Genomic DNA, 280,954 nt, shown 5'->3' with positions numbered 1-280,954 from the left:
AAAAATGGAGGCCATTTTCCATGGGGAAAATGAAGTCATTGGCCCAGGCTCTGGGTATCAGATGAAAGGTGGCCTTTGGGGCTCTAAGGACTTGCAGGGTCTTAGTTGCTGCCAGCTTTAGGTTTGGAGAAATCCATCAGAATTTTCAAATTTCCTGCTTGGCACCCTACTTTCTGCCAGGGCAAGTTGCAGCACAGGGATACTATTTCTATGGGAAAAAGAAGTAATTTCCCCATCATGTGGGTATCAGCAGAGAGGTGAAATTTGGGGCTCTAAGGAGCTGCAGGCTTCTCGTTGCCAGCAGGTTTAGTTTTGGAGAAAATCAGCCAAGTTTGCAAATTTCAGACAGGGAATGAAGCAGATGGCCGGGGCGAGTGGCCCCAAACTGACCCCATTTTCCATGGGGAAAAGAAGTCATGTCCCCAGGGTCTGGGTATAAGATGAAAGGTGGCATCTGGGGCTCTAAGGACTTGCAGGGTCCTAGTTGCTGCCAGCATTGGGTTTGGAGAAATCCAGCAAAGATTGCATCACTCAGGCTTGGCTCCCTACTTTCTGCCACAGTTAGTGGCTGCAAACACAGGCCATTTCCCATGGGAAAAAGAAGTCCTTTCCCCACGGTCTGCAAATCAAATGCAAGGTAGCCTTTGGGGCTCTGAGGACTTGCAGGGTACTTCTTACTGGCAGCTTTCGATTTGGAGGAATCCAGCAAAGATTGCAAATTTCTTGCTGGGCACCACCCTATTGGCCAGGGCGAGAGGCCAGAAATGGAGGCCATTTTCCATGGGGAAAATGAAGTCATTGGCCCAGGCTCTGGGTATCAGATGAAAGGCGGCATCTGGGGCTCTAAGGACTTGCAGGGTCCTAGTTGCTGGCAGCTTTATGTTTGGAAGAATCCAGCACAGTTTGCAAATTTCTCGTTAGGCACTGCCCTGCCTGCCAGGCCAAATGGCCAGAAATGAAGGGCATTTTCCATGGGAAAAATGTCCTTAACCCAGGGTCTCAGTAATATGTTCAAGGTGGCCTTTCAGGCTCTAAGGACATTCAGGGTCCTAGTTGCTGCACACTTTAGGTTTGGAAGAATCCAGCAAAGATTGTATCCCTCTAGCTTGGCTCCCCACTTTCTGCCATAGATAGTGGCTGCAAACGGAGGCCATTTCCCATGGGAAAAAGAAGTCCTTTCCCCACGGTCTGCAAATCAAATGCAAGGTGGCCTTTGGGGCTCTAAGGACTTGCAGGGTACTTCTTACTGGCAGCTTTAGATTTGGAGAAATCCAGCAAAGATTGCAAATTTCTTGCTGGGCACCACCCTATTGGCCAGGGCGAGAGGCCAGAAATGGAGGCCATTTTCCATGGGGAAAATGAAGTCATTGGCCCAGGCTCTGGGTATCAGATGAAAGGTGGCCTTTGGGGCTCTAAGGACTTGCAGGGTCTTAGTTGCTGCCAGCTTTAGGTTTGGAGAAATCCAGCAGAATTTTCAAATTTCCTGCTTGGCACCCTACTTTCTGCCAGGGCAAGTTGCAGCACAGGGATACTATTTCTATGGGAAAAAGAAGTAATTTCCCCATCATGTGGGTATCAGCAGAGAGGTGAAATTTGGGGCTCTAAGGAGCTGCAGGCTCCTCGTTGCCAGCAGGTTTAGTTTTGGAGAAAATCAGCCAAGTTTGCAAATTTCAGACAGGGAATGAAGCAGATGGCCGGGGCGAGTGGCCCCAAACTGACCCCATTTTCCATGGGGAAATGAAGTCATGTCCCCAGGGTCTGGGTATAAGATGAAAGGTGGCATCTGGGGCTCTAAGGACTTGCAGGGTCCTAGTTGCTGCCAGCATTGGGTTTGGAGAAATCCAGCAAAGATTGCATCACTCTAGCTTGGCTCCCCACTTTCTGCCATGGTGAGTGGCTGCAAACACAGGCCATTTCCCATGGGAAAAAGAAGTCCTTTCCCCACGGTCTGCAAATGAAATGCAAGGTGGCCTTTGGGGCTCTAAGGACTTGCAGGGTACTTCTTTCTGGCAGCTTTAGATTTGGAGAAATCCAGCAAAGATTGCAAATTTCTTGCTGGGCACCACCCTATTGGCCAGGGCGAGAGGCCAGAAATGGAGGCCATTTTCCTTGGGGAAAATGAAGTCATTGGCCCAGGCTCTGGGTATCAGATGAAAGGTGGCCTTTGGGGCTCTAAGGACTTGCAGGGTCCTAGTTGCTGGCAGCTTTATGTTTGGAAGAATCCAGCACAGTTTGCAAATTTCTCGCTAGGCACAGCCTCCCTGCCAGGCCAAGTGGCGACAAATGAAGGGCATTTTCCATGGGAAAAATGTCCTTAACCCAGGGTCTCAGTAATATGTTCAAGGTGGCCTTTCAGGCTCTAAGGACTTTCAGGCTCCTGGTTGCTGCCAACTTTAGGTTTGGAAGAATCCAGCAAAGATTGTATCACTCTACCTTGGCTCCCTACTTTCTGCCATGGTGAGTGGCTGCAAACGGAGGCCATTTCCCATGGGAAAAAGAAGTCCTTTCCCCACGGTCTGCAAATGAAATGCAAGGTGGCCTTTGGGGCTCTAAGGACTTGCAGGGTACTTCTTACTGGCAGCTTTAGATTTGGAGAAATCCAGCAAAGATTGCAAATTTCTTGCTGGGCACCACCCTATTGGCCAGGGCGAGAGGCCAGAAATGGAGGGCATTTTCCATGGGGAAAATGAAGTCATTGGCCCAGGGTCTGGGTATCAGATGAAAGGCGGCATCTGGGGCTCTAAGGACTTGCAGGGTCCAAGTTGCTGCCAGCATTAGGTTTGGAGAAATCCAGCAAAGATTGCATCACTCTAGCTTGGCTCCCCACTTTCTGCCATGGTGAGTGGCTGCAAACACAGGCCATTTCCCATGGGAAAAAGAAGTCCTTTCCCCACGGTCTTCAAATGAAATGCAAGGTGGCCTTTGGGGCTCTGAGGACATGCAGGGTACTTCTTACTGGCAGCTTTCGATTTGGAGCAATCCAGCAAAGATTGCAAATTTCTTGCTGGGCACCACCCTATTGGCCAGGGCGAGAGGCCAGAAATGGAGGCCATTTTCCATGGGGAAAATGAAGTCATTGGCCCAGGGTCTGGGTATCAGATGAAAGGTGGCCTTTGGGGCTCTAAGGACTTGCAGGGTCTTAGTTGCTGCCAGCTTTAGGTTTGGAGAAATCCAGCAGAATTTTCAAATTTCCTGCTTGGCACCCTACTTTCTGCCAGGGCAAGTTGCAGCACAGGGATACTATTTCTATGGGAAAAAGAAGTAATTTCCCCATCATGTGGGTATCAGCAGAGAGGTGAAATTTGGGGCTCTAAGGAGCTGCAGGCTCCTCGTTGCCAGCAGGTTTAGTTTTGGAGAAAATCAGCCAAGTTTGCAAATTTCAGACAGGGAATGAAGCAGATGGCCGGGGCGAGGGGCCCCAAACTGACCCCATTTTCCATGGGGAAATGAAGTCATGTCCCCAGGGTCTGGGTATAAGATGAAAGGTGGCATCTGGGGCTCTAAGGACTTGCAGGGTCCTAGTTGCTGCCAGCATTGGGTTTGGAGAAATCCAGCAAAGATTGCATCACTCTAGCTTGGCTCCCCACTTTCTGCCATGGTGAGTGGCTGCAAACACAGGCCATTTCCCATGGGAAAAAGAAGTCCTTTCCCCACGGTCTGCAAATGAAATGCAAGGTGGCCTTTGGGGCTCTAAGGACTTGCAGGGTACTTCTTTCTGGCAGCTTTAGATTTGGAGAAATCCAGCAAAGATTGCAAATTTCTTGCTGGGCACCACCCAATTAGCCAGGGCGAGAGGCCAGAAATGGAGGCCATTTTCCATGGGGAAAATGAAGTCATTGGCCCAGGCTCTGGGTATCAGATGAAAGGCGGCATCTGGGGCTCTAAGGACTTGCAGGGTCCTAGTTGCTGCCAGCTTTATGTTTGGAAGAATCCAGCACAGTTTGCAAATTTCTCGTTAGGCACTGCCCTGCCTGCCAGGCCAAATGGCCAGAAATGAAGGGCATTTTCCATGGGAAAAATGTCCTTAACCCAGGGTCTCAGTAATATGTTCAAGGTGGCCTTTCAGGCTCTAAGGACATTCAGGGTCCTAGTTGCTGCACACTTTAGGTTTGGAAGAATCCAGCAAAGATTGTATCCCTCTAGCTTGGCTCCCCACTTTCTGCCATAGATAGTGGCTGCAAACGGAGGCCATTTCCCATGGGAAAAAGAAGTCCTTTCCCCACGGTCTGCAAATCAAATGCAAGGTGGCCTTTGGGGCTCTAAGGACTTGCAGGGTACTTCTTACTGGCAGCTTTCGATTTGGAGAAATCCAGCAAAGATTGCAAATTTCTTGCTGGGCACCACCCTATTGGCCAGGCCGAGAGGCCAGAAATGGAGGCCATTTTCCATGGGGAAAATGAAGTCATTGGCCCAGGGTCTGGGTATCAGATGAAAGGCGGCATCTGGGGCTCTAAGGACTTGCAGGGTCCAAGTTGCTGCCAGCATTAGGTTTGGAGAAATCCAGCAAAGATTGCATCACTCTAGCTTGGCTCCCCACTTTCTGCCATGGTGAGTGGCTGCAAACACAGGCCATTTCCCATGGGAAAAAGAAGTCCTTTCCCCACGGTCTGCAAATGAATTGCAAGGTGGCCTTTGGGGCTCTGAGGACATGCAGGGTACTTCTTACTGGCAGCTTTCGATTTGGAGGAATCCAGCAAAGATTGCAAATTTCTTGCTGGGCACCACCCTATTGGCCAGGGCGAGAGGCCAGAAATGGAGGCCATTTTCCATGGGGAAAATGAAGTCATTGGCCCAGGCTCTGGGTATCAGATGAAAGGTGGCCTTTGGGGCTCTAAGGACTTGCAGGGTCTTAGTTGCTGCCAGCTTTAGGTTTGGAGAAATCCATCAGAATTTTCAAATTTCCTGCTTGGCACCCTACTTTCTGCCAGGGCAAGTTGCAGCACAGGGATACTATTTCTATGGGAAAAAGAAGTAATTTCCCCATCATGTGGGTATCAGCAGAGAGGTGAAATTTGGGGCTCTAAGGAGCTGCAGGCTTCTCGTTGCCAGCAGGTTTAGTTTTGGAGAAAATCAGCCAAGTTTGCAAATTTCAGACAGGGAATGAAGCAGATGGCCGGGGCGAGTGGCCCCAAACTGACCCCATTTTCCATGGGGAAAAGAAGTCATGTCCCCAGGGTCTGGGTATAAGATGAAAGGTGGCATCTGGGGCTCTAAGGACTTGCAGGGTCCTAGTTGCTGCCAGCACTGGGTTTGGAGAAATCCAGCAAAGATTGCATCACTCAGGCTTGGCTCCCTACTTTCTGCCACAGTTAGTGGCTGCAAACACAGGCCATTTCCCATGGGAAAAAGAAGTCCTTTCCCCACGGTCTGCAAATCAAATGCAAGGTAGCCTTTGGGGCTCTGAGGACTTGCAGGGTACTTCTTACTGGCAGCTTTCGATTTGGAGGAATCCAGCAAAGATTGCAAATTTCTTGCTGGGCACCACCCTATTGGCCAGGGCGAGAGGCCAGAAATGGAGGCCATTTTCCATGGGGAAAATGAAGTCATTGGCCCAGGCTCTGGGTATCAGATGAAAGGCGGCATCTGGGGCTCTAAGGACTTGCAGGGTCCTAGTTGCTGGCAGCTTTATGTTTGGAAGAATCCAGCACAGTTTGCAAATTTCTCGTTAGGCACTGCCCTGCCTGCCAGGCCAAATGGCCAGAAATGAAGGGCATTTTCCATGGGAAAAATGTCCTTAACCCAGGGTCTCAGTAATATGTTCAAGGTGGCCTTTCAGGCTCTAAGGACATTCAGGGTCCTAGTTGCTGCACACTTTAGGTTTGGAAGAATCCAGCAAAGATTGTATCCCTCTAGCTTGGCTCCCCACTTTCTGCCATAGATAGTGGCTGCAAACGGAGGCCATTTCCCATGGGAAAAAGAAGTCCTTTCCCCACGGTCTGCAAATCAAATGCAAGGTGGCCTTTGGGGCTCTAAGGACTTGCAGGGTACTTCTTACTGGCAGCTTTCCATTTGGAGAAATCCAGCAAAGATTGCAAATTTCTTGCTGGGCACCACCCTATTGGCCAGGGCGAGAGGCCAGAAATGGAGGCCATTTTCCATGGGGAAAATGAAGTCATTGGCCCAGGCTCTGGGTATCAGATGAAAGGTGGCCTTTGGGGCTCTAAGGACTTGCAGGGTCTTAGTTGCTGCCAGCTTTAGGTTTGGAGAAATCCAGCAGAATTTTCAAATTTCCTGCTTGGCACCCTACTTTCTGCCAGGGCAAGTTGCAGCACAGGGATACTATTTCTATGGGAAAAAGAAGTAATTTCCCCATCATGTGGGTATCAGCAGAGAGGTGAAATTTGGGGCTCTAAGGAGCTGCAGGCTCCTCGTTGCCAGCAGGTTTAGTTTTGGAGAAAATCAGCCAAGTTTGCAAATTTCAGACAGGGAATGAAGCAGATGGCCGGGGCGAGTGGCCCCAAACTGACCCCATTTTCCATGGGGAAATGAAGTCATGTCCCCAGGGTCTGGGTATAAGATGAAAGGTGGCATCTGGGGCTCTAAGGACTTGCAGGGTCCTAGTTGCTGCCAGCATTGGGTTTGGAGAAATCCAGCAAAGATTGCATCACTCTAGCTTGGCTCCCCACTTTCTGCCATGGTGAGTGGCTGCAAACACAGGCCATTTCCCATGGGAAAAAGAAGTCCTTTCCCCACGGTCTGCAAATGAAATGCAAGGTGGCCTTTGGGGCTCTAAGGACTTGCAGGGTACTTCTTTCTGGCAGCTTTAGATTTGGAGAAATCCAGCAAAGATTGCAAATTTCTTGCTGGGCACCACCCTATTGGCCAGGGCGAGAGGCCAGAAATGGAGGCCATTTTCCTTGGGGAAAATGAAGTCATTGGCCCAGGCTCTGGGTATCAGATGAAAGGTGGCCTTTGGGGCTCTAAGGACTTGCAGGGTCCTAGTTGCTGGCAGCTTTATGTTTGGAAGAATCCAGCACAGTTTGCAAATTTCTCGCTAGGCACAGCCTCCCTGCCAGGCCAAGTGGCGACAAATGAAGGGCATTTTCCATGGGAAAAATGTCCTTAACCCAGGGTCTCAGTAATATGTTCAAGGTGGCCTTTCAGGCTCTAAGGACTTTCAGGCTCCTGGTTGCTGCCAACTTTAGGTTTGGAAGAATCCAGCAAAGATTGTATCACTCTAGCTTGGCTCCCTACTTTCTGCCATGGTGAGTGGCTGCAAACGGAGGCCATTTCCCATGGGAAAAAGAAGTCCTTTCCCCACGGTCTGCAAATCAAATGCAAGGTAGCCTTTGGGGCTCTGAGGACTTGCAGGGTACTTCTTACTGGCAGCTTTCGATTTGGAGGAATCCAGCAAAGATTGCAAATTTCTTGCTGGGCACCACCCTATTGGCCAGGGCGAGAGGCCAGAAATGGAGGCCATTTTCCATGGGGAAAATGAAGTCATTGGCCCAGGCTCTGGGTATCAGATGAAAGGCGGCATCTGGGGCTCTAAGGACTTGCAGGGTCCTAGTTGCTGGCAGCTTTATGTTTGGAAGAATCCAGCACAGTTTGCAAATTTCTCGTTAGGCACTGCCCTGCCTGCCAGGCCAAATGGCCAGAAATGAAGGGCATTTTCCATGGGAAAAATGTCCTTAACCCAGGGTCTCAGTAATATGTTCAAGGTGGCCTTTCAGGCTCTAAGGACATTCAGGGTCCTAGTTGCTGCACACTTTAGGTTTGGAAGAATCCAGCAAAGATTGTATCCCTCTAGCTTGGCTCCCCACTTTCTGCCATAGATAGTGGCTGCAAACGGAGGCCATTTCCCATGGGAAAAAGAAGTCCTTTCCCCACGGTCTGCAAATCAAATGCAAGGTGGCCTTTGGGGCTCTAAGGACTTGCAGGGTACTTCTTACTGGCAGCTTTCCATTTGGAGAAATCCAGCAAAGATTGCAAATTTCTTGCTGGGCACCACCCTATTGGCCAGGGCGAGAGGCCAGAAATGGAGGCCATTTTCCATGGGGAAAATGAAGTCATTGGCCCAGGCTCTGGGTATCAGATGAAAGGTGGCCTTTGGGGCTCTAAGGACTTGCAGGGTCTTAGTTGCTGCCAGCTTTAGGTTTGGAGAAATCCAGCAGAATTTTCAAATTTCCTGCTTGGCACCCTACTTTCTGCCAGGGCAAGTTGCAGCACAGGGATACTATTTCTATGGGAAAAAGAAGTAATTTCCCCATCATGTGGGTATCAGCAGAGAGGTGAAATTTGGGGCTCTAAGGAGCTGCAGGCTCCTCGTTGCCAGCAGGTTTAGTTTTGGAGAAAATCAGCCAAGTTTGCAAATTTCAGACAGGGAATGAAGCAGATGGCCGGGGCGAGTGGCCCCAAACTGACCCCATTTTCCATGGGGAAATGAAGTCATGTCCCCAGGGTCTGGGTATAAGATGAAAGGTGGCATCTGGGGCTCTAAGGACTTGCAGGGTCCTAGTTGCTGCCAGCATTGGGTTTGGAGAAATCCAGCAAAGATTGCATCACTCTAGCTTGGCTCCCCACTTTCTGCCATGGTGAGTGGCTGCAAACACAGGCCATTTCCCATGGGAAAAAGAAGTCCTTTCCCCACGGTCTGCAAATGAAATGCAAGGTGGCCTTTGGGGCTCTAAGGACTTGCAGGGTACTTCTTTCTGGCAGCTTTAGATTTGGAGAAATCCAGCAAAGATTGCAAATTTCTTGCTGGGCACCACCCTATTGGCCAGGGCGAGAGGCCAGAAATGGAGGCCATTTTCCTTGGGGAAAATGAAGTCATTGGCCCAGGCTCTGGGTATCAGATGAAAGGTGGCCTTTGGGGCTCTAAGGACTTGCAGGGTCCTAGTTGCTGGCAGCTTTATGTTTGGAAGAATCCAGCACAGTTTGCAAATTTCTCGCTAGGCACAGCCTCCCTGCCAGGCCAAGTGGCGACAAATGAAGGGCATTTTCCATGGGAAAAATGTCCTTAACCCAGGGTCTCAGTAATATGTTCAAGGTGGCCTTTCAGGCTCTAAGGACTTTCAGGCTCCTGGTTGCTGCCAACTTTAGGTTTGGAAGAATCCAGCAAAGATTGTATCACTCTACCTTGGCTCCCTACTTTCTGCCATGGTGAGTGGCTGCAAACGGAGGCCATTTCCCATGGGAAAAAGAAGTCCTTTCCCCACGGTCTGCAAATCAAATGCAAGGTAGCCTTTGGGGCTCTGAGGACTTGCAGGGTACTTCTTACTGGCAGCTTTCGATTTGGAGGAATCCAGCAAAGATTGCAAATTTCTTGCTGGGCACCACCCTATTGGCCAGGGCGAGAGGCCAGAAATGGAGGCCATTTTCCTTGGGGAAAATGAAGTCATTGGCCCAGGGTCTGGGTATCAGATGAAAGGTGGCATCTGGGGCTCTAAGGACTTGCAGGGTCCTAGTTGCTGGCAGCTTTATGTTTGGAAGAATCCAGCACAGTTTGCAAATTTCTCGTTAGGCACTGCCCTGCCTGCCAGGCCAAATGGCCAGAAATGAAGGGCATTTTCCATGGGAAAAATGTCCTTAACCCAGGGTCTCAGTAATGTGTTCAAGGTGGCCTTTCAGGCTCTAAGGACTTTCAGGGTCCTGGTTGCTGCCAACTTTAGGTTTGGAAGAATCCAGCAAAGATTGTATCACTCTAGCTTGGCTCCCCACTTTCTGCCATGGTGAGTGGCTGCAAACAATGGCCATTTCCCATGGGAAAAAGAAGTCCTTTCCCCACGGTGTTCAAATGAAATGAAAAGTGGCCTTTGGGGCTCTAAGGACTTGCAGGGTACTTCTTACTGGCAGCTTTAGATTTGGAGAAATCCAGCAATGATTGCAAATTTCTTGCTGGGCACCACCCTATTGGCCAGGGCGAGAGACCAGAAATGGAGGCCATTTTCCATGGGGAAAATGAAGTCATTGGCCCAGGGTCTGGGTATCAGATGAAAGGTGGCCTCTGGGGCTCTAAGGACTTGCAGGGTCTTAGTTGCTGCCAGCTTTAGGTTTGGAGAAATCCATCAGAATTTTCAAATTTCCTGCTTGGCACCCTACTTTCTGCCAGGGCAAGTTGCAGCACAGGGATACTATTTCTATGGGAAAAAGAAGTAATTTCCCCATCATGTGGGTATCAGCAGAGAGGTGAAATTTGGGGCTCTAAGGAGCTGCAGGCTTCTCGTTGCCAGCAGGTTTAGTTTTGGAGAAAATCAGCCAAGTTTGCAAATTTCAGACAGGGAATGAAGCAGATGGCCGGGGCGAGTGGCCCCAAACTGACCCCATTTTCCATGGGGAAAAGAAGTCATGTGCCCAGGGTCTGGGTAAAAGATGAAAGGTGGCATCTGGGGCTCTAAGGACTTGCAGGGTCCTAGTTGCTGCCAGCATTGGGTTTGGAGAAATCCAGCAAAGATTGCATCACTCTAGCTTGGCTCCCCACTTTCTGCCATGGTGAGTGGCTGCAAACACAGGCCATTTCCCATGGGAAAAAGAAGTCCTTTCCCCACGGTCTGCAAATGAAATGCAAGGTGGCCTTTGGGGCTCTAAGGACTTGCAGGGTACTTCTTACTGGCAGCTTTCGATTTGGAGCAATCCAGCAAAGATTGCAAATTTCTTGCTGGGCACCACCCTATTGGCCAGGGCGAGAGGCCAGAAATGGAGGCCATTTTCCTTGGGGAAAATGAAGTCATTGGCCCAGGCTCTGGGTATCAGATGAAAGGTGGCCTTTGGGGCTCTAAGGACTTGCAGGGTCCTAGTTGCTGGCAGCTTTATGTTTGGAAGAATCCAGCACAGTTTGCAAATTTCTCGCTAGGCACAGCCTGCCTGCCAGGCCAAGTGGCCAGAAATGAAGGCCATTTTCCATGGGAAAAATGTCCTTAACCCAGGGTCTCAGTAATATGTTCAAGGTGGCCTTTCAGGCTCTAAGGACTTTCAGGCTCCTGGTTGCTGCCAACTTTAGGTTTGGAAGAATCCAGCAAAGGTTGTATCACTCTAGCTTGGCTCCCTACTTTCTGCCATGGTGAGTGGCTGCAAACACAGGCCATTTCCCATGGGAAAAAGAAGTCCTTTCCCCACGGTCTGCAAATCAAATGCAAGGTGGCCTTTGGGGCTCTAAGGACTTGCAGGGTACTTCTTATTGGCAGCTTTAGATTTGGAGAAATCCAGCAAAGATTGCAAATTTCTTGCTGGGCACCACCCTATTGGCCAGGGCGAGAGGCCAGAAATGGAGGCCATTTTCCATGGGGAAAATGAAGTCATTGGCCCAGGCTCTGGGTATCAGATGAAAGGTGGCCTTTGGGGCTCTAAGGACTTGCAGGGTCTTAGTTGCTGCCAGCTTTAGGTTTGGAGAAATCCAGCAGAATTTTCAAATTTCCTGCTTGGCACCCTACTTTCTGCCAGGGCAAGTTGCAGCACAGGGATACTATTTCTATGGGAAAAAGAAGTAATTTCCCCATCATGTGGGTATCAGCAGAGAGGTGAAATTTGGGGCTCTAAGGAGCTGCAGGCGCCTCGTTGCCAGCAGGTTTAGTTTTGGAGAAAATCAGCCAAGTTTGCAAATTTCAGACAGGGAATGAAGCAGATGGCCGGGGCGAGTGGCCCCAAACTGACCCCATTTTCCATGGGGAAAAGAAGTCATGTCCCCAGGGTCTGGGTATAAGATGAAAGGTGGCATCTGGGGCTCTAAGGACTTGCAGGGTCCTAGTTGCTGCCAGCATTGGGTTTGGAGAAATCCAGCAAAGATTGCATCACTCTAGCTTGGCTCCCCACTTTCTGCCATAGTTAGTTGCTGCAAACGGAGGCCATTTCCCATGGGAAAAAGAAGTCCTTTCCCCACGGTCTGCAAATGAAATGCAAGGTGGCCTTTGGGGCTCTAAGGACTTGCAGGGTACTTCTTACTGGCAGCTTTAGATTTGGAGAAATCCAGCAAAGATTGCAAATTTCTTGCTGGGCACCACCCTATTGGCCAGGGCGAGAGGCCAGAAATGGAGGCCATTTTCCTTGGGGAAAATGAAGTCATTGGCCCAGGGTCTGGGTATCAGATGAAAGGTGGCATCTGGGGCTCTAAGGACTTGCAGGGTCCTAGTTGCTGGCAGCTTTATGTTTGGAAGAATCCAGCACAGTTTGCAAATTTCTCGTTAGGCACTGCCCTGCCTGCCAGGCCAAATGGCCAGAAATGAAGGCCATTTTCCATGGGAAAAATGTCCTTAACCCAGGGTCTCAGTAATGTGTTCAAGGTGGCCTTTCAGGCTCTAAGGACTTTCAGGGTCCTGGTTGCTGCCAACTTTAGGTTTGGAAGAATCCAGCAAAGATTGTATCACTCTAGCTTGGCTCCCCACTTTCTGCCATGGTGAGTGGCTGCAAACACAGGCCATTTCCCATGGGAAAAAGAAGTCCTTTCCCCACGGTCTGCAAATCAAATGCAAGGTGGCCTTTGGGGCTCTAAGGACTTGCAGCGTACTTCTTATTGGCAGCTTTAGATTTGGAGAAATCCAGCAAAGATTGCAAATTTCTTGCTGGGCACCACCCTATTGGCCAGGGCGAGAGGCCAGAAATGGAGGCCATTTTCCTTGGGGAAAATGAAGTCATTGGCCCAGGCTCTGGGTATCAGATGAAAGGTGGCCTTTGGGGCTCTAAGGACTTGCAGGGTCTTAGTTGCTGCCAGCTTTAGGTTTGGAGAAATCCAGCAGAATTTTCAAATTTCCTGCTTGGCACCCTACTTTCTGCCAGGGCAAGTTGCAGCACAGGGATACTATTTCTATGGGAAAAAGAAGTAATTTCCCCATCATGTGGGTATCAGCAGAGAGGTGAAATTTGGGGCTCTAAGGAGCTGCAGGCTCCTCGTTGCCAGCAGGTTTAGTTTTGGAGAAAATCAGCCAAGTTTGCAAATTTCAGACAGGGAATGAAGCAGATGGCCGGGGCGAGTGGCCCCAAACTGACCCCATTTTCCATGGGGAAATGAAGTCATGTCCCCAGGGTCTGGGTATAAGATGAAAGGTGGCATCTGGGGCTCTAAGGACTTGCAGGGTCCTAGTTGCTGCCAGCATTGGGTTTGGAGAAATCCAGCAAAGATTGCATCACTCTAGCTTGGCTCCACACTTTCTGCCATGGTGAGTGGCTGCAAACACAGGCCATTTCCCATGGGAAAAAGAAGTCCTTTCCCCACGGTCTGCAAATCAAATGCAAGGTGGCCTTTGGGGCTCTAAGGACTTGCAGGGTACTTCTTTCTGGCAGCTTTAGATTTGGAGAAATCCAGCAAAGATTGCAAATTTCTTGCTGGGCACCACCCTATTAGCCAGGGCGAGAGGCCAGAAATGGAGGCCATTTTCCTTGGGGAAAATGAAGTCATTGGCCCAGGCTCTGGGTATCAGATGAAAGGTGGCCTTTGAGGCTCTAAGGACTTGCAGGGTCCTAGTTGCTGGCAGCTTTATGTTTGGAAGAATCCAGCACAGTTTGCAAATTTCTCGCTAGGCACAGCCTGCCTGCCAGGCCAAGTGGCGACAAATGAAGGGCATTTTCCATGGGAAAAATGTCCTTAACCCAGGGTCTCAGTAATATGTTCAAGGTGGCCTTTCAGGCTCTAAGGACTTTCAGGCTCCTGGTTGCTGCCAACTTTAGGTTTGGAAGAATCCAGCAAAGATTGTATCACTCTACCTTGGCTCCCTACTTTCTGCCATGGTGAGTGGCTGCAAACGGAGGCAATTTCCCATGGGAAAAAGAAGTCCTTTCCCCACGGTCTGCAAATGAAATGCAAGGTGGCCTTTGGGGCTCTAAGGACTTGCAGGGTACTTCTTACTGGCAGCTTTCGATTTGGAGAAATCCAGCAAAGATTGCAAATTTCTTGCTGGGCACCACCCTATTGGCCAGGCCGAGAGGCCAGAAATGGAGGATATTTTCCATGGGGAAAATGAAGTCATTGGCCCAGGGTCTGGGTATCAGATGAAAGGCGGCATCTGGGGCTCTAAGGACTTGCAGGGTCCAAGTTGCTGCCAGCATTAGGTTTGGAGAAATCCAGCAAAGATTGCATCACTCTAGCTTGGCTCCCCACTTTCTGCCATGGTGAGTGGCTGCAAACACAGGCCATTTCCCATGGGAAAAAGAAGTCCTTTCCCCACGGTCTGCAAATGAAATGCAAGGTGGCCTTTGGGGCTCTGAGGACATGCAGGGTACTTCTTACTGGCAGCTTTCGATTTGGAGGAATCCAGCAAAGATTGCAAATTTCTTGCTGGGCACCACCCTATTGGCCAGGGCGAGAGGCCAAAAATGGAGGCCATTTTCCATGGGGAAAATGAAGTCATTGGCCCAGGCTCTGGGTATCAGATGAAAGGTGGCCTTTGGGGCTCTAAGGACTTGCAGGGTCTTAGTTGCTGCCAGCTTTAGGTTTGGAGAAATCCATCAGAATTTTCAAATTTCCTGCTTGGCACCCTACTTTCTGCCAGGGCAAGTTGCAGCACAGGGATACTATTTCTATGGGAAAAAGAAGTAATTTCCCCATCATGTGGGTATCAGCAGAGAGGTGAAATTTGGGGCTCTAAGGAGCTGCAGGCTTCTCGTTGCCAGCAGGTTTAGTTTTGGAGAAAATCAGCCAAGTTTGCAAATTTCAGACAGGGAATGAAGCAGATGGCCGGGGCGAGTGGCCCCAAACTGACCCCATTTTCCATGGGGAAAAGAAGTCATGTCCCCAGGGTCTGGGTATAAGATGAAAGGTGGCATCTGGGGCTCTAAGGACTTGCAGGGTCCTAGTTGCTGCCAGCATTGGGTTTGGAGAAATCCAGCAAAGATTGCATCACTCAGGCTTGGCTCCCCACTTTCTGCCACAGTTAGTGGCTGCAAACACAGGCCATTTCCCATGGGAAAAAGAAGTCCTTTCCCCACGGTCTGCAAATCAAATGCAAGGTAGCCTTTGGGGCTCTGAGGACTTGCAGGGTACTTCTTACTGGCAGCTTTCGATTTGGAGGAATCCAGCAAAGATTGCAAATTTCTTGCTGGGCACCACCCTATTGGCCAGGGCGAGAGGCCAGAAATGGAGGCCATTTTCCATGGGGAAAATGAAGTCATTGGCCCAGGCTCTGGGTATCAGATGAAAGGCGGCATCTGGGGCTCTAAGGACTTGCAGGGTCCTAGTTGCTGGCAGCTTTATGTTTGGAAGAATCCAGCACAGTTTGCAAATTTCTCGTTAGGCACTGCCCTGCCTGCCAGGCCAAATGGCCAGAAATGAAGGGCATTTTCCATGGGAAAAATGTCCTTAACCCAGGGTCTCAGTAATATGTTCAAGGTGGCCTTTCAGGCTCTAAGGACATTCAGGGTCCTAGTTGCTGCACACTTTAGGTTTGGAAGAATCCAGCAAAGATTGTATCCCTCTAGCTTGGCTCCCCACTTTCTGCCATAGATAGTGGCTGCAAACGGAGGCCATTTCCCATGGGAAAAAGAAGTCCTTTCCCCACGGTCTGCAAATCAAATGCAAGGTGGCCTTTGGGGCTCTAAGGACTTGCAGGGTACTTCTTACTGGCAGCTTTCCATTTGGAGAAATCCAGCAAAGATTGCAAATTTCTTGCTGGGCACCACCCTATTGGCCAGGGCGAGAGGCCAGAAATGGAGGCCATTTTCCATGGGGAAAATGAAGTCATTGGCCCAGGCTCTGGGTATCAGATGAAAGGTGGCCTTTGGGGCTCTAAGGACTTGCAGGGTCTTAGTTGCTGCCAGCTTTAGGTTTGGAGAAATCCAGCAGAATTTTCAAATTTCCTGCTTGGCACCCTACTTTCTGCCAGGGCAAGTTGCAGCACAGGGATACTATTTCTATGGGAAAAAGAAGTAATTTCCCCATCATGTGGGTATCAGCAGAGAGGTGAAATTTGGGGCTCTAAGGAGCTGCAGGCTCCTCGTTGCCAGCAGGTTTAGTTTTGGAGAAAATCAGCCAAGTTTGCAAATTTCAGACAGGGAATGAAGCAGATGGCCGGGGCGAGTGGCCCCAAACTGACCCCATTTTCCATGGGGAAATGAAGTCATGTCCCCAGGGTCTGGGTAGAAGATGAAAGGTGGCATCTGGGGCTCTAAGGACTTGCAGGGTCCTAGTTGCTGCCAGCATTGGGTTTGGAGAAATCCAGCAAAGATTGCATCACTCTAGCTTGGCTCCCCACTTTCTGCCATGGTGAGTGGCTGCAAACACAGGCCATTTCCCATGGGAAAAAGAAGTCCTTTCCCCACGGTCTGCAAATGAAATGCAAGGTGGCCTTTGGGGCTCTAAGGACTTGCAGGGTACTTCTTTCTGGCAGCTTTAGATTTGGAGAAATCCAGCAAAGATTGCAAATTTCTTGCTGGGCACCACCCTATTGGCCAGGGCGAGAGGCCAGAAATGGAGGCCATTTTCCTTGGGGAAAATGAAGTCATTGGCCCAGGCTCTGGGTATCAGATGAAAGGTGGCCTTTGGGGCTCTAAGGACTTGCAGGGTCCTAGTTGCTGGCAGCTTTATGTTTGGAAGAATCCAGCACAGTTTGCAAATTTCTCGCTAGGCACAGCCTCCCTGCCAGGCCAAGTGGCGACAAATGAAGGGCATTTTCCATGGGAAAAATGTCCTTAACCCAGGGTCTCAGTAATATGTTCAAGGTGGCCTTTCAGGCTCTAAGGACTTTCAGGCTCCTGGTTGCTGCCAACTTTAGGTTTGGAAGAATCCAGCAAAGATTGTATCACTCTACCTTGGCTCCCTACTTTCTGCCATGGTGAGTGGCTGCAAACGGAGGCCATTTCCCATGGGAAAAAGAAGTCCTTTCCCCACGGTCTGCAAATCAAATGCAAGGTAGCCTTTGGGGCTCTGAGGACTTGCAGGGTACTTCTTACTGGCAGCTTTCGATTTGGAGGAATCCAGCAAAGATTGCAAATTTCTTGCTGGGCACCACCCTATTGGCCAGGGCGAGAGGCCAGAAATGGAGGCCATTTTCCATGGGGAAAATGAAGTCATTGGCCCAGGGTCTGGGTATCAGATGAAAGGCGGCATCTGGGGCTCTAAGGACTTGCAGGGTCCTAGTTGCTGCCAGCTTTATGTTTGGAAGAATCCAGCACAGTTTGCAAATTTCTCGTTAGGCACTGCCCTGCCTGCCAGGCCAAATGGCCAGAAATGAAGGGCATTTTCCATGGGAAAAATGTCCTTAACCCAGGGTCTCAGTAATATGTTCAAGGTGGCCTTTCAGGCTCTAAGGACATTCAGGGTCCTAGTTGCTGCACACTTTAGGTTTGGAAGAATCCAGCAAAGATTGTATCCCTCTAGCTTGGCTCCCCACTTTCTGCCATAGATAGTGGCTGCAAACGGAGGCCATTTCCCATGGGAAAAAGAAGTCCTTTCCCCACGGTCTGCAAATCAAATGCAAGGTGGCCTTTGGGGCTCTAAGGACTTGCAGGGTACTTCTTACTGGCAGCTTTCCATTTGGAGAAATCCAGCAAAGATTGCAAATTTCTTGCTGGGCACCACCCTATTGGCCAGGGCGAGAGGCCAGAAATGGAGGCCATTTTCCATGGGGAAAATGAAGTCATTGGCCCAGGCTCTGGGTATCAGATGAAAGGTGGCCTTTGGGGCTCTAAGGACTTGCAGGGTCTTAGTTGCTGCCAGCTTTAGGTTTGGAGAAATCCAGCAGAATTTTCAAATTTCCTGCTTGGCACCCTACTTTCTGCCAGGGCAAGTTGCAGCACAGGGATACTATTTCTATGGGAAAAAGAAGTAATTTCCCCATCATGTGGGTATCAGCAGAGAGGTGAAATTTGGGGCTCTAAGGAGCTGCAGGCTCCTCGTTGCCAGCAGGTTTAGTTTTGGAGAAAATCAGCCAAGTTTGCAAATTTCAGACAGGGAATGAAGCAGATGGCCGGGGCGAGTGGCCCCAAACTGACCCCATTTTCCATGGGGAAAAGAAGTCATGTCCCCAGGGTCTGGGTATAAGATGAAAGGTGGCATCTGGGGCTCTAAGGACTTGCAGGGTCCTAGTTGCTGCCAGCATTGGGTTTGGAGAAATCCAGCAAAGATTGCATCACTCTAGCTTGGCTCCCCACTTTCTGCCATGGTGAGTGGCTGCAAACACAGGCCATTTCCCATGGGAAAAAGAAGTCCTTTCCCCACGGTCTGCAAATGAAATGCAAGGTGGCCTTTGGGGCTCTAAGGACTTGCAGGGTACTTCTTTCTGGCAGCTTTAGATTTGGAGAAATCCAGCAAAGATTGCAAATTTCTTGCTGGGCACCACCCAATTAGCCAGGGCGAGAGGCCAGAAATGGAGGCCATTTTCCATGGGGAAAATGAAGTCATTGGCCCAGGCTCTGGGTATCAGATGAAAGGCGGCATCTGGGGCTCTAAGGACTTGCAGGGTCCTAGTTGCTGCCAGCTTTATGTTTGGAAGAATCCAGCACAGTTTGCAAATTTCTCGTTAGGCACTGCCCTGCCTGCCAGGCCAAATGGCCAGAAATGAAGGGCATTTTCCATGGGAAAAATGTCCTTAACCCAGGGTCTCAGTAATATGTTCAAGGTGGCCTTTCAGGCTCTAAGGACTTTCAGGGTCCTAGTTGCTGCACACTTTAGGTTTGGAAGAATCCAGCAAAGATTGTATCCCTCTAGCTTGGCTCCCCACTTTCTGCCATAGATAGTGGCTGCAAACGGAGGCCATTTCCCATGGGAAAAAGAAGTCCTTTCCCCACGGTCTGCAAATCAAATGCAAGGTGGCCTTTGGGGCTCTAAGGACTTGCAGGGTACTTCTTACTGGCAGCTTTCGATTTGGAGAAATCCAGCAAAGATTGCAAATTTCTTGCTGGGCACCACCCTATTGGCCAGGCCGAGAGGCCAGAAATGGAGGCCATTTTCCATGGGGAAAATGAAGTCATTGGCCCAGGGTCTGGGTATCAGATGAAAGGCGGCATCTGGGGCTCTAAGGACTTGCAGGGTCCAAGTTGCTGCCAGCATTAGGTTTGGAGAAATCCAGCAAAGATTGCATCACTCTAGCTTGGCTCCCCACTTTCTGCCATGGTGAGTGGCTGCAAACACAGGCCATTTCCCATGGGAAAAAGAAGTCCTTTCCCCACGGTCTGCAAATGAATTGCAAGGTGGCCTTTGGGGCTCTGAGGACATGCAGGGTACTTCTTACTGGCAGCTTTCGATTTGGAGGAATCCAGCAAAGATTGCAAATTTCTTGCTGGGCACCACCCTATTGGCCAGGGCGAGAGGCCAGAAATGGAGGCCATTTTCCATGGGGAAAATGAAGTCATTGGCCCAGGCTCTGGGTATCAGATGAAAGGTGGCCTTTGGGGCTCTAAGGACTTGCAGGGTCTTAGTTGCTGCCAGCTTTAGGTTTGGAGAAATCCATCAGAATTTTCAAATTTCCTGCTTGGCACCCTACTTTCTGCCAGGGCAAGTTGCAGCACAGGGATACTATTTCTATGGGAAAAAGAAGTAATTTCCCCATCATGTGGGTATCAGCAGAGAGGTGAAATTTGGGGCTCTAAGGAGCTGCAGGCTTCTCGTTGCCAGCAGGTTTAGTTTTGGAGAAAATCAGCCAAGTTTGCAAATTTCAGACAGGGAATGAAGCAGATGGCCGGGGCGAGTGGCCCCAAACTGACCCCATTTTCCATGGGGAAAAGAAGTCATGTCCCCAGGGTCTGGGTATAAGATGAAAGGTGGCATCTGGGGCTCTAAGGACTTGCAGGGTCCTAGTTGCTGCCAGCATTGGGTTTGGAGAAATCCAGCAAAGATTGCATCACTCAGGCTTGGCTCCCTACTTTCTGCCACAGTTAGTGGCTGCAAACACAGGCCATTTCCCATGGGAAAAAGAAGTCCTTTCCCCACGGTCTGCAAATCAAATGCAAGGTAGCCTTTGGGGCTCTGAGGACTTGCAGGGTACTTCTTACTGGCAGCTTTCGATTTGGAGGAATCCAGCAAAGATTGCAAATTTCTTGCTGGGCACCACCCTATTGGCCAGGGCGAGAGGCCAGAAATGGAGGCCATTTTCCATGGGGAAAATGAAGTCATTGGCCCAGGCTCTGGGTATCAGATGAAAGGCGGCATCTGGGGCTCTAAGGACTTGCAGGGTCCTAGTTGCTGGCAGCTTTATGTTTGGAAGAATCCAGCACAGTTTGCAAATTTCTCGTTAGGCACTGCCCTGCCTGCCAGGCCAAATGGCCAGAAATGAAGGGCATTTTCCATGGGAAAAATGTCCTTAACCCAGGGTCTCAGTAATATGTTCAAGGTGGCCTTTCAGGCTCTAAGGACATTCAGGGTCCTAGTTGCTGCACACTTTAGGTTTGGAAGAATCCAGCAAAGATTGTATCCCTCTAGCTTGGCTCCCCACTTTCTGCCATAGATAGTGGCTGCAAACGGAGGCCATTTCCCATGGGAAAAAGAAGTCCTTTCCCCACGGTCTGCAAATCAAATGCAAGGTGGCCTTTGGGGCTCTAAGGACTTGCAGGGTACTTCTTACTGGCAGCTTTCCATTTGGAGAAATCCAGCAAAGATTGCAAATTTCTTGCTGGGCACCACCCTATTGGCCAGGGCGAGAGGCCAGAAATGGAGGCCATTTTCCATGGGGAAAATGAAGTCATTGGCCCAGGCTCTGGGTATCAGATGAAAGGTGGCCTTTGGGGCTCTAAGGACTTGCAGGGTCTTAGTTGCTGCCAGCTTTAGGTTTGGAGAAATCCAGCAGAATTTTCAAATTTCCTGCTTGGCACCCTACTTTCTGCCAGGGCAAGTTGCAGCACAGGGATACTATTTCTATGGGAAAAAGAAGTAATTTCCCCATCATGTGGGTATCAGCAGAGAGGTGAAATTTGGGGCTCTAAGGAGCTGCAGGCTCCTCGTTGCCAGCAGGTTTAGTTTTGGAGAAAATCAGCCAAGTTTGCAAATTTCAGACAGGGAATGAAGCAGATGGCCGGGGCGAGTGGCCCCAAACTGACCCCATTTTCCATGGGGAAATGAAGTCATGTCCCCAGGGTCTGGGTATAAGATGAAAGGTGGCATCTGGGGCTCTAAGGACTTGCAGGGTCCTAGTTGCTGCCAGCATTGGGTTTGGAGAAATCCAGCAAAGATTGCATCACTCTAGCTTGGCTCCCCACTTTCTGCCATGGTGAGTGGCTGCAAACACAGGCCATTTCCCATGGGAAAAAGAAGTCCTTTCCCCACGGTCTGCAAATGAAATGCAAGGTGGCCTTTGGGGCTCTAAGGACTTGCAGGGTACTTCTTTCTGGCAGCTTTAGATTTGGAGAAATCCAGCAAAGATTGCAAATTTCTTGCTGGGCACCACCCTATTGGCCAGGGCGAGAGGCCAGAAATGGAGGCCATTTTCCTTGGGGAAAATGAAGTCATTGGCCCAGGCTCTGGGTATCAGATGAAAGGTGGCCTTTGGGGCTCTAAGGACTTGCAGGGTCCTAGTTGCTGGCAGCTTTATGTTTGGAAGAATCCAGCACAGTTTGCAAATTTCTCGCTAGGCACAGCCTCCCTGCCAGGCCAAGTGGCGACAAATGAAGGGCATTTTCCATGGGAAAAATGTCCTTAACCCAGGGTCTCAGTAATATGTTCAAGGTGGCCTTTCAGGCTCTAAGGACTTTCAGGCTCCTGGTTGCTGCCAACTTTAGGTTTGGAAGAATCCAGCAAAGATTGTATCACTCTACCTTGGCTCCCTACTTTCTGCCATGGTGAGTGGCTGCAAACGGAGGCCATTTCCCATGGGAAAAAGAAGTCCTTTCCCCACGGTCTGCAAATCAAATGCAAGGTAGCCTTTGGGGCTCTGAGGACTTGCAGGGTACTTCTTACTGGCAGCTTTCGATTTGGAGGAATCCAGCAAAGATTGCAAATTTCTTGCTGGGCACCACCCTATTGGCCAGGGCGAGAGGCCAGAAATGGAGGCCATTTTCCATGGGGAAAATGAAGTCATTGGCCCAGGCTCTGGGTATCAGATGAAAGGCGGCATCTGGGGCTCTAAGGACTTGCAGGGTCCTAGTTGCTGGCAGCTTTATGTTTGGAAGAATCCAGCACAGTTTGCAAATTTCTCGTTAGGCACTGCCCTGCCTGCCAGGCCAAATGGCCAGAAATGAAGGGCATTTTCCATGGGAAAAATGTCCTTAACCCAGGGTCTCAGTAATATGTTCAAGGTGGCCTTTCAGGCTCTAAGGACATTCAGGGTCCTAGTTGCTGCACACTTTAGGTTTGGAAGAATCCAGCAAAGATTGTATCCCTCTAGCTTGGCTCCCCACTTTCTGCCATAGATAGTGGCTGCAAACGGAGGCCATTTCCCATGGGAAAAAGAAGTCCTTTCCCCACGGTCTGCAAATCAAATGCAAGGTGGCCTTTGGGGCTCTAAGGACTTGCAGGGTACTTCTTACTGGCAGCTTTCCATTTGGAGAAATCCAGCAAAGATTGCAAATTTCTTGCTGGGCACCACCCTATTGGCCAGGGCGAGAGGCCAGAAATGGAGGCCATTTTCCATGGGGAAAATGAAGTCATTGGCCCAGGCTCTGGGTATCAGATGAAAGGTGGCCTTTGGGGCTCTAAGGACTTGCAGGGTCTTAGTTGCTGCCAGCTTTAGGTTTGGAGAAATCCAGCAGAATTTTCAAATTTCCTGCTTGGCACCCTACTTTCTGCCAGGGCAAGTTGCAGCACAGGGATACTATTTCTATGGGAAAAAGAAGTAATTTCCCCATCATGTGGGTATCAGCAGAGAGGTGAAATTTGGGGCTCTAAGGAGCTGCAGGCTCCTCGTTGCCAGCAGGTTTAGTTTTGGAGAAAATCAGCCAAGTTTGCAAATTTCAGACAGGGAATGAAGCAGATGGCCGGGGCGAGTGGCCCCAAACTGACCCCATTTTCCATGGGGAAAAGAAGTCATGTCCCCAGGGTCTGGGTATAAGATGAAAGGTGGCATCTGGGGCTCTAAGGACTTGCAGGGTCCTAGTTGCTGCCAGCATTGGGTTTGGAGAAATCCAGCAAAGATTGCATCACTCTAGCTTGGCTCCCCACTTTCTGCCATGGTGAGTGGCTGCAAACACAGGCCATTTCCCATGGGAAAAAGAAGTCCTTTCCCCATGGTCTGCAAATGAAATGCAAGGTGGCCTTTGGGGCTCTAAGGACTTGCAGGGTACTTCTTTCTGGCAGCTTTAGATTTGGAGAAATCCAGCAAAGATTGCAAATTTCTTGCTGGGCACCACCCTATTGGCCAGGGCGAGAGGCCAGAAATGGAGGCCATTTTCCTTGGGGAAAATGAAGTCATTGGCCCAGGCTCTGGGTATCAGATGAAAGGCGGCCTTTGGGGCTCTAAGGACTTGCAGGGTCCTAGTTGCTGGCAGCTTTATGTTTGGAAGAATCCAGCACAGTTTGCAAATTTCTCGCTAGGCACAGCCTCCCTGCCAGGCCAAGTGGCGACAAATGAAGGGCATTTTCCATGGGAAAAATGTCCTTAACCCAGGGTCTCAGTAATATGTTCAAGGTGGCCTTTCAGGCTCTAAGGACTTTCAGGCTCCTGGTTGCTGCCAACTTTAGGTTTGGAAGAATCCAGCAAAGATTGTATCACTCTACCTTGGCTCCCTACTTTCTGCCATGGTGAGTGGCTGCAAACGGAGGCCATTTCCCATGGGAAAAAGAAGTCCTTTCCCCACGGTCTGCAAATGAAATGCAAGGTGGCCTTTGGGGCTCTAAGGACTTGCAGGGTACTTCTTACTGGCAGCTTTAGATTTGGAGAAATCCAGCAAAGATTGCAAATTTCTTGCTGGGCACCACCCTATTGGCCAGGGCGAGAGGCCAGAAATGGAGGGCATTTTCCATGGGGAAAATGAAGTCATTGGCCCAGGGTCTGGGTATCAGATGAAAGGCGGCATCTGGGGCTCTAAGGACTTGCAGGGTCCAAGTTGCTGCCAGCATTAGGTTTGGAGAAATCCAGCAAAGATTGCATCACTCTAGCTTGGCTCCCCACTTTCTGCCATGGTGAGTGGCTGCAAACACAGGCCATTTCCCATGGGAAAAAGAAGTCCTTTCCCCACGGTCTTCAAATGAAATGCAAGGTGGCCTTTGGGGCTCTGAGGACATGCAGGGTACTTCTTACTGGCAGCTTTCGATTTGGAGCAATCCAGCAAAGATTGCAAATTTCTTGCTGGGCACCACCCTATTGGCCAGGGCGAGAGGCCAGAAATGGAGGCCATTTTCCATGGGGAAAATGAAGTCATTGGCCCAGGGTCTGGGTATCAGATGAAAGGTGGCCTTTGGGGCTCTAAGGACTTGCAGGGTCTTAGTTGCTGCCAGCTTTAGGTTTGGAGAAATCCAGCAGAATTTTCAAATTTCCTGCTTGGCACCCTACTTTCTGCCAGGGCAAGTTGCAGCACAGGGATACTATTTCTATGGGAAAAAGAAGTAATTTCCCCATCATGTGGGTATCAGCAGAGAGGTGAAATTTGGGGCTCTAAGGAGCTGCAGGCTTCTCGTTTCCAGCAGGTTTAGTTTTGGAGAAAATCAGCCAAGTTTGCAAATTTCAGACAGGGAATGAAGCAGATGGCCGGGGCGAGTGGCCCCAAACTGACCCCATTTTCCATGGGGAAAAGAAGTCATGTCCCCAGGGTCTGGGTATAAGATGAAAGGTGGCATCTGGGGCTCTAAGGACTTGCAGGGTCCTAGTTGCTGCCAGCATTGGGTTTGGAGAAATCCAGCAAAGATTGCATCACTCAGGCTTGGCTCCCTACTTTCTGCCACAGTTAGTGGCTGCAAACACAGGCCATTTCCCATGGGAAAAAGAAGTCCTTTCCCCACGGTCTGCAAATCAAATGCAAGGTAGCCTTTGGGGCTCTGAGGACTTGCAGGGTACTTCTTACTGGCAGCTTTCGATTTGGAGGAATCCAGCAAAGATTGCAAATTTCTTGCTGGGCACCACCCTATTGGCCAGGGCGAGAGGCCAGAAATGGAGGCCATTTTCCATGGGGAAAATGAAGTCATTGGCCCAGGCTCTGGGTATCAGATGAAAGGCGGCATCTGGGGCTCTAAGGACTTGCAGGGTCCTAGTTGCTGGCAGCTTTATGTTTGGAAGAATCCAGCACAGTTTGCAAATTTCTCGTTAGGCACTGCCCTGCCTGCCAGGCCAAATGGCCAGAAATGAAGGGCATTTTCCATGGGAAAAATGTCCTTAACCCAGGGTCTCAGTAATATGTTCAAGGTGGCCTTTCAGGCTCTAAGGACATTCAGGGTCCTAGTTGCTGCACACTTTAGGTTTGGAAGAATCCAGCAAAGATTGTATCCCTCTAGCTTGGCTCCCCACTTTCTGCCATAGATAGTGGCTGCAAACGGAGGCCATTTCCCATGGGAAAAAGAAGTCCTTTCCCCACGGTCTGCAAATCAAATGCAAGGTGGCCTTTGGGGCTCTAAGGACTTGCAGGGTACTTCTTACTGGCAGCTTTCCATTTGGAGAAATCCAGCAAAGATTGCAAATTTCTTGCTGGGCACCACCCTATTGGCCAGGGCGAGAGGCCAGAAATGGAGGCCATTTTCCATGGGGAAAATGAAGTCATTGGCCCAGGCTCTGGGTATCAGATGAAAGGTGGCCTTTGGGGCTCTAAGGACTTGCAGGGTCTTAGTTGCTGCCAGCTTTAGGTTTGGAGAAATCCAGCAGAATTTTCAAATTTCCTGCTTGGCACCCTACTTTCTGCCAGGGCAAGTTGCAGCACAGGGATACTATTTCTATGGGAAAAAGAAGTAATTTCCCCATCATGTGGGTATCAGCAGAGAGGTGAAATTTGGGGCTCTAAGGAGCTGCAGGCTCCTCGTTGCCAGCAGGTTTAGTTTTGGAGAAAATCAGCCAAGTTTGCAAATTTCAGACAGGGAATGAAGCAGATGGCCGGGGCGAGTGGCCCCAAACTGACCCCATTTTCCATGGGGAAATGAAGTCATGTCCCCAGGGTCTGGGTATAAGATGAAAGGTGGCATCTGGGGCTCTAAGGACTTGCAGGGTCCTAGTTGCTGCCAGCATTGGGTTTGGAGAAATCCAGCAAAGATTGCATCACTCTAGCTTGGCTCCCCACTTTCTGCCATGGTGAGTGGCTGCAAACACAGGCCATTTCCCATGGGAAAAAGAAGTCCTTTCCCCACGGTCTGCAAATGAAATGCAAGGTGGCCTTTGGGGCTCTAAGGACTTGCAGGGTACTTCTTTCTGGCAGCTTTAGATTTGGAGAAATCCAGCAAAGATTGCAAATTTCTTGCTGGGCACCACCCTATTGGCCAGGGCGAGAGGCCAGAAATGGAGGCCATTTTCCTTGGGGAAAATGAAGTCATTGGCCCAGGCTCTGGGTATCAGATGAAAGGTGGCCTTTGGGGCTCTAAGGACTTGCAGGGTCCTAGTTGCTGGCAGCTTTATGTTTGGAAGAATCCAGCACAGTTTGCAAATTTCTCGCTAGGCACAGCCTCCCTGCCAGGCCAAGTGGCGACAAATGAAGGGCATTTTCCATGGGAAAAATGTCCTTAACCCAGGGTCTCAGTAATATGTTCAAGGTGGCCTTTCAGGCTCTAAGGACTTTCAGGCTCCTGGTTGCTGCCAACTTTAGGTTTGGAAGAATCCAGCAAAGATTGTATCACTCTACCTTGGCTCCCTACTTTCTGCCATGGTGAGTGGCTGCAAACGGAGGCCATTTCCCATGGGAAAAAGAAGTCCTTTCCCCACGGTCTGCAAATCAAATGCAAGGTAGCCTTTGGGGCTCTGAGGACTTGCAGGGTACTTCTTACTGGCAGCTTTCGATTTGGAGGAATCCAGCAAAGATTGCAAATTTCTTGCTGGGCACCACCCTATTGGCCAGGGCGAGAGGCCAGAAATGGAGGCCATTTTCCATGGGGAAAATGAAGTCATTGGCCCAGGCTCTGGGTATCAGATGAAAGGTGGCCTTTGGGGCTCTAAGGACTTGCAGGGTCTTAGTTGCTGCCAGCTTTAGGTTTGGAGAAATCCAGCAGAATTTTCAAATTTCCTGCTTGGCACCCTACTTTCTGCCAGGGCAAGTTGCAGCACAGGGATACTATTTCTATGGGAAAAAGAAGTAATTTCCCCATCATGTGGGTATCAGCAGAGAGGTGAAATTTGGGGCTCTAAGGAGCTGCAGGCTCCTCGTTGCCAGCAGGTTTAGTTTTGGAGAAAATCAGCCAAGTTTGCAAATTTCAGACAGGGAATGAAGCAGATGGCCGGGGCGAGTGGCCCCAAACTGACCCCATTTTCCATGGGGAAAAGAAGTCATGTCCCCAGGGTCTGGGTATAAGATGAAAGGTGGCATCTGGGGCTCTAAGGACTTGCAGGGTCCTAGTTGCTGCCAGCATTGGGTTTGGAGAAATCCAGCAAAGATTGCATCACTCTAGCTTGGCTCCCCACTTTCTGCCATGGTGAGTGGCTGCAAACACAGGCCATTTCCCATGGGAAAAAGAAGTCCTTTCCCCATGGTCTGCAAATGAAATGCAAGGTGGCCTTTGGGGCTCTAAGGACTTGCAGGGTACTTCTTTCTGGCAGCTTTAGATTTGGAGAAATCCAGCAAAGATTGCAAATTTCTTGCTGGGCACCACCCTATTGGCCAGGGCGAGAGGCCAGAAATGGAGGCCATTTTCCTTGGGGAAAATGAAGTCATTGGCCCAGGCTCTGGGTATCAGATGAAAGGCGGCCTTTGGGGCTCTAAGGACTTGCAGGGTCCTAGTTGCTGGCAGCTTTATGTTTGGAAGAATCCAGCACAGTTTGCAAATTTCTCGCTAGGCACAGCCTCCCTGCCAGGCCAAGTGGCGACAAATGAAGGGCATTTTCCATGGGAAAAATGTCCTTAACCCAGGGTCTCAGTAATATGTTCAAGGTGGCCTTTCAGGCTCTAAGGACTTTCAGGCTCCTGGTTGCTGCCAACTTTAGGTTTGGAAGAATCCAGCAAAGATTGTATCACTCTACCTTGGCTCCCTACTTTCTGCCATGGTGAGTGGCTGCAAACGGAGGCCATTTCCCATGGGAAAAAGAAGTCCTTTCCCCACGGTCTGCAAATGAAATGCAAGGTGGCCTTTGGGGCTCTAAGGACTTGCAGGGTACTTCTTACTGGCAGCTTTAGATTTGGAGAAATCCAGCAAAGATTGCAAATTTCTTGCTGGGCACCACCCTATTGGCCAGGGCGAGAGGCCAGAAATGGAGGGCATTTTCCATGGGGAAAATGAAGTCATTGGCCCAGGGTCTGGGTATCAGATGAAAGGCGGCATCTGGGGCTCTAAGGACTTGCAGGGTCCAAGTTGCTGCCAGCATTAGGTTTGGAGAAATCCAGCAAAGATTGCATCACTCTAGCTTGGCTCCCCACTTTCTGCCATGGTGAGTGGCTGCAAACACAGGCCATTTCCCATGGGAAAAAGAAGTCCTTTCCCCACGGTCTTCAAATGAAATGCAAGGTGGCCTTTGGGGCTCTGAGGACATGCAGGGTACTTCTTACTGGCAGCTTTCGATTTGGAGCAATCCAGCAAAGATTGCAAATTTCTTGCTGGGCACCACCCTATTGGCCAGGGCGAGAGGCCAGAAATGGAGGCCATTTTCCATGGGGAAAATGAAGTCATTGGCCCAGGGTCTGGGTATCAGATGAAAGGTGGCCTTTGGGGCTCTAAGGACTTGCAGGGTCTTAGTTGCTGCCAGCTTTAGGTTTGGAGAAATCCAGCAGAATTTTCAAATTTCCTGCTTGGCACCCTACTTTCTGCCAGGGCAAGTTGCAGCACAGGGATACTATTTCTATGGGAAAAAGAAGTAATTTCCCCATCATGTGGGTATCAGCAGAGAGGTGAAATTTGGGGCTCTAAGGAGCTGCAGGCTTCTCGTTTCCAGCAGGTTTAGTTTTGGAGAAAATCAGCCAAGTTTGCAAATTTCAGACAGGGAATGAAGCAGATGGCCGGGGCGAGTGGCCCCAAACTGACCCCATTTTCCATGGGGAAAAGAAGTCATGTCCCCAGGGTCTGGGTATAAGATGAAAGGTGGCATCTGGGGCTCTAAGGACTTGCAGGGTCCTAGTTGCTGCCAGCATTGGGTTTGGAGAAATCCAGCAAAGATTGCATCACTCAGGCTTGGCTCCCTACTTTCTGCCACAGTTAGTGGCTGCAAACACAGGCCATTTCCCATGGGAAAAAGAAGTCCTTTCCCCACGGTCTGCAAATCAAATGCAAGGTAGCCTTTGGGGCTCTGAGGACTTGCAGGGTACTTCTTACTGGCAGCTTTCGATTTGGAGGAATCCAGCAAAGATTGCAAATTTCTTGCTGGGCACCACCCTATTGGCCAGGGCGAGAGGCCAGAAATGGAGGCCATTTTCCATGGGGAAAATGAAGTCATTGGCCCAGGCTCTGGGTATCAGATGAAAGGCGGCATCTGGGGCTCTAAGGACTTGCAGGGTCCTAGTTGCTGGCAGCTTTATGTTTGGAAGAATCCAGCACAGTTTGCAAATTTCTCGTTAGGCACTGCCCTGCCTGCCAGGCCAAATGGCCAGAAATGAAGGGCATTTTCCATGGGAAAAATGTCCTTAACCCAGGGTCTCAGTAATATGTTCAAGGTGGCCTTTCAGGCTCTAAGGACATTCAGGGTCCTAGTTGCTGCACACTTTAGGTTTGGAAGAATCCAGCAAAGATTGTATCCCTCTAGCTTGGCTCCCCACTTTCTGCCATAGATAGTGGCTGCAAACGGAGGCCATTTCCCATGGGAAAAAGAAGTCCTTTCCCCACGGTCTGCAAATCAAATGCAAGGTGGCCTTTGGGGCTCTAAGGACTTGCAGGGTACTTCTTACTGGCAGCTTTCCATTTGGAGAAATCCAGCAAAGATTGCAAATTTCTTGCTGGGCACCACCCTATTGGCCAGGGCGAGAGGCCAGAAATGGAGGCCATTTTCCATGGGGAAAATGAAGTCATTGGCCCAGGCTCTGGGTATCAGATGAAAGGTGGCCTTTGGGGCTCTAAGGACTTGCAGGGTCTTAGTTGCTGCCAGCTTTAGGTTTGGAGAAATCCAGCAGAATTTTCAAATTTCCTGCTTGGCACCCTACTTTCTGCCAGGGCAAGTTGCAGCACAGGGATACTATTTCTATGGGAAAAAGAAGTAATTTCCCCATCATGTGGGTATTAGCAGAGAGGTGAAATTTGGGGCTCTAAGGAGCTGCAGGCTCCTCGTTGCCAGCAGGTTTAGTTTTGGAGAAAATCAGCCAAGTTTGCAAATTTCAGACAGGGAATGAAGCAGATGGCCGGGGCGAGTGGCCCCAAACTGACCCCATTTTCCATGGGGAAAAGAAGTCATGTCCCCAGGGTCTGGGTATAAGATGAAAGGTGGCATCTGGGGCTCTAAGGACTTGCAGGGTCCTAGTTGCTGCCAGCATTGGGTTTGGAGAAATCCAGCAAAGATTGCATCACTCTAGCTTGGCTCCCCACTTTCTGCCATGGTGAGTGGCTGCAAACACAGGCCATTTCCCATGGGAAAAAGAAGTCCTTTCCCCATGGTCTGCAAATGAAATGCAAGGTGGCCTTTGGGGCTCTAAGGACTTGCAGGGTACTTCTTTCTGGCAGCTTTACATTTGGAGAAATCCAGCAAAGATTGCAAATTTCTTGCTGGGCACCACCCTATTGGCCAGGGCGAGAGGCCAGAAATGGAGGCCATTTTCCTTGGGGAAAATGAAGTCATTGGCCCAGGCTCTGGGTATCAGATGAAAGGTGGCCTTTGGGGCTCTAAGGACTTGCAGGGTCCTAGTTGCTGGCAGCTTTATGTTTGGAAGAATCCAGCACAGTTTGCAAATTTCTCGCTAGGCACAGCCTCCCTGCCAGGCCAAGTGGCGACAAATGAAGGACATTTTCCATGGGAAAAATGTCCTTAACCCAGGGTCTCAGTAATATGTTCAAGGTGGCCTTTCAGGCTCTAAGGACTTTCAGGCTCCTGGTTGCTGCCAACTTTAGGTTTGGAAGAATCCAGCAAAGATTGTATCACTCTACCTTGGCTCCCTACTTTCTGCCATGGTGAGTGGCTGCAAACGGAGGCCATTTCCCATGGGAAAAAGAAGTCCTTTCCCCACGGTCTGCAAATGAAATGCAAGGTGGCCTTTGGGGCTCTAAGGACTTGCAGGGTACTTCTTACTGGCAGCTTTAGATTTGGAGAAATCCAGCAAAGATTGCAAATTTCTTGCTGGGCACCACCCTATTGGCCAGGGCGAGAGGCCAGAAATGGAGGCCATTTTCCATGGGGAAAATGAAGTCATTGGCCCAGGGTCTGGGTATCAGATGAAAGGCGGCATCTGGGGCTCTAAGGACTTGCAGGGTCCAAGTTGCTGCCAGCATTAGGTTTGGAGAAATCCAGCAAAGATTGCATCACTCTAGCTTGGCTCCCCACTTTCTGCCATGGTGAGTGGCTGCAAACACAGGCCATTTCCCATGGGAAAAAGAAGTCCTTTCCCCACGGTCTTCAAATGAAATGCAAGGTGGCCTTTGGGGCTCTGAGGACATGCAGGGTACTTCTTACTGGCAGCTTTCGATTTGGAGCAATCCAGCAAAGATTGCAAATTTCTTGCTGGGCACCACCCTATTGGCCAGGGCGAGAGGCCAGAAATGGAGGCCATTTTCCATGGGGAAAATGAAGTCATTGGCCCAGGCTCTGGGTATCAGATGAAAGGTGGCCTTTGGGGCTCTAAGGACTTGCAGGGTCTTAGTTGCTGCCAGCTTTAGGTTTGGAGAAATCCAGCAGAATTTTCAAATTTCCTGCTTGGCACCCTACTTTCTGCCAGGGCAAGTTGCAGCACAGGGATACTATTTCTATGGGAAAAAGAAGTAATTTCCCCATCATGTGGGTATCAGCAGAGAGGTGAAATTTGGGGCTCTAAGGAGCTGCAGGCTTCTCGTTGCCAGCAGGTTTAGTTTTGGAGAAAATCAGCCAAGTTTGCAAATTTCAGACAGGGAATGAAGCAGATGGCCGGGGCGAGTGGCCCCAAACTGACCCCATTTTCCATGGGGAAAAGAAGTCATGTCCCCAGGGTCTGGGTATAAGATGAAAGGTGGCATCTGGGGCTCTAAGGACTTGCAGGGTCCTAGTTGCTGCCAGCATTGGGTTTGGAGAAATCCAGCAAAGATTGCATCACTCAGGCTTGGCTCCCTACTTTCTGCCACAGTTAGTGGCTGCAAACACAGGCCATTTCCCATGGGAAAAAGAAGTCCTTTCCCCACGGTCTGCAAATCAAATGCAAGGTAGCCTTTGGGGCTCTGAGGACTTGCAGGGTACTTCTTACTGGCAGCTTTCGATTTGGAGGAATCCAGCAAAGATTGCAAATTTCTTGCTGGGCACCACCCTATTGGCCAGGGCGAGAGGCCAGAAATGGAGGCCATTTTCCATGGGGAAAATGAAGTCATTGGCCCAGGCTCTGGGTATCAGATGAAAGGCGGCATCTGGGGCTCTAAGGACTTGCAGGGTCCTAGTTGCTGGCAGCTTTATGTTTGGAAGAATCCAGCACAGTTTGCAAATTTCTCGTTAGGCACTGCCCTGCCTGCCAGGCCAAATGGCCAGAAATGAAGGGCATTTTCCATGGGAAAAATGTCCTTAACCCAGGGTCTCAGTAATATGTTCAAGGTGGCCTTTCAGGCTCTAAGGACATTCAGGGTCCTAGTTGCTGCACACTTTAGGTTTGGAAGAATCCAGCAAAGATTGTATCCCTCTAGCTTGGCTCCCCACTTTCTGCCATAGATAGTGGCTGCAAACGGAGGCCATTTCCCATGGGAAAAAGAAGTCCTTTCCCCACGGTCTGCAAATCAAATGCAAGGTGGCCTTTGGGGCTCTAAGGACTTGCAGGGTACTTCTTACTGGCAGCTTTCCATTTGGAGAAATCCAGCAAAGATTGCAAATTTCTTGCTGGGCACCACCCTATTGGCCAGGGCGAGAGGCCAGAAATGGAGGCCATTTTCCATGGGGAAAATGAAGTCATTGGCCCAGGCTCTGGGTATCAGATGAAAGGTGGCCTTTGGGGCTCTAAGGACTTGCAGGGTCTTAGTTGCTGCCAGCTTTAGGTTTGGAGAAATCCAGCAGAATTTTCAAATTTCCTGCTTGGCACCCTACTTTCTGCCAGGGCAAGTTGCAGCACAGGGATACTATTTCTATGGGAAAAAGAAGTAATTTCCCCATCATGTGGGTATCAGCAGAGAGGTGAAATTTGGGGCTCTAAGGAGCTGCAGGCTCCTCGTTGCCAGCAGGTTTAGTTTTGGAGAAAATCAGCCAAGTTTGCAAATTTCAGACAGGGAATGAAGCAGATGGCCGGGGCGAGTGGCCCCAAACTGACCCCATTTTCCATGGGGAAATGAAGTCATGTCCCCAGGGTCTGGGTATAAGATGAAAGGTGGCATCTGGGGCTCTAAGGACTTGCAGGGTCCTAGTTGCTGCCAGCATTGGGTTTGGAGAAATCCAGCAAAGATTGCATCACTCTAGCTTGGCTCCCCACTTTCTGCCATGGTGAGTGGCTGCAAACACAGGCCATTTCCCATGGGAAAAAGAAGTCCTTTCCCCACGGTCTGCAAATGAAATGCAAGGTGGCCTTTGGGGCTCTAAGGACTTGCAGGGTACTTCTTTCTGGCAGCTTTAGATTTGGAGAAATCCAGCAAAGATTGCAAATTTCTTGCTGGGCACCACCCTATTGGCCAGGGCGAGAGGCCAGAAATGGAGGCCATTTTCCTTGGGGAAAATGAAGTCATTGGCCCAGGCTCTGGGTATCAGATGAAAGGTGGCCTTTGGGGCTCTAAGGACTTGCAGGGTCCTAGTTGCTGGCAGCTTTATGTTTGGAAGAATCCAGCACAGTTTGCAAATTTCTCGCTAGGCACAGCCTCCCTGCCAGGCCAAGTGGCGACAAATGAAGGGCATTTTCCATGGGAAAAATGTCCTTAACCCAGGGTCTCAGTAATATGTTCAAGGTGGCCTTTCAGGCTCTAAGGACTTTCAGGCTCCTGGTTGCTGCCAACTTTAGGTTTGGAAGAATCCAGCAAAGATTGTATCACTCTACCTTGGCTCCCTACTTTCTGCCATGGTGAGTGGCTGCAAACGGAGGCCATTTCCCATGGGAAAAAGAAGTCCTTTCCCCACGGTCTGCAAATCAAATGCAAGGTAGCCTTTGGGGCTCTGAGGACTTGCAGGGTACTTCTTACTGGCAGCTTTCGATTTGGAGGAATCCAGCAAAGATTGCAAATTTCTTGCTGGGCACCACCCTATTGGCCAGGGCGAGAGGCCAGAAATGGAGGCCATTTTCCATGGGGAAAATGAAGTCATTGGCCCAGGCTCTGGGTATCAGATGAAAGGCGGCATCTGGGGCTCTAAGGACTTGCAGGGTCCTAGTTGCTGGCAGCTTTATGTTTGGAAGAATCCAGCACAGTTTGCAAATTTCTCGTTAGGCACTGCCCTGCCTGCCAGGCCAAATGGCCAGAAATGAAGGGCATTTTCCATGGGAAAAATGTCCTTAACCCAGGGTCTCAGTAATATGTTCAAGGTGGCCTTTCAGGCTCTAAGGACATTCAGGGTCCTAGTTGCTGCACACTTTAGGTTTGGAAGAATCCAGCAAAGATTGTATCCCTCTAGCTTGGCTCCCCACTTTCTGCCATAGATAGTGGCTGCAAACGGAGGCCATTTCCCATGGGAAAAAGAAGTCCTTTCCCCACGGTCTGCAAATCAAATGCAAGGTGGCCTTTGGGGCTCTAAGGACTTGCAGGGTACTTCTTACTGGCAGCTTTCCATTTGGAGAAATCCAGCAAAGATTGCAAATTTCTTGCTGGGCACCACCCTATTGGCCAGGGCGAGAGGCCAGAAATGGAGGCCATTTTCCATGGGGAAAATGAAGTCATTGGCCCAGGCTCTGGGTATCAGATGAAAGGTGGCCTTTGGGGCTCTAAGGACTTGCAGGGTCTTAGTTGCTGCCAGCTTTAGGTTTGGAGAAATCCAGCAGAATTTTCAAATTTCCTGCTTGGCACCCTACTTTCTGCCAGGGCAAGTTGCAGCACAGGGATACTATTTCTATGGGAAAAAGAAGTAATTTCCCCATCATGTGGGTATCAGCAGAGAGGTGAAATTTGGGGCTCTAAGGAGCTGCAGGCTCCTCGTTGCCAGCAGGTTTAGTTTTGGAGAAAATCAGCCAAGTTTGCAAATTTCAGACAGGGAATGAAGCAGATGGCCGGGGCGAGTGGCCCCAAACTGACCCCATTTTCCATGGGGAAAAGAAGTCATGTCCCCAGGGTCTGGGTATAAGATGAAAGGTGGCATCTGGGGCTCTAAGGACTTGCAGGGTCCTAGTTGCTGCCAGCATTGGGTTTGGAGAAATCCAGCAAAGATTGCATCACTCTAGCTTGGCTCCCCACTTTCTGCCATGGTGAGTGGCTGCAAACACAGGCCATTTCCCATGGGAAAAAGAAGTCCTTTCCCCATGGTCTGCAAATGAAATGCAAGGTGGCCTTTGGGGCTCTAAGGACTTGCAGGGTACTTCTTTCTGGCAGCTTTAGATTTGGAGAAATCCAGCAAAGATTGCAAATTTCTTGCTGGGCACCACCCTATTGGCCAGGGCGAGAGGCCAGAAATGGAGGCCATTTTCCTTGGGGAAAATGAAGTCATTGGCCCAGGCTCTGGGTATCAGATGAAAGGCGGCCTTTGGGGCTCTAAGGACTTGCAGGGTCCTAGTTGCTGGCAGCTTTATGTTTGGAAGAATCCAGCACAGTTTGCAAATTTCTCGCTAGGCACAGCCTCCCTGCCAGGCCAAGTGGCGACAAATGAAGGGCATTTTCCATGGGAAAAATGTCCTTAACCCAGGGTCTCAGTAATATGTTCAAGGTGGCCTTTCAGGCTCTAAGGACTTTCAGGCTCCTGGTTGCTGCCAACTTTAGGTTTGGAAGAATCCAGCAAAGATTGTATCACTCTACCTTGGCTCCCTACTTTCTGCCATGGTGAGTGGCTGCAAACGGAGGCCATTTCCCATGGGAAAAAGAAGTCCTTTCCCCACGGTCTGCAAATGAAATGCAAGGTGGCCTTTGGGGCTCTAAGGACTTGCAGGGTACTTCTTACTGGCAGCTTTAGATTTGGAGAAATCCAGCAAAGATTGCAAATTTCTTGCTGGGCACCACCCTATTGGCCAGGGCGAGAGGCCAGAAATGGAGGGCATTTTCCATGGGGAAAATGAAGTCATTGGCCCAGGGTCTGGGTATCAGATGAAAGGCGGCATCTGGGGCTCTAAGGACTTGCAGGGTCCAAGTTGCTGCCAGCATTAGGTTTGGAGAAATCCAGCAAAGATTGCATCACTCTAGCTTGGCTCCCCACTTTCTGCCATGGTGAGTGGCTGCAAACACAGGCCATTTCCCATGGGAAAAAGAAGTCCTTTCCCCACGGTCTTCAAATGAAATGCAAGGTGGCCTTTGGGGCTCTGAGGACATGCAGGGTACTTCTTACTGGCAGCTTTCGATTTGGAGCAATCCAGCAAAGATTGCAAATTTCTTGCTGGGCACCACCCTATTGGCCAGGGCGAGAGGCCAGAAATGGAGGCCATTTTCCATGGGGAAAATGAAGTCATTGGCCCAGGGTCTGGGTATCAGATGAAAGGTGGCCTTTGGGGCTCTAAGGACTTGCAGGGTCTTAGTTGCTGCCAGCTTTAGGTTTGGAGAAATCCAGCAGAATTTTCAAATTTCCTGCTTGGCACCCTACTTTCTGCCAGGGCAAGTTGCAGCACAGGGATACTATTTCTATGGGAAAAAGAAGTAATTTCCCCATCATGTGGGTATCAGCAGAGAGGTGAAATTTGGGGCTCTAAGGAGCTGCAGGCTTCTCGTTTCCAGCAGGTTTAGTTTTGGAGAAAATCAGCCAAGTTTGCAAATTTCAGACAGGGAATGAAGCAGATGGCCGGGGCGAGTGGCCCCAAACTGACCCCATTTTCCATGGGGAAAAGAAGTCATGTCCCCAGGGTCTGGGTATAAGATGAAAGGTGGCATCTGGGGCTCTAAGGACTTGCAGGGTCCTAGTTGCTGCCAGCATTGGGTTTGGAGAAATCCAGCAAAGATTGCATCACTCAGGCTTGGCTCCCTACTTTCTGCCACAGTTAGTGGCTGCAAACACAGGCCATTTCCCATGGGAAAAAGAAGTCCTTTCCCCACGGTCTGCAAATCAAATGCAAGGTAGCCTTTGGGGCTCTGAGGACTTGCAGGGTACTTCTTACTGGCAGCTTTCGATTTGGAGGAATCCAGCAAAGATTGCAAATTTCTTGCTGGGCACCACCCTATTGGCCAGGGCGAGAGGCCAGAAATGGAGGCCATTTTCCATGGGGAAAATGAAGTCATTGGCCCAGGCTCTGGGTATCAGATGAAAGGCGGCATCTGGGGCTCTAAGGACTTGCAGGGTCCTAGTTGCTGGCAGCTTTATGTTTGGAAGAATCCAGCACAGTTTGCAAATTTCTCGTTAGGCACTGCCCTGCCTGCCAGGCCAAATGGCCAGAAATGAAGGGCATTTTCCATGGGAAAAATGTCCTTAACCCAGGGTCTCAGTAATATGTTCAAGGTGGCCTTTCAGGCTCTAAGGACATTCAGGGTCCTAGTTGCTGCACACTTTAGGTTTGGAAGAATCCAGCAAAGATTGTATCCCTCTAGCTTGGCTCCCCACTTTCTGCCATAGATAGTGGCTGCAAACGGAGGCCATTTCCCATGGGAAAAAGAAGTCCTTTCCCCACGGTCTGCAAATCAAATGCAAGGTGGCCTTTGGGGCTCTAAGGACTTGCAGGGTACTTCTTACTGGCAGCTTTCCATTTGGAGAAATCCAGCAAAGATTGCAAATTTCTTGCTGGGCACCACCCTATTGGCCAGGGCGAGAGGCCAGAAATGGAGGCCATTTTCCATGGGGAAAATGAAGTCATTGGCCCAGGCTCTGGGTATCAGATGAAAGGTGGCCTTTGGGGCTCTAAGGACTTGCAGGGTCTTAGTTGCTGCCAGCTTTAGGTTTGGAGAAATCCAGCAGAATTTTCAAATTTCCTGCTTGGCACCCTACTTTCTGCCAGGGCAAGTTGCAGCACAGGGATACTATTTCTATGGGAAAAAGAAGTAATTTCCCCATCATGTGGGTATTAGCAGAGAGGTGAAATTTGGGGCTCTAAGGAGCTGCAGGCTCCTCGTTGCCAGCAGGTTTAGTTTTGGAGAAAATCAGCCAAGTTTGCAAATTTCAGACAGGGAATGAAGCAGATGGCCGGGGCGAGTGGCCCCAAACTGACCCCATTTTCCATGGGGAAAAGAAGTCATGTCCCCAGGGTCTGGGTATAAGATGAAAGGTGGCATCTGGGGCTCTAAGGACTTGCAGGGTCCTAGTTGCTGCCAGCATTGGGTTTGGAGAAATCCAGCAAAGATTGCATCACTCTAGCTTGGCTCCCCACTTTCTGCCATGGTGAGTGGCTGCAAACACAGGCCATTTCCCATGGGAAAAAGAAGTCCTTTCCCCATGGTCTGCAAATGAAATGCAAGGTGGCCTTTGGGGCTCTAAGGACTTGCAGGGTACTTCTTTCTGGCAGCTTTACATTTGGAGAAATCCAGCAAAGATTGCAAATTTCTTGCTGGGCACCACCCTATTGGCCAGGGCGAGAGGCCAGAAATGGAGGCCATTTTCCTTGGGGAAAATGAAGTCATTGGCCCAGGCTCTGGGTATCAGATGAAAGGTGGCCTTTGGGGCTCTAAGGACTTGCAGGGTCCTAGTTGCTGGCAGCTTTATGTTTGGAAGAATCCAGCACAGTTTGCAAATTTCTCGCTAGGCACAGCCTCCCTGCCAGGCCAAGTGGCGACAAATGAAGGACATTTTCCATGGGAAAAATGTCCTTAACCCAGGGTCTCAGTAATATGTTCAAGGTGGCCTTTCAGGCTCTAAGGACTTTCAGGCTCCTGGTTGCTGCCAACTTTAGGTTTGGAAGAATCCAGCAAAGATTGTATCACTCTACCTTGGCTCCCTACTTTCTGCCATGGTGAGTGGCTGCAAACGGAGGCCATTTCCCATGGGAAAAAGAAGTCCTTTCCCCACGGTCTGCAAATCAAATGCAAGGTGGCCTTTGGGGCTCTAAGGACTTGCAGGGTACTTCTTACTGGCAGCTTTAGATTTGGAGAAATCCAGCAAAGATTGCAAATTTCTTGCTGGGCACCACCCTATTGGCCAGGGCGAGAGGCCAGAAATGGAGGCCATTTTCCATGGGGAAAATGAAGTCATTGGCCCAGGGTCTGGGTATCAGATGAAAGGCGGCATCTGGGGCTCTAAGGACTTGCAGGGTCCAAGTTGCTGCCAGCATTAGGTTTGGAGAAATCCAGCAAAGATTGCATCACTCTAGCTTGGCTCCCCACTTTCTGCCATGGTGAGTGGCTGCAAACACAGGCCATTTCCCATGGGAAAAAGAAGTCCTTTCCCCACGGTCTTCAAATGAAATGCAAGGTGGCCTTTGGGGCTCTGAGGACATGCAGGGTACTTCTTACTGGCAGCTTTCGATTTGGAGCAATCCAGCAAAGATTGCAAATTTCTTGCTGGGCACCACCCTATTGGCCAGGGCGAGAGGCCAGAAATGGAGGCCATTTTCCATGGGGAAAATGAAGTCATTGGCCCAGGCTCTGGGTATCAGATGAAAGGTGGCCTTTGGGGCTCTAAGGACTTGCAGGGTCTTAGTTGCTGCCAGCTTTAGGTTTGGAGAAATCCAGCAGAATTTTCAAATTTCCTGCTTGGCACCCTACTTTCTGCCAGGGCAAGTTGCAGCACAGGGATACTATTTCTATGGGAAAAAGAAGTAATTTCCCCATCATGTGGGTATCAGCAGAGAGGTGAAATTTGGGGCTCTAAGGAGCTGCAGGCTTCTCGTTGCCAGCAGGTTTAGTTTTGGAGAAAATCAGCCAAGTTTGCAAATTTCAGACAGGGAATGAAGCAGATGGCCGGGGCGAGTGGCCCCAAACTGACCCCATTTTCCATGGGGAAAAGAAGTCATGTCCCCAGGGTCTGGGTATAAGATGAAAGGTGGCATCTGGGGCTCTAAGGACTTGCAGGGTCCTAGTTGCTGCCAGCATTGGGTTTGGAGAAATCCAGCAAAGATTGCATCACTCAGGCTTGGCTCCCTACTTTCTGCCACAGTTAGTGGCTGCAAACACAGGCCATTTCCCATGGGAAAAAGAAGTCCTTTCCCCACGGTCTGCAAATCAAATGCAAGGTAGCCTTTGGGGCTCTGAGGACTTGCAGGGTACTTCTTACTGGCAGCTTTCGATTTGGAGGAATCCAGCAAAGATTGCAAATTTCTTGCTGGGCACCACCCTATTGGCCAGGGCGAGAGGCCAGAAATGGAGGCCATTTTCCATGGGGAAAATGAAGTCATTGGCCCAGGCTCTGGGTATCAGATGAAAGGCGGCATCTGGGGCTCTAAGGACTTGCAGGGTCCTAGTTGCTGGCAGCTTTATGTTTGGAAGAATCCAGCACAGTTTGCAAATTTCTCGTTAGGCACTGCCCTGCCTGCCAGGCCAAATGGCCAGAAATGAAGGGCATTTTCCATGGGAAAAATGTCCTTAACCCAGGGTCTCAGTAATATGTTCAAGGTGGCCTTTCAGGCTCTAAGGACATTCAGGGTCCTAGTTGCTGCACACTTTAGGTTTGGAAGAATCCAGCAAAGATTGTATCCCTCTAGCTTGGCTCCCCACTTTCTGCCATAGATAGTGGCTGCAAACGGAGGCCATTTCCCATGGGAAAAAGAAGTCCTTTCCCCACGGTCTGCAAATCAAATGCAAGGTGGCCTTTGGGGCTCTAAGGACTTGCAGGGTACTTCTTACTGGCAGCTTTAGATTTGGAGCAATCCAGCAAAGATTGCAAATTTCTTGCTGGGCACCACCCTATTGGCCAGGGCGAGAGGCCAGAAATGGAGGCCATTTTCCATGGGGAAAATGAAGTCATTGGCCCAGGCTCTGGGTATCAGATGAAAGGTGGCCTTTGGGGCTCTAAGGACTTGCAGGGTACTTCTTTCTGGCAGCTTTAGATTTGGAGAAATCCAGCAAAGATTGCAAATTTCTTGCTGGGCACCACCCTATTGGCCAGGGCGAGAGGCCAGAAATGGAGGCCATTTTCCATGGGGAAAATGAAGTCATTGGCCCAGGGTCTGGGTATCAGATGAAAGGCGGCATCTGGGGCTCTAAGGACTTGCAGGGTCCAAGTTGCTGCCAGCATTAGGTTTGGAGAAATCCAGCAAAGATTGCATCACTCTAGCTTGGCTCCCCACTTTCTGCCATGGTGAGTGGCTGCAAACACAGGCCATTTCCCATGGGAAAAAGAAGTCCTTTCCCCACGGTCTGCAAATGAAATGCAAGGTGGCCTTTGGGGCTCTAAGGACTTGCAGGGTACTTCTTACTGGCAGCTTTCGATTTGGAGAAATCCAGCAAAGATTGCAAATTTCTTGCTGGGCACCACCCTATTGGCCAGGGCGAGAGGCCAGAAATGGAGGCCATTTTCCATGGGGAAAATGAAGTCATTGGCCCAGGGTCTGGGTATCAGATGAAAGGTGGCCTTTGGGGCTCTAAGGACTTGCAGGGTCTTAGTTGCTGCCAGCTTTAGGTTTGGAGAAATCCAGCAGAATTTTCAAATTTCCTGCTTGGCACCCTACTTTCTGCCAGGGCAAGTTGCAGCACAGGGATACTATTTCTATGGGAAAAAGAAGTAATTTCCCCATCATGTGGGTATCAGCAGAGAGGTGAAATTTGGGGCTCTAAGGAGCTGCAGGCTTCTCGTTGCCAGCAGGTTTAGTTTTGGAGAAAATCAGCCAAGTTTGCAAATTTCAGACAGGGAATGAAGCAGATGGCCGGGGCGAGTGGCCCCAAACTGACCCCATTTTCCATGGGGAAAAGAAGTCATGTCCCCAGGGTCTGGGTATAAGATGAAAGGTGGCATCTGGGGCTCTAAGGACTTGCAGGGTCCTAGTTGCTGCCAGCATTGGGTTTGGAGAAATCCAGCAAAGATTGCATCACTCAGGCTTGGCTCCCTACTTTCTGCCACAGTTAGTGGCTGCAAACACAGGCCATTTCCCATGGGAAAAAGAAGTCCTTTCCCCATGGTCTGCAAATCAAATGCAAGGTAGCCTTTGGGGCTCTAAGGACTTGCAGGGTACTTCTTACTGGCAGCTTTCGATTTGGAGGAATCCAGCAAAGATTGCAAATTTCTTGCTGGGCACCACCCTATTGGCCAGGGCGAGAGGCCAGAAATGGAGGCCATTTTCCATGGGGAAAATGAAGTCATTGGCCCAGGGTCTGGGTATCAGATGAAAGGCGGCATCTGGGGCTCTAAGGACTTGCAGGGTCCTAGTTGCTGGCAGCTTTATGTTTGGAAGAATCCAGCACAGTTTGCAAATTTCTCGTTAGGCACTGCCCTGCCTGCCAGGCCAAATGGCCAGAAATGAAGGGCATTTTCCATGGGAAAAATGTCCTTAACCCAGGGTCTCAGTAATATGTTCAAGGTGGCCTTTCAGGCTCTAAGGACATTCAGGGTCCTAGTTGCTGCACACTTTAGGTTTGGAAGAATCCAGCAAAGATTGTATCCCTCTAGCTTGGCTCCCCACTTTCTGCCATAGATAGTGGCTGCAAACGGAGGCCATTTCCCATGGGAAAAAGAAGTCCTTTCCCCACGGTCTGCAAATCAAATGCAAGGTGGCCTTTGGGGCTCTAAGGACTTGCAGCGTACTTCTTACTGGCAGCTTTCCATTTGGAGAAATCCAGCAAAGATTGCAAATTTCTTGCTGGGCACCACCCTATTGGCCAGGGCGAGAGGCCAGAAATGGAGGCCATTTTCCATGGGGAAAATGAAGTCATTGGCCCAGGCTCTGGGTATCAGATGAAAGGTGGCCTTTGGGGCTCTAAGGACTTGCAGGGTCTTAGTTGCTGCCAGCTTTAGGTTTGGAGAAATCCAGCAGAATTTTCAAATTTCCTGCTTGGCACCCTACTTTCTGCCAGGGCAAGTTGCAGCACAGGGATACTATTTCTATGGGAAAAAGAAGTAATTTCCCCATCATGTGGGTATCAGCAGAGAGGTGAAATTTGGGGCTCTAAGGAGCTGCAGGCTCCTCGTTGCCAGCAGGTTTAGTTTTGGAGAAAATCAGCCAAGTTTGCAAATTTCAGACAGGGAATGAAGCAGATGGCCGGGGCGACTGGCCCCAAACTGACCCCATTTTCCATGGGGAAATGAAGTCATGTCCCCAGGGTCTGGGTATAAGATGAAAGGTGGCATCTGGGGCTCTAAGGACTTGCAGGGTCCTAGTTGCTGCCAGCATTGGGTTTGGAGAAATCCAGCAAAGATTGCATCACTCTAGCTTGGCTCCCCACTTTCTGCCATGGTGAGTGGCTGCAAACACAGGCCATTTCCCATGGGAAAAAGAAGTCCTTTCCCCACGGTCTGCAAATGAAATGCAAGGTGGCCTTTGGGGCTCTAAGGACTTGCAGCGTACTTCTTTCTGGCAGCTTTAGATTTGGAGCAATCCAGCAAAGATTGCAAATTTCTTGCTGGGCACCACCCTATTGGCCAGGGCGAGAGGCCAGAAATGGAGGCCATTTTCCTTGGGGAAAATGAAGTCATTGGCCCAGGCTCTGGGTATCAGATGAAAGGTGGCCTTTGGGGCTCTAAGGACTTGCAGGGTCCTAGTTGCTGGCAGCTTTATGTTTGGAAGAATCCAGCACAGTTTGCAAATTTCTCGCTAGGCACAGCCTCCCTGCCAGGCCAAGTGGCCAGAAATGAAGGGCATTTTCCATGGGAAAAATGTCCTTAACCCAGGGTCTCAGTAATATGTTCAAGGTGGCCTTTCAGGCTCTAAGGACTTTCAGGCTCCTGGTTGCTGCCAACTTTAGGTTTGGAAGAAATCCAGCAAAGATTGTATCACTCTAGCTTGGCTCCCTACTTTCTGCCATGGTGAGTGGCTGCAAACGGAGGCCATTTCCCATGGGAAAAAGAAGTCCTTTCCCCACGGTCTGCAAATCAAATGCAAGGTGGCCTTTGGGGCTCTAAGGACTTGCAGGGTACTTCTTACTGGCAGCTTTAGATTTGGAGAAATCCAGCAAAGATTGCAAATTTCTTGCTGGGCACCACCCTATTGGCCAGGGCGAGAGGCCAGAAATGGAGGCCATTTTCCATGGGGAAAATGAAGTCATTGGCCCAGGGTCTGGGTATCAGATGAAAGGCGGCATCTGGGGCTCTAAGGACTTGCAGGGTCCAAGTTGCTGCCAGCATTAGGTTTGGAGAAATCCAGCAAAGATTGCATCACTCTAGCTTGGCTCCCCACTTTCTGCCATGGTGAGTGGCTGCAAACACAGGCCATTTCCCATGGGAAAAAGAAGTCCTTTCCCCACGGTCTGCAAATGAAATGCAAGGTGGCCTTTGGGGCTCTAAGGACTTGCAGGGTACTTCTTACTGGCAGCTTTAGATTTGGAGCAATCCAGCAAAGATTGCAAATTTCTTGCTGGGCACCACCCTATTGGCCAGGGCGAGAGGCCAGAAATGGAGGCCATTTTCCATGGGGAAAATGAAGTCATTGGCCCAGGGTCTGGGTATCAGATGAAAGGTGGCCTTTGGGGCTCTAAGGACTTGCAGGGTCTTAGTTGCTGCCAGCTTTAGGTTTGGAGAAATCCAGCAGAATTTTCAAATTTCCTGCTTGGCACCCTACTTTCTGCCAGGGCAAGTTGCAGCACAGGGATACTATTTCTATGGGAAAAAGAAGTAATTTCCCCATCATGTGGGTATCAGCAGAGAGGTGAAATTTGGGGCTCTAAGGAGCTGCAGGCTTCTCGTTGCCAGCAGGTTTAGTTTTGGAGAAAATCAGCCAAGTTTGCAAATTTCAGACAGGGAATGAAGCAGATGGCCGGGGCGAGTGGCCCCAAACTGACCCCATTTTCCATGGGGAAAAGAAGTCATGTCCCCAGGGTCTGGGTATAAGATGAAAGGTGGCATCTGGGGCTCTAAGGACTTGCAGGGTCCTAGTTGCTGCCAGCATTGGGTTTGGAGAAATCCAGCAAAGATTGCATCACTCAGGCTTGGCTCCCTACTTTCTGCCACAGTTAGTGGCTGCAAACACAGGCCATTTCCCATGGGAAAAAGAAGTCCTTTCCCCACGGTCTGCAAATCAAATGCAAGGTAGCCTTTGGGGCTCTAAGGACTTGCAGGGTACTTCTTACTGGCAGCTTTCGATTTGGAGGAATCCAGCAAAGATTGCAAATTTCTTGCTGGGCACCACCCTATTGGCCAGGGCGAGAGGCCAGAAATGGAGGCCATTTTCCATGGGGAAAATGAAGTCATTGGCCCAGGGTCTGGGTATCAGATGAAAGGCGGCATCTGGGGCTCTAAGGACTTGCAGGGTCCTAGTTGCTGGCAGCTTTATGTTTGGAAGAATCCAGCACAGTTTGCAAATTTCTCGTTAGGCACTGCCCTGCCTGCCAGGCCAAATGGCCAGAAATGAAGGGCATTTTCCATGGGAAAAATGTCCTTAACCCAGGGTCTCAGTAATATGTTCAAGGTGGCCTTTCAGGCTCTAAGGACATTCAGGGTCCTAGTTGCTGCACACTTTAGGTTTGGAAGAATCCAGCAAAGATTGTATCCCTCTAGCTTGGCTCCCCACTTTCTGCCATAGATAGTGGCTGCAAACGGAGGCCATTTCCCATGGGAAAAAGAAGTCCTTTCCCCACGGTCTGCAAATCAAATGCAAGGTGGCCTTTGGGGCTCTAAGGACTTGCAGGGTACTTCTTACTGGCAGCTTTCGATTTGGAGAAATCCAGCAAAGATTGCAAATTTCTTGCTGGGCACCACCCTATTGGCCAGGGCGAGAGGCCAGAAATGGAGGCCATTTTCCATGGGGAAAATGAAGTCATTGGCCCAGGCTCTGGGTATCAGATGAAAGGTGGCCTTTGGGGCTCTAAGGACTTGCAGGGTCTTAGTTGCTGCCAGCTTTAGGTTTGGAGAAATCCAGCAGAATTTTCAAATTTCCTGCTTGGCACCCTACTTTCTGCCAGGGCAAGTTGCAGCACAGGGATACTATTTCTATGGGAAAAAGAAGTAATTTCCCCATCATGTGGGTATCAGCAGAGAGGTGAAATTTGGGGCTCTAAGGAGCTGCAGGCTCCTCGTTGCCAGCAGGTTTAGTTTTGGAGAAAATCAGCCAAGTTTGCAAATTTCAGACAGGGAATGAAGCAGATGGCCGGGGCGAGTGGCCCCAAACTGACCCCATTTTCCATGGGGAAATGAAGTCATGTCCCCAGGGTCTGGGTATAAGATGAAAGGTGGCATCTGGGGCTCTAAGGACTTGCAGGGTCCTAGTTGCTGCCAGCATTGGGTTTGGAGAAATCCAGCAAAGATTGCATCACTCTAGCTTGGCTCCCCACTTTCTGCCATGGTGAGTGGCTGCAAACACAGGCCATTTCCCATGGGAAAAAGAAGTCCTTTCCCCACGGTCTTCAAATGAAATGCAAGGTGGCCTTTGGGGCTCTAAGGACTTGCAGGGTACTTCTTTCTGGCAGCTTTAGATTTGGAGCAATCCAGCAAAGATTGCAAATTTCTTGCTGGGCACCACCCTATTGGCCAGGGCGAGAGGCCAGAAATGGAGGCCATTTTCCTTGGGGAAAATGAAGTCATTGGCCCAGGCTCTGGGTATCAGATGAAAGGTGGCCTTTGGGGCTCTAAGGACTTGCAGGGTCCTAGTTGCTGGCAGCTTTATGTTTGGAAGAATCCAGCACAGTTTGCAAATTTCTCGCTAGGCACAGCCTCCCTGCCAGGCCAAGTGGCGACAAATGAAGGACATTTTCCATGGGAAAAATGTCCTTAACCCAGGGTCTCAGTAATATGTTCAAGGTGGCCTTTCAGGCTCTAAGGACTTTCAGGCTCCTGGTTGCTGCCAACTTTAGGTTTGGAAGAATCCAGCAAAGATTGTATCACTCTACCTTGGCTCCCTACTTTCTGCCATGGTGAGTGGCTGCAAACACAGGCCATTTCCCATGGGAAAAAGAAGTCCTTTCCCCACGGTCTGCAAATGAAATGCAAGGTGGCCTATGGGGCTCTAAGGACTTGCAGGGTACTTCTTACTGGCAGCTTTAGATTTGGAGAAATCCAGCAAAGATTGCAAATTTCTTGCTGGGCACCACCCTATTGGCCAGGGCGAGAGGCCAGAAATGGAGGCCATTTTCCATGGGGAAAATGAAGTCATTGGCCCAGGGTCTGGGTATCAGATGAAAGGCGGCATCTGGGGCTCTAAGGACTTGCAGGGTCCAAGTTGCTGCCAGCATTAGGTTTGGAGAAATCCAGCAAAGATTGCATCACTCTAGCTTGGCTCCCCACTTTCTGCCATGGTGAGTGGCTGCAAACACAGGCCATTTCCCATGGGAAAAAGAAGTCCTTTCCCCACGGTCTTCAAATGAAATGCAAGGTGGCCTTTGGGGCTCTGAGGACATGCAGGGTACTTCTTACTGGCATGTTTCGATTTGGAGCAATCCAGCAAAGATTGCAAATTTCTTGCTGGGCACCACCCTATTGGCCAGGGCGAGAGGCCAGAAATGGAGGCCATTTTCCATGGGGAAAATGAAGTCATTGGCCCAGGGTCTGGGTATCAGATGAAAGGTGGCCTTTGGGGCTCTAAGGACTTGCAGGGTCTTAGTTGCTGCCAGCTTTAGGTTTGGAGAAATCCAGCAGAATTTTCAAATTTCCTGCTTGGCACCCTACTTTCTGCCAGGGCAAGTTGCAGCACAGGGATACTATTTCTATGGGAAAAAGAAGTAATTTCCCCATCATGTGGGTATCAGCAGAGAGGTGAAATTTGGGGCTCTAAGGAGCTGCAGGCTTCTCATTGCCAGCAGGTTTAGTTTTGGAGAAAATCAGCCAAGTTTGCAAATTTCAGACAGGGAATGAAGCAGATGGCCGGGGCGAGTGGCCCCAAACTGACCCCATTTTCCATGGGGAAAAGAAGTCATGTCCCCAGGGTCTGGGTATAAGATGAAAGGTGGCATCTGGGGCTCTAAGGACTTGCAGGGTCCTAGTTGCTGCCAGCATTGGGTTTGGAGAAATCCAGCAAAGATTGCATCACTCAGGCTTGGCTCCCTACTTTCTGCCACAGTTAGTGGCTGCAAACACAGGCCATTTCCCATGGGAAAAAGAAGTCCTTTCCCCACGGTCTGCAAATCAAATGCAAGGTAGCCTTTGGGGCTCTGAGGACTTGCAGGGTACTTCTTACTGGCAGCTTTCGATTTGGAGGAATCCAGCAAAGATTGCAAATTTCTTGCTGGGCACCACCCTATTGGCCAGGGCGAGAGGCCAGAAATGGAGGCCATTTTCCATGGGGAAAATGAAGTCATTGGCCCAGGCTCTGGGTATCAGATGAAAGGCGGCATCTGGGGCTCTAAGGACTTGCAGGGTCCTAGTTGCTGGCAGCTTTATGTTTGGAAGAATCCAGCACAGTTTGCAAATTTCTCGTTAGGCACTGCCCTGCCTGCCAGGCCAAATGGCCAGAAATGAAGGGCATTTTCCATGGGAAAAATGTCCTTAACCCAGGGTCTCAGTAATATGTTCAAGGTGGCCTTTCAGGCTCTAAGGACATTCAGGGTCCTAGTTGCTGCACACTTTAGGTTTGGAAGAATCCAGCAAAGATTGTATCCCTCTAGCTTGGCTCCCCACTTTCTGCCATAGATAGTGGCTGCAAACGGAGGCCATTTCCCATGGGAAAAAGAAGTCCTTTCCCCACGGTCTGCAAATCAAATGCAAGGTGGCCTTTGGGGCTCTAAGGACTTGCAGGGTACTTCTTACTGGCAGCTTTAGATTTGGAGCAATCCAGCAAAGATTGCAAATTTCTTGCTGGGCACCACCCTATTGGCCAGGGCGAGAGGCCAGAAATGGAGGCCATTTTCCTTGGGGAAAATGAAGTCATTGGACCAGGCTCTGGGTATCAGATGAAAGGTGGCCTTTGGGGCTCTAAGGACTTGCAGGGTACTTCTTTCTGGCAGCTTTAGATTTGGAGAAATCCAGCAAAGATTGCAAATTTCTTGCTGGGCACCACCCTATTGGCCAGGGCGAGAGGCCAGAAATGGAGGCCATTTTCCATGGGGAAAATGAAGTCATTGGCCCAGGGTCTGGGTATCAGATGAAAGGCGGCATCTGGGGCTCTAAGGACTTGCAGGGTCCAAGTTGCTGCCAGCATTAGGTTTGGAGAAATCCAGCAAAGATTGCATCACTCTAGCTTGGCTCCCCACTTTCTGCCATGGTGAGTGGCTGCAAACACAGGCCATTTCCCATGGGAAAAAGAAGTCCTTTCCCCACGGTCTGCAAATGAAATGCAAGGTGGCCTTTGGGGCTCTAAGGACTTGCAGGGTACTTCTTACTGGCAGCTTTCGATTTGGAGAAATCCAGCAAAGATTGCAAATTTCTTGCTGGGCACCACCCTATTGGCCAGGGCGAGAGGCCAGAAATGGAGGCCATTTTCCATGGGGAAAATGAAGTCATTGGCCCAGGGTCTGGGTATCAGATGAAAGGTGGCCTTTGGGGCTCTAAGGTCTTGCAGGGTCTTAGTTGCTGCCAGCTTTAGGTTTGGAGAAATCCAGCAGAATTTTCAAATTTCCTGCTTGGCACCCTACTTTCTGCCAGGGCAAGTTGCAGCACAGGGATACTATTTCTATGGGAAAAAGAAGTAATTTCCCCATCATGTGGGTATCAGCAGAGAGGTGAAATTTGGGGCTCTAAGGAGCTGCAGGCTCCTCGTTGCCAGCAGGTTTAGTTTTGGAGAAAATCAGCCAAGTTTGCAAATTTCAGACAGGGAATGAAGCAGATGGCCGGGGCGAGTGGCCCCAAACTGACCCCATTTTCCATGGGGAAATGAAGTCATGTCCCCAGGGTCTGGGTATAAGATGAAAGGTGGCATCTGGGGCTCTAAGGACTTGCAGGGTCCTAGTTGCTGCCAGCATTGGGTTTGGAGAAATCCAGCAAAGATTGCATCACTCTAGCTTGGCTCCCCACTTTCTGCCATGGTGAGTGGCTGCAAACACAGGCCATTTCCCATGGGAAAAAGAAGTCCTTTCCCCACGGTCTTCAAATGAAATGCAAGGTGGCCTTTGGGGCTCTAAGGACTTGCAGGGTACTTCTTTCTGGCAGCTTTAGATTTGGAGCAATCCAGCAAAGATTGCAAATTTCTTGCTGGGCACCACCCTATTGGCCAGGGCGAGAGGCCAGAAATGGAGGCCATTTTCCTTGGGGAAAATGAAGTCATTGGCCCAGGCTCTGGGTATCAGATGAAAGGTGGCCTTTGGGGCTCTAAGGACTTGCAGGGTCCTAGTTGCTGGCAGCTTTATGTTTGGAAGAATCCAGCACAGTTTGCAAATTTCTCGCTAGGCACAGCCTCCCTGCCAGGCCAAGTGGCGACAAATGAAGGACATTTTCCATGGGAAAAATGTCCTTAACCCAGGGTCTCAGTAATATGTTCAAGGTGGCCTTTCAGGCTCTAAGGACTTTCAGGCTCCTGGTTGCTGCCAACTTTAGGTTTGGAAGAATCCAGCAAAGATTGTATCACTCTACCTTGGCTCCCTACTTTCTGCCATGGTGAGTGGCTGCAAACACAGGCCATTTCCCATGGGAAAAAGAAGTCCTTTCCCCACGGTCTGCAAATGAAATGCAAGGTGGCCTTTGGGGCTCTAAGGACTTGCAGGGTACTTCTTACTGGCAGCTTTCGATTTGGAGAAATCCAGCAAAGATTGCAAATTTCTTGCTGGGCACCACCCTATTGGCCAGGCCGAGAGGCCAGAAATGGAGGCCATTTTCCATGGGGAAAATGAAGTCATTGGCCCAGGGTCTGGGTATCAGATGAAAGGCGGCATCTGGGGCTCTAAGGACTTGCAGGGTCCAAGTTGCTGCCAGCATTAGGTTTGGAGAAATCCAGCAAAGATTGCATCACTCTAGCTTGGCTCCCCACTTTCTGCCATGGTGAGTGGCTGCAAACACAGGCCATTTCCCATGGGAAAAAGAAGTCCTTTCCCCACGGTCTTCAAATGAAATGCAAGGTGGCCTTTGGGGCTCTGAGGACATGCAGGGTACTTCTTACTGGCAGCTTTCGATTTGGAGCAATCCAGCAAAGATTGCAAATTTCTTGCTGGGCACCACCCTATTGGCCAGGGCGAGAGGCCAGAAATGGAGGCCATTTTCCATGGGGAAAATGAAGTCATTGGCCCAGGGTCTGGGTATCAGATGAAAGGTGGCCTTTGGGGCTCTAAGGACTTGCAGGGTCTTAGTTGCTGCCAGCTTTAGGTTTGGAGAAATCCAGCAGAATTTTCAAATTTCCTGCTTGGCACCCTACTTTCTGCCAGGGCAAGTTGCAGCACAGGGATACTATTTCTATGGGAAAAAGAAGTAATTTCCCCATCATGTGGGTATCAGCAGAGAGGTGAAATTTGGGGCTCTAAGGAGCTGCAGGCTTCTCGTTGCCAGCAGGTTTAGTTTTGGAGAAAATCAGCCAAGTTTGCAAATTTCAGACAGGGAATGAAGCAGATGGCCGGGGCGAGTGGCCCCAAACTGACCCCATTTTCCATGGGGAAAAGAAGTCATGTCCCCAGGGTCTGGGTATAAGATGAAAGGTGGCATCTGGGGCTCTAAGGACTTGCAGGGTCCTAGTTGCTGCCAGCATTGGGTTTGGAGAAATCCAGCAAAGATTGCATCACTCAGGCTTGGCTCCCTACTTTCTGCCACAGTTAGTGGCTGCAAACACAGGCCATTTCCCATGGGAAAAAGAAGTCCTTTCCCCACGGTCTGCAAATCAAATGCAAGGTAGCCTTTGGGGCTCTGAGGACTTGCAGGGTACTTCTTACTGGCAGCTTTCGATTTGGAGGAATCCAGCAAAGATTGCAAATTTCTTGCTGGGCACCACCCTATTGGCCAGGGCGAGAGGCCAGAAATGGAGGCCATTTTCCATGGGGAAAATGAAGTCATTGGCCCAGGCTCTGGGTATCAGATGAAAGGCGGCATCTGGGGCTCTAAGGACTTGCAGGGTCCTAGTTGCTGGCAGCTTTATGTTTGGAAGAATCCAGCACAGTTTGCAAATTTCTCGTTAGGCACTGCCCTGCCTGCCAGGCCAAATGGCCAGAAATGAAGGGCATTTTCCATGGGAAAAATGTCCTTAACCCAGGGTCTCAGTAATATGTTCAAGGTGGCCTTTCAGGCTCTAAGGACATTCAGGGTCCTAGTTGCTGCACACTTTAGGTTTGGAAGAATCCAGCAAAGATTGTATCCCTCTAGCTTGGCTCCCCACTTTCTGCCATAGATAGTGGCTGCAAACGGAGGCCATTTCCCATGGGAAAAAGAAGTCCTTTCCCCACGGTCTGCAAATCAAATGCAAGGTGGCCTTTGGGGCTCTAAGGACTTGCAGGGTACTTCTTACTGGCAGCTTTAGATTTGGAGCAATCCAGCAAAGATTGCAAATTTCTTGCTGGGCACCACCCTATTGGCCAGGGCGAGAGGCCAGAAATGGAGGCCATTTTCCATGGGGAAAATGAAGTCATTGGCCCAGGCTCTGGGTATCAGATGAAAGGTGGCCTTTGGGGCTCTAAGGACTTGCAGGGTACTTCTTTCTGGCAGCTTTAGATTTGGAGAAATCCAGCAAAGATTGCAAATTTCTTGCTGGGCACCACCCTATTGGCCAGGGCGAGAGGCCAGAAATGGAGGCCATTTTCCATGGGGAAAATGAAGTCATTGGCCCAGGGTCTGGGTATCAGATGAAAGGCGGCATCTGGGGCTCTAAGGACTTGCAGGGTCCAAGTTGCTGCCAGCATTAGGTTTGGAGAAATCCAGCAAAGATTGCATCACTCTAGCTTGGCTCCCCACTTTCTGCCATGGTGAGTGGCTGCAAACACAGGCCATTTCCCATGGGAAAAAGAAGTCCTTTCCCCACGGTCTGCAAATGAAATGCAAGGTGGCCTTTGGGGCTCTAAGGACTTGCAGGGTACTTCTTACTGGCAGCTTTCGATTTGGAGAAATCCAGCAAAGATTGCAAATTTCTTGCTGGGCACCACCCTATTGGCCAGGGCGAGAGGCCAGAAATGGAGGCCATTTTCCATGGGGAAAATGAAGTCATTGGCCCAGGGTCTGGGTATCAGATGAAAGGTGGCCTTTGGGGCTCTAAGGTCTTGCAGGGTCTTAGTTGCTGCCAGCTTTAGGTTTGGAGAAATCCAGCAGAATTTTCAAATTTCCTGCTTGGCACCCTACTTTCTGCCAGGGCAAGTTGCAGCACAGGGATACTATTTCTATGGGAAAAAGAAGTAATTTCCCCATCATGTGGGTATCAGCAGAGAGGTGAAATTTGGGGCTCTAAGGAGCTGCAGGCTTCTCGTTGCCAGCAGGTTTAGTTTTGGAGAAAATCAGCCAAGTTTGCAAATTTCAGACAGGGAATGAAGCAGATGGCCGGGGCGAGTGGCCCCAAACTGACCCCATTTTCCATGGGGAAAAGAAGTCATGTCCCCAGGGTCTGGGTATAAGATGAAAGGTGGCATCTGGGGCTCTAAGGACTTGCAGGGTCCTAGTTGCTGCCAGCATTGGGTTTGGAGAAATCCAGCAAAGATTGCATCACTCAGGCTTGGCTCCCTACTTTCTGCCACAGTTAGTGGCTGCAAACACAGGCCATTTCCCATGGGAAAAAGAAGTCCTTTCCCCAAGGTCTGCAAATCAAATGCAAGGTAGCCTTTGGGGCTCTAAGGACTTGCAGGGTACTTCTTACTGGCAGCTTTCGATTTGGAGGAATCCAGCAAAGATTGCAAATTTCTTGCTGGGCACCACCCTATTGGCCAGGGCGAGAGGCCAGAAATGGAGGCCATTTTCCATGGGGAAAATGAAGTCATTGGCCCAGGGTCTGGGTATCAGATGAAAGGCGGCATCTGGGGCTCTAAGGACTTGCAGGGTCCTAGTTGCTGGCAGCTTTATGTTTGGAAGAATCCAGCACAGTTTGCAAATTTCTCGTTAGGCACTGCCCTGCCTGCCAGGCCAAATGGCCAGAAATGAAGGGCATTTTCCATGGGAAAAATGTCCTTAACCCAGGGTCTCAGTAATATGTTCAAGGTGGCCTTTCAGGCTCTAAGGACATTCAGGGTCCTAGTTGCCGAACACTTTAGGTTTGGAAGAATCCAGCAAAGATTGTATCCCTCTAGCTTGGCTCCCCACTTTCTGCCATAGATAGTGGCTGCAAACGGAGGCCATTTCCCATGGGAAAAAAAAGTCCTTTCCCCACGGTCTGCAAATCAAATGCAAGGTGGCCTTTGGGGCTCTAAGGACTTGCAGGGTACTTCTTACTGGCAGCTTTAGATTTGGAGCAATCCAGCAAAGAGGCAAATTTCTTGCTGGGCACCACCCTATTGGCCAGGGCGAGAGGCCAGAAATGGAGGCCATTTTCCATGGGGAAAATGAAGTCATTGGCCCAGGGTCTGGGTATCAGATGAAAGGTGGCCTTTGGGGCTCTAAGGACTTGCAGGGTCTTAGTTGCTGCCAGCTTTAGGTTTGGAGAAATCCAGCAGAATTTTCAAATTTCCTGCTTGGCACCCTACTTTCTGCCAGGGCAAGTTGCAGCACAGGGATACTATTTCTATGGGAAAAAGAAGTAATTTCCCCATCATGTGGGTATCAGCAGAGAGGTGAAATTTGGGGCTCTAAGGAGCTGCAGGCTCCTCGTTGCCAGCAGGTTTAGTTTTGGAGAAAATCAGCCAAGTTTGCAAATTTCAGACAGGGAATGAAGCAGATGGCCGGGGCGAGTGGCCCCAAACTGACCCCATTTTCCATGGGGAAATGAAGTCATGTCCCCAGGGTCTGGGTATAAGATGAAAGGTGGCATCTGGGGCTCTAAGGACTTGCAGGGTCCTAGTTGCTGCCAGCATTGGGTTTGGAGAAATCCAGCAAAGATTGCATCACTCTAGCTTGGCTCCCCACTTTCTGCCATAGTTAGTTGCTGCAAACGGAGGCCATTTCCCATGGGAAAAAGAAGTCCTTTCCCCACGGTCTGCAAATGAAATGCAAGGTGGCCTTTGGGGCTCTAAGGACTTGCAGGGTACTTCTTACTGGCAGCTTTAGATTTGGAGCAATCCAGCAAAGATTGCAAATTTCTTGCTGGGCACCACCCTATTGGCCAGGGCGAGAGGCCAGAAATGGAGGCCATTTTCCATGGGGAAAATGAAGTCATTGGCCCAGGGTCTGGGTATCAGATGAAAGGCGGCATCTGGGGCTCTAAGGACTTGCAGGGTCCAAGTTGCTGCCAGCATTAGGTTTGGAGAAATCCAGCAAAGATTGCATCACTCTAGCTTGGCTCCCCACTTTCTGCCATGGTGAGTGGCTGCAAACACAGGCCATTTCCCATGGGAAAAAGAAGTCCTTTCCCCACGGTCTGCAAATCAAATGCAAGGTGGCCTTTGGGGCTCTAAGGACTTGCAGGGTACTTCTTACTGGCAGCTTTAGATTTGGAGAAATCCAGCAAAGATTGCAAATTTCTTGCTGGGCACCACCCTATTGGCCAGGGCGAGAGGCCAGAAATGGAGGCCATTTTCCATGGGGAAAATGAAGTCATTGGCCCAGGGTCTGGGTATCAGATGAAAGGTGGCCTTTGGGGCTCTAAGGACTTGCAGGGTCTTAGTTGCTGCCAGCTTTAGGTTTGGAGAAATCCAGCAGAATTTTCAAATTTCCTGCTTGGCACCCTACTTTCTGCCAGGGCAAGTTGCAGCACAGGGATACTATTTCTATGGGAAAAAGAAGTAATTTCCCCATCATGTGGGTATCAGCAGAGAGGTGAAATTTGGGGCTCTAAGGAGCTGCAGGCTTCTCGTTGCCAGCAGGTTTAGTTTTGGAGAAAATCAGCCAAGTTTGCAAATTTCAGACAGGGAATGAAGCAGATGGCCGGGGCGAGTGGCCCCAAACTGACCCCATTTTCCATGGGGAAAAGAAGTCATGTCCCCAGGGTCTGGGTATAAGATGAAAGGTGGCATCTGGGGCTCTAAGGACTTGCAGGGTCCTAGTTGCTGCCAGCATTGGGTTTGGAGAAATCCAGCAAAGATTGCATCACTCAGGCTTGGCTCCCTACTTTCTGCCACAGTTAGTGGCTGCAAACACAGGCCATTTCCCATGGGAAAAAGAAGTCCTTTCCCCACGGTCTGCAAATCAAATGCAAGGTAGCCTTTGGGGCTCTAAGGACTTGCAGGGTACTTCTTACTGGCAGCTTTCGATTTGGAGGAATCCAGCAAAGATTGCAAATTTCTTGCTGGGCACCACCCTATTGGCCAGGGCGAGAGGCCAGAAATGGAGGCCATTTTCCATGGGGAAAATGAAGTCATTGGCCCAGGGTCTGGGTATCAGATGAAAGGCGGCATCTGGGGCTCTAAGGACTTGCAGGGTCCTAGTTGCTGGCAGCTTTATGTTTGGAAGAATCCAGCACAGTTTGCAAATTTCTCGTTAGGCACTGCCCTGCCTGCCAGGCCAAATGGCCAGAAATGAAGGGCATTTTCCATGGGAAAAATGTCCTTAACCCAGGGTCTCAGTAATATGTTCAAGGTGGCCTTTCAGGCTCTAAGGACATTCAGGGTCCTAGTTGCTGCACACTTTAGGTTTGGAAGAATCCAGCAAAGATTGTATCCCTCTAGCTTGGCTCCCCACTTTCTGCCATAGATAGTGGCTGCAAACGGAGGCCATTTCCCATGGGAAAAAGAAGTCCTTTCCCCACGGTCTGCAAATCAAATGCAAGGTGGCCTTTGGGGCTCTAAGGACTTGCAGGGTACTTCTTACTGGCAGCTTTCGATTTGGAGAAATCCAGCAAAGATTGCAAATTTCTTGCTGGGCACCACCCTATTGGCCAGGGCGAGAGGCCAGAAATGGAGGCCATTTTCCATGGGGAAAATGAAGTCATTGGCCCAGGCTCTGGGTATCAGATGAAAGGTGGCCTTTGGGGCTCTAAGGACTTGCAGGGTCTTAGTTGCTGCCAGCTTTAGGTTTGGAGAAATCCAGCAGAATTTTCAAATTTCCTGCTTGGCACCCTACTTTCTGCCAGGGCAAGTTGCAGCACAGGGATACTATTTCTATGGGAAAAAGAAGTAATTTCCCCATCATGTGGGTATCAGCAGAGAGGTGAAATTTGGGGCTCTAAGGAGCTGCAGGCTCCTCGTTGCCAGCAGGTTTAGTTTTGGAGAAAATCAGCCAAGTTTGCAAATTTCAGACAGGGAATGAAGCAGATGGCCGGGGCGAGTGGCCCCAAACTGACCCCATTTTCCATGGGGAAATGAAGTCATGTCCCCAGGGTCTGGGTATAAGATGAAAGGTGGCATCTGGGGCTCTAAGGACTTGCAGGGTCCTAGTTGCTGCCAGCATTGGGTTTGGAGAAATCCAGCAAAGATTGCATCACTCTAGCTTGGCTCCCCACTTTCTGCCATGGTGAGTGGCTGCAAACACAGGCCATTTCCCATGGGAAAAAGAAGTCCTTTCCCCACGGTCTGCAAATGAAATGCAAGGTGGCCTTTGGGGCTCTAAGGACTTGCAGGGTACTTCTTTCTGGCAGCTTTAGATTTGGAGCAATCCAGCAAAGATTGCAAATTTCTTGCTGGGCACCACCCTATTGGCCAGGGCGAGAGGCCAGAAATGGAGGCCATTTTCCTTGGGGAAAATGAAGTCATTGGCCCAGGCTCTGGGTATCAGATGAAAGGTGGCCTTTGGGGCTCTAAGGACTTGCAGGGTCCTAGTTGCTGGCAGCTTTATGTTTGGAAGAATCCAGCACAGTTTGCAAATTTCTCGTTAGGCACTGCCCTGCCTGCCAGGCCAAGTGGCTACAAATGAAGGGCATTTTCCATGGGAAAAATGTCCTTAACCCAGGGTCTCAGTAATATGTTCAAGGTGGCCTTTCAGGCTCTAAGGACTTTCAGGCTCCTGGTTGCTGCCAACTTTAGGTTTGGAAGAATCCAGCAAAGATTGTATCACTCTACCTCTGCTCCCTACTTTCTGCCATGGTGAGTGGCTGCAAACACAGTCCATTTCCCATGGGAAAAAGAAGTCCTTTCCCCACGGTCTGCAAATCAAATGCAAGGTGGCCTTTGGGGCTCTAAGGACTTGCAGGGTACTTCTTACTGGCAGCTTTAGATTTGGAGAAATCCAGCAAAGATTGCAAATTTCTTGCTGGGCACCACCCTATTGGCCAGGGCGAGAGGCCAGAAATGGAGGCCATTTTCCATGGGGAAAATGAAGTCATTGGCCCAGGGTCTGGGTATCAGATGAAAGGCGGCATCTGGGGCTCTAAGGACTTGCAGGGTCCAAGTTGCTGCCAGCATTAGGTTTGGAGAAATCCAGCAAAGATTGCATCACTCTAGCTTGGCTCCCCACTTTCTGCCATGGTGAGTGGCTGCAAACACAGGCCATTTCCCATGGGAAAAAGAAGTCCTTTCCCCACGGTCTGCAAATCAAATGCAAGGTGAAATTTGGGGCTCTAAGGACTTGCAGGGTACTTCTTACTGGCAGCTTTAGATTTGGAGAAATCCAGCAAAGATTGCAAATTTCTTGCTGGGCACCACCCTATTGGCCAGGGCGAGAGGCCAGAAATGGAGGCCATTTTCCATGGGGAAAATGAAGTCATTGGCCCAGGGTCTGGGTATCAGATGAAAGGTGGCCTTTGGGGCTCTAAGGACTTGCAGGGTCTTAGTTGCTGCCAGCTTTAGGTTTGGAGAAATCCAGCAGAATTTTCAAATTTCCTGCTTGGCACCCTACTTTCTGCCAGGGCAAGTTGCAGCACAGGGATACTATTTCTATGGGAAAAAGAAGTAATTTCCCCATCATGTGGGTATCAGCAGAGAGGTGAAATTTGGGGCTCTAAGGAGCTGCAGGCTTCTCGTTGCCAGCAGGTTTAGTTTTGGAGAAAATCAGCCAAGTTTGCAAATTTCAGACAGGGAATGAAGCAGATGGCCGGGGCGAGTGGCCCCAAACTGACCCCATTTTCCATGGGGAAAAGAAGTCATGTCCCCAGGGTCTGGGTATAAGATGAAAGGTGGCATCTGGGGCTCTAAGGACTTGCAGGGTCCTAGTTGCTGCCAGCATTGGGTTTGGAGAAATCCAGCAAAGATTGCATCACTCAGGCTTGGCTCCCCACTTTCTGCCACAGTTAGTGGCTGCAAACACAGGCCATTTCCCATGGGAAAAAGAAGTCCTTTCCCCACGGTCTGCAAATCAAATGCAAGGTAGCCTTTGGGGCTCTAAGGACTTGCAGGGTACTTCTTACTGGCAGCTTTCGATTTGGAGGAATCCAGCAAAGATTGCAAATTTCTTGCTGGGCACCACCCTATTGGCCAGGGCGAGAGGCCAGAAATGGAGGCCATTTTCCATGGGGAAAATGAAGTCATTGGCCCAGGGTCTGGGTATCAGATGAAAGGCGGCATCTGGGGCTCTAAGGACTTGCAGGGTCCTAGTTGCTGGCAGCTTTATGTTTGGAAGAATCCAGCACAGTTTGCAAATTTCTCGTTAGGCACTGCCCTGCCTGCCAGGCCAAATGGCCAGAAATGAAGGGCATTTTCCATGGGAAAAATGTCCTTAACCCAGGGTCTCAGTAATATGTTCAAGGTGGCCTTTCAGGCTCTAAGGACATTCAGGGTCCTAGTTGCTGCACACTTTAGGTTTGGAAGAATCCAGCAAAGATTGTATCCCTCTAGCTTGGCTCCCCACTTTCTGCCATAGATAGTGGCTGCAAACGGAGGCCATTTCCCATGGGAAAAAGAAGTCCTTTCCCCACGGTCTGCAAATCAAATGCAAGGTGGCCTTTGGGGCTCTAAGGACTTGCAGGGTACTTCTTACTGGCAGCTTTCGATTTGGAGGAATCCAGCAAAGATTGCAAATTTCTTGCTGGGCACCACCCTATTGGCCAGGGCGAGAGGCCAGAAATGGAGGCCATTTTCCATGGGGAAAATGAAGTCATTGGCCCAGGGTCTGGGTATCAGATGAAAGGTGGCCTTTGGGGCTCTAAGGACTTGCAGGGTCTTAGTTGCTGCCAGCTTTAGGTTTGGAGAAATCCAGCAGAATTTTCAAATTTCCTGCTTGGCACCCTACTTTCTGCCAGGGCAAGTTGCAGCACAGGGATACTATTTCTATGGGAAAAAGAAGTAATTTCCCCATCATGTGGGTATCAGCAGAGAGGTGAAATTTGGGGCTCTAAGGAGCTGCAGGCTCCTCGTTGCCAGCAGGTTTAGTTTTGGAGAAAATCAGCCAAGTTTGCAAATTTCAGACAGGGAATGAAGCAGATGGCCGGGGCGAGTGGCCCCAAACTGACCCCATTTTCCATGGGGAAATGAAGTCATGTCCCCAGGGTCTGGGTATAAGATGAAAGGTGGCATCTGGGGCTCTAAGGACTTGCAGGGTCCTAGTTGCTGCCAGCATTGGGTTTGGAGAAATCCAGCAAAGATTGCATCACTCTAGCTTGGCTCCCCACTTTCTGCCATGGTGAGTGGCTGCAAACACAGGCCATTTCCCATGGGAAAAAGAAGTCCTTTCCCCACGGTCTGCAAATGAAATGCAAGGTGGCCTTTGGGGCTCTAAGGACTTGCAGGGTACTTCTTTCTGGCAGCTTTAGATTTGGAGCAATCCAGCAAAGATTGCAAATTTCTTGCTGGGCACCACCCTATTGGCCAGGGCGAGAGGCCAGAAATGGAGGCCATTTTCCTTGGGGAAAATGAAGTTATTGGCCCAGGCTCTGGGTATCAGATGAAAGGTGGCCTTTGGGGCTCTAAGGACTTGCAGGGTCCTAGTTGCTGGCAGCTTTATGTTTGGAAGAATCCAGCACAGTTTGCAAATTTCTCGCTAGGCACAGCCTCCCTGCCAGGCCAAGTGGCGACAAATGAAGGGCATTTTCCATGGGAAAAATGTCCTTAACCCAGGGTCTCAGTAATATGTTCAAGGTGGCCTTTCAGGCTCTAAGGACTTTCAGGCTCCTGGTTGCTGCCAACTTTAGGTTTGGAAGAATCCAGCAAAGATTGTATCACTCTACCTTGGCTCCCTACTTTCTGCCATGGTGAGTGGCTGCAAACACAGGCCATTTCCCATGGGAAAAAGAAGTCCTTTCCCCACGGTCTGCAAATCAAATGCAAGGTGGCCTTTGGGGCTCTAAGGACTTGCAGGGTACTTCTTACTGGCAGCTTTAGATTTGGAGAAATCCAGCAAAGATTGCAAATTTCTTGCTGGGCACCACCCTATTGGCCAGGGCGAGAGGCCAGAAATGGAGGCCATTTTCCATGGGGAAAATGAAGTCATTGGCCCAGGGTCTGGGTATCAGATGAAAGGCGGCATCTGGGGCTCTAAGGACTTGCAGGGTCCAAGTTGCTGCCAGCATTAGGTTTGGAGAAATCCAGCAAAGATTGCATCACTCTAGCTTGGCTCCCCACTTTCTGCCATGGTGAGTGGCTGCAAACACAGGCCATTTCCCATGGGAAAAAGAAGTCCTTTCCCCACGGTCTGCAAATCAAATGCAAGGTGGCCTTTGGGGCTCTAAGGACTTGCAGGGTACTTCTTACTGGCAGCTTTAGATTTGGAGAAATCCAGCAAAGATTGCAAATTTCTTGCTGGGCACCACCCTATTGGCCAGGGCGAGAGGCCAGAAATGGAGGCCATTTTCCATGGGGAAAATGAAGTCATTGGCCCAGGGTCTGGGTATCAGATGAATGGCGGCATCTGGGGCTCTAAGGACTTGCAGGGTCCTAGTTGCTGGCAGCTTTATGTTTGGAAGAATCCAGCACAGTTTGCAAATTTCTCGTTAGGCACTGCCCTGCCTGCCAGGCCAAATGGCCAGAAATGAAGGCCATTTTCCATGGGAAAAATGTCCTTAACCCAGGGTCTCAGTAATATGTTCAAGGTGGCCTTTCAGGCTCTAAGGACTTTCAGGCTCCTGGTTGCTGCCAACTTTAGGTTTGGAAGAATCCAGCAAAGATTGTATCACTCTACCTTGGCTCCCTACTTTCTGCCATGGTGAGTGGCTGCAAACACAGGCCATTTCCCATGGGAAAAAGAAGTCCTTTCCCCACGGTCTGCAAATCAAATGCAAGGTGGCCTTTGGGGCTCTAAGGACTTGCAGGGTACTTCTTACTGGCAGCTTTAGATTTGGAGAAATCCAGCAAAGATTGCAAATTTCTTGCTGGGCACCACCCTATTGGCCAGGCCGAGAGGCCAGAAATGGAGGCCATTTTCCATGGGGAAAATGAAGTCATTGGCCCAGGGTCTGGGTATCAGATGAAAGGCGGCATCTGGGGCTCTAAGGACTTGCAGGGTCCAAGTTGCTGCCAGCATTAGGTTTGGAGAAATCCAGCAAAGATTGCATCACTCTAGCTTGGCTCCCCACTTTCTGCCATGGTGAGTGGCTGCAAACACAGGCCATTTCCCATGGGAAAAAGAAGTCCTTTCCCCACGGTCTGCAAATCAAATGCAAGGTGGCCTTTGGGGCTCTAAAGACTTGCAGGGTACTTCTTACTGGCAGCTTTAGATTTGGAGAAATCCAGCAAAGATTGCAAATTTCTTGCTGGGCACCACCCTATTGGCCAGGGCGAGAGGCCAGAAATGGAGGCCATTTTCCATGGGGAAAATGAAGTCATTGGCCCAGGGTCTGGGTATCAGATGAAAGGTGGCCTTTGGGGCTCTAAGGACTTGCAGGGTCTTAGTTGCTGCCAGCTTTAGGTTTGGAGAAATCCAGCAGAATTTTCAAATTTCCTGCTTGGCACCCTACTTTCTGCCAGGGCAAGTTGCAGCACAGGGATACTATTTCTATGGGAAAAAGAAGTAATTTCCCCATCATGTGGGTATCAGCAGAGAGGTGAAATTTGGGGCTCTAAGGAGCTGCAGGCTTCTCGTTGCCAGCAGGTTTAGTTTTGGAGAAAATCAGCCAAGTTTGCAAATTTCAGACAGGGAATGAAGCAGATGGCCGGGGCGAGTGGCCCCAAACTGACCCCATTTTCCATGGGGAAAAGAAGTCATGTCCCCAGGGTCTGGGTATAAGATGAAAGGTGGCATCTGGGGCTCTAAGGACTTGCAGGGTCCTAGTTGCTGCCAGCATTGGGTTTGGAGAAATCCAGCAAAGATTGCATCACTCAGGCTTGGCTCCCTACTTTCTGCCACAGTTAGTGGCTGCAAACACAGGCCATTTCCCATGGGAAAAAGAAGTCCTTTCCCCACGGTCTGCAAATCAAATGCAAGGTGGCCTTTGGGGCTCTAAGGACTTGCAGGGTACTTCTTACTGGCAGCTTTCGATTTGGAGGAATCCAGCAAAGATTGCAAATTTCTTGCTGGGCACCACCCTATTGGCCAGGGCGAGAGGCCAGAAATGGAGGCCATTTTCCATGGGGAAAATGAAGTCATTGGCCCAGGGTCTGGGTATCAGATGAATGGCGGCATCTGGGGCTCTAAGGACTTGCAGGGTCCTAGTTGCTGGCAGCTTTATGTTTGGAAGAATCCAGCACAGTTTGCAAATTTCTCGTTAGGCACTGCCCTGCCTGCCAGGCCAAATGGCCAGAAATGAAGGGCATTTTCCATGGGAAAAATGTCCTTAACCCAGGGTCTCAGTAATATGTTCAAGGTGGCCTTTCAGGCTCTAAGGACATTCAGGGTCCTAGTTGCTGCACACTTTAGGTTTGGAAGAATCCAGCAAAGATTGTATCACTCTACCTTGGCTCCCTACTTTCTGCCATGGTGAGTGGCTGCAAACACAGGCCATTTCCCATGGGAAAAAGAAGTCCTTTCCCCACGGTCTGCAAATGAAATGCAAGGTGGCCTTTGGGGCTCTAAGGACTTGCAGGGTACTTCTTACTGGCAGCTTTAGATTTGGAGAAATCCAGCAAAGATTGCAAATTTCTTGCTGGGCACCACCCTATTGGCCAGGGCGAGAGGCCAGAAATGGAGGCCATTTTCCATGGGGAAAATGAAGTCATTGGCCCAGGGTCTGGGTATCAGATGAAAGGCGGCATCTGGGGCTCTAAGGACTTGCAGGGTCCAAGTTGCTGCCAGCATTAGGTTTGGAGAAATCCAGCAAAGATTGCATCACTCTAGCTTGGCTCCCCACTTTCTGCCATGGTGAGTGGCTGCAAACACAGGCCATTTCCCATGGGAAAAAGAAGTCCTTTCCCCACGGTCTGCAAATCAAATGCAAGGTGGCCTTTGGGGCTCTAAGGACTTGCAGGGTACTTCTTACTGGCAGCTTTAGATTTGGAGAAATCCAGCAAAGATTGCAAATTTCTTGCTGGGCACCACCCTATTGGCCAGGGCGAGAGGCCAGAAATGGAGGCCATTTTCCATGGGGAAAATGAAGTCATTGGCCCAGGCTCTGGGTATCAGATGAAAGGTGGCCTTTGGGGCTCTAAGGACTTGCAGGGTCTTAGTTGCTGCCAGCTTTAGGTTTGGAGAAATCCAGCAGAATTTTCAAATTTCCTGCTTGGCACCCTACTTTCTGCCAGGGCAAGTTGCAGCACAGGGATACTATTTCTATGGGAAAAAGAAGTAATTTCCCCATCATGTGGGTATCAGCAGAGAGGTGAAATTTGGGGCTCTAAGGAGCTGCAGGCTTCTCGTTGCCAGCAGGTTTAGTTTTGGAGAAAATCAGCCAAGTTTGCAAATTTCAGACAGGGAATGAAGCAGATGGCCGGGGCGAGTGGCCCCAAACTGACCCCATTTTCCATGGGGAAAAGAAGTCATGTCCCCAGGGTCTGGGTATAAGATGAAAGGTGGCATCTGGGGCTCTAAGGACTTGCAGGGTCCTAGTTGCTGCCAGCATTGGGTTTGGAGAAATCCAGCAAAGATTGCATCACTCAGGCTTGGCTCCCCACTTTCTGCCACAGTTAGTGGCTGCAAACACAGGCCATTTCCCATGGGAAAAAGAAGTCCTTTCCCCACGGTCTGCAAATCAAATGCAAGGTAGCCTTTGGGGCTCTAAGGACTTGCAGGGTACTTCTTACTGGCAGCTTTAGATTTGGAGAAATCCAGCAAAGATTGCAAATTTCTTGCTGGGCACCACCCTATTGGCCAGGGCGAGAGGCCAGAAATGGAGGCCATTTTCCATGGGGAAAATGAAGTCATTGGCCCAGGCTCTGGGTATCAGATGAAAGGTGGCCTTTGGGGCTCTAAGGACTTGCAGGGTCTTAGTTGCTGCCAGCTTTAGGTTTGGAGAAATCCAGCAGAATTTTCAAATTTCCTGCTTGGCACCCTACTTTCTGCCAGGGCAAGTTGCAGCACAGGGATACTATTTCTATGGGAAAAAGAAGTAATTTCCCCATCATGTGGGTATCAGCAGAGAGGTGAAATTTGGGGCTCTAAGGAGCTGCAGGCTTCTCGTTGCCAGCAGGTTTAGTTTTGGAGAAAATCAGCCAAGTTTGCAAATTTCAGACAGGGAATGAAGCAGATGGCCGGGGCGAGTGGCCCCAAACTGACCCCATTTTCCATGGGGAAAAGAAGTCATGTCCCCAGGGTCTGGGTATAAGATGAAAGGTGGCATCTGGGGCTCTAAGGACTTGCAGGGTCCTAGTTGCTGCCAGCATTGGGTTTGGAGAAATCCAGCAAAGATTGCATCACTCAGGCTTGGCTCCCCACTTTCTGCCACAGTTAGTGGCTGCAAACACAGGCCATTTCCCATGGGAAAAAGAAGTCCTTTCCCCACGGTCTGCAAATCAAATGCAAGGTAGCCTTTGGGGCTCTAAGGACTTGCAGGGTACTTCTTACTGGCAGCTTTAGATTTGGAGAAATCCAGCAAAGATTGCAAATTTCTTGCTGGGCACCACCCTATTGGCCAGGGCGAGAGGCCAGAAATGGAGGCCATTTTCCATGGGGAAAATGAAGTCATTGGCCCAGGGTCTGGGTATCAGATGAAAGGCGGCATCTGGGGCTCTAAGGACTTGCAGGGTCCTAGTTGCTGGCAGCTTTATGTTTGGAAGAATCCAGCACAGTTTGCAAATTTCTCGTTAGGCACTGCCCTGCCTGCCAGGCCAAATGGCCAGAAATGAAGGGCATTTTCCATGGGAAAAATGTCCTTAACCCAGGGTCTCAGTAATATGTTCAAGGTGGCCTTTCAGGCTCTAAGGACATTCAGGGTCCTAGTTGCTGCACACTTTAGGTTTGGAAGAATCCAGCAAAGATTGTATCACTCTACCTTGGCTCCCTACTTTCTGCCATGGTGAGTGGCTGCAAACACAGGCCATTTCCCATGGGAAAAAGAAGTCCTTTCCCCACGGTCTGCAAATGAAATGCAAGGTGGCCTTTGGGGCTCTAAGGACTTGCAGGGTACTTCTTACTGGCAGCTTTAGATTTGGAGAAATCCAGCAAAGATTGCAAATTTCTTGCTGGGCACCACCCTATTGGCCAGGGCGAGAGGCCAGAAATGGAGGCCATTTTCCATGGGGAAAATGAAGTCATTGGCCCAGGGTCTGGGTATCAGATGAAAGGCGGCATCTGGGGCTCTAAGGACTTGCAGGGTCCAAGTTGCTGCCAGCATTAGGTTTGGAGAAATCCAGCAAAGATTGCATCACTCTAGCTTGGCTCCCCACTTTCTGCCATGGTGAGTGGCTGCAAACACAGGCCATTTCCCATGGGAAAAAGAAGTCCTTTCCCCACGGTCTGCAAATCAAATGCAAGGTGGCCTTTGGGGCTCTAAGGACTTGCAGGGTACTTCTTACTGGCAGCTTTCGATTTGGAGAAATCCAGCAAAGATTGCAAATTTCTTGCTGGGCACCACCCTATTGGCCAGGGCGAGAGGCCAGAAATGGAGGCCATTTTCCATGGGGAAAATGAAGTCATTGGCCCAGGCTCTGGGTATCAGATGAAAGGTGGCCTTTGGGGCTCTAAGGACTTGCAGGGTCTTAGTTGCTGCCAGCTTTAGGTTTGGAGAAATCCAGCAGAATTTTCAAATTTCCTGCTTGGCACCCTACTTTCTGCCAGGGCAAGTTGCAGCACAGGGATACTATTTCTATGGGAAAAAGAAGTAATTTCCCCATCATGTGGGTATCAGCAGAGAGGTGAAATTTGGGGCTCTAAGGAGCTGCAGGCTCCTCGTTGCCAGCAGGTTTAGTTTTGGAGAAAATCAGCCAAGTTTGCAAATTTCAGACAGGGAATGAAGCAGATGGCCGGGGCGAGTGGCCCCAAACTGACCCCATTTTCCATGGGGAAATGAAGTCATGTCCCCAGGGTCTGGGTATCAGATGAAAGGTGGCATCTGGGGCTCTAAGGACTTGCAGGGTCTTAGTTGCTGCCAGCTTTAGGTTTGGAGAAATCCAGCAGAATTTTCAAATTTCCTGCTTGGCACCCTACTTTCTGCCAGGGCAAGTTGCAGCACAGGGATACTATTTCTATGGGAAAAAGAAGTAATTTCCCCATCATGTGGGTATCAGCAGAGAGGTGAAATTTGGGGCTCTAAGGAGCTGCAGGCTCCTCGTTGCCAGCAGGTTTAGTTTTGGAGAAAATCAGCCAAGTTTGCAAATTTCAGACAGGGAATGAAGCAGATGGCCGGGGCGAGTGGCCCCAAACTGACCCCATTTTCCATGGGGAAAAGAAGTCATGTCCCCAGGGTCTGGGTGTCAGATGAAAGGTGGCATCTGGGGCTCTAAGGACTTGCAGGGTCCTAGTTGCTGCCAGCATTGGGTTTGGAGAAATCCAGCAAAGATTGCATCACTCAGGCTTGGCTCCCCACTTTCTGCCACAGTTAGTGGCTGCAAACACAGGCCATTTCCCATGGGAAAAAGAAGTCCTTTCCCCACGGTCTGCAAATCAAATGCAAGGTAGCCTTTGGGGCTCTAAGGACTTGCAGGGTACTTCTTACTGGCAGCTTTAGATTTGGAGAAATCCAGCAAAGATTGCAAATTTCTTGCTGGGCACCACCCTATTGGCCAGGGCGAGAGGCCAGAAATGGAGGCCATTTTCCATGGGGAAAATGAAGTCATTGGCCCAGGGTCTGGGTATCAGATGAAAGGCGGCATCTGGGGCTCTAAGGACTTGCAGGGTCCTAGTTGCTGGCAGCTTTATGTTTGGAAGAATCCAGCACAGTTTGCAAATTTCTCGTTAGGCACTGCCCTGCCTGCCAGGCCAAATGGCCAGAAATGAAGGCCATTTTCCATGGGAAAAATGTCCTTAACCCAGGGTCTCAGTAATATGTTCAAGGTGGCCTTTCAGGCTCTAAGGACATTCAGGGTCCTAGTTGCTGCACACTTTAGGTTTGGAAGAATCCAGCAAAGATTGTATCACTCTACCTTGGCTCCCTACTTTCTGCCATGGTGAGTGGCTGCAAACACAGGCCATTTCCCATGGGAAAAAGAAGTCCTTTCCCCACGGTCTGCAAATGAAATGCAAGGTGGCCTTTGGGGCTCTAAGGACTTGCAGGGTACTTCTTACTGGCAGCTTTAGATTTGGAGAAATCCAGCAAAGATTGCAAATTTCTTGCTGGGCACCACCCTATTGGCCAGGGCGAGAGGCCAGAAATGGAGGCCATTTTCCATGGGGAAAATGAAGTCATTGGCCCAGGGTCTGGGTATCAGATGAAAGGCGGCATCTGGGGCTCTAAGGACTTGCAGGGTCCAAGTTGCTGCCAGCATTAGGTTTGGAGAAATCCAGCAAAGATTGCATCACTCTAGCTTGGCTCCCCACTTTCTGCCATGGTGAGTGGCTGCAAACACAGGCCATTTCCCATGGGAAAAAGAAGTCCTTTCCCCACGGTCTGCAAATCAAATGCAAGGTGGCCTTTGGGGCTCTAAGGACTTGCAGGGTACTTCTTACTGGCAGCTTTAGATTTGGAGAAATCCAGCAAAGATTGCAAATTTCTTGCTGGGCACCACCCTATTGGTCAGGGCGAGAGGCCAGAAATGGAGGCCATTTTCCATGGGGAAAATGAAGTCATTGGCCCAGGGTCTGGGTATCAGATGAAAGGTGGCCTTTGGGGCTCTAAGGACTTGCAGGGTCTTAGTTGCTGCCAGCTTTAGGTTTGGAGAAATCCAGCAGAATTTTCAAATTTCCTGCTTGGCACCCTACTTTCTGCCAGGGCAAGTTGCAGCACAGGGATACTATTTCTATGGGAAAAAGAAGTAATTTCCCCATCATGTGGGTATCAGCAGAGAGGTGAAATTTGGGGCTCTAAGGAGCTGCAGGCTCCTCGTTGCCAGCAGGTTTAGTTTTGGAGAAAATCAGCCAAGTTTGCAAATTTCAGACAGGGAATGAAGCAGATGGCCGGGGCGAGTGGCCCCAAACTGACCCCATTTTCCATGGGGAAAAGAAGTCATGTCCCCAGGGTCTGGGTATAAGATGAAAGGTGGCATCTGGGGCTCTAAGGACTTGCAGGGTCCTAGTTGCTGCCAGCATTGGGTTTGGAGAAATCCAGCAAAGATTGCATCACTCAGGCTTGGCTCCCTACTTTCTGCCACAGTTAGTGGCTGCAAACACAGGCCATTTCCCATGGGAAAAAGAAGTCCTTTCCCCACGGTCTGCAAATCAAATGCAAGGTGGCCTTTGGGGCTCTAAGGACTTGCAGGGTACTTCTTACTGGCAGCTTTCGATTTGGAGGAATCCAGCAAAGATTGCAAATTTCTTGCTGGGCACCACCCTATTGGCCAGGGCAAGAGGCCAGAAATGGAGGCCATTTTCCATGGGGAAAATGAAGTCATTGGCCCAGGGTCTGGGTATCAGATGAATGGCGGCATCTGGGGCTCTAAGGACTTGCAGGGTCCTAGTTGCTGGCAGCTTTATGTTTGGAAGAATCCAGCACAGTTTGCAAATTTCTCGTTAGGCACTGCCCTGCCTGCCAGGCCAAATGGCCAGAAATGAAGGGCATTTTCCATGGGAAAAATGTCCTTAACCCAGGGTCTCAGTAATATGTTCAAGGTGGCCTTTCAGGCTCTAAGGACATTCAGGGTCCTAGTTGCTGCACACTTTAGGTTTGGAAGAATCCAGCAAAGATTGTATCCCTCTAGCTTGGCTCCCCACTTTCTGCCATAGATAGTGGCTGCAAACGGAGGCCATTTCCCATGGGAAAAAGAAGTCCTTTCCCCACGGTCTGCAAATCAAATGCAAGGTGGCCTTTGGGGCTCTAAGGACTTGCAGGGTACTTCTTACTGGCAGCTTTCGATTTGGAGAAATCCAGCAAAGATTGCAAATTTCTTGCTGGGCACCACCCTATTGGCCAGGGCGAGAGGCCAGAAATGGAGGCCATTTTCCATGGGGAAAATGAAGTCATTGGCCCAGGCTCTGGGCCACAGATGAAAGGTGGCCTTTGGGGCTCTAAGGACTTGCAGGGTCTTAGTTGCTGCCAGCTTTAGGTTTGGAGAAATCCAGCAGAATTTTCAAATTTCCTGCTTGGCACCCTACTTTCTGCCAGGGCAAGTTGCAGCACAGGGATACTATTTCTATGGGAAAAAGAAGTAATTTCCCCATCATGTGGGTATCAGCAGAGAGGTGAAATTTGGGGCTCTAAGGAGCTGCAGGCTTCTCGTTGCCAGCAGGTTTAGTTTTGGAGAAAATCAGCCAAGTTTGCAAATTTCAGACAGGGAATGAAGCAGATGGCCGGGGCGAGTGGCCCCAAACTGACCCCATTTTCCATGGGGAAATGAAGTCATGTCCCCAGGGTCTGGGTATAAGATGAAAGGTGGCATCTGGGGCTCTAAGGACTTGCAGGGTCCTAGTTGCTGCCAGCATTGGGTTTGGAGAAATCCAGCAAAGATTGCATCACTCTAGCTTGGCTCCCCACTTTCTGCCATGGTGAGTGGCTGCAAACACAGGCCATTTCCCATGGGAAAAAGAAGTCCTTTCCCCACGGTCTGCAAATGAAATGCAAGGTGGCCTTTGGGGCTCTAAGGACTTGCAGGGTACTTCTTACTGGCAGCTTTAGATTTGGAGAAATCCAGCAAAGATTGCAAATTTCTTGCTGGGCACCACCCTATTGGCCAGGGCGAGAGGCCAGAAATGGAGGCCATTTTCCTTGGGGAAAATGAAGTCATTGGCCCAGGCTCTGGGTATCAGATGAAAGGCGGCATCTGGGGCTCTAAGGACTTGCAGGGTCCTAGTTGCTGGCAGCTTTATGTTTGGAAGAATCCAGCACAGTTTGCAAATTTCTCGTTAGGCACTGCCCTGCCTGCCAGGCCAAATGGCCAGAAATGAAGGGCATTTTCCATGGGAAAAATGTCCTTAACCCAGGGTCTCAGTAATATGTTCAAGGTGGCCTTTCAGGCTCTAAGGACATTCAGGGTCCTAGTTGCTGCACACTTTAGGTTTGGAAGAATCCAGCAAAGATTGTATCCCTCTAGCTTGGCTCCCCACTTTCTGCCATAGATAGTGGCTGCAAACGGAGGCCATTTCCCATGGGAAAAAGAAGTCCTTTCCCCACGGTCTGCAAATCAAATGCAAGGTGGCCTTTGGGGCTCTAAGGACTTGCAGGGTACTTCTTACTGGCAGCTTTAGATTTGGAGCAATCCAGCAAAGATTGCAAATTTCTTGCTGGGCACCACCCTATTGGCCAGGGCGAGAGGCCAGAAATGGAGGCCATTTTCCATGGGGAAAATGAAGTCATTGGCCCAGGGTCTGGGTATCAGATGAAAGGTGGCCTTTGGGGCTCTAAGGACTTGCAGGGTCTTAGTTGCTGCCAGCTTTAGGTTTGGAGAAATCCAGCAGAATTTTCAAATTTCCTGCTTGGCACCCTACTTTCTGCCAGGGCAAGTTGCAGCACAGGGATACTATTTCTATGGGAAAAAGAAGTAATTTCCCCATCATGTGGGTATCAGCAGAGAGGTGAAATTTGGGGCTCTAAGGAGCTGCAGGCTCCTCGTTGCCAGCAGGTTTAGTTTTGGAGAAAATCAGCCAAGTTTGCAAATTTCAGACAGGGAATGAAGCAGATGGTAGGGGCGACTGGCCCCAAACTGACCCCATTTTCCATGGGGAAATGAAGTCATGTCCCCAGGGTCTGGGTATAAGATGAAAGGTGGCATCTGGGGCTCTAAGGACTTGCAGGGTCCTAGTTGCTGCCAGCATTGGGTTTGGAGAAATCCAGCAAAGATTGCATCACTCTAGCTTGGCTCCCCACTTTCTGCCATGGTGAGTGGCTGCAAACACAGGCCATTTCCCATGGGAAAAAGAAGTCCTTTCCCCACGGTCTGCAAATGAAATGCAAGGTGGCCTTTGGGGCTCTAAGGACTTGCAGGGTACTTCTTTCTGGCAGCTTTAGATTTGGAGCAATCCAGCAAAGATTGCAAATTTCTTGCTGGGCACCACCCTATTGGCCAGGGCGAGAGGCCAGAAATGGAGGCCATTTTCCTTGGGGAAAATGAAGTCATTGGCCCAGGCTCTGGGTATCAGATGAAAGGTGGCCTTTGGGGCTCTAAGGACTTGCAGGGTCCTAGTTGCTGGCAGCTTTATGTTTGGAAGAATCCAGCACAGTTTGCAAATTTCTCGCTAGGCACAGCCTCCCTGCCAGGCCAAGTGGCGACAAATGAAGGGCATTTTCCATGGGAAAAATGTCCTTAACCCAGGGTCTCAGTAATATGTTCAAGGTGGCCTTTCAGGCTCTAAGGACTTTCAGGCTCCTGGTTGCTGCCAACTTTAGGTTTGGAAGAATCCAGCAAAGATTGTATCACTCTACCTTGGCTCCCTACTTTCTGCCATGGTGAGTGGCTGCAAACACAGGCCATTTCCCATGGGAAAAAGAAGTCCTTTCCCCACGGTCTGCAAATGAAATGCAAGGTGGCCTTTGGGGCTCTAAGGACTTGCAGGGTACTTCTTACTGGCAGCTTTAGATTTGGAGAAATCCAGCAAAGATTGCAAATTTCTTGCTGGGCACCACCCTATTGGCCAGGCCGAGAGGCCAGAAATGGAGGCCATTTTCCATGGGGAAAATGAAGTCATTGGCCCAGGGTCTGGGTATCAGATGAAAGGCGGCATCTGGGGCTCTAAGGACTTGCAGGGTCCAAGTTGCTGCCAGCATTAGGTTTGGAGAAATCCAGCAAAGATTGCATCACTCTAGCTTGGCTCCCCACTTTCTGCCATGGTGAGTGGCTGCAAACACAGGCCATTTCCCATGGGAAAAAGAAGTCCTTTCCCCACGGTCTGCAAATCAAATGCAAGGTGGCCTTTGGGGCTCTAAGGACTTGCAGGGTACTTCTTACTGGCAGCTTTAGATTTGGAGAAATCCAGCAAAGATTGCAAATTTCTTGCTGGGCACCACCCTATTGGCCAGGGCAAGAGGCCAGAAATGGAGGCCATTTTCCATGGGGAAAATGAAGTCATTGGCCCAGGGTCTGGGTATCAGATGAATGGCGGCATCTGGGGCTCTAAGGACTTGCAGGGTCCTAGTTGCTGGCAGCTTTATGTTTGGAAGAATCCAGCACAGTTTGCAAATTTCTCGTTAGGCACTGCCCTGCCTGCCAGGCCAAATGGCCAGAAATGAAGGGCATTTTCCATGGGAAAAATGTCCTTAACCCAGGGTCTCAGTAATATGTTCAAGGTGGCCTTTCAGGCTCTAAGGACATTCAGGGTCCTAGTTGCTGCACACTTTAGGTTTGGAAGAATCCAGCAAAGATTGTATCACTCTACCTTGGCTCCCTACTTTCTGCCATGGTGAGTGGCTGCAAACACAGGCCATTTCCCATGGGAAAAAGAAGTCCTTTCCCCACGGTCTGCAAATGAAATGCAAGGTGGCCTTTGGGGCTCTAAGGACTTGCAGGGTACTTCTTACTGGCAGCTTTCGATTTGGAGAAATCCAGCAAAGATTGCAAATTTCTTGCTGGGCACCACCCTATTGGCCAGGGCGAGAGGCCAGAAATGGAGGCCATTTTCCATGGGGAAAATGAAGTCATTGGCCCAGGGTCTGGGCCACAGATGAAAGGTGGCCTTTGGGGCTCTAAGGACTTGCAGGGTCTTAGTTGCTGCCAGCTTTAGGTTTGGAGAAATCCAGCAGAATTTTCAAATTTCCTGCTTGGCACCCTACTTTCTGCCAGGGCAAGTTGCAGCACAGGGATACTATTTCTATGGGAAAAAGAAGTAATTTCCCCATCATGTGGGTATCAGCAGAGAGGTGAAATTTGGGGCTCTAAGGAGCTGCAGGCTTCTCGTTGCCAGCAGGTTTAGTTTTGGAGAAAATCAGCCAAGTTTGCAAATTTCAGACAGGGAATGAAGCAGATGGCCGGGGCGAGTGGCCCCAAACTGACCCCATTTTCCATGGGGAAAAGAAGTCATGTCCCCAGGGTCTGGGTATAAGATGAAAGGTGGCATCTGGGGCTCTAAGGACTTGCAGGGTCCTAGTTGCTGCCAGCATTGGGTTTGGAGAAATCCAGCAAAGATTGCATCACTCAGGCTTGGCTCCCCACTTTCTGCCACAGTTAGTGGCTGCAAACACAGGCCATTTCCCATGGGAAAAAGAAGTCCTTTCCCCACGGTCTGCAAATCAAATGCAAGGTAGCCTTTGGGGCTCTAAGGACTTGCAGGGTACTTCTTACTGGCAGCTTTAGATTTGGAGAAATCCAGCAAAGATTGCAAATTTCTTGCTGGGCACCACCCTATTGGCCAGGGCGAGAGGCCAGAAATGGAGGCCATTTTCCTTGGGGAAAATGAAGTCATTGGCCCAGGGTCTGGGTATCAGATGAAAGGCGGCATCTGGGGCTCTAAGGACTTGCAGGGTCCTAGTTGCTGGCAGCTTTATGTTTGGAAGAATCCAGCACAGTTTGCAAATTTCTCGTTAGGCACTGCCCTGCCTGCCAGGCCAAATGGCCAGAAATGAAGGCCATTTTCCATGGGAAAAATGTCCTTAACCCAGGGTCTCAGTAATATGTTCAAGGTGGCCTTTCAGGCTCTAAGGACATTCAGGGTCCTAGTTGCTGCACACTTTAGGTTTGGAAGAATCCAGCAAAGATTGTATCCCTCTACCTTGGCTCCCTACTTTCTGCCATGGTGAGTGGCTGCAAACACAGGCCATTTCCCATGGGAAAAAGAAGTCCTTTCCCCACGGTCTGCAAATGAAATGCAAGGTGGCCTTTGGGGCTCTAAGGACTTGCAGGGTACTTCTTACTGGCAGCTTTAGATTTGGAGAAATCCAGCAAAGATTGCAAATTTCTTGCTGGGCACCACCCTATTGGCCAGGGCGAGAGGCCAGAAATGGAGGCCATTTTCCATGGGGAAAATGAAGTCATTGGCCCAGGGTCTGGGTATCAGATGAAAGGCGGCATCTGGGGCTCTAAGGACTTGCAGGGTCCAAGTTGCTGCCAGCATTAGGTTTGGAGAAATCCAGCAAAGATTGCATCACTCTAGCTTGGCTCCCCACTTTCTGCCATGGTGAGTGGCTGCAAACACAGGCCATTTCCCATGGGAAAAAGAAGTCCTTTCCCCACGGTCTGCAAATCAAATGCAAGGTGGCCTTTGGGGCTCTAAGGACTTGCAGGGTACTTCTTACTGGCAGCTTTAGATTTGGAGAAATCCAGCAAAGATTGCAAATTTCTTGCTGGGCACCACCCTATTGGCCAGGGCGAGAGGCCAGAAATGGAGGCCATTTTCCATGGGGAAAATGAAGTCATTGGCCCAGGGTCTGGGTATCAGATGAAAGGTGGCCTTTGGGGCTCTAAGGACTTGCAGGGTCTTAGTTGCTGCCAGCTTTAGGTTTGGAGAAATCCAGCAGAATTTTCAAATTTCCTGCTTGGCACCCTACTTTCTGCCAGGGCAAGTTGCAGCACAGGGATACTATTTCTATGGGAAAAAGAAGTAATTTCCCCATCATGTGGGTATCAGCAGAGAGGTGAAATTTGGGGCTCTAAGGAGCTGCAGGCTCCTCGTTGCCAGCAGGTTTAGTTTTGGAGAAAATCAGCCAAGTTTGCAAATTTCAGACAGGGAATGAAGCAGATGGCCGGGGCGAGTGGCCCCAAACTGACCCCATTTTCCATGGGGAAAAGAAGTCATGTCCCCAGGGTCTGGCTATAAGATGAAAGGTGGCATCTGGGGCTCTAAGGACTTGCAGGGTCCTAGTTGCTGCCAGCATTGGGTTTGGAGAAATCCAGCAAAGATTGCATCACTCAGGCTTGGCTCCCTACTTTCTGCCACAGTTAGTGGCTGCAAACACAGGCCATTTCCCATGGGAAAAAGAAGTCCTTTCCCCACGGTCTGCAAATCAAATGCAAGGTGGCCTTTGGGGCTCTAAGGACTTGCAGGGTACTTCTTACTGGCAGCTTTCGATTTGGAGGAATCCAGCAAAGATTGCAAATTTCTTGCTGGGCACCACCCTATTGGCCAGGGCAAGAGGCCAGAAATGGAGGCCATTTTCCATGGGGAAAATGAAGTCATTGGCCCAGGGTCTGGGTATCAGATGAATGGCGGCATCTGGGGCTCTAAGGACTTGCAGGGTCCTAGTTGCTGGCAGCTTTATGTTTGGAAGAATCCAGCACAGTTTGCAAATTTCTCGTTAGGCACTGCCCTGCCTGCCAGGCCAAATGGCCAGAAATGAAGGGCATTTTCCATGGGAAAAATGTCCTTAACCCAGGGTCTCAGTAATATGTTCAAGGTGGCCTTTCAGGCTCTAAGGACATTCAGGGTCCTAGTTGCTGCACACTTTAGGTTTGGAAGAATCCAGCAAAGATTGTATCCCTCTAGCTTGGCTCCCCACTTTCTGCCATAGATAGTGGCTGCAAACGGAGGCCATTTCCCATGGGAAAAAGAAGTCCTTTCCCCACGGTCTGCAAATCAAATGCAAGGTGGCCTTTGGGGCTCTAAGGACTTGCAGGGTACTTCTTACTGGCAGCTTTCGATTTGGAGAAATCCAGCAAAGATTGCAAATTTCTTGCTGGGCACCACCCTATTGGCCAGGGCGAGAGGCCAGAAATGGAGGCCATTTTCCATGGGGAAAATGAAGTCATTGGCCCAGGCTCTGGGCCACAGATGAAAGGTGGCCTTTGGGGCTCTAAGGACTTGCAGGGTCTTAGTTGCTGCCAGCTTTAGGTTTGGAGAAATCCAGCAGAATTTTCAAATTTCCTGCTTGGCACCCTACTTTCTGCCAGGGCAAGTTGCAGCACAGGGATACTATTTCTATGGGAAAAAGAAGTAATTTCCCCATCATGTGGGTATCAGCAGAGAGGTGAAATTTGGGGCTCTAAGGAGCTGCAGGCTCCTCGTTGCCAGCAGGTTTAGTTTTGGAGAAAATCAGCCAAGTTTGCAAATTTCAGACAGGGAATGAAGCAGATGGCCGGGGCGAGTGGCCCCAAACTGACCCCATTTTCCATGGGGAAAAGAAGTCATGTCCCCAGGGTCTGGCTATAAGATGAAAGGTGGCATCTGGGGCTCTAAGGACTTGCAGGGTCCTAGTTGCTGCCAGCATTGGGTTTGGAGAAATCCAGCAAAGATTGCATCACTCTAGCTTGGCTCCCCACTTTCTGCCATGGTGAGTGGCTGCAAACACAGGCCATTTCCCATGGGAAAAAGAAGTCCTTTCCCCACGGTCTGCAAATGAAATGCAAGGTGGCCTTTGGGGCTCTAAGGACTTGCAGGGTACTTCTTACTGGCAGCTTTAGATTTGGAGAAATCCAGCAAAGATTGCAAATTTCTTGCTGGGCACCACCCTATTGGCCAGGGCGAGAGGCCAGAAATGGAGGCCATTTTCCTTGGGGAAAATGAAGTCATTGGCCCAGGCTCTGGGTATCAGATGAAAGGCGGCATCTGGGGCTCTAAGGACTTGCAGGGTCCTAGTTGCTGGCAGCTTTATGTTTGGAAGAATCCAGCACAGTTTGCAAATTTCTCGTTAGGCACTGCCCTGCCTGCCAGGCCAAATGGCCAGAAATGAAGGGCATTTTCCATGGGAAAAATGTCCTTAACCCAGGGTCTCAGTAATATGTTCAAGGTGGCCTTTCAGGCTCTAAGGACATTCAGGGTCCTAGTTGCTGCACACTTTAGGTTTGGAAGAATCCAGCAAAGATTGTATCCCTCTAGCTTGGCTCCCCACTTTCTGCCATAGATAGTGGCTGCAAACGGAGGCCATTTCCCATGGGAAAAAGAAGTCCTTTCCCCACGGTCTGCAAATCAAATGCAAGGTGGCCTTTGGGGCTCTAAGGACTTGCAGGGTACTTCTTACTGGCAGCTTTAGATTTGGAGCAATCCAGCAAAGATTGCAAATTTCTTGCTGGGCACCACCCTATTGGCCAGGGCGAGAGGCCAGAAATGGAGGCCATTTTCCATGGGGAAAATGAAGTCATTGGCCCAGGCTCTGGGTATCAGATGAAAGGTGGCCTTTGGGGCTCTAAGGACTTGCAGGGTCTTAGTTGCTGCCAGCTTTAGGTTTGGAGAAATCCAGCAGAATTTTCAAATTTCCTGCTTGGCACCCTACTTTCTGCCAGGGCAAGTTGCAGCACAGGGATACTATTTCTATGGGAAAAAGAAGTAATTTCCCCATCATGTGGGTATCAGCAGAGAGGTGAAATTTGGGGCTCTAAGGAGCTGCAGGCGCCTCGTTGCCAGCAGGTTTAGTTTTGGAGAAAATCAGCCAAGTTTGCAAATTTCAGACAGGGAATGAAGCAGATGGTAGGGGCGACTGGCCCCAAACTGACCCCATTTTCCATGGGGAAATGAAGTCATGTCCCCAGGGTCTGGGTATAAGATGAAAGGTGGCATCTGGGGCTCTAAGGACTTGCAGGGTCCTAGTTGCTGCCAGCATTGGGTTTGGAGAAATCCAGCAAAGATTGCATCACTCTAGCTTGGCTCCCCACTTTCTGCCATGGTGAGTGGCTGCAAACACAGGCCATTTCCCATGGGAAAAAGAAGTCCTTTCCCCACGGTCTGCAAATGAAATGCAAGGTGGCCTTTGGGGCTCTAAGGACTTGCAGGGTACTTCTTTCTGGCAGCTTTAGATTTGGAGCAATCCAGCAAAGATTGCAAATTTCTTGCTGGGCACCACCCTATTGGCCAGGGCGAGAGGCCAGAAATGGAGGCCATTTTCCTTGGGGAAAATGAAGTCATTGGCCCAGGCTCTGGGTATCAGATGAAAGGTGGCCTTTGGGGCTCTAAGGACTTGCAGGGTCCTAGTTGCTGGCAGCTTTATGTTTGGAAGAATCCAGCACAGTTTGCAAATTTCTCGCTAGGCACAGCCTCCCTGCCAGGCCAAGTGGCGACAAATGAAGGGCATTTTCCATGGGAAAAATGTCCTTAACCCAGGGTCTCAGTAATATGTTCAAGGTGGCCTTTCAGGCTCTAAGGACTTTCAGGCTCCTGGTTGCTGCCAACTTTAGGTTTGGAAGAATCCAGCAAAGATTGTATCACTCTACCTTGGCTCCCTACTTTCTGCCATGGTGAGTGGCTGCAAACACAGGCCATTTCCCATGGGAAAAAGAAGTCCTTTCCCCACGGTCTGCAAATGAAATGCAAGGTGGCCTTTGGGGCTCTAAGGACTTGCAGGGTACTTCTTACTGGCAGCTTTAGATTTGGAGAAATCCAGCAAAGATTGCAAATTTCTTGCTGGGCACCACCCTATTGGCCAGGGCGAGAGGCCAGAAATGGAGGCCATTTTCCATGGGGAAAATGAAGTCATTGGCCCAGGGTCTGGGTATCAGATGAAAGGCGGCATCTGGGGCTCTAAGGACTTGCAGGGTCCAAGTTGCTGCCAGCATTAGGTTTGGAGAAATCCAGCAAAGATTGCATCACTCTAGCTTGGCTCCCCACTTTCTGCCATGGTGAGTGGCTGCAAACACAGGCCATTTCCCATGGGAAAAAGAAGTCCTTTCCTCACGGTCTGCAAATCAAATGCAAGGTGGCCTTTGGGGCTCTAAGGACTTGCAGGGTACTTCTTACTGGCAGCTTTAGATTTGGAGCAATCCAGCAAAGATTGCAAATTTCTTGCTGGGCACCACCCTATTGGCCAGGGCGAGAGGCCAGAAATGGAGGCCATTTTCCATGGGGAAAATGAAGTCATTGGCCCAGGGTCTGGGTATCAGATGAAAGGTGGCCTTTGGGGCTCTAAGGACTTGCAGGGTCTTAGTTGCTGCCAGCTTTAGGTTTGGAGAAATCCAGCAGAATTTTCAAATTTCCTGCTTGGCACCCTACTTTCTGCCAGGGCAAGTTGCAGCACAGGGATACTATTTCTATGGGAAAAAGAAGTAATTTCCCCATCATGTGGGTATCAGCAGAGAGGTGAAATTTGGGGCTCTAAGGAGCTGCAGGCTCCTCGTTGCCAGCAGGTTTAGTTTTGGAGAAAATCAGCCAAGTTTGCAAATTTCAGACAGGGAATGAAGCAGATGGCCGGGGCGAGTGGCCCCAAACTGACCCCATTTTCCATGGGGAAAAGAAGTCATGTCCCCAGGGTCTGGCTATAAGATGAAAGGTGGCATCTGGGGCTCTAAGGACTTGCAGGGTCCTAGTTGCTGCCAGCATTGGGTTTGGAGAAATCCAGCAAAGATTGCATCACTCAGGCTTGGCTCCCTACTTTCTGCCACAGTTAGTGGCTGCAAACACAGGCCATTTCCCATGGGAAAAAGAAGTCCTTTCCCCACGGTCTGCAAATCAAATGCAAGGTGGCCTTTGGGGCTCTAAGGACTTGCAGGGTACTTCTTACTGGCAGCTTTAGATTTGGAGGAATCCAGCAAAGATTGCAAATTTCTTGCTGGGCACCACCCTATTGGCCAGGGCGAGAGGCCAGAAATGGAGGCCATTTTCCATGGGGAAAATGAAGTCATTGGCCCAGGCTCTGGGTATCAGATGAATGGCGGCATCTGGGGCTCTAAGGACTTGCAGGGTCCTAGTTGCTGGCAGCTTTATGTTTGGAAGAATCCAGCACAGTTTGCAAATTTCTCGTTAGGCACTGCCCTGCCTGCCAGGCCAAATGGCCAGAAATGAAGGGCATTTTCCATGGGAAAAATGTCCTTAACCCAGGGTCTCAGTAATATGTTCAAGGTGGCCTTTCAGGCTCTAAGGACATTCAGGGTCCTAGTTGCTGCACACTTTAGGTTTGGAAGAATCCAGCAAAGATTGTATCCCTCTAGCTTGGCTCCCCACTTTCTGCCATAGATAGTGGCTGCAAACGGAGGCCATTTCCCATGGGAAAAAGAAGTCCTTTCCCCACGGTCTGCAAATCAAATGCAAGGTGGCCTTTGGGGCTCTAAGGACTTGCAGGGTACTTCTTACTGGCAGCTTTCGATTTGGAGAAATCCAGCAAAGATTGCAAATTTCTTGCTGGGCACCACCCTATTGGCCAGGGCGAGAGGCCAGAAATGGAGGCCATTTTCCATGGGGAAAATGAAGTCATTGGCCCAGGCTCTGGGCCACAGATGAAAGGTGGCCTTTGGGGCTCTAAGGACTTGCAGGGTCTTAGTTGCTGCCAGCTTTAGGTTTGGAGAAATCCAGCAGAATTTTCAAATTTCCTGCTTGGCACCCTACTTTCTGCCAGGGCAAGTTGCAGCACAGGGATACTATTTCTATGGGAAAAAGAAGTAATTTCCCCATCATGTGGGTATCAGCAGAGAGGTGAAATTTGGGGCTCTAAGGAGCTGCAGGCTTCTCGTTGCCAGCAGGTTTAGTTTTGGAGAAAATCAGCCAAGTTTGCAAATTTCAGACAGGGAATGAAGCAGATGGCCGGGGCGAGTGGCCCCAAACTGACCCCATTTTCCATGGGGAAATGAAGTCATGTCCCCAGGGTCTGGGTATAAGATGAAAGGTGGCATCTGGGGCTCTAAGGACTTGCAGGGTCCTAGTTGCTGCCAGCATTGGGTTTGGAGAAATCCAGCAAAGATTGCATCACTCTAGCTTGGCTCCCCACTTTCTGCCATGGTGAGTGGCTGCAAACACAGGCCATTTCCCATGGGAAAAAGAAGTCCTTTCCCCACGGTCTGCAAATGAAATGCAAGGTGGCCTTTGGGGCTCTAAGGACTTGCAGGGTACTTCTTACTGGCAGCTTTAGATTTGGAGAAATCCAGCAAAGATTGCAAATTTCTTGCTGGGCACCACCCTATTGGCCAGGGCGAGAGGCCAGAAATGGAGGCCATTTTCCTTGGGGAAAATGAAGTCATTGGCCCAGGCTCTGGGTATCAGATGAAAGGCGGCATCTGGGGCTCTAAGGACTTGCAGGGTCCTAGTTGCTGGCAGCTTTATGTTTGGAAGAATCCAGCACAGTTTGCAAATTTCTCGTTAGGCACTGCCCTGCCTGCCAGGCCAAATGGCCAGAAATGAAGGGCATTTTCCATGGGAAAAATGTCCTTAACCCAGGGTCTCAGTAATATGTTCAAGGTGGCCTTTCAGGCTCTAAGGACATTCAGGGTCCTAGTTGCTGCACACTTTAGGTTTGGAAGAATCCAGCAAAGATTGTATCCCTCTAGCTTGGCTCCCCACTTTCTGCCATAGATAGTGGCTGCAAACGGAGGCCATTTCCCATGGGAAAAAGAAGTCCTTTCCCCACGGTCTGCAAATCAAATGCAAGGTGGCCTTTGGGGCTCTAAGGACTTGCAGGGTACTTCTTACTGGCAGCTTTAGATTTGGAGCAATCCAGCAAAGATTGCAAATTTCTTGCTGGGCACCACCCTATTGGCCAGGGCGAGAGGCCAGAAATGGAGGCCATTTTCCATGGGGAAAATGAAGTCATTGGCCCAGGGTCTGGGTATCAGATGAAAGGTGGCCTTTGGGGCTCTAAGGACTTGCAGGGTCTTAGTTGCTGCCAGCTTTAGGTTTGGAGAAATCCAGCAGAATTTTCAAATTTCCTGCTTGGCACCCTACTTTCTGCCAGGGCAAGTTGCAGCACAGGGATACTATTTCTATGGGAAAAAGAAGTAATTTCCCCATCATGTGGGTATCAGCAGAGAGGTGAAATTTGGGGCTCTAAGGAGCTGCAGGCGCCTCGTTGCCAGCAGGTTTAGTTTTGGAGAAAATCAGCCAAGTTTGCAAATTTCAGACAGGGAATGAAGCAGATGGTAGGGGCGACTGGCCCCAAACTGACCCCATTTTCCATGGGGAAATGAAGTCATGTCCCCAGGGTCTGGGTGTCAGATGAAAGGTGGCATCTGGGGCTCTAAGGACTTGCAGGGTCCTAGTTGCTGCCAGCATTGGGTTTGGAGAAATCCAGCAAAGATTGCATCACTCTAGCTTGGCTCCCCACTTTCTGCCATGGTGAGTGGCTGCAAACACAGGCCATTTCCCATGGGAAAAAGAAGTCCTTTCCCCACGGTCTGCAAATGAAATGCAAGGTGGCCTTTGGGGCTCTAAGGACTTGCAGGGTACTTCTTTCTGGCAGCTTTAGATTTGGAGCAATCCAGCAAAGATTGCAAATTTCTTGCTGGGCACCACCCTATTGGCCAGGGCGAGAGGCCAGAAATGGAGGCCATTTTCCTTGGGGAAAATGAAGTCATTGGCCCAGGCTCTGGGTATCAGATGAAAGGTGGCCTTTGGGGCTCTAAGGACTTGCAGGGTCCTAGTTGCTGGCAGCTTTATGTTTGGAAGAATCCAGCACAGTTTGCAAATTTCTCGCTAGGCACAGCCTCCCTGCCAGGCCAAGTGGCGACAAATGAAGGGCATTTTCCATGGGAAAAATGTCCTTAACCCAGGGTCTCAGTAATATGTTCAAGGTGGCCTTTCAGGCTCTAAGGACTTTCAGGCTCCTGGTTGCTGCCAACTTTAGGTTTGGAAGAATCCAGCAAAGATTGTATCACTCTACCTTGGCTCCCTACTTTCTGCCATGGTGAGTGGCTGCAAACACAGGCCATTTCCCATGGGAAAAAGAAGTCCTTTCCCCACGGTCTGCAAATGAAATGCAAGGTGGCCTTTGGGGCTCTAAGGACTTGCAGGGTACTTCTTACTGGCAGCTTTAGATTTGGAGAAATCCAGCAAAGATTGCAAATTTCTTGCTGGGCACCACCCTATTGGCCAGGGCGAGAGGCCAGAAATGGAGGCCATTTTCCATGGGGAAAATGAAGTCATTGGCCCAGGGTCTGGGTATCAGATGAAAGGCGGCATCTGGGGCTCTAAGGACTTGCAGGGTCCAAGTTGCTGCCAGCATTAGGTTTGGAGAAATCCAGCAAAGATTGCATCACTCTAGCTTGGCTCCCCACTTTCTGCCATGGTGAGTGGCTGCAAACACAGGCCATTTCCCATGGGAAAAAGAAGTCCTTTCCTCACGGTCTGCAAATCAAATGCAAGGTGGCCTTTGGGGCTCTAAGGACTTGCAGGGTACTTCTTACTGGCAGCTTTAGATTTGGAGAAATCCAGCAAAGATTGCAAATTTCTTGCTGGGCACCACCCTATTGGCCAGGGCGAGAGGCCAGAAATGGAGGCCATTTTCCATGGGGAAAATGAAGTCATTGGCCCAGGGTCTGGGTATCAGATGAAAGGTGGCCTTTGGGGCTCTAAGGACTTGCAGGGTCTTAGTTGCTGCCAGCTTTAGGTTTGGAGAAATCCAGCAGAATTTTCAAATTTCCTGCTTGGCACCCTACTTTCTGCCAGGGCAAGTTGCAGCACAGGGATACTATTTCTATGGGAAAAAGAAGTAATTTCCCCATCATGTGGGTATCAGCAGAGAGGTGAAATTTGGGGCTCTAAGGAGCTGCAGGCTCCTCGTTGCCAGCAGGTTTAGTTTTGGAGAAAATCAGCCAAGTTTGCAAATTTCAGACAGGGAATGAAGCAGATGGCCGGGGCGAGTGGCCCCAAACTGACCCCATTTTCCATGGGGAAAAGAAGTCATGTCCCCAGGGTCTGGGTATAAGATGAAAGGTGGCATCTGGGGCTCTAAGGACTTGCAGGGTCCTAGTTGCTGCCAGCATTGGGTTTGGAGAAATCCAGCAAAGATTGCATCACTCAGGCTTGGCTCCCTACTTTCTGCCACAGTTAGTGGCTGCAAACACAGGCCATTTCCCATGGGAAAAAGAAGTCCTTTCCCCACGGTCTGCAAATCAAATGCAAGGTGGCCTTTGGGGCTCTAAGGACTTGCAGGGTACTTCTTACTGGCAGCTTTAGATTTGGAGGAATCCAGCAAAGATTGCAAATTTCTTGCTGGGCACCACCCTATTGGCCAGGGCGAGAGGCCAGAAATGGAGGCCATTTTCCATGGGGAAAATGAAGTCATTGGCCCAGGCTCTGGGTATCAGATGAATGGCGGCATCTGGGGCTCTAAGGACTTGCAGGGTCCTAGTTGCTGGCAGCTTTATGTTTGGAAGAATCCAGCACAGTTTGCAAATTTCTCGTTAGGCACTGCCCTGCCTGCCAGGCCAAATGGCCAGAAATGAAGGGCATTTTCCATGGGAAAAATGTCCTTAACCCAGGGTCTCAGTAATATGTTCAAGGTGGCCTTTCAGGCTCTAAGGACATTCAGGGTCCTAGTTGCTGCACACTTTAGGTTTGGAAGAATCCAGCAAAGATTGTATCCCTCTAGCTTGGCTCCCCACTTTCTGCCATAGATAGTGGCTGCAAACGGAGGCCATTTCCCATGGGAAAAAGAAGTCCTTTCCCCACGGTCTGCAAATCAAATGCAAGGTGGCCTTTGGGGCTCTAAGGACTTGCAGGGTACTTCTTACTGGCAGCTTTCGATTTGGAGAAATCCAGCAAAGATTGCAAATTTCTTGCTGGGCACCACCCTATTGGCCAGGGCGAGAGGCCAGAAATGGAGGCCATTTTCCATGGGGAAAATGAAGTCATTGGCCCAGGCTCTGGGCCACAGATGAAAGGTGGCCTTTGGGGCTCTAAGGACTTGCAGGGTCTTAGTTGCTGCCAGCTTTAGGTTTGGAGAAATCCAGCAGAATTTTCAAATTTCCTGCTTGGCACCCTACTTTCTGCCAGGGCAAGTTGCAGCACAGGGATACTATTTCTATGGGAAAAAGAAGTAATTTCCCCATCATGTGGGTATCAGCAGAGAGGTGAAATTTGGGGCTCTAAGGAGCTGCAGGCTTCTCGTTGCCAGCAGGTTTAGTTTTGGAGAAAATCAGCCAAGTTTGCAAATTTCAGACAGGGAATGAAGCAGATGGCCGGGGCGAGTGGCCCCAAACTGACCCCATTTTCCATGGGGAAATGAAGTCATGTCCCCAGGGTCTGGGTATAAGATGAAAGGTGGCATCTGGGGCTCTAAGGACTTGCAGGGTCCTAGTTGCTGCCAGCATTGGGTTTGGAGAAATCCAGCAAAGATTGCATCACTCTAGCTTGGCTCCCCACTTTCTGCCATGGTGAGTGGCTGCAAACACAGGCCATTTCCCATGGGAAAAAGAAGTCCTTTCCCCACGGTCTGCAAATGAAATGCAAGGTGGCCTTTGGGGCTCTAAGGACTTGCAGGGTACTTCTTACTGGCAGCTTTAGATTTGGAGAAATCCAGCAAAGATTGCAAATTTCTTGCTGGGCACCACCCTATTGGCCAGGGCGAGAGGCCAGAAATGGAGGCCATTTTCCTTGGGGAAAATGAAGTCATTGGCCCAGGCTCTGGGTATCAGATGAAAGGCGGCATCTGGGGCTCTAAGGACTTGCAGGGTCCTAGTTGCTGGCAGCTTTATGTTTGGAAGAATCCAGCACAGTTTGCAAATTTCTCGTTAGGCACTGCCCTGCCTGCCAGGCCAAATGGCCAGAAATGAAGGGCATTTTCCATGGGAAAAATGTCCTTAACCCAGGGTCTCAGTAATATGTTCAAGGTGGCCTTTCAGGCTCTAAGGACATTCAGGGTCCTAGTTGCTGCACACTTTAGGTTTGGAAGAATCCAGCAAAGATTGTATCCCTCTAGCTTGGCTCCCCACTTTCTGCCATAGATAGTGGCTGCAAACGGAGGCCATTTCCCATGGGAAAAAGAAGTCCTTTCCCCACGGTCTGCAAATCAAATGCAAGGTGGCCTTTGGGGCTCTAAGGACTTGCAGGGTACTTCTTACTGGCAGCTTTAGATTTGGAGCAATCCAGCAAAGATTGCAAATTTCTTGCTGGGCACCACCCTATTGGCCAGGGCGAGAGGCCAGAAATGGAGGCCATTTTCCATGGGGAAAATGAAGTCATTGGCCCAGGGTCTGGGTATCAGATGAAAGGTGGCCTTTGGGGCTCTAAGGACTTGCAGGGTCTTAGTTGCTGCCAGCTTTAGGTTTGGAGAAATCCAGCAGAATTTTCAAATTTCCTGCTTGGCACCCTACTTTCTGCCAGGGCAAGTTGCAGCACAGGGATACTATTTCTATGGGAAAAAGAAGTAATTTCCCCATCATGTGGGTATCAGCAGAGAGGTGAAATTTGGGGCTCTAAGGAGCTGCAGGCGCCTCGTTGCCAGCAGGTTTAGTTTTGGAGAAAATCAGCCAAGTTTGCAAATTTCAGACAGGGAATGAAGCAGATGGTAGGGGCGACTGGCCCCAAACTGACCCCATTTTCCATGGGGAAAAGAAGTCATGTCCCCAGGGTCTGGGTATAAGATGAAAGGTGGCATCTGGGGCTCTAAGGACTTGCAGGGTCCTAGTTGCTGCCAGCATTGGGTTTGGAGAAATCCAGCAAAGATTGCATCACTCTAGCTTGGCTCCCCACTTTCTGCCATGGTGAGTGGCTGCAAACACAGGCCATTTCCCATGGGAAAAAGAAGTCCTTTCCCCACGGTCTGCAAATGAAATGCAAGGTGGCCTTTGGGGCTCTAAGGACTTGCAGGGTACTTCTTTCTGGCAGCTTTAGATTTGGAGCAATCCAGCAAAGATTGCAAATTTCTTGCTGGGCACCACCCTATTGGCCAGGGCGAGAGGCCAGAAATGGAGGCCATTTTCCTTGGGGAAAATGAAGTCATTGGCCCAGGCTCTGGGTATCAGATGAAAGGTGGCCTTTGGGGCTCTAAGGACTTGCAGGGTCCTAGTTGCTGGCAGCTTTATGTTTGGAAGAATCCAGCACAGTTTGCAAATTTCTCGCTAGGCACAGCCTCCCTGCCAGGCCAAGTGGCGACAAATGAAGGGCATTTTCCATGGGAAAAAGATGTCCTTAACCCAGGGTCTCAGTAATATGTTCAAGGTGGCCTTTCAGGCTCTAAGGACTTTCAGGCTCCTGGTTGCTGCCAACTTTAGGTTTGGAAGAATCCAGCAAAGATTGTATCACTCTACCTTGGCTCCCTACTTTCTGCCATGGTGAGTGGCTGCAAACACAGGCCATTTCCCATGGGAAAAAGAAGTCCTTTCCCCACGGTCTGCAAATGAAATGCAAGGTGGCCTTTGGGGCTCTAAGGACTTGCAGGGTACTTCTTACTGGCAGCTTTAGATTTGGAGAAATCCAGCAAAGATTGCAAATTTCTTGCTGGGCACCACCCTATTGGCCAGGCCGAGAGGCCAGAAATGGAGGCCATTTTCCATGGGGAAAATGAAGTCATTGGCCCAGGGTCTGGGTATCAGATGAAAGGCGGCATCTGGGGCTCTAAGGACTTGCAGGGTCCAAGTTGCTGCCAGCATTAGGTTTGGAGAAATCCAGCAAAGATTGCATCACTCTAGCTTGGCTCCCCACTTTCTGCCATGGTGAGTGGCTGCAAACACAGGCCATTTCCCATGGGAAAAAGAAGTCCTTTCCCCACGGTCTGCAAATCAAATGCAAGGTGGCCTTTGGGGCTCTAAGGACTTGCAGGGTACTTCTTACTGGCAGCTTTAGATTTGGAGAAATCCAGCAAAGATTGCAAATTTCTTGCTGGGCACCACCCTATTGGCCAGGGCGAGAGGCCAGAAATGGAGGCCATTTTCCATGGGGAAAATGAAGTCATTGGCCCAGGGTCTGGGTATCAGATGAAAGGTGGCCTTTGGGGCTCTAAGGACTTGCAGGGTCTTAGTTGCTGCCAGCTTTAGGTTTGGAGAAATCCAGCAGAATTTTCAAATTTCCTGCTTGGCACCCTACTTTCTGCCAGGGCAAGTTGCAGCACAGGGATACTATTTCTATGGGAAAAAGAAGTAATTTCCCCATCATGTGGGTATCAGCAGAGAGGTGAAATTTGGGGCTCTAAGGAGCTGCAGGCTCCTCGTTGCCAGCAGGTTTAGTTTTGGAGAAAATCAGCCAAGTTTGCAAATTTCAGACAGGGAATGAAGCAGATGGCCGGGGCGAGTGGCCCCAAACTGACCCCATTTTCCATGGGGAAAAGAAGTCATGTCCCCAGGGTCTGGGTATAAGATGAAAGGTGGCATCTGGGGCTCTAAGGACTTGCAGGGTCCTAGTTGCTGCCAGCATTGGGTTTGGAGAAATCCAGCAAAGATTGCATCACTCAGGCTTGGCTCCCTACTTTCTGCCACAGTTAGTGGCTGCAAACACAGGCCATTTCCCATGGGAAAAAGAAGTCCTTTCCCCACGGTCTGCAAATCAAATGCAAGGTGGCCTTTGGGGCTCTAAGGACTTGCAGGGTACTTCTTACTGGCAGCTTTAGATTTGGAGGAATCCAGCAAAGATTGCAAATTTCTTGCTGGGCACCACCCTATTGGCCAGGGCGAGAGGCCAGAAATGGAGGCCATTTTCCATGGGGAAAATGAAGTCATTGGCCCAGGCTCTGGGTATCAGATGAATGGCGGCATCTGGGGCTCTAAGGACTTGCAGGGTCCTAGTTGCTGGCAGCTTTATGTTTGGAAGAATCCAGCACAGTTTGCAAATTTCTCGTTAGGCACTGCCCTGCCTGCCAGGCCAAATGGCCAGAAATGAAGGGCATTTTCCATGGGAAAAATGTCCTTAACCCAGGGTCTCAGTAATATGTTCAAGGTGGCCTTTCAGGCTCTAAGGACATTCAGGGTCCTAGTTGCTGCACACTTTAGGTTTGGAAGAATCCAGCAAAGATTGTATCCCTCTAGCTTGGCTCCCCACTTTCTGCCATAGATAGTGGCTGCAAACGGAGGCCATTTCCCATGGGAAAAAGAAGTCCTTTCCCCACGGTCTGCAAATCAAATGCAAGGTGGCCTTTGGGGCTCTAAGGACTTGCAGGGTACTTCTTACTGGCAGCTTTCGATTTGGAGAAATCCAGCAAAGATTGCAAATTTCTTGCTGGGCACCACCCTATTGGCCAGGGCGAGAGGCCAGAAATGGAGGCCATTTTCCATGGGGAAAATGAAGTCATTGGCCCAGGCTCTGGGCCACAGATGAAAGGTGGCCTTTGGGGCTCTAAGGACTTGCAGGGTCTTAGTTGCTGCCAGCTTTAGGTTTGGAGAAATCCAGCAGAATTTTCAAATTTCCTGCTTGGCACCCTACTTTCTGCCAGGGCAAGTTGCAGCACAGGGATACTATTTCTATGGGAAAAAGAAGTAATTTCCCCATCATGTGGGTATCAGCAGAGAGGTGAAATTTGGGGCTCTAAGGAGCTGCAGGCTTCTCGTTGCCAGCAGGTTTAGTTTTGGAGAAAATCAGCCAAGTTTGCAAATTTCAGACAGGGAATGAAGCAGATGGCCGGGGCGAGTGGCCCCAAACTGACCCCATTTTCCATGGGGAAATGAAGTCATGTCCCCAGGGTCTGGGTATAAGATGAAAGGTGGCATCTGGGGCTCTAAGGACTTGCAGGGTCCTAGTTGCTGCCAGCATTGGGTTTGGAGAAATCCAGCAAAGATTGCATCACTCTAGCTTGGCTCCCCACTTTCTGCCATGGTGAGTGGCTGCAAACACAGGCCATTTCCCATGGGAAAAAGAAGTCCTTTCCCCACGGTCTGCAAATGAAATGCAAGGTGGCCTTTGGGGCTCTAAGGACTTGCAGGGTACTTCTTACTGGCAGCTTTAGATTTGGAGAAATCCAGCAAAGATTGCAAATTTCTTGCTGGGCACCACCCTATTGGCCAGGGCGAGAGGCCAGAAATGGAGGCCATTTTCCTTGGGGAAAATGAAGTCATTGGCCCAGGCTCTGGGTATCAGATGAAAGGCGGCATCTGGGGCTCTAAGGACTTGCAGGGTCCTAGTTGCTGGCAGCTTTATGTTTGGAAGAATCCAGCACAGTTTGCAAATTTCTCGTTAGGCACTGCCCTGCCTGCCAGGCCAAATGGCCAGAAATGAAGGGCATTTTCCATGGGAAAAATGTCCTTAACCCAGGGTCTCAGTAATATGTTCAAGGTGGCCTTTCAGGCTCTAAGGACATTCAGGGTCCTAGTTGCTGCACACTTTAGGTTTGGAAGAATCCAGCAAAGATTGTATCCCTCTAGCTTGGCTCCCCACTTTCTGCCATAGATAGTGGCTGCAAACGGAGGCCATTTCCCATGGGAAAAAGAAGTCCTTTCCCCACGGTCTGCAAATCAAATGCAAGGTGGCCTTTGGGGCTCTAAGGACTTGCAGGGTACTTCTTACTGGCAGCTTTAGATTTGGAGCAATCCAGCAAAGATTGCAAATTTCTTGCTGGGCACCACCCTATTGGCCAGGGCGAGAGGCCAGAAATGGAGGCCATTTTCCATGGGGAAAATGAAGTCATTGGCCCAGGGTCTGGGTATCAGATGAAAGGTGGCCTTTGGGGCTCTAAGGACTTGCAGGGTCTTAGTTGCTGCCAGCTTTAGGTTTGGAGAAATCCAGCAGAATTTTCAAATTTCCTGCTTGGCACCCTACTTTCTGCCAGGGCAAGTTGCAGCACAGGGATACTATTTCTATGGGAAAAAGAAGTAATTTCCCCATCATGTGGGTATCAGCAGAGAGGTGAAATTTGGGGCTCTAAGGAGCTGCAGGCGCCTCGTTGCCAGCAGGTTTAGTTTTGGAGAAAATCAGCCAAGTTTGCAAATTTCAGACAGGGAATGAAGCAGATGGTAGGGGCGACTGGCCCCAAACTGACCCCATTTTCCATGGGGAAATGAAGTCATGTCCCCAGGGTCTGGGTATAAGATGAAAGGTGGCATCTGGGGCTCTAAGGACTTGCAGGGTCCTAGTTGCTGCCAGCATTGGGTTTGGAGAAATCCAGCAAAGATTGCATCACTCTAGCTTGGCTCCCCACTTTCTGCCATGGTGAGTGGCTGCAAACACAGGCCATTTCCCATGGGAAAAAGAAGTCCTTTCCCCACGGTCTGCAAATGAAATGCAAGGTGGCCTTTGGGGCTCTAAGGACTTGCAGGGTACTTCTTTCTGGCAGCTTTAGATTTGGAGCAATCCAGCAAAGATTGCAAATTTCTTGCTGGGCACCACCCTATTGGCCAGGGCGAGAGGCCAGAAATGGAGGCCATTTTCCTTGGGGAAAATGAAGTCATTGGCCCAGGCTCTGGGTATCAGATGAAAGGTGGCCTTTGGGGCTCTAAGGACTTGCAGGGTCCTAGTTGCTGGCAGCTTTATGTTTGGAAGAATCCAGCACAGTTTGCAAATTTCTCGCTAGGCACAGCCTCCCTGCCAGGCCAAGTGGCGACAAATGAAGGGCATTTTCCATGGGAAAAAGATGTCCTTAACCCAGGGTCTCAGTAATATGTTCAAGGTGGCCTTTCAGGCTCTAAGGACTTTCAGGCTCCTGGTTGCTGCCAACTTTAGGTTTGGAAGAATCCAGCAAAGATTGTATCACTCTACCTTGGCTCCCTACTTTCTGCCATGGTGAGTGGCTGCAAACACAGGCCATTTCCCATGGGAAAAAGAAGTCCTTTCCCCACGGTCTGCAAATGAAATGCAAGGTGGCCTTTGGGGCTCTAAGGACTTGCAGGGTACTTCTTACTGGCAGCTTTAGATTTGGAGAAATCCAGCAAAGATTGCAAATTTCTTGCTGGGCACCACCCTATTGGCCAGGCCGAGAGGCCAGAAATGGAGGCCATTTTCCATGGGGAAAATGAAGTCATTGGCCCAGGGTCTGGGTATCAGATGAAAGGCGGCATCTGGGGCTCTAAGGACTTGCAGGGTCCAAGTTGCTGCCAGCATTAGGTTTGGAGAAATCCAGCAAAGATTGCATCACTCTAGCTTGGCTCCCCACTTTCTGCCATGGTGAGTGGCTGCAAACACAGGCCATTTCCCATGGGAAAAAGAAGTCCTTTCCCCACGGTCTGCAAATCAAATGCAAGGTGGCCTTTGGGGCTCTAAGGACTTGCAGGGTACTTCTTACTGGCAGCTTTAGATTTGGAGAAATCCAGCAAAGATTGCAAATTTCTTGCTGGGCACCACCCTATTGGCCAGGGCGAGAGGCCAGAAATGGAGGCCATTTTCCATGGGGAAAATGAAGTCATTGGCCCAGGGTCTGGGTATCAGATGAAAGGTGGCCTTTGGGGCTCTAAGGACTTGCAGGGTCTTAGTTGCTGCCAGCTTTAGGTTTGGAGAAATCCAGCAGAATTTTCAAATTTCCTGCTTGGCACCCTACTTTCTGCCAGGGCAAGTTGCAGCACAGGGATACTATTTCTATGGGAAAAAGAAGTAATTTCCCCATCATGTGGGTATCAGCAGAGAGGTGAAATTTGGGGCTCTAAGGAGCTGCAGGCTTCTCGTTGCCAGCAGGTTTAGTTTTGGAGAAAATCAGCCAAGTTTGCAAATTTCAGACAGGGAATGAAGCAGATGGCCGGGGCGAGTGGCCCCAAACTGACCCCATTTTCCATGGGGAAAAGAAGTCATGTCCCCAGGGTCTGGGTATAAGATGAAAGGTGGCATCTGGGGCTCTAAGGACTTGCAGGGTCCTAGTTGCTGCCAGCATTGGGTTTGGAGAAATCCAGCAAAGATTGCATCACTCAGGCTTGGCTCCCTACTTTCTGCCACAGTTAGTGGCTGCAAACACAGGCCATTTCCCATGGGAAAAAGAAGTCCTTTCCCCACGGTCTGCAAATCAAATGCAAGGTGGCCTTTGGGGCTCTAAGGACTTGCAGGGTACTTCTTTCTGGCAGCTTTAGATTTGGAGCAATCCAGCAAAGATTGCAAATTTCTTGCTGGGCACCACCCTATTGGCCAGGGCGAGAGGCCAGAAATGGAGGCCATTTTCCTTGGGGAAAATGAAGTCATTGGCCCAGGCTCTGGGTATCAGATGAAAGGTGGCCTTTGGGGCTCTAAGGACTTGCAGGGTCCTAGTTGCTGGCAGCTTTATGTTTGGAAGAATCCAGCACAGTTTGCAAATTTCTCGCTAGGCACAGCCTCCCTGCCAGGCCAAGTGGCGACAAATGAAGGGCATTTTCCATGGGAAAAATGTCCTTAACCCAGGGTCTCAGTAATATGTTCAAGGTGGCCTTTCAGGCTCTAAGGACTTTCAGGCTCCTGGTTGCTGCCAACTTTAGGTTTGGAAGAATCCAGCAAAGATTGTATCACTCTACCTTGGCTCCCTACTTTCTGCCATGGTGAGTGGCTGCAAACGGAGGCCATTTCCCATGGGAAAAAGAAGTCCTTTCCCCACGGTCTGCAAATGAAATGCAAGGTGGCCTTTGGGGCTCTAAGGACTTGCAGGGTACTTCTTACTGGCAGCTTTAGATTTGGAGAAATCCAGCAAAGATTGCAAATTTCTTGCTGGGCACCACCCTATTGGCCAGGCCGAGAGGCCAGAAATGGAGGCCATTTTCCATGGGGAAAATGAAGTCATTGGCCCAGGGTCTGGGTATCAGATGAAAGGCGGCATCTGGGGCTCTAAGGACTTGCAGGGTCCAAGTTGCTGCCAGCATTAGGTTTGGAGAAATCCAGCAAAGATTGCATCACTCTAGCTTGGCTCCCCACTTTCTGCCATGGTGAGTGGCTGCAAACACAGGCCATTTCCCATGGGAAAAAGAAGTCCTTTCCCCACGGTCTGCAAATCAAATGCAAGGTGGCCTTTGGGGCTCTAAGGACTTGCAGGGTACTTCTTACTGGCAGCTTTAGATTTGGAGAAATCCAGCAAAGATTGCAAATTTCTTGCTGGGCACCACCCTATTGGCCAGGGCGAGAGGCCAGAAATGGAGGCCATTTTCCATGGGGAAAATGAAGTCATTGGCCCAGGCTCTGGGTATCAGATGAAAGGTGGCCTTTGGGGCTCTAAGGACTTGCAGGGTCTTAGTTGCTGCCAGCTTTAGGTTTGGAGAAATCCAGCAGAATTTTCAAATTTCCTGCTTGGCACCCTACTTTCTGCCAGGGCAAGTTGCAGCACAGGGATACTATTTCTATGGGAAAAAGAAGTAATTTCCCCATCATGTGGGTATCAGCAGAGAGGTGAAATTTGGGGCTCTAAGGAGCTGCAGGCTTCTCGTTGCCAGCAGGTTTAGTTTTGGAGAAAATCAGCCAAGTTTGCAAATTTCAGACAGGGAATGAAGCAGATGGCCGGGGCGAGTGGCCCCAAACTGACCCCATTTTCCATGGGGAAAAGAAGTCATGTCCCCAGGGTCTGGGTATAAGATGAAAGGTGGCATCTGGGGCTCTAAGGACTTGCAGGGTCCTAGTTGCTGCCAGCATTGGGTTTGGAGAAATCCAGCAAAGATTGCATCACTCAGGCTTGGCTCCCTACTTTCTGCCACAGTTAGTGGCTGCAAACGGAGGCCATTTCCCATGGGAAAAAGAAGTCCTTTCCCCACGGTCTGCAAATCAAATGCAAGGTGGCCTTTGGGGCTCTAAGGACTTGCAGGGTACTTCTTACTGGCAGCTTTCGATTTGGAGGAATCCAGCAAAGATTGCAAATTTCTTGCTGGGCACCACCCTATTGGCCAGGGCGAGAGGCCAGAAATGGAGGCCATTTTCCATGGGGAAAATGAAGTCATTGGCCCAGGGTCTGGGTATCAGATGAATGGCGGCATCTGGGGCTCTAAGGACTTGCAGGGTCCTAGTTGCTGGCAGCTTTATGTTTGGAAGAATCCAGCACAGTTTGCAAATTTCTCGTTAGGCACTGCCCTGCCTGCCAGGCCAAATGGCCAGAAATGAAGGCCATTTTCCATGGGAAAAATGTCCTTAACCCAGGGTCTCAGTAATATGTTCAAGGTGGCCTTTCAGGCTCTAAGGACATTCAGGGTCCTAGTTGCTGCACACTTTAGGTTTGGAAGAATCCAGCAAAGATTGTATCCCTCTAGCTTGGCTCCCCACTTTCTGCCATAGATAGTGGCTGCAAACGGAGGCCATTTCCCATGGGAAAAAGAAGTCCTTTCCCCACGGTCTGCAAATCAAATGCAAGGTGGCCTTTGGGGCTCTAAGGACTTGCAGGGTACTTCTTACTGGCAGCTTTCGATTTGGAGAAATCCAGCAAAGATTGCAAATTTCTTGCTGGGCACCACCCTATTGGCCAGGGCGAGAGGCCAGAAATGGAGGCCATTTTCCATGGGGAAAATGAAGTCATTGGCCCAGGGTCTGGGCCACAGATGAAAGGTGGCCTTTGGGGCTCTAAGGACTTGCAGGGTCTTAGTTGCTGCCAGCTTTAGGTTTGGAGAAATCCAGCAGAATTTTCAAATTTCCTGCTTGGCACCCTACTTTCTGCCAGGGCAAGTTGCAGCACAGGGATACTATTTCTATGGGAAAAAGAAGTAATTTCCCCATCATGTGGGTATCAGCAGAGAGGTGAAATTTGGGGCTCTAAGGAGCTGCAGGCTCCTCGTTGCCAGCAGGTTTAGTTTTGGAGAAAATCAGCCAAGTTTGCAAATTTCAGACAGGGAATGAAGCAGATGGCCGGGGCGAGTGGCCCCAAACTGACCCAATTTTCCATGGGGAAAAGAAGTCATGTCCCCAGGGTCTGGGTATAAGATGAAAGGTGGCATCTGGGGCTCTAAGGACTTGCAGGGTCCTAGTTGCTGCCAGCATTGGGTTTGGAGAAATCCAGCAAAGATTGCATCACTCAGGCTTGGCTCCCCACTTTCTGCCATGGTGAGTGGCTGCAAACACAGGCCATTTCCCATGGGAAAAAGAAGTCCTTTCCCCACGGTCTGCAAATGAAATGCAAGGTGGCCTTTGGGGCTCTAAGGACTTGCAGGGTACTTCTTACTGGCAGCTTTCGATTTGGAGAAATCCAGCAAAGATTGCAAATTTCTTGCTGGGCACCACCCTATTGGCCAGGGCGAGAGGCCAGAAATGGAGGCCATTTTCCTTGGGGAAAATGAAGTCATTGGCCCAGGCTCTGGGTATCAGATGAAAGGCGGCATCTGGGGCTCTAAGGACTTGCAGGGTCCTAGTTGCTGGCAGCTTTATGTTTGGAAGAATCCAGCACAGTTTGCAAATTTCTCGTTAGGCACTGCCCTGCCTGCCAGGCCAAATGGCCAGAAATGAAGGGCATTTTCCATGGGAAAAATGTCCTTAACCCAGGGTCTCAGTAATATGTTCAAGGTGGCCTTTCAGGCTCTAAGGACATTCAGGGTCCTAGTTGCTGCACACTTTAGGTTTGGAAGAATCCAGCAAAGATTGTATCCCTCTAGCTTGGCTCCCCACTTTCTGCCATAGATAGTGGCTGCAAACGGAGGCCATTTCCCATGGGAAAAAGAAGTCCTTTCCCCACGGTCTGCAAATCAAATGCAAGGTGGCCTTTGGGGCTCTAAGGACTTGCAGGGTACTTCTTACTGGCAGCTTTAGATTTGGAGCAATCCAGCAAAGATTGCAAATTTCTTGCTGGGCACCACCCTATTGGCCAGGGCGAGAGGCCAGAAATGGAGGCCATTTTCCATGGGGAAAATGAAGTCATTGGCCCAGGGTCTGGGTATCAGATGAAAGGTGGCCTTTGGGGCTCTAAGGACTTGCAGGGTCTTAGTTGCTGCCAGCTTTAGGTTTGGAGAAATCCAGCAGAATTTTCAAATTTCCTGCTTGGCACCCTACTTTCTGCCAGGGCAAGTTGCAGCACAGGGATACTATTTCTATGGGAAAAAGAAGTAATTTCCCCATCATGTGGGTATCAGCAGAGAGGTGAAATTTGGGGCTCTAAGGAGCTGCAGGCTCCTCGTTGCCAGCAGGTTTAGTTTTGGAGAAAATCAGCCAAGTTTGCAAATTTCAGACAGGGAATGAAGCAGATGGTAGGGGCGACTGGCCCCAAACTGACCCCATTTTCCATGGGGAAATGAAGTCATGTCCCCAGGGTCTGGGTATAAGATGAAAGGTGGCATCTGGGGCTCTAAGGACTTGCAGGGTCCTAGTTGCTGCCAGAATTGGGTTTGGAGAAATCCAGCAAAGATTGCATCACTCTAGCTTGGCTCCCCACTTTCTGCCATGGTGAGTGGCTGCAAACACAGGCCATTTCCCATGGGAAAAAGAAGTCCTTTCCCCACGGTCTGCAAATGAAATGCAAGGTGGCCTTTGGGGCTCTAAGGACTTGCAGGGTACTTCTTTCTGGCAGCTTTAGATTTGGAGCAATCCAGCAAAGATTGCAAATTTCTTGCTGGGCACCACCCTATTGGCCAGGGCGAGAGGCCAGAAATGGAGGCCATTTTCCTTGGGGAAAATGAAGTCATTGGCCCAGGCTCTGGGTATCAGATGAAAGGTGGCCTTTGGGGCTCTAAGGACTTGCAGGGTCCTAGTTGCTGGCAGCTTTATGTTTGGAAGAATCCAGCACAGTTTGCAAATTTCTCGCTAGGCACAGCCTCCCTGCCAGGCCAAGTGGCGACAAATGAAGGGCATTTTCCATGGGAAAAATGTCCTTAACCCAGGGTCTCAGTAATATGTTCAAGGTGGCCTTTCAGGCTCTAAGGACTTTCAGGCTCCTGGTTGCTGCCAACTTTAGGTTTGGAAGAATCCAGCAAAGATTGTATCACTCTACCTTGGCTCCCTACTTTCTGCCATGGTGAGTGGCTGCAAACAGAGGCCATTTCCCATGGGAAAAAGAAGTCCTTTCCCCACGGTCTGCAAATCAAATGCAAGGTGGCCTTTGGGGCTCTAAGGACTTGCAGGGTACTTCTTACTGGCAGCTTTAGATTTGGAGCAATCCAGCAAAGATTGCAAATTTCTTGCTGGGCACCACCCTATTGGCCAGGGCGAGAGGCCAGAAATGGAGGCCATTTTCCATGGGGAAAATGAAGTCATTGGCCCAGGGTCTGGGTATCAGATGAAAGGCGGCATCTGGGGCTCTAAGGACTTGCAGGGTCCAAGTTGCTGCCAGCATTAGGTTTGGAGAAATCCAGCAAAGATTGCATCACTCTAGCTTGGCTCCCCACTTTCTGCCATGGTGAGTGGCTGCAAACACAGGCCATTTCCCATGGGAAAAAGAAGTCCTTTCCCCACGGTCTGCAAATCAAATGCAAGGTGGCCTTTGGGGCTCTGAGGACATGCAGGGTACTTCTTACTGGCAGCTTTAGATTTGGAGAAATCCAGCAAGGTTGCAAATTTCTTGCTGGGCACCACCCTATTGGCCAGGGCGAGAGGCCAGAAATGGAGGCCATTTTCCATGGGGAAAATGAAGTCATTGGCCCAGGGTCTGGGTATCAGATGAAAGGTGGCCTTTGGGGCTCTAAGGACTTGCAGGGTCTTAGTTGCTGCCAGCTTTAGGTTTGGAGAAATCCAGCAGAATTTTCAAATTTCCTGCTTGGCACCCTACTTTCTGCCAGGGCAAGTTGCAGCACAGGGATACTATTTCTATGGGAAAAAGAAGTAATTTCCCCATCATGTGGGTATCAGCAGAGAGGTGAAATTTGGGGCTCTAAGGAGCTGCAGGCTTCTCGTTGCCAGCAGGTTTAGTTTTGGAGAAAATCAGCCAAGTTTGCAAATTTCAGACAGGGAATGAAGCAGATGGCCGGGGCGAGTGGCCCCAAACTGACCCCATTTTCCATGGGGAAATGAAGTCATGTCCCCAGGGTCTGGGTATAAGATGAAAGGTGGCATCTGGGGCTCTAAGGACTTGCAGGGTCCTAGTTGCTGCCAGCATTGGGTTTGGAGAAATCCAGCAAAGATTGCATCACTCTAGCTTGGCTCCCCACTTTCTGCCATAGTTAGTGGCTGCAAACACAGGCCATTTCCCATGGGAAAAAGAAGTCCTTTCCCCACGGTCTGCAAATCAAATGCAAGGTGGCCTTTGGGGCTCTAAGGACTTGCAGGGTACTTCTTACTGGCAGCTTTCGATTTGGAGGAATCCAGCAAAGATTGCAAATTTCTTGCTGGGCACCACCCTATTGGCCAGGGCGAGAGGCCAGAAATGGAGGCCATTTTCCATGGGGAAAATGAAGTCATTGGCCCAGGGTCTGGGTATCAGATGAATGGCGGCATCTGGGGCTCTAAGGACTTGCAGGGTCCTAGTTGCTGGCAGCTTTATGTTTGGAAGAATCCAGCACAGTTTGCAAATTTCTCGTTAGGCACTGCCCTGCCTGCCAGGCCAAATGGCCAGAAATGAAGGGCATTTTCCATGGGAAAAATGTCCTTAACCCAGGGTCTCAGTAATATGTTCAAGGTGGCCTTTCAGGCTCTAAGGACATTCAGGGTCCTAGTTGCTGCACACTTTAGGTTTGGAAGAATCCAGCAAAGATTGTATCCCTCTAGCTTGGCTCCCCACTTTCTGCCATAGATAGTGGCTGCAAACGGAGGCCATTTCCCATGGGAAAAAGAAGTCCTTTCCCCACGGTCTGCAAATCAAATGCAAGGTGGCCTTTGGGGCTCTAAGGACTTGCAGGGTACTTCTTACTGGCAGCTTTCGATTTGGAGAAATCCAGCAAAGATTGCAAATTTCTTGCTGGGCACCACCCTATTGGCCAGGGCGAGAGGCCAGAAATGGAGGCCATTTTCCATGGGGAAAATGAAGTCATTGGCCCAGGGTCTGGGCCACAGATGAAAGGTGGCCTTTGGGGCTCTAAGGACTTGCAGGGTCTTAGTTGCTGCCAGCTTTAGGTTTGGAGAAATCCAGCAGAATTTTCAAATTTCCTGCTTGGCACCCTACTTTCTGCCAGGGCAAGTTGCAGCACAGGGATACTATTTCTATGGGAAAAAGAAGTAATTTCCCCATCATGTGGGTATCAGCAGAGAGGTGAAATTTGGGGCTCTAAGGAGCTGCAGGCTCCTCGTTGCCAGCAGGTTTAGTTTTGGAGAAAATCAGCCAAGATTGCAAATTTCAGACAGGGAATGAAGCAGATGGCCGGGGCGAGTGGCCCCAAACTGACCCCATTTTCCATGGGGAAATGAAGTCATGTCCCCAGGGTCTGGGTATAAGATGAAAGGTGGCATCTGGGGCTCTAAGGACTTGCAGGGTCCTAGTTGCTGCCAGCATTGGGTTTGGAGAAATCCAGCAAAGATTGCATCACTCTAGCTTGGCTCCCCACTTTCTGCCATGGTGAGTGGCTGCAAACACAGGCCATTTCCCATGGGAAAAAGAAGTCCTTTCCCCACGGTCTGCAAATCAAATGCAAGGTGGCCTTTGGGGCTCTAAGGACTTGCAGGGTACTTCTTACTGGCAGCTTTAGATTTGGAGCAATCCAGCAAAGATTGCAAATTTCTTGCTGGGCACCACCCTATTGGCCAGGGCGAGAGGCCAGAAATGGAGGCCATTTTCCTTGGGGAAAATGAAGTCATTGGCCCAGGCTCTGGGTATCAGATGAAAGGTGGCCTTTGGGGCTCTAAGGACTTGCAGGGTCCTAGTTGCTGGCAGCTTTATGTTTGGAAGAATCCAGCACAGTTTGCAAATTTCTCGCTAGGCACAGCCTGCCTGCCAGGCCATGTGGCGACAAATGAAGGGCATTTTCCATGGGAAAAATGTCCTTAACCCAGGGTCTCAGTAATATGTTCAAGGTGGCCTTTCAGGCTCTAAGGACTTTCAGGCTCCTGGTTGCTGCCAACTTTAGGTTTGGAAGAATCCAGCAAAGATTGTATCACTCTACCTTGGCTCCCTACTTTCTGCCATGGTGAGTGGCTGCAAACAGAGGCCATTTCCCATGGGAAAAAGAAGTCCTTTCCCCACGGTCTGCAAATCAAATGCAAGGTGGCCTTTGGGGCTCTAAGGACTTGCAGGGTACTTCTTACTGGCAGCTTTAGATTTGGAGCAATCCAGCAAAGATTGCAAATTTCTTGCTGGGCACCACCCTATTGGCCAGGGCGAGAGGCCAGAAATGGAGGCCATTTTCCATGGGGAAAATGAAGTCATTGGCCCAGGGTCTGGGTATCAGATGAAAGGCGGCATCTGGGGCTCTAAGGACTTGCAGGGTCCAAGTTGCTGCCAGCATTAGGTTTGGAGAAATCCAGCAAAGATTGTATCCCTCTAGCTTGGCTCCCCACTTTCTGCCATAGATAGTGGCTGCAAACGGAGGCCATTTCCCATGGGAAAAAGAAGTCCTTTCCCCACGGTCTGCAAATCAAATGCAAGGTGGCCTTTGGGGCTCTAAGGACTTGCAGGGTACTTCTTACTGGCAGCTTTCGATTTGGAGAAATCCAGCAAAGATTGCAAATTTCTTGCTGGGCACCACCCTATTGGCCAGGGCGAGAGGCCAGAAATGGAGGCCATTTTCCTTGGGGAAAATGAAGTCATTGGCCCAGGGTCTGGGTATCAGATGAAAGGTGGCTTTTGGGGCTCTAAGGACTTGCAGGGTCTTAGTTGCTGCCAGCTTTAGGTTTGGAGAAATCCAGCAGAATTTTCAAATTTCCTGCTTGGCACCCTACTTTCTGCCAGGGCAAGTTGCAGCACAGGGATACTATTTCTATGGGAAAAAGAAGTAATTTCCCCATCATGTGGGTATCAGCAGAGAGGTGAAATTTGGGGCTCTAAGGAGCTGCAGGCTTCTCGTTGCCAGCAGGTTTAGTTTTGGAGAAAATCAGCCAAGTTTGCAAATTTCAGACAGGGAATGAAGCAGATGGCCGGGGCGAGTGGCCCCAAACTGACCCAATTTTCCATGGGGAAAAGAAGTCATGTCCCCAGGGTCTGGGTATAAGATGAAAGGTGGCATCTGGGGCTCTAAGGACTTGCAGGGTCCTAGTTGCTGCCAGCATTGGGTTTGGAGAAATCCAGCAAAGATTGCATCACTCAGGCTTGGCTCCCCACTTTCTGCCATGGTGAGTGGCTGCAAACGGAGGCCATTTCCCATGGGAAAAAGAAGTCCTTTCCCCACGGTCTGCAAATCAAATGCAAGGTGGCCTTTGGGGCTCTAAGGACTTGCAGGGTACTTCTTACTGGCAGCTTTCGATTTGGAGGAATCCAGCAAAGATTGCAAATTTCTTGCTGGGCACCACCCTATTGGCCAGGGCGAGAGGCCAGAAATGGAGGCCATTTTCCTTGGGGAAAATGAAGTCATTGGCCCAGGGTCTGGGTATCAGATGAATGGCGGCATCTGGGGCTCTAAGGACTTGCAGGGTCCTAGTTGCTGGCAGCTTTATGTTTGGAAGAATCCAGCACAGTTTGCAAATTTCTCGTTAGGCACTGCCCTGCCTGCCAGGCCAAATGGCCAGAAATGAAGGCCATTTTCCATGGGAAAAATGTCCTTAACCCAGGGTCTCAGTAATATGTTCAAGGTGGCCTTTCAGGCTCTAAGGACATTCAGGGTCCTAGTTGCTGCACACTTTAGGTTTGGAAGAATCCAGCAAAGATTGTATCCCTCTAGCTTGGCTCCCCACTTTCTGCCATAGATAGTGGCTGCAAACGGAGGCCATTTCCCATGGGAAAAAGAAGTCCTTTCCCCACGGTCTGCAAATCAAATGCAAGGTGGCCTTTGGGGCTCTAAGGACTTGCAGGGTACTTCTTACTGGCAGCTTTCCATTTGGAGAAATCCAGCAAAGATTGCAAATTTCTTGCTGGGCACCACCCTATTGGCCAGGGCGAGAGGCCAGAAATGGAGGCCATTTTCCATGGGGAAAATGAAGTCATTGGCCCAGGGTCTGGGCCACAGATGAAAGGTGGCCTTTGGGGCTCTAAGGACTTGCAGGGTCTTAGTTGCTGCCAGCTTTAGGTTTGGAGAAATCCAGCAGAATTTTCAAATTTCCTGCTTGGCACCCTACTTTCTGCCAGGGCAAGTTGCAGCACAGGGATACTATTTCTATGGGAAAAAGAAGTAATTTCCCCATCATGTGGGTATCAGCAGAGAGGTGAAATTTGGGGCTCTAAGGAGCTGCAGGCTCCTCGTTGCCAGCAGGTTTAGTTTTGGAGAAAATCAGCCAAGTTTGCAAATTTCAGACAGGGAATGAAGCAGATGGCCGGGGCGAGTGGCCCCAAACTGACCCCATTTTCCATGGGGAAATGAAGTCATGTCCCCAGGGTCTGGGTATAAGATGAAAGGTGGCATCTGGGGCTCTAAGGACTTGCAGGGTCCTAGTTGCTGCCAGCATTGGGCTTGGAGAAATCCAGCAAAGATTGCATCACTCTAGCTTGGCTCCCCACTTTCTGCCATGGTGAGTGGCTGCAAACACAGGCCATTTCCCATGGGAAAAAGAAGTCCTTTCCCCACGGTCTGCAAATGAAATGCAAGGTGGCCTTTGGGGCTCTAAGGACTTGCAGGGTACTTCTTACTGGCAGCTTTAGATTTGGAGCAATCCAGCAAAGATTGCAAATTTCTTGCTGGGCACCACCCTATTGGCCAGGGCGAGAGGCCAGAAATGGAGGCCATTTTCCTTGGGGAAAATGAAGTCATTGGCCCAGGGTCTGGGTATCAGATGAAAGGTGGCATCTGGGGCTCTAAGGACTTGCAGGGTCTTAGTTGCTGCCAGCTTTAGGTTTGGAGAAATCCAGCAGAATTTTCAAATTTCCTGCTTGGCACCCTACTTTCTGCCAGGGCAAGTTGCAGCACAGGGATACTATTTCTATGGGAAAAAGAAGTAATTTCCCCATCATGTGGGTATCAGCAGAGAGGTGAAATTTGGGGCTCTAAGGAGCTGCAGGCTTCTCGTTGCCAGCAGGTTTAGTTTTGGAGAAAATCAGCCAAGTTTGCAAATTTCAGACAGGGAATGAAGCAGATGGCCGGGGCGAGTGGCCCCAAACTGACCCAATTTTCCATGGGGAAAAGAAGTCATGTCCCCAGGGTCTGGGTATAAGATGAAAGGTGGCATCTGGGGCTCTAAGGACTTGCAGGGTCCTAGTTGCTGCCAGCATTGGGTTTGGAGAAATCCAGCAAAGATTGCATCACTCAGGCTTGGCTCCCCACTTTCTGCCATGGTGAGTGGCTGCAAACACAGGCCATTTCCCATGGGAAAAAGAAGTCCTTTCCCCACGGTCTGCAAATCAAATGCAAGGTGGCCTTTGGGGCTCTAAGGACTTGCAGGGTACTTCTTACTGGCAGCTTTAGATTTGGAGAAATCCAGCAAAGATTGCAAATTTCTTGCTGGGCACCACCCTATTGGCCAGGGCGAGAGGCCAGAAATGGAGGCCATTTTCCTTGGGGAAAATGAAGTCATTGGCCCAGGCTCTGGGTATCAGATGAAAGGTGGCATCTGGGGCTCTAAGGACTTGCAGGGTCCTAGTTGCTGGCAGCTTTATGTTTGGAAGAATCCAGCACAGTTTGCAAATTTCTCGCTAGGCACAGCCTGCCTGCCAGGCCAAGTGGCCACAAATGAAGGGCATTTTCCATGGGAAAAATGTCCTTAACCCAGGGTCTCAGTAATATGTTCAAGGTGGCCTTTCAGGCTCTAAGGACTTTCAGGGTCCTGGTTGCTGCCAACTTTAGGTTTGGAAGAATCCAGCAAAGATTGTATCACTCTACCTTGGCTCCCTACTTTCTGCCATGGTGAGTGGCTGCAAACGGAGGCCATTTCCCATGGGAAAAAGAAGTCCTTTCCCCACGGTCTGCAAATCAAATGCAAGGTGGCCTTTGGGGCTCTAAGGACTTGCAGGGTACTTCTTACTGGCAGCTTTAGATTTGGAGAAATCCAGCAAAGATTGCAAATTTCTTGCTGGGCACCACCCTATTGGCCAGGGCGAGAGGCCAGAAATGGAGGCCATTTTCCATGGGGAAAATGAAGTCATTGGCCCAGGCTCTGGGTATCAGATGAAAGGTGGCCTTTGGGGCTCTAAGGACTTGCAGGGTCTTAGTTGCTGCCAGCTTTAGGTTTGGAGAAATCCAGCAGAATTTTCAAATTTCCTGCTTGGCACCCTACTTTCTGCCAGGGCAAGTTGCAGCACAGGGATACTATTTCTATGGGAAAAAGAAGTAATTTCCCCATCATGTGGGTATCAGCAGAGAGGTGAAATTTGGGGCTCTAAGGAGCTGCAGGCTCCTCGTTGCCAGCAGGTTTAGTTTTGGAGAAAATCAGCCAAGATTGCAAATTTCAGACAGGGAATGAAGCAGATGGCCGGGGCGAGTGGCCCCAAACTGACCCCATTTTCCATGGGGAAATGAAGTCATGTCCCCAGGGTCTGGGTATAAGATGAAAGGTGGCATCTGGGGCTCTAAGGACTTGCAGGGTCCTAGTTGCTGCCAGCATTGGGTTTGGAGAAATCCAGCAAAGATTGCATCACTCTAGCTTGGCTCCCCACTTTCTGCCATGGTGAGTGGCTGCAAACACAGGCCATTTCCCATGGGAAAAAGAAGTCCTTTCCCCACGGTCTGCAAATGAAATGCAAGGTGGCCTTTGGGGCTCTAAGGACTTGCAGGGTACTTCTTACTGGCAGCTTTAGATTTGGAGCAATCCAGCAAAGATTGCAAATTTCTTGCTGGGCACCACCCTATTGGCCAGGGCGAGAGGCCAGAAATGGAGGCCATTTTCCTTGGGGAAAATGAAGTCATTGGCCCAGGGTCTGGGTATCAGATGAAAGGTGGCCTTTGGGGCTCTAAGGACTTGCAGGGTCCTAGTTGCTGGCAGTTTTATGTTTGGAAGAATCCAGCACAGTTTGCAAATTTCTCGCTAGGCACAGCCTGCCTGCCAGGCCATGTGGCGACAAATGAAGGGCATTTTCCATGGGAAAAATGTCCTTAACCCAGGGTCTCAGTAATATGTTCAAGGTGGCCTTTCAGGCTCTAAGGACTTTCAGGGTCCTGGTTGCTGCCAACTTTAGGTTTGGAAGAATCCAGCAATGATTGTATCACTCTAGCTTGGCTCCCTAATTTCTGCCATGGTGAGTGGCTGCAAACACAGGCCATTTCCCATGGGAAAAAGAAGTCCTTTCCCCACGGTCTGCAAATCAAATGCAAGGTGGCCTTTGGGGCTCTAAGGACTTGCAGGGTACTTCTTACTGGCAGCTTTCGATTTGGAGGAATCCAGCAAAGATTGCAAATTTCTTGCTGGGCACCACCCTATTGGCCAGGGCGAGAGGCCAGAAATGGAGGCCATTTTCCATGGGGAAAATGAAGTCATTGGCCCAGGGTCTGGGTATCAGATGAATGGCGGCATCTGGGGCTCTAAGGACTTGCAGGGTCCTAGTTGCTGGCAGCTTTATGTTTGGAAGAATCCAGCACAGTTTGCAAATTTCTCGTTAGGCACTGCCCTGCCTGCCAGGCCAAATGGCCAGAAATGAAGGGCATTTTCCATGGGAAAAATGTCCTTAACCCAGGGTCTCAGTAATATGTTCAAGGTGGCCTTTCAGGCTCTAAGGACATTCAGGGTCCTAGTTGCTGCACACTTTAGGTTTGGAAGAATCCAGCAAAGATTGTATCCCTCTAGCTTGGCTCCCCACTTTCTGCCATAGATAGTGGCTGCAAACGGAGGCCATTTCCCATGGGAAAAAGAAGTCCTTTCCCCACGGTCTGCAAATCAAATGCAAGGTGGCCTTTGGGGCTCTAAGGACTTGCAGGGTACTTCTTACTGGCAGCTTTCGATTTGGAGAAATCCAGCAAAGATTGCAAATTTCTTGCTGGGCACCACCCTATTGGCCAGGGCGAGAGGCCAGAAATGGAGGCCATTTTCCATGGGGAAAATGAAGTCATTGGCCCAGGCTCTGGGCCACAGATGAAAGGTGGCCTTTGGGGCTCTAAGGACTTGCAGGGTCCTAGTTGCTGCCAGCTTTAGGTTTGGAGAAATCCAGCAGAATTTTCAAATTTCCTGCTTGGCACCCTACTTTCTGCCAGGGCAAGTTGCAGCACAGGGATACTATTTCTATGGGAAAAAGAAGTAATTTCCCCATCATGTGGGTATCAGCAGAGAGGTGAAATTTGGGGCTCTAAGGAGCTGCAGGCTCCTCGTTGCCAGCAGGTTTAGTTTTGGAGAAAATCAGCCAAGATTGCAAATTTCAGACAGGGAATGAAGCAGATGGCCGGGGCGAGTGGCCCCAAACTGACCCCATTTTCCATGGGGAAATGAAGTCATGTCCCCAGGGTCTGGGTATAAGATGAAAGGTGGCATCTGGGGCTCTAAGGACTTGCAGGGTCCTAGTTGCTGCCAGCATTGGGTTTGGAGAAATCCAGCAAAGATTGCATCACTCTAGCTTGGCTCCCCACTTTCTGCCATGGTGAGTGGCTGCAAACACAGGCCATTTCCCATGGGAAAAAGAAGTCCTTTCCCCACGGTCTGCAAATCAAATGCAAGGTGGCCTTTGGGGCTCTAAGGACTTGCAGGGTACTTCTTACTGGCAGCTTTAGATTTGGAGCAATCCAGCAAAGATTGCAAATTTCTTGCTGGGCACCACCCTATTGGCCAGGGCGAGAGGCCAGAAATGGAGGCCATTTTCCTTGGGGAAAATGAAGTCATTGGCCCAGGGTCTGGGTATCAGATGAAAGGTGGCCTTTGGGGCTCTAAGGACTTGCAGGGTCCTAGTTGCTGGCAGCTTTATGTTTGGAAGAATCCAGCACAGTTTGCAAATTTCTCGCTAGGCACAGCCTGCCTGCCAGGCCATGTGGCGACAAATGAAGGGCATTTTCCATGGGAAAAATGTCCTTAACCCAGGGTCTCAGTAATATGTTCAAGGTGGCCTTTCAGGCTCTAAGGACTTTCAGGCTCCTGGTTGCTGCCAACTTTAGGTTTGGAAGAATCCAGCAAAGATTGTATCACTCTACCTTGGCTCCCTACTTTCTGCCATGGTGAGTGGCTGCAAACAGAGGCCATTTCCCATGGGAAAAAGAAGTCCTTTCCCCACGGTCTGCAAATCAAATGCAAGGTGGCCTTTGGGGCTCTAAGGACTTGCAGGGTACTTCTTACTGGCAGCTTTAGATTTGGAGCAATCCAGCAAAGATTGCAAATTTCTTGCTGGGCACCACCCTATTGGCCAGGGCGAGAGGCCAGAAATGGAGGCCATTTTCCATGGGGAAAATGAAGTCATTGGCCCAGGGTCTGGGTATCAGATGAAAGGCGGCATCTGGGGCTCTAAGGACTTGCAGGGTCCAAGTTGCTGCCAGCATTAGGTTTGGAGAAATCCAGCAAAGATTGCATCACTCTAGCTTGGCTCCCCACTTTCTGCCATGGTGAGTGGCTGCAAACACAGGCCATTTCCCATGGGAAAAAGAAGTCCTTTCCCCACGGTCTGCAAATCAAATGCAAGGTGGCCTTTGGGGCTCTGAGGACATGCAGGGTACTTCTTACTGGCAGCTTTAGATTTGGAGAAATCCAGCAAGGTTGCAAATTTCTTGCTGGGCACCACCCTATTGGCCAGGGCGAGAGGCCAGAAATGGAGGCCATTTTCCATGGGGAAAATGAAGTCATTGGCCCAGGGTCTGGGTATCAGATGAAAGGTGGCCTTTGGGGCTCTAAGGACTTGCAGGGTCTTAGTTGCTGCCAGCTTTAGGTTTGGAGAAATCCAGCAGAATTTTCAAATTTCCTGCTTGGCACCCTACTTTCTGCCAGGGCAAGTTGCAGCACAGGGATACTATTTCTATGGGAAAAAGAAGTAATTTCCCCATCATGTGGGTATCAGCAGAGAGGTGAAATTTGGGGCTCTAAGGAGCTGCAGGCTTCTCGTTGCCAGCAGGTTTAGTTTTGGAGAAAATCAGCCAAGTTTGCAAATTTCAGACAGGGAATGAAGCAGATGGCCGGGGCGAGTGGCCCCAAACTGACCCCATTTTCCATGGGGAAATGAAGTCATGTCCCCAGGGTCTGGGTATAAGATGAAAGGTGGCATCTGGGGCTCTAAGGACTTGCAGGGTCCTAGTTGCTGCCAGCATTGGGTTTGGAGAAATCCAGCAAAGATTGCATCACTCTAGCTTGGCTCCCCACTTTCTGCCATAGTTAGTGGCTGCAAACACAGGCCATTTCCCATGGGAAAAAGAAGTCCTTTCCCCACGGTCTGCAAATCAAATGCAAGGTGGCCTTTGGGGCTCTAAGGACTTGCAGGGTACTTCTTACTGGCAGCTTTCGATTTGGAGGAATCCAGCAAAGATTGCAAATTTCTTGCTGGGCACCACCCTATTGGCCAGGGCGAGAGGCCAGAAATGGAGGCCATTTTCCATGGGGAAAATGAAGTCATTGGCCCAGGGTCTGGGTATCAGATGAATGGCGGCATCTGGGGCTCTAAGGACTTGCAGGGTCCTAGTTGCTGGCAGCTTTATGTTTGGAAGAATCCAGCACAGTTTGCAAATTTCTCGTTAGGCACTGCCCTGCCTGCCAGGCCAAATGGCCAGAAATGAAGGGCATTTTCCATGGGAAAAATGTCCTTAACCCAGGGTCTCAGTAATATGTTCAAGGTGGCCTTTCAGGCTCTAAGGACATTCAGGGTCCTAGTTGCTGCACACTTTAGGTTTGGAAGAATCCAGCAAAGATTGTATCCCTCTAGCTTGGCTCCCCACTTTCTGCCATAGATAGTGGCTGCAAACGGAGGCCATTTCCCATGGGAAAAAGAAGTCCTTTCCCCACGGTCTGCAAATCAAATGCAAGGTGGCCTTTGGGGCTCTAAGGACTTGCAGGGTACTTCTTACTGGCAGCTTTCGATTTGGAGAAATCCAGCAAAGATTGCAAATTTCTTGCTGGGCACCACCCTATTGGCCAGGGCGAGAGGCCAGAAATGGAGGCCATTTTCCATGGGGAAAATGAAGTCATTGGCCCAGGGTCTGGGCCACAGATGAAAGGTGGCCTTTGGGGCTCTAAGGACTTGCAGGGTCTTAGTTGCTGCCAGCTTTAGGTTTGGAGAAATCCAGCAGAATTTTCAAATTTCCTGCTTGGCACCCTACTTTCTGCCAGGGCAAGTTGCAGCACAGGGATACTATTTCTATGGGAAAAAGAAGTAATTTCCCCATCATGTGGGTATCAGCAGAGAGGTGAAATTTGGGGCTCTAAGGAGCTGCAGGCTCCTCGTTGCCAGCAGGTTTAGTTTTGGAGAAAATCAGCCAAGATTGCAAATTTCAGACAGGGAATGAAGCAGATGGCCGGGGCGAGTGGCCCCAAACTGACCCCATTTTCCATGGGGAAATGAAGTCATGTCCCCAGGGTCTGGGTATAAGATGAAAGGTGGCATCTGGGGCTCTAAGGACTTGCAGGGTCCTAGTTGCTGCCAGCATTGGGTTTGGAGAAATCCAGCAAAGATTGCATCACTCTAGCTTGGCTCCCCACTTTCTGCCATGGTGAGTGGCTGCAAACACAGGCCATTTCCCATGGGAAAAAGAAGTCCTTTCCCCACGGTCTGCAAATCAAATGCAAGGTGGCCTTTGGGGCTCTAAGGACTTGCAGGGTACTTCTTACTGGCAGCTTTAGATTTGGAGCAATCCAGCAAAGATTGCAAATTTCTTGCTGGGCACCACCCTATTGGCCAGGGCGAGAGGCCAGAAATGGAGGCCATTTTCCTTGGGGAAAATGAAGTCATTGGCCCAGGCTCTGGGTATCAGATGAAAGGTGGCCTTTGGGGCTCTAAGGACTTGCAGGGTCCTAGTTGCTGGCAGCTTTATGTTTGGAAGAATCCAGCACAGTTTGCAAATTTCTCGCTAGGCACAGCCTGCCTGCCAGGCCATGTGGCGACAAATGAAGGGCATTTTCCATGGGAAAAATGTCCTTAACCCAGGGTCTCAGTAATATGTTCAAGGTGGCCTTTCAGGCTCTAAGGACTTTCAGGCTCCTGGTTGCTGCCAACTTTAGGTTTGGAAGAATCCAGCAAAGATTGTATCACTCTACCTTGGCTCCCTACTTTCTGCCATGGTGAGTGGCTGCAAACAGAGGCCATTTCCCATGGGAAAAAGAAGTCCTTTCCCCACGGTCTGCAAATCAAATGCAAGGTGGCCTTTGGGGCTCTAAGGACTTGCAGGGTACTTCTTACTGGCAGCTTTAGATTTGGAGCAATCCAGCAAAGATTGCAAATTTCTTGCTGGGCACCACCCTATTGGCCAGGGCGAGAGGCCAGAAATGGAGGCCATTTTCCATGGGGAAAATGAAGTCATTGGCCCAGGGTCTGGGTATCAGATGAAAGGCGGCATCTGGGGCTCTAAGGACTTGCAGGGTCCAAGTTGCTGCCAGCATTAGGTTTGGAGAAATCCAGCAAAGATTGTATCCCTCTAGCTTGGCTCCCCACTTTCTGCCATAGATAGTGGCTGCAAACGGAGGCCATTTCCCATGGGAAAAAGAAGTCCTTTCCCCACGGTCTGCAAATCAAATGCAAGGTGGCCTTTGGGGCTCTAAGGACTTGCAGGGTACTTCTTACTGGCAGCTTTCGATTTGGAGAAATCCAGCAAAGATTGCAAATTTCTTGCTGGGCACCACCCTATTGGCCAGGGCGAGAGGCCAGAAATGGAGGCCATTTTCCTTGGGGAAAATGAAGTCATTGGCCCAGGGTCTGGGTATCAGATGAAAGGTGGCTTTTGGGGCTCTAAGGACTTGCAGGGTCTTAGTTGCTGCCAGCTTTAGGTTTGGAGAAATCCAGCAGAATTTTCAAATTTCCTGCTTGGCACCCTACTTTCTGCCAGGGCAAGTTGCAGCACAGGGATACTATTTCTATGGGAAAAAGAAGTAATTTCCCCATCATGTGGGTATCAGCAGAGAGGTGAAATTTGGGGCTCTAAGGAGCTGCAGGCTTCTCGTTGCCAGCAGGTTTAGTTTTGGAGAAAATCAGCCAAGTTTGCAAATTTCAGACAGGGAATGAAGCAGATGGCCGGGGCGAGTGGCCCCAAACTGACCCAATTTTCCATGGGGAAAAGAAGTCATGTCCCCAGGGTCTGGGTATAAGATGAAAGGTGGCATCTGGGGCTCTAAGGACTTGCAGGGTCCTAGTTGCTGCCAGCATTGGGTTTGGAGAAATCCAGCAAAGATTGCATCACTCAGGCTTGGCTCCCCACTTTCTGCCATGGTGAGTGGCTGCAAACGGAGGCCATTTCCCATGGGAAAAAGAAGTCCTTTCCCCACGGTCTGCAAATCAAATGCAAGGTGGCCTTTGGGGCTCTAAGGACTTGCAGGGTACTTCTTACTGGCAGCTTTCGATTTGGAGGAATCCAGCAAAGATTGCAAATTTCTTGCTGGGCACCACCCTATTGGCCAGGGCGAGAGGCCAGAAATGGAGGCCATTTTCCTTGGGGAAAATGAAGTCATTGGCCCAGGGTCTGGGTATCAGATGAATGGCGGCATCTGGGGCTCTAAGGACTTGCAGGGTCCTAGTTGCTGGCAGCTTTATGTTTGGAAGAATCCAGCACAGTTTGCAAATTTCTCGTTAGGCACTGCCCTGCCTGCCAGGCCAAATGGCCAGAAATGAAGGCCATTTTCCATGGGAAAAATGTCCTTAACCCAGGGTCTCAGTAATATGTTCAAGGTGGCCTTTCAGGCTCTAAGGACATTCAGGGTCCTAGTTGCTGCACACTTTAGGTTTGGAAGAATCCAGCAAAGATTGTATCCCTCTAGCTTGGCTCCCCACTTTCTGCCATAGATAGTGGCTGCAAACGGAGGCCATTTCCCATGGGAAAAAGAAGTCCTTTCCCCACGGTCTGCAAATCAAATGCAAGGTGGCCTTTGGGGCTCTAAGGACTTGCAGGGTACTTCTTACTGGCAGCTTTCCATTTGGAGAAATCCAGCAAAGATTGCAAATTTCTTGCTGGGCACCACCCTATTGGCCAGGGCGAGAGGCCAGAAATGGAGGCCATTTTCCATGGGGAAAATGAAGTCATTGGCCCAGGGTCTGGGCCACAGATGAAAGGTGGCCTTTGGGGCTCTAAGGACTTGCAGGGTCTTAGTTGCTGCCAGCTTTAGGTTTGGAGAAATCCAGCAGAATTTTCAAATTTCCTGCTTGGCACCCTACTTTCTGCCAGGGCAAGTTGCAGCACAGGGATACTATTTCTATGGGAAAAAGAAGTAATTTCCCCATCATGTGGGTATCAGCAGAGAGGTGAAATTTGGGGCTCTAAGGAGCTGCAGGCTCCTCGTTGCCAGCAGGTTTAGTTTTGGAGAAAATCAGCCAAGTTTGCAAATTTCAGACAGGGAATGAAGCAGATGGCCGGGGCGAGTGGCCCCAAACTGACCCCATTTTCCATGGGGAAATGAAGTCATGTCCCCAGGGTCTGGGTATAAGATGAAAGGTGGCATCTGGGGCTCTAAGGACTTGCAGGGTCCTAGTTGCTGCCAGCATTGGGCTTGGAGAAATCCAGCAAAGATTGCATCACTCTAGCTTGGCTCCCCACTTTCTGCCATGGTGAGTGGCTGCAAACACAGGCCATTTCCCATGGGAAAAAGAAGTCCTTTCCCCACGGTCTGCAAATGAAATGCAAGGTGGCCTTTGGGGCTCTAAGGACTTGCAGGGTACTTCTTACTGGCAGCTTTAGATTTGGAGCAATCCAGCAAAGATTGCAAATTTCTTGCTGGGCACCACCCTATTGGCCAGGGCGAGAGGCCAGAAATGGAGGCCATTTTCCTTGGGGAAAATGAAGTCATTGGCCCAGGGTCTGGGTATCAGATGAAAGGTGGCATCTGGGGCTCTAAGGACTTGCAGGGTCTTAGTTGCTGCCAGCTTTAGGTTTGGAGAAATCCAGCAGAATTTTCAAATTTCCTGCTTGGCACCCTACTTTCTGCCAGGGCAAGTTGCAGCACAGGGATACTATTTCTATGGGAAAAAGAAGTAATTTCCCCATCATGTGGGTATCAGCAGAGAGGTGAAATTTGGGGCTCTAAGGAGCTGCAGGCTTCTCGTTGCCAGCAGGTTTAGTTTTGGAGAAAATCAGCCAAGTTTGCAAATTTCAGACAGGGAATGAAGCAGATGGCCGGGGCGAGTGGCCCCAAACTGACCCAATTTTCCATGGGGAAAAGAAGTCATGTCCCCAGGGTCTGGGTATAAGATGAAAGGTGGCATCTGGGGCTCTAAGGACTTGCAGGGTCCTAGTTGCTGCCAGCATTGGGTTTGGAGAAATCCAGCAAAGATTGCATCACTCAGGCTTGGCTCCCCACTTTCTGCCATGGTGAGTGGCTGCAAACACAGGCCATTTCCCATGGGAAAAAGAAGTCCTTTCCCCACGGTCTGCAAATCAAATGCAAGGTGGCCTTTGGGGCTCTAAGGACTTGCAGGGTACTTCTTACTGGCAGCTTTAGATTTGGAGAAATCCAGCAAAGATTGCAAATTTCTTGCTGGGCACCACCCTATTGGCCAGGGCGAGAGGCCAGAAATGGAGGCCATTTTCCTTGGGGAAAATGAAGTCATTGGCCCAGGCTCTGGGTATCAGATGAAAGGTGGCATCTGGGGCTCTAAGGACTTGCAGGGTCCTAGTTGCTGGCAGCTTTATGTTTGGAAGAATCCAGCACAGTTTGCAAATTTCTCGCTAGGCACAGCCTGCCTGCCAGGCCAAGTGGCCACAAATGAAGGGCATTTTCCATGGGAAAAATGTCCTTAACCCAGGGTCTCAGTAATATGTTCAAGGTGGCCTTTCAGGCTCTAAGGACTTTCAGGGTCCTGGTTGCTGCCAACTTTAGGTTTGGAAGAATCCAGCAAAGATTGTATCACTCTACCTTGGCTCCCTACTTTCTGCCATGGTGAGTGGCTGCAAACGGAGGCCATTTCCCATGGGAAAAAGAAGTCCTTTCCCCACGGTCTGCAAATCAAATGCAAGGTGGCCTTTGGGGCTCTAAGGACTTGCAGGGTACTTCTTACTGGCAGCTTTAGATTTGGAGAAATCCAGCAAAGATTGCAAATTTCTTGCTGGGCACCACCCTATTGGCCAGGGCGAGAGGCCAGAAATGGAGGCCATTTTCCATGGGGAAAATGAAGTCATTGGCCCAGGCTCTGGGTATCAGATGAAAGGTGGCCTTTGGGGCTCTAAGGACTTGCAGGGTCTTAGTTGCTGCCAGCTTTAGGTTTGGAGAAATCCAGCAGAATTTTCAAATTTCCTGCTTGGCACCCTACTTTCTGCCAGGGCAAGTTGCAGCACAGGGATACTATTTCTATGGGAAAAAGAAGTAATTTCCCCATCATGTGGGTATCAGCAGAGAGGTGAAATTTGGGGCTCTAAGGAGCTGCAGGCTCCTCGTTGCCAGCAGGTTTAGTTTTGGAGAAAATCAGCCAAGATTGCAAATTTCAGACAGGGAATGAAGCAGATGGCCGGGGCGAGTGGCCCCAAACTGACCCCATTTTCCATGGGGAAATGAAGTCATGTCCCCAGGGTCTGGGTATAAGATGAAAGGTGGCATCTGGGGCTCTAAGGACTTGCAGGGTCCTAGTTGCTGCCAGCATTGGGTTTGGAGAAATCCAGCAAAGATTGCATCACTCTAGCTTGGCTCCCCACTTTCTGCCATGGTGAGTGGCTGCAAACACAGGCCATTTCCCATGGGAAAAAGAAGTCCTTTCCCCACGGTCTGCAAATGAAATGCAAGGTGGCCTTTGGGGCTCTAAGGACTTGCAGGGTACTTCTTACTGGCAGCTTTAGATTTGGAGCAATCCAGCAAAGATTGCAAATTTCTTGCTGGGCACCACCCTATTGGCCAGGGCGAGAGGCCAGAAATGGAGGCCATTTTCCTTGGGGAAAATGAAGTCATTGGCCCAGGGTCTGGGTATCAGATGAAAGGTGGCCTTTGGGGCTCTAAGGACTTGCAGGGTCCTAGTTGCTGGCAGTTTTATGTTTGGAAGAATCCAGCACAGTTTGCAAATTTCTCGCTAGGCACAGCCTGCCTGCCAGGCCATGTGGCGACAAATGAAGGGCATTTTCCATGGGAAAAATGTCCTTAACCCAGGGTCTCAGTAATATGTTCAAGGTGGCCTTTCAGGCTCTAAGGACTTTCAGGGTCCTGGTTGCTGCCAACTTTAGGTTTGGAAGAATCCAGCAATGATTGTATCACTCTAGCTTGGCTCCCTAATTTCTGCCATGGTGAGTGGCTGCAAACACAGGCCATTTCCCATGGGAAAAAGAAGTCCTTTCCCCACGGTCTGCAAATCAAATGCAAGGTGGCCTTTGGGGCTCTAAGGACTTGCAGGGTACTTCTTACTGGCAGCTTTCGATTTGGAGGAATCCAGCAAAGATTGCAAATTTCTTGCTGGGCACCACCCTATTGGCCAGGGCGAGAGGCCAGAAATGGAGGCCATTTTCCATGGGGAAAATGAAGTCATTGGCCCAGGGTCTGGGTATCAGATGAATGGCGGCATCTGGGGCTCTAAGGACTTGCAGGGTCCTAGTTGCTGGCAGCTTTATGTTTGGAAGAATCCAGCACAGTTTGCAAATTTCTCGTTAGGCACTGCCCTGCCTGCCAGGCCAAATGGCCAGAAATGAAGGGCATTTTCCATGGGAAAAATGTCCTTAACCCAGGGTCTCAGTAATATGTTCAAGGTGGCCTTTCAGGCTCTAAGGACATTCAGGGTCCTAGTTGCTGCACACTTTAGGTTTGGAAGAATCCAGCAAAGATTGTATCCCTCTAGCTTGGCTCCCCACTTTCTGCCATAGATAGTGGCTGCAAACGGAGGCCATTTCCCATGGGAAAAAGAAGTCCTTTCCCCACGGTCTGCAAATCAAATGCAAGGTGGCCTTTGGGGCTCTAAGGACTTGCAGGGTACTTCTTACTGGCAGCTTTCGATTTGGAGAAATCCAGCAAAGATTGCAAATTTCTTGCTGGGCACCACCCTATTGGCCAGGGCGAGAGGCCAGAAATGGAGGCCATTTTCCATGGGGAAAATGAAGTCATTGGCCCAGGCTCTGGGCCACAGATGAAAGGTGGCCTTTGGGGCTCTAAGGACTTGCAGGGTCCTAGTTGCTGCCAGCTTTAGGTTTGGAGAAATCCAGCAGAATTTTCAAATTTCCTGCTTGGCACCCTACTTTCTGCCAGGGCAAGTTGCAGCACAGGGATACTATTTCTATGGGAAAAAGAAGTAATTTCCCCATCATGTGGGTATCAGCAGAGAGGTGAAATTTGGGGCTCTAAGGAGCTGCAGGCTCCTCGTTGCCAGCAGGTTTAGTTTTGGAGAAAATCAGCCAAGATTGCAAATTTCAGACAGGGAATGAAGCAGATGGCCGGGGCGAGTGGCCCCAAACTGACCCCATTTTCCATGGGGAAATGAAGTCATGTCCCCAGGGTCTGGGTATAAGATGAAAGGTGGCATCTGGGGCTCTAAGGACTTGCAGGGTCCTAGTTGCTGCCAGCATTGGGTTTGGAGAAATCCAGCAAAGATTGCATCACTCTAGCTTGGCTCCCCACTTTCTGCCATGGTGAGTGGCTGCAAACACAGGCCATTTCCCATGGGAAAAAGAAGTCCTTTCCCCACGGTCTGCAAATCAAATGCAAGGTGGCCTTTGGGGCTCTAAGGACTTGCAGGGTACTTCTTACTGGCAGCTTTAGATTTGGAGCAATCCAGCAAAGATTGCAAATTTCTTGCTGGGCACCACCCTATTGGCCAGGGCGAGAGGCCAGAAATGGAGGCCATTTTCCTTGGGGAAAATGAAGTCATTGGCCCAGGGTCTGGGTATCAGATGAAAGGTGGCCTTTGGGGCTCTAAGGACTTGCAGGGTCCTAGTTGCTGGCAGCTTTATGTTTGGAAGAATCCAGCACAGTTTGCAAATTTCTCGCTAGGCACAGCCTGCCTGCCAGGCCATGTGGCGACAAATGAAGGGCATTTTCCATGGGAAAAATGTCCTTAACCCAGGGTCTCAGTAATATGTTCAAGGTGGCCTTTCAGGCTCTAAGGACTTTCAGGCTCCTGGTTGCTGCCAACTTTAGGTTTGGAAGAATCCAGCAAAGATTGTATCACTCTACCTTGGCTCCCTACTTTCTGCCATGGTGAGTGGCTGCAAACAGAGGCCATTTCCCATGGGAAAAAGAAGTCCTTTCCCCACGGTCTGCAAATCAAATGCAAGGTGGCCTTTGGGGCTCTAAGGACTTGCAGGGTACTTCTTACTGGCAGCTTTAGATTTGGAGCAATCCAGCAAAGATTGCAAATTTCTTGCTGGGCACCACCCTATTGGCCAGGGCGAGAGGCCAGAAATGGAGGCCATTTTCCATGGGGAAAATGAAGTCATTGGCCCAGGGTCTGGGTATCAGATGAAAGGCGGCATCTGGGGCTCTAAGGACTTGCAGGGTCCAAGTTGCTGCCAGCATTAGGTTTGGAGAAATCCAGCAAAGATTGCATCACTCTAGCTTGGCTCCCCACTTTCTGCCATGGTGAGTGGCTGCAAACACAGGCCATTTCCCATGGGAAAAAGAAGTCCTTTCCCCACGGTCTGCAAATCAAATGCAAGGTGGCCTTTGGGGCTCTGAGGACATGCAGGGTACTTCTTACTGGCAGCTTTAGATTTGGAGAAATCCAGCAAGGTTGCAAATTTCTTGCTGGGCACCACCCTATTGGCCAGGGCGAGAGGCCAGAAATGGAGGCCATTTTCCATGGGGAAAATGAAGTCATTGGCCCAGGGTCTGGGTATCAGATGAAAGGTGGCCTTTGGGGCTCTAAGGACTTGCAGGGTCTTAGTTGCTGCCAGCTTTAGGTTTGGAGAAATCCAGCAGAATTTTCAAATTTCCTGCTTGGCACCCTACTTTCTGCCAGGGCAAGTTGCAGCACAGGGATACTATTTCTATGGGAAAAAGAAGTAATTTCCCCATCATGTGGGTATCAGCAGAGAGGTGAAATTTGGGGCTCTAAGGAGCTGCAGGCTTCTCGTTGCCAGCAGGTTTAGTTTTGGAGAAAATCAGCCAAGTTTGCAAATTTCAGACAGGGAATGAAGCAGATGGCCGGGGCGAGTGGCCCCAAACTGACCCCATTTTCCATGGGGAAATGAAGTCATGTCCCCAGGGTCTGGGTATAAGATGAAAGGTGGCATCTGGGGCTCTAAGGACTTGCAGGGTCCTAGTTGCTGCCAGCATTGGGTTTGGAGAAATCCAGCAAAGATTGCATCACTCTAGCTTGGCTCCCCACTTTCTGCCATAGTTAGTGGCTGCAAACACAGGCCATTTCCCATGGGAAAAAGAAGTCCTTTCCCCACGGTCTGCAAATCAAATGCAAGGTGGCCTTTGGGGCTCTAAGGACTTGCAGGGTACTTCTTACTGGCAGCTTTCGATTTGGAGGAATCCAGCAAAGATTGCAAATTTCTTGCTGGGCACCACCCTATTGGCCAGGGCGAGAGGCCAGAAATGGAGGCCATTTTCCATGGGGAAAATGAAGTCATTGGCCCAGGGTCTGGGTATCAGATGAATGGCGGCATCTGGGGCTCTAAGGACTTGCAGGGTCCTAGTTGCTGGCAGCTTTATGTTTGGAAGAATCCAGCACAGTTTGCAAATTTCTCGTTAGGCACTGCCCTGCCTGCCAGGCCAAATGGCCAGAAATGAAGGGCATTTTCCATGGGAAAAATGTCCTTAACCCAGGGTCTCAGTAATATGTTCAAGGTGGCCTTTCAGGCTCTAAGGACATTCAGGGTCCTAGTTGCTGCACACTTTAGGTTTGGAAGAATCCAGCAAAGATTGTATCCCTCTAGCTTGGCTCCCCACTTTCTGCCATAGATAGTGGCTGCAAACGGAGGCCATTTCCCATGGGAAAAAGAAGTCCTTTCCCCACGGTCTGCAAATCAAATGCAAGGTGGCCTTTGGGGCTCTAAGGACTTGCAGGGTACTTCTTACTGGCAGCTTTCGATTTGGAGAAATCCAGCAAAGATTGCAAATTTCTTGCTGGGCACCACCCTATTGGCCAGGGCGAGAGGCCAGAAATGGAGGCCATTTTCCATGGGGAAAATGAAGTCATTGGCCCAGGGTCTGGGCCACAGATGAAAGGTGGCCTTTGGGGCTCTAAGGACTTGCAGGGTCTTAGTTGCTGCCAGCTTTAGGTTTGGAGAAATCCAGCAGAATTTTCAAATTTCCTGCTTGGCACCCTACTTTCTGCCAGGGCAAGTTGCAGCACAGGGATACTATTTCTATGGGAAAAAGAAGTAATTTCCCCATCATGTGGGTATCAGCAGAGAGGTGAAATTTGGGGCTCTAAGGAGCTGCAGGCTCCTCGTTGCCAGCAGGTTTAGTTTTGGAGAAAATCAGCCAAGATTGCAAATTTCAGACAGGGAATGAAGCAGATGGCCGGGGCGAGTGGCCCCAAACTGACCCCATTTTCCATGGGGAAATGAAGTCATGTCCCCAGGGTCTGGGTATAAGATGAAAGGTGGCATCTGGGGCTCTAAGGACTTGCAGGGTCCTAGTTGCTGCCAGCATTGGGTTTGGAGAAATCCAGCAAAGATTGCATCACTCTAGCTTGGCTCCCCACTTTCTGCCATGGTGAGTGGCTGCAAACACAGGCCATTTCCCATGGGAAAAAGAAGTCCTTTCCCCACGGTCTGCAAATCAAATGCAAGGTGGCCTTTGGGGCTCTAAGGACTTGCAGGGTACTTCTTACTGGCAGCTTTAGATTTGGAGCAATCCAGCAAAGATTGCAAATTTCTTGCTGGGCACCACCCTATTGGCCAGGGCGAGAGGCCAGAAATGGAGGCCATTTTCCTTGGGGAAAATGAAGTCATTGGCCCAGGCTCTGGGTATCAGATGAAAGGTGGCCTTTGGGGCTCTAAGGACTTGCAGGGTCCTAGTTGCTGGCAGCTTTATGTTTGGAAGAATCCAGCACAGTTTGCAAATTTCTCGCTAGGCACAGCCTGCCTGCCAGGCCATGTGGCGACAAATGAAGGGCATTTTCCATGGGAAAAATGTCCTTAACCCAGGGTCTCAGTAATATGTTCAAGGTGGCCTTTCAGGCTCTAAGGACTTTCAGGCTCCTGGTTGCTGCCAACTTTAGGTTTGGAAGAATCCAGCAAAGATTGTATCACTCTACCTTGGCTCCCTACTTTCTGCCATGGTGAGTGGCTGCAAACAGAGGCCATTTCCCATGGGAAAAAGAAGTCCTTTCCCCACGGTCTGCAAATCAAATGCAAGGTGGCCTTTGGGGCTCTAAGGACTTGCAGGGTACTTCTTACTGGCAGCTTTAGATTTGGAGCAATCCAGCAAAGATTGCAAATTTCTTGCTGGGCACCACCCTATTGGCCAGGGCGAGAGGCCAGAAATGGAGGCCATTTTCCATGGGGAAAATGAAGTCATTGGCCCAGGGTCTGGGTATCAGATGAAAGGCGGCATCTGGGGCTCTAAGGACTTGCAGGGTCCAAGTTGCTGCCAGCATTAGGTTTGGAGAAATCCAGCAAAGATTGCATCACTCTAGCTTGGCTCCCCACTTTCTGCCATGGTGAGTGGCTGCAAACACAGGCCATTTCCCATGGGAAAAAGAAGTCCTTTCCCCACGGTCTGCAAATCAAATGCAAGGTGGCCTTTGGGGCTCTAAGGACTTGCAGGGTACTTCTTACTGGCAGCTTTAGATTTGGAGAAATCCAGCAAAGATTGCAAATTTCTTGCTGGGCACCACCCTATTGGCCAGGGCGAGAGGCCAGAAATGGAGGCCATTTTCCTTGGGGAAAATGAAGTCATTGGCCCAGGGTCTGGGTATCAGATGAAAGGTGGCTTTTGGGGCTCTAAGGACTTGCAGGGTCTTAGTTGCTGCCAGCTTTAGGTTTGGAGAAATCCAGCAGAATTTTCAAATTTCCTGCTTGGCACCCTACTTTCTGCCAGGGCAAGTTGCAGCACAGGGATACTATTTCTATGGGAAAAAGAAGTAATTTCCCCATCATGTGGGTATCAGCAGAGAGGTGAAATTTGGGGCTCTAAGGAGCTGCAGGCTTCTCGTTGCCAGCAGGTTTAGTTTTGGAGAAAATCAGCCAAGTTTGCAAATTTCAGACAGGGAATGAAGCAGATGGCCGGGGCGAGTGGCCCCAAACTGACCCAATTTTCCATGGGGAAAAGAAGTCATGTCCCCAGGGTCTGGGTATAAGATGAAAGGTGGCATCTGGGGCTCTAAGGACTTGCAGGGTCCTAGTTGCTGCCAGCATTGGGTTTGGAGAAATCCAGCAAAGATTGCATCACTCAGGCTTGGCTCCCCACTTTCTGCCATAGTTAGTGGCTGCAAACACAGGCCATTTCCCATGGGAAAAAGAAGTCCTTTCCCCACGGTCTGCAAATCAAATGCAAGGTGGCCTTTGGGGCTCTAAGGACTTGCAGGGTACTTCTTACTGGCAGCTTTAGATTTGGAGAAATCCAGCAAAGATTGCAAATTTCTTGCTGGGCACCACCCTATTGGCCAGGGCGAGAGGCCAGAAATGGAGGCCATTTTCCTTGGGGAAAATGAAGTCATTGGCCCAGGCTCTGGGTATCAGATGAAAGGTGGCATCTGGGGCTCTAAGGACTTGCAGGGTCCTAGTTGCTGGCAGCTTTATGTTTGGAAGAATCCAGCACAGTTTGCAAATTTCTCGCTAGGCACAGCCTGCCTGCCAGGCCAAGTGGCCACAAATGAAGGGCATTTTCCATGGGAAAAATGTCCTTAACCCAGGGTCTCAGTAATATGTTCAAGGTGGCCTTTCAGGCTCTAAGGACTTTCAGGGTCCTGGTTGCTGCCAACTTTAGGTTTGGAAGAATCCAGCAAAGATTGTATCACTCTACCTTGGCTCCCTACTTTCTGCCATGGTGAGTGGCTGCAAACGGAGGCCATTTCCCATGGGAAAAAGAAGTCCTTTCCCCACGGTCTGCAAATCAAATGCAAGGTGGCCTTTGGGGCTCTAAGGACTTGCAGGGTACTTCTTACTGGCAGCTTTAGATTTGGAGAAATCCAGCAAAGATTGCAAATTTCTTGCTGGGCACCACCCTATTGGCCAGGGCGAGAGGCCAGAAATGGAGGCCATTTTCCTTGGGGAAAATGAAGTCATTGGCCCAGGGTCTGGGTATCAGATGAAAGGTGGCCTTTGGGGCTCTAAGGACTTGCAGGGTCCTAGTTGCTGGCAGCTTTATGTTTGGAAGAATCCAGCACAGTTTGCAAATTTCTCGCTAGGCACAGCCTGCCTGCCAGGCCATGTGGCGACAAATGAAGGGCATTTTCCATGGGAAAAATGTCCTTAACCCAGGGTCTCAGTAATATGTTCAAGGTGGCCTTTCAGGCTCTAAGGACTTTCAGGGTCCTGGTTGCTGCCAACTTTAGGTTTGGAAGAATCCAGCAATGATTGTATCACTCTAGCTTGGCTCCCTAATTTCTGCCATGGTGAGTGGCTGCAAACACAGGCCATTTCCCATGGGAAAAAGAAGTCCTTTCCCCACGGTCTGCAAATCAAATGCAAGGTGGCCTTTGGGGCTCTAAGGACTTGCAGGGTACTTCTTACTGGCAGCTTTCGATTTGGAGGAATCCAGCAAAGATTGCAAATTTCTTGCTGGGCACCACCCTATTGGCCAGGGCGAGAGGCCAGAAATGGAGGCCATTTTCCATGGGGAAAATGAAGTCATTGGCCCAGGGTCTGGGTATCAGATGAATGGCGGCATCTGGGGCTCTAAGGACTTGCAGGGTCCTAGTTGCTGGCAGCTTTATGTTTGGAAGAATCCAGCACAGTTTGCAAATTTCTCGTTAGGCACTGCCCTGCCTGCCAGGCCAAATGGCCAGAAATGAAGGGCATTTTCCATGGGAAAAATGTCCTTAACCCAGGGTCTCAGTAATATGTTCAAGGTGGCCTTTCAGGCTCTAAGGACATTCAGGGTCCTGGTTGCTGCCAACTTTAGGTTTGGAAGAATCCAGCAAAGATTGTATCCCTCTAGCTTGGCTCCCCACTTTCTGCCATAGATAGTGGCTGCAAACGGAGGCCATTTCCCATGGGAAAAAGAAGTCCTTTCCCCACGGTCTGCAAATCAAATGCAAGGTGGCCTTTGGGGCTCTAAGGACTTGCAGGGTACTTCTTACTGGCAGCTTTCGATTTGGAGAAATCCAGCAAAGATTGCAAATTTCTTGCTGGGCACCACCCTATTGGCCAGGGCGAGAGGCCAGAAATTGAGGCCATTTTCCATGGGGAAAATGTAGTCATTGGCCCAGGGTCTGGGCCACAGATGAAAGGTGGCCTTTGGGGCTCTAAGGACTTGCAGGGTCTTAGTTGCTGCCAGCTTTAGGTTTGGAGAAATCCAGCAGAATTTTCAAATTTCCTGCTTGGCACCCTACTTTCTGCCAGGGCAAGTTGCAGCACAGGGATACTATTTCTATGGGAAAAAGAAGTAATTTCCCCATCATGTGGGTATCAGCAGAGAGGTGAAATTTGGGGCTCTAAGGAGCTGCAGGCTCCTCGTTGCCAGCAGGTTTAGTTTTGGAGAAAATCAGCCAAGATTGCAAATTTCAGACAGGGAATGAAGCAGATGGCCGGGGCGAGTGGCCCCAAACTGACCCCATTTTCCATGGGGAAATGAAGTCATGTCCCCAGGGTCTGGGTATAAGATGAAAGGTGGCATCTGGGGCTCTAAGGACTTGCAGGGTCCTAGTTGCTGCCAGCATTGGGTTTGGAGAAATCCAGCAAAGATTGCATCACTCTAGCTTGGCTCCCCACTTTCTGCCATGGTGAGTGGCTGCAAACACAGGCCATTTCCCATGGGAAAAAGAAGTCCTTTCCCCACGGTCTGCAAATCAAATGCAAGGTGGCCTTTGGGGCTCTAAGGACTTGCAGGGTACTTCTTACTGGCAGCTTTAGATTTGGAGCAATCCAGCAAAGATTGCAAATTTCTTGCTGGGCACCACCCTATTGGCCAGGGCGAGAGGCCAGAAATGGAGGCCATTTTCCTTGGGGAAAATGAAGTCATTGGCCCAGGGTCTGGGTATCAGATGAAAGGTGGCCTTTGGGGCTCTAAGGACTTGCAGGGTCCTAGTTGCTGGCAGCTTTATGTTTGGAAGAATCCAGCACAGTTTGCAAATTTCTCGCTAGGCACAGCCTGCCTGCCAGGCCATGTGGCGACAAATGAAGGGCATTTTCCATGGGAAAAATGTCCTTAACCCAGGGTCTCAGTAATATGTTCAAGGTGGCCTTTCAGGCTCTAAGGACTTTCAGGCTCCTGGTTGCTGCCAACTTTAGGTTTGGAAGAATCCAGCAAAGATTGTATCACTCTACCTTGGCTCCCTACTTTCTGCCATGGTGAGTGGCTGCAAACAGAGGCCATTTCCCATGGGAAAAAGAAGTCCTTTCCCCACGGTCTGCAAATCAAATGCAAGGTGGCCTTTGGGGCTCTAAGGACTTGCAGGGTACTTCTTACTGGCAGCTTTAGATTTGGAGCAATCCAGCAAAGATTGCAAATTTCTTGCTGGGCACCACCCTATTGGCCAGGGCGAGAGGCCAGAAATGGAGGCCATTTTCCATGGGGAAAATGAAGTCATTGGCCCAGGGTCTGGGTATCAGATGAAAGGCGGCATCTGGGGCTCTAAGGACTTGCAGGGTCCAAGTTGCTGCCAGCATTAGGTTTGGAGAAATCCAGCAAAGATTGCATCACTCTAGCTTGGCTCCCCACTTTCTGCCATGGTGAGTGGCTGCAAACACAGGCCATTTCCCATGGGAAAAAGAAGTCCTTTCCCCACGGTCTGCAAATCAAATGCAAGGTGGCCTTTGGGGCTCTGAGGACATGCAGGGTACTTCTTACTGGCAGCTTTAGATTTGGAGAAATCCAGCAAGGTTGCAAATTTCTTGCTGGGCACCACCCTATTGGCCAGGGCGAGAGGCCAGAAATGGAGGCCATTTTCCATGGGGAAAATGAAGTCATTGGCCCAGGGTCTGGGTATCAGATGAAAGGTGGCCTTTGGGGCTCTAAGGACTTGCAGGGTCTTAGTTGCTGCCAGCTTTAGGTTTGGAGAAATCCAGCAGAATTTTCAAATTTCCTGCTTGGCACCCTACTTTCTGCCAGGGCAAGTTGCAGCACAGGGATACTATTTCTATGGGAAAAAGAAGTAATTTCCCCATCATGTGGGTATCAGCAGAGAGGTGAAATTTGGGGCTCTAAGGAGCTGCAGGCTTCTCGTTGCCAGCAGGTTTAGTTTTGGAGAAAATCAGCCAAGTTTGCAAATTTCAGACAGGGAATGAAGCAGATGGCCGGGGCGAGTGGCCCCAAACTGACCCAATTTTCCATGGGGAAAAGAAGTCATGTCCCCAGGGTCTGGGTATAAGATGAAAGGTGGCATCTGGGGCTCTAAGGACTTGCAGGGTCCTAGTTGCTGCCAGCATTGGGTTTGGAGAAATCCAGCAAAGATTGCATCACTCAGGCTTGGCTCCCCACTTTCTGCCATAGTTAGTGGCTGCAAACACAGGCCATTTCCCATGGGAAAAAGAAGTCCTTTCCCCACGGTCTGCAAATCAAATGCAAGGTGGCCTTTGGGGCTCTAAGGACTTGCAGGGTACTTCTTACTGGCAGCTTTAGATTTGGAGAAATCCAGCAAAGATTGCAAATTTCTTGCTGGGCACCACCCTATTGGCCAGGGCGAGAGGCCAGAAATGGAGGCCATTTTCCTTGGGGAAAATGAAGTCATTGGCCCAGGCTCTGGGTATCAGATGAAAGGTGGCATCTGGGGCTCTAAGGACTTGCAGGGTCCTAGTTGCTGGCAGCTTTATGTTTGGAAGAATCCAGCACAGTTTGCAAATTTCTCGCTAGGCACAGCCTGCCTGCCAGGCCAAGTGGCCACAAATGAAGGGCATTTTCCATGGGAAAAATGTCCTTAACCCAGGGTCTCAGTAATATGTTCAAGGTGGCCTTTCAGGCTCTAAGGACTTTCAGGGTCCTGGTTGCTGCCAACTTTAGGTTTGGAAGAATCCAGCAAAGATTGTATCACTCTACCTTGGCTCCCTACTTTCTGCCATGGTGAGTGGCTGCAAACGGAGGCCATTTCCCATGGGAAAAAGAAGTCCTTTCCCCACGGTCTGCAAATCAAATGCAAGGTGGCCTTTGGGGCTCTAAGGACTTGCAGGGTACTTCTTACTGGCAGCTTTAGATTTGGAGAAATCCAGCAAAGATTGCAAATTTCTTGCTGGGCACCACCCTATTGGCCAGGGCGAGAGGCCAGAAATGGAGGCCATTTTCCTTGGGGAAAATGAAGTCATTGGCCCAGGGTCTGGGTATCAGATGAAAGGTGGCCTTTGGGGCTCTAAGGACTTGCAGGGTCCTAGTTGCTGGCAGCTTTATGTTTGGAAGAATCCAGCACAGTTTGCAAATTTCTCGCTAGGCACAGCCTGCCTGCCAGGCCATGTGGCGACAAATGAAGGGCATTTTCCATGGGAAAAATGTCCTTAACCCAGGGTCTCAGTAATATGTTCAAGGTGGCCTTTCAGGCTCTAAGGACTTTCAGGGTCCTGGTTGCTGCCAACTTTAGGTTTGGAAGAATCCAGCAATGATTGTATCACTCTAGCTTGGCTCCCTAATTTCTGCCATGGTGAGTGGCTGCAAACACAGGCCATTTCCCATGGGAAAAAGAAGTCCTTTCCCCACGGTCTGCAAATCAAATGCAAGGTGGCCTTTGGGGCTCTAAGGACTTGCAGGGTACTTCTTACTGGCAGCTTTCGATTTGGAGGAATCCAGCAAAGATTGCAAATTTCTTGCTGGGCACCACCCTATTGGCCAGGGCGAGAGGCCAGAAATGGAGGCCATTTTCCATGGGGAAAATGAAGTCATTGGCCCAGGGTCTGGGTATCAGATGAATGGCGGCATCTGGGGCTCTAAGGACTTGCAGGGTCCTAGTTGCTGGCAGCTTTATGTTTGGAAGAATCCAGCACAGTTTGCAAATTTCTCGTTAGGCACTGCCCTGCCTGCCAGGCCAAATGGCCAGAAATGAAGGGCATTTTCCATGGGAAAAATGTCCTTAACCCAGGGTCTCAGTAATATGTTCAAGGTGGCCTTTCAGGCTCTAAGGACATTCAGGGTCCTGGTTGCTGCCAACTTTAGGTTTGGAAGAATCCAGCAAAGATTGTATCCCTCTAGCTTGGCTCCCCACTTTCTGCCATAGATAGTGGCTGCAAACGGAGGCCATTTCCCATGGGAAAAAGAAGTCCTTTCCCCACGGTCTGCAAATCAAATGCAAGGTGGCCTTTGGGGCTCTAAGGACTTGCAGGGTACTTCTTACTGGCAGCTTTCGATTTGGAGAAATCCAGCAAAGATTGCAAATTTCTTGCTGGGCACCACCCTATTGGCCAGGGCGAGAGGCCAGAAATTGAGGCCATTTTCCATGGGGAAAATGTAGTCATTGGCCCAGGGTCTGGGCCACAGATGAAAGGTGGCCTTTGGGGCTCTAAGGACTTGCAGGGTCTTAGTTGCTGCCAGCTTTAGGTTTGGAGAAATCCAGCAGAATTTTCAAATTTCCTGCTTGGCACCCTACTTTCTGCCAGGGCAAGTTGCAGCACAGGGATACTATTTCTATGGGAAAAAGAAGTAATTTCCCCATCATGTGGGTATCAGCAGAGAGGTGAAATTTGGGGCTCTAAGGAGCTGCAGGCTCCTCGTTGCCAGCAGGTTTAGTTTTGGAGAAAATCAGCCAAGATTGCAAATTTCAGACAGGGAATGAAGCAGATGGCCGGGGCGAGTGGCCCCAAACTGACCCCATTTTCCATGGGGAAATGAAGTCATGTCCCCAGGGTCTGGGTATAAGATGAAAGGTGGCATCTGGGGCTCTAAGGACTTGCAGGGTCCTAGTTGCTGCCAGCATTGGGTTTGGAGAAATCCAGCAAAGATTGCATCACTCTAGCTTGGCTCCCCACTTTCTGCCATGGTGAGTGGCTGCAAACACAGGCCATTTCCCATGGGAAAAAGAAGTCCTTTCCCCACGGTCTGCAAATCAAATGCAAGGTGGCCTTTGGGGCTCTAAGGACTTGCAGGGTACTTCTTACTGGCAGCTTTAGATTTGGAGCAATCCAGCAAAGATTGCAAATTTCTTGCTGGGCACCACCCTATTGGCCAGGGCGAGAGGCCAGAAATGGAGGCCATTTTCCTTGGGGAAAATGAAGTCATTGGCCCAGGGTCTGGGTATCAGATGAAAGGTGGCCTTTGGGGCTCTAAGGACTTGCAGGGTCCTAGTTGCTGGCAGCTTTATGTTTGGAAGAATCCAGCACAGTTTGCAAATTTCTCGCTAGGCACAGCCTGCCTGCCAGGCCATGTGGCGACAAATGAAGGGCATTTTCCATGGGAAAAATGTCCTTAACCCAGGGTCTCAGTAATATGTTCAAGGTGGCCTTTCAGGCTCTAAGGACTTTCAGGCTCCTGGTTGCTGCCAACTTTAGGTTTGGAAGAATCCAGCAAAGATTGTATCACTCTACCTTGGCTCCCTACTTTCTGCCATGGTGAGTGGCTGCAAACAGAGGCCATTTCCCATGGGAAAAAGAAGTCCTTTCCCCACGGTCTGCAAATCAAATGCAAGGTGGCCTTTGGGGCTCTAAGGACTTGCAGGGTACTTCTTACTGGCAGCTTTAGATTTGGAGCAATCCAGCAAAGATTGCAAATTTCTTGCTGGGCACCACCCTATTGGCCAGGGCGAGAGGCCAGAAATGGAGGCCATTTTCCATGGGGAAAATGAAGTCATTGGCCCAGGGTCTGGGTATCAGATGAAAGGCGGCATCTGGGGCTCTAAGGACTTGCAGGGTCCAAGTTGCTGCCAGCATTAGGTTTGGAGAAATCCAGCAAAGATTGCATCACTCTAGCTTGGCTCCCCACTTTCTGCCATGGTGAGTGGCTGCAAACACAGGCCATTTCCCATGGGAAAAAGAAGTCCTTTCCCCACGGTCTGCAAATCAAATGCAAGGTGGCCTTTGGGGCTCTGAGGACATGCAGGGTACTTCTTACTGGCAGCTTTAGATTTGGAGAAATCCAGCAAGGTTGCAAATTTCTTGCTGGGCACCACCCTATTGGCCAGGGCGAGAGGCCAGAAATGGAGGCCATTTTCCATGGGGAAAATGAAGTCATTGGCCCAGGGTCTGGGTATCAGATGAAAGGTGGCCTTTGGGGCTCTAAGGACTTGCAGGGTCTTAGTTGCTGCCAGCTTTAGGTTTGGAGAAATCCAGCAGAATTTTCAAATTTCCTGCTTGGCACCCTACTTTCTGCCAGGGCAAGTTGCAGCACAGGGATACTATTTCTATGGGAAAAAGAAGTAATTTCCCCATCATGTGGGTATCAGCAGAGAGGTGAAATTTGGGGCTCTAAGGAGCTGCAGGCTTCTCGTTGCCAGCAGGTTTAGTTTTGGAGAAAATCAGCCAAGTTTGCAAATTTCAGACAGGGAATGAAGCAGATGGCCGGGGCGAGTGGCCCCAAACTGACCCCATTTTCCATGGGGAAATGAAGTCATGTCCCCAGGGTCTGGGTATAAGATGAAAGGTGGCATCTGGGGCTCTAAGGACTTGCAGGGTCCTAGTTGCTGCCAGCATTGGGTTTGGAGAAATCCAGCAAAGATTGCATCACTCTAGCTTGGCTCCCCACTTTCTGCCATAGTTAGTGGCTGCAAACACAGGCCATTTCCCATGGGAAAAAGAAGTCCTTTCCCCACGGTCTGCAAATCAAATGCAAGGTGGCCTTTGGGGCTCTAAGGACTTGCAGGGTACTTCTTACTGGCAGCTTTCGATTTGGAGGAATCCAGCAAAGATTGCAAATTTCTTGCTGGGCACCACCCTATTGGCCAGGGCGAGAGGCCAGAAATGGAGGCCATTTTCCATGGGGAAAATGAAGTCATTGGCCCAGGGTCTGGGTATCAGATGAATGGCGGCATCTGGGGCTCTAAGGACTTGCAGGGTCCTAGTTGCTGGCAGCTTTATGTTTGGAAGAATCCAGCACAGTTTGCAAATTTCTCGTTAGGCACTGCCCTGCCTGCCAGGCCAAATGGCCAGAAATGAAGGGCATTTTCCATGGGAAAAATGTCCTTAACCCAGGGTCTCAGTAATATGTTCAAGGTGGCCTTTCAGGCTCTAAGGACATTCAGGGTCCTAGTTGCTGCACACTTTAGGTTTGGAAGAATCCAGCAAAGATTGTATCCCTCTAGCTTGGCTCCCCACTTTCTGCCATAGATAGTGGCTGCAAACGGAGGCCATTTCCCATGGGAAAAAGAAGTCCTTTCCCCACGGTCTGCAAATCAAATGCAAGGTGGCCTTTGGGGCTCTAAGGACTTGCAGGGTACTTCTTACTGGCAGCTTTCGATTTGGAGAAATCCAGCAAAGATTGCAAATTTCTTGCTGGGCACCACCCTATTGGCCAGGGCGAGAGGCCAGAAATGGAGGCCATTTTCCATGGGGAAAATGAAGTCATTGGCCCAGGGTCTGGGCCACAGATGAAAGGTGGCCTTTGGGGCTCTAAGGACTTGCAGGGTCTTAGTTGCTGCCAGCTTTAGGTTTGGAGAAATCCAGCAGAATTTTCAAATTTCCTGCTTGGCACCCTACTTTCTGCCAGGGCAAGTTGCAGCACAGGGATACTATTTCTATGGGAAAAAGAAGTAATTTCCCCATCATGTGGGTATCAGCAGAGAGGTGAAATTTGGGGCTCTAAGGAGCTGCAGGCTCCTCGTTGCCAGCAGGTTTAGTTTTGGAGAAAATCAGCCAAGATTGCAAATTTCAGACAGGGAATGAAGCAGATGGCCGGGGCGAGTGGCCCCAAACTGACCCCATTTTCCATGGGGAAATGAAGTCATGTCCCCAGGGTCTGGGTATAAGATGAAAGGTGGCATCTGGGGCTCTAAGGACTTGCAGGGTCCTAGTTGCTGCCAGCATTGGGTTTGGAGAAATCCAGCAAAGATTGCATCACTCTAGCTTGGCTCCCCACTTTCTGCCATGGTGAGTGGCTGCAAACACAGGCCATTTCCCATGGGAAAAAGAAGTCCTTTCCCCACGGTCTGCAAATCAAATGCAAGGTGGCCTTTGGGGCTCTAAGGACTTGCAGGGTACTTCTTACTGGCAGCTTTAGATTTGGAGCAATCCAGCAAAGATTGCAAATTTCTTGCTGGGCACCACCCTATTGGCCAGGGCGAGAGGCCAGAAATGGAGGCCATTTTCCTTGGGGAAAATGAAGTCATTGGCCCAGGCTCTGGGTATCAGATGAAAGGTGGCCTTTGGGGCTCTAAGGACTTGCAGGGTCCTAGTTGCTGGCAGCTTTATGTTTGGAAGAATCCAGCACAGTTTGCAAATTTCTCGCTAGGCACAGCCTGCCTGCCAGGCCATGTGGCGACAAATGAAGGGCATTTTCCATGGGAAAAATGTCCTTAACCCAGGGTCTCAGTAATATGTTCAAGGTGGCCTTTCAGGCTCTAAGGACTTTCAGGCTCCTGGTTGCTGCCAACTTTAGGTTTGGAAGAATCCAGCAAAGATTGTATCACTCTACCTTGGCTCCCTACTTTCTGCCATGGTGAGTGGCTGCAAACAGAGGCCATTTCCCATGGGAAAAAGAAGTCCTTTCCCCACGGTCTGCAAATCAAATGCAAGGTGGCCTTTGGGGCTCTAAGGACTTGCAGGGTACTTCTTACTGGCAGCTTTCGATTTGGAGGAATCCAGCAAAGATTGCAAATTTCTTGCTGGGCACCACCCTATTGGCCAGGGCGAGAGGCCAGAAATGGAGGCCATTTTCCATGGGGAAAATGAAGTCATTGGCCCAGGGTCTGGGTATCAGATGAATGGCGGCATCTGGGGCTCTAAGGACTTGCAGGGTCCTAGTTGCTGGCAGCTTTATGTTTGGAAGAATCCAGCACAGTTTGCAAATTTCTCGTTAGGCACTGCCCTGCCTGCCAGGCCAAATGGCCAGAAATGAAGGGCATTTTCCATGGGAAAAATGTCCTTAACCCAGGGTCTCAGTAATATGTTCAAGGTGGCCTTTCAGGCTCTAAGGACATTCAGGGTCCTAGTTGCTGCACACTTTAGGTTTGGAAGAATCCAGCAAAGATTGTATCCCTCTAGCTTGGCTCCCCACTTTCTGCCATAGATAGTGGCTGCAAACGGAGGCCATTTCCCATGGGAAAAAGAAGTCCTTTCCCCACGGTCTGCAAATCAAATGCAAGGTGGCCTTTGGGGCTCTAAGGACTTGCAGGGTACTTCTTACTGGCAGCTTTCGATTTGGAGAAATCCAGCAAAGATTGCAAATTTCTTGCTGGGCACCACCCTATTGGCCAGGGCGAGAGGCCAGAAATTGAGGCCATTTTCCATGGGGAAAATGTAGTCATTGGCCCAGGGTCTGGGCCACAGATGAAAGGTGGCCTTTGGGGCTCTAAGGACTTGCAGGGTCTTAGTTGCTGCCAGCTTTAGGTTTGGAGAAATCCAGCAGAATTTTCAAATTTCCTGCTTGGCACCCTACTTTCTGCCAGGGCAAGTTGCAGCACAGGGATACTATTTCTATGGGAAAAAGAAGTAATTTCCCCATCATGTGGGTATCAGCAGAGAGGTGAAATTTGGGGCTCTAAGGAGCTGCAGGCTCCTCGTTGCCAGCAGGTTTAGTTTTGGAGAAAATCAGCCAAGATTGCAAATTTCAGACAGGGAATGAAGCAGATGGCCGGGGCGAGTGGCCCCAAACTGACCCCATTTTCCATGGGGAAATGAAGTCATGTCCCCAGGGTCTGGGTATAAGATGAAAGGTGGCATCTGGGGCTCTAAGGACTTTCAGGCTCCTGGTTGCTGCCAACTTTAGGTTTGGAAGAATCCAGCAAAGATTGTATCACTCTACCTTGGCTCCCTACTTTCTGCCATGGTGAGTGGCTGCAAACAGAGGCCATTTCCCATGGGAAAAAGAAGTCCTTTCCCCACGGTCTGCAAATCAAATGCAAGGTGGCCTTTGGGGCTCTAAGGACTTGCAGGGTACTTCTTACTGGCAGCTTTAGATTTGGAGCAATCCAGCAAAGATTGCAAATTTCTTGCTGGGCACCACCCTATTGGCCAGGGCGAGAGGCCAGAAATGGAGGCCATTTTCCATGGGGAAAATGAAGTCATTGGCCCAGGGTCTGGGTATCAGATGAAAGGCGGCATCTGGGGCTCTAAGGACTTGCAGGGTCCAAGTTGCTGCCAGCATTAGGTTTGGAGAAATCCAGCAAAGATTGCATCACTCTAGCTTGGCTCCCCACTTTCTGCCATGGTGAGTGGCTGCAAACACAGGCCATTTCCCATGGGAAAAAGAAGTCCTTTCCCCACGGTCTGCAAATCAAATGCAAGGTGGCCTTTGGGGCTCTGAGGACATGCAGGGTACTTCTTACTGGCAGCTTTAGATTTGGAGAAATCCAGCAAGGTTGCAAATTTCTTGCTGGGCACCACCCTATTGGCCAGGGCGAGAGGCCAGAAATGGAGGCCATTTTCCATGGGGAAAATGAAGTCATTGGCCCAGGGTCTGGGTATCAGATGAAAGGTGGCCTTTGGGGCTCTAAGGACTTGCAGGGTCTTAGTTGCTGCCAGCTTTAGGTTTGGAGAAATCCAGCAGAATTTTCAAATTTCCTGCTTGGCACCCTACTTTCTGCCAGGGCAAGTTGCAGCACAGGGATACTATTTCTATGGGAAAAAGAAGTAATTTCCCCATCATGTGGGTATCAGCAGAGAGGTGAAATTTGGGGCTCTAAGGAGCTGCAGGCTTCTCGTTGCCAGCAGGTTTAGTTTTGGAGAAAATCAGCCAAGTTTGCAAATTTCAGACAGGGAATGAAGCAGATGGCCGGGGCGAGTGGCCCCAAACTGACCCCATTTTCCATGGGGAAATGAAGTCATGTCCCCAGGGTCTGGGTATAAGATGAAAGGTGGCATCTGGGGCTCTAAGGACTTGCAGGGTCCTAGTTGCTGCCAGCATTGGGTTTGGAGAAATCCAGCAAAGATTGCATCACTCTAGCTTGGCTCCCCACTTTCTGCCATGGTGAGTGGCTGCAAACACAGGCCATTTCCCATGGGAAAAAGAAGTCCTTTCCCCACGGTCTGCAAATCAAATGCAAGGTGGCCTTTGGGGCTCTAAGGACTTGCAGGGTACTTCTTACTGGCAGCTTTAGATTTGGAGCAATCCAGCAAAGATTGCAAATTTCTTGCTGGGCACCACCCTATTGGCCAGGGCGAGAGGCCAGAAATGGAGGCCATTTTCCTTGGGGAAAATGAAGTCATTGGCCCAGGGTCTGGGTATCAGATGAAAGGTGGCCTTTGGGGCTCTAAGGACTTGCAGGGTCCTAGTTGCTGGCAGCTTTATGTTTGGAAGAATCCAGCACAGTTTGCAAATTTCTCGCTAGGCACAGCCTGCCTGCCAGGCCATGTGGCGACAAATGAAGGGCATTTTCCATGGGAAAAATGTCCTTAACCCAGGGTCTCAGTAATATGTTCAAGGTGGCCTTTCAGGCTCTAAGGACTTTCAGGCTCCTGGTTGCTGCCAACTTTAGGTTTGGAAGAATCCAGCAAAGATTGTATCACTCTACCTTGGCTCCCTACTTTCTGCCATGGTGAGTGGCTGCAAACAGAGGCCATTTCCCATGGGAAAAAGAAGTCCTTTCCCCACGGTCTGCAAATCAAATGCAAGGTGGCCTTTGGGGCTCTAAGGACTTGCAGGGTACTTCTTACTGGCAGCTTTAGATTTGGAGCAATCCAGCAAAGATTGCAAATTTCTTGCTGGGCACCACCCTATTGGCCAGGGCGAGAGGCCAGAAATGGAGGCCATTTTCCATGGGGAAAATGAAGTCATTGGCCCAGGGTCTGGGTATCAGATGAAAGGCGGCATCTGGGGCTCTAAGGACTTGCAGGGTCCAAGTTGCTGCCAGCATTAGGTTTGGAGAAATCCAGCAAAGATTGCATCACTCTAGCTTGGCTCCCCACTTTCTGCCATGGTGAGTGGCTGCAAACACAGGCCATTTCCCATGGGAAAAAGAAGTCCTTTCCCCACGGTCTGCAAATCAAATGCAAGGTGGCCTTTGGGGCTCTGAGGACATGCAGGGTACTTCTTACTGGCAGCTTTAGATTTGGAGAAATCCAGCAAGGTTGCAAATTTCTTGCTGGGCACCACCCTATTGGCCAGGGCGAGAGGCCAGAAATGGAGGCCATTTTCCATGGGGAAAATGAAGTCATTGGCCCAGGGTCTGGGTATCAGATGAAAGGTGGCCTTTGGGGCTCTAAGGACTTGCAGGGTCTTAGTTGCTGCCAGCTTTAGGTTTGGAGAAATCCAGCAGAATTTTCAAATTTCCTGCTTGGCACCCTACTTTCTGCCAGGGCAAGTTGCAGCACAGGGATACTATTTCTATGGGAAAAAGAAGTAATTTCCCCATCATGTGGGTATCAGCAGAGAGGTGAAATTTGGGGCTCTAAGGAGCTGCAGGCTTCTCGTTGCCAGCAGGTTTAGTTTTGGAGAAAATCAGCCAAGTTTGCAAATTTCAGACAGGGAATGAAGCAGATGGCCGGGGCGAGTGGCCCCAAACTGACCCCATTTTCCATGGGGAAATGAAGTCATGTCCCCAGGGTCTGGGTATAAGATGAAAGGTGGCATCTGGGGCTCTAAGGACTTGCAGGGTCCTAGTTGCTGCCAGCATTGGGTTTGGAGAAATCCAGCAAAGATTGCATCACTCTAGCTTGGCTCCCCACTTTCTGCCATGGTGAGTGGCTGCAAACACAGGCCATTTCCCATGGGAAAAAGAAGTCCTTTCCCCACGGTCTGCAAATCAAATGCAAGGTGGCCTTTGGGGCTCTAAGGACTTGCAGGGTACTTCTTACTGGCAGCTTTAGATTTGGAGCAATCCAGCAAAGATTGCAAATTTCTTGCTGGGCACCACCCTATTGGCCAGGGCGAGAGGCCAGAAATGGAGGCCATTTTCCTTGGGGAAAATGAAGTCATTGGCCCAGGGTCTGGGTATCAGATGAAAGGTGGCCTTTGGGGCTCTAAGGACTTGCAGGGTCCTAGTTGCTGGCAGCTTTATGTTTGGAAGAATCCAGCACAGTTTGCAAATTTCTCGCTAGGCACAGCCTGTCTGCCAGGCCATGTGGCGACAAATGAAGGGCATTTTCCATGGGAAAAATGTCCTTAACCCAGGGTCTCAGTAATATGTTCAAGGTGGCCTTTCAGGCTCTAAGGACTTTCAGGCTCCTGGTTGCTGCCAACTTTAGGTTTGGAAGAATCCAGCAAAGATTGTATCACTCTACCTTGGCTCCCTACTTTCTGCCATGGTGAGTGGCTGCAAACAGAGGCCATTTCCCATGGGAAAAAGAAGTCCTTTCCCCACGGTCTGCAAATCAAATGCAAGGTGGCCTTTGGGGCTCTAAGGACTTGCAGGGTACTTCTTACTGGCAGCTTTAGATTTGGAGCAATCCAGCAAAGATTGCAAATTTCTTGCTGGGCACCACCCTATTGGCCAGGGCGAGAGGCCAGAAATGGAGGCCATTTTCCATGGGGAAAATGAAGTCATTGGCCCAGGGTCTGGGTATCAGATGAAAGGCGGCATCTGGGGCTCTAAGGACTTGCAGGGTCCAAGTTGCTGCCAGCATTAGGTTTGGAGAAATCCAGCAAAGATTGCATCACTCTAGCTTGGCTCCCCACTTTCTGCCATGGTGAGTGGCTGCAAACACAGGCCATTTCCCATGGGAAAAAGAAGTCCTTTCCCCACGGTCTGCAAATCAAATGCAAGGTGGCCTTTGGGGCTCTGAGGACATGCAGGGTACTTCTTACTGGCAGCTTTAGATTTGGAGAAATCCAGCAAGGTTGCAAATTTCTTGCTGGGCACCACCCTATTGGCCAGGGCGAGAGGCCAGAAATGGAGGCCATTTTCCATGGGGAAAATGAAGTCATTGGCCCAGGGTCTGGGTATCAGATGAAAGGTGGCCTTTGGGGCTCTAAGGACTTGCAGGGTCTTAGTTGCTGCCAGCTTTAGGTTTGGAGAAATCCAGCAGAATTTTCAAATTTCCTGCTTGGCACCCTACTTTCTGCCAGGGCAAGTTGCAGCACAGGGATACTATTTCTATGGGAAAAAGAAGTAATTTCCCCATCATGTGGGTATCAGCAGAGAGGTGAAATTTGGGGCTCTAAGGAGCTGCAGGCTTCTCGTTGCCAGCAGGTTTAGTTTTGGAGAAAATCAGCCAAGTTTGCAAATTTCAGACAGGGAATGAAGCAGATGGCCGGGGCGAGTGGCCCCAAACTGACCCCATTTTCCATGGGGAAATGAAGTCATGTCCCCAGGGTCTGGGTATAAGATGAAAGGTGGCATCTGGGGCTCTAAGGACTTGCAGGGTCCTAGTTGCTGCCAGCATTGGGTTTGGAGAAATCCAGCAAAGATTGCATCACTCTAGCTTGGCTCCCCACTTTCTGCCATAGTTAGTGGCTGCAAACACAGGCCATTTCCCATGGGAAAAAGAAGTCCTTTCCCCACGGTCTGCAAATCAAATGCAAGGTGGCCTTTGGGGCTCTAAGGACTTGCAGGGTACTTCTTACTGGCAGCTTTTGATTTGGAGGAATCCAGCAAAGATTGCAAATTTCTTGCTGGGCACCACCCTATTGGCCAGGGCGAGAGGCCAGAAATGGAGGCCATTTTCCATGGGGAAAATGAAGTCATTGGCCCAGGGTCTGGGTATCAGATGAATGGCGGCATCTGGGGCTCTAAGGACTTGCAGGGTCCTAGTTGCTGGCAGCTTTATGTTTGGAAGAATCCAGCACAGTTTGCAAATTTCTCGTTAGGCACTGCCCTGCCTGCCAGGCCAAATGGCCAGAAATGAAGGGCATTTTCCATGGGAAAAATGTCCTTAACCCAGGGTCTCAGTAATATGTTCAAGGTGGCCTTTCAGGCTCTAAGGACATTCAGGGTCCTAGTTGCTGCACACTTTAGGTTTGGAAGAATCCAGCAAAGATTGTATCCCTCTAGCTTGGCTCCCCACTTTCTGCCATAGATAGTGGCTGCAAACGGAGGCCATTTCCCATGGGAAAAAGAAGTCCTTTCCCCACGGTCTGCAAATCAAATGCAAGGTGGCCTTTGGGGCTCTAAGGACTTGCAGGGTACTTCTTACTGGCAGCTTTCGATTTGGAGAAATCCAGCAAAGATTGCAAATTTCTTGCTGGGCACCACCCTATTGGCCAGGGCGAGAGGCCAGAAATTGAGGCCATTTTCCATGGGGAAAATGTAGTCATTGGCCCAGGGTCTGGGCCACAGATGAAAGGTGGCCTTTGGGGCTCTAAGGACTTGCAGGGTCTTAGTTGCTGCCAGCTTTAGGTTTGGAGAAATCCAGCAGAATTTTCAAATTTCCTGCTTGGCACCCTACTTTCTGCCAGGGCAAGTTGCAGCACAGGGATACTATTTCTATGGGAAAAAGAAGTAATTTCCCCATCATGTGGGTATCAGCAGAGAGGTGAAATTTGGGGCTCTAAGGAGCTGCAGGCTCCTCGTTGCCAGCAGGTTTAGTTTTGGAGAAAATCAGCCAAGATTGCAAATTTCAGACAGGGAATGAAGCAGATGGCCGGGGCGAGTGGCCCCAAACTGACCCCATTTTCCATGGGGAAATGAAGTCATGTCCCCAGGGTCTGGGTATAAGATGAAAGGTGGCATCTGGGGCTCTAAGGACTTGCAGGGTCCTAGTTGCTGCCAGCATTGGGTTTGGAGAAATCCAGCAAAGATTGCATCACTCTAGCTTGGCTCCCCACTTTCTGCCATGGTGAGTGGCTGCAAACACAGGCCATTTCCCATGGGAAAAAGAAGTCCTTTCCCCACGGTCTGCAAATCAAATGCAAGGTGGCCTTTGGGGCTCTAAGGACTTGCAGGGTACTTCTTACTGGCAGCTTTAGATTTGGAGCAATCCAGCAAAGATTGCAAATTTCTTGCTGGGCACCACCCTATTGGCCAGGGCGAGAGGCCAGAAATGGAGGCCATTTTCCTTGGGGAAAATGAAGTCATTGGCCCAGGGTCTGGGTATCAGATGAAAGGTGGCCTTTGGGGCTCTAAGGACTTGCAGGGTCCTAGTTGCTGGCAGCTTTATGTTTGGAAGAATCCAGCACAGTTTGCAAATTTCTCGCTAGGCACAGCCTGCCTGCCAGGCCATGTGGCGACAAATGAAGGGCATTTTCCATGGGAAAAATGTCCTTAACCCAGGGTCTCAGTAATATGTTCAAGGTGGCCTTTCAGGCTCTAAGGACTTTCAGGCTCCTGGTTGCTGCCAACTTTAGGTTTGGAAGAATCCAGCAAAGATTGTATCACTCTACCTTGGCTCCCTACTTTCTGCCATGGTGAGTGGCTGCAAACAGAGGCCATTTCCCATGGGAAAAAGAAGTCCTTTCCCCACGGTCTGCAAATCAAATGCAAGGTGGCCTTTGGGGCTCTAAGGACTTGCAGGGTACTTCTTACTGGCAGCTTTAGATTTGGAGCAATCCAGCAAAGATTGCAAATTTCTTGCTGGGCACCACCCTATTGGCCAGGGCGAGAGGCCAGAAATGGAGGCCATTTTCCATGGGGAAAATGAAGTCATTGGCCCAGGGTCTGGGCCACAGATGAAAGGCGGCATCTGGGGCTCTAAGGACTTGCAGGGTCCAAGTTGCTGCCAGCATTAGGTTTGGAGAAATCCAGCAAAGATTGCATCACTCTAGCTTGGCTCCCCACTTTCTGCCATGGTGAGTGGCTGCAAACACAGGCCATTTCCCATGGGAAAAAGAAGTCCTTTCCCCACGGTCTGCAAATCAAATGCAAGGTGGCCTTTGGGGCTCTGAGGACATGCAGGGTACTTCTTACTGGCAGCTTTAGATTTGGAGAAATCCAGCAAGGTTGCAAATTTCTTGCTGGGCACCACCCTATTGGCCAGGGCGAGAGGCCAGAAATGGAGGCCATTTTCCATGGGGAAAATGAAGTCATTGGCCCAGGGTCTGGGTATCAGATGAAAGGTGGCCTTTGGGGCTCTAAGGACTTGCAGGGTCTTAGTTGCTGCCAGCTTTAGGTTTGGAGAAATCCAGCAGAATTTTCAAATTTCCTGCTTGGCACCCTACTTTCTGCCAGGGCAAGTTGCAGCACAGGGATACTATTTCTATGGGAAAAAGAAGTAATTTCCCCATCATGTGGGTATCAGCAGAGAGGTGAAATTTGGGGCTCTAAGGAGCTGCAGGCTTCTCGTTGCCAGCAGGTTTAGTTTTGGAGAAAATCAGCCAAGTTTGCAAATTTCAGACAGGGAATGAAGCAGATGGCCGGGGCGAGTGGCCCCAAACTGACCCCATTTTCCATGGGGAAATGAAGTCATGTCCCCAGGGTCTGGGTATAAGATGAAAGGTGGCATCTGGGGCTCTAAGGACTTGCAGGGTCCTAGTTGCTGCCAGCATTGGGTTTGGAGAAATCCAGCAAAGATTGCATCACTCTAGCTTGGCTCCCCACTTTCTGCCATAGTTAGTGGCTGCAAACACAGGCCATTTCCCATGGGAAAAAGAAGTCCTTTCCCCACGGTCTGCAAATCAAATGCAAGGTGGCCTTTGGGGCTCTAAGGACTTGCAGGGTACTTCTTACTGGCAGCTTTCGATTTGGAGGAATCCAGCAAAGATTGCAAATTTCTTGCTGGGCACCACCCTATTGGCCAGGGCGAGAGGCCAGAAATGGAGGCCATTTTCCATGGGGAAAATGAAGTCATTGGCCCAGGGTCTGGGTATCAGATGAATGGCGGCATCTGGGGCTCTAAGGACTTGCAGGGTCCTAGTTGCTGGCAGCTTTATGTTTGGAAGAATCCAGCACAGTTTGCAAATTTCTCGTTAGGCACTGCCCTGCCTGCCAGGCCAAATGGCCAGAAATGAAGGGCATTTTCCATGGGAAAAATGTCCTTAACCCAGGGTCTCAGTAATATGTTCAAGGTGGCCTTTCAGGCTCTAAGGACATTCAGGGTCCTAGTTGCTGCACACTTTAGGTTTGGAAGAATCCAGCAAAGATTGTATCCCTCTAGCTTGGCTCCCCACTTTCTGCCATAGATAGTGGCTGCAAACGGAGGCCATTTCCCATGGGAAAAAGAAGTCCTTTCCCCACGGTCTGCAAATCAAATGCAAGGTGGCCTTTGGGGCTCTAAGGACTTGCAGGGTACTTCTTACTGGCAGCTTTCGATTTGGAGAAATCCAGCAAAGATTGCAAATTTCTTGCTGGGCACCACCCTATTGGCCAGGGCGAGAGGCCAGAAATGGAGGCCATTTTCCATGGGGAAAATGAAGTCATTGGCCCAGGGTCTGGGCCACAGATGAAAGGTGGCCTTTGGGGCTCTAAGGACTTGCAGGGTCTTAGTTGCTGCCAGCTTTAGGTTTGGAGAAATCCAGCAGAATTTTCAAATTTCCTGCTTGGCACCCTACTTTCTGCCAGGGCAAGTTGCAGCACAGGGATACTATTTCTATGGGAAAAAGAAGTAATTTCCCCATCATGTGGGTATCAGCAGAGAGGTGAAATTTGGGGCTCTAAGGAGCTGCAGGCTCCTCGTTGCCAGCAGGTTTAGTTTTGGAGAAAATCAGCCAAGATTGCAAATTTCAGACAGGGAATGAAGCAGATGGCCGGGGCGAGTGGCCCCAAACTGACCCCATTTTCCATGGGGAAATGAAGTCATGTCCCCAGGGTCTGGGTATAAGATGAAAGGTGGCATCTGGGGCTCTAAGGACTTGCAGGGTCCTAGTTGCTGCCAGCATTGGGTTTGGAGAAATCCAGCAAAGATTGCATCACTCTAGCTTGGCTCCCCACTTTCTGCCATGGTGAGTGGCTGCAAACACAGGCCATTTCCCATGGGAAAAAGAAGTCCTTTCCCCACGGTCTGCAAATCAAATGCAAGGTGGCCTTTGGGGCTCTAAGGACTTGCAGGGTACTTCTTACTGGCAGCTTTAGATTTGGAGCAATCCAGCAAAGATTGCAAATTTCTTGCTGGGCACCACCCTATTGGCCAGGGCGAGAGGCCAGAAATGGAGGCCATTTTCCTTGGGGAAAATGAAGTCATTGGCCCAGGGTCTGGGTATCAGATGAAAGGTGGCCTTTGGGGCTCTAAGGACTTGCAGGGTCCTAGTTGCTGGCAGCTTTATGTTTGGAAGAATCCAGCACAGTTTGCAAATTTCTCGCTAGGCACAGCCTGCCTGCCAGGCCATGTGGCGACAAATGAAGGGCATTTTCCATGGGAAAAATGTCCTTAACCCAGGGTCTCAGTAATATGTTCAAGGTGGCCTTTCAGGCTCTAAGGACTTTCAGGCTCCTGGTTGCTGCCAACTTTAGGTTTGGAAGAATCCAGCAAAGATTGTATCACTCTACCTTGGCTCCCTACTTTCTGCCATGGTGAGTGGCTGCAAACAGAGGCCATTTCCCATGGGAAAAAGAAGTCCTTTCCCCACGGTCTGCAAATCAAATGCAAGGTGGCCTTTGGGGCTCTAAGGACTTGCAGGGTACTTCTTACTGGCAGCTTTAGATTTGGAGCAATCCAGCAAAGATTGCAAATTTCTTGCTGGGCACCACCCTATTGGCCAGGGCGAGAGGCCAGAAATGGAGGCCATTTTCCATGGGGAAAATGAAGTCATTGGCCCAGGGTCTGGGTATCAGATGAAAGGCGGCATCTGGGGCTCTAAGGACTTGCAGGGTCCAAGTTGCTGCCAGCATTAGGTTTGGAGAAATCCAGCAAAGATTGCATCACTCTAGCTTGGCTCCCCACTTTCTGCCATGGTGAGTGGCTGCAAACACAGGCCATTTCCCATGGGAAAAAGAAGTCCTTTCCCCACGGTCTGCAAATCAAATGCAAGGTGGCCTTTGGGGCTCTGAGGACATGCAGGGTACTTCTTACTGGCAGCTTTAGATTTGGAGAAATCCAGCAAGGTTGCAAATTTCTTGCTGGGCACCACCCTATTGGCCAGGGCGAGAGGCCAGAAATGGAGGCCATTTTCCATGGGGAAAATGAAGTCATTGGCCCAGGGTCTGGGTATCAGATGAAAGGTGGCCTTTGGGGCTCTAAGGACTTGCAGGGTCTTAGTTGCTGCCAGCTTTAGGTTTGGAGAAATCCAGCAGAATTTTCAAATTTCCTGCTTGGCACCCTACTTTCTGCCAGGGCAAGTTGCAGCACAGGGATACTATTTCTATGGGAAAAAGAAGTAATTTCCCCATCATGTGGGTATCAGCAGAGAGGTGAAATTTGGGGCTCTAAGGAGCTGCAGGCTTCTCGTTGCCAGCAGGTTTAGTTTTGGAGAAAATCAGCCAAGTTTGCAAATTTCAGACAGGGAATGAAGCAGATGGCCGGGGCGAGTGGCCCCAAACTGACCCCATTTTCCATGGGGAAATGAAGTCATGTCCCCAGGGTCTGGGTATAAGATGAAAGGTGGCATCTGGGGCTCTAAGGACTTGCAGGGTCCTAGTTGCTGCCAGCATTGGGTTTGGAGAAATCCAGCAAAGATTGCATCACTCTAGCTTGGCTCCCCACTTTCTGCCATAGTTAGTGGCTGCAAACACAGGCCATTTCCCATGGGAAAAAGAAGTCCTTTCCCCACGGTCTGCAAATCAAATGCAAGGTGGCCTTTGGGGCTCTAAGGACTTGCAGGGTACTTCTTACTGGCAGCTTTCGATTTGGAGGAATCCAGCAAAGATTGCAAATTTCTTGCTGGGCACCACCCTATTGGCCAGGGCGAGAGGCCAGAAATGGAGGCCATTTTCCATGGGGAAAATGAAGTCATTGGCCCAGGGTCTGGGTATCAGATGAATGGCGGCATCTGGGGCTCTAAGGACTTGCAGGGTCCTAGTTGCTGGCAGCTTTATGTTTGGAAGAATCCAGCACAGTTTGCAAATTTCTCGTTAGGCACTGCCCTGCCTGCCAGGCCAAATGGCCAGAAATGAAGGGCATTTTCCATGGGAAAAATGTCCTTAACCCAGGGTCTCAGTAATATGTTCAAGGTGGCCTTTCAGGCTCTAAGGACATTCAGGGTCCTAGTTGCTGCACACTTTAGGTTTGGAAGAATCCAGCAAAGATTGTATCCCTCTAGCTTGGCTCCCCACTTTCTGCCATAGATAGTGGCTGCAAACGGAGGCCATTTCCCATGGGAAAAAGAAGTCCTTTCCCCACGGTCTGCAAATCAAATGCAAGGTGGCCTTTGGGGCTCTAAGGACTTGCAGGGTCTTAGTTGCTGCCAGCTTTAGGTTTGGAGAAATCCAGCAGAATTTTCAAATTTCCTGCTTGGCACCCTACTTTCTGCCAGGGCAAGTTGCAGCACAGGGATACTATTTCTATGGGAAAAAGAAGTAATTTCCCCATCATGTGGGTATCAGCAGAGAGGTGAAATTTGGGGCTCTAAGGAGCTGCAGGCTCCTCGTTGCCAGCAGGTTTAGTTTTGGAGAAAATCAGCCAAGATTGCAAATTTCAGACAGGGAATGAAGCAGATGGCCGGGGCGAGTGGCCCCAAACTGACCCCATTTTCCATGGGGAAATGAAGTCATGTCCCCAGGGTCTGGGTATAAGATGAAAGGTGGCATCTGGGGCTCTAAGGACTTGCAGGGTCCTAGTTGCTGCCAGCATTGGGTTTGGAGAAATCCAGCAAAGATTGCATCACTCTAGCTTGGCTCCCCACTTTCTGCCATGGTGAGTGGCTGCAAACACAGGCCATTTCCCATGGGAAAAAGAAGTCCTTTCCCCACGGTCTGCAAATCAAATGCAAGGTGGCCTTTGGGGCTCTAAGGACTTGCAGGGTACTTCTTACTGGCAGCTTTAGATTTGGAGCAATCCAGCAAAGATTGCAAATTTCTTGCTGGGCACCACCCTATTGGCCAGGGCGAGAGGCCAGAAATGGAGGCCATTTTCCTTGGGGAAAATGAAGTCATTGGCCCAGGGTCTGGGTATCAGATGAAAGGTGGCCTTTGGGGCTCTAAGGACTTGCAGGGTCCTAGTTGCTGGCAGCTTTATGTTTGGAAGAATCCAGCACAGTTTGCAAATTTCTCGCTAGGCACAGCCTGCCTGCCAGGCCATGTGGCGACAAATGAAGGGCATTTTCCATGGGAAAAATGTCCTTAACCCAGGGTCTCAGTAATATGTTCAAGGTGGCCTTTCAGGCTCTAAGGACTTTCAGGCTCCTGGTTGCTGCCAACTTTAGGTTTGGAAGAATCCAGCAAAGATTGTATCACTCTACCTTGGCTCCCTACTTTCTGCCATGGTGAGTGGCTGCAAACAGAGGCCATTTCCCATGGGAAAAAGAAGTCCTTTCCCCACGGTCTGCAAATCAAATGCAAGGTGGCCTTTGGGGCTCTAAGGACTTGCAGGGTACTTCTTACTGGCAGCTTTAGATTTGGAGCAATCCAGCAAAGATTGCAAATTTCTTGCTGGGCACCACCCTATTGGCCAGGGCGAGAGGCCAGAAATGGAGGCCATTTTCCATGGGGAAAATGAAGTCATTGGCCCAGGGTCTGGGTATCAGATGAAAGGCGGCATCTGGGGCTCTAAGGACTTGCAGGGTCCAAGTTGCTGCCAGCATTAGGTTTGGAGAAATCCAGCAAAGATTGCATCACTCTAGCTTGGCTCCCCACTTTCTGCCATGGTGAGTGGCTGCAAACACAGGCCATTTCCCATGGGAAAAAGAAGTCCTTTCCCCACGGTCTGCAAATCAAATGCAAGGTGGCCTTTGGGGCTCTGAGGACATGCAGGGTACTTCTTACTGGCAGCTTTAGATTTGGAGAAATCCAGCAAGGTTGCAAATTTCTTGCTGGGCACCACCCTATTGGCCAGGGCGAGAGGCCAGAAATGGAGGCCATTTTCCATGGGGAAAATGAAGTCATTGGCCCAGGGTCTGGGTATCAGATGAAAGGTGGCCTTTGGGGCTCTAAGGACTTGCAGGGTCTTAGTTGCTGCCAGCTTTAGGTTTGGAGAAATCCAGCAGAATTTTCAAATTTCCTGCTTGGCACCCTACTTTCTGCCAGGGCAAGTTGCAGCACAGGGATACTATTTCTATGGGAAAAAGAAGTAATTTCCCCATCATGTGGGTATCAGCAGAGAGGTGAAATTTGGGGCTCTAAGGAGCTGCAGGCTTCTCGTTGCCAGCAGGTTTAGTTTTGGAGAAAATCAGCCAAGTTTGCAAATTTCAGACAGGGAATGAAGCAGATGGCCGGGGCGAGTGGCCCCAAACTGACCCCATTTTCCATGGGGAAATGAAGTCATGTCCCCAGGGTCTGGGTATAAGATGAAAGGTGGCATCTGGGGCTCTAAGGACTTGCAGGGTCCTAGTTGCTGCCAGCATTGGGTTTGGAGAAATCCAGCAAAGATTGCATCACTCTAGCTTGGCTCCCCACTTTCTGCCATAGTTAGTGGCTGCAAACACAGGCCATTTCCCATGGGAAAAAGAAGTCCTTTCCCCACGGTCTGCAAATCAAATGCAAGGTGGCCTTTGGGGCTCTAAGGACTTGCAGGGTACTTCTTACTGGCAGCTTTAGATTTGGAGGAATCCAGCAAAGATTGCAAATTTCTTGCTGGGCACCACCCTATTGGCCAGGGCGAGAGGCCAGAAATGGAGGCCATTTTCCATGGGGAAAACGAAGTCATTGGCCCAGGCTCTGGGTGTCAGATGACAGGTGGCGTCTGGGGTCTAAGGACTTGCAGGGTCCTAGTTGCTGGCAGCTTTCGTTCTGGAAGGATCCAGCAGAGTTTGTAGATTCCTGGCTTGGCACTGCCCTGCCTGCCAGGCCAAGTGGCCACAAATGAAGGCCATTTTCCATGGGAAATATGTCCTTTCCCCAGGGTCTCAGTAATATGTTCAAGGTGGCGTTTGAGGCTCTAAGTACTTCCAGGGCCCTAGTTGCTGGCAGCTTTTCTTTTGGAAAAATCCAGCAACGATTGCATCATTCTAGCAAGGCTCCCACTTTCTGCCAGGGTGAGTGGCTGCCAAGGGAGGCCATTTGCCATGGGAAAAAGAAGTCCTTTCCCCAGGGTCTGGGTGTCAGATGAAAGGTGGCCTTTGGGGTTCTGAGGACTTGTAGGGTAGTACTTACTGGCTAGAGTAGAGGAAATGGATTCTATTTGAATATCTGTCTAGAGGCTTTGCCCCACAGGTCCTGGTTGTCCTTGATGGGCTGCAGCTGTGAGCATTGAAGAGAACTGGGATAAAAGGGGGCGGCTTAGCCATTCAGGGAGAGCCTTGAAGGAGCCCTGAACTGGGAAAGAACAGCATGCAGAAGAAAGCGTCTGTGCTGTGAAGATCTGCAGCCATAAGAACACACCGAGGAGGTATGGACTTTAGTAAGCTGAGAACAGCATGATGGGACTCTAGAGAAATAGAACAACAACAAGTGGCAGCTTTAGATTTGGAGCAATCCAGCAAAGCTTGCAAATTTCTTGCTGGGCACCACCCTCTTGGTCAGGGTGAGAGGCCAGAAATGGAGGCCATTTTCCATGGGGAAAACGAAGTCATTGGCCCAGGCTCTGGGTGTCAGATGAAAGGTGGCGTCTGGGGCTCTAAGGACTTGCAGGGTCCTAGTTGCTGGCAGCTTTCGTTCTGGAAGGATCCAGCAGAGTTTGTAGATTCCTGACTTGGCACTGCCCTGCCTGCCAGGCCAAGTGGCCACAAATGAAGGCCATTTTCCATGGGAAAAAGATGTCCTTTCCCCAGGGTCTCAGTAATATGTTCAAGGTGGCGTTTGAGGCTCTAAGTACTTCCAGGGCCCTAGTTGCTGCCAGCTTTTCTTTTGGAAAAATCCAGCAACGATTGCATCATTCTAGCAAGGCTCCCACTTTCTGCCAGGGTGAGTGGCTGCCAAGGGAGGCCATTTGCCATGGGAAAAAGAAGTCCTTTCCCCAGGGTCTGGGTGTCAGATGAAAGGTGGCCTTTGGGGTTCTGAGGACTTGTAGGGTAGTACTTACTGGCTAGAGTAGAGGAAATGGATTCTATTTGAATATCTGTCTAGAGGCTTTGCCCCACAGGTCCTGGTTGTCCTTGATGGGCTGCAGCTGTGAGCATTGAAGAGAACTGGGATAAAAGGGGGCGGCTTAGCCATTCAGGGAGAGCCTTGAAGGAGCCCTGAACTGGGAAAGAACAGCATGCAGAAGAAAGCGTCTGTGCTGTGAAGATCTGCAGCCATAAGAACACACTGAGGAGGTATGGACTTTAGCAATCTGAGAACAGCATGATGGGACTCTAGAGAAATAGAACAACAACAAGTGGCAGCTTTCGATTTGGAGCAATCCAGCAAAGCTTGCAAATTTCTTGCTGGGCACCACCCTCTTGGTCAGGGTGAGAGGCCAGAAATGGAGGCCATTTTCCATGGGGAAAACGAAGTCATTGGCCCAGGCTCTGGGTGTCAGATGACAGGTGGCGTCTGGGGCTCTAAGGACTTGCAGGGTCCTAGTTGCTGGCAGCTTTCGTTCTGGAAGGATCCAGCAGAGTTTGTAGATTCCTGGCTTGGCACTGCCCTGCCTGCCAGGCCAAGTGGCCACAAATGAAGGCCATTTTCCATGGGAAAAAGATGTCCTTTCCCCAGGGTCTCAGTAATATGTTCAAGGTGGCGTTTGAGGCTCTAAGTACTTCCAGGGCCCTAGTTGCTGCCAGCTTTTCTTTTGGAAAAATCCAGCAACGATTGCATCATTCTAGCAAGGCTCCCACTTTCTGCCAGGGTGAGTGGCTGCCAAGGGAGGCCATTAGCCATGGGAAAAAGAAGTCCTTTCCCCAGGGTCTGGGTGTCAGATGAAAGGTGGCCTTTGGGGTTCTGAGGACTTGTAGGGTAGTACTTACTGGCTAGAGTAGAGGAAATGGATTCTATTTGAATATCTGTCTAGAGGCTTTGCCCCACAGGTCCTGGTTGTCCTTGATGGGCTGCAGCTGTGAGCATTGAAGAGAACTGGGATAAAAGGGGGCGGCTTAGCCATTCAGGGAGAGCCTTGAAGGAGCCCTGAACTGGGAAAGAACAGCATGCAGAAGAAAGCGTCTGTGCTGTGAAGATCTGCAGCCATAAGAACACACCGAGGAGGTATGGACTTTAGCAATCTGAGAACAGCATGATGGGACTCTAGAGAAATAGAACAACAACAAGTGGCAGCTTTAGATTTGGAGCAATCCAGCAAAGATTGCAAATTTCTTGCTGGGCACCACCCTCTTGGTCAGAGCGAGTGGCCAGAAATGGAGGCCATTTTCCATGGGGAAAACGAAGTCATTGGCCCAGGCTCTGGGTGTCAGATGACAGGTGGCATCTGGGGCTCTAAGGACTTGCAGGGTCCTAGTTGCTGGCAGCTTTCGTTCTGGAAGGATCCAGCAGAGTTTGTAGATTCCTGGCTTGGCACTGCCCTGCCTGCCAGGCCAAGTGGCCACAAATGAAGGCCATTTTCCATGGGAAAAAGATGTCCTTTCCCCAGGGTCTCAGTAATATATTCAAGGTGGCGTTTGAGGCTCTAAGTACTTCCAGGGCCCTAGTTGCTGCCAGCTTTTCTTTTGGAAAAATCCAGCAACGATTGCATCATTCTAGCAAGGCTCCCACTTTCTGCCAGGGTGAGTGGCTGCCAAGGGAGGCCATTTGCCATGGGAAAAAGAAGTCCTTTCCCCAGGGTCTGGGTGTCAGATGAAAGGTGGCCTTTGGGGTTCTGAGGACTTGTAGGGTAGTACTTACTGGCTAGAGTAGAGGAAATGGATTCTATTTGAATATCTGTCTAGAGGCTTTGCCCCACAGGTCCTGGTTGTCCTCGATGGGCTGCAGCTGTGAGCATTGAAGAGAACTGGGATAAAAGGGGGCGGCTTAGCCATTCAGGGAGAGCCTTGAAGGAGCCCTGAACTGGGAAAGAACAGCATGCAGAAGAAAGCGTCTGTGCTGTGAAGATCTGCAGCCATAAGAACACACCGAGGAGGTATGGACTTTAGCAAGCTGAGAACAGCATGATGGGACTCTAGAGAAATAGAACAACAACAAGTGGCAACTTTCGATTTGGAGCAATCCAGCAAAGCTTGCAAATTTCTTGCTGGGCACCACCCTCTTGGTCAGAGCGAGAGGCCAGAAATGGAGGCCATTTTCCATGGGGAAAACGAAGTCATTGGCCCAGGCTCTGGGTGTCAGATGACAGGTGGCGTCTGGGGCTCTAAGGACTTGCAGGGTCCTAGTTGCTGGCAGCTTTCGTTCTGGAAGGATCCAGCAGAGTTTGTAGATTCATGGCTTGGCACTGCCCTGCCTGCCAGGCCAAGTGGCCACAAATGAAGGCCATTTTCCATGGGAAAAAGATGTCCTTTCCCCAGGGTCTCAGTAATATGTTCAAGGTGGCGTTTGAGGCTCTAAGTACTTCCAGGGCCCTAGTTGCTGGCAGCTTTTCTTTTGGAAAAATCCAGCAACGATTGCATCATTCTAGCAAGGCTCCCACTTTCTGCCAGGGTGAGTGGCTGCCAAGGGAGGCCATTTGCCATGGGAAAAAGAAGTCCTTTCCCCAGGGTCTGGGTGTCAGATGAAAGGTGGCCTTTGGGGTTCTGAGGACTTGTAGGGTAGTACTTACTGGCTAGAGTAGAGGAAATGGATTCTATTTGAATATCTGTCTAGAGGCTTTGCCCCACAGGTCCTGGTTGTCCTTGATGGGCTGCAGCTGTGAGCATTGAAGAGAACTGGGATAAAAGGGGGCGGCTTAGCCATTCAGGGAGAGCCTTGAAGGAGCCCTGAACTGGGAAAGAACAGCATGCAGAAGAAAGCGTCTGTGCTGTGAAGATCTGCAGCCATAAGAACACACTGAGGAGGTATGGACTTTAGCAATCTGAGAACAGCATGATGGGACTCTAGAGAAATAGAACAACAACAAGTGGCAGCTTTCGATTTGGAGCAATCCAGCAAAGCTTGCAAATTTCTTGCTGGGCACCACCCTCTTGGTCAGGGTGAGAGGCCAGAAATGGAGGCCATTTTCCATGGGGAAAACGAAGTCATTGGCCCAGGCTCTGGGTGTCAGATGACAGGTGGCGTCTGGGGCTCTAAGGACTTGCAGGGTCCTAGTTGCTGGCAGCTTTCGTTCTGGAAGGATCCAGCAGAGTTTGTAGATTCCTGGCTTGGCACTGCCCTGCCTGCCAGGCCAAGTGGCCACAAATGAAGGCCATTTTCCATGGGAAAAAGATGTCCTTTCCCCAGGGTCTCAGTAATATGTTCAAGGTGGCGTTTGAGGCTCTAAGTACTTCCAGGGCCCTAGTTGCTGCCAGCTTTTCTTTTGGAAAAATCCAGCAACGATTGCATCATTCTAGCAAGGCTCCCACTTTCTGCCAGGGTGAGTGGCTGCCAAGGGAGGCCATTAGCCATGGGAAAAAGAAGTCCTTTCCCCAGGGTCTGGGTGTCAGATGAAAGGTGGCCTTTGGGGTTCTGAGGACTTGTAGGGTAGTACTTACTGGCTAGAGTAGAGGAAATGGATTCTATTTGAATATCTGTCTAGAGGCTTTGCCCCACAGGTCCTGGTTGTCCTTGATGGGCTGCAGCTGTGAGCATTGAAGAGAACTGGGATAAAAGGGGGCGGCTTAGCCATTCAGGGAGAGCCTTGAAGGAGCCCTGAACTGGGAAAGAACAGCATGCAGAAGAAAGCGTCTGTGCTGTGAAGATCTGCAGCCATAAGAACACACCGAGGAGGTATGGACTTTAGCAATCTGAGAACAGCATGATGGGACTCTAGAGAAATAGAACAACAACAAGTGGCAGCTTTAGATTTGGAGCAATCCAGCAAAGATTGCAAATTTCTTGCTGGGCACCACCCTCTTGGTCAGAGCGAGTGGCCAGAAATGGAGGCCATTTTCCATGGGGAAAACGAAGTCATTGGCCCAGGCTCTGGGTGTCAGATGACAGGTGGCATCTGGGGCTCTAAGGACTTGCAGGGTCCTAGTTGCTGGCAGCTTTCGTTCTGGAAGGATCCAGCAGAGTTTGTAGATTCCTGGCTTGGCACTGCCCTGCCTGCCAGGCCAAGTGGCCACAAATGAAGGCCATTTTCCATGGGAAAAAGATGTCCTTTCCCCAGGGTCTCAGTAATATATTCAAGGTGGCGTTTGAGGCTCTAAGTACTTCCAGGGCCCTAGTTGCTGCCAGCTTTTCTTTTGGAAAAATCCAGCAACGATTGCATCATTCTAGCAAGGCTCCCACTTTCTGCCAGGGTGAGTGGCTGCCAAGGGAGGCCATTTGCCATGGGAAAAAGAAGTCCTTTCCCCAGGGTCTGGGTGTCAGATGAAAGGTGGCCTTTGGGGTTCTGAGGACTTGTAGGGTAGTACTTACTGGCTAGAGTAGAGGAAATGGATTCTATTTGAATATCTGTCTAGAGGCTTTGCCCCACAGGTCCTGGTTGTCCTCGATGGGCTGCAGCTGTGAGCATTGAAGAGAACTGGGATAAAAGGGGGCGGCTTAGCCATTCAGGGAGAGCCTTGAAGGAGCCCTGAACTGGGAAAGAACAGCATGCAGAAGAAAGCGTCTGTGCTGTGAAGATCTGCAGCCATAAGAACACACCGAGGAGGTATGGACTTTAGCAAGCTGAGAACAGCATGATGGGACTCTAGAGAAATAGAACAACAACAAGTGGCAACTTTCGATTTGGAGCAATCCAGCAAAGCTTGCAAATTTCTTGCTGGGCACCACCCTCTTGGTCAGAGCGAGAGGCCAGAAATGGAGGCCATTTTCCATGGGGAAAACGAAGTCATTGGCCCAGGCTCTGGGTGTCAGATGACAGGTGGCGTCTGGGGCTCTAAGGACTTGCAGGGTCCTAGTTGCTGGCAGCTTTCGTTCTGGAAGGATCCAGCAGAGTTTGTAGATTCATGGCTTGGCACTGCCCTGCCTGCCAGGCCAAGTGGCCACAAATGAAGGCCATTTTCCATGGGAAAAAGATGTCCTTTCCCCAGGGTCTCAGTAATATGTTCAAGGTGGCGTTTGAGGCTCTAAGTACTTCCAGGGCCCTAGTTGCTGGCAGCTTTTCTTTTGGAAAAATCCAGCAACGATTGCATCATTCTAGCAAGGCTCCCACTTTCTGCCAGGGTGAGTGGCTGCCAAGGGAGGCCATTTGCCATGGGAAAAAGAATTCCTTTCCCCAGGGTCTGGGTGTCAGATGAAAGGTGGCCTTTGGGGTTCTGAGGACTTGTAGGGTAGTACTTACTGGCTAGAGTAGAGGAAATGGATTCTATTTGAATATCTGTCTAGAGGCTTTGCCCCACAGGTCCTGGTTGTCCTTGATGGGCTGCAGCTGTGAGCATTGAAGAGAACTGGGATAAAAGGGGGCGGCTTAGCCATTCAGGGAGAGCCTTGAAGGAGCCCTGAACTGGGAAAGAGCAGCATGCAGAAGAAAGCGTCTGTGCTGTGAAGATCTGCAGCCATAAGAACACACCGAGGAGGTATGGACTTTAGCAAGCTGAGAACAGCATGATGGGACTCTAGAGAAATAGAACAACAACAAGTGGCAGCTTTAGATTTGGAGCAATCCAGCAAAGCTTGCAAATTTCTTGCTGGGCACCACCCTCTTGGTCAGGGTGAGAGGCCAGAAATGGAGGCCATTTTCCATGGGGAAAACGAAGTCATTGGCCCAGGCTCTGGGTGTCAGATGAAAGGTGGTGTCTGGGGCTCTAAGGACTTGCAGGGTCCTAGTTGCTGGCAGCTTTCGTTCTGGAAGGATCCAGCAGAGTTTGTAGATTCCTGGCTTGGCACTGCCCTGCCTGCCAGGCCAAGTGGCCACAAATGAAGGCCATTTTCCATGGGAAAAAGATGTCCTTTCCCCAGGGTCTCAGTAATATGTTCAAGGTGGCGTTTGAGGCTCTAAGTACTTCCAGGGCCCTAGTTGCTGCCAGCTTTTCTTTTGGAAAAATCCAGCAACGATTGCATCATTCTAGCAAGGCTCCCACTTTCTGCCAGGGTGAGTGGCTGCCAAGGGAGGCCATTAGCCATGGGAAAAAGAAGTCCTTTCCCCAGGGTCTGGGTGTCAGATGAAAGGTGGCCTTTGGGGTTCTGAGGACTTGTAGGGTAGTACTTACTGGCTAGAGTAGAGGAAATGGATTCTATTTGAATATCTGTCTAGAGGCTTTGCCCCACAGGTCCTGGTTGTCCTTGATGGGCTGCAGCTGTGAGCATTGAAGAGAACTGGGATAAAAGGGGGCGGCTTAGCCATTCAGGGAGAGCCTTGAAGGAGCCCTGAACTGGGAAAGAACAGCATGCAGAAGAAAGCGTCTGTGCTGTGAAGATCTGCAGCCATAAGAACACACAGAGGAGGTATGGACTTTAGCAATCTGAGAACAGCATGATGGGACTCTAGAGAAATAGAACAACAAAAAGTGGCAACTTTCGATTTGGAGCAATCCAGCAAAGATTGCAAATTTCTTGCTGGGCACCACCCTCTTGGTCAGAGCGAGTGGCCAGAAATGGAGGCCATTTTCCATGGGGAAAACGAAGTCATTGGCCCAGGCTCTGGGTGTCAGATGACAGGTGGCATCTGGGGCTCTAAGGACTTGCAGGGTCCTAGTTGCTGGCAGCTTTCGTTCTGGAAGGATCCAGCACAGTTTGTAGATTCCTGGCTTGGCACTGCCCTGCCTGCCAGGCCAAGTGGCCACAAATGAAGGCCATTTTCCATGGGAAAAAGATGTCCTTTCCCCAGGGTCTCAGTAATATGTTCAAGGTGGCGTTTGAGGCTCTAAGTACTTCCAGGGCCCTAGTTGCTGCCAGCTTTTCTTTTGGAAAAATCCAGCAACGATTGCATCATTCTAGCAAGGCTCCCACTTTCTGCCAGGGTGAGTGGCTGCCAAGGGAGGCCATTTGCCATGGGAAAAAGAAGTCCTTTCCCCAGGGTCTGGGTGTCAGATGAAAGGTGGCCTTTGGGGTTCTGAGGACTTGTAGGGTAGTACTTACTGGCTAGAGTAGAGGAAATGGATTCTATTTGAATATCTGTCTAGAGGCTTTGCCCCACAGGTCCTGGTTGTCCTTGATGGGCTGCAGCTGTGAGCATTGAAGAGAACTGGGATAAAAGGGGGCGGCTTAGCCATTCAGGGAGAGCCTTGAAGGAGCCCTGAACTGGGAAAGAACAGCATGCAGAAGAAAGCGTCTGTGCTGTGAAGATCTGCAGCCATAAGAACACACCGAGGAGGTATGGACTTTAGCAAGCTGAGAACAGCATGATGGGACTCTAGAGAAATAGAACAACAACAAGTGGCAGCTTTAGATTTGGAGCAATCCAGCAAAGCTTGCAAATTTCTTGCTGGGCACCACCCTCTTGGTCAGGGTGAGAGGCCAGAAATGGAGGCCATTTTCCATGGGGAAAACGAAGTCATTGGCCCAGGCTCTGGGTGTCAGATGAAAGGTGGCGTCTGGGGCTCTAAGGACTTGCAGGGTCCTAGTTGCTGGCAGCTTTCGTTCTGGAAGGATCCAGCAGAGTTTGTAGATTCCTGGCTTGGCACTGCCCTGCCTGCCAGGCCAAGTGGCCACAAATGAAGGCCATTTTCCATGGGAAAAAGATGTCCTTTCCCCAGGGTCTCAGTAATATGTTCAAGGTGGCGTTTGAGGCTCTAAGTACTTCCAGGGCCCTAGTTGCTGCCAGCTTTTCTTTTGGAAAAATCCAGCAACGATTGCATCATTCTAGCTAGGCTCCCACTTTCTGCCAGGGTGAGTGGCTGCCAAGGGAGGCCATTAGCCATGGGAAAAAGAAGTCCTTTCCCCAGGGTCTGGGTGTCAGATGAAAGGTGGCCTTTGGGGTTCTGAGGACTTGTAGGGTAGTACTTACTGGCTAGAGTAGAGGAAATGGATTCTATTTGAATATCTGTCTAGAGGCTTTGCCCCACAGGTCCTGGTTGTCCTTGATGGGCTGCAGCTGTGAGCATTGAAGAGAACTGGGATAAAAGGGGGCGGCTTAGCCATTCAGGGAGAGCCTTGAAGGAGCCCTGAACTGGGAAAGAACAGCATGCAGAAGAAAGCGTCTGTGCTGTGAAGATCTGCAGCCATAAGAACACACCGAGGAGGTATGGACTTTAGCAAGCTGAGAACAGCATTATGGGACTCTAGAGAAATAGAACAACAACAAGCAGCTTTCGATTTGGAGCAATCCAGCAAAGATTGCAAATTTCTTGCTGGGCACCACCCTCTTGGTCAGAGCGAGTGGCCAGAAATGGAGGCCATTTTCCATGGGGAAAACGAAGTCATTGGCCCAGGCTCTGGGTGTCAGATGACAGGTGGCATCTGGGGCTCTAAGGACTTGCAGGGTCCTAGTTGCTGGCAGCTTTCGTTCTGGAAGGATCCAGCAGAGTTTGTAGATTCCTGGCTTGGCACTGCCCTGCCTGCCAGGCCAAGTGGCCACAAATGAAGGCCATTTTCCATGGGAAAAAGATGTCCTTTCCCCAGGGTCTCAGTAATATATTCAAGGTGGCGTTTGAGGCTCTAAGTACTTCCAGGGCCCTAGTTGCTGCCAGCTTTTCTTTTGGAAAAATCCAGCAACGATTGCATCATTCTAGCAAGGCTCCCACTTTCTGCCAGGGTGAGTGGCTGCCAAGGGAGGCCATTTGCCATGGGAAAAAGAAGTCCTTTCCCCGGGGTCTGGGTGTCAGATGAAAGGTGGCCTTTGGGGTTCTGAGGACTTGTAGGGTAGTACTTACTGGCTAGAGTAGAGGAAATGGATTCTATTTGAATATCTGTCTAGAGGCTTTGCCCCACAGGTCCTGGTTGTCCTTGATGGGCTGCAGCTGTGAGCATTGAAGAGAACTGGGATAAAAGGGGGCGGCTTAGCCATTCAGGGAGAGCCTTGAAGGAGCCCTGAACTGGGAAAGAACAGCATGCAGAAGAAAGCGTCTGTGCTGTGAAGATCTGCAGCCATAAGAACACACCGAGGAGGTATGGACTTTAGCAAGCTGAGAACAGCATTATGGGACTCTAGAGAAATAGAACAACAACAAGCAGCTTTCGATTTGGAGCAATCCAGCAAAGATTGCAAATTTCTTGCTGGGCACCACCCTCTTGGTCAGAGCGAGTGGCCAGAAATGGAGGCCATTTTCCATGGGGAAAACGAAGTCATTGGCCCAGGCTCTGGGTGTCAGATGACAGGTGGCATCTGGGGCTCTAAGGACTTGCAGGGTCCTAGTTGCTGGCAGCTTTCGTTCTGGAAGGATCCAGCAGAGTTTGTAGATTCCTGGCTTGGCACTGCCCTGCCTGCCAGGCCAAGTGGCCACAAATGAAGGCCATTTTCCATGGGAAAAAGATGTCCTTTCCCCAGGGTCTCAGTAATATATTCAAGGTGGCGTTTGAGGCTCTAAGTACTTCCAGGGCCCTAGTTGCTGCCAGCTTTTCTTTTGGAAAAATCCAGCAACGATTGCATCATTCTAGCAAGGCTCCCACTTTCTGCCAGGGTGAGTGGCTGCCAAGGGAGGCCATTTGCCATGGGAAAAAGAAGTCCTTTCCCCAGGGTCTGGGTGTCAGATGAAAGGTGGCCTTTGGGGTTCTGAGGACTTGTAGGGTAGTACTTACTGGCTAGAGTAGAGGAAATGGATTCTATTTGAATATCTGTCTAGAGGCTTTGCCCCACAGGTCCTGGTTGTCCTTGATGGGCTGCAGCTGTGAGCATTGAAGAGAACTGGGATAAAAGGGGGCGGCTTAGCCATTCAGGGAGAGCCTTGAAGGAGCCCTGAACTGGGAAAGAACAGCATGCAGAAGAAAGCGTCTGTGCTGTGAAGATCTGCAGCCATAAGAACACACTGAGGAGGTATGGACTTTAGCAAGCTGAGAACAGCATTATGGGACTCTAGAGAAATAGAACAACAACAAGTGGCAGCTTTAGATTTGGAGCAATCCAGCAAAGCTTGCAAATTTCTTGCTGGGCACCACCCTCTTGGTCAGGGTGAGAGGCCAGAAATGGAGGCCATTTTCCATGGGGAAAACGAAGTCATTGGCCCAGGCTCTGGGTGTCAGATGACAGGTGGCGTCTGGGGCTCTAAGGACTTGCAGGGTCCTAGTTGCTGGCAGCTTTTGTTCTGGAAGGATCCAGCACAGTTTGTCGATTCCTGGCTTGGCACTGCCCTGCCTGCCAGGCCAAGTGGCCACAAATGAAGGCCATTTTCCATGGGAAAAAGATGTCCTTTCCCCAGGGTCTCAGTAATATGTTCAAGGTGGCGTTTGAGGCTCTAAGTACTTCCAGGGCCCTAGTTGCTGCCAGCTTTTCTTTTGGAAAAATCCAGCAACGATTGCATCATTCTAGCAAGGCTCCCACTTTCTGCCAGGGTGAGTGGCTGCCAAGGGAGGCCATTTGCCATGGGAAAAAGAAGTCCTTTCCCCAGGGTCTGGGTGTCAGATGAAAGGTGGCCTTTGGGGTTCTGAGGACTTGTAGGGTAGTACTTACTGGCTAGAGTAGAGGAAATGGATTCTATTTGAATATCTGTCTAGAGGCTTTGCCCCACAGGTCCTGGTTGTCCTTGATGGGCTGCAGCTGTGAGCATTGAAGAGAACTGGGATAAAAGGGGGCGGCTTAGCCATTCAGGGAGAGCCTTGAAGGAGCCCTGAACTGGGAAAGAACAGCATGCAGAAGAAAGCGTCTGTGCTGTGAAGATCTGCAGCCATAAGAACACACCGAGGAGGTATGGACTTTAGCAAGCTGAGAACAGCATTATGGGACTCTAGAGAAATAGAACAACAACAAGTGGCAGCTTTCGATTTGGAGCAATCCAGCAAAGCTTGCAAATTTCTTGCTGGGCACCACCCTCTTGGTCAGGGTGAGAGGCCAGAAATGGAGGCCATTTTCCATGGGGAAAACGAAGTCATTGGCCCAGGCTCTGGGTGTCAGATGAAAGGTGGCGTCTGGGGCTCTAAGGACTTGCAGGGTCCTAGTTGCTGGCAGCTTTCGTTCTGGAAGGATCCAGCAGAGTTTGTAGATTCCTGGCTTGGCACTGCCCTGCCTGCCAGGCCAAGTGGCCACAAATGAAGGCCATTTTCCATGGGAAAAAGATGTCCTTTCCCCAGGGTCTCAGTAATATGTTCAAGGTGGCGTTTGAGGCTCTAAGTACTTCCAGGGCCCTAGTTGCTGCCAGCTTTTCTTTTGGAAAAATCCAGCAACGATTGCATCATTCTAGCAAGGCTCCCACTTTCTGCCAGGGTGAGTGGCTGCCAAGGGAGGCCATTTGCCATGGGAAAAAGAAGTCCTTTCCCCAGGGTCTGGGTGTCAGATGAAAGGTGGCCTTTGGGGTTCTGAGGACTTGTAGGGTAGTACTTACTGGCTAGAGTAGAGGAAATGGATTCTATTTGAATATCTGTCTAGAGGCTTTGCCCCACAGGTCCTGGTTGTCCTTGATGGGCTGCAGCTGTGAGCATTGAAGAGAACTGGGATAAAAGGGGGCGGCTTAGCCATTCAGGGAGAGCCTTGAAGGAGCCCTGAACTGGGAAAGAACAGCATGCAGAAGAAAGCGTCTGTGCTGTGAAGATCTGCAGCCATAAGAACACACCGAGGAGGTATGGACTTTAGCAAGCTGAGAACAGCATTATGGGACTCTAGAGAAATAGAACAACAACAAGTGGCAGCTTTCGATTTGGAGCAATCCAGCAAAGCTTGCAAATTTCTTGCTGGGCACCACCCTCTTGGTCAGAGCGAGTGGCCAGAAATGGAGGCCATTTTCCATGGGGAAAACGAAGTCATTGGCCCAGGCTCTGGGTGTCAGATGACAGGTGGCATCTGGGGCTCTAAGGACTTGCAGGGTCCTAGTTGCTGGCAGCTTTCGTTCTGGAAGGATCCAGCAGAGTTTGTAGATTCCTGGCTTGGCACTGCCCTGCCTGCCAGGCCAAGTGGCCACAAATGAAGGCCATTTTCCATGGGAAAAAGATGTCCTTTCCCCAGGGTCTCAGTAATATATTCAAGGTGGCGTTTGAGGCTCTAAGTACTTCCAGGGCCCTAGTTGCTGCCAGCTTTTCTTTTGGAAAAATCCAGCAACGATTGCATCATTCTAGCAAGGCTCCCACTTTCTGCCAGGGTGAGTGGCTGCCAAGGGAGGCCATTTGCCATGGGAAAAAGAAGTCCTTTCCCCAGGGTCTGGGTGTCAGATGAAAGGTGGCCTTTGGGGTTCTGAGGACTTGTAGGGTAGTACTTACTGGCTAGAGTAGAGGAAATGGATTCTATTTGAATATCTGTCTAGAGGCTTTGCCCCACAGGTCCTGGTTGTCCTTGATGGGCTGCAGCTGTGAGCATTGAAGAGAACTGGGATAAAAGGGGGCGGCTTAGCCATTCAGGGAGAGCCTTGAAGGAGCCCTGAACTGGGAAAGAACAGCATGCAGAAGAAAGCGTCTGTGCTGTGAAGATCTGCAGCCATAAGAACACACCGAGGAGGTATGGACTTTAGCAAGCTGAGAACAGCATGATGGGACTCTAGAGAAATAGAACAACAACAAGTGGCAGCTTTAGATTTGGAGCAATCCAGCAAAGCTTGCAAATTTCTTGCTGGGCACCACCCTCTTGGTCAGGGTGAGAGGCCAGAAATGGAGGCCATTTTCCATGGGGAAAACGAAGTCATTGGCCCAGGCTCTGGGTGTCAGATGACAGGTGGCGTCTGGGGCTCTAAGGACTTGCAGGGTCCTAGTTGCTGGCAGCTTTTGTTCTGGAAGGATCCAGCACAGTTTGTCGATTCCTGGCTTGGCACTGCCCTGCCTGCCAGGCCAAGTGGCCACAAATGAAGGCCATTTTCCATGGGAAAAAGATGTCCTTTCCCCAGGGTCTCAGTAATATGTTCAAGGTGGCGTTTGAGGCTCTAAGTACTTCCAGGGCCCTAGTTGCTGCCAGCTTTTCTTTTGGAAAAATCCAGCAACGATTGCATCATTCTAGCTAGGCTCCCACTTTCTGCCAGGGTGAGTGGCTGCCAAGGGAGGCCATTAGCCATGGGAAAAAGAAGTCCTTTCCCCAGGGTCTGGGTGTCAGATGAAAGGTGGCCTTTGGGGTTCTGAGGACTTGTAGGGTAGTACTTACTGGCTAGAGTAGAGGAAATGGATTCTATTTGAATATCTGTCTAGAGGCTTTGCCCCACAGGTCCTGGTTGTCCTTGATGGGCTGCAGCTGTGAGCATTGAAGAGAACTGGGATAAAAGGGGGCGGCTTAGCCATTCAGGGAGAGCCTTGAAGGAGCCCTGAACTGGGAAAGAACAGCATGCAGAAGAAAGCGTCTGTGCTGTGAAGATCTGCAGCCATAAGAACACACAGAGGAGGTATGGACTTTAGCAATCTGAGAACAGCATGATGGGACTCTAGAGAAATAGAACAACAAAAAGTGGCAGCTTTCGATTTGGAGCAATCCAGCAAAGATTGCAAATTTCTTGCTGGGCACCACCCTCTTGGTCAGAGCGAGTGGCCAGAAATGGAGGCCATTTTCCATGGGGAAAACGAAGTCATTGGCCCAGGCTCTGGGTGTCAGATGACAGGTGGCATCTGGGGCTCTAAGGACTTGCAGGGTCCTAGTTGCTGGCAGCTTTCGTTCTGGAAGGATCCAGCACAGTTTGTAGATTGCTGGCTTGGCACTGCCCTGCCTGCCAGGCCAAGTGGCCACAAATGAAGGCCATTTTCCATGGGAAAAAGATGTCCTTTCCCCAGGGTCTCAGTAATATGTTCAAGGTGGCGTTTGAGGCTCTAAGTACTTCCAGGGCCCTAGTTGCTGCCAGCTTTTCTTTTGGAAAAATCCAGCAACGATTGCATCATTCTAGCAAGGCTCCCACTTTCTGCCAGGGTGAGTGGCTGCCAAGGGAGGCCATTTGCCATGGGAAAAAGAAGTCCTTTCCCCAGGGTCTGGGTGTCAGATGAAAGGTGGCCTTTGGGGTTCTGAGGACTTGTAGGGTAGTACTTACTGGCTAGAGTAGAGGAAATGGATTCTATTTGAATATCTGTCTAGAGGCTTTGCCCCACAGGTCCTGGTTGTCCTTGATGGGCTGCAGCTGTGAGCATTGAAGAGAACTGGGATAAAAGGGGGCGGCTTAGCCATTCAGGGAGAGCCTTGAAGGAGCCCTGAACTGGGAAAGAACAGCATGCAGAAGAAAGCGTCTGTGCTGTGAAGATCTGCAGCCATAAGAACACACCGAGGAGGTATGGACTTTAGCAAGCTGAGAACAGCATGATGGGACTCTAGAGAAATAGAACAACAACAAGTGGCAGCTTTAGATTTGGAGCAATCCAGCAAAGCTTGCAAATTTCTTGCTGGGCACCACCCTCTTGGTCAGGGTGAGAGGCCAGAAATGGAGGCCATTTTCCATGGGGAAAACGAAGTCATTGGCCCAGGCTCTGGGTGTCAGATGACAGGTGGCGTCTGGGGCTCTAAGGACTTGCAGGGTCCTAGTTGCTGGCAGCTTTTGTTCTGGAAGGATCCAGCACAGTTTGTCGATTCCTGGCTTGGCACTGCCCTGCCTGCCAGGCCAAGTGGCCACAAATGAAGGCCATTTTCCATGGGAAAAAGATGTCCTTTCCCCAGGGTCTCAGTAATATGTTCAAGGTGGCGTTTGAGGCTCTAAGTACTTCCAGGGCCCTAGTTGCTGCCAGCTTTTCTTTTGGAAAAATCCAGCAACGATTGCATCATTCTAGCAAGGCTCCCACTTTCTGCCAGGGTGAGTGGCTGCCAAGGGAGGCCATTTGCCATGGGAAAAAGAAGTCCTTTCCCCAGGGTCTGGGTGTCAGATGAAAGGTGGCCTTTGGGGTTCTGAGGACTTGTAGGGTAGTACTTACTGGCTAGAGTAGAGGAAATGGATTCTATTTGAATATCTGTCTAGAGGCTTTGCCCCACAGGTCCTGGTTGTCCTTGATGGGCTGCAGCTGTGAGCATTGAAGAGAACTGGGATAAAAGGGGGCGGCTTAGCCATTCAGGGAGAGCCTTGAAGGAGCCCTGAACTGGGAAAGAACAGCATGCAGAAGAAAGCGTCTGTGCTGTGAAGATCTGCAGCCATAAGAACACACCGAGGAGGTATGGACTTTAGCAAGCTGAGAACAGCATTATGGGACTCTAGAGAAATAGAACAACAACAAGTGGCAGCTTTCGATTTGGAGCAATCCAGCAAAGCTTGCAAATTTCTTGCTGGGCACCACCCTCTTGGTCAGGGTGAGAGGCCAGAAATGGAGGCCATTTTCCATGGGGAAAACGAAGTCATTGGCCCAGGGTCTGGGTGTCAGATGAAAGGTGGCGTCTGGGGCTCTAAGGACTTGCAGGGTCCTAGTTGCTGGCAGCTTTCGTTCTGGAAGGATCCAGCAGAGTTTGTAGATTCCTGGCTTGGCACTGCCCTGCCTGCCAGGCCAAGTGGCCACAAATGAAGGCCATTTTCCATGGGAAAAAGATGTCCTTTCCCCAGGGTCTCAGTAATATGTTCAAGGTGGCGTTTGAGGCTCTAAGTACTTCCAGGGCCCTAGTTGCTGCCAGCTTTTCTTTTGGAAAAATCCAGCAACGATTGCATCATTCTAGCAAGGCTCCCACTTTCTGCCAGGGTGAGTGGCTGCCAAGGGAGGCCATTAGCCATGGGAAAAAGAAGTCCTTTCCCCAGGGTCTGGGTGTCAGATGAAAGGTGGCCTTTGGGGTTCTGAGGACTTGTAGGGTAGTACTTACTGGCTAGAGTAGAGGAAATGGATTCTATTTGAATATCTGTCTAGAGGCTTTGCCCCACAGGTCCTGGTTGTCCTTGATGGGCTGCAGCTGTGAGCATTGAAGAGAACTGGGATAAAAGGGGGCGGCTTAGCCATTCAGGGAGAGCCTTGAAGGAGCCCTGAACTGGGAAAGAACAGCATGCAGAAGAAAGCGTCTGTGCTGTGAAGATCTGCAGCCATAAGAACACACCGAGGAGGTATGGACTTTAGCAAGCTGAGAACAGCATGATGGGACTCTAGAGAAATAGAACAACAACAAGTGGCAGCTTTCGATTTGGAGCAATCCAGCAAAGCTTGCAAATTTCTTGCTGGGCACCACCCTCTTGGTCAGAGCGAGTGGCCAGAAATGGAGGCCATTTTCCATGGGGAAAACGAAGTCATTGGCCCAGGCTCTGGGTGTCAGATGACAGGTGGCATCTGGGGCTCTAAGGACTTGCAGGGTCCTAGTTGCTGGCAGCTTTCGTTCTGGAAGGATCCAGCAGAGTTTGTAGATTCCTGGCTTGGCACTGCCCTGCCTGCCAGGCCAAGTGGCCACAAATGAAGGCCATTTTCCATGGGAAAAAGATGTCCTTTCCCCAGGGTCTCAGTAATATATTCAAGGTGGCGTTTGAGGCTCTAAGTACTTCCAGGGCCCTAGTTGCTGCCAGCTTTTCTTTTGGAAAAATCCAGCAACGATTGCATCATTCTAGCAAGGCTCCCACTTTCTGCCAGGGTGAGTGGCTGCCAAGGGAGGCCATTTGCCATGGGAAAAAGAAGTCCTTTCCCCAGGGTCTGGGTGTCAGATGAAAGGTGGCCTTTGGGGTTCTGAGGACTTGTAGGGTAGTACTTACTGGCTAGAGTAGAGGAAATGGATTCTATTTGAATATCTGTCTAGAGGCTTTGCCCCACAGGTCCTGGTTGTCCTTGATGGGCTGCAGCTGTGAGCATTGAAGAGAACTGGGATAAAAGGGGGCGGCTTAGCCATTCAGGGAGAGCCTTGAAGGAGCCCTAAACTGGGAAAGAACAGCATGCAGAAGAAAGCGTCTGTGCTGTGAAGATCTGCAGCCATAAGAACACACCGAGGAGGTATGGACTTTAGCAAGCTGAGAACAGCATTATGGGACTCTAGAGAAATAGAACAACAACAAGTGGCAGCTTTAGATTTGGAGCAATCCAGCAAAGATTGCAAATTTCTTGCTGGGCACCACCCTCTTGGTCAGGGTGAGAGGCCAGAAATGGAGGCCATTTTCCATGGGGAAAACGAAGTCATTGGCCCAGGCTCTGGGTGTCAGATGACAGGTGGCGTCTGGGGCTCTAAGGACTTGCAGGGTCCTAGTTGCTGGCAGCTTTTGTTCTGGAAGGATCCAGCAGAGTTTGTAGATTCCTGGCTTGGCACTGCCCTGCCTGCCAGGCCAAGTGGCCACAAATGAAGGCCATTTTCCATGGGAAAAAGATGTCCTTTCCCCAGGGTCTCAGTAATATGTTCAAGGTGGCGTTTGAGGCTCTAAGTACTTCCAGGGCCCTAGTTGCTGCCAGCTTTTCTTTTGGAAAAATCCAGCAACGATTGCATCATTCTAGCTAGGCTCCCACTTTCTGCCAGGGTGAGTGGCTGCCAAGGGAGGCCATTAGCCATGGGAAAAAGAAGTCCTTTCCCCAGGGTCTGGGTGTCAGATGAAAGGTGGCCTTTGGGGTTCTGAGGACTTGTAGGGTAGTACTTACTGGCTAGAGTAGAGGAAATGGATTCTATTTGAATATCTGTCTAGAGGCTTTGCCCCACAGGTCCTGGTTGTCCTTGATGGGCTGCAGCTGTGAGCATTGAAGAGAACTGGGATAAAAGGGGGCGGCTTAGCCATTCAGGGAGAGCCTTGAAGGAGCCCTGAACTGGGAAAGAACAGCATGCAGAAGAAAGCGTCTGTGCTGTGAAGATCTGCAGCCATAAGAACACACCGAGGAGGTATGGACTTTAGCAAGCTGAGAACAGCATGATGGGACTCTAGAGAAATAGAACAACAACAAGTGGCAGCTTTAGATTTGGAGCAATCCAGCAAAGATTGCAAATTTCTTGCTGGGCACCACCCTCTTGGTCAGAGCGAGTGGCCAGAAATGGAGGCCATTTTCCATGGGGAAAACGAAGTCATTGGCCCAGGCTCTGGGTGTCAGATGACAGGTGGCATCTGGGGCTCTAAGGACTTGCAGGGTCCTAGTTGCTGGCAGCTTTCGTTCTGGAAGGATCCAGCAGAGTTTGTAGATTCCTGGCTTGGCACTGCCCTGCCTGCCAGGCCAAGTGGCCACAAATGAAGGCCATTTTCCATGGGAAAAAGATGTCCTTTCCCCAGGGTCTCAGTAATATGTTCAAGGTGGCGTTTGAGGCTCTAAGTACTTCCAGGGCCCTAGTTGCTGGCAGCTTTTCTTTTGGAAAAATCCAGCAACGATTGCATCATTCTAGCAAGGCTCCCACTTTCTGCCAGGGTGAGTGGCTGCCAAGGGAGGCCATTTGCCATGGGAAAAAGAAGTCCTTTCCCCAGGGTCTGGGTGTCAGATGAAAGGTGGCCTTTGGGGTTCTGAGGACTTGTAGGGTAGTACTTACTGGCTAGAGTAGAGGAAATGGATTCTATTTGAATATCTGTCTAGAGGCTTTGCCCCACAGGTCCTGGTTGTCCTTGATGGGCTGCAGCTGTGAGCATTGAAGAGAACTGGGATAAAAGGGGGCGGCTTAGCCATTCAGGGAGAGCCTTGAAGGAGCCCTGAACTGGGAAAGAACAGCATGCAGAAGAAAGCGTCTGTGCTGTGAAGATCTGCAGCCATAAGAACACACCGAGGAGGTATGGACTTTAGCAAGCTGAGAACAGCATGATGGGACTCTAGAGAAATAGAACAACAACAAGTGGCAGCTTTCGATTTGGAGCAATCCAGCAAAGATTGCAAATTTCTTGCTGGGCACCACCCTCTTGGTCAGAGCGAGTGGCCAGAAATGGAGGCCATTTTCCATGGGGAAAACGAAGTCATTGGCCCAGGCTCTGGGTGTCAGATGACAGGTGGCATCTGGGGCTCTAAGGACTTGCAGGGTCCTAGTTGCTGGCAGCTTTCGTTCTGGAAGGATCCAGCAGAGTTTGTAGATTCCTGGCTTGGCACTGCCCTGCCTGCCAGGCCAAGTGGCCACAAATGAAGGCCATTTTCCATGGGAAAAAGATGTCCTTTCCCCAGGGTCTCAGTAATATATTCAAGGTGGCGTTTGAGGCTCTAAGTACTTCCAGGGCCCTAGTTGCTGCCAGCTTTTCTTTTGGAAAAATCCAGCAACGATTGCATCATTCTAGCAAGGCTCCCACTTTCTGCCAGGGTGAGTGGCTGCCAAGGGAGGCCATTTGCCATGGGAAAAAGAAGTCCTTTCCCCAGGGTCTGGGTGTCAGATGAAAGGTGGCCTTTGGGGTTCTGAGGACTTGTAGGGTAGTACTTACTGGCTAGAGTAGAGGAAATGGATTCTATTTGAATATCTGTCTAGAGGCTTTGCCCCACAGGTCCTGGTTGTCCTTGATGGGCTGCAGCTGTGAGCATTGAAGAGAACTGGGATAAAAGGGGGCGGCTTAGCCATTCAGGGAGAGCCTTGAAGGAGCCCTAAACTGGGAAAGAACAGCATGCAGAAGAAAGCGTCTGTGCTGTGAAGATCTGCAGCCATAAGAACACACCGAGGAGGTATGGACTTTAGCAAGCTGAGAACAGCATTATGGGACTCTAGAGAAATAGAACAACAACAAGTGGCAGCTTTAGATTTGGAGCAATCCAGCAAAGCTTGCAAATTTCTTGCTGGGCACCACCCTCTTGGTCAGGGTGAGAGGCCAGAAATGGAGGCCATTTTCCATGGGGAAAACGAAGTCATTGGCCCAGGCTCTGGGTGTCAGATGACAGGTGGCGTCTGGGGCTCTAAGGACTTGCAGGGTCCTAGTTGCTGGCAGCTTTTGTTCTGGAAGGATCCAGCAGAGTTTGTAGATTCCTGGCTTGGCACTGCCCTGCCTGCCAGGCCAAGTGGCCACAAATGAAGGCCATTTTCCATGGGAAAAAGATGTCCTTTCCCCAGGGTCTCAGTAATATGTTCAAGGTGGCGTTTGAGGCTCTAAGTACTTCCAGGGCCCTAGTTGCTGCCAGCTTTTCTTTTGGAAAAATCCAGCAACGATTGCATCATTCTAGCAAGGCTCCCACTTTCTGCCAGGGTGAGTGGCTGCCAAGGGAGGCCATTTGCCATGGGAAAAAGAAGTCCTTTCCCCAGGGTCTGGGTGTCAGATGAAAGGTGGCCTTTGGGGTTCTGAGGACTTGTAGGGTAGTACTTACTGGCTAGAGTAGAGGAAATGGATTCTATTTGAATATCTGTCTAGAGGCTTTGCCCCACAGGTCCTGGTTGTCGTTGATGGGCTGCAGCTGTGAGCATTGAAGAGAACTGGGATAAAAGGGGGCGGCGTAGCCATTCAGGGAGAGCCTTGAAGGAGCCCTGAACTGGGAAAGAACAGCATGCAGAAGAAAGCGTCTGTGCTGTGAAGATCTGCAGCCATAAGAACACACCGAGGAGGTATGGACTTTAGCAAGCTGAGAACAGCATTATGGGACTCTAGAGAAATAGAACAACAACAAGTGGCAGCTTTCGATTTGGAGCAATCCAGCAAAGCTTGCAAATTTCTTGCTGGGCACCACCCTCTTGGTCAGGGTGAGAGGCCAGAAATGGAGGCCATTTTCCATGGGGAAAACGAAGTCATTGGCCCAGGCTCTGGGTGTCAGATGAAAGGTGGCGTCTGGGGCTCTAAGGACTTGCAGGGTCCTAGTTGCTGGCAGCTTTCGTTCTGGAAGGATCCAGCAGAGTTTGTAGATTCCTGGCTTGGCACTGCCCTGCCTGCCAGGCCAAGTGGCCACAAATGAAGGCCATTTTCCATGGGAAAAAGATGTCCTTTCCCCAGGGTCTCAGTAATATGTTCAAGGTGGCGTTTGAGGCTCTAAGTACTTCCAGGGCCCTAGTTGCTGGCAGCTTTTCTTTTGGAAAAATCCAGCAACGATTGCATCATTCTAGCAAGGCTCCCACTTTCTGCCAGGGTGAGTGGCTGCCAAGGGAGGCCATTAGCCATGGGAAAAAGAAGTCCTTTCCCCAGGGTCTGGGTGTCAGATGAAAGGTGGCCTTTGGGGTTCTGAGGACTTGTAGGGTAGTACTTACTGGCTAGAGTAGAGGAAATGGATTCTATTTGAATATCTGTCTAGAGGCTTTGCCCCACAGGTCCTGGTTGTCCTTGATGGGCTGCAGCTGTGAGCATTGAAGAGAACTGGGATAAAAGGGGGCGGCTTAGCCATTCAGGGAGAGCCTTGAAGGAGCCCTGAACTGGGAAAGAACAGCATGCAGAAGAAAGCGTCTGTGCTGTGAAGATCTGCAGCCATAAGAACACACAGAGGAGGTATGGACTTTAGCAATCTGAGAACAGCATGATGGGACTCTAGAGAAATAGAACAACAACAAGTGGCAACTTTCGATTTGGAGCAATCCAGCAAAGCTTGCAAATTTCTTGCTGGGCACCACCCTCTTGGTCAGAGCGAGTGGCCAGAAATGGAGGCCATTTTCCATGGGGAAAACGAAGTCATTGGCCCAGGCTCTGGGTGTCAGATGACAGGTGGCATCTGGGGCTCTAAGGACTTGCAGGGTCCTAGTTGCTGGCAGCTTTCGTTCTGGAAGGATCCAGCACAGTTTGTAGATTCCTGGCTTGGCACTGCCCTGCCTGCCAGGCCAAGTGGCCACAAATGAAGGCCATTTTCCATGGGAAAAAGATGTCCTTTCCCCAGGGTCTCAGTAATATGTTCAAGGTGGCGTTTGAGGCTCTAAGTACTTCCAGGGCCCTAGTTGCTGCCAGCTTTTCTTTTGGAAAAATCCAGCAACGATTGCATCATTCTAGCAAGGCTCCCACTTTCTGCCAGGGTGAGTGGCTGCCAAGGGAGGCCATTTGCCATGGGAAAAAGAAGTCCTTTCCCCAGGGTCTGGGTGTCAGATGAAAGGTGGCCTTTGGGGTTCTGAGGACTTGTAGGGTAGTACTTACTGGCTAGAGTAGAGGAAATGGATTCTATTTGAATATCTGTCTAGAGGCTTTGCCCCACAGGTCCTGGTTGTCCTTGATGTGCTGCAGCTGTGAGCATTGAAGAGAACTGGGATAAAAGGGGGCGGCTTAGCCATTCAGGGAGAGCCTTGAAGGAGCCCTGAACTGGGAAAGAACAGCATGCAGAAGAAAGCGTCTGTGCTGTGAAGATCTGCAGCCATAAGAACACACCGAGGAGGTATGGACTTTAGCAAGCTGAGAACAGCATGATGGGACTCTAGAGAAATAGAACAACAACAAGTGGCAGCTTTAGATTTGGAGCAATCCAGCAAAGCTTGCAAATTTCTTGCTGGGCACCACCCTCTTGGTCAGGGTGAGAGGCCAGAAATGGAGGCCATTTTCCATGGGGAAAACGAAGTCATTGGCCCAGGCTCTGGGTGTCAGATGACAGGTGGCGTCTGGGGCTCTAAGGACTTGCAGGGTCCTAGTTGCTGGCAGCTTTTGTTCTGGAAGGATCCAGCACAGTTTGTCGATTCCTGGCTTGGCACTGCCCTGCCTGCCAGGCCAAGTGGCCACAAATGAAGGCCATTTTCCATGGGAAAAAGATGTCCTTTCCCCAGGGTCTCAGTAATATGTTCAAGGTGGCGTTTGAGGCTCTAAGTACTTCCAGGGCCCTAGTTGCTGCCAGCTTTTCTTTTGGAAAAATCCAGCAACGATTGCATCATTCTAGCAAGGCTCCCACTTTCTGCCAGGGTGAGTGGCTGCCAAGGGAGGCCATTTGCCATGGGAAAAAGAAGTCCTTTCCCCAGGGTCTGGGTGTCAGATGAAAGGTGGCCTTTGGGGTTCTGAGGACTTGTAGGGTAGTACTTACTGGCTAGAGTAGAGGAAATGGATTCTATTTGAATATCTGTCTAGAGGCTTTGCCCCACAGGTCCTGGTTGTCGTTGATGGGCTGCAGCTGTGAGCATTGAAGAGAACTGGGATAAAAGGGGGCGGCGTAGCCATTCAGGGAGAGCCTTGAAGGAGCCCTGAACTGGGAAAGAACAGCATGCAGAAGAAAGCGTCTGTGCTGTGAAGATCTGCAGCCATAAGAACACACCGAGGAGGTATGGACTTTAGCAAGCTGAGAACAGCATTATGGGACTCTAGAGAAATAGAACAACAACAAGTGGCAGCTTTCGATTTGGAGCAATCCAGCAAAGCTTGCAAATTTCTTGCTGGGCACCACCCTCTTGGTCAGGGTGAGAGGCCAGAAATGGAGGCCATTTTCCATGGGGAAAACGAAGTCATTGGCCCAGGCTCTGGGTGTCAGATGAAAGGTGGCGTCTGGGGCTCTAAGGACTTGCAGGGTCCTAGTTGCTGGCAGCTTTCGTTCTGGAAGGATCCAGCAGAGTTTGTAGATTCCTGGCTTGGCACTGCCCTGCCTGCCAGGCCAAGTGGCCACAAATGAAGGCCATTTTCCATGGGAAAAAGATGTCCTTTCCCCAGGGTCTCAGTAATATGTTCAAGGTGGCGTTTGAGGCTCTAAGTACTTCCAGGGCCCTAGTTGCTGGCAGCTTTTCTTTTGGAAAAATCCAGCAACGATTGCATCATTCTAGCAAGGCTCCCACTTTCTGCCAGGGTGAGTGGCTGCCAAGGGAGGCCATTAGCCATGGGAAAAAGAAGTCCTTTCCCCAGGGTCTGGGTGTCAGATGAAAGGTGGCCTTTGGGGTTCTGAGGACTTGTAGGGTAGTACTTACTGGCTAGAGTAGAGGAAATGGATTCTATTTGAATATCTGTCTAGAGGCTTTGCCCCACAGGTCCTGGTTGTCCTTGATGGGCTGCAGCTGTGAGCATTGAAGAGAACTGGGATAAAAGGGGGCGGCTTAGCCATTCAGGGAGAGCCTTGAAGGAGCCCTGAACTGGGAAAGAACAGCATGCAGAAGAAAGCGTCTGTGCTGTGAAGATCTGCAGCCATAAGAACACACAGAGGAGGTATGGACTTTAGCAATCTGAGAACAGCATGATGGGACTCTAGAGAAATAGAACAACAACAAGTGGCAACTTTCGATTTGGAGCAATCCAGCAAAGCTTGCAAATTTCTTGCTGGGCACCACCCTCTTGGTCAGAGCGAGTGGCCAGAAATGGAGGCCATTTTCCATGGGGAAAACGAAGTCATTGGCCCAGGCTCTGGGTGTCAGATGACAGGTGGCATCTGGGGCTCTAAGGACTTGCAGGGTCCTAGTTGCTGGCAGCTTTCGTTCTGGAAGGATCCAGCACAGTTTGTAGATTCCTGGCTTGGCACTGCCCTGCCTGCCAGGCCAAGTGGCCACAAATGAAGGCCATTTTCCATGGGAAAAAGATGTCCTTTCCCCAGGGTCTCAGTAATATGTTCAAGGTGGCGTTTGAGGCTCTAAGTACTTCCAGGGCCCTAGTTGCTGCCAGCTTTTCTTTTGGAAAAATCCAGCAACGATTGCATCATTCTAGCAAGGCTCCCACTTTCTGCCAGGGTGAGTGGCTGCCAAGGGAGGCCATTTGCCATGGGAAAAAGAAGTCCTTTCCCCAGGGTCTGGGTGTCAGATGAAAGGTGGCCTTTGGGGTTCTGAGGACTTGTAGGGTAGTACTTACTGGCTAGAGTAGAGGAAATGGATTCTATTTGAATATCTGTCTAGAGGCTTTGCCCCACAGGTCCTGGTTGTCCTTGATGTGCTGCAGCTGTGAGCATTGAAGAGAACTGGGATAAAAGGGGGCGGCTTAGCCATTCAGGGAGAGCCTTGAAGGAGCCCTGAACTGGGAAAGAACAGCATGCAGAAGAAAGCGTCTGTGCTGTGAAGATCTGCAGCCATAAGAACACACCGAGGAGGTATGGACTTTAGCAAGCTGAGAACAGCATGATGGGACTCTAGAGAAATAGAACAACAACAAGTGGCAGCTTTAGATTTGGAGCAATCCAGCAAAGCTTGCAAATTTCTTGCTGGGCACCACCCTCTTGGTCAGGGTGAGAGGCCAGAAATGGAGGCCATTTTCCATGGGGAAAACGAAGTCATTGGCCCAGGCTCTGGGTGTCAGATGACAGGTGGCGTCTGGGGCTCTAAGGACTTGCAGGGTCCTAGTTGCTGGCAGCTTTTGTTCTGGAAGGATCCAGCACAGTTTGTCGATTCCTGGCTTGGCACTGCCCTGCCTGCCAGGCCAAGTGGCCACAAATGAAGGCCATTTTCCATGGGAAAAAGATGTCCTTTCCCCAGGGTCTCAGTAATATGTTCAAGGTGGCGTTTGAGGCTCTAAGTACTTCCAGGGCCCTAGTTGCTGCCAGCTTTTCTTTTGGAAAAATCCAGCAACGATTGCATCATTCTAGCAAGGCTCCCACTTTCTGCCAGGGTGAGTGGCTGCCAAGGGAGGCCATTTGCCATGGGAAAAAGAAGTCCTTTCCCCAGGGTCTGGGTGTCAGATGAAAGGTGGCCTTTGGGGTTCTGAGGACTTGTAGGGTAGTACTTACTGGCTAGAGTAGAGGAAATGGATTCTATTTGAATATCTGTCTAGAGGCTTTGCCCCACAGGTCCTGGTTGTCCTTGATGGGCTGCAGCTGTGAGCATTGAAGAGAACTGGGATAAAAGGGGGCGGCTTAGCCATTCAGGGAGAGCCTTGAAGGAGCCCTGAACTGGGAAAGAACAGCATGCAGAAGAAAGCGTCTGTGCTGTGAAGATCTGCAGCCATAAGAACACACCGAGGAGGTATGGACTTTAGCAAGCTGAGAACAGCATGATGGGACTCTAGAGAAATAGAACAACAACAAGTGGCAGCTTTAGATTTGGAGCAATCCAGCAAAGATTGCAAATTTCTTGCTGGGCACCACCCTCTTGGTCAGAGCGAGTGGCCAGAAATGGAGGCCATTTTCCATGGGGAAAACGAAGTCATTGGCCCAGGCTCTGGGTGTCAGATGACAGGTGGCATCTGGGGCTCTAAGGACTTGCAGGGTCCTAGTTGCTGGCAGCTTTCGTTCTGGAAGGATCCAGCAGAGTTTGTAGATTCCTGGCTTGGCACTGCCCTGCCTGCCAGGCCAAGTGGCCACAAATGAAGGCCATTTTCCATGGGAAAAAGATGTCCTTTCCCCAGGGTCTCAGTAATATGTTCAAGGTGGCGTTTGAGGCTCTAAGTACTTCCAGGGCCCTAGTTGCTGCCAGCTTTTCTTTTGGAAAAATCCAGCAACGATTGCATCATTCTAGCAAGGCTCCCACTTTCTGCCAGGGTGAGTGGCTGCCAAGGGAGGCCATTTGCCATGGGAAAAAGAAGTCCTTTCCCCAGGGTCTGGGTGTCAGATGAAAGGTGGCCTTTGGGGTTCTGAGGACTTGTAGGGTAGTACTTACTGGCTAGAGTAGAGGAAATGGATTCTATTTGAATATCTGTCTAGAGGCTTTGCCCCACAGGTCCTGGTTGTCCTTGATGGGCTGCAGCTGTGAGCATTGAAGAGAACTGGGATAAAAGGGGGCGGCTTAGCCATTCAGGGAGAGCCTTGAAGGAGCCCTGAACTGGGAAAGAGCAGCATGCAGAAGAAAGCGTCTGTGCTGTGAAGATCTGCAGCCATAAGAACACACCGAGGAGGTATGGACTTTAGCAAGCTGAGAACAGCATTATGGGACTCTAGAGAAATAGAACAACAACAAGTGGCAGCTTTCGATTTGGAGCAATCCAGCAAAGCTTGCAAATTTCTTGCTGGGCACCACCCTCTTGGTCAGGGTGAGAGGCCAGAAATGGAGGCCATTTTCCATGGGGAAAACGAAGTCATTGGCCCAGGCTCTGGGTGTCAGATGAAAGGTGGCGTCTGGGGCTCTAAGGACTTGCAGGGTCCTAGTTGCTGGCAGCTTTTGTTCTGGAAGGATCCAGCAGAGTTTGTAGATTCCTGGCTTGGCACTGCCCTGCCTGCCAGGCCAAGTGGCCACAAATGAAGGCCATTTTCCATGGGAAAAAGATGTCCTTTCCCCAGGGTCTCAGTAATATGTTCAAGGTGGCGTTTGAGGCTCTAAGTACTTCCAGGGCCCTAGTTGCTGCCAGCTTTTCTTTTGGAAAAATCCAGCAACGATTGCATCATTCTAGCAAGGCTCCCACTTTCTGCGAGGGTGAGTGGCTGCCAAGGGAGGCCATTTGCCATGGGAAAAAGAAGTCCTTTCCCCAGGGTCTGGGTGTCAGATGAAAGGTGGCCTTTGGGGTTCTGAGGACTTGTAGGGTAGTACTTACTGGCTAGAGTAGAGGAAATGGATTCTATTTGAATATCTGTCTAGAGGCTTTGCCCCACAGGTCCTGGTTGTCCTTGATGGGCTGCAGCTGTGAGCATTGAAGAGAACTGGGATAAAAGGGGGCGGCTTAGCCATTCAGGGAGAGCCTTGAAGGAGCCCTGAACTGGGAAAGAACAGCATGCAGAAGAAAGCGTCTGTGCTGTGAAGATCTGCAGCCATAAGAACACACCGAGGAGGTATGGACTTTAGCAAGCTGAGAACAGCATTATGGGACTCTAGAGAAATAGAACAACAACAAGTGGCAGCTTTAGATTTGGAGCAATCCAGCAAAGCTTGCAAATTTCTTGCTGGGCACCACCCTCTTGGTCAGGGTGAGAGGCCAGAAATGGAGGCCATTTTCCATGGGGAAAACGAAGTCATTGGCCCAGGCTCTGGGTGTCAGATGAAAGGTGGCGTCTGGGGCTCTAAGGACTTGCAGGGTCCTAGTTGCTGGCAGCTTTCGTTCTGGAAGGATCCAGCAGAGTTTGTAGATTCCTGGCTTGGCACTGCCCTGCCTGCCAGGCCAAGTGGCCACAAATGAAGGCCATTTTCCATGGGAAAAAGATGTCCTTTCCCCAGGGTCTCAGTAATATGTTCAAGGTGGCGTTTGAGGCTCTAAGTACTTCCAGGGCCCTAGTTGCTGCCAGCTTTTCTTTTGGAAAAATCCAGCAACGATTGCATCATTCTAGCAAGGCTCCCACTTTCTGCCAGGGTGAGTGGCTGCCAAGGGAGGCCATTAGCCATGGGAAAAAGAAGTCCTTTCCCCAGGGTCTGGGTGTCAGATGAAAGGTGGCCTTTGGGGTTCTGAGGACTTGTAGGGTAGTACTTACTGGCTAGAGTAGAGGAAATGGATTCTATTTGAATATCTGTCTAGAGGCTTTGCCCCACAGGTCCTGGTTGTCCTTGATGGGCTGCAGCTGTGAGCATTGAAGAGAACTGGGATAAAAGGGGGCGGCTTAGCCATTCAGGGAGAGCCTTGAAGGAGCCCTGAACTGGGAAAGAACAGCATGCAGAAGAAAGCGTCTGTGCTGTGAAGATCTGCAGCCATAAGAACACACCGAGGAGGTATGGACTTTAGCAAGCTGAGAACAGCATGATGGGACTCTAGAGAAATAGAACAACAACAAGTGGCAGCTTTAGATTTGGAGCAATCCAGCAAAGCTTGCAAATTTCTTGCTGGGCACCACCCTCTTGGTCAGGGTGAGAGGCCAGAAATGGAGGCCATTTTCCATGGGGAAAACGAAGTCATTGGCCCAGGCTCTGGGTGTCAGATGACAGGTGGCGTCTGGGGCTCTAAGGACTTGCAGGGTCCTAGTTGCTGGCAGCTTTTGTTCTGGAAGGATCCAGCACAGTTTGTCGATTCCTGGCTTGGCACTGCCCTGCCTGCCAGGCCAAGTGGCCACAAATGAAGGCCATTTTCCATGGGAAAAAGATGTCCTTTCCCCAGGGTCTCAGTAATATGTTCAAGGTGGCGTTTGAGGCTCTAAGTACTTCCAGGGCCCTAGTTGCTGCCAGCTTTTCTTTTGGAAAAATCCAGCAACGATTGCATCATTCTAGCAAGGCTCCCACTTTCTGCCAGGGTGAGTGGCTGCCAAGGGAGGCCATTTGCCATGGGAAAAAGAAGTCCTTTCCCCAGGGTCTGGGTGTCAGATGAAAGGTGGCCTTTGGGGTTCTGAGGACTTGTAGGGTAGTACTTACTGGCTAGAGTAGAGGAAATGGATTCTATTTGAATATCTGTCTAGAGGCTTTGCCCCACAGGTCCTGGTTGTCCTTGATGGGCTGCAGCTGTGAGCATTGAAGAGAACTGGGATAAAAGGGGGCGGCTTAGCCATTCAGGGAGAGCCTTGAAGGAGCCCTGAACTGGGAAAGAACAGCATGCAGAAGAAAGCGTCTGTGCTGTGAAGATCTGCAGCCATAAGAACACACCGAGGAGGTATGGACTTTAGCAAGCTGAGAACAGCATGATGGGACTCTAGAGAAATAGAACAACAACAAGTGGCAGCTTTAGATTTGGAGCAATCCAGCAAAGCTTGCAAATTTCTTGCTGGGCACCACCCTCTTGGTCAGGGTGAGAGGCCAGAAATGGAGGCCATTTTCCATGGGGAAAACGAAGTCATTGGCCCAGGCTCTGGGTGTCAGATGAAAGGTGGCGTCTGGGGCTCTAAGGACTTGCAGGGTCCTAGTTGCTGGCAGCTTTCGTTCTGGAAGGATCCAGCAGAGTTTGTAGATTCCTGGCTTGGCACTGCCCTGCCTGCCAGGCCAAGTGGCCACAAATGAAGGCCATTTTCCATGGGAAAAAGATGTCCTTTCCCCAGGGTCTCAGTAATATGTTCAAGGTGGCGTTTGAGGCTCTAAGTACTTCCAGGGCCCTAGTTGCTGCCAGCTTTTCTTTTGGAAAAATCCAGCAACGATTGCATCATTCTAGCAAGGCTCCCACTTTCTGCCAGGGTGAGTGGCTGCCAAGGGAGGCCATTTGCCATGGGAAAAAGAAGTCCTTTCCCCGGGGTCTGGGTGTCAGATGAAAGGTGGCCTTTGGGGTTCTGAGGACTTGTAGGGTAGTACTTACTGGCTAGAGTAGAGGAAATGGATTCTATTTGAATATCTGTCTAGAGGCTTTGCCCCACAGGTCCTGGTTGTCCTTGATGGGCTGCAGCTGTGAGCATTGAAGAGAACTGGGATAAAAGGGGGCGGCTTAGCCATTCAGGGAGAGCCTTGAAGGAGCCCTGAACTGGGAAAGAACAGCATGCAGAAGAAAGCGTCTGTGCTGTGAAGATCTGCAGCCATAAGAACACACCGAGGAGGTATGGACTTTAGCAAGCTGAGAACAGCATGATGGGACTCTAGAGAAATAGAACAACAACAAGTGGCAGCTTTAGATTTGGAGCAATCCAGCAAAGCTTGCAAATTTCTTGCTGGGCACCACCCTCTTGGTCAGGGTGAGAGGCCAGAAATGGAGGCCATTTTCCATGGGGAAAACGAAGTCATTGGCCCAGGCTCTGGGTGTCAGATGACAGGTGGCGTCTGGGGCTCTAAGGACTTGCAGGGTCCTAGTTGCTGGCAGCTTTCGTTCTGGAAGGATCCAGCAGAGTTTGTAGATTCCTGGCTTGGCACTGCCCTGCCTGCCAGGCCAAGTGGCCACAAATGAAGGCCATTTTCCATGGGAAAAAGATGTCCTTTCCCCAGGGTCTCAGTAATATGTTCAAGGTGGCGTTTGAGGCTCTAAGTACTTCCAGGGCCCTAGCTGCTGCCACCTTTTCTTTTGGAAAAATCCAGCAACGATTGCATCATTCTAGCAAGGCTCCCACTTTCTGCCAGGGTGAGTGGCTGCCAAGGGAGGCCATTAGCCATGGGAAAAAGAAGTCCTTTCCCCAGGGTCTGGGTGTCAGATGAAAGGTGGCCTTTGGGGTTCTGAGGACTTGTAGGGTAGTACTTACTGGCTAGAGTAGAGGAAATGGATTCTATTTGAATATCTGTCTAGAGGCTTTGCCCCACAGGTCCTGGTTGTCCTTGATGGGCTGCAGCTGTGAGCATTGAAGAGAACTGGGATAAAAGGGGGCGGCTTAGCCATTCAGGGAGAGCCTTGAAGGAGCCCTGAACTGGGAAAGAACAGCATGCAGAAGAAAGCGTCTGTGCTGTGAAGATCTGCAGCCATAAGAACACACCGAGGAGGTATGGACTTTAGCAAGCTGAGAACAGCATTATGGGACTCTAGAGAAATAGAACAACAACAAGTGGCAGCTTTAGATTTGGAGCAATCCAGCAAAGCTTGCAAATTTCTTGCTGGGCACCACCCTCTTGGTCAGGGTGAGAGGCCAGAAATGGAGGCCATTTTCCATGGGGAAAACGAAGTCATTGGCCCAGGCTCTGGGTGTCAGATGACAGGTGGCGTCTGGGGCTCTAAGGACTTGCAGGGTCCTAGTTGCTGGCAGCTTTTGTTCTGGAAGGATCCAGCACAGTTTGTCGATTCCTGGCTTGGCACTGCCCTGCCTGCCAGGCCAAGTGGCCACAAATGAAGGCCATTTTCCATGGGAAAAAGATGTCCTTTCCCCAGGGTCTCAGTAATATGTTCAAGGTGGCGTTTGAGGCTCTAAGTACTTCCAGGGCCCTAGTTGCTGCCAGGTTTTCTTTTGGAAAAATCCAGCAATGATTGCATCATTCTAGCAAGGCTCCCACTTTCTGCCAGGGTGAGTGGCTGCCAAGGGAGGCCATTTGCCATGGGAAAAAGAAGTCCTTTCCCCAGGGTCTGGGTGTCAGATGAAAGGTGGCCTTTGGGGTTCTGAGGACTTGTAGGGTAGTACTTACTGGCTAGAGTAGAGGAAATGGATTCTATTTGAATATCTGTCTAGAGGCTTTGCCCCACAGGTCCTGGTTGTCCTTGATGGGCTGCAGCTGTGAGCATTGAAGAGAACTGGGATAAAAGGGGGCGGCTTAGCCATTCAGGGAGAGCCTTGAAGGAGCCCTGAACTGGGAAAGAACAGCATGCAGAAGAAAGCGTCTGTGCTGTGAAGATCTGCAGCCATAAGAACACACCGAGGAGGTATGGACTTTAGCAATCTGAGAACAGCATGATGGGACTCTAGAGAAATAGAACAACAACAAGTGGCAGCTTTAGATTTGGAGCAATCCAGCAAAGCTTGCAAATTTCTTGCTGGGCACCACCCTCTTGGTCAGGGTGAGAGGCCAGAAATGGAGGCCATTTTCCATGGGGAAAACGAAGTCATTGGCCCAGGCTCTGGGTGTCAGATGAAAGGTGGTGTCTGGGGCTCTAAGGACTTGCAGGGTCCTAGTTGCTGGCAGCTTTCGTTCTGGAAGGATCCAGCACAGTTTGTAGATTCCTGGCTTGGCACTGCCCTGCCTGCCAGGCCAAGTGGCCACAAATGAAGGCCATTTTCCATGGGAAAAAGATGTCCTTTCCCCAGGGTCTCAGTAATATGTTCAAGGTGGCGTTTGAGGCTCTAAGTACTTCCAGGGCCCTAGTTGCTGGCAGCTTTTCTTTTGGAAAAATCCAGCAACGATTGCATCATTCTAGCAAGGCTCCCACTTTCTGCCAGGGTGAGTGGCTGCCAAGGGAGGCCATTTGCCATGGGAAAAAGAAGTCCTTTCCCCGGGGTCTGGGTGTCAGATGAAAGGTGGCCTTTGGGGTTCTGAGGACTTGTAGGGTAGTACTTACTGGCTAGAGTAGAGGAAATGGATTCTATTTGAATATCTGTCTAGAGGCTTTGCCCCACAGGTCCTGGTTGTCCTTGATGGGCTGCAGCTGTGAGCATTGAAGAGAACTGGGATAAAAGGGGGCGGCTTAGCCATTCAGGGAGAGCCTTGAAGGAGCCCTGAACTGGGAAAGAACAGCATGCAGAAGAAAGTGTCTGTGCTGTGAAGATCTGCAGCCATAAGAACACACCGAGGAGGTATGGACTTTAGCAAGCTGAGAACAGCATGATGGGACTCTAGAGAAATAGAACAACAACAAGTGGCAGCTTTAGATTTGGAGCAATCCAGCAAAGCTTGCAAATTTCTTGCTGGGCACCACCCTCTTGGTCAGGGTGAGAGGCCAGAAATGGAGGCCATTTTCCATGGGGAAAACGAAGTCATTGGCCCAGGCTCTGGGTGTCAGATGACAGGTGGCGTCTGGGGCTCTAAGGACTTGCAGGGTCCTAGTTGCTGGCAGCTTTTGTTCTGGAAGGATCCAGCACAGTTTGTCGATTCCTGGCTTGGCACTGCCCTGCCTGCCAGGCCAAGTGGCCACAAATGAAGGCCATTTTCCATGGGAAAAAGATGTCCTTTCCCCAGGGTCTCAGTAATATGTTCAAGGTGGCGTTTGAGGCTCTAAGTACTTCCAGGGCCCTAGTTGCTGGCAGCTTTTCTTTTGGAAAAATCCAGCAACGATTGCATCATTCTAGCAAGGCTCCCACTTTCTGCCAGGGTGAGTGGCTGCCAAGGGAGGCCATTTGCCATGGGAAAAAGAAGTCCTTTCCCCAGGGTCTGGGTGTCAGATGAAAGGTGGCCTTTGGGGTTCTGAGGACTTGTAGGGTAGTACTTACTGGCTAGAGTAGAGGAAATGGATTCTATTTGAATATCTGTCTAGAGGCTTTGCCCCACAGGTCCTGGTTGTCCTTGATGGGCTGCAGCTGTGAGCATTGAAGAGAACTGGGATAAAAGGGGGCGGCTTAGCCATTCAGGGAGAGCCTTGAAGGAGCCCTGAACTGGGAAAGAACAGCATGCAGAAGAAAGCGTCTGTGCTGTGAAGATCTGCAGCCATAAGAACACACCGAGGAGGTATGGACTTTAGCAAGCTGAGAACAGCATTATGGGACTCTAGAGAAATAGAACAACAACAAGTGGCAGCTTTCGATTTGGAGCAATCCAGCAAAGCTTGCAAATTTCTTGCTGGGCACCACCCTCTTGGTCAGGGTGAGAGGCCAGAAATGGAGGCCATTTTCCATGGGGAAAACGAAGTCATTGGCCCAGGCTCTGGGTGTCAGATGACAGGTGGCGTCTGGGGCTCTAAGGACTTGCAGGGTCCTAGTTGCTGGCAGCTTTTGTTCTGGAAGGATCCAGCACAGTTTGTCGATTCCTGGCTTGGCACTGCCCTGCCTGCCAGGCCAAGTGGCCACAAATGAAGGCCATTTTCCATGGGAAAAAGATGTCCTTTCCCCAGGGTCTCAGTAATATGTTCAAGGTGGCGTTTGAGGCTCTAAGTACTTCCAGGGCCCTAGTTGCTGCCAGCTTTTCTTTTGGAAAAATCCAGCAACGATTGCATCATTCTAGCAAGGCTCCCACTTTCTGCCAGGGTGAGTGGCTGCCAAGGGAGGCCATTTGCCATGGGAAAAAGAAGTCCTTTCCCCAGGGTCTGGGTGTCAGATGAAAGGTGGCCTTTGGGGTTCTGAGGACTTGTAGGGTAGTACTTACTGGCTAGAGTAGAGGAAATGGATTCTATTTGAATATCTGTCTAGAGGCTTTGCCCCACAGGTCCTGGTTGTCCTTGATGGGCTGCAGCTGTGAGCATTGAAGAGAACTGGGATAAAAGGGGGCGGCTTAGCCATTCAGGGAGAGCCTTGAAGGAGCCCTGAACTGGGAAAGAACAGCATGCAGAAGAAAGCGTCTGTGCTGTGAAGATCTGCAGCCATAAGAACACACCGAGGAGGTATGGACTTTAGCAAGCTGAGAACAGCATTATGGGACTCTAGAGAAATAGAACAACAACAAGTGGCAGCTTTCGATTTGGAGCAATCCAGCAAAGCTTGCAAATTTCTTGCTGGGCACCACCCTCTTGGTCAGGGTGAGAGGCCAGAAATGGAGGCCATTTTCCATGGGGAAAACGAAGTCATTGGCCCAGGCTCTGGGTGTCAGATGACAGGTGGCGTCTGGGGCTCTAAGGACTTGCAGGGTCCTAGTTGCTGGCAGCTTTTGTTCTGGAAGGATCTAGCAGAGTTTGTAGATTCCTGGCTTGGCACTGCCCTGCCTGCCAGGCCAAGTGGCCACAAATGAAGGCCATTTTCCATGGGAAAAAGATGTCCTTTCCCCAGGGTCTCAGTAATATGTTCAAGGTGGCGTTTGAGGCTCTAAGTACTTCCAGGGCCCTAGTTGCTGCCAGGTTTTCTTTTGGAAAAATCCAGCAACGATTGCATCATTCTAGCAAGGCTCCCACTTTCTGCCAGGGTGAGTGGCTGCCAAGGGAGGCCATTTGCCATGGGAAAAAGAAGTCCTTTCCCCAGGGTCTGGGTGTCAGATGAAAGGTGGCCTTTGGGGTTCTGAGGACTTGTAGGGTAGTACTTACTGGCTAGAGTAGAGGAAATGGATTCTATTTGAATATCTGTCTAGAGGCTTTGCCCCACAGGTCCTGGTTGTCCTTGATGGGCTGCAGCTGTGAGCATTGAAGAGAACTGGGATAAAAGGGGGCGGCTTAGCCATTCAGGGAGAGCCTTGAAGGAGCCCTGAACTGGGAAAGAACAGCATGCAGAAGAAAGCGTCTGTGCTGTGAAGATCTGCAGCCATAAGAACACACCGAGGAGGTATGGACTTTAGCAAGCTGAGAACAGCATGATGGGACTCTAGAGAAATAGAACAACAACAAGTGGCAGCTTTAGATTTGGAGCAATCCAGCAAAGCTTGCAAATTTCTTGCTGGGCACCACCCTCTTGGTCAGGGTGAGAGGCCAGAAATGGAGGCCATTTTCCATGGGGAAAACGAAGTCATTGGCCCAGGCTCTGGGTGTCAGATGAAAGGTGGCGTCTGGGGCTCTAAGGACTTGCAGGGTCCTAGTTGCTGGCAGCTTTCGTTCTGGAAGGATCCAGCAGAGTTTGTAGATTCCTGGCTTGGCACTGCCCTGCCTGCCAGGCCAAGTGGCCACAAATGAAGGCCATTTTCCATGGGAAAAAGATGTCCTTTCCCCAGGGTCTCAGTAATATGTTCAAGGTGGCGTTTGAGGCTCTAAGTACTTCCAGGGCCCTAGTTGCTGCCAGCTTTTCTTTTGGAAAAATCCAGCAACGATTGCATCATTCTAGCAAGGCTCCCACTTTCTGCCAGGGTGAGTGGCTGCCAAGGGAGGCCATTAGCCATGGGAAAAAGAATTCCTTTCCCCAGGGTCTGGGTGTCAGATGAAAGGTGGCCTTTGGGGTTCTGAGGACTTGTAGGGTAGTACTTACTGGCTAGAGTAGAGGAAATGGATTCTATTTGAATATCTGTCTAGAGGCTTTGCCCCACAGGTCCTGGTTGTCCTTGATGGGCTGCAGCTGTGAGCATTGAAGAGAACTGGGATAAAAGGGGGCGGCTTAGCCATTCAGGGAGAGCCTTGAAGGAGCCCTGAACTGGGAAAGAACAGCATGCAGAAGAAAGCGTCTGTGCTGTGAAGATCTGCAGCCATAAGAACACACCGAGGAGGTATGGACTTTAGCAAGCTGAGAACAGCATTATGGGACTCTAGAGAAATAGAACAACAACAAGTGGCAGCTTTCGATTTGGAGCAATCCAGCAAAGCTTGCAAATTTCTTGCTGGGCACCACCCTCTTGGTCAGGGTGAGAGGCCAGAAATGGAGGCCATTTTCCATGGGGAAAACGAAGTCATTGGCCCAGGCTCTGGGTGTCAGATGACAGGTGGCGTCTGGGGCTCTAAGGACTTGCAGGGTCCTAGTTGCTGGCAGCTTTTGTTCTGGAAGGATCTAGCAGAGTTTGTAGATTCCTGGCTTGGCACTGCCCTGCCTGCCAGGCCAAGTGGCCACAAATGAAGGCCATTTTCCATGGGAAAAAGATGTCCTTTCCCCAGGGTCTCAGTAATATGTTCAAGGTGGCGTTTGAGGCTCTAAGTACTTCCAGGGCCCTAGTTGCTGCCAGGTTTTCTTTTGGAAAAATCCAGCAACGATTGCATCATTCTAGCAAGGCTCCCACTTTCTGCCAGGGTGAGTGGCTGCCAAGGGAGGCCATTTGCCATGGGAAAAAGAAGTCCTTTCCCCAGGGTCTGGGTGTCAGATGAAAGGTGGCCTTTGGGGTTCTGAGGACTTGTAGGGTAGTACTTACTGGCTAGAGTAGAGGAAATGGATTCTATTTGAATATCTGTCTAGAGGCTTTGCCCCACAGGTCCTGGTTGTCCTTGATGGGCTGCAGCTGTGAGCATTGAAGAGAACTGGGATAAAAGGGGGCGGCTTAGCCATTCAGGGAGAGCCTTGAAGGAGCCCTGAACTGGGAAAGAACAGCATGCAGAAGAAAGCGTCTGTGCTGTGAAGATCTGCAGCCATAAGAACACACCGAGGAGGTATGGACTTTAGCAAGCTGAGAACAGCATGATGGGACTCTAGAGAAATAGAACAACAACAAGTGGCAGCTTTAGATTTGGAGCAATCCAGCAAAGCTTGCAAATTTCTTGCTGGGCACCACCCTCTTGGTCAGGGTGAGAGGCCAGAAATGGAGGCCATTTTCCATGGGGAAAACGAAGTCATTGGCCCAGGCTCTGGGTGTCAGATGAAAGGTGGCGTCTGGGGCTCTAAGGACTTGCAGGGTCCTAGTTGCTGGCAGCTTTCGTTCTGGAAGGATCCAGCAGAGTTTGTAGATTCCTGGCTTGGCACTGCCCTGCCTGCCAGGCCAAGTGGCCACAAATGAAGGCCATTTTCCATGGGAAAAAGATGTCCTTTCCCCAGGGTCTCAGTAATATGTTCAAGGTGGCGTTTGAGGCTCTAAGTACTTCCAGGGCCCTAGTTGCTGCCAGCTTTTCTTTTGGAAAAATCCAGCAACGATTGCATCATTCTAGCAAGGCTCCCACTTTCTGCCAGGGTGAGTGGCTGCCAAGGGAGGCCATTAGCCATGGGAAAAAGAATTCCTTTCCCCAGGGTCTGGGTGTCAGATGAAAGGTGGCCTTTGGGGTTCTGAGGACTTGTAGGGTAGTACTTACTGGCTAGAGTAGAGGAAATGGATTCTATTTGAATATCTGTCTAGAGGCTTTGCCCCACAGGTCCTGGTTGTCCTTGATGGGCTGCAGCTGTGAGCATTGAAGAGAACTGGGATAAAAGGGGGCGGCTTAGCCATTCAGGGAGAGCCTTGAAGGAGCCCTGAACTGGGAAAGAACAGCATGCAGAAGAAAGCGTCTGTGCTGTGAAGATCTGCAGCCATAAGAACACACCGAGGAGGTATGGACTTTAGCAATCTGAGAACAGCATGATGGGACTCTAGAGAAATAGAACAACAACAAGTGGCAGCTTTAGATTTGGAGCAATCCAGCAAAGCTTGCAAATTTCTTGCTGGGCACCACCCTCTTGGTCAGGGTGAGAGGCCAGAAATGGAGGCCATTTTCCATGGGGAAAACGAAGTCATTGGCCCAGGCTCTGGGTGTCAGATGAAAGGTGGTGTCTGGGGCTCTAAGGACTTGCAGGGTCCTAGTTGCTGGCAGCTTTCGTTCTGGAAGGATCCAGCAGAGTTTGTAGATTCCTGGCTTGGCACTGCCCTGCCTGCCAGGCCAAGTGGCCACAAATGAAGGCCATTTTCCATGGGAAAAAGATGTCCTTTCCCCAGGGTCTCAGTAATATGTTCAAGGTGGCGTTTGAGGCTCTAAGTACTTCCAGGGCCCTAGTTGCTGCCAGCTTTTCTTTTGGAAAAATCCAGCAACGATTGCATCATTCTAGCAAGGCTCCCACTTTCTGCCAGGGTGAGTGGCTGCCAAGGGAGGCCATTTGCCATGGGAAAAAGAAGTCCTTTCCCCGGGGTCTGGGTGTCAGATGAAAGGTGGCCTTTGGGGTTCTGAGGACTTGTAGGGTAGTACTTACTGGCTAGAGTAGAGGAAATGGATTCTATTTGAATATCTGTCTAGAGGCTTTGCCCCACAGGTCCTGGTTGTCCTTGATGGGCTGCAGCTGTGAGCATTGAAGAGAACTGGGATAAAAGGGGGCGGCTTAGCCATTCAGGGAGAGCCTTGAAGGAGCCCTGAACTGGGAAAGAACAGCATGCAGAAGAAAGCGTCTGTGCTGTGAAGATCTGCAGCCATAAGAACACACCGAGGAGGTATGGACTTTAGCAAGCTGAGAACAGCATGATGGGACTCTAGAGAAATAGAACAACAACAAGTGGCAGCTTTAGATTTGGAGCAATCCAGCAAAGCTTGCAAATTTCTTGCTGGGCACCACCCTCTTGGTCAGGGTGAGAGGCCAGAAATGGAGGCCATTTTCCATGGGGAAAACGAAGTCATTGGCCCAGGCTCTGGGTGTCAGATGACAGGTGGCGTCTGGGGCTCTAAGGACTTGCAGGGTCCTAGTTGCTGGCAGCTTTTGTTCTGGAAGGATCCAGCACAGTTTGTCGATTCCTGGCTTGGCACTGCCCTGCCTGCCAGGCCAAGTGGCCACAAATGAAGGCCATTTTCCATGGGAAAAAGATGTCCTTTCCCCAGGGTCTCAGTAATATGTTCAAGGTGGCGTTTGAGGCTCTAAGTACTTCCAGGGCCCTAGTTGCTGCCAGCTTTTCTTTTGGAAAAATCCAGCAACGATTGCATCATTCTAGCAAGGCTCCCACTTTCTGCCAGGGTGAGTGGCTGCCAAGGGAGGCCATTTGCCATGGGAAAAAGAAGTCCTTTCCCCAGGGTCTGGGTGTCAGATGAAAGGTGGCCTTTGGGGTTCTGAGGACTTGTAGGGTAGTACTTACTGGCTAGAGTAGAGGAAATGGATTCTATTTGAATATCTGTCTAGAGGCTTTGCCCCACAGGTCCTGGTTGTCCTTGATGGGCTGCAGCTGTGAGCATTGAAGAGAACTGGGATAAAAGGGGGCGGCTTAGCCATTCAGGGAGAGCCTTGAAGGAGCCCTGAACTGGGAAAGAACAGCATGCAGAAGAAAGCGTCTGTGCTGTGAAGATCTGCAGCCATAAGAACACACCGAGGAGGTATGGACTTTAGCAAGCTGAGAACAGCATGATGGGACTCTAGAGAAATAGAACAACAACAAGTGGCAGCTTTAGATTTGGAGCAATCCAGCAAAGCTTGCAAATTTCTTGCTGGGCACCACCCTCTTGGTCAGGGTGAGAGGCCAGAAATGGAGGCCATTTTCCATGGGGAAAACGAAGTCATTGGCCCAGGCTCTGGGTGTCAGATGACAGGTGGCGTCTGGGGCTCTAAGGACTTGCAGGGTCCTAGTTGCTGGCAGCTTTTGTTCTGGAAGGATCCAGCAGAGTTTGTAGATTCCTGGCTTGGCACTGCCCTGCCTGCCAGGCCAAGTGGCCACAAATGAAGGCCATTTTCCATGGGAAAAAGATGTCCTTTCCCCAGGGTCTCAGTAATATGTTCAAGGTGGCGTTTGAGGCTCTAAGTACTTCCAGGGCCCTAGTTGCTGCCAGCTTTTCTTTTGGAAAAATCCAGCAACGATTGCATCATTCTAGCAAGGCTCCCACTTTCTGCCAGGGTGAATGGCTGCCAAGGGAGGCCATTTGCCATGGGAAAAAGAAGTCCTTTCCCCAGGGTCTGGGTGTCAGATGAAAGGTGGCCTTTGGGGTTCTGAGGACTTGTAGGGTAGTACTTACTGGCTAGAGTAGAGGAAATGGATTCTATTTGAATATCTGTCTAGAGGCTTTGCCCCACAGGTCCTGGTTGTCCTTGATGGGCTGCAGCTGTGAGCATTGAAGAGAACTGGGATAAAAGGGGGCGGCTTAGCCATTCAGGGAGAGCCTTGAAGGAGCCCTGAACTGGGAAAGAACAGCATGCAGAAGAAAGCGTCTGTGCTGTGAAGATCTGCAGCCATAAGAACACACCGAGGAGGTATGGACTTTAGCAAGCTGAGAACAGCATGATGGGACTCTAGAGAAATAGAACAACAACAAGTGGCAGCTTTAGATTTGGAGCAATCCAGCAAAGCTTGCAAATTTCTTGCTGGGCACCACCCTCTTGGTCAGGGTGAGAGGCCAGAAATGGAGGCCATTTTCCATGGGGAAAACGAAGTCATTGGCCCAGGCTCTGGGTGTCAGATGACAGGTGGCGTCTGGGGCTCTAAGGACTTGCAGGGTCCTAGTTGCTGGCAGCTTTTGTTCTGGAAGGATCCAGCAGAGTTTGTAGATTCCTGGCTTAGCACTGCCCTGCCTGCCAGGCCAAGTGGCCACAAATGAAGGCCATTTTCCATGGGAAAAAGATGTCCTTTCCCCAGGGTCTCAGTAATATGTTCAAGGTGGCGTTTGAGGCTCTAAGTACTTCCAGGGCCCTAGTTGCTGGCAGCTTTTCTTTTGGAAAAATCCAGCAACGATTGCATCATTCTAGCAAGGCTCCCACTTTCTGCCAGGGTGAGTGGCTGCCAAGGGAGGCCATTTGCCATGGGAAAAAGAAGTCCTTTCCCCAGGGTCTGGGTGTCAGATGAAAGGTGGCCTTTGGGGTTCTGAGGACTTGTAGGGTAGTACTTACTGGCTAGAGTAGAGGAAATGGATTCTATTTGAATATCTGTCTAGAGGCTTTGCCCCACAGGTCCTGGTTGTCCTTGATGGGCTGCAGCTGTGAGCATTGAAGAGAACTGGGATAAAAGGGGGCGGCTTAGCCATTCAGGGAGAGCCTTGAAGGAGCCCTGAACTGGGAAAGAACAGCATGCAGAAGAAAGCGTCTGTGCTGTGAAGATCTGCAGCCATAAGAACACACCGAGGAGGTATGGACTTTAGCAATCTGAGAACAGCATGATGGGACTCTAGAGAAATAGAACAACAACAAGTGGCAGCTTTAGATTTGGAGCAATCCAGCAAAGCTTGCAAATTTCTTGCTGGGCACCACCCTCTTGGTCAGGGTGAGAGGCCAGAAATGGAGGCCATTTTCCATGGGGAAAACGAAGTCATTGGCCCAGGCTCTGGGTGTCAGATGAAAGGTGGTGTCTGGGGCTCTAAGGACTTGCAGGGTCCTAGTTGCTGGCAGCTTTCGTTCTGGAAGGATCCAGCAGAGTTTGTAGATTCCTGGCTTGGCACTGCCCTGCCTGCCAGGCCAAGTGGCCACAAATGAAGGCCATTTTCCATGGGAAAAAGATGTCCTTTCCCCAGGGTCTCAGTAATATGTTCAAGGTGGCGTTTGAGGCTCTAAGTACTTCCAGGGCCCTAGTTGCTGCCAGCTTTTCTTTTGGAAAAATCCAGCAACGATTGCATCATTCTAGCAAGGCTCCCACTTTCTGCCAGGGTGAGTGGCTGCCAAGGGAGGCCATTTGCCATGGGAAAAAGAAGTCCTTTCCCCGGGGTCTGGGTGTCAGATGAAAGGTGGCCTTTGGGGTTCTGAGGACTTGTAGGGTAGTACTTACTGGCTAGAGTAGAGGAAATGGATTCTATTTGAATATCTGTCTAGAGGCTTTGCCCCACAGGTCCTGGTTGTCCTTGATGGGCTGCAGCTGTGAGCATTGAAGAGAACTGGGATAAAAGGGGGCGGCTTAGCCATTCAGGGAGAGCCTTGAAGGAGCCCTGAACTGGGAAAGAACAGCATGCAGAAGAAAGCGTCTGTGCTGTGAAGATCTGCAGCCATAAGAACACACCGAGGAGGTATGGACTTTAGCAAGCTGAGAACAGCATGATGGGACTCTAGAGAAATAGAACAACAACAAGTGGCAGCTTTAGATTTGGAGCAATCCAGCAAAGCTTGCAAATTTCTTGCTGGGCACCACCCTCTTGGTCAGGGTGAGAGGCCAGAAATGGAGGCCATTTTCCATGGGGAAAACGAAGTCATTGGCCCAGGCTCTGGGTGTCAGATGACAGGTGGCGTCTGGGGCTCTAAGGACTTGCAGGGTCCTAGTTGCTGGCAGCTTTTGTTCTGGAAGGATCCAGCACAGTTTGTCGATTCCTGGCTTGGCACTGCCCTGCCTGCCAGGCCAAGTGGCCACAAATGAAGGCCATTTTCCATGGGAAAAAGATGTCCTTTCCCCAGGGTCTCAGTAATATGTTCAAGGTGGCGTTTGAGGCTCTAAGTACTTCCAGGGCCCTAGTTGCTGCCAGCTTTTCTTTTGGAAAAATCCAGCAACGATTGCATCATTCTAGCAAGGCTCCCACTTTCTGCCAGGGTGAGTGGCTGCCAAGGGAGGCCATTTGCCATGGGAAAAAGAAGTCCTTTCCCCAGGGTCTGGGTGTCAGATGAAAGGTGGCCTTTGGGGTTCTGAGGACTTGTAGGGTAGTACTTACTGGCTAGAGTAGAGGAAATGGATTCTATTTGAATATCTGTCTAGAGGCTTTGCCCCACAGGTCCTGGTTGTCCTTGATGGGCTGCAGCTGTGAGCATTGAAGAGAACTGGGATAAAAGGGGGCGGCTTAGCCATTCAGGGAGAGCCTTGAAGGAGCCCTGAACTGGGAAAGAACAGCATGCAGAAGAAAGCGTCTGTGCTGTGAAGATCTGCAGCCATAAGAACACACCGAGGAGGTATGGACTTTAGCAAGCTGAGAACAGCATGATGGGACTCTAGAGAAATAGAACAACAACAAGTGGCAGCTTTAGATTTGGAGCAATCCAGCAAAGCTTGCAAATTTCTTGCTGGGCACCACCCTCTTGGTCAGGGTGAGAGGCCAGAAATGGAGGCCATTTTCCATGGGGAAAACGAAGTCATTGGCCCAGGCTCTGGGTGTCAGATGACAGGTGGCGTCTGGGGCTCTAAGGACTTGCAGGGTCCTAGTTGCTGGCAGCTTTTGTTCTGGAAGGATCCAGCAGAGTTTGTAGATTCCTGGCTTGGCACTGCCCTGCCTGCCAGGCCAAGTGGCCACAAATGAAGGCCATTTTCCATGGGAAAAAGATGTCCTTTCCCCAGGGTCTCAGTAATATGTTCAAGGTGGCGTTTGAGGCTCTAAGTACTTCCAGGGCCCTAGTTGCTGCCAGCTTTTCTTTTGGAAAAATCCAGCAACGATTGCATCATTCTAGCAAGGCTCCCACTTTCTGCCAGGGTGAATGGCTGCCAAGGGAGGCCATTTGCCATGGGAAAAAGAAGTCCTTTCCCCAGGGTCTGGGTGTCAGATGAAAGGTGGCCTTTGGGGTTCTGAGGACTTGTAGGGTAGTACTTACTGGCTAGAGTAGAGGAAATGGATTCTATTTGAATATCTGTCTAGAGGCTTTGCCCCACAGGTCCTGGTTGTCCTTGATGGGCTGCAGCTGTGAGCATTGAAGAGAACTGGGATAAAAGGGGGCGGCTTAGCCATTCAGGGAGAGCCTTGAAGGAGCCCTGAACTGGGAAAGAACAGCATGCAGAAGAAAGCGTCTGTGCTGTGAAGATCTGCAGCCATAAGAACACACCGAGGAGGTATGGACTTTAGCAAGCTGAGAACAGCATGATGGGACTCTAGAGAAATAGAACAACAACAAGTGGCAGCTTTAGATTTGGAGCAATCCAGCAAAGCTTGCAAATTTCTTGCTGGGCACCACCCTCTTGGTCAGGGTGAGAGGCCAGAAATGGAGGCCATTTTCCATGGGGAAAACGAAGTCATTGGCCCAGGCTCTGGGTGTCAGATGACAGGTGGCGTCTGGGGCTCTAAGGACTTGCAGGGTCCTAGTTGCTGGCAGCTTTTGTTCTGGAAGGATCCAGCACAGTTTGTCGATTCCTGGCTTGGCACTGCCCTGCCTGCCAGGCCAAGTGGCCACAAATGAAGGCCATTTTCCATGGGAAAAAGATGTCCTTTCCCCAGGGTCTCAGTAATATGTTCAAGGTGGCGTTTGAGGCTCTAAGTACTTCCAGGGCCCTAGTTGCTGCCAGCTTTTCTTTTGGAAAAATCCAGCAACGATTGCATCATTCTAGCAAGGCTCCCACTTTCTGCCAGGGTGAGTGGCTGCCAAGGGAGGCCATTTGCCATGGGAAAAAGAAGTCCTTTCCCCAGGGTCTGGGTGTCAGATGAAAGGTGGCCTTTGGGGTTCTGAGGACTTGTAGGGTAGTACTTACTGGCTAGAGTAGAGGAAATGGATTCTATTTGAATATCTGTCTAGAGGCTTTGCCCCACAGGTCCTGGTTGTCCTTGATGGGCTGCAGCTGTGAGCATTGAAGAGAACTGGGATAAAAGGGGGCGGCTTAGCCATTCAGGGAGAGCCTTGAAGGAGCCCTGAACTGGGAAAGAACAGCATGCAGAAGAAAGCGTCTGTGCTGTGAAGATCTGCAGCCATAAGAACACACCGAGGAGGTATGGACTTTAGCAATCTGAGAACAGCATGATGGGACTCTAGAGAAATAGAACAACAACAAGTGGCAGCTTTAGATTTGGAGCAATCCAGCAAAGCTTGCAAATTTCTTGCTGGGCACCACCCTCTTGGTCAGGGTGAGAGGCCAGAAATGGAGGCCATTTTCCATGGGGAAAACGAAGTCATTGGCCCAGGCTCTGGGTGTCAGATGACAGGTGGCGTCTGGGGCTCTAAGGACTTGCAGGGTCCTAGTTGCTGGCAGCTTTTGTTCTGGAAGGATCCAGCAGAGTTTGTAGATTCCTGGCTTGGCACTGCCCTGCCTGCCAGGCCAAGTGGCCACAAATGAAGGCCATTTTCCATGGGAAAAAGATGTCCTTTCCCCAGGGTCTCAGTAATATGTTCAAGGTGGCGTTTGAGGCTCTAAGTACTTCCAGGGCCCTAGTTGCTGCCAGCTTTTCTTTTGGAAAAATCCAGCAACGATTGCATCATTCTAGCAAGGCTCCCACTTTCTGCCAGGGTGAATGGCTGCCAAGGGAGGCCATTTGCCATGGGAAAAAGAAGTCCTTTCCCCAGGGTCTGGGTGTCAGATGAAAGGTGGCCTTTGGGGTTCTGAGGACTTGTAGGGTAGTACTTACTGGCTAGAGTAGAGGAAATGGATTCTATTTGAATATCTGTCTAGAGGCTTTGCCCCACAGGTCCTGGTTGTCCTTGATGGGCTGCAGCTGTGAGCATTGAAGAGAACTGGGATAAAAGGGGGCGGCTTAGCCATTCAGGGAGAGCCTTGAAGGAGCCCTGAACTGGGAAAGAACAGCATGCAGAAGAAAGCGTCTGTGCTGTGAAGATCTGCAGCCATAAGAACACACCGAGGAGGTATGGACTTTAGCAAGCTGAGAACAGCATTATGGGACTCTAGAGAAATAGAACAACAACAAGTGGCAGCTTTCGATTTGGAGCAATCCAGCAAAGCTTGCAAATTTCTTGCTGGGCACCACCCTCTTGGTCAGGGTGAGAGGCCAGAAATGGAGGCCATTTTCCATGGGGAAAACGAAGTCATTGGCCCAGGCTCTGGGTGTCAGATGACAGGTGGCGTCTGGGGCTCTAAGGACTTGCAGGGTCCTAGTTGCTGGCAGCTTTTGTTCTGGAAGGATCCAGCAGAGTTTGTAGATTCCTGGCTTAGCACTGCCCTGCCTGCCAGGCCAAGTGGCCACAAATGAAGGCCATTTTCCATGGGAAAAAGATGTCCTTTCCCCAGGGTCTCAGTAATATGTTCAAGGTGGCGTTTGAGGCTCTAAGTACTTCCAGGGCCCTAGTTGCTGCCAGCTTTTCTTTTGGAAAAATCCAGCAACGATTGCATCATTCTAGCAAGGCTCCCACTTTCTGCCAGGGTGAGTGGCTGCCAAGGGAGGCCATTTGCCATGGGAAAAAGAAGTCCTTTCCCCAGGGTCTGGGTGTCAGATGAAAGGTGGCCTTTGGGGTTCTGAGGACTTGTAGGGTAGTACTTACTGGCTAGAGTAGAGGAAATGGATTCTATTTGAATATCTGTCTAGAGGCTTTGCCCCACAGGTCCTGGTTGTCCTTGATGGGCTGCAGCTGTGAGCATTGAAGAGAACTGGGATAAAAGGGGGCGGCTTAGCCATTCAGGGAGAGCCTTGAAGGAGCCCTGAACTGGGAAAGAACAGCATGCAGAAGAAAGCGTCTGTGCTGTGAAGATCTGCAGCCATAAGAACACACCGAGGAGGTATGGACTTTAGCAATCTGAGAACAGCATGATGGGACTCTAGAGAAATAGAACAACAACAAGTGGCAGCTTTAGATTTGGAGCAATCCAGCAAAGCTTGCAAATTTCTTGCTGGGCACCACCCTCTTGGTCAGGGTGAGAGGCCAGAAATGGAGGCCATTTTCCATGGGGAAAACGAAGTCATTGGCCCAGGCTCTGGGTGTCAGATGAAAGGTGGTGTCTGGGGCTCTAAGGACTTGCAGGGTCCTAGTTGCTGGCAGCTTTCGTTCTGGAAGGATCCAGCAGAGTTTGTAGATTCCTGGCTTGGCACTGCCCTGCCTGCCAGGCCAAGTGGCCACAAATGAAGGCCATTTTCCATGGGAAAAAGATGTCCTTTCCCCAGGGTCTCAGTAATATGTTCAAGGTGGCGTTTGAGGCTCTAAGTACTTCCAGGGCCCTAGTTGCTGCCAGCTTTTCTTTTGGAAAAATCCAGCAACGATTGCATCATTCTAGCAAGGCTCCCACTTTCTGCCAGGGTGAGTGGCTGCCAAGGGAGGCCATTTGCCATGGGAAAAAGAAGTCCTTTCCCCGGGGTCTGGGTGTCAGATGAAAGGTGGCCTTTGGGGTTCTGAGGACTTGTAGGGTAGTACTTACTGGCTAGAGTAGAGGAAATGGATTCTATTTGAATATCTGTCTAGAGGCTTTGCCCCACAGGTCCTGGTTGTCCTTGATGGGCTGCAGCTGTGAGCATTGAAGAGAACTGGGATAAAAGGGGGCGGCTTAGCCATTCAGGGAGAGCCTTGAAGGAGCCCTGAACTGGGAAAGAACAGCATGCAGAAGAAAGCGTCTGTGCTGTGAAGATCTGCAGCCATAAGAACACACCGAGGAGGTATGGACTTTAGCAAGCTGAGAACAGCATGATGGGACTCTAGAGAAATAGAACAACAACAAGTGGCAGCTTTAGATTTGGAGCAATCCAGCAAAGCTTGCAAATTTCTTGCTGGGCACCACCCTCTTGGTCAGGGTGAGAGGCCAGAAATGGAGGCCATTTTCCATGGGGAAAACGAAGTCATTGGCCCAGGCTCTGGGTGTCAGATGACAGGTGGCGTCTGGGGCTCTAAGGACTTGCAGGGTCCTAGTTGCTGGCAGCTTTTGTTCTGGAAGGATCCAGCACAGTTTGTCGATTCCTGGCTTGGCACTGCCCTGCCTGCCAGGCCAAGTGGCCACAAATGAAGGCCATTTTCCATGGGAAAAAGATGTCCTTTCCCCAGGGTCTCAGTAATATGTTCAAGGTGGCGTTTGAGGCTCTAAGTACTTCCAGGGCCCTAGTTGCTGCCAGCTTTTCTTTTGGAAAAATCCAGCAACGATTGCATCATTCTAGCAAGGCTCCCACTTTCTGCCAGGGTGAGTGGCTGCCAAGGGAGGCCATTTGCCATGGGAAAAAGAAGTCCTTTCCCCAGGGTCTGGGTGTCAGATGAAAGGTGGCCTTTGGGGTTCTGAGGACTTGTAGGGTAGTACTTACTGGCTAGAGTAGAGGAAATGGATTCTATTTGAATATCTGTCTAGAGGCTTTGCCCCACAGGTCCTGGTTGTCCTTGATGGGCTGCAGCTGTGAGCATTGAAGAGAACTGGGATAAAAGGGGGCGGCTTAGCCATTCAGGGAGAGCCTTGAAGGAGCCCTGAACTGGGAAAGAACAGCATGCAGAAGAAAGCGTCTGTGCTGTGAAGATCTGCAGCCATAAGAACACACCGAGGAGGTATGGACTTTAGCAAGCTGAGAACAGCATGATGGGACTCTAGAGAAATAGAACAACAACAAGTGGCAGCTTTAGATTTGGAGCAATCCAGCAAAGCTTGCAAATTTCTTGCTGGGCACCACCCTCTTGGTCAGGGTGAGAGGCCAGAAATGGAGGCCATTTTCCATGGGGAAAACGAAGTCATTGGCCCAGGCTCTGGGTGTCAGATGACAGGTGGCGTCTGGGGCTCTAAGGACTTGCAGGGTCCTAGTTGCTGGCAGCTTTTGTTCTGGAAGGATCCAGCAGAGTTTGTAGATTCCTGGCTTGGCACTGCCCTGCCTGCCAGGCCAAGTGGCCACAAATGAAGGCCATTTTCCATGGGAAAAAGATGTCCTTTCCCCAGGGTCTCAGTAATATGTTCAAGGTGGCGTTTGAGGCTCTAAGTACTTCCAGGGCCCTAGTTGCTGCCAGCTTTTCTTTTGGAAAAATCCAGCAACGATTGCATCATTCTAGCAAGGCTCCCACTTTCTGCCAGGGTGAATGGCTGCCAAGGGAGGCCATTTGCCATGGGAAAAAGAAGTCCTTTCCCCAGGGTCTGGGTGTCAGATGAAAGGTGGCCTTTGGGGTTCTGAGGACTTGTAGGGTAGTACTTACTGGCTAGAGTAGAGGAAATGGATTCTATTTGAATATCTGTCTAGAGGCTTTGCCCCACAGGTCCTGGTTGTCCTTGATGGGCTGCAGCTGTGAGCATTGAAGAGAACTGGGATAAAAGGGGGCGGCTTAGCCATTCAGGGAGAGCCTTGAAGGAGCCCTGAACTGGGAAAGAACAGCATGCAGAAGAAAGCGTCTGTGCTGTGAAGATCTGCAGCCATAAGAACACACCGAGGAGGTATGGACTTTAGCAAGCTGAGAACAGCATGATGGGACTCTAGAGAAATAGAACAACAACAAGTGGCAGCTTTAGATTTGGAGCAATCCAGCAAAGCTTGCAAATTTCTTGCTGGGCACCACCCTCTTGGTCAGGGTGAGAGGCCAGAAATGGAGGCCATTTTCCATGGGGAAAACGAAGTCATTGGCCCAGGCTCTGGGTGTCAGATGACAGGTGGCGTCTGGGGCTCTAAGGACTTGCAGGGTCCTAGTTGCTGGCAGCTTTTGTTCTGGAAGGATCCAGCAGAGTTTGTAGATTCCTGGCTTAGCACTGCCCTGCCTGCCAGGCCAAGTGGCCACAAATGAAGGCCATTTTCCATGGGAAAAAGATGTCCTTTCCCCAGGGTCTCAGTAATATGTTCAAGGTGGCGTTTGAGGCTCTAAGTACTTCCAGGGCCCTAGTTGCTGCCAGCTTTTCTTTTGGAAAAATCCAGCAACGATTGCATCATTCTAGCAAGGCTCCCACTTTCTGCCAGGGTGAGTGGCTGCCAAGGGAGGCCATTTGCCATGGGAAAAAGAAGTCCTTTCCCCAGGGTCTGGGTGTCAGATGAAAGGTGGCCTTTGGGGTTCTGAGGACTTGTAGGGTAGTACTTACTGGCTAGAGTAGAGGAAATGGATTCTATTTGAATATCTGTCTAGAGGCTTTGCCCCACAGGTCCTGGTTGTCCTTGATGGGCTGCAGCTGTGAGCATTGAAGAGAACTGGGATAAAAGGGGGCGGCTTAGCCATTCAGGGAGAGCCTTGAAGGAGCCCTGAACTGGGAAAGAACAGCATGCAGAAGAAAGCGTCTGTGCTGTGAAGATCTGCAGCCATAAGAACACACCGAGGAGGTATGGACTTTAGCAAGCTGAGAACAGCATTATGGGACTCTAGAGAAATAGAACAACAACAAGTGGCAGCTTTCGATTTGGAGCAATCCAGCAAAGCTTGCAAATTTCTTGCTGGGCACCACCCTCTTGGTCAGGGTGAGAGGCCAGAAATGGAGGCCATTTTCCATGGGGAAAACGAAGTCATTGGCCCAGGCTCTGGGTGTCAGATGACAGGTGGCGTCTGGGGCTCTAAGGACTTGCAGGGTCCTAGTTGCTGGCAGCTTTTGTTCTGGAAGGATCTAGCAGAGTTTGTAGATTCCTGGCTTGGCACTGCCCTGCCTGCCAGGCCAAGTGGCCACAAATGAAGGCCATTTTCCATGGGAAAAAGATGTCCTTTCCCCAGGGTCTCAGTAATATGTTCAAGGTGGCGTTTGAGGCTCTAAGTACTTCCAGGGCCCTAGTTGCTGCCAGCTTTTCTTTTGGAAAAATCCAGCAACGATTGCATCATTCTAGCAAGGCTCCCACTTTCTGCCAGGGTGAGTGGCTGCCAAGGGAGGCCATTAGCCATGGGAAAAAGAAGTCCTTTCCCCAGGGTCTGGGTGTCAGATGAAAGGTGGCCTTTGGGGTTCTGAGGACTTGTAGGGTAGTACTTACTGGCTAGAGTAGAGGAAATGGATTCTATTTGAATATCTGTCTAGAGGCTTTGCCCCACAGGTCCTGGTTGTCCTTGATGGGCTGCAGCTGTGAGCATTGAAGAGAACTGGGATAAAAGGGGGCGGCTTAGCCATTCAGGGAGAGCCTTGAAGGAGCCCTGAACTGGGAAAGAACAGCATGCAGAAGAAAGCGTCTGTGCTGTGAAGATCTGCAGCCATAAGAACACACCGAGGAGGTATGGACTTTAGCAAGCTGAGAACAGCATGATGGGACTCTAGAGAAATAGAACAACAACAAGTGGCAGCTTTAGATTTGGAGCAATCCAGCAAAGCTTGCAAATTTCTTGCTGGGCACCACCCTCTTGGTCAGGGTGAGAGGCCAGAAATGGAGGCCATTTTCCATGGGGAAAACGAAGTCATTGGCCCAGGCTCTGGGTGTCAGATGACAGGTGGCGTCTGGGGCTCTAAGGACTTGCAGGGTCCTAGTTGCTGGCAGCTTTTGTTCTGGAAGGATCCAGCAGAGTTTGTAGATTCCTGGCTTGGCACTGCCCTGCCTGCCAGGCCAAGTGGCCACAAATGAAGGCCATTTTCCATGGGAAAAAGATGTCCTTTCCCCAGGGTCTCAGTAATATGTTCAAGGTGGCGTTTGAGGCTCTAAGTACTTCCAGGGCCCTAGTTGCTGCCAGCTTTTCTTTTGGAAAAATCCAGCAACGATTGCATCATTCTAGCAAGGCTCCCACTTTCTGCCAGGGTGAATGGCTGCCAAGGGAGGCCATTTGCCATGGGAAAAAGAAGTCCTTTCCCCAGGGTCTGGGTGTCAGATGAAAGGTGGCCTTTGGGGTTCTGAGGACTTGTAGGGTAGTACTTACTGGCTAGAGTAGAGGAAATGGATTCTATTTGAATATCTGTCTAGAGGCTTTGCCCCACAGGTCCTGGTTGTCCTTGATGGGCTGCAGCTGTGAGCATTGAAGAGAACTGGGATAAAAGGGGGCGGCTTAGCCATTCAGGGAGAGCCTTGAAGGAGCCCTGAACTGGGAAAGAACAGCATGCAGAAGAAAGCGTCTGTGCTGTGAAGATCTGCAGCCATAAGAACACACCGAGGAGGTATGGACTTTAGCAAGCTGAGAACAGCATGATGGGACTCTAGAGAAATAGAACAACAACAAGTGGCAGCTTTAGATTTGGAGCAATCCAGCAAAGCTTGCAAATTTCTTGCTGGGCACCACCCTCTTGGTCAGGGTGAGAGGCCAGAAATGGAGGCCATTTTCCATGGGGAAAACGAAGTCATTGGCCCAGGCTCTGGGTGTCAGATGACAGGTGGCGTCTGGGGCTCTAAGGACTTGCAGGGTCCTAGTTGCTGGCAGCTTTTGTTCTGGAAGGATCCAGCAGAGTTTGTAGATTCCTGGCTTAGCACTGCCCTGCCTGCCAGGCCAAGTGGCCACAAATGAAGGCCATTTTCCATGGGAAAAAGATGTCCTTTCCCCAGGGTCTCAGTAATATGTTCAAGGTGGCGTTTGAGGCTCTAAGTACTTCCAGGGCCCTAGTTGCTGCCAGCTTTTCTTTTGGAAAAATCCAGCAACGATTGCATCATTCTAGCAAGGCTCCCACTTTCTGCCAGGGTGAGTGGCTGCCAAGGGAGGCCATTTGCCATGGGAAAAAGAAGTCCTTTCCCCAGGGTCTGGGTGTCAGATGAAAGGTGGCCTTTGGGGTTCTGAGGACTTGTAGGGTAGTACTTACTGGCTAGAGTAGAGGAAATGGATTCTATTTGAATATCTGTCTAGAGGCTTTGCCCCACAGGTCCTGGTTGTCCTTGATGGGCTGCAGCTGTGAGCATTGAAGAGAACTGGGATAAAAGGGGGCGGCTTAGCCATTCAGGGAGAGCCTTGAAGGAGCCCTGAACTGGGAAAGAACAGCATGCAGAAGAAAGCGTCTGTGCTGTGAAGATCTGCAGCCATAAGAACACACCGAGGAGGTATGGACTTTAGCAAGCTGAGAACAGCATTATGGGACTCTAGAGAAATAGAACAACAACAAGTGGCAGCTTTCGATTTGGAGCAATCCAGCAAAGCTTGCAAATTTCTTGCTGGGCACCACCCTCTTGGTCAGGGTGAGAGGCCAGAAATGGAGGCCATTTTCCATGGGGAAAACGAAGTCATTGGCCCAGGCTCTGGGTGTCAGATGACAGGTGGCGTCTGGGGCTCTAAGGACTTGCAGGGTCCTAGTTGCTGGCAGCTTTTGTTCTGGAAGGATCTAGCAGAGTTTGTAGATTCCTGGCTTGGCACTGCCCTGCCTGCCAGGCCAAGTGGCCACAAATGAAGGCCATTTTCCATGGGAAAAAGATGTCCTTTCCCCAGGGTCTCAGTAATATGTTCAAGGTGGCGTTTGAGGCTCTAAGTACTTCCAGGGCCCTAGTTGCTGCCAGCTTTTCTTTTGGAAAAATCCAGCAACGATTGCATCATTCTAGCAAGGCTCCCACTTTCTGCCAGGGTGAGTGGCTGCCAAGGGAGGCCATTAGCCATGGGAAAAAGAAGTCCTTTCCCCAGGGTCTGGGTGTCAGATGAAAGGTGGCCTTTGGGGTTCTGAGGACTTGTAGGGTAGTACTTACTGGCTAGAGTAGAGGAAATGGATTCTATTTGAATATCTGTCTAGAGGCTTTGCCCCACAGGTCCTGGTTGTCCTTGATGGGCTGCAGCTGTGAGCATTGAAGAGAACTGGGATAAAAGGGGGCGGCTTAGCCATTCAGGGAGAGCCTTGAAGGAGCCCTGAACTGGGAAAGAACAGCATGCAGAAGAAAGCGTCTGTGCTGTGAAGATCTGCAGCCATAAGAACACACCGAGGAGGTATGGACTTTAGCAAGCTGAGAACAGCATTATGGGACTCTAGAGAAATAGAACAACAACAAGTGGCAGCTTTAGATTTGGAGCAATCCAGCAAAGCTTGCAAATTTCTTGCTGGGCACCACCCTCTTGGTCAGGGTGAGAGGCCAGAAATGGAGGCCATTTTCCATGGGGAAAACGAAGTCATTGGCCCAGGCTCTGGGTGTCAGATGACAGGTGGCGTCTGGGGCTCTAAGGACTTGCAGGGTCCTAGTTGCTGGCAGCTTTTGTTCTGGAAGGATCTAGCAGAGTTTGTAGATTCCTGGCTTGGCACTGCCCTGCCTGCCAGGCCAAGTGGCCACAAATGAAGGCCATTTTCCATGGGAAAAAGATGTCCTTTCCCCAGGGTCTCAGTAATATGTTCAAGGTGGCGTTTGAGGCTCTAAGTACTTCCAGGGCCCTAGTTGCTGCCAGGTTTTCTTTTGGAAAAATCCAGCAACGATTGCATCATTCTAGCAAGGCTCCCACTTTCTGCCAGGGTGAGTGGCTGCCAAGGGAGGCCATTTGCCATGGGAAAAAGAAGTCCTTTCCCCAGGGTCTGGGTGTCAGATGAAAGGTGGCCTTTGGGGTTCTGAGGACTTGTAGGGTAGTACTTACTGGCTAGAGTAGAGGAAATGGATTCTATTTGAATATCTGTCTAGAGGCTTTGCCCCACAGGTCCTGGTTGTCCTTGATGGGCTGCAGCTGTGAGCATTGAAGAGAACTGGGATAAAAGGGGGCGGCTTAGCCATTCAGGGAGAGCCTTGAAGGAGCCCTGAACTGGGAAAGAACAGCATGCAGAAGAAAGCGTCTGTGCTGTGAAGATCTGCAGCCATAAGAACACACCGAGGAGGTATGGACTTTAGCAAGCTGAGAACAGCATGATGGGACTCTAGAGAAATAGAACAACAACAAGTGGCAGCTTTAGATTTGGAGCAATCCAGCAAAGCTTGCAAATTTCTTGCTGGGCACCACCCTCTTGGTCAGGGTGAGAGGCCAGAAATGGAGGCCATTTTCCATGGGGAAAACGAAGTCATTGGCCCAGGCTCTGGGTGTCAGATGACAGGTGGCGTCTGGGGCTCTAAGGACTTGCAGGGTCCTAGTTGCTGGCAGCTTTCGTTCTGGAAGGATCCAGCAGAGTTTGTAGATTCCTGGCTTGGCACTGCCCTGCCTGCCAGGCCAAGTGGCCACAAATGAAGGCCATTTTCCATGGGAAAAAGATGTCCTTTCCCCAGGGTCTCAGTAATATGTTCAAGGTGGCGTTTGAGGCTCTAAGTACTTCCAGGGCCCTAGTTGCTGGCAGCTTTTCTTTTGGAAAAATCCAGCAACGATTGCATCATTCTAGCAAGGCTCCCACTTTCTGCCAGGGTGAGTGGCTGCCAAGGGAGGCCATTAGCCATGGGAAAAAGAATTCCTTTCCCCAGGGTCTGGGTGTCAGATGAAAGGTGGCCTTTGGGGTTCTGAGGACTTGTAGGGTAGTACTTACTGGCTAGAGTAGAGGAAATGGATTCTATTTGAATATCTGTCTAGAGGCTTTGCCCCACAGGTCCTGGTTGTCCTTGATGGGCTGCAGCTGTGAGCATTGAAGAGAACTGGGATAAAAGGGGGCGGCTTAGCCATTCAGGGAGAGCCTTGAAGGAGCCCTGAACTGGGAAAGAACAGCATGCAGAAGAAAGCGTCTGTGCTGTGAAGATCTGCAGCCATAAGAACACACCGAGGAGGTATGGACTTTAGCAATCTGAGAACAGCATGATGGGACTCTAGAGAAATAGAACAACAACAAGTGGCAGCTTTAGATTTGGAGCAATCCAGCAAAGCTTGCAAATTTCTTGCTGGGCACCACCCTCTTGGTCAGGGTGAGAGGCCAGAAATGGAGGCCATTTTCCATGGGGAAAACGAAGTCATTGGCCCAGGCTCTGGGTGTCAGATGAAAGGTGGTGTCTGGGGCTCTAAGGACTTGCAGGGTCCTAGTTGCTGGCAGCTTTCGTTCTGGAAGGATCCAGCACAGTTTGTAGATTCCTGGCTTGGCACTGCCCTGCCTGCCAGGCCAAGTGGCCACAAATGAAGGCCATTTTCCATGGGAAAAAGATGTCCTTTCCCCAGGGTCTCAGTAATATGTTCAAGGTGGCGTTTGAGGCTCTAAGTACTTCCAGGGCCCTAGTTGCTGCCAGCTTTTCTTTTGGAAAAATCCAGCAACGATTGCATCATTCTAGCAAGGCTCCCACTTTCTGCCAGGGTGAGTGGCTGCCAAGGGAGGCCATTTGCCATGGGAAAAAGAAGTCCTTTCCCCGGGGTCTGGGTGTCAGATGAAAGGTGGCCTTTGGGGTTCTGAGGACTTGTAGGGTAGTACTTACTGGCTAGAGTAGAGGAAATGGATTCTATTTGAATATCTGTCTAGAGGCTTTGCCCCACAGGTCCTGGTTGTCCTTGATGGGCTGCAGCTGTGAGCATTGAAGAGAACTGGGATAAAAGGGGGCGGCTTAGCCATTCAGGGAGAGCCTTGAAGGAGCCCTGAACTGGGAAAGAACAGCATGCAGAAGAAAGCGTCTGTGCTGTGAAGATCTGCAGCCATAAGAACACACCGAGGAGGTATGGACTTTAGCAAGCTGAGAACAGCATGATGGGACTCTAGAGAAATAGAACAACAACAAGTGGCAGCTTTAGATTTGGAGCAATCCAGCAAAGCTTGCAAATTTCTTGCTGGGCACCACCCTCTTGGTCAGGGTGAGAGGCCAGAAATGGAGGCCATTTTCCATGGGGAAAACGAAGTCATTGGCCCAGGCTCTGGGTGTCAGATGACAGGTGGCGTCTGGGGCTCTAAGGACTTGCAGGGTCCTAGTTGCTGGCAGCTTTTGTTCTGGAAGGATCCAGCACAGTTTGTCGATTCCTGGCTTGGCACTGCCCTGCCTGCCAGGCCAAGTGGCCACAAATGAAGGCCATTTTCCATGGGAAAAAGATGTCCTTTCCCCAGGGTCTCAGTAATATGTTCAAGGTGGCGTTTGAGGCTCTAAGTACTTCCAGGGCCCTAGTTGCTGCCAGCTTTTCTTTTGGAAAAATCCAGCAACGATTGCATCATTCTAGCAAGGCTCCCACTTTCTGCCAGGGTGAGTGGCTGCCAAGGGAGGCCATTTGCCATGGGAAAAAGAAGTCCTTTCCCCAGGGTCTGGGTGTCAGATGAAAGGTGGCCTTTGGGGTTCTGAGGACTTGTAGGGTAGTACTTACTGGCTAGAGTAGAGGAAATGGATTCTATTTGAATATCTGTCTAGAGGCTTTGCCCCACAGGTCCTGGTTGTCCTTGATGGGCTGCAGCTGTGAGCATTGAAGAGAACTGGGATAAAAGGGGGCGGCTTAGCCATTCAGGGAGAGCCTTGAAGGAGCCCTGAACTGGGAAAGAACAGCATGCAGAAGAAAGCGTCTGTGCTGTGAAGATCTGCAGCCATAAGAACACACCGAGGAGGTATGGACTTTAGCAAGCTGAGAACAGCATGATGGGACTCTAGAGAAATAGAACAACAACAAGTGGCAGCTTTAGATTTGGAGCAATCCAGCAAAGCTTGCAAATTTCTTGCTGGGCACCACCCTCTTGGTCAGGGTGAGAGGCCAGAAATGGAGGCCATTTTCCATGGGGAAAACGAAGTCATTGGCCCAGGCTCTGGGTGTCAGATGACAGGTGGCGTCTGGGGCTCTAAGGACTTGCAGGGTCCTAGTTGCTGGCAGCTTTTGTTCTGGAAGGATCCAGCACAGTTTGTCGATTCCTGGCTTGGCACTGCCCTGCCTGCCAGGCCAAGTGGCCACAAATGAAGGCCATTTTCCATGGGAAAAAGATGTCCTTTCCCCAGGGTCTCAGTAATATGTTCAAGGTGGCGTTTGAGGCTCTAAGTACTTCCAGGGCCCTAGTTGCTGCCAGCTTTTCTTTTGGAAAAATCCAGCAACGATTGCATCATTCTAGCAAGGCTCCCACTTTCTGCCAGGGTGAATGGCTGCCAAGGGAGGCCATTTGCCATGGGAAAAAGAAGTCCTTTCCCCAGGGTCTGGGTGTCAGATGAAAGGTGGCCTTTGGGGTTCTGAGGACTTGTAGGGTAGTACTTACTGGCTAGAGTAGAGGAAATGGATTCTATTTGAATATCTGTCTAGAGGCTTTGCCCCACAGGTCCTGGTTGTCCTTGATGGGCTGCAGCTGTGAGCATTGAAGAGAACTGGGATAAAAGGGGGCGGCTTAGCCATTCAGGGAGAGCCTTGAAGGAGCCCTGAACTGGGAAAGAACAGCATGCAGAAGAAAGCGTCTGTGCTGTGAAGATCTGCAGCCATAAGAACACACCGAGGAGGTATGGACTTTAGCAAGCTGAGAACAGCATGATGGGACTCTAGAGAAATAGAACAACAACAAGTGGCAGCTTTAGATTTGGAGCAATCCAGCAAAGCTTGCAAATTTCTTGCTGGGCACCACCCTCTTGGTCAGGGTGAGAGGCCAGAAATGGAGGCCATTTTCCATGGGGAAAACGAAGTCATTGGCCCAGGCTCTGGGTGTCAGATGAAAGGTGGCGTCTGGGGCTCTAAGGACTTGCAGGGTCCTAGTTGCTGGCAGCTTTCGTTCTGGAAGGATCCAGCAGAGTTTGTAGATTCCTGGCTTGGCACTGCCCTGCCTGCCAGGCCAAGTGGCCACAAATGAAGGCCATTTTCCATGGGAAAAAGATGTCCTTTCCCCAGGGTCTCAGTAATATGTTCAAGGTGGCGTTTGAGGCTCTAAGTACTTCCAGGGCCCTAGTTGCTGCCAGCTTTTCTTTTGGAAAAATCCAGCAACGATTGCATCATTCTAGCAAGGCTCCCACTTTCTGCCAGGGTGAATGGCTGCCAAGGGAGGCCATTTGCCATGGGAAAAAGAAGTCCTTTCCCCAGGGTCTGGGTGTCAGATGAAAGGTGGCCTTTGGGGTTCTGAGGACTTGTAGGGTAGTACTTACTGGCTAGAGTAGAGGAAATGGATTCTATTTGAATATCTGTCTAGAGGCTTTGCCCCACAGGTCCTGGTTGTCCTTGATGGGCTGCAGCTGTGAGCATTGAAGAGAACTGGGATAAAAGGGGGCGGCTTAGCCATTCAGGGAGAGCCTTGAAGGAGCCCTGAACTGGGAAAGAACAGCATGCAGAAGAAAGCGTCTGTGCTGTGAAGATCTGCAGCCATAAGAACACACCGAGGAGGTATGGACTTTAGCAAGCTGAGAACAGCATGATGGGACTCTAGAGAAATAGAACAACAACAAGTGGCAGCTTTAGATTTGGAGCAATCCAGCAAAGCTTGCAAATTTCTTGCTGGGCACCACCCTCTTGGTCAGGGTGAGAGGCCAGAAATGGAGGCCATTTTCCATGGGGAAAACGAAGTCATTGGCCCAGGCTCTGGGTGTCAGATGACAGGTGGCGTCTGGGGCTCTAAGGACTTGCAGGGTCCTAGTTGCTGGCAGCTTTTGTTCTGGAAGGATCCAGCAGAGTTTGTAGATTCCTGGCTTAGCACTGCCCTGCCTGCCAGGCCAAGTGGCCACAAATGAAGGCCATTTTCCATGGGAAAAAGATGTCCTTTCCCCAGGGTCTCAGTAATATGTTCAAGGTGGCGTTTGAGGCTCTAAGTACTTCCAGGGCCCTAGTTGCTGCCAGCTTTTCTTTTGGAAAAATCCAGCAACGATTGCATCATTCTAGCAAGGCTCCCACTTTCTGCCAGGGTGAGTGGCTGCCAAGGGAGGCCATTTGCCATGGGAAAAAGAAGTCCTTTCCCCAGGGTCTGGGTGTCAGATGAAAGGTGGCCTTTGGGGTTCTGAGGACTTGTAGGGTAGTACTTACTGGCTAGAGTAGAGGAAATGGATTCTATTTGAATATCTGTCTAGAGGCTTTGCCCCACAGGTCCTGGTTGTCCTTGATGGGCTGCAGCTGTGAGCATTGAAGAGAACTGGGATAAAAGGGGGCGGCTTAGCCATTCAGGGAGAGCCTTGAAGGAGCCCTGAACTGGGAAAGAACAGCATGCAGAAGAAAGCGTCTGTGCTGTGAAGATCTGCAGCCATAAGAACACACCGAGGAGGTATGGACTTTAGCAAGCTGAGAACAGCATTATGGGACTCTAGAGAAATAGAACAACAACAAGTGGCAGCTTTCGATTTGGAGCAATCCAGCAAAGCTTGCAAATTTCTTGCTGGGCACCACCCTCTTGGTCAGGGTGAGAGGCCAGAAATGGAGGCCATTTTCCATGGGGAAAACGAAGTCATTGGCCCAGGCTCTGGGTGTCAGATGACAGGTGGCGTCTGGGGCTCTAAGGACTTGCAGGGTCCTAGTTGCTGGCAGCTTTCGTTCTGGAAGGATCTAGCAGAGTTTGTAGATTCCTGGCTTGGCACTGCCCTGCCTGCCAGGCCAAGTGGCCACAAATGAAGGCCATTTTCCATGGGAAAAAGATGTCCTTTCCCCAGGGTCTCAGTAATATGTTCAAGGTGGCGTTTGAGGCTCTAAGTACTTCCAGGGCCCTAGTTGCTGCCAGCTTTTCTTTTGGAAAAATCCAGCAACGATTGCATCATTCTAGCAAGGCTCCCACTTTCTGCCAGGGTGAGTGGCTGCCAAGGGAGGCCATTAGCCATGGGAAAAAGAAGTCCTTTCCCCAGGGTCTGGGTGTCAGATGAAAGGTGGCCTTTGGGGTTCTGAGGACTTGTAGGGTAGTACTTACTGGCTAGAGTAGAGGAAATGGATTCTATTTGAATATCTGTCTAGAGGCTTTGCCCCACAGGTCCTGGTTGTCCTTGATGGGCTGCAGCTGTGAGCATTGAAGAGAACTGGGATAAAAGGGGGCGGCTTAGCCATTCAGGGAGAGCCTTGAAGGAGCCCTGAACTGGGAAAGAACAGCATGCAGAAGAAAGCGTCTGTGCTGTGAAGATCTGCAGCCATAAGAACACACCGAGGAGGTATGGACTTTAGCAAGCTGAGAACAGCATGATGGGACTCTAGAGAAATAGAACAACAACAAGTGGCAGCTTTAGATTTGGAGCAATCCAGCAAAGCTTGCAAATTTCTTGCTGGGCACCACCCTCTTGGTCAGGGTGAGAGGCCAGAAATGGAGGCCATTTTCCATGGGGAAAACGAAGTCATTGGCCCAGGCTCTGGGTGTCAGATGACAGGTGGCGTCTGGGGCTCTAAGGACTTGCAGGGTCCTAGTTGCTGGCAGCTTTTGTTCTGGAAGGATCCAGCAGAGTTTGTAGATTCCTGGCTTGGCACTGCCCTGCCTGCCAGGCCAAGTGGCCACAAATGAAGGCCATTTTCCATGGGAAAAAGATGTCCTTTCCCCAGGGTCTCAGTAATATGTTCAAGGTGGCGTTTGAGGCTCTAAGTACTTCCAGGGCCCTAGTTGCTGCCAGCTTTTCTTTTGGAAAAATCCAGCAACGATTGCATCATTCTAGCAAGGCTCCCACTTTCTGCCAGGGTGAATGGCTGCCAAGGGAGGCCATTTGCCATGGGAAAAAGAAGTCCTTTCCCCAGGGTCTGGGTGTCAGATGAAAGGTGGCCTTTGGGGTTCTGAGGACTTGTAGGGTAGTACTTACTGGCTAGAGTAGAGGAAATGGATTCTATTTGAATATCTGTCTAGAGGCTTTGCCCCACAGGTCCTGGTTGTCCTTGATGGGCTGCAGCTGTGAGCATTGAAGAGAACTGGGATAAAAGGGGGCGGCTTAGCCATTCAGGGAGAGCCTTGAAGGAGCCCTGAACTGGGAAAGAACAGCATGCAGAAGAAAGCGTCTGTGCTGTGAAGATCTGCAGCCATAAGAACACACCGAGGAGGTATGGACTTTAGCAAGCTGAGAACAGCATGATGGGACTCTAGAGAAATAGAACAACAACAAGTGGCAGCTTTAGATTTGGAGCAATCCAGCAAAGCTTGCAAATTTCTTGCTGGGCACCACCCTCTTGGTCAGGGTGAGAGGCCAGAAATGGAGGCCATTTTCCATGGGGAAAACGAAGTCATTGGCCCAGGCTCTGGGTGTCAGATGACAGGTGGCGTCTGGGGCTCTAAGGACTTGCAGGGTCCTAGTTGCTGGCAGCTTTTGTTCTGGAAGGATCCAGCAGAGTTTGTAGATTCCTGGCTTAGCACTGCCCTGCCTGCCAGGCCAAGTGGCCACAAATGAAGGCCATTTTCCATGGGAAAAAGATGTCCTTTCCCCAGGGTCTCAGTAATATGTTCAAGGTGGCGTTTGAGGCTCTAAGTACTTCCAGGGCCCTAGTTGCTGCCAGCTTTTCTTTTGGAAAAATCCAGCAACGATTGCATCATTCTAGCAAGGCTCCCACTTTCTGCCAGGGTGAGTGGCTGCCAAGGGAGGCCATTTGCCATGGGAAAAAGAAGTCCTTTCCCCAGGGTCTGGGTGTCAGATGAAAGGTGGCCTTTGGGGTTCTGAGGACTTGTAGGGTAGTACTTACTGGCTAGAGTAGAGGAAATGGATTCTATTTGAATATCTGTCTAGAGGCTTTGCCCCACAGGTCCTGGTTGTCCTTGATGGGCTGCAGCTGTGAGCATTGAAGAGAACTGGGATAAAAGGGGGCGGCTTAGCCATTCAGGGAGAGCCTTGAAGGAGCCCTGAACTGGGAAAGAACAGCATGCAGAAGAAAGCGTCTGTGCTGTGAAGATCTGCAGCCATAAGAACACACCGAGGAGGTATGGACTTTAGCAAGCTGAGAACAGCATTATGGGACTCTAGAGAAATAGAACAACAACAAGTGGCAGCTTTCGATTTGGAGCAATCCAGCAAAGCTTGCAAATTTCTTGCTGGGCACCACCCTCTTGGTCAGGGTGAGAGGCCAGAAATGGAGGCCATTTTCCATGGGGAAAACGAAGTCATTGGCCCAGGCTCTGGGTGTCAGATGACAGGTGGCGTCTGGGGCTCTAAGGACTTGCAGGGTCCTAGTTGCTGGCAGCTTTTGTTCTGGAAGGATCTAGCAGAGTTTGTAGATTCCTGGCTTGGCACTGCCCTGCCTGCCAGGCCAAGTGGCCACAAATGAAGGCCATTTTCCATGGGAAAAAGATGTCCTTTCCCCAGGGTCTCAGTAATATGTTCAAGGTGGCGTTTGAGGCTCTAAGTACTTCCAGGGCCCTAGTTGCTGCCAGCTTTTCTTTTGGAAAAATCCAGCAACGATTGCATCATTCTAGCAAGGCTCCCACTTTCTGCCAGGGTGAGTGGCTGCCAAGGGAGGCCATTAGCCATGGGAAAAAGAAGTCCTTTCCCCAGGGTCTGGGTGTCAGATGAAAGGTGGCCTTTGGGGTTCTGAGGACTTGTAGGGTAGTACTTACTGGCTAGAGTAGAGGAAATGGATTCTATTTGAATATCTGTCTAGAGGCTTTGCCCCACAGGTCCTGGTTGTCCTTGATGGGCTGCAGCTGTGAGCATTGAAGAGAACTGGGATAAAAGGGGGCGGCTTAGCCATTCAGGGAGAGCCTTGAAGGAGCCCTGAACTGGGAAAGAACAGCATGCAGAAGAAAGCGTCTGTGCTGTGAAGATCTGCAGCCATAAGAACACACCGAGGAGGTATGGACTTTAGCAAGCTGAGAACAGCATTATGGGACTCTAGAGAAATAGAACAACAACAAGTGGCAGCTTTAGATTTGGAGCAATCCAGCAAAGCTTGCAAATTTCTTGCTGGGCACCACCCTCTTGGTCAGGGTGAGAGGCCAGAAATGGAGGCCATTTTCCATGGGGAAAACGAAGTCATTGGCCCAGGCTCTGGGTGTCAGATGACAGGTGGCGTCTGGGGCTCTAAGGACTTGCAGGGTCCTAGTTGCTGGCAGCTTTCGTTCTGGAAGGATCTAGCAGAGTTTGTAGATTCCTGGCTTGGCACTGCCCTGCCTGCCAGGCCAAGTGGCCACAAATGAAGGCCATTTTCCATGGGAAAAAGATGTCCTTTCCCCAGGGTCTCAGTAATATGTTCAAGGTGGCGTTTGAGGCTCTAAGTACTTCCAGGGCCCTAGTTGCTGCCAGGTTTTCTTTTGGAAAAATCCAGCAACGATTGCATCATTCTAGCAAGGCTCCCACTTTCTGCCAGGGTGAGTGGCTGCCAAGGGAGGCCATTTGCCATGGGAAAAAGAAGTCCTTTCCCCAGGGTCTGGGTGTCAGATGAAAGGTGGCCTTTGGGGTTCTGAGGACTTGTAGGGTAGTACTTACTGGCTAGAGTAGAGGAAATGGATTCTATTTGAATATCTGTCTAGAGGCTTTGCCCCACAGGTCCTGGTTGTCCTTGATGGGCTGCAGCTGTGAGCATTGAAGAGAACTGGGATAAAAGGGGGCGGCTTAGCCATTCAGGGAGAGCCTTGAAGGAGCCCTGAACTGGGAAAGAACAGCATGCAGAAGAAAGCGTCTGTGCTGTGAAGATCTGCAGCCATAAGAACACACCGAGGAGGTATGGACTTTAGCAAGCTGAGAACAGCATGATGGGACTCTAGAGAAATAGAACAACAACAAGTGGCAGCTTTAGATTTGGAGCAATCCAGCAAAGCTTGCAAATTTCTTGCTGGGCACCACCCTCTTGGTCAGGGTGAGAGGCCAGAAATGGAGGCCATTTTCCATGGGGAAAACGAAGTCATTGGCCCAGGCTCTGGGTGTCAGATGACAGGTGGCGTCTGGGGCTCTAAGGACTTGCAGGGTCCTAGTTGCTGGCAGCTTTCGTTCTGGAAGGATCCAGCAGAGTTTGTAGATTCCTGGCTTGGCACTGCCCTGCCTGCCAGGCCAAGTGGCCACAAATGAAGGCCATTTTCCATGGGAAAAAGATGTCCTTTCCCCAGGGTCTCAGTAATATGTTCAAGGTGGCGTTTGAGGCTCTAAGTACTTCCAGGGCCCTAGTTGCTGGCAGCTTTTCTTTTGGAAAAATCCAGCAACGATTGCATCATTCTAGCAAGGCTCCCACTTTCTGCCAGGGTGAGTGGCTGCCAAGGGAGGCCATTAGCCATGGGAAAAAGAATTCCTTTCCCCAGGGTCTGGGTGTCAGATGAAAGGTGGCCTTTGGGGTTCTGAGGACTTGTAGGGTAGTACTTACTGGCTAGAGTAGAGGAAATGGATTCTATTTGAATATCTGTCTAGAGGCTTTGCCCCACAGGTCCTGGTTGTCCTTGATGGGCTGCAGCTGTGAGCATTGAAGAGAACTGGGATAAAAGGGGGCGGCTTAGCCATTCAGGGAGAGCCTTGAAGGAGCCCTGAACTGGGAAAGAACAGCATGCAGAAGAAAGCGTCTGTGCTGTGAAGATCTGCAGCCATAAGAACACACCGAGGAGGTATGGACTTTAGCAATCTGAGAACAGCATGATGGGACTCTAGAGAAATAGAACAACAACAAGTGGCAGCTTTAGATTTGGAGCAATCCAGCAAAGCTTGCAAATTTCTTGCTGGGCACCACCCTCTTGGTCAGGGTGAGAGGCCAGAAATGGAGGCCATTTTCCATGGGGAAAACGAAGTCATTGGCCCAGGCTCTGGGTGTCAGATGAAAGGTGGTGTCTGGGGCTCTAAGGACTTGCAGGGTCCTAGTTGCTGGCAGCTTTCGTTCTGGAAGGATCCAGCACAGTTTGTAGATTCCTGGCTTGGCACTGCCCTGCCTGCCAGGCCAAGTGGCCACAAATGAAGGCCATTTTCCATGGGAAAAAGATGTCCTTTCCCCAGGGTCTCAGTAATATGTTCAAGGTGGCGTTTGAGGCTCTAAGTACTTCCAGGGCCCTAGTTGCTGCCAGCTTTTCTTTTGGAAAAATCCAGCAACGATTGCATCATTCTAGCAAGGCTCCCACTTTCTGCCAGGGTGAGTGGCTGCCAAGGGAGGCCATTTGCCATGGGAAAAAGAAGTCCTTTCCCCGGGGTCTGGGTGTCAGATGAAAGGTGGCCTTTGGGGTTCTGAGGACTTGTAGGGTAGTACTTACTGGCTAGAGTAGAGGAAATGGATTCTATTTGAATATCTGTCTAGAGGCTTTGCCCCACAGGTCCTGGTTGTCCTTGATGGGCTGCAGCTGTGAGCATTGAAGAGAACTGGGATAAAAGGGGGCGGCTTAGCCATTCAGGGAGAGCCTTGAAGGAGCCCTGAACTGGGAAAGAACAGCATGCAGAAGAAAGCGTCTGTGCTGTGAAGATCTGCAGCCATAAGAACACACCGAGGAGGTATGGACTTTAGCAAGCTGAGAACAGCATGATGGGACTCTAGAGAAATAGAACAACAACAAGTGGCAGCTTTAGATTTGGAGCAATCCAGCAAAGCTTGCAAATTTCTTGCTGGGCACCACCCTCTTGGTCAGGGTGAGAGGCCAGAAATGGAGGCCATTTTCCATGGGGAAAACGAAGTCATTGGCCCAGGCTCTGGGTGTCAGATGACAGGTGGCGTCTGGGGCTCTAAGGACTTGCAGGGTCCTAGTTGCTGGCAGCTTTTGTTCTGGAAGGATCCAGCACAGTTTGTCGATTCCTGGCTTGGCACTGCCCTGCCTGCCAGGCCAAGTGGCCACAAATGAAGGCCATTTTCCATGGGAAAAAGATGTCCTTTCCCCAGGGTCTCAGTAATATGTTCAAGGTGGCGTTTGAGGCTCTAAGTACTTCCAGGGCCCTAGTTGCTGCCAGCTTTTCTTTTGGAAAAATCCAGCAACGATTGCATCATTCTAGCAAGGCTCCCACTTTCTGCCAGGGTGAGTGGCTGCCAAGGGAGGCCATTTGCCATGGGAAAAAGAAGTCCTTTCCCCAGGGTCTGGGTGTCAGATGAAAGGTGGCCTTTGGGGTTCTGAGGACTTGTAGGGTAGTACTTACTGGCTAGAGTAGAGGAAATGGATTCTATTTGAATATCTGTCTAGAGGCTTTGCCCCACAGGTCCTGGTTGTCCTTGATGGGCTGCAGCTGTGAGCATTGAAGAGAACTGGGATAAAAGGGGGCGGCTTAGCCATTCAGGGAGAGCCTTGAAGGAGCCCTGAACTGGGAAAGAACAGCATGCAGAAGAAAGCGTCTGTGCTGTGAAGATCTGCAGCCATAAGAACACACCGAGGAGGTATGGACTTTAGCAAGCTGAGAACAGCATGATGGGACTCTAGAGAAATAGAACAACAACAAGTGGCAGCTTTAGATTTGGAGCAATCCAGCAAAGCTTGCAAATTTCTTGCTGGGCACCACCCTCTTGGTCAGGGTGAGAGGCCAGAAATGGAGGCCATTTTCCATGGGGAAAACGAAGTCATTGGCCCAGGCTCTGGGTGTCAGATGACAGGTGGCGTCTGGGGCTCTAAGGACTTGCAGGGTCCTAGTTGCTGGCAGCTTTTGTTCTGGAAGGATCCAGCACAGTTTGTCGATTCCTGGCTTGGCACTGCCCTGCCTGCCAGGCCAAGTGGCCACAAATGAAGGCCATTTTCCATGGGAAAAAGATGTCCTTTCCCCAGGGTCTCAGTAATATGTTCAAGGTGGCGTTTGAGGCTCTAAGTACTTCCAGGGCCCTAGTTGCTGCCAGCTTTTCTTTTGGAAAAATCCAGCAACGATTGCATCATTCTAGCAAGGCTCCCACTTTCTGCCAGGGTGAATGGCTGCCAAGGGAGGCCATTTGCCATGGGAAAAAGAAGTCCTTTCCCCAGGGTCTGGGTGTCAGATGAAAGGTGGCCTTTGGGGTTCTGAGGACTTGTAGGGTAGTACTTACTGGCTAGAGTAGAGGAAATGGATTCTATTTGAATATCTGTCTAGAGGCTTTGCCCCACAGGTCCTGGTTGTCCTTGATGGGCTGCAGCTGTGAGCATTGAAGAGAACTGGGATAAAAGGGGGCGGCTTAGCCATTCAGGGAGAGCCTTGAAGGAGCCCTGAACTGGGAAAGAACAGCATGCAGAAGAAAGCGTCTGTGCTGTGAAGATCTGCAGCCATAAGAACACACCGAGGAGGTATGGACTTTAGCAAGCTGAGAACAGCATGATGGGACTCTAGAGAAATAGAACAACAACAAGTGGCAGCTTTAGATTTGGAGCAATCCAGCAAAGCTTGCAAATTTCTTGCTGGGCACCACCCTCTTGGTCAGGGTGAGAGGCCAGAAATGGAGGCCATTTTCCATGGGGAAAACGAAGTCATTGGCCCAGGCTCTGGGTGTCAGATGAAAGGTGGCGTCTGGGGCTCTAAGGACTTGCAGGGTCCTAGTTGCTGGCAGCTTTCGTTCTGGAAGGATCCAGCAGAGTTTGTAGATTCCTGGCTTGGCACTGCCCTGCCTGCCAGGCCAAGTGGCCACAAATGAAGGCCATTTTCCATGGGAAAAAGATGTCCTTTCCCCAGGGTCTCAGTAATATGTTCAAGGTGGCGTTTGAGGCTCTAAGTACTTCCAGGGCCCTAGTTGCTGCCAGCTTTTCTTTTGGAAAAATCCAGCAACGATTGCATCATTCTAGCAAGGCTCCCACTTTCTGCCAGGGTGAGTGGCTGCCAAGGGAGGCCATTAGCCATGGGAAAAAGAAGTCCTTTCCCCAGGGTCTGGGTGTCAGATGAAAGGTGGCCTTTGGGGTTCTGAGGACTTGTAGGGTAGTACTTACTGGCTAGAGTAGAGGAAATGGATTCTATTTGAATATCTGTCTAGAGGCTTTGCCCCACAGGTCCTGGTTGTCCTTGATGGGCTGCAGCTGTGAGCATTGAAGAGAACTGGGATAAAAGGGGGCGGCTTAGCCATTCAGGGAGAGCCTTGAAGGAGCCCTGAACTGGGAAAGAACAGCATGCAGAAGAAAGCGTCTGTGCTGTGAAGATCTGCAGCCATAAGAACACACCGAGGAGGTATGGACTTTAGCAAGCTGAGAACAGCATTATGGGACTCTAGAGAAATAGAACAACAACAAGTGGCAGCTTTAGATTTGGAGCAATCCAGCAAAGCTTGCAAATTTCTTGCTGGGCACCACCCTCTTGGTCAGGGTGAGAGGCCAGAAATGGAGGCCATTTTCCATGGGGAAAACGAAGTCATTGGCCCAGGCTCTGGGTGTCAGATGACAGGTGGCGTCTGGGGCTCTAAGGACTTGCAGGGTCCTAGTTGCTGGCAGCTTTTGTTCTGGAAGGATCCAGCACAGTTTGTCGATTCCTGGCTTGGCACTGCCCTGCCTGCCAGGCCAAGTGGCCACAAATGAAGGCCATTTTCCATGGGAAAAAGATGTCCTTTCCCCAGGGTCTCAGTAATATGTTCAAGGTGGCGTTTGAGGCTCTAAGTACTTCCAGGGCCCTAGTTGCTGCCAGCTTTTCTTTTGGAAAAATCCAGCAACGATTGCATCATTCTAGCAAGGCTCCCACTTTCTGCCAGGGTGAGTGGCTGCCAAGGGAGGCCATTTGCCATGGGAAAAAGAAGTCCTTTCCCCAGGGTCTGGGTGTCAGATGAAAGGTGGCCTTTGGGGTTCTGAGGACTTGTAGGGTAGTACTTACTGGCTAGAGTAGAGGAAATGGATTCTATTTGAATATCTGTCTAGAGGCTTTGCCCCACAGGTCCTGGTTGTCCTTGATGGGCTGCAGCTGTGAGCATTGAAGAGAACTGGGATAAAAGGGGGCGGCTTAGCCATTCAGGGAGAGCCTTGAAGGAGCCCTGAACTGGGAAAGAACAGCATGCAGAAGAAAGCGTCTGTGCTGTGAAGATCTGCAGCCATAAGAACACACCGAGGAGGTATGGACTTTAGCAAGCTGAGAACAGCATGATGGGACTCTAGAGAAATAGAACAACAACAAGTGGCAGCTTTAGATTTGGAGCAATCCAGCAAAGCTTGCAAATTTCTTGCTGGGCACCACCCTCTTGGTCAGGGTGAGAGGCCAGAAATGGAGGCCATTTTCCATGGGGAAAACGAAGTCATTGGCCCAGGCTCTGGGTGTCAGATGAAAGGTGGCGTCTGGGGCTCTAAGGACTTGCAGGGTCCTAGTTGCTGGCAGCTTTCGTTCTGGAAGGATCCAGCAGAGTTTGTAGATTCCTGGCTTGGCACTGCCCTGCCTGCCAGGCCAAGTGGCCACAAATGAAGGCCATTTTCCATGGGAAAAAGATGTCCTTTCCCCAGGGTCTCAGTAATATGTTCAAGGTGGCGTTTGAGGCTCTAAGTACTTCCAGGGCCCTAGTTGCTGCCAGCTTTTCTTTTGGAAAAATCCAGCAACGATTGCATCATTCTAGCAAGGCTCCCACTTTCTGCCAGGGTGAGTGGCTGCCAAGGGAGGCCATTTGCCATGGGAAAAAGAAGTCCTTTCCCCGGGGTCTGGGTGTCAGATGAAAGGTGGCCTTTGGGGTTCTGAGGACTTGTAGGGTAGTACTTACTGGCTAGAGTAGAGGAAATGGATTCTATTTGAATATCTGTCTAGAGGCTTTGCCCCACAGGTCCTGGTTGTCCTTGATGGGCTGCAGCTGTGAGCATTGAAGAGAACTGGGATAAAAGGGGGCGGCTTAGCCATTCAGGGAGAGCCTTGAAGGAGCCCTGAACTGGGAAAGAACAGCATGCAGAAGAAAGCGTCTGTGCTGTGAAGATCTGCAGCCATAAGAACACACCGAGGAGGTATGGACTTTAGCAAGCTGAGAACAGCATTATGGGACTCTAGAGAAATAGAACAACAACAAGTGGCAGCTTTAGATTTGGAGCAATCCAGCAAAGCTTGCAAATTTCTTGCTGGGCACCACCCTCTTGGTCAGGGTGAGAGGCCAGAAATGGAGGCCATTTTCCATGGGGAAAACGAAGTCATTGGCCCAGGCTCTGGGTGTCAGATGACAGGTGGCGTCTGGGGCTCTAAGGACTTGCAGGGTCCTAGTTGCTGGCAGCTTTCGTTCTGGAAGGATCCAGCAGAGTTTGTAGATTCCTGGCTTGGCACTGCCCTGCCTGCCAGGCCAAGTGGCCACAAATGAAGGCCATTTTCCATGGGAAAAAGATGTCCTTTCCCCAGGGTCTCAGTAATATGTTCAAGGTGGCGTTTGAGGCTCTAAGTACTTCCAGGGCCCTAGCTGCTGCCACCTTTTCTTTTGGAAAAATCCAGCAACGATTGCATCATTCTAGCAAGGCTCCCACTTTCTGCCAGGGTGAGTGGCTGCCAAGGGAGGCCATTAGCCATGGGAAAAAGAAGTCCTTTCCCCAGGGTCTGGGTGTCAGATGAAAGGTGGCCTTTGGGGTTCTGAGGACTTGTAGGGTAGTACTTACTGGCTAGAGTAGAGGAAATGGATTCTATTTGAATATCTGTCTAGAGGCTTTGCCCCACAGGTCCTGGTTGTCCTTGATGGGCTGCAGCTGTGAGCATTGAAGAGAACTGGGATAAAAGGGGGCGGCTTAGCCATTCAGGGAGAGCCTTGAAGGAGCCCTGAACTGGGAAAGAACAGCATGCAGAAGAAAGCGTCTGTGCTGTGAAGATCTGCAGCCATAAGAACACACCGAGGAGGTATGGACTTTAGCAAGCTGAGAACAGCATTATGGGACTCTAGAGAAATAGAACAACAACAAGTGGCAGCTTTAGATTTGGAGCAATCCAGCAAAGCTTGCAAATTTCTTGCTGGGCACCACCCTCTTGGTCAGGGTGAGAGGCCAGAAATGGAGGCCATTTTCCATGGGGAAAACGAAGTCATTGGCCCAGGCTCTGGGTGTCAGATGACAGGTGGCGTCTGGGGCTCTAAGGACTTGCAGGGTCCTAGTTGCTGGCAGCTTTTGTTCTGGAAGGATCCAGCACAGTTTGTCGATTCCTGGCTTGGCACTGCCCTGCCTGCCAGGCCAAGTGGCCACAAATGAAGGCCATTTTCCATGGGAAAAAGATGTCCTTTCCCCAGGGTCTCAGTAATATGTTCAAGGTGGCGTTTGAGGCTCTAAGTACTTCCAGGGCCCTAGTTGCTGCCAGCTTTTCTTTTGGAAAAATCCAGCAATGATTGCATCATTCTAGCAAGGCTCCCACTTTCTGCCAGGGTGAGTGGCTGCCAAGGGAGGCCATTTGCCATGGGAAAAAGAAGTCCTTTCCCCAGGGTCTGGGTGTCAGATGAAAGGTGGCCTTTGGGGTTCTGAGGACTTGTAGGGTAGTACTTACTGGCTAGAGTAGAGGAAATGGATTCTATTTGAATATCTGTCTAGAGGCTTTGCCCCACAGGTCCTGGTTGTCCTTGATGGGCTGCAGCTGTGAGCATTGAAGAGAACTGGGATAAAAGGGGGCGGCTTAGCCATTCAGGGAGAGCCTTGAAGGAGCCCTGAACTGGGAAAGAACAGCATGCAGAAGAAAGCGTCTGTGCTGTGAAGATCTGCAGCCATAAGAACACACCGAGGAGGTATGGACTTTAGCAAGCTGAGAACAGCATGATGGGACTCTAGAGAAATAGAACAACAACAAGTGGCAGCTTTAGATTTGGAGCAATCCAGCAAAGCTTGCAAATTTCTTGCTGGGCACCACCCTCTTGGTCAGGGTGAGAGGCCAGAAATGGAGGCCATTTTCCATGGGGAAAACGAAGTCATTGGCCCAGGCTCTGGGTGTCAGATGACAGGTGGCGTCTGGGGCTCTAAGGACTTGCAGGGTCCTAGTTGCTGGCAGCTTTCGTTCTGGAAGGATCCAGCAGAGTTTGTAGATTCCTGGCTTGGCACTGCCCTGCCTGCCAGGCCAAGTGGCCACAAATGAAGGCCATTTTCCATGGGAAAAAGATGTCCTTTCCCCAGGGACTCAGTAATATGTTCAAGGTGGCGTTTGAGGCTCTAAGTACTTCCAGGGCCCTAGTTGCTGCCAGCTTTTCTTTTGGAAAAATCCAGCAACGATTGCATCATTCTAGCAAGGCTCCCACTTTCTGCCAGGGTGAGTGGCTGCCAAGGGAGGCCATTAGCCATGGGAAAAAGAATTCCTTTCCCCAGGGTCTGGGTGTCAGATGAAAGGTGGCCTTTGGGGTTCTGAGGACTTGTAGGGTAGTACTTACTGGCTAGAGTAGAGGAAATGGATTCTATTTGAATATCTGTCTAGAGGCTTTGCCCCACAGGTCCTGGTTGTCCTTGATGGGCTGCAGCTGTGAGCATTGAAGAGAACTGGGATAAAAGGGGGCGGCTTAGCCATTCAGGGAGAGCCTTGAAGGAGCCCTGAACTGGGAAAGAACAGCATGCAGAAGAAAGCGTCTGTGCTGTGAAGATCTGCAGCCATAAGAACACACCGAGGAGGTATGGACTTTAGCAAGCTGAGAACAGCATGATGGGACTCTAGAGAAATAGAACAACAACAAGTGGCAGCTTTAGATTTGGAGCAATCCAGCAAAGCTTGCAAATTTCTTGCTGGGCACCACCCTCTTGGTCAGGGTGAGAGGCCAGAAATGGAGGCCATTTTCCATGGGGAAAACGAAGTCATTGGCCCAGGCTCTGGGTGTCAGATGACAGGTGGCGTCTGGGGCTCTAAGGACTTGCAGGGTCCTAGTTGCTGGCAGCTTTCGTTCTGGAAGGATCCAGCAGAGTTTGTAGATTCCTGGCTTGGCACTGCCCTGCCTGCCAGGCCAAGTGGCCACAAATGAAGGCCATTTTCCATGGGAAAAAGATGTCCTTTCCCCAGGGTCTCAGTAATATGTTCAAGGTGGCGTTTGAGGCTCTAAGTACTTCCAGGGCCCTAGTTGCTGCCAGCTTTTCTTTTGGAAAAATCCAGCAACGATTGCATCATTCTAGCAAGGCTCCCACTTTCTGCCAGGGTGAGTGGCTGCCAAGGGAGGCCATTTGCCATGGGAAAAAGAAGTCCTTTCCCCGGGGTCTGGGTGTCAGATGAAAGGTGGCCTTTGGGGTTCTGAGGACTTGTAGGGTAGTACTTACTGGCTAGAGTAGAGGAAATGGATTCTATTTGAATATCTGTCTAGAGGCTTTGCCCCACAGGTCCTGGTTGTCCTTGATGGGCTGCAGCTGTGAGCATTGAAGAGAACTGGGATAAAAGGGGGCGGCTTAGCCATTCAGGGAGAGCCTTGAAGGAGCCCTGAACTGGGAAAGAACAGCATGCAGAAGAAAGTGTCTGTGCTGTGAAGATCTGCAGCCATAAGAACACACCGAGGAGGTATGGACTTTAGCAAGCTGAGAACAGCATGATGGGACTCTAGAGAAATAGAACAACAACAAGTGGCAGCTTTAGATTTGGAGCAATCCAGCAAAGCTTGCAAATTTCTTGCTGGGCACCACCCTCTTGGTCAGGGTGAGAGGCCAGAAATGGAGGCCATTTTCCATGGGGAAAACGAAGTCATTGGCCCAGGCTCTGGGTGTCAGATGACAGGTGGCGTCTGGGGCTCTAAGGACTTGCAGGGTCCTAGTTGCTGGCAGCTTTTGTTCTGGAAGGATCTAGCAGAGTTTGTAGATTCCTGGCTTGGCACTGCCCTGCCTGCCAGGCCAAGTGGCCACAAATGAAGGCCATTTTCCATGGGAAAAAGATGTCCTTTCCCCAGGGTCTCAGTAATATGTTCAAGGTGGCGTTTGAGGCTCTAAGTACTTCCAGGGCCCTAGTTGCTGCCAGCTTTTCTTTTGGAAAAATCCAGCAACGATTGCATCATTCTAGCAAGGCTCCCACTTTCTGCCAGGGTGAGTGGCTGCCAAGGGAGGCCATTAGCCATGGGAAAAAGAAGTCCTTTCCCCAGGGTCTGGGTGTCAGATGAAAGGTGGCCTTTGGGGTTCTGAGGACTTGTAGGGTAGTACTTACTGGCTAGAGTAGAGGAAATGGATTCTATTTGAATATCTGTCTAGAGGCTTTGCCCCACAGGTCCTGGTTGTCCTTGATGGGCTGCAGCTGTGAGCATTGAAGAGAACTGGGATAAAAGGGGGCGGCTTAGCCATTCAGGGAGAGCCTTGAAGGAGCCCTGAACTGGGAAAGAACAGCATGCAGAAGAAAGCGTCTGTGCTGTGAAGATCTGCAGCCATAAGAACACACCGAGGAGGTATGGACTTTAGCAAGCTGAGAACAGCATGATGGGACTCTAGAGAAATAGAACAACAACAAGTGGCAGCTTTAGATTTGGAGCAATCCAGCAAAGCTTGCAAATTTCTTGCTGGGCACCACCCTCTTGGTCAGGGTGAGAGGCCAGAAATGGAGGCCATTTTCCATGGGGAAAACGAAGTCATTGGCCCAGGCTCTGGGTGTCAGATGAAAGGTGGCGTCTGGGGCTCTAAGGACTTGCAGGGTCCTAGTTGCTGGCAGCTTTCGTTCTGGAAGGATCCAGCAGAGTTTGTAGATTCCTGGCTTGGCACTGCCCTGCCTGCCAGGCCAAGTGGCCACAAATGAAGGCCATTTTCCATGGGAAAAAGATGTCCTTTCCCCAGGGTCTCAGTAATATGTTCAAGGTGGCGTTTGAGGCTCTAAGTACTTCCAGGGCCCTAGTTGCTGCCAGCTTTTCTTTTGGAAAAATCCAGCAACGATTGCATCATTCTAGCAAGGCTCCCACTTTCTGCCAGGGTGAGTGGCTGCCAAGGGAGGCCATTAGCCATGGGAAAAAGAATTCCTTTCCCCAGGGTCTGGGTGTCAGATGAAAGGTGGCCTTTGGGGTTCTGAGGATTTGTAGGGTAGTACTTACTGGCTAGAGTAGAGGAAATGGATTCTATTTGAATATCTGTCTAGAGGCTTTGCCCCACAGGTCCTGGTTGTCCTTGATGGGCTGCAGCTGTGAGCATTGAAGAGAACTGGGATAAAAGGGGGCGGCTTAGCCATTCAGGGAGAGCCTTGAAGGAGCCCTGAACTGGGAAAGAACAGCATGCAGAAGAAAGCGTCTGTGCTGTGAAGATCTGCAGCCATAAGAACACACCGAGGAGGTATGGACTTTAGCAAGCTGAGAACAGCATGATGGGACTCTAGAGAAATAGAACAACAACAAGTGGCAGCTTTAGATTTGGAGCAATCCAGCAAAGCTTGCAAATTTCTTGCTGGGCACCACCCTCTTGGTCAGGGTGAGAGGCCAGAAATGGAGGCCATTTTCCATGGGGAAAACGAAGTCATTGGCCCAGGCTCTGGGTGTCAGATGAAAGGTGGTGTCTGGGGCTCTAAGGACTTGCAGGGTCCTAGTTGCTGGCAGCTTTCGTTCTGGAAGGATCCAGCACAGTTTGTAGATTCCTGGCTTGGCACTGCCCTGCCTGCCAGGCCAAGTGGCCACAAATGAAGGCCATTTTCCATGGGAAAAAGATGTCCTTTCCCCAGGGTCTCAGTAATATGTTCAAGGTGGCGTTTGAGGCTCTAAGTACTTCCAGGGCCCTAGTTGCTGCCAGCTTTTCTTTTGGAAAAATCCAGCAACGATTGCATCATTCTAGCAAGGCTCCCACTTTCTGCCAGGGTGAGTGGCTGCCAAGGGAGGCCATTTGCCATGGGAAAAAGAAGTCCTTTCCCCAGGGTCTGGGTGTCAGATGAAAGGTGGCCTTTGGGGTTCTGAGGACTTGTAGGGTAGTACTTACTGGCTAGAGTAGAGGAAATGGATTCTATTTGAATATCTGTCTAGAGGCTTTGCCCCACAGGTCCTGGTTGTCCTTGATGGGCTGCAGCTGTGAGCATTGAAGAGAACTGGGATAAAAGGGGGCGGCTTAGCCATTCAGGGAGAGCCTTGAAGGAGCCCTGAACTGGGAAAGAACAGCATGCAGAAGAAAGCGTCTGTGCTGTGAAGATCTGCAGCCATAAGAACACACCGAGGAGGTATGGACTTTAGCAATCTGAGAACAGCATGATGGGACTCTAGAGAAATAGAACAACAACAAGTGGCAGCTTTAGATTTGGAGCAATCCAGCAAAGCTTGCAAATTTCTTGCTGGGCACCACCCTCTTGGTCAGGGTGAGAGGCCAGAAATGGAGGCCATTTTCCATGGGGAAAACGAAGTCATTGGCCCAGGCTCTGGGTGTCAGATGACAGGTGGCGTCTGGGGCTCTAAGGACTTGCAGGGTCCTAGTTGCTGGCAGCTTTTGTTCTGGAAGGATCCAGCACAGTTTGTCGATTCCTGGCTTGGCACTGCCCTGCCTGCCAGGCCAAGTGGCCACAAATGAAGGCCATTTTCCATGGGAAAAAGATGTCCTTTCCCCAGGGTCTCAGTAATATGTTCAAGGTGGCGTTTGAGGCTCTAAGTACTTCCAGGGCCCTAGTTGCTGCCAGCTTTTCTTTTGGAAAAATCCAGCAACGATTGCATCATTCTAGCAAGGCTCCCACTTTCTGCCAGGGTGAATGGCTGCCAAGGGAGGCCATTTGCCATGGGAAAAAGAAGTCCTTTCCCCAGGGTCTGGGTGTCAGATGAAAGGTGGCCTTTGGGGTTCTGAGGACTTGTAGGGTAGTACTTACTGGCTAGAGTAGAGGAAATGGATTCTATTTGAATATCTGTCTAGAGGCTTTGCCCCACAGGTCCTGGTTGTCCTTGATGGGCTGCAGCTGTGAGCATTGAAGAGAACTGGGATAAAAGGGGGCGGCTTAGCCATTCAGGGAGAGCCTTGAAGGAGCCCTGAACTGGGAAAGAACAGCATGCAGAAGAAAGCGTCTGTGCTGTGAAGATCTGCAGCCATAAGAACACACCGAGGAGGTATGGACTTTAGCAAGCTGAGAACAGCATTATGGGACTCTAGAGAAATAGAACAACAACAAGTGGCAGCTTTAGATTTGGAGCAATCCAGCAAAGCTTGCAAATTTCTTGCTGGGCACCACCCTCTTGGTCAGGGTGAGAGGCCAGAAATGGAGGCCATTTTCCATGGGGAAAACGAAGTCATTGGCCCAGGCTCTGGGTGTCAGATGACAGGTGGCGTCTGGGGCTCTAAGGACTTGCAGGGTCCTAGTTGCTGGCAGCTTTTGTTCTGGAAGGATCCAGCAGAGTTTGTAGATTCCTGGCTTAGCACTGCCCTGCCTGCCAGGCCAAGTGGCCACAAATGAAGGCCATTTTCCATGGGAAAAAGATGTCCTTTCCCCAGGGTCTCAGTAATATGTTCAAGGTGGCGTTTGAGGCTCTAAGTACTTCCAGGGCCCTAGTTGCTGCCAGCTTTTCTTTTGGAAAAATCCAGCAACGATTGCATCATTCTAGCAAGGCTCCCACTTTCTGCCAGGGTGAGTGGCTGCCAAGGGAGGCCATTTGCCATGGGAAAAAGAAGTCCTTTCCCCGGGGTCTGGGTGTCAGATGAAAGGTGGCCTTTGGGGTTCTGAGGACTTGTAGGGTAGTACTTACTGGCTAGAGTAGAGGAAATGGATTCTATTTGAATATCTGTCTAGAGGCTTTGCCCCACAGGTCCTGGTTGTCCTTGATGGGCTGCAGCTGTGAGCATTGAAGAGAACTGGGATAAAAGGGGGCGGCTTAGCCATTCAGGGAGAGCCTTGAAGGAGCCCTGAACTGGGAAAGAACAGCATGCAGAAGAAAGCGTCTGTGCTGTGAAGATCTGCAGCCATAAGAACACACCGAGGAGGTATGGACTTTAGCAATCTGAGAACAGCATGATGGGACTCTAGAGAAATAGAACAACAACAAGTGGCAGCTTTAGATTTGGAGCAATCCAGCAAAGCTTGCAAATTTCTTGCTGGGCACCACCCTCTTGGTCAGGGTGAGAGGCCAGAAATGGAGGCCATTTTCCATGGGGAAAACGAAGTTATTGGCCCAGGCTCTGGGTGTCAGATGACAGGTGGCGTCTGGGGCTCTAAGGACTTGCAGGGTCCTAGTTGCTGGCAGCTTTTGTTCTGGAAGGATCCAGCAGAGTTTGTAGATTCCTGGCTTAGCACTGCCCTGCCTGCCAGGCCAAGTGGCCACAAATGAAGGCCATTTTCCATGGGAAAAAGATGTCCTTTCCCCAGGGTCTCAGTAATATGTTCAAGGTGGCGTTTGAGGCTCTAAGTACTTCCAGGGCCCTAGTTGCTGCCAGCTTTTCTTTTGGAAAAATCCAGCAACGATTGCATCATTCTAGCAAGGCTCCCACTTTCTGCCAGGGTGAGTGGCTGCCAAGGGAGGCCATTTGCCATGGGAAAAAGAAGTCCTTTCCCCGGGGTCTGGGTGTCAGATGAAAGGTGGCCTTTGGGGTTCTGAGGACTTGTAGGGTAGTACTTACTGGCTAGAGTAGAGGAAATGGATTCTATTTGAATATCTGTCTAGAGGCTTTGCCCCACAGGTCCTGGTTGTCCTTGATGGGCTGCAGCTGTGAGCATTGAAGAGAACTGGGATAAAAGGGGGCGGCTTAGCCATTCAGGGAGAGCCTTGAAGGAGCCCTGAACTGGGAAAGAACAGCATGCAGAAGAAAGCGTCTGTGCTGTGAAGATCTGCAGCCATAAGAACACACCGAGGAGGTATGGACTTTAGCAATCTGAGAACAGCATGATGGGACTCTAGAGAAATAGAACAACAACAAGTGGCAGCTTTAGATTTGGAGCAATCCAGCAAAGCTTGCAAATTTCTTGCTGGGCACCACCCTCTTGGTCAGGGTGAGAGGCCAGAAATGGAGGCCATTTTCCATGGGGAAAACGAAGTCATTGGCCCAGGCTCTGGGTGTCAGATGACAGGTGGCGTCTGGGGCTCTAAGGACTTGCAGGGTCCTAGTTGCTGGCAGCTTTTCTTATGGAAGGATCCAGCACAGTTTGTCGATTCCTGGCTTGGCACTGCCCTGCCTGCCAGGCCAAGTGGCCACAAATGAAGGCCATTTTCCATGGGAAAAAGATGTCCTTTCCCCAGGGTCTCAGTAATATGTTCAAGGTGGCGTTTGAGGCTCTAAGTACTTCCAGGGCCCTAGTTGCTGCCAGCTTTTCTTTTGGAAAAATCCAGCAACGATTGCATCATTCTAGCAAGGCTCCCACTTTCTGCCAGGGTGAGTGGCTGCCAAGGGAGGCCATTTGCCATGGGAAAAAGAAGTCCTTTCCCCAGGGTCTGGGTGTCAGATGAAAGGTGGCCTTTGGGGTTCTGAGGACTTGTAGGGTAGTACTTACTGGCTAGAGTAGAGGAAATGGATTCTATTTGAATATCTGTCTAGAGGCTTTGCCCCACAGGTCCTGGTTGTCCTTGATGGGCTGCAGCTGTGAGCATTGAAGAGAACTGGGATAAAAGGGGGCGGCTTAGCCATTCAGGGAGAGCCTTGAAGGAGCCCTGAACTGGGAAAGAACAGCATGCAGAAGAAAGCGTCTGTGCTGTGAAGATCTGCAGCCATAAGAACACACCGAGGAGGTATGGACTTTAGCAAGCTGAGAACAGCATTATGGGACTCTAGAGAAATAGAACAACAACAAGTGGCAGCTTTAGATTTGGAGCAATCCAGCAAAGCTTGCAAATTTCTTGCTGGGCACCACCCTCTTGGTCAGGGTGAGAGGCCAGAAATGGAGGCCATTTTCCATGGGGAAAACGAAGTCATTGGCCCAGGCTCTGGGTGTCAGATGAAAGGTGGCGTCTGGGGCTCTAAGGACTTGCAGGGTCCTAGTTGCTGGCAGCTTTTGTTCTGGAAGGATCCAGCAGAGTTTGTCGATTCCTGGCTTGGCACTGCCCTGCCTGCCAGGCCAAGTGGCCACAAATGAAGGCCATTTTCCATGGGAAAAAGATGTCCTTTCCCCAGGGTCTCAGTAATATGTTCAAGGTGGCGTTTGAGGCTCTAAGTACTTCCAGGGCCCTAGTTGCTGCCAGCTTTTCTTTTGGAAAAATCCAGCAACGATTGCATCATTCTAGCAAGGCTCCCACTTTCTGCCAGGGTGAGTGGCTGCCAAGGGAGGCCATTTGCCATGGGAAAAAGAAGTCCTTTCCCCAGGGTCTGGGTGTCAGATGAAAGGTGGCCTTTGGGGTTCTGAGGACTTGTAGGGTAGTACTTACTGGCTAGAGTAGAGGAAATGGATTCTATTTGAATATCTGTCTAGAGGCTTTGCCCCACAGGTCCTGGTTGTCCTTGATGGGCTGCAGCTGTGAGCATTGAAGAGAACTGGGATAAAAGGGGGCGGCTTAGCCATTCAGGGAGAGCCTTGAAGGAGCCCTGAACTGGGAAAGAACAGCATGCAGAAGAAAGCGTCTGTGCTGTGAAGATCTGCAGCCATAAGAACACACCGAGGAGGTATGGACTTTAGCAAGCTGAGAACAGCATGATGGGACTCTAGAGAAATAGAACAACAACAAGTGGCAGCTTTAGATTTGGAGCAATCCAGCAAAGCTTGCAAATTTCTTGCTGGGCACCACCCTCTTGGTCAGGGTGAGAGGCCAGAAATGGAGGCCATTTTCCATGGGGAAAACGAAGTCATTGGCCCAGGGTCTGGGTGTCAGATGAAAGGTGGCGTCTGGGGCTCTAAGGACTTGCAGGGTCCTAGTTGCTGGCAGCTTTCGTTCTGGAAGGATCCAGCACAGTTTGTAGATTCCTGGCTTGGCACTGCCCTGCCTGCCAGGCCAAGTGGCCACAAATGAAGGCCATTTTCCATGGGAAAAAGATGTCCTTTCCCCAGGGTCTCAGTAATATGTTCAAGGTGGCGTTTGAGGCTCTAAGTACTTCCAGGGCCCTAGTTGCTGCCAGCTTTTCTTTTGGAAAAATCCAGCAACGATTGCATCATTCTAGCTAGGCTCCCACTTTCTGCCAGGGTGAGTGGCTGCCAAGGGAGGCCATTAGCCATGGGAAAAAGAAGTCCTTTCCCCAGGGTCTGGGTGTCAGATGAAAGGTGGCCTTTGGGGTTCTGAGGACTTGTAGGGTAGTACTTACTGGCTAGAGTAGAGGAAATGGATTCTATTTGAATATCTGTCTAGAGGCTTTGCCCCACAGGTCCTGGTTGTCCTTGATGGGCTGCAGCTGTGAGCATTGAAGAGAACTGGGATAAAAGGGGGCGGCTTAGCCATTCAGGGAGAGCCTTGAAGGAGCCCTGAACTGGGAAAGAACAGCATGCAGAAGAAAGCGTCTGTGCTGTGAAGATCTGCAGCCATAAGAACACACCGAGGAGGTATGGACTTTAGCAAGCTGAGAACAGCATGATGGGACTCTAGAGAAATAGAACAACAACAAGTGGCAGCTTTCGATTTGGAGCAATCCAGCAAAGCTTGCAAATTTCTTGCTGGGCACCACCCTCTTGGTCAGAGCGAGTGGCCAGAAATGGAGGCCATTTTCCATGGGGAAAACGAAGTCATTGGCCCAGGCTCTGGGTGTCAGATGACAGGTGGCATCTGGGGCTCTAAGGACTTGCAGGGTCCTAGTTGCTGGCAGCTTTCGTTCTGGAAGGATCCAGCAGAGTTTGTAGATTCCTGGCTTGGCACTGCCCTGCCTGCCAGGCCAAGTGGCCACAAATGAAGGCCATTTTCCATGGGAAAAAGATGTCCTTTCCCCAGGGTCTCAGTAATATATTCAAGGTGGCGTTTGAGGCTCTAAGTACTTCCAGGGCCCTAGTTGCTGCCAGCTTTTCTTTTGGAAAAATCCAGCAACGATTGCATCATTCTAGCAAGGCTCCCACTTTCTGCCAGGGTGAGTGGCTGCCAAGGGAGGCCATTTGCCATGGGAAAAAGAAGTCCTTTCCCCAGGGTCTGGGTGTCAGATGAAAGGTGGCCTTTGGGGTTCTGAGGACTTGTAGGGTAGTACTTACTGGCTAGAGTAGAGGAAATGGATTCTATTTGAATATCTGTCTAGAGGCTTTGCCCCACAGGTCCTGGTTGTCCTTGATGGGCTGCAGCTGTGAGCATTGAAGAGAACTGGGATAAAAGGGGGCGGCTTAGCTATTCAGGGAGAGCCTTGAAGGAGCCCTAAACTGGGAAAGAACAGCATGCAGAAGAAAGCGTCTGTGCTGTGAAGATCTGCAGCCATAAGAACACACCGAGGAGGTATGGACTTTAGCAATCTGAGAACAGCATGATGGGACTCTAGAGAAATAGAACAACAACAAGTGGCAGCTTTAGATTTGGAGCAATCCAGCAAAGATTGCAAATTTCTTGCTGGGCACCACCCTCTTGGTCAGAGCGAGTGGCCAGAAATGGAGGCCATTTTCCATGGGGAAAACGAAGTCATTGGCCCAGGCTCTGGGTGTCAGATGACAGGTGGCATCTGGGGCTCTAAGGACTTGCAGGGTCCTAGTTGCTGGCAGCTTTCGTTCTGGAAGGATCCAGCACAGTTTGTAGATTCCTGGCTTGGCACTGCCCTGCCTGCCAGGCCAAGTGGCCACAAATGAAGGCCATTTTCCATGGGAAAAAGATGTCCTTTCCCCAGGGTCTCAGTAATATGTTCAAGGTGGCGTTTGAGGCTCTAAGTACTTCCAGGGCCCTAGTTGCTGCCAGCTTTTCTTTTGGAAAAATCCAGCAACGATTGCATCATTCTAGCAAGGCTCCCACTTTCTGCCAGGGTGAGTGGCTGCCAAGGGAGGCCATTTGCCATGGGAAAAAGAAGTCCTTTCCCCAGGGTCTGGGTGTCAGATGAAAGGTGGCCTTTGGGGTTCTGAGGACTTGTAGGGTAGTACTTACTGGCTAGAGTAGAGGAAATGGATTCTATTTGAATATCTGTCTAGAGGCTTTGCCCCACAGGTCCTGGTTGTCCTTGATGGGCTGCAGCTGTGAGCATTGAAGAGAACTGGGATAAAAGGGGGCGGCTTAGCCATTCAGGGAGAGCCTTGAAGGAGCCCTGAACTGGGAAAGAACAGCATGCAGAAGAAAGCGTCTGTGCTGTGAAGATCTGCAGCCATAAGAACACACCGAGGAGGTATGGACTTTAGCAAGCTGAGAACAGCATGATGGGACTCTAGAGAAATAGAACAACAACAAGTGGCAGCTTTCGATTTGGAGCAATCCAGCAAAGCTTGCAAATTTCTTGCTGGGCACCACCCTCTTGGTCAGAGCGAGTGGCCAGAAATGGAGGCCATTTTCCATGGGGAAAACGAAGTCATTGGCCCAGGCTCTGGGTGTCAGATGACAGGTGGCATCTGGGGCTCTAAGGACTTGCAGGGTCCTAGTTGCTGGCAGCTTTTGTTCTGGAAGGATCCAGCAGAGTTTGTAGATTCCTGGCTTGGCACTGCCCTGCCTGCCAGGCCAAGTGGCCACAAATGAAGGCCATTTTCCATGGGAAAAAGATGTCCTTTCCCCAGGGTCTCAGTAATATATTCAAGGTGGCGTTTGAGGCTCTAAGTACTTCCAGGGCCCTAGTTGCTGCCAGCTTTTCTTTTGGAAAAATCCAGCAACGATTGCATCATTCTAGCAAGGCTCCCACTTTCTGCCAGGGTGAGTGGCTGCCAAGGGAGGCCATTTGCCATGGGAAAAAGAAGTCCTTTCCCCAGGGTCTGGGTGTCAGATGAAAGGTGGCCTTTGGGGTTCTGAGGACTTGTAGGGTAGTACTTACTGGCTAGAGTAGAGGAAATGGATTCTATTTGAATATCTGTCTAGAGGCTTTGCCCCACAGGTCCTGGTTGTCGTTGATGGGCTGCAGCTGTGAGCATTGAAGAGAACTGGGATAAAAGGGGGCGGCGTAGCCATTCAGGGAGAGCCTTGAAGGAGCCCTGAACTGGGAAAGAACAGCATGCAGAAGAAAGCGTCTGTGCTGTGAAGATCTGCAGCCATAAGAACACACCGAGGAGGTATGGACTTTAGCAAGCTGAGAACAGCATTATGGGACTCTAGAGAAATAGAACAACAACAAGTGGCAGCTTTCGATTTGGAGCAATCCAGCAAAGCTTGCAAATTTCTTGCTGGGCACCACCCTCTTGGTCAGAGCGAGTGGCCAGAAATGGAGGCCATTTTCCATGGGGAAAACGAAGTCATTGGCCCAGGCTCTGGGTGTCAGATGACAGGTGGCATCTGGGGCTCTAAGGACTTGCAGGGTCCTAGTTGCTGGCAGCTTTTGTTCTGGAAGGATCCAGCAGAGTTTGTAGATTCCTGGCTTGGCACTGCCCTGCCTGCCAGGCCAAGTGGCCACAAATGAAGGCCATTTTCCATGGGAAAAAGATGTCCTTTCCCCAGGGTCTCAGTAATATATTCAAGGTGGCGTTTGAGGCTCTAAGTACTTCCAGGGCCCTAGTTGCTGCCAGCTTTTCTTTTGGAAAAATCCAGCAACGATTGCATCATTCTAGCAAGGCTCCCACTTTCTGCCAGGGTGAGTGGCTGCCAAGGGAGGCCATTTGCCATGGGAAAAAGAAGTCCTTTCCCCAGGGTCTGGGTGTCAGATGAAAGGTGGCCTTTGGGGTTCTGAGGACTTGTAGGGTAGTACTTACTGGCTAGAGTAGAGGAAATGGATTCTATTTGAATATCTGTCTAGAGGCTTTGCCCCACAGGTCCTGGTTGTCGTTGATGGGCTGCAGCTGTGAGCATTGAAGAGAACTGGGATAAAAGGGGGCGGCGTAGCCATTCAGGGAGAGCCTTGAAGGAGCCCTGAACTGGGAAAGAACAGCATGCAGAAGAAAGCGTCTGTGCTGTGAAGATCTGCAGCCATAAGAACACACCGAGGAGGTATGGACTTTAGCAAGCTGAGAACAGCATGATGGGACTCTAGAGAAATAGAACAACAACAAGTGGCAGCTTTCGATTTGGAGCAATCCAGCAAAGCTTGCAAATTTCTTGCTGGGCACCACCCTCTTGGTCAGGGTGAGAGGCCAGAAATGGAGGCCATTTTCCATGGGGAAAACGAAGTCATTGGCCCAGGCTCTGGGTGTCAGATGAAAGGTGGCGTCTGGGGCTCTAAGGACTTGCAGGGTCCTAGTTGCTGGCAGCTTTCGTTCTGGAAGGATCCAGCACAGTTTGTAGATTCCTGGCTTGGCACTGCCCTGCCTGCCAGGCCAAGTGGCCACAAATGAAGGCCATTTTCCATGGGAAAAAGATGTCCTTTCCCCAGGGTCTCAGTAATATGTTCAAGGTGGCGTTTGAGGCTCTAAGTACTTCCAGGGCCCTAGTTGCTGCCAGCTTTTCTTTTGGAAAAATCCAGCAACGATTGCATCATTCTAGCTAGGCTCCCACTTTCTGCCAGGGTGAGTGGCTGCCAAGGGAGGCCATTAGCCATGGGAAAAAGAAGTCCTTTCCCCAGGGTCTGGGTGTCAGATGAAAGGTGGCCTTTGGGGTTCTGAGGACTTGTAGGGTAGTACTTACTGGCTAGAGTAGAGGAAATGGATTCTATTTGAATATCTGTCTAGAGGCTTTGCCCCACAGGTCCTGGTTGTCCTTGATGGGCTGCAGCTGTGAGCATTGAAGAGAACTGGGATAAAAGGGGGCGGCTTAGCCATTCAGGGAGAGCCTTGAAGGAGCCCTGAACTGGGAAAGAACAGCATGCAGAAGAAAGCGTCTGTGCTGTGAAGATCTGCAGCCATAAGAACACACCGAGGAGGTATGGACTTTAGCAAGCTGAGAACAGCATGATGGGACTCTAGAGAAATAGAACAACAACAAGTGGCAGCTTTCGATTTGGAGCAATCCAGCAAAGCTTGCAAATTTCTTGCTGGGCACCACCCTCTTGGTCAGAGCGAGTGGCCAGAAATGGAGGCCATTTTCCATGGGGAAAACGAAGTCATTGGCCCAGGCTCTGGGTGTCAGATGACAGGTGGCATCTGGGGCTCTAAGGACTTGCAGGGTCCTAGTTGCTGGCAGCTTTCGTTCTGGAAGGATCCAGCAGAGTTTGTAGATTCCTGGCTTGGCACTGCCCTGCCTGCCAGGCCAAGTGGCCACAAATGAAGGCCATTTTCCATGGGAAAAAGATGTCCTTTCCCCAGGGTCTCAGTAATATATTCAAGGTGGCGTTTGAGGCTCTAAGTACTTCCAGGGCCCTAGTTGCTGCCAGCTTTTCTTTTGGAAAAATCCAGCAACGATTGCATCATTCTAGCAAGGCTCCCACTTTCTGCCAGGGTGAGTGGCTGCCAAGGGAGGCCATTTGCCATGGGAAAAAGAAGTCCTTTCCCCAGGGTCTGGGTGTCAGATGAAAGGTGGCCTTTGGGGTTCTGAGGACTTGTAGGGTAGTACTTACTGGCTAGAGTAGAGGAAATGGATTCTATTTGAATATCTGTCTAGAGGCTTTGCCCCACAGGTCCTGGTTGTCCTTGATGGGCTGCAGCTGTGAGCATTGAAGAGAACTGGGATAAAAGGGGGCGGCTTAGCTATTCAGGGAGAGCCTTGAAGGAGCCCTAAACTGGGAAAGAACAGCATGCAGAAGAAAGCGTCTGTGCTGTGAAGATCTGCAGCCATAAGAACACACCGAGGAGGTATGGACTTTAGCAATCTGAGAACAGCATGATGGGACTCTAGAGAAATAGAACAACAACAAGTGGCAGCTTTAGATTTGGAGCAATCCAGCAAAGATTGCAAATTTCTTGCTGGGCACCACCCTCTTGGTCAGAGCGAGTGGCCAGAAATGGAGGCCATTTTCCATGGGGAAAACGAAGTCATTGGCCCAGGCTCTGGGTGTCAGATGACAGGTGGCATCTGGGGCTCTAAGGACTTGCAGGGTCCTAGTTGCTGGCAGCTTTCGTTCTGGAAGGATCCAGCACAGTTTGTAGATTCCTGGCTTGGCACTGCCCTGCCTGCCAGGCCAAGTGGCCACAAATGAAGGCCATTTTCCATGGGAAAAAGATGTCCTTTCCCCAGGGTCTCAGTAATATGTTCAAGGTGGCGTTTGAGGCTCTAAGTACTTCCAGGGCCCTAGTTGCTGCCAGCTTTTCTTTTGGAAAAATCCAGCAACGATTGCATCATTCTAGCAAGGCTCCCACTTTCTGCCAGGGTGAGTGGCTGCCAAGGGAGGCCATTTGCCATGGGAAAAAGAAGTCCTTTCCCCAGGGTCTGGGTGTCAGATGAAAGGTGGCCTTTGGGGTTCTGAGGACTTGTAGGGTAGTACTTACTGGCTAGAGTAGAGGAAATGGATTCTATTTGAATATCTGTCTAGAGGCTTTGCCCCACAGGTCCTGGTTGTCCTTGATGGGCTGCAGCTGTGAGCATTGAAGAGAACTGGGATAAAAGGGGGCGGCTTAGCCATTCAGGGAGAGCCTTGAAGGAGCCCTGAACTGGGAAAGAACAGCATGCAGAAGAAAGCGTCTGTGCTGTGAAGATCTGCAGCCATAAGAACACACCGAGGAGGTATGGACTTTAGCAAGCTGAGAACAGCATGATGGGACTCTAGAGAAATAGAACAACAACAAGTGGCAGCTTTCGATTTGGAGCAATCCAGCAAAGCTTGCAAATTTCTTGCTGGGCACCACCCTCTTGGTCAGAGCGAGTGGCCAGAAATGGAGGCCATTTTCCATGGGGAAAACGAAGTCATTGGCCCAGGCTCTGGGTGTCAGATGACAGGTGGCATCTGGGGCTCTAAGGACTTGCAGGGTCCTAGTTGCTGGCAGCTTTTGTTCTGGAAGGATCCAGCAGAGTTTGTAGATTCCTGGCTTGGCACTGCCCTGCCTGCCAGGCCAAGTGGCCACAAATGAAGGCCATTTTCCATGGGAAAAAGATGTCCTTTCCCCAGGGTCTCAGTAATATATTCAAGGTGGCGTTTGAGGCTCTAAGTACTTCCAGGGCCCTAGTTGCTGCCAGCTTTTCTTTTGGAAAAATCCAGCAACGATTGCATCATTCTAGCAAGGCTCCCACTTTCTGCCAGGGTGAGTGGCTGCCAAGGGAGGCCATTTGCCATGGGAAAAAGAAGTCCTTTCCCCAGGGTCTGGGTGTCAGATGAAAGGTGGCCTTTGGGGTTCTGAGGACTTGTAGGGTAGTACTTACTGGCTAGAGTAGAGGAAATGGATTCTATTTGAATATCTGTCTAGAGGCTTTGCCCCACAGGTCCTGGTTGTCGTTGATGGGCTGCAGCTGTGAGCATTGAAGAGAACTGGGATAAAAGGGGGCGGCGTAGCCATTCAGGGAGAGCCTTGAAGGAGCCCTGAACTGGGAAAGAACAGCATGCAGAAGAAAGCGTCTGTGCTGTGAAGATCTGCAGCCATAAGAACACACCGAGGAGGTATGGACTTTAGCAAGCTGAGAACAGCATTATGGGACTCTAGAGAAATAGAACAACAACAAGTGGCAGCTTTCGATTTGGAGCAATCCAGCAAAGCTTGCAAATTTCTTGCTGGGCACCACCCTCTTGGTCAGAGCGAGTGGCCAGAAATGGAGGCCATTTTCCATGGGGAAAACGAAGTCATTGGCCCAGGCTCTGGGTGTCAGATGACAGGTGGCATCTGGGGCTCTAAGGACTTGCAGGGTCCTAGTTGCTGGCAGCTTTTGTTCTGGAAGGATCCAGCAGAGTTTGTAGATTCCTGGCTTGGCACTGCCCTGCCTGCCAGGCCAAGTGGCCACAAATGAAGGCCATTTTCCATGGGAAAAAGATGTCCTTTCCCCAGGGTCTCAGTAATATATTCAAGGTGGCGTTTGAGGCTCTAAGTACTTCCAGGGCCCTAGTTGCTGCCAGCTTTTCTTTTGGAAAAATCCAGCAACGATTGCATCATTCTAGCAAGGCTCCCACTTTCTGCCAGGGTGAGTGGCTGCCAAGGGAGGCCATTTGCCATGGGAAAAAGAAGTCCTTTCCCCAGGGTCTGGGTGTCAGATGAAAGGTGGCCTTTGGGGTTCTGAGGACTTGTAGGGTAGTACTTACTGGCTAGAGTAGAGGAAATGGATTCTATTTGAATATCTGTCTAGAGGCTTTGCCCCACAGGTCCTGGTTGTCGTTGATGGGCTGCAGCTGTGAGCATTGAAGAGAACTGGGATAAAAGGGGGCGGCGTAGCCATTCAGGGAGAGCCTTGAAGGAGCCCTGAACTGGGAAAGAACAGCATGCAGAAGAAAGCGTCTGTGCTGTGAAGATCTGCAGCCATAAGAACACACCGAGGAGGTATGGACTTTAGCAAGCTGAGAACAGCATTATGGGACTCTAGAGAAATAGAACAACAACAAGTGGCAGCTTTCGATTTGGAGCAATCCAGCAAAGCTTGCAAATTTCTTGCTGGGCACCACCCTCTTGGTCAGGGTGAGAGGCCAGAAATGGAGGCCATTTTCCATGGGGAAAACGAAGTCATTGGCCCAGGCTCTGGGTGTCAGATGAAAGGTGGCGTCTGGGGCTCTAAGGACTTGCAGGGTCCTAGTTGCTGGCAGCTTTCGTTCTGGAAGGATCCAGCAGAGTTTGTAGATTCCTGGCTTGGCACTGCCCTGCCTGCCAGGCCAAGTGGCCACAAATGAAGGCCATTTTCCATGGGAAAAAGATGTCCTTTCCCCAGGGTCTCAGTAATATGTTCAAGGTGGCGTTTGAGGCTCTAAGTACTTCCAGGGCCCTAGTTGCTGCCAGCTTTTCTTTTGGAAAAATCCAGCAACGATTGCATCATTCTAGCAAGGCTCCCACTTTCTGCCAGGGTGAGTGGCTGCCAAGGGAGGCCATTAGCCATGGGAAAAAGAAGTCCTTTCCCCAGGGTCTGGGTGTCAGATGAAAGGTGGCCTTTGGGGTTCTGAGGACTTGTAGGGTAGTACTTACTGGCTAGAGTAGAGGAAATGGATTCTATTTGAATATCTGTCTAGAGGCTTTGCCCCACAGGTCCTGGTTGTCCTTGATGGGCTGCAGCTGTGAGCATTGAAGAGAACTGGGATAAAAGGGGGCGGCTTAGCCATTCAGGGAGAGCCTTGAAGGAGCCCTGAACTGGGAAAGAACAGCATGCAGAAGAAAGCGTCTGTGCTGTGAAGATCTGCAGCCATAAGAACACACAGAGGAGGTATGGACTTTAGCAATCTGAGAACAGCATGATGGGACTCTAGAGAAATAGAACAACAACAAGTGGCAGCTTTAGATTTGGAGCAATCCAGCAAAGATTGCAAATTTCTTGCTGGGCACCACCCTCTTGGTCAGAGCGAGTGGCCAGAAATGGAGGCCATTTTCCATGGGGAAAACGAAGTCATTGGCCCAGGCTCTGGGTGTCAGATGACAGGTGGCGTCTGGGGCTCTAAGGACTTGCAGGGTCCTAGTTGCTGGCAGCTTTCGTTCTGGAAGGATCCAGCACAGTTTGTAGATTCCTGGCTTGGCACTGCCCTGCCTGCCAGGCCAAGTGGCCACAAATGAAGGCCATTTTCCATGGGAAAAAGATGTCCTTTCCCCAGGGTCTCAGTAATATGTTCAAGGTGGCGTTTGAGGCTCTAAGTACTTCCAGGGCCCTAGTTGCTGGCAGCTTTTCTTTTGGAAAAATCCAGCAACGATTGCATCATTCTAGCAAGGCTCCCACTTTCTGCCAGGGTGAGTGGCTGCCAAGGGAGGCCATTTGCCATGGGAAAAAGAAGTCCTTTCCCCAGGGTCTGGGTGTCAGATGAAAGGTGGCCTTTGGGGTTCTGAGGACTTGTAGGGTAGTACTTACTGGCTAGAGTAGAGGAAATGGATTCTATTTGAATATCTGTCTAGAGGCTTTGCCCCACAGGTCCTGGTTGTCCTTGATGGGCTGCAGCTGTGAGCATTGAAGAGAACTGGGATAAAAGGGGGCGGCTTAGCCATTCAGGGAGAGCCTTGAAGGAGCCCTGAACTGGGAAAGAACAGCATGCAGAAGAAAGCGTCTGTGCTGTGAAGATCTGCAGCCATAAGAACATACCGAGGAGGTATGGACTTTAGCAAGCTGAGAACAGCATGATGGGACTCTAGAGAAATAGAACAACAACAAGTGGCAGCTTTAGATTTGGAGCAATCCAGCAAAGATTGCAAATTTCTTGCTGGGCACCACCCTCTTGGTCAGAGCGAGTGGCCAGAAATGGAGGCCATTTTCCATGGGGAAAACGAAGTCATTGGCCCAGGCTCTGGGTGTCAGATGACAGGTGGCATCTGGGGCTCTAAGGACTTGCAGGGTCCTAGTTGCTGGCAGCTTTCGTTCTGGAAGGATCCAGCAGAGTTTGTAGATTCCTGGCTTGGCACTGCCCTGCCTGCCAGGCCAAGTGGCCACAAATGAAGGCCATTTTCCATGGGAAAAAGATGTCCTTTCCCCAGGGTCTCAGTAATATGTTCAAGGTGGCGTTTGAGGCTCTAAGTACTTCCAGGGCCCTAGTTGCTGGCAGCTTTTCTTTTGGAAAAATCCAGCAACGATTGCATCATTCTAGCAAGGCTCCCACTTTCTGCCAGGGTGAGTGGCTGCCAAGGGAGGCCATTTGCCATGGGAAAAAGAAGTCCTTTCCCCAGGGTCTGGGTGTCAGATGAAAGGTGGCCTTTGGGGTTCTGAGGACTTGTAGGGTAGTACTTACTGGCTAGAGTAGAGGAAATGGATTCTATTTGAATATCTGTCTAGAGGCTTTGCCCCACAGGTCCTGGTTGTCCTTGATGGGCTGCAGCTGTGAGCATTGAAGAGAACTGGGATAAAAGGGGGCGGCTTAGCCATTCAGGGAGAGCCTTGAAGGAGCCCTGAACTGGGAAAGAACAGCATGCAGAAGAAAGCGTCTGTGCTGTGAAGATCTGCAGCCATAAGAACACACCGAGGAGGTATGAACTTTAGCAATCTGAGAACAGCATGATGGGACTCTAGAGAAATAGAACAACAACAAGTGGCAACTTTCGATTTGGAGCAATCCAGCAAAGATTGCAAATTTCTTGCTGGGCACCACCCTCTTGGTCAGAGCGAGTGGCCAGAAATGGAGGCCATTTTCCATGGGGAAAACAAAGTCATTGGCCCAGGCTCTGGGTGTCAGATGACAGGTGGCATCTGGGGCTCTAAGGACTTGCAGGGTCCAAGTTGCTGGCAGCTTTCGTTCTGGAAGGATCCAGCAGAGTTTGTAGATTCCTGGCTTGGCACTGCCCTGCCTGCCAGGCCAAGTGGCCACAAATGAAGGCCATTTTCCATGGGAAAAAGATGTCCTTTCCCCAGGGTCTCAGTAATATGTTCAAGGTGGCGTTTGAGGCTCTAAGTACTTCCAGGGCCCTAGTTGCTGCCAGCTTTTCTTTTGGAAAAATCCAGCAACGATTGCATCATTCTAGCAAGGCTCCCACTTTCTGCCAGGGTGAGTGGCTGCCAAGGGAGGCCATTTGCCATGGGAAAAAGAAGTCCTTTCCCCAGGGTCTGGGTGTCAGATGAAAGGTGGCCTTTGGGGTTCTGAGGACTTGTAGGGTAGTACTTACTGGCTAGAGTAGAGGAAATGGATTCTATTTGAATATCTGTCTAGAGGCTTTGCCCCACAGGTCCTGGTTGTCCTTGATGGGCTGCAGCTGTGAGCATTGAAGAGAACTGGGATAAAAGGGGGCGGCTTAGCCATTCAGGGAGAGCCTTGAAGGAGCCCTGAACTGGGAAAGAGCAGCATGCAGAAGAAAGCGTCTGTGCTGTGAAGATCTGCAGCCATAAGAACACACCGAGGAGGTATGGACTTTAGCAAGCTGAGAACAGCATTATGGGACTCTAGAGAAATAGAACAACAACAAGTGGCAGCTTTAGATTTGGAGCAATCCAGCAAAGCTTGCAAATTTCTTGCTGGGCACCACCCTCTTGGTCAGGGTGAGAGGCCAGAAATGGAGGCCATTTTCCATGGGGAAAACGAAGTCATTGGCCCAGGCTCTGGGTGTCAGATGAAAGGTGGCGTCTGGGGCTCTAAGGACTTGCAGGGTCCTAGTTGCTGGCAGCTTTTGTTCTGGAAGGATCCAGCAGAGTTTGTAGATTCCTGGCTTGGCACTGCCCTGCCTGCCAGGCCAAGTGGCCACAAATGAAGGCCATTTTCCATGGGAAAAAGATGTCCTTTCCCCAGGGTCTCAGTAATATGTTCAAGGTGGCGTTTGAGGCTCTAAGTACTTCCAGGGCCCTAGTTGCTGCCAGCTTTTCTTTTGGAAAAATCCAGCAACGATTGCATCATTCTAGCAAGGCTCCCACTTTCTGCCAGGGTGAGTGGCTGCCAAGGGAGGCCATTTGCCATGGGAAAAAGAAGTCCTTTCCCCAGGGTCTGGGTGTCAGATGAAAGGTGGCCTTTGGGGTTCTGAGGACTTGTAGGGTAGTACTTACTGGCTAGAGTAGAGGAAATGGATTCTATTTGAATATCTGTCTAGAGGCTTTGCCCCACAGGTCCTGGTTGTCCTTGATGGGCTGCAGCTGTGAGCATTGAAGAGAACTGGGATAAAAGGGGGCGGCTTAGCCATTCAGGGAGAGCCTTGAAGGAGCCCTGAACTGGGAAAGAACAGCATGCAGAAGAAAGCGTCTGTGCTGTGAAGATCTGCAGCCATAAGAACACACCGAGGAGGTATGGACTTTAGCAAGCTGAGAACAGCATTATGGGACTCTAGAGAAATAGAACAACAACAAGTGGCAGCTTTAGATTTGGAGCAATCCAGCAAAGCTTGCAAATTTCTTGCTGGGCACCACCCTCTTGGTCAGGGTGAGAGGCCAGAAATGGAGGCCATTTTCCATGGGGAAAACGAAGTCATTGGCCCAGGCTCTGGGTGTCAGATGAAAGGTGGCGTCTGGGGCTCTAAGGACTTGCAGGGTCCTAGTTGCTGGCAGCTTTCGTTCTGGAAGGATCCAGCAGAGTTTGTAGATTCCTGGCTTGGCACTGCCCTGCCTGCCAGGCCAAGTGGCCACAAATGAAGGCCATTTTCCATGGGAAAAAGAAGTCCTTTCCCCAGGGTCTCAGTAATATGTTCAAGGTGGCGTTTGAGGCTCTAAGTACTTCCAGGGCCCTAGTTGCTGCCAGCTTTTCTTTTGGAAAAATCCAGCAACGATTGCATCATTCTAGCAAGGCTCCCACTTTCTGCCAGGGTGAGTGGCTGCCAAGGGAGGCCATTAGCCATGGGAAAAAGAAGTCCTTTCCCCGGGGTCTGGGTGTCAGATGAAAGGTGGCCTTTGGGGTTCTGAGGACTTGTAGGGTAGTACTTACTGGCTAGAGTAGAGGAAATGGATTCTATTTGAATATCTGTCTAGAGGCTTTGCCCCACAGGTCCTGGTTGTCCTTGATGGGCTGCAGCTGTGAGCATTGAAGAGAACTGGGATAAAAGGGGGCGGCTTAGCCATTCAGGGAGAGCCTTGAAGGAGCCCTGAACTGGGAAAGAACAGCATGCAGAAGAAAGCGTCTGTGCTGTGAAGATCTGCAGCCATAAGAACACACCGAGGAGGTATGGACTTTAGCAAGCTGAGAACAGCATTATGGGACTCTAGAGAAATAGAACAACAACAAGTGGCAGCTTTAGATTTGGAGCAATCCAGCAAAGCTTGCAAATTTCTTGCTGGGCACCACCCTCTTGGTCAGGGTGAGAGGCCAGAAATGGAGGCCATTTTCCATGGGGAAAACGAAGTCATTGGCCCAGGCTCTGGGTGTCAGATGACAGGTGGCGTCTGGGGCTCTAAGGACTTGCAGGGTCCTAGTTGCTGGCAGCTTTTGTTCTGGAAGGATCCAGCACAGTTTGTAGATTCCTGGCTTGGCACTGCCCTGCCTGCCAGGCCAAGTGGCCACAAATGAAGGCCATTTTCCATGGGAAAAAGATGTCCTTTCCCCAGGGTCTCAGTAATATGTTCAAGGTGGCGTTTGAGGCTCTAAGTACTTCCAGGGCCCTAGTTGCTGCCAGCTTTTCTTTTGGAAAAATCCAGCAACGATTGCATCATTCTAGCAAGGCTCCCACTTTCTGCCAGGGTGAGTGGCTGCCAAGGGAGGCCATTTGCCATGGGAAAAAGAAGTCCTTTCCCCAGGGTCTGGGTGTCAGATGAAAGGTGGCCTTTGGGGTTCTGAGGACTTGTAGGGTAGTACTTACTGGCTAGAGTAGAGGAAATGGATTCTATTTGAATATCTGTCTAGAGGCTTTGCCCCACAGGTCCTGGTTGTCCTTGATGGGCTGCAGCTGTGAGCATTGAAGAGAACTGGGATAAAAGGGGGCGGCTTAGCCATTCAGGGAGAGCCTTGAAGGAGCCCTGAACTGGGAAAGAACAGCATGCAGAAGAAAGCGTCTGTGCTGTGAAGATCTGCAGCCATAAGAACACACCGAGGAGGTATGGACTTTAGCAAGCTGAGAACAGCATTATGGGACTCTAGAGAAATAGAACAACAACAAGTGGCAGCTTTCGATTTGGAGCAATCCAGCAAAGCTTGCAAATTTCTTGCTGGGCACCACCCTCTTGGTCAGGGTGAGAGGCCAGAAATGGAGGCCATTTTCCATGGGGAAAACGAAGTCATTGGCCCAGGCTCTGGGTGTCAGATGAAAGGTGGCGTCTGGGGCTCTAAGGACTTGCAGGGTCCTAGTTGCTGGCAGCTTTCGTTCTGGAAGGATCCAGCACAGTTTGTAGATTCCTGGCTTGGCACTGCCCTGCCTGCCAGGCCAAGTGGCCACAAATGAAGGCCATTTTCCATGGGAAAAAGATGTCCTTTCCCCAGGGTCTCAGTAATATGTTCAAGGTGGCGTTTGAGGCTCTAAGTACTTCCAGGGCCCTAGTTGCTGCCAGCTTTTCTTTTGGAAAAATCCAGCAACGATTGCATCATTCTAGCAAGGCTCCCACTTTCTGCCAGGGTGAGTGGCTGCCAAGGGAGGCCATTTGCCATGGGAAAAAGAAGTCCTTTCCCCAGGCTCTGGGTGTCAGATGAAAGGTGGCCTTTGGGGTTCTGAGGACTTGTAGGGTAGTACTTACTGGCTAGAGTAGAGGAAATGGATTCTATTTGAATATCTGTCTAGAGGCTTTGCCCCACAGGTCCTGGTTGTCCTTGATGGGCTGCAGCTGTGAGCATTGAAGAGAACTGGGATAAAAGGGGGCGGCTTAGCCATTCAGGGAGAGCCTTGAAGGAGCCCTGAACTGGGAAAGAACAGCATGCAGAAGAAAGCGTCTGTGCTGTGAAGATCTGCAGCCATAAGAACACACCGAGGAGGTATGGACTTTAGCAATCTGAGAACAGCATGATGGGACTCTAGAGAAATAGAACAACAACAAGTGGCAGCTTTCGATTTGGAGCAATCCAGCAAAGCTTGCAAATTTCTTGCTGGGCACCACCCTCTTGGTCAGGGTGAGAGGCCAGAAATGGAGGCCATTTTCCATGGGGAAAACGAAGTCATTGGCCCAGGCTCTGGGTGTCAGATGAAAGGTGGCGTCTGGGGCTCTAAGGACTTGCAGGGTCCTAGTTGCTGGCAGCTTTCGTTCTGGAAGGATCCAGCAGAGTTTGTAGATTCCTGGCTTGGCACTGCCCTGCCTGCCAGGCCAAGTGGCCACAAATGAAGGCCATTTTCCATGGGAAAAAGATGTCCTTTCCCCAGGGTCTCAGTAATATGTTCAAGGTGGCGTTTGAGGCTCTAAGTACTTCCAGGGCCCTAGTTGCTGCCAGCTTTTCTTTTGGAAAAATCCAGCAACGATTGCATCATTCTAGCAAGGCTCCCACTTTCTGCCAGGGTGAGTGGCTGCCAAGGGAGGCCATTTGCCATGGGAAAAAGAAGTCCTTTCCCCGGGGTCTGGGTGTCAGATGAAAGGTGGCCTTTGGGGTTCTGAGGACTTGTAGGGTAGTACTTACTGGCTAGAGTAGAGGAAATGGATTCTATTTGAATATCTGTCTAGAGGCTTTGCCCCACAGGTCCTGGTTGTCCTTGATGGGCTGCAGCTGTGAGCATTGAAGAGAACTGGGATAAAAGGGGGCGGCTTAGCCATTCAGGGAGAGCCTTGAAGGAGCCCTGAACTGGGAAAGAACAGCATGCAGAAGAAAGCGTCTGTGCTGTGAAGATCTGCAGCCATAAGAACACACCGAGGAGGTATGGACTTTAGCAAGCTGAGAACAGCATTATGGGACTCTAGAGAAATAGAACAACAACAAGTGGCAGCTTTAGATTTGGAGCAATCCAGCAAAGCTTGCAAATTTCTTGCTGGGCACCACCCTCTTGGTCAGGGTGAGAGGCCAGAAATGGAGGCCATTTTCCATGGGGAAAACGAAGTCATTGGCCCAGGCTCTGGGTGTCAGATGACAGGTGGCGTCTGGGGCTCTAAGGACTTGCAGGGTCCTAGTTGCTGGCAGCTTTCGTTCTGGAAGGATCCAGCAGAGTTTGTAGATTCCTGGCTTGGCACTGCCCTGCCTGCCAGGCCAAGTGGCCACAAATGAAGGCCATTTTCCATGGGAAAAAGATGTCCTTTCCCCAGGGTCTCGGTAATATGTTCAAGGTGGCGTTTGAGGCTCTAAGTACTTCCAGGGCCCTAGCTGCTGCCACCTTTTCTTTTGGAAAAATCCAGCAACGATTGCATCATTCTAGCAAGGCTCCCACTTTCTGCCAGGGTGAGTGGCTGCCAAGGGAGGCCATTAGCCATGGGAAAAAGAAGTCCTTTCCCCAGGGTCTGGGTGTCAGATGAAAGGTGGCCTTTGGGGTTCTGAGGACTTGTAGGGTAGTACTTACTGGCTAGAGTAGAGGAAATGGATTCTATTTGAATATCTGTCTAGAGGCTTTGCCCCACAGGTCCTGGTTGTCCTTGATGGGCTGCAGCTGTGAGCATTGAAGAGAACTGGGATAAAAGGGGGCGGCTTAGCCATTCAGGGAGAGCCTTGAAGGAGCCCTGAACTGGGAAAGAACAGCATGCAGAAGAAAGCGTCTGTGCTGTGAAGATCTGCAGCCATAAGAACACACCGAGGAGGTATGGACTTTAGCAAGCTGAGAACAGCATGATGGGACTCTAGAGAAATAGAACAACAACAAGTGGCAGCTTTAGATTTGGAGCAATCCAGCAAAGCTTGCAAATTTCTTGCTGGGCACCACCCTCTTGGTCAGGGTGAGAGGCCAGAAATGGAGGCCATTTTCCATGGGGAAAACGAAGTCATTGGCCCAGGCTCTGGGTGTCAGATGAAAGGTGGCGTCTGGGGCTCTAAGGACTTGCAGGGTCCTAGTTGCTGGCAGCTTTCGTTCTGGAAGGATCCAGCAGAGTTTGTAGATTCCTGGCTTGGCACTGCCCTGCCTGCCAGGCCAAGTGGCCACAAATGAAGGCCATTTTCCATGGGAAAAAGATGTCCTTTCCCCAGGGTCTCAGTAATATGTTCAAGGTGGCGTTTGAGGCTCTAAGTACTTCCAGGGCCCTAGTTGCTGCCAGCTTTTCTTTTGGAAAAATCCAGCAACGATTGCATCATTCTAGCAAGGCTCCCACTTTCTGCCAGGGTGAGTGGCTGCCAAGGGAGGCCATTAGCCATGGGAAAAAGAATTCCTTTCCCCAGGGTCTGGGTGTCAGATGAAAGGTGGCCTTTGGGGTTCTGAGGACTTGTAGGGTAGTACTTACTGGCTAGAGTAGAGGAAATGGATTCTATTTGAATATCTGTCTAGAGGCTTTGCCCCACAGGTCCTGGTTGTCCTTGATGGGCTGCAGCTGTGAGCATTGAAGAGAACTGGGATAAAAGGGGGCGGCTTAGCCATTCAGGGAGAGCCTTGAAGGAGCCCTGAACTGGGAAAGAACAGCATGCAGAAGAAAGCGTCTGTGCTGTGAAGATCTGCAGCCATAAGAACACACCGAGGAGGTATGGACTTTAGCAATCTGAGAACAGCATGATGGGACTCTAGAGAAATAGAACAACAACAAGTGGCAGCTTTAGATTTGGAGCAATCCAGCAAAGCTTGCAAATTTCTTGCTGGGCACCACCCTCTTGGTCAGGGTGAGAGGCCAGAAATGGAGGCCATTTTCCATGGGGAAAACGAAGTCATTGGCCCAGGCTCTGGGTGTCAGATGAAAGGTGGTGTCTGGGGCTCTAAGGACTTGCAGGGTCCTAGTTGCTGGCAGCTTTCGTTCTGGAAGGATCCAGCACAGTTTGTAGATTCCTGGCTTGGCACTGCCCTGCCTGCCAGGCCAAGTGGCCACAAATGAAGGCCATTTTCCATGGGAAAAAGATGTCCTTTCCCCAGGGTCTCAGTAATATGTTCAAGGTGGCGTTTGAGGCTCTAAGTACTTCCAGGGCCCTAGTTGCTGGCAGCTTTTCTTTTGGAAAAATCCAGCAACCATTGCATCATTCTAGCAAGGCTCCCACTTTCTGCCAGGGTGAGTGGCTGCCAAGGGAGGCCATTTGCCATGGGAAAAAGAAGTCCTTTCCCCGGGGTCTGGGTGTCAGATGAAAGGTGGCCTTTGGGGTTCTGAGGACTTGTAGGGTAGTACTTACTGGCTAGAGTAGAGGAAATGGATTCTATTTGAATATCTGTCTAGAGGCTTTGCCCCACAGGTCCTGGTTGTCCTTGATGGGCTGCAGCTGTGAGCATTGAAGAGAACTGGGATAAAAGGGGGCGGCTTAGCCATTCAGGGAGAGCCTTGAAAGAGCCCTGAACTGGGAAAGAGCAGCATGCAGAAGAAAGTGTCTGTGCTGTGAAGATCTGCAGCCATAAGAACACACCGAGGAGGTATGGACTTTAGCAAGCTGAGAACAGCATGATGGGACTCTAGAGAAATAGAACAACAACAAGTGGCAGCTTTAGATTTGGAGCAATCCAGCAAAGCTTGCAAATTTCTTGCTGGGCACCACCCTCTTGGTCAGGGTGAGAGGCCAGAAATGGAGGCCATTTTCCATGGGGAAAACGAAGTCATTGGCCCAGGCTCTGGGTGTCAGATGACAGGTGGCGTCTGGGGCTCTAAGGACTTGCAGGGTCCTAGTTGCTGGCAGCTTTTGTTCTGGAAGGATCCAGCACAGTTTGTCGATTCCTGGCTTGGCACTGCCCTGCCTGCCAGGCCAAGTGGCCACAAATGAAGGCCATTTTCCATGGGAAAAAGATGTCCTTTCCCCAGGGTCTCAGTAATATGTTCAAGGTGGCGTTTGAGGCTCTAAGTACTTCCAGGGCCCTAGTTGCTGCCAGCTTTTCTTTTGGAAAAATCCAGCAACGATTGCATCATTCTAGCAAGGCTCCCACTTTCTGCCAGGGTGAGTGGCTGCCAAGGGAGGCCATTTGCCATGGGAAAAAGAAGTCCTTTCCCCAGGGTCTGGGTGTCAGATGAAAGGTGGCCTTTGGGGTTCTGAGGACTTGTAGGGTAGTACTTACTGGCTAGAGTAGAGGAAATGGATTCTATTTGAATATCTGTCTAGAGGCTTTGCCCCACAGGTCCTGGTTGTCCTTGATGGGCTGCAGCTGTGAGCATTGAAGAGAACTGGGATAAAAGGGGGCGGCGTAGCCATTCAGGGAGAGCCTTGAAGGAGCCCTGAACTGGGAAAGAACAGCATGCAGAAGAAAGCGTCTGTGCTGTGAAGATCTGCAGCCATAAGAACACACCGAGGAGGTATGGACTTTAGCAAGCTGAGAACAGCATTATGGGACTCTAGAGAAATAGAACAACAACAAGTGGCAGCTTTCGATTTGGAGCAATCCAGCAAAGCTTGCAAATTTCTTGCTGGGCACCACCCTCTTGGTCAGGGTGAGAGGCCAGAAATGGAGGCCATTTTCCATGGGGAAAACGAAGTCATTGGCCCAGGGTCTGGGTGTCAGATGAAAGGTGGCGTCTGGGGCTCTAAGGACTTGCAGGGTCCTAGTTGCTGGCAGCTTTCGTTCTGGAAGGATCCAGCACAGTTTGTAGATTCCTGGCTTGGCACTGCCCTGCCTGCCAGGCCAAGTGGCCACAAATGAAGGCCATTTTCCATGGGAAAAAGATGTCCTTTCCCCAGGGTCTCAGTAATATGTTCAAGGTGGCGTTTGAGGCTCTAAGTACTTCCAGGGCCCTAGTTGCTGCCAGCTTTTCTTTTGGAAAAATCCAGCAACGATTGCATCATTCTAGCAAGGCTCCCACTTTCTGCCAGGGTGAGTGGCTGCCAAGGGAGGCCATTTGCCATGGGAAAAAGAAGTCCTTTCCCCAGGCTCTGGGTGTCAGATGAAAGGTGGCCTTTGGGGTTCTGAGGACTTGTAGGGTAGTACTTACTGGCTAGAGTAGAGGAAATGGATTCTATTTGAATATCTGTCTAGAGGCTTTGCCCCACAGGTCCTGGTTGTCCTTGATGGGCTGCAGCTGTGAGCATTGAAGAGAACTGGGATAAAAGGGGGCGGCTTAGCCATTCAGGGAGAGCCTTGAAGGAGCCCTGAACTGGGAAAGAACAGCATGCAGAAGAAAGCGTCTGTGCTGTGAAGATCTGCAGCCATAAGAACACACCGAGGAGGTATGGACTTTAGCAATCTGAGAACAGCATGATGGGACTCTAGAGAAATAGAACAACAACAAGTGGCAGCTTTCGATTTGGAGCAATCCAGCAAAGCTTGCAAATTTCTTGCTGGGCACCACCCTCTTGGTCAGGGTGAGAGGCCAGAAATGGAGGCCATTTTCCATGGGGAAAACGAAGTCATTGGCCCAGGCTCTGGGTGTCAGATGAAAGGTGGCGTCTGGGGCTCTAAGGACTTGCAGGGTCCTAGTTGCTGGCAGCTTTCGTTCTGGAAGGATCCAGCAGAGTTTGTAGATTCCTGGCTTGGCACTGCCCTGCCTGCCAGGCCAAGTGGCCACAAATGAAGGCCATTTTCCATGGGAAAAAGATGTCCTTTCCCCAGGGTCTCAGTAATATGTTCAAGGTGGCGTTTGAGGCTCTAAGTACTTCCAGGGCCCTAGTTGCTGCCAGCTTTTCTTTTGGAAAAATCCAGCAACGATTGCATCATTCTAGCAAGGCTCCCACTTTCTGCCAGGGTGAGTGGCTGCCAAGGGAGGCCATTTGCCATGGGAAAAAGAAGTCCTTTCCCCGGGGTCTGGGTGTCAGATGAAAGGTGGCCTTTGGGGTTCTGAGGACTTGTAGGGTAGTACTTACTGGCTAGAGTAGAGGAAATGGATTCTATTTGAATATCTGTCTAGAGGCTTTGCCCCACAGGTCCTGGTTGTCCTTGATGGGCTGCAGCTGTGAGCATTGAAGAGAACTGGGATAAAAGGGGGCGGCTTAGCCATTCAGGGAGAGCCTTGAAGGAGCCCTGAACTGGGAAAGAACAGCATGCAGAAGAAAGCGTCTGTGCTGTGAAGATCTGCAGCCATAAGAACACACCGAGGAGGTATGGACTTTAGCAAGCTGAGAACAGCATTATGGGACTCTAGAGAAATAGAACAACAACAAGTGGCAGCTTTAGATTTGGAGCAATCCAGCAAAGCTTGCAAATTTCTTGCTGGGCACCACCCTCTTGGTCAGGGTGAGAGGCCAGAAATGGAGGCCATTTTCCATGGGGAAAACGAAGTCATTGGCCCAGGCTCTGGGTGTCAGATGACAGGTGGCGTCTGGGGCTCTAAGGACTTGCAGGGTCCTAGTTGCTGGCAGCTTTCGTTCTGGAAGGATCCAGCAGAGTTTGTAGATTCCTGGCTTGGCACTGCCCTGCCTGCCAGGCCAAGTGGCCACAAATGAAGGCCATTTTCCATGGGAAAAAGATGTCCTTTCCCCAGGGTCTCGGTAATATGTTCAAGGTGGCGTTTGAGGCTCTAAGTACTTCCAGGGCCCTAGCTGCTGCCACCTTTTCTTTTGGAAAAATCCAGCAACGATTGCATCATTCTAGCAAGGCTCCCACTTTCTGCCAGGGTGAGTGGCTGCCAAGGGAGGCCATTAGCCATGGGAAAAAGAAGTCCTTTCCCCAGGGTCTGGGTGTCAGATGAAAGGTGGCCTTTGGGGTTCTGAGGACTTGTAGGGTAGTACTTACTGGCTAGAGTAGAGGAAATGGATTCTATTTGAATATCTGTCTAGAGGCTTTGCCCCACAGGTCCTGGTTGTCCTTGATGGGCTGCAGCTGTGAGCATTGAAGAGAACTGGGATAAAAGGGGGCGGCTTAGCCATTCAGGGAGAGCCTTGAAGGAGCCCTGAACTGGGAAAGAACAGCATGCAGAAGAAAGCGTCTGTGCTGTGAAGATCTGCAGCCATAAGAACACACCGAGGAGGTATGGACTTTAGCAAGCTGAGAACAGCATTATGGGACTCTAGAGAAATAGAACAACAACAAGTGGCAGCTTTAGATTTGGAGCAATCCAGCAAAGCTTGCAAATTTCTTGCTGGGCACCACCCTCTTGGTCAGGGTGAGAGGCCAGAAATGGAGGCCATTTTCCATGGGGAAAACGAAGTCATTGGCCCAGGCTCTGGGTGTCAGATGAAAGGTGGCGTCTGGGGCTCTAAGGACTTGCAGGGTCCTAGTTGCTGGCAGCTTTCGTTCTGGAAGGATCCAGCAGAGTTTGTAGATTCCTGGCTTGGCACTGCCCTGCCTGCCAGGCCAAGTGGCCACAAATGAAGGCCATTTTCCATGGGAAAAAGATGTCCTTTCCCCAGGGTCTCAGTAATATGTTCAAGGTGGCGTTTGAGGCTCTAAGTACTTCCAGGGCCCTAGTTGCTGCCAGCTTTTCTTTTGGAAAAATCCAGCAACGATTGCATCATTCTAGCAAGGCTCCCACTTTCTGCCAGGGTGAGTGGCTGCCAAGGGAGGCCATTAGCCATGGGAAAAAGAATTCCTTTCCCCAGGGTCTGGGTGTCAGATGAAAGGTGGCCTTTGGGGTTCTGAGGACTTGTAGGGTAGTACTTACTGGCTAGAGTAGAGGAAATGGATTCTATTTGAATATCTGTCTAGAGGCTTTGCCCCACAGGTCCTGGTTGTCCTTGATGGGCTGCAGCTGTGAGCATTGAAGAGAACTGGGATAAAAGGGGGCGGCTTAGCCATTCAGGGAGAGCCTTGAAGGAGCCCTGAACTGGGAAAGAACAGCATGCAGAAGAAAGCGTCTGTGCTGTGAAGATCTGCAGCCATAAGAACACACCGAGGAGGTATGGACTTTAGCAATCTGAGAACAGCATGATGGGACTCTAGAGAAATAGAACAACAACAAGTGGCAGCTTTAGATTTGGAGCAATCCAGCAAAGCTTGCAAATTTCTTGCTGGGCACCACCCTCTTGGTCAGGGTGAGAGGCCAGAAATGGAGGCCATTTTCCATGGGGAAAACGAAGTCATTGGCCCAGGCTCTGGGTGTCAGATGAAAGGTGGTGTCTGGGGCTCTAAGGACTTGCAGGGTCCTAGTTGCTGGCAGCTTTCGTTCTGGAAGGATCCAGCACAGTTTGTAGATTCCTGGCTTGGCACTGCCCTGCCTGCCAGGCCAAGTGGCCACAAATGAAGGCCATTTTCCATGGGAAAAAGATGTCCTTTCCCCAGGGTCTCAGTAATATGTTCAAGGTGGCGTTTGAGGCTCTAAGTACTTCCAGGGCCCTAGTTGCTGGCAGCTTTTCTTTTGGAAAAATCCAGCAACCATTGCATCATTCTAGCAAGGCTCCCACTTTCTGCCAGGGTGAGTGGCTGCCAAGGGAGGCCATTTGCCATGGGAAAAAGAAGTCCTTTCCCCGGGGTCTGGGTGTCAGATGAAAGGTGGCCTTTGGGGTTCTGAGGACTTGTAGGGTAGTACTTACTGGCTAGAGTAGAGGAAATGGATTCTATTTGAATATCTGTCTAGAGGCTTTGCCCCACAGGTCCTGGTTGTCCTTGATGGGCTGCAGCTGTGAGCATTGAAGAGAACTGGGATAAAAGGGGGCGGCTTAGCCATTCAGGGAGAGCCTTGAAAGAGCCCTGAACTGGGAAAGAGCAGCATGCAGAAGAAAGTGTCTGTGCTGTGAAGATCTGCAGCCATAAGAACACACCGAGGAGGTATGGACTTTAGCAAGCTGAGAACAGCATGATGGGACTCTAGAGAAATAGAACAACAACAAGTGGCAGCTTTAGATTTGGAGCAATCCAGCAAAGCTTGCAAATTTCTTGCTGGGCACCACCCTCTTGGTCAGGGTGAGAGGCCAGAAATGGAGGCCATTTTCCATGGGGAAAACGAAGTCATTGGCCCAGGCTCTGGGTGTCAGATGACAGGTGGCGTCTGGGGCTCTAAGGACTTGCAGGGTCCTAGTTGCTGGCAGCTTTTGTTCTGGAAGGATCCAGCACAGTTTGTCGATTCCTGGCTTGGCACTGCCCTGCCTGCCAGGCCAAGTGGCCACAAATGAAGGCCATTTTCCATGGGAAAAAGATGTCCTTTCCCCAGGGTCTCAGTAATATGTTCAAGGTGGCGTTTGAGGCTCTAAGTACTTCCAGGGCCCTAGTTGCTGCCAGCTTTTCTTTTGGAAAAATCCAGCAACGATTGCATCATTCTAGCAAGGCTCCCACTTTCTGCCAGGGTGAGTGGCTGCCAAGGGAGGCCATTTGCCATGGGAAAAAGAAGTCCTTTCCCCAGGGTCTGGGTGTCAGATGAAAGGTGGCCTTTGGGGTTCTGAGGACTTGTAGGGTAGTACTTACTGGCTAGAGTAGAGGAAATGGATTCTATTTGAATATCTGTCTAGAGGCTTTGCCCCACAGGTCCTGGTTGTCCTTGATGGGCTGCAGCTGTGAGCATTGAAGAGAACTGGGATAAAAGGGGGCGGCTTAGCCATTCAGGGAGAGCCTTGAAGGAGCCCTGAACTGGGAAAGAACAGCATGCAGAAGAAAGCGTCTGTGCTGTGAAGATCTGCAGCCATAAGAACACACCGAGGAGGTATGGACTTTAGCAAGCTGAGAACAGCATTATGGGACTCTAGAGAAATAGAACAACAACAAGTGGCAGCTTTAGATTTGGAGCAATCCAGCAAAGCTTGCAAATTTCTTGCTGGGCACCACCCTCTTGGTCAGGGTGAGAGGCCAGAAATGGAGGCCATTTTCCATGGGGAAAACGAAGTCATTGGCCCAGGCTCTGGGTGTCAGATGAAAGGTGGCGTCTGGGGCTCTAAGGACTTGCAGGGTCCTAGTTGCTGGCAGCTTTTGTTCTGGAAGGATCCAGCAGAGTTTGTCGATTCCTGGCTTGGCACTGCCCTGCCTGCCAGGCCAAGTGGCCACAAATGAAGGCCATTTTCCATGGGAAAAAGATGTCCTTTCCCCAGGGTCTCAGTAATATGTTCAAGGTGGCGTTTGAGGCTCTAAGTACTTCCAGGGCCCTAGTTGCTGCCAGCTTTTCTTTTGGAAAAATCCAGCAACGATTGCATCATTCTAGCAAGGCTCCCACTTTCTGCCAGGGTGAGTGGCTGCCAAGGGAGGCCATTTGCCATGGGAAAAAGAAGTCCTTTCCCCAGGGTCTGGGTGTCAGATGAAAGGTGGCCTTTGGGGTTCTGAGGACTTGTAGGGTAGTACTTACTGGCTAGAGTAGAGGAAATGGATTCTATTTGAATATCTGTCTAGAGGCTTTGCCCCACAGGTCCTGGTTGTCCTTGATGGGCTGCAGCTGTGAGCATTGAAGAGAACTGGGATAAAAGGGGGCGGCTTAGCCATTCAGGGAGAGCCTTGAAGGAGCCCTGAACTGGGAAAGAACAGCATGCAGAAGAAAGCGTCTGTGCTGTGAAGATCTGCAGCCATAAGAACACACCGAGGAGGTATGGACTTTAGCAATCTGAGAACAGCATGATGGGACTCTAGAGAAATAGAACAACAACAAGTGGCAGCTTTCGATTTGGAGCAATCCAGCAAAGCTTGCAAATTTCTTGCTGGGCACCACCCTCTTGGTCAGGGTGAGAGGCCAGAAATGGAGGCCATTTTCCATGGGGAAAACGAAGTCATTGGCCCAGGCTCTGGGTGTCAGATGAAAGGTGGCGTCTGGGGCTCTAAGGACTTGCAGGGTCCTAGTTGCTGGCAGCTTTCGTTCTGGAAGGATCCAGCAGAGTTTGTAGATTCCTGGCTTGGCACTGCCCTGCCTGCCAGGCCAAGTGGCCACAAATGAAGGCCATTTTCCATGGGAAAAAGATGTCCTTTCCCCAGGGTCTCAGTAATATGTTCAAGGTGGCGTTTGAGGCTCTAAGTACTTCCAGGGCCCTAGTTGCTGCCAGCTTTTCTTTTGGAAAAATCCAGCAACGATTGCATCATTCTAGCAAGGCTCCCACTTTCTGCCAGGGTGAGTGGCTGCCAAGGGAGGCCATTTGCCATGGGAAAAAGAAGTCCTTTCCCCGGGGTCTGGGTGTCAGATGAAAGGTGGCCTTTGGGGTTCTGAGGACTTGTAGGGTAGTACTTACTGGCTAGAGTAGAGGAAATGGATTCTATTTGAATATCTGTCTAGAGGCTTTGCCCCACAGGTCCTGGTTGTCCTTGATGGGCTGCAGCTGTGAGCATTGAAGAGAACTGGGATAAAAGGGGGCGGCTTAGCCATTCAGGGAGAGCCTTGAAGGAGCCCTGAACTGGGAAAGAACAGCATGCAGAAGAAAGCGTCTGTGCTGTGAAGATCTGCAGCCATAAGAACACACCGAGGAGGTATGGACTTTAGCAAGCTGAGAACAGCATTATGGGACTCTAGAGAAATAGAACAACAACAAGTGGCAGCTTTAGATTTGGAGCAATCCAGCAAAGCTTGCAAATTTCTTGCTGGGCACCACCCTCTTGGTCAGGGTGAGAGGCCAGAAATGGAGGCCATTTTCCATGGGGAAAACGAAGTCATTGGCCCAGGCTCTGGGTGTCAGATGACAGGTGGCGTCTGGGGCTCTAAGGACTTGCAGGGTCCTAGTTGCTGGCAGCTTTCGTTCTGGAAGGATCCAGCAGAGTTTGTAGATTCCTGGCTTGGCACTGCCCTGCCTGCCAGGCCAAGTGGCCACAAATGAAGGCCATTTTCCATGGGAAAAAGATGTCCTTTCCCCAGGGTCTCGGTAATATGTTCAAGGTGGCGTTTGAGGCTCTAAGTACTTCCAGGGCCCTAGCTGCTGCCACCTTTTCTTTTGGAAAAATCCAGCAACGATTGCATCATTCTAGCAAGGCTCCCACTTTCTGCCAGGGTGAGTGGCTGCCAAGGGAGGCCATTAGCCATGGGAAAAAGAAGTCCTTTCCCCAGGGTCTGGGTGTCAGATGAAAGGTGGCCTTTGGGGTTCTGAGGACTTGTAGGGTAGTACTTACTGGCTAGAGTAGAGGAAATGGATTCTATTTGAATATCTGTCTAGAGGCTTTGCCCCACAGGTCCTGGTTGTCCTTGATGGGCTGCAGCTGTGAGCATTGAAGAGAACTGGGATAAAAGGGGGCGGCTTAGCCATTCAGGGAGAGCCTTGAAGGAGCCCTGAACTGGGAAAGAACAGCATGCAGAAGAAAGCGTCTGTGCTGTGAAGATCTGCAGCCATAAGAACACACCGAGGAGGTATGGACTTTAGCAAGCTGAGAACAGCATGATGGGACTCTAGAGAAATAGAACAACAACAAGTGGCAGCTTTAGATTTGGAGCAATCCAGCAAAGCTTGCAAATTTCTTGCTGGGCACCACCCTCTTGGTCAGGGTGAGAGGCCAGAAATGGAGGCCATTTTCCATGGGGAAAACGAAGTCATTGGCCCAGGCTCTGGGTGTCAGATGAAAGGTGGCGTCTGGGGCTCTAAGGACTTGCAGGGTCCTAGTTGCTGGCAGCTTTCGTTCTGGAAGGATCCAGCAGAGTTTGTAGATTCCTGGCTTGGCACTGCCCTGCCTGCCAGGCCAAGTGGCCACAAATGAAGGCCATTTTCCATGGGAAAAAGATGTCCTTTCCCCAGGGTCTCAGTAATATGTTCAAGGTGGCGTTTGAGGCTCTAAGTACTTCCAGGGCCCTAGTTGCTGCCAGCTTTTCTTTTGGAAAAATCCAGCAACGATTGCATCATTCTAGCAAGGCTCCCACTTTCTGCCAGGGTGAGTGGCTGCCAAGGGAGGCCATTAGCCATGGGAAAAAGAATTCCTTTCCCCAGGGTCTGGGTGTCAGATGAAAGGTGGCCTTTGGGGTTCTGAGGACTTGTAGGGTAGTACTTACTGGCTAGAGTAGAGGAAATGGATTCTATTTGAATATCTGTCTAGAGGCTTTGCCCCACAGGTCCTGGTTGTCCTTGATGGGCTGCAGCTGTGAGCATTGAAGAGAACTGGGATAAAAGGGGGCGGCTTAGCCATTCAGGGAGAGCCTTGAAGGAGCCCTGAACTGGGAAAGAACAGCATGCAGAAGAAAGCGTCTGTGCTGTGAAGATCTGCAGCCATAAGAACACACCGAGGAGGTATGGACTTTAGCAATCTGAGAACAGCATGATGGGACTCTAGAGAAATAGAACAACAACAAGTGGCAGCTTTAGATTTGGAGCAATCCAGCAAAGCTTGCAAATTTCTTGCTGGGCACCACCCTCTTGGTCAGGGTGAGAGGCCAGAAATGGAGGCCATTTTCCATGGGGAAAACGAAGTCATTGGCCCAGGCTCTGGGTGTCAGATGAAAGGTGGTGTCTGGGGCTCTAAGGACTTGCAGGGTCCTAGTTGCTGGCAGCTTTCGTTCTGGAAGGATCCAGCACAGTTTGTAGATTCCTGGCTTGGCACTGCCCTGCCTGCCAGGCCAAGTGGCCACAAATGAAGGCCATTTTCCATGGGAAAAAGATGTCCTTTCCCCAGGGTCTCAGTAATATGTTCAAGGTGGCGTTTGAGGCTCTAAGTACTTCCAGGGCCCTAGTTGCTGGCAGCTTTTCTTTTGGAAAAATCCAGCAACCATTGCATCATTCTAGCAAGGCTCCCACTTTCTGCCAGGGTGAGTGGCTGCCAAGGGAGGCCATTTGCCATGGGAAAAAGAAGTCCTTTCCCCGGGGTCTGGGTGTCAGATGAAAGGTGGCCTTTGGGGTTCTGAGGACTTGTAGGGTAGTACTTACTGGCTAGAGTAGAGGAAATGGATTCTATTTGAATATCTGTCTAGAGGCTTTGCCCCACAGGTCCTGGTTGTCCTTGATGGGCTGCAGCTGTGAGCATTGAAGAGAACTGGGATAAAAGGGGGCGGCTTAGCCATTCAGGGAGAGCCTTGAAAGAGCCCTGAACTGGGAAAGAGCAGCATGCAGAAGAAAGTGTCTGTGCTGTGAAGATCTGCAGCCATAAGAACACACCGAGGAGGTATGGACTTTAGCAAGCTGAGAACAGCATGATGGGACTCTAGAGAAATAGAACAACAACAAGTGGCAGCTTTAGATTTGGAGCAATCCAGCAAAGCTTGCAAATTTCTTGCTGGGCACCACCCTCTTGGTCAGGGTGAGAGGCCAGAAATGGAGGCCATTTTCCATGGGGAAAACGAAGTCATTGGCCCAGGCTCTGGGTGTCAGATGACAGGTGGCGTCTGGGGCTCTAAGGACTTGCAGGGTCCTAGTTGCTGGCAGCTTTTGTTCTGGAAGGATCCAGCACAGTTTGTCGATTCCTGGCTTGGCACTGCCCTGCCTGCCAGGCCAAGTGGCCACAAATGAAGGCCATTTTCCATGGGAAAAAGATGTCCTTTCCCCAGGGTCTCAGTAATATGTTCAAGGTGGCGTTTGAGGCTCTAAGTACTTCCAGGGCCCTAGTTGCTGCCAGCTTTTCTTTTGGAAAAATCCAGCAACGATTGCATCATTCTAGCAAGGCTCCCACTTTCTGCCAGGGTGAGTGGCTGCCAAGGGAGGCCATTTGCCATGGGAAAAAGAAGTCCTTTCCCCAGGGTCTGGGTGTCAGATGAAAGGTGGCCTTTGGGGTTCTGAGGACTTGTAGGGTAGTACTTACTGGCTAGAGTAGAGGAAATGGATTCTATTTGAATATCTGTCTAGAGGCTTTGCCCCACAGGTCCTGGTTGTCCTTGATGGGCTGCAGCTGTGAGCATTGAAGAGAACTGGGATAAAAGGGGGCGGCGTAGCCATTCAGGGAGAGCCTTGAAGGAGCCCTGAACTGGGAAAGAACAGCATGCAGAAGAAAGCGTCTGTGCTGTGAAGATCTGCAGCCATAAGAACACACCGAGGAGGTATGGACTTTAGCAAGCTGAGAACAGCATTATGGGACTCTAGAGAAATAGAACAACAACAAGTGGCAGCTTTCGATTTGGAGCAATCCAGCAAAGCTTGCAAATTTCTTGCTGGGCACCACCCTCTTGGTCAGGGTGAGAGGCCAGAAATGGAGGCCATTTTCCATGGGGAAAACGAAGTCATTGGCCCAGGGTCTGGGTGTCAGATGAAAGGTGGCGTCTGGGGCTCTAAGGACTTGCAGGGTCCTAGTTGCTGGCAGCTTTCGTTCTGGAAGGATCCAGCACAGTTTGTAGATTCCTGGCTTGGCACTGCCCTGCCTGCCAGGCCAAGTGGCCACAAATGAAGGCCATTTTCCATGGGAAAAAGATGTCCTTTCCCCAGGGTCTCAGTAATATGTTCAAGGTGGCGTTTGAGGCTCTAAGTACTTCCAGGGCCCTAGTTGCTGCCAGCTTTTCTTTTGGAAAAATCCAGCAACGATTGCATCATTCTAGCAAGGCTCCCACTTTCTGCCAGGGTGAGTGGCTGCCAAGGGAGGCCATTTGCCATGGGAAAAAGAAGTCCTTTCCCCAGGCTCTGGGTGTCAGATGAAAGGTGGCCTTTGGGGTTCTGAGGACTTGTAGGGTAGTACTTACTGGCTAGAGTAGAGGAAATGGATTCTATTTGAATATCTGTCTAGAGGCTTTGCCCCACAGGTCCTGGTTGTCCTTGATGGGCTGCAGCTGTGAGCATTGAAGAGAACTGGGATAAAAGGGGGCGGCTTAGCCATTCAGGGAGAGCCTTGAAGGAGCCCTGAACTGGGAAAGAACAGCATGCAGAAGAAAGCGTCTGTGCTGTGAAGATCTGCAGCCATAAGAACACACCGAGGAGGTATGGACTTTAGCAATCTGAGAACAGCATGATGGGACTCTAGAGAAATAGAACAACAACAAGTGGCAGCTTTCGATTTGGAGCAATCCAGCAAAGCTTGCAAATTTCTTGCTGGGCACCACCCTCTTGGTCAGGGTGAGAGGCCAGAAATGGAGGCCATTTTCCATGGGGAAAACGAAGTCATTGGCCCAGGCTCTGGGTGTCAGATGAAAGGTGGCGTCTGGGGCTCTAAGGACTTGCAGGGTCCTAGTTGCTGGCAGCTTTCGTTCTGGAAGGATCCAGCAGAGTTTGTAGATTCCTGGCTTGGCACTGCCCTGCCTGCCAGGCCAAGTGGCCACAAATGAAGGCCATTTTCCATGGGAAAAAGATGTCCTTTCCCCAGGGTCTCAGTAATATGTTCAAGGTGGCGTTTGAGGCTCTAAGTACTTCCAGGGCCCTAGTTGCTGCCAGCTTTTCTTTTGGAAAAATCCAGCAACGATTGCATCATTCTAGCAAGGCTCCCACTTTCTGCCAGGGTGAGTGGCTGCCAAGGGAGGCCATTTGCCATGGGAAAAAGAAGTCCTTTCCCCGGGGTCTGGGTGTCAGATGAAAGGTGGCCTTTGGGGTTCTGAGGACTTGTAGGGTAGTACTTACTGGCTAGAGTAGAGGAAATGGATTCTATTTGAATATCTGTCTAGAGGCTTTGCCCCACAGGTCCTGGTTGTCCTTGATGGGCTGCAGCTGTGAGCATTGAAGAGAACTGGGATAAAAGGGGGCGGCTTAGCCATTCAGGGAGAGCCTTGAAGGAGCCCTGAACTGGGAAAGAACAGCATGCAGAAGAAAGCGTCTGTGCTGTGAAGATCTGCAGCCATAAGAACACACCGAGGAGGTATGGACTTTAGCAAGCTGAGAACAGCATTATGGGACTCTAGAGAAATAGAACAACAACAAGTGGCAGCTTTAGATTTGGAGCAATCCAGCAAAGCTTGCAAATTTCTTGCTGGGCACCACCCTCTTGGTCAGGGTGAGAGGCCAGAAATGGAGGCCATTTTCCATGGGGAAAACGAAGTCATTGGCCCAGGCTCTGGGTGTCAGATGACAGGTGGCGTCTGGGGCTCTAAGGACTTGCAGGGTCCTAGTTGCTGGCAGCTTTCGTTCTGGAAGGATCCAGCAGAGTTTGTAGATTCCTGGCTTGGCACTGCCCTGCCTGCCAGGCCAAGTGGCCACAAATGAAGGCCATTTTCCATGGGAAAAAGATGTCCTTTCCCCAGGGTCTCGGTAATATGTTCAAGGTGGCGTTTGAGGCTCTAAGTACTTCCAGGGCCCTAGCTGCTGCCACCTTTTCTTTTGGAAAAATCCAGCAACGATTGCATCATTCTAGCAAGGCTCCCACTTTCTGCCAGGGTGAGTGGCTGCCAAGGGAGGCCATTAGCCATGGGAAAAAGAAGTCCTTTCCCCAGGGTCTGGGTGTCAGATGAAAGGTGGCCTTTGGGGTTCTGAGGACTTGTAGGGTAGTACTTACTGGCTAGAGTAGAGGAAATGGATTCTATTTGAATATCTGTCTAGAGGCTTTGCCCCACAGGTCCTGGTTGTCCTTGATGGGCTGCAGCTGTGAGCATTGAAGAGAACTGGGATAAAAGGGGGCGGCTTAGCCATTCAGGGAGAGCCTTGAAGGAGCCCTGAACTGGGAAAGAACAGCATGCAGAAGAAAGCGTCTGTGCTGTGAAGATCTGCAGCCATAAGAACACACCGAGGAGGTATGGACTTTAGCAAGCTGAGAACAGCATTATGGGACTCTAGAGAAATAGAACAACAACAAGTGGCAGCTTTAGATTTGGAGCAATCCAGCAAAGCTTGCAAATTTCTTGCTGGGCACCACCCTCTTGGTCAGGGTGAGAGGCCAGAAATGGAGGCCATTTTCCATGGGGAAAACGAAGTCATTGGCCCAGGCTCTGGGTGTCAGATGAAAGGTGGCGTCTGGGGCTCTAAGGACTTGCAGGGTCCTAGTTGCTGGCAGCTTTCGTTCTGGAAGGATCCAGCAGAGTTTGTAGATTCCTGGCTTGGCACTGCCCTGCCTGCCAGGCCAAGTGGCCACAAATGAAGGCCATTTTCCATGGGAAAAAGATGTCCTTTCCCCAGGGTCTCAGTAATATGTTCAAGGTGGCGTTTGAGGCTCTAAGTACTTCCAGGGCCCTAGTTGCTGCCAGCTTTTCTTTTGGAAAAATCCAGCAACGATTGCATCATTCTAGCAAGGCTCCCACTTTCTGCCAGGGTGAGTGGCTGCCAAGGGAGGCCATTAGCCATGGGAAAAAGAATTCCTTTCCCCAGGGTCTGGGTGTCAGATGAAAGGTGGCCTTTGGGGTTCTGAGGACTTGTAGGGTAGTACTTACTGGCTAGAGTAGAGGAAATGGATTCTATTTGAATATCTGTCTAGAGGCTTTGCCCCACAGGTCCTGGTTGTCCTTGATGGGCTGCAGCTGTGAGCATTGAAGAGAACTGGGATAAAAGGGGGCGGCTTAGCCATTCAGGGAGAGCCTTGAAGGAGCCCTGAACTGGGAAAGAACAGCATGCAGAAGAAAGCGTCTGTGCTGTGAAGATCTGCAGCCATAAGAACACACCGAGGAGGTATGGACTTTAGCAATCTGAGAACAGCATGATGGGACTCTAGAGAAATAGAACAACAACAAGTGGCAGCTTTAGATTTGGAGCAATCCAGCAAAGCTTGCAAATTTCTTGCTGGGCACCACCCTCTTGGTCAGGGTGAGAGGCCAGAAATGGAGGCCATTTTCCATGGGGAAAACGAAGTCATTGGCCCAGGCTCTGGGTGTCAGATGAAAGGTGGTGTCTGGGGCTCTAAGGACTTGCAGGGTCCTAGTTGCTGGCAGCTTTCGTTCTGGAAGGATCCAGCACAGTTTGTAGATTCCTGGCTTGGCACTGCCCTGCCTGCCAGGCCAAGTGGCCACAAATGAAGGCCATTTTCCATGGGAAAAAGATGTCCTTTCCCCAGGGTCTCAGTAATATGTTCAAGGTGGCGTTTGAGGCTCTAAGTACTTCCAGGGCCCTAGTTGCTGGCAGCTTTTCTTTTGGAAAAATCCAGCAACCATTGCATCATTCTAGCAAGGCTCCCACTTTCTGCCAGGGTGAGTGGCTGCCAAGGGAGGCCATTTGCCATGGGAAAAAGAAGTCCTTTCCCCGGGGTCTGGGTGTCAGATGAAAGGTGGCCTTTGGGGTTCTGAGGACTTGTAGGGTAGTACTTACTGGCTAGAGTAGAGGAAATGGATTCTATTTGAATATCTGTCTAGAGGCTTTGCCCCACAGGTCCTGGTTGTCCTTGATGGGCTGCAGCTGTGAGCATTGAAGAGAACTGGGATAAAAGGGGGCGGCTTAGCCATTCAGGGAGAGCCTTGAAAGAGCCCTGAACTGGGAAAGAGCAGCATGCAGAAGAAAGTGTCTGTGCTGTGAAGATCTGCAGCCATAAGAACACACCGAGGAGGTATGGACTTTAGCAAGCTGAGAACAGCATGATGGGACTCTAGAGAAATAGAACAACAACAAGTGGCAGCTTTAGATTTGGAGCAATCCAGCAAAGCTTGCAAATTTCTTGCTGGGCACCACCCTCTTGGTCAGGGTGAGAGGCCAGAAATGGAGGCCATTTTCCATGGGGAAAACGAAGTCATTGGCCCAGGCTCTGGGTGTCAGATGACAGGTGGCGTCTGGGGCTCTAAGGACTTGCAGGGTCCTAGTTGCTGGCAGCTTTTGTTCTGGAAGGATCCAGCACAGTTTGTCGATTCCTGGCTTGGCACTGCCCTGCCTGCCAGGCCAAGTGGCCACAAATGAAGGCCATTTTCCATGGGAAAAAGATGTCCTTTCCCCAGGGTCTCAGTAATATGTTCAAGGTGGCGTTTGAGGCTCTAAGTACTTCCAGGGCCCTAGTTGCTGCCAGCTTTTCTTTTGGAAAAATCCAGCAACGATTGCATCATTCTAGCAAGGCTCCCACTTTCTGCCAGGGTGAGTGGCTGCCAAGGGAGGCCATTTGCCATGGGAAAAAGAAGTCCTTTCCCCAGGGTCTGGGTGTCAGATGAAAGGTGGCCTTTGGGGTTCTGAGGACTTGTAGGGTAGTACTTACTGGCTAGAGTAGAGGAAATGGATTCTATTTGAATATCTGTCTAGAGGCTTTGCCCCACAGGTCCTGGTTGTCCTTGATGGGCTGCAGCTGTGAGCATTGAAGAGAACTGGGATAAAAGGGGGCGGCTTAGCCATTCAGGGAGAGCCTTGAAGGAGCCCTGAACTGGGAAAGAACAGCATGCAGAAGAAAGCGTCTGTGCTGTGAAGATCTGCAGCCATAAGAACACACCGAGGAGGTATGGACTTTAGCAAGCTGAGAACAGCATTATGGGACTCTAGAGAAATAGAACAACAACAAGTGGCAGCTTTAGATTTGGAGCAATCCAGCAAAGCTTGCAAATTTCTTGCTGGGCACCACCCTCTTGGTCAGGGTGAGAGGCCAGAAATGGAGGCCATTTTCCATGGGGAAAACGAAGTCATTGGCCCAGGCTCTGGGTGTCAGATGAAAGGTGGCGTCTGGGGCTCTAAGGACTTGCAGGGTCCTAGTTGCTGGCAGCTTTTGTTCTGGAAGGATCCAGCAGAGTTTGTCGATTCCTGGCTTGGCACTGCCCTGCCTGCCAGGCCAAGTGGCCACAAATGAAGGCCATTTTCCATGGGAAAAAGATGTCCTTTCCCCAGGGTCTCAGTAATATGTTCAAGGTGGCGTTTGAGGCTCTAAGTACTTCCAGGGCCCTAGTTGCTGCCAGCTTTTCTTTTGGAAAAATCCAGCAACGATTGCATCATTCTAGCAAGGCTCCCACTTTCTGCCAGGGTGAGTGGCTGCCAAGGGAGGCCATTTGCCATGGGAAAAAGAAGTCCTTTCCCCAGGGTCTGGGTGTCAGATGAAAGGTGGCCTTTGGGGTTCTGAGGACTTGTAGGGTAGTACTTACTGGCTAGAGTAGAGGAAATGGATTCTATTTGAATATCTGTCTAGAGGCTTTGCCCCACAGGTCCTGGTTGTCCTTGATGGGCTGCAGCTGTGAGCATTGAAGAGAACTGGGATAAAAGGGGGCGGCTTAGCCATTCAGGGAGAGCCTTGAAGGAGCCCTGAACTGGGAAAGAACAGCATGCAGAAGAAAGCGTCTGTGCTGTGAAGATCTGCAGCCATAAGAACACACCGAGGAGGTATGGACTTTAGCAAGCTGAGAACAGCATTATGGGACTCTAGAGAAATAGAACAACAACAAGTGGCAGCTTTAGATTTGGAGCAATCCAGCAAAGCTTGCAAATTTCTTGCTGGGCACCACCCTCTTGGTCAGGGTGAGAGGCCAGAAATGGAGGCCATTTTCCATGGGGAAAACGAAGTCATTGGCCCAGGCTCTGGGTGTCAGATGACAGGTGGCGTCTGGGGCTCTAAGGACTTGCAGGGTCCTAGTTGCTGGCAGCTTTCGTTCTGGAAGGATCCAGCAGAGTTTGTAGATTCCTGGCTTGGCACTGCCCTGCCTGCCAGGCCAAGTGGCCACAAATGAAGGCCATTTTCCATGGGAAAAAGATGTCCTTTCCCCAGGGTCTCGGTAATATGTTCAAGGTGGCGTTTGAGGCTCTAAGTACTTCCAGGGCCCTAGCTGCTGCCACCTTTTCTTTTGGAAAAATCCAGCAACGATTGCATCATTCTAGCAAGGCTCCCACTTTCTGCCAGGGTGAGTGGCTGCCAAGGGAGGCCATTAGCCATGGGAAAAAGAAGTCCTTTCCCCAGGGTCTGGGTGTCAGATGAAAGGTGGCCTTTGGGGTTCTGAGGACTTGTAGGGTAGTACTTACTGGCTAGAGTAGAGGAAATGGATTCTATTTGAATATCTGTCTAGAGGCTTTGCCCCACAGGTCCTGGTTGTCCTTGATGGGCTGCAGCTGTGAGCATTGAAGAGAACTGGGATAAAAGGGGGCGGCTTAGCCATTCAGGGAGAGCCTTGAAGGAGCCCTGAACTGGGAAAGAACAGCATGCAGAAGAAAGCGTCTGTGCTGTGAAGATCTGCAGCCATAAGAACACACCGAGGAGGTATGGACTTTAGCAAGCTGAGAACAGCATGATGGGACTCTAGAGAAATAGAACAACAACAAGTGGCAGCTTTAGATTTGGAGCAATCCAGCAAAGCTTGCAAATTTCTTGCTGGGCACCACCCTCTTGGTCAGGGTGAGAGGCCAGAAATGGAGGCCATTTTCCATGGGGAAAACGAAGTCATTGGCCCAGGCTCTGGGTGTCAGATGAAAGGTGGCGTCTGGGGCTCTAAGGACTTGCAGGGTCCTAGTTGCTGGCAGCTTTCGTTCTGGAAGGATCCAGCAGAGTTTGTAGATTCCTGGCTTGGCACTGCCCTGCCTGCCAGGCCAAGTGGCCACAAATGAAGGCCATTTTCCATGGGAAAAAGATGTCCTTTCCCCAGGGTCTCAGTAATATGTTCAAGGTGGCGTTTGAGGCTCTAAGTACTTCCAGGGCCCTAGTTGCTGCCAGCTTTTCTTTTGGAAAAATCCAGCAACGATTGCATCATTCTAGCAAGGCTCCCACTTTCTGCCAGGGTGAGTGGCTGCCAAGGGAGGCCATTAGCCATGGGAAAAAGAATTCCTTTCCCCAGGGTCTGGGTGTCAGATGAAAGGTGGCCTTTGGGGTTCTGAGGACTTGTAGGGTAGTACTTACTGGCTAGAGTAGAGGAAATGGATTCTATTTGAATATCTGTCTAGAGGCTTTGCCCCACAGGTCCTGGTTGTCCTTGATGGGCTGCAGCTGTGAGCATTGAAGAGAACTGGGATAAAAGGGGGCGGCTTAGCCATTCAGGGAGAGCCTTGAAGGAGCCCTGAACTGGGAAAGAACAGCATGCAGAAGAAAGCGTCTGTGCTGTGAAGATCTGCAGCCATAAGAACACACCGAGGAGGTATGGACTTTAGCAATCTGAGAACAGCATGATGGGACTCTAGAGAAATAGAACAACAACAAGTGGCAGCTTTAGATTTGGAGCAATCCAGCAAAGCTTGCAAATTTCTTGCTGGGCACCACCCTCTTGGTCAGGGTGAGAGGCCAGAAATGGAGGCCATTTTCCATGGGGAAAACGAAGTCATTGGCCCAGGCTCTGGGTGTCAGATGAAAGGTGGTGTCTGGGGCTCTAAGGACTTGCAGGGTCCTAGTTGCTGGCAGCTTTCGTTCTGGAAGGATCCAGCACAGTTTGTAGATTCCTGGCTTGGCACTGCCCTGCCTGCCAGGCCAAGTGGCCACAAATGAAGGCCATTTTCCATGGGAAAAAGATGTCCTTTCCCCAGGGTCTCAGTAATATGTTCAAGGTGGCGTTTGAGGCTCTAAGTACTTCCAGGGCCCTAGTTGCTGGCAGCTTTTCTTTTGGAAAAATCCAGCAACCATTGCATCATTCTAGCAAGGCTCCCACTTTCTGCCAGGGTGAGTGGCTGCCAAGGGAGGCCATTTGCCATGGGAAAAAGAAGTCCTTTCCCCGGGGTCTGGGTGTCAGATGAAAGGTGGCCTTTGGGGTTCTGAGGACTTGTAGGGTAGTACTTACTGGCTAGAGTAGAGGAAATGGATTCTATTTGAATATCTGTCTAGAGGCTTTGCCCCACAGGTCCTGGTTGTCCTTGATGGGCTGCAGCTGTGAGCATTGAAGAGAACTGGGATAAAAGGGGGCGGCTTAGCCATTCAGGGAGAGCCTTGAAAGAGCCCTGAACTGGGAAAGAGCAGCATGCAGAAGAAAGTGTCTGTGCTGTGAAGATCTGCAGCCATAAGAACACACCGAGGAGGTATGGACTTTAGCAAGCTGAGAACAGCATGATGGGACTCTAGAGAAATAGAACAACAACAAGTGGCAGCTTTAGATTTGGAGCAATCCAGCAAAGCTTGCAAATTTCTTGCTGGGCACCACCCTCTTGGTCAGGGTGAGAGGCCAGAAATGGAGGCCATTTTCCATGGGGAAAACGAAGTCATTGGCCCAGGCTCTGGGTGTCAGATGACAGGTGGCGTCTGGGGCTCTAAGGACTTGCAGGGTCCTAGTTGCTGGCAGCTTTTGTTCTGGAAGGATCCAGCACAGTTTGTCGATTCCTGGCTTGGCACTGCCCTGCCTGCCAGGCCAAGTGGCCACAAATGAAGGCCATTTTCCATGGGAAAAAGATGTCCTTTCCCCAGGGTCTCAGTAATATGTTCAAGGTGGCGTTTGAGGCTCTAAGTACTTCCAGGGCCCTAGTTGCTGCCAGCTTTTCTTTTGGAAAAATCCAGCAACGATTGCATCATTCTAGCAAGGCTCCCACTTTCTGCCAGGGTGAGTGGCTGCCAAGGGAGGCCATTTGCCATGGGAAAAAGAAGTCCTTTCCCCAGGGTCTGGGTGTCAGATGAAAGGTGGCCTTTGGGGTTCTGAGGACTTGTAGGGTAGTACTTACTGGCTAGAGTAGAGGAAATGGATTCTATTTGAATATCTGTCTAGAGGCTTTGCCCCACAGGTCCTGGTTGTCCTTGATGGGCTGCAGCTGTGAGCATTGAAGAGAACTGGGATAAAAGGGGGCGGCGTAGCCATTCAGGGAGAGCCTTGAAGGAGCCCTGAACTGGGAAAGAACAGCATGCAGAAGAAAGCGTCTGTGCTGTGAAGATCTGCAGCCATAAGAACACACCGAGGAGGTATGGACTTTAGCAAGCTGAGAACAGCATTATGGGACTCTAGAGAAATAGAACAACAACAAGTGGCAGCTTTCGATTTGGAGCAATCCAGCAAAGCTTGCAAATTTCTTGCTGGGCACCACCCTCTTGGTCAGGGTGAGAGGCCAGAAATGGAGGCCATTTTCCATGGGGAAAACGAAGTCATTGGCCCAGGGTCTGGGTGTCAGATGAAAGGTGGCGTCTGGGGCTCTAAGGACTTGCAGGGTCCTAGTTGCTGGCAGCTTTCGTTCTGGAAGGATCCAGCACAGTTTGTAGATTCCTGGCTTGGCACTGCCCTGCCTGCCAGGCCAAGTGGCCACAAATGAAGGCCATTTTCCATGGGAAAAAGATGTCCTTTCCCCAGGGTCTCAGTAATATGTTCAAGGTGGCGTTTGAGGCTCTAAGTACTTCCAGGGCCCTAGTTGCTGCCAGCTTTTCTTTTGGAAAAATCCAGCAACGATTGCATCATTCTAGCAAGGCTCCCACTTTCTGCCAGGGTGAGTGGCTGCCAAGGGAGGCCATTTGCCATGGGAAAAAGAAGTCCTTTCCCCAGGCTCTGGGTGTCAGATGAAAGGTGGCCTTTGGGGTTCTGAGGACTTGTAGGGTAGTACTTACTGGCTAGAGTAGAGGAAATGGATTCTATTTGAATATCTGTCTAGAGGCTTTGCCCCACAGGTCCTGGTTGTCCTTGATGGGCTGCAGCTGTGAGCATTGAAGAGAACTGGGATAAAAGGGGGCGGCTTAGCCATTCAGGGAGAGCCTTGAAGGAGCCCTGAACTGGGAAAGAACAGCATGCAGAAGAAAGCGTCTGTGCTGTGAAGATCTGCAGCCATAAGAACACACCGAGGAGGTATGGACTTTAGCAATCTGAGAACAGCATGATGGGACTCTAGAGAAATAGAACAACAACAAGTGGCAGCTTTCGATTTGGAGCAATCCAGCAAAGCTTGCAAATTTCTTGCTGGGCACCACCCTCTTGGTCAGGGTGAGAGGCCAGAAATGGAGGCCATTTTCCATGGGGAAAACGAAGTCATTGGCCCAGGCTCTGGGTGTCAGATGAAAGGTGGCGTCTGGGGCTCTAAGGACTTGCAGGGTCCTAGTTGCTGGCAGCTTTCGTTCTGGAAGGATCCAGCAGAGTTTGTAGATTCCTGGCTTGGCACTGCCCTGCCTGCCAGGCCAAGTGGCCACAAATGAAGGCCATTTTCCATGGGAAAAAGATGTCCTTTCCCCAGGGTCTCAGTAATATGTTCAAGGTGGCGTTTGAGGCTCTAAGTACTTCCAGGGCCCTAGTTGCTGCCAGCTTTTCTTTTGGAAAAATCCAGCAACGATTGCATCATTCTAGCAAGGCTCCCACTTTCTGCCAGGGTGAGTGGCTGCCAAGGGAGGCCATTTGCCATGGGAAAAAGAAGTCCTTTCCCCGGGGTCTGGGTGTCAGATGAAAGGTGGCCTTTGGGGTTCTGAGGACTTGTAGGGTAGTACTTACTGGCTAGAGTAGAGGAAATGGATTCTATTTGAATATCTGTCTAGAGGCTTTGCCCCACAGGTCCTGGTTGTCCTTGATGGGCTGCAGCTGTGAGCATTGAAGAGAACTGGGATAAAAGGGGGCGGCTTAGCCATTCAGGGAGAGCCTTGAAGGAGCCCTGAACTGGGAAAGAACAGCATGCAGAAGAAAGCGTCTGTGCTGTGAAGATCTGCAGCCATAAGAACACACCGAGGAGGTATGGACTTTAGCAAGCTGAGAACAGCATTATGGGACTCTAGAGAAATAGAACAACAACAAGTGGCAGCTTTAGATTTGGAGCAATCCAGCAAAGCTTGCAAATTTCTTGCTGGGCACCACCCTCTTGGTCAGGGTGAGAGGCCAGAAATGGAGGCCATTTTCCATGGGGAAAACGAAGTCATTGGCCCAGGCTCTGGGTGTCAGATGACAGGTGGCGTCTGGGGCTCTAAGGACTTGCAGGGTCCTAGTTGCTGGCAGCTTTCGTTCTGGAAGGATCCAGCAGAGTTTGTAGATTCCTGGCTTGGCACTGCCCTGCCTGCCAGGCCAAGTGGCCACAAATGAAGGCCATTTTCCATGGGAAAAAGATGTCCTTTCCCCAGGGTCTCGGTAATATGTTCAAGGTGGCGTTTGAGGCTCTAAGTACTTCCAGGGCCCTAGCTGCTGCCACCTTTTCTTTTGGAAAAATCCAGCAACGATTGCATCATTCTAGCAAGGCTCCCACTTTCTGCCAGGGTGAGTGGCTGCCAAGGGAGGCCATTAGCCATGGGAAAAAGAAGTCCTTTCCCCAGGGTCTGGGTGTCAGATGAAAGGTGGCCTTTGGGGTTCTGAGGACTTGTAGGGTAGTACTTACTGGCTAGAGTAGAGGAAATGGATTCTATTTGAATATCTGTCTAGAGGCTTTGCCCCACAGGTCCTGGTTGTCCTTGATGGGCTGCAGCTGTGAGCATTGAAGAGAACTGGGATAAAAGGGGGCGGCTTAGCCATTCAGGGAGAGCCTTGAAGGAGCCCTGAACTGGGAAAGAACAGCATGCAGAAGAAAGCGTCTGTGCTGTGAAGATCTGCAGCCATAAGAACACACCGAGGAGGTATGGACTTTAGCAAGCTGAGAACAGCATTATGGGACTCTAGAGAAATAGAACAACAACAAGTGGCAGCTTTAGATTTGGAGCAATCCAGCAAAGCTTGCAAATTTCTTGCTGGGCACCACCCTCTTGGTCAGGGTGAGAGGCCAGAAATGGAGGCCATTTTCCATGGGGAAAACGAAGTCATTGGCCCAGGCTCTGGGTGTCAGATGAAAGGTGGCGTCTGGGGCTCTAAGGACTTGCAGGGTCCTAGTTGCTGGCAGCTTTCGTTCTGGAAGGATCCAGCAGAGTTTGTAGATTCCTGGCTTGGCACTGCCCTGCCTGCCAGGCCAAGTGGCCACAAATGAAGGCCATTTTCCATGGGAAAAAGATGTCCTTTCCCCAGGGTCTCAGTAATATGTTCAAGGTGGCGTTTGAGGCTCTAAGTACTTCCAGGGCCCTAGTTGCTGCCAGCTTTTCTTTTGGAAAAATCCAGCAACGATTGCATCATTCTAGCAAGGCTCCCACTTTCTGCCAGGGTGAGTGGCTGCCAAGGGAGGCCATTAGCCATGGGAAAAAGAATTCCTTTCCCCAGGGTCTGGGTGTCAGATGAAAGGTGGCCTTTGGGGTTCTGAGGACTTGTAGGGTAGTACTTACTGGCTAGAGTAGAGGAAATGGATTCTATTTGAATATCTGTCTAGAGGCTTTGCCCCACAGGTCCTGGTTGTCCTTGATGGGCTGCAGCTGTGAGCATTGAAGAGAACTGGGATAAAAGGGGGCGGCTTAGCCATTCAGGGAGAGCCTTGAAGGAGCCCTGAACTGGGAAAGAACAGCATGCAGAAGAAAGCGTCTGTGCTGTGAAGATCTGCAGCCATAAGAACACACCGAGGAGGTATGGACTTTAGCAATCTGAGAACAGCATGATGGGACTCTAGAGAAATAGAACAACAACAAGTGGCAGCTTTAGATTTGGAGCAATCCAGCAAAGCTTGCAAATTTCTTGCTGGGCACCACCCTCTTGGTCAGGGTGAGAGGCCAGAAATGGAGGCCATTTTCCATGGGGAAAACGAAGTCATTGGCCCAGGCTCTGGGTGTCAGATGAAAGGTGGTGTCTGGGGCTCTAAGGACTTGCAGGGTCCTAGTTGCTGGCAGCTTTCGTTCTGGAAGGATCCAGCACAGTTTGTAGATTCCTGGCTTGGCACTGCCCTGCCTGCCAGGCCAAGTGGCCACAAATGAAGGCCATTTTCCATGGGAAAAAGATGTCCTTTCCCCAGGGTCTCAGTAATATGTTCAAGGTGGCGTTTGAGGCTCTAAGTACTTCCAGGGCCCTAGTTGCTGGCAGCTTTTCTTTTGGAAAAATCCAGCAACCATTGCATCATTCTAGCAAGGCTCCCACTTTCTGCCAGGGTGAGTGGCTGCCAAGGGAGGCCATTTGCCATGGGAAAAAGAAGTCCTTTCCCCGGGGTCTGGGTGTCAGATGAAAGGTGGCCTTTGGGGTTCTGAGGACTTGTAGGGTAGTACTTACTGGCTAGAGTAGAGGAAATGGATTCTATTTGAATATCTGTCTAGAGGCTTTGCCCCACAGGTCCTGGTTGTCCTTGATGGGCTGCAGCTGTGAGCATTGAAGAGAACTGGGATAAAAGGGGGCGGCTTAGCCATTCAGGGAGAGCCTTGAAAGAGCCCTGAACTGGGAAAGAGCAGCATGCAGAAGAAAGTGTCTGTGCTGTGAAGATCTGCAGCCATAAGAACACACCGAGGAGGTATGGACTTTAGCAAGCTGAGAACAGCATGATGGGACTCTAGAGAAATAGAACAACAACAAGTGGCAGCTTTAGATTTGGAGCAATCCAGCAAAGCTTGCAAATTTCTTGCTGGGCACCACCCTCTTGGTCAGGGTGAGAGGCCAGAAATGGAGGCCATTTTCCATGGGGAAAACGAAGTCATTGGCCCAGGCTCTGGGTGTCAGATGACAGGTGGCGTCTGGGGCTCTAAGGACTTGCAGGGTCCTAGTTGCTGGCAGCTTTTGTTCTGGAAGGATCCAGCACAGTTTGTCGATTCCTGGCTTGGCACTGCCCTGCCTGCCAGGCCAAGTGGCCACAAATGAAGGCCATTTTCCATGGGAAAAAGATGTCCTTTCCCCAGGGTCTCAGTAATATGTTCAAGGTGGCGTTTGAGGCTCTAAGTACTTCCAGGGCCCTAGTTGCTGCCAGCTTTTCTTTTGGAAAAATCCAGCAACGATTGCATCATTCTAGCAAGGCTCCCACTTTCTGCCAGGGTGAGTGGCTGCCAAGGGAGGCCATTTGCCATGGGAAAAAGAAGTCCTTTCCCCAGGGTCTGGGTGTCAGATGAAAGGTGGCCTTTGGGGTTCTGAGGACTTGTAGGGTAGTACTTACTGGCTAGAGTAGAGGAAATGGATTCTATTTGAATATCTGTCTAGAGGCTTTGCCCCACAGGTCCTGGTTGTCCTTGATGGGCTGCAGCTGTGAGCATTGAAGAGAACTGGGATAAAAGGGGGCGGCTTAGCCATTCAGGGAGAGCCTTGAAGGAGCCCTGAACTGGGAAAGAACAGCATGCAGAAGAAAGCGTCTGTGCTGTGAAGATCTGCAGCCATAAGAACACACCGAGGAGGTATGGACTTTAGCAAGCTGAGAACAGCATTATGGGACTCTAGAGAAATAGAACAACAACAAGTGGCAGCTTTAGATTTGGAGCAATCCAGCAAAGCTTGCAAATTTCTTGCTGGGCACCACCCTCTTGGTCAGGGTGAGAGGCCAGAAATGGAGGCCATTTTCCATGGGGAAAACGAAGTCATTGGCCCAGGCTCTGGGTGTCAGATGAAAGGTGGCGTCTGGGGCTCTAAGGACTTGCAGGGTCCTAGTTGCTGGCAGCTTTTGTTCTGGAAGGATCCAGCAGAGTTTGTCGATTCCTGGCTTGGCACTGCCCTGCCTGCCAGGCCAAGTGGCCACAAATGAAGGCCATTTTCCATGGGAAAAAGATGTCCTTTCCCCAGGGTCTCAGTAATATGTTCAAGGTGGCGTTTGAGGCTCTAAGTACTTCCAGGGCCCTAGTTGCTGCCAGCTTTTCTTTTGGAAAAATCCAGCAACGATTGCATCATTCTAGCAAGGCTCCCACTTTCTGCCAGGGTGAGTGGCTGCCAAGGGAGGCCATTTGCCATGGGAAAAAGAAGTCCTTTCCCCAGGGTCTGGGTGTCAGATGAAAGGTGGCCTTTGGGGTTCTGAGGACTTGTAGGGTAGTACTTACTGGCTAGAGTAGAGGAAATGGATTCTATTTGAATATCTGTCTAGAGGCTTTGCCCCACAGGTCCTGGTTGTCCTTGATGGGCTGCAGCTGTGAGCATTGAAGAGAACTGGGATAAAAGGGGGCGGCTTAGCCATTCAGGGAGAGCCTTGAAGGAGCCCTGAACTGGGAAAGAACAGCATGCAGAAGAAAGCGTCTGTGCTGTGAAGATCTGCAGCCATAAGAACACACCGAGGAGGTATGGACTTTAGCAATCTGAGAACAGCATGATGGGACTCTAGAGAAATAGAACAACAACAAGTGGCAGCTTTAGATTTGGAGCAATCCAGCAAAGCTTGCAAATTTCTTGCTGGGCACCACCCTCTTGGTCAGGGTGAGAGGCCAGAAATGGAGGCCATTTTCCATGGGGAAAACGAAGTCATTGGCCCAGGCTCTGGGTGTCAGATGACAGGTGGCGTCTGGGGCTCTAAGGACTTGCAGGGTCCTAGTTGCTGGCAGCTTTCGTTCTGGAAGGATCCAGCAGAGTTTGTAGATTCCTGGCTTGGCACTGCCCTGCCTGCCAGGCCAAGTGGCCACAAATGAAGGCCATTTTCCATGGGAAAAAGATGTCCTTTCCCCAGGGTCTCAGTAATATGTTCAAGGTGGCGTTTGAGGCTCTAAGTACTTCCAGGGCCCTAGCTGCTGCCACCTTTTCTTTTGGAAAAATCCAGCAACGATTGCATCATTCTAGCAAGGCTCCCACTTTCTGCCAGGGTGAGTGGCTGCCAAGGGAGGCCATTAGCCATGGGAAAAAGAAGTCCTTTCCCCAGGGTCTGGGTGTCAGATGAAAGGTGGCCTTTGGGGTTCTGAGGACTTGTAGGGTAGTACTTACTGGCTAGAGTAGAGGAAATGGATTCTATTTGAATATCTGTCTAGAGGCTTTGCCCCACAGGTCCTGGTTGTCCTTGATGGGCTGCAGCTGTGAGCATTGAAGAGAACTGGGATAAAAGGGGGCGGCTTAGCCATTCAGGGAGAGCCTTGAAGGAGCCCTGAACTGGGAAAGAACAGCATGCAGAAGAAAGCGTCTGTGCTGTGAAGATCTGCAGCCATAAGAACACACCGAGGAGGTATGGACTTTAGCAAGCTGAGAACAGCATTATGGGACTCTAGAGAAATAGAACAACAACAAGTGGCAGCTTTAGATTTGGAGCAATCCAGCAAAGCTTGCAAATTTCTTGCTGGGCACCACCCTCTTGGTCAGGGTGAGAGGCCAGAAATGGAGGCCATTTTCCATGGGGAAAACGAAGTCATTGGCCCAGGCTCTGGGTGTCAGATGAAAGGTGGCGTCTGGGGCTCTAAGGACTTGCAGGGTCCTAGTTGCTGGCAGCTTTCGTTCTGGAAGGATCCAGCAGAGTTTGTAGATTCCTGGCTTGGCACTGCCCTGCCTGCCAGGCCAAGTGGCCACAAATGAAGGCCATTTTCCATGGGAAAAAGATGTCCTTTCCCCAGGGTCTCAGTAATATGTTCAAGGTGGCGTTTGAGGCTCTAAGTACTTCCAGGGCCCTAGTTGCTGCCAGCTTTTCTTTTGGAAAAATCCAGCAACGATTGCATCATTCTAGCAAGGCTCCCACTTTCTGCCAGGGTGAGTGGCTGCCAAGGGAGGCCATTAGCCATGGGAAAAAGAATTCCTTTCCCCAGGGTCTGGGTGTCAGATGAAAGGTGGCCTTTGGGGTTCTGAGGACTTGTAGGGTAGTACTTACTGGCTAGAGTAGAGGAAATGGATTCTATTTGAATATCTGTCTAGAGGCTTTGCCCCACAGGTCCTGGTTGTCCTTGATGGGCTGCAGCTGTGAGCATTGAAGAGAACTGGGATAAAAGGGGGCGGCTTAGCCATTCAGGGAGAGCCTTGAAGGAGCCCTGAACTGGGAAAGAACAGCATGCAGAAGAAAGCGTCTGTGCTGTGAAGATCTGCAGCCATAAGAACACACCGAGGAGGTATGGACTTTAGCAATCTGAGAACAGCATGATGGGACTCTAGAGAAATAGAACAACAACAAGTGGCAGCTTTAGATTTGGAGCAATCCAGCAAAGCTTGCAAATTTCTTGCTGGGCACCACCCTCTTGGTCAGGGTGAGAGGCCAGAAATGGAGGCCATTTTCCATGGGGAAAACGAAGTCATTGGCCCAGGCTCTGGGTGTCAGATGAAAGGTGGTGTCTGGGGCTCTAAGGACTTGCAGGGTCCTAGTTGCTGGCAGCTTTCGTTCTGGAAGGATCCAGCACAGTTTGTAGATTCCTGGCTTGGCACTGCCCTGCCTGCCAGGCCAAGTGGCCACAAATGAAGGCCATTTTCCATGGGAAAAAGATGTCCTTTCCCCAGGGTCTCAGTAATATGTTCAAGGTGGCGTTTGAGGCTCTAAGTACTTCCAGGGCCCTAGTTGCTGGCAGCTTTTCTTTTGGAAAAATCCAGCAACCATTGCATCATTCTAGCAAGGCTCCCACTTTCTGCCAGGGTGAGTGGCTGCCAAGGGAGGCCATTTGCCATGGGAAAAAGAAGTCCTTTCCCCGGGGTCTGGGTGTCAGATGAAAGGTGGCCTTTGGGGTTCTGAGGACTTGTAGGGTAGTACTTACTGGCTAGAGTAGAGGAAATGGATTCTATTTGAATATCTGTCTAGAGGCTTTGCCCCACAGGTCCTGGTTGTCCTTGATGGGCTGCAGCTGTGAGCATTGAAGAGAACTGGGATAAAAGGGGGCGGCTTAGCCATTCAGGGAGAGCCTTGAAGGAGCCCTGAACTGGGAAAGAACAGCATGCAGAAGAAAGCGTCTGTGCTGTGAAGATCTGCAGCCATAAGAACACACCGAGGAGGTATGGACTTTAGCAATCTGAGAACAGCATGATGGGACTCTAGAGAAATAGAACAACAACAAGTGGCAGCTTTAGATTTGGAGCAATCCAGCAAAGCTTGCAAATTTCTTGCTGGGCACCACCCTCTTGGTCAGGGTGAGAGGCCAGAAATGGAGGCCATTTTCCATGGGGAAAACGAAGTCATTGGCCCAGGCTCTGGGTGTCAGATGACAGGTGGCGTCTGGGGCTCTAAGGACTTGCAGGGTCCTAGTTGCTGGCAGCTTTCGTTCTGGAAGGATCCAGCAGAGTTTGTAGATTCCTGGCTTGGCACTGCCCTGCCTGCCAGGCCAAGTGGCCACAAATGAAGGCCATTTTCCATGGGAAAAAGATGTCCTTTCCCCAGGGTCTCAGTAATATGTTCAAGGTGGCGTTTGAGGCTCTAAGTACTTCCAGGGCCCTAGCTGCTGCCACCTTTTCTTTTGGAAAAATCCAGCAACGATTGCATCATTCTAGCAAGGCTCCCACTTTCTGCCAGGGTGAGTGGCTGCCAAGGGAGGCCATTAGCCATGGGAAAAAGAAGTCCTTTCCCCAGGGTCTGGGTGTCAGATGAAAGGTGGCCTTTGGGGTTCTGAGGACTTGTAGGGTAGTACTTACTGGCTAGAGTAGAGGAAATGGATTCTATTTGAATATCTGTCTAGAGGCTTTGCCCCACAGGTCCTGGTTGTCCTTGATGGGCTGCAGCTGTGAGCATTGAAGAGAACTGGGATAAAAGGGGGCGGCTTAGCCATTCAGGGAGAGCCTTGAAGGAGCCCTGAACTGGGAAAGAACAGCATGCAGAAGAAAGCGTCTGTGCTGTGAAGATCTGCAGCCATAAGAACACACCGAGGAGGTATGGACTTTAGCAAGCTGAGAACAGCATTATGGGACTCTAGAGAAATAGAACAACAACAAGTGGCAGCTTTAGATTTGGAGCAATCCAGCAAAGCTTGCAAATTTCTTGCTGGGCACCACCCTCTTGGTCAGGGTGAGAGGCCAGAAATGGAGGCCATTTTCCATGGGGAAAACGAAGTCATTGGCCCAGGCTCTGGGTGTCAGATGAAAGGTGGCGTCTGGGGCTCTAAGGACTTGCAGGGTCCTAGTTGCTGGCAGCTTTCGTTCTGGAAGGATCCAGCAGAGTTTGTAGATTCCTGGCTTGGCACTGCCCTGCCTGCCAGGCCAAGTGGCCACAAATGAAGGCCATTTTCCATGGGAAAAAGATGTCCTTTCCCCAGGGTCTCAGTAATATGTTCAAGGTGGCGTTTGAGGCTCTAAGTACTTCCAGGGCCCTAGTTGCTGCCAGCTTTTCTTTTGGAAAAATCCAGCAACGATTGCATCATTCTAGCAAGGCTCCCACTTTCTGCCAGGGTGAGTGGCTGCCAAGGGAGGCCATTAGCCATGGGAAAAAGAATTCCTTTCCCCAGGGTCTGGGTGTCAGATGAAAGGTGGCCTTTGGGGTTCTGAGGACTTGTAGGGTAGTACTTACTGGCTAGAGTAGAGGAAATGGATTCTATTTGAATATCTGTCTAGAGGCTTTGCCCCACAGGTCCTGGTTGTCCTTGATGGGCTGCAGCTGTGAGCATTGAAGAGAACTGGGATAAAAGGGGGCGGCTTAGCCATTCAGGGAGAGCCTTGAAGGAGCCCTGAACTGGGAAAGAACAGCATGCAGAAGAAAGCGTCTGTGCTGTGAAGATCTGCAGCCATAAGAACACACCGAGGAGGTATGGACTTTAGCAATCTGAGAACAGCATGATGGGACTCTAGAGAAATAGAACAACAACAAGTGGCAGCTTTAGATTTGGAGCAATCCAGCAAAGCTTGCAAATTTCTTGCTGGGCACCACCCTCTTGGTCAGGGTGAGAGGCCAGAAATGGAGGCCATTTTCCATGGGGAAAACGAAGTCATTGGCCCAGGCTCTGGGTGTCAGATGACAGGTGGCGTCTGGGGCTCTAAGGACTTGCAGGGTCCTAGTTGCTGGCAGCTTTTGTTCTGGAAGGATCCAGCACAGTTTGTCGATTCCTGGCTTGGCACTGCCCTGCCTGCCAGGCCAAGTGGCCACAAATGAAGGCCATTTTCCATGGGAAAAAGATGTCCTTTCCCCAGGGTCTCAGTAATATGTTCAAGGTGGCGTTTGAGGCTCTAAGTACTTCCAGGGCCCTAGTTGCTGCCAGCTTTTCTTTTGGAAAAATCCAGCAACGATTGCATCATTCTAGCAAGGCTCCCACTTTCTGCCAGGGTGAGTGGCTGCCAAGGGAGGCCATTTGCCATGGGAAAAAGAAGTCCTTTCCCCAGGGTCTGGGTGTCAGATGAAAGGTGGCCTTTGGGGTTCTGAGGACTTGTAGGGTAGTACTTACTGGCTAGAGTAGAGGAAATGGATTCTATTTGAATATCTGTCTAGAGGCTTTGCCCCACAGGTCCTGGTTGTCCTTGATGGGCTGCAGCTGTGAGCATTGAAGAGAACTGGGATAAAAGGGGGCGGCTTAGCCATTCAGGGAGAGCCTTGAAGGAGCCCTGAACTGGGAAAGAACAGCATGCAGAAGAAAGCGTCTGTGCTGTGAAGATCTGCAGCCATAAGAACACACCGAGGAGGTATGGACTTTAGCAAGCTGAGAACAGCATTATGGGACTCTAGAGAAATAGAACAACAACAAGTGGCAGCTTTAGATTTGGAGCAATCCAGCAAAGCTTGCAAATTTCTTGCTGGGCACCACCCTCTTGGTCAGGGTGAGAGGCCAGAAATGGAGGCCATTTTCCATGGGGAAAACGAAGTCATTGGCCCAGGCTCTGGGTGTCAGATGAAAGGTGGCGTCTGGGGCTCTAAGGACTTGCAGGGTCCTAGTTGCTGGCAGCTTTTGTTCTGGAAGGATCCAGCAGAGTTTGTCGATTCCTGGCTTGGCACTGCCCTGCCTGCCAGGCCAAGTGGCCACAAATGAAGGCCATTTTCCATGGGAAAAAGATGTCCTTTCCCCAGGGTCTCAGTAATATGTTCAAGGTG

This window comes from Agelaius phoeniceus, chromosome 28 (assembly GCF_051311805.1).
Source record: "Agelaius phoeniceus isolate bAgePho1 chromosome 28, bAgePho1.hap1, whole genome shotgun sequence".
Lineage (NCBI taxonomy): Eukaryota > Metazoa > Chordata > Aves > Passeriformes > Icteridae > Agelaius > Agelaius phoeniceus.
Note: the sequence above shows the minus strand (reverse complement) of the source record.